The 288358-nt window shown below is 40.4% G+C and overlaps 13 protein-coding genes and 1 long non-coding RNA gene across 20 annotated transcripts in view; 7 read left to right on the top strand and 7 right to left on the bottom strand.

Moving 5' to 3' along the window:
• The window catches only part of kcnc4 (potassium voltage-gated channel, Shaw-related subfamily, member 4), a 29123-nt gene extending 2915 nt beyond the window's left edge, over positions 1-26208 (top strand). The window contains exons 2-4 of the mRNA XM_031286763.2: positions 18550-19486; positions 20331-20507; positions 24208-26208. Of these exons, the coding sequence (XP_031142623.1) occupies positions 18550-19486; positions 20331-20507; positions 24208-24275 (1182 nt within the window). The 3' untranslated portion in view covers positions 24276-26208. The remainder of the gene's footprint in view (positions 1-18549; positions 19487-20330; positions 20508-24207) is intronic.
• Positions 26209-52963: 26755 nt separating this feature from the next.
• LOC116040802 lies at positions 52964-80458 on the top strand. The gene is made up of 5 exons (XR_004899008.1): positions 52964-52973; positions 59032-59050; positions 69941-70013; positions 74280-74283; positions 80449-80458. It is a non-coding gene; the product is annotated as an uncharacterized LOC116040802 (long non-coding RNA).
• Positions 59889-83680, bottom strand: slc6a17 (solute carrier family 6 member 17). The gene is made up of 12 exons (XM_031286451.2): positions 83358-83680; positions 78725-79124; positions 73854-74011; positions 72266-72392; positions 70245-70426; positions 69239-69349; positions 68063-68304; positions 67745-67937; positions 66692-66884; positions 66420-66579; positions 64835-64997; positions 59889-64689 (listed from the first exon to the last, which is right to left on the bottom strand). Exons 2-12 carry the CDS (start codon positions 79023-79025, stop codon positions 64327-64329), a joined length of 2193 nt encoding a protein of 730 aa, XP_031142311.1. The 5' UTR covers positions 79026-79124; positions 83358-83680; the 3' UTR covers positions 59889-64326.
• A 20927-nt stretch (positions 83681-104607) lies between these two features.
• On the top strand, positions 104608-110424 carry alx3 (ALX homeobox 3). The gene is made up of 4 exons (XM_031286604.2): positions 104608-105015; positions 108925-109199; positions 109348-109473; positions 109680-110424. Exons 1-4 carry the CDS (start codon positions 104661-104663, stop codon positions 110025-110027), a joined length of 1104 nt encoding a protein of 367 aa, XP_031142464.1. The 5' UTR covers positions 104608-104660; the 3' UTR covers positions 110028-110424.
• A 3119-nt stretch (positions 110425-113543) lies between these two features.
• rbm15 (RNA binding motif protein 15) lies at positions 113544-118276 on the top strand. Its single transcript, XM_036007995.1, has 2 exons — positions 113544-116444; positions 116475-118276. The coding sequence occupies exon 1, from the start codon at positions 113704-113706 to the stop codon at positions 116248-116250; it is 2547 nt and encodes an 848-aa protein (XP_035863888.1). The 5' UTR covers positions 113544-113703; the 3' UTR covers positions 116251-116444; positions 116475-118276.
• A 7259-nt stretch (positions 118277-125535) lies between these two features.
• slc16a4 (solute carrier family 16 member 4) lies at positions 125536-178344 on the bottom strand. Of its 4 annotated transcripts, none has more exons than XM_031286724.2 (11): positions 177728-178342; positions 177316-177392; positions 175127-175263; positions 156061-156193; positions 155589-155721; positions 155189-155332; positions 154817-154978; positions 154016-154669; positions 149788-149999; positions 140665-140758; positions 125536-126881 (listed from the first exon to the last, which is right to left on the bottom strand). In XM_031286724.2, exons 4-11 carry the CDS (start codon positions 156175-156177, stop codon positions 126673-126675), a joined length of 1725 nt encoding a protein of 574 aa, XP_031142584.1. In that variant the 5' UTR covers positions 156178-156193; positions 175127-175263; positions 177316-177392; positions 177728-178342; the 3' UTR covers positions 125536-126672. The 4 variants fall into 4 exon arrangements, with proteins under 4 accessions (XP_031142584.1, XP_031142585.1, XP_031142586.1 ...); XM_031286725.2 differs by having other exon boundaries at positions 177316-177389; XM_031286726.2 differs by lacking the exon at positions 175127-175263 and having other exon boundaries at positions 177728-178344.
• Positions 178345-179904: 1560 nt separating this feature from the next.
• On the bottom strand, positions 179905-183879 carry lamtor5 (late endosomal/lysosomal adaptor, MAPK and MTOR activator 5). The gene is made up of 4 exons (XM_031286875.2): positions 183699-183879; positions 183543-183604; positions 180972-181089; positions 179905-180143 (listed from the first exon to the last, which is right to left on the bottom strand). The coding sequence occupies exons 1-4, from the start codon at positions 183731-183733 to the stop codon at positions 180083-180085; spliced, it is 276 nt and encodes a 91-aa protein (XP_031142735.1). The 5' UTR covers positions 183734-183879; the 3' UTR covers positions 179905-180082.
• A 2086-nt stretch (positions 183880-185965) lies between these two features.
• On the top strand, positions 185966-189362 carry prok1 (prokineticin 1). Its single transcript, XM_031286601.2, has 3 exons — positions 185966-187153; positions 188282-188407; positions 188790-189362. The coding sequence occupies exons 1-3, from the start codon at positions 187079-187081 to the stop codon at positions 188907-188909; spliced, it is 321 nt and encodes a 106-aa protein (XP_031142461.1). The 5' UTR covers positions 185966-187078; the 3' UTR covers positions 188910-189362.
• Positions 189363-191175: 1813 nt separating this feature from the next.
• Positions 191176-194317, top strand: LOC116041070 (pepsin A-like). The gene is made up of 9 exons (XM_031286913.1): positions 191176-191280; positions 191531-191672; positions 191830-191947; positions 192754-192872; positions 192977-193173; positions 193270-193386; positions 193470-193614; positions 193833-193931; positions 194029-194317. Exons 1-9 carry the CDS (start codon positions 191225-191227, stop codon positions 194164-194166), a joined length of 1131 nt encoding a protein of 376 aa, XP_031142773.1. The 5' UTR covers positions 191176-191224; the 3' UTR covers positions 194167-194317.
• Positions 194318-195008: 691 nt separating this feature from the next.
• LOC116040909 lies at positions 195009-196682 on the bottom strand. 2 transcript variants are annotated; one of them, XM_031286646.2, is made up of 6 exons: positions 196599-196682; positions 196197-196508; positions 195832-195958; positions 195623-195741; positions 195455-195501; positions 195009-195357 (listed from the first exon to the last, which is right to left on the bottom strand). In XM_031286646.2, the coding sequence occupies exons 1-6, from the start codon at positions 196636-196638 to the stop codon at positions 195343-195345; spliced, it is 660 nt and encodes a 219-aa protein (XP_031142506.1). In that variant the 5' UTR covers positions 196639-196682; the 3' UTR covers positions 195009-195342. The 2 variants fall into 2 exon arrangements, with proteins under 2 accessions (XP_031142506.1, XP_031142505.1); XM_031286645.2 differs by having other exon boundaries at positions 195009-195323.
• Positions 196683-199801: 3119 nt separating this feature from the next.
• On the bottom strand, positions 199802-211622 carry znf335 (zinc finger protein 335). 3 transcript variants are annotated; one of them, XM_031286268.2, is made up of 28 exons: positions 211476-211622; positions 209471-209664; positions 209046-209322; positions 208848-208925; positions 207423-208553; positions 207129-207293; positions 206840-207004; positions 206492-206747; positions 206220-206397; positions 206014-206126; positions 205890-205908; positions 205606-205722; positions 205093-205169; positions 204730-204890; positions 204404-204627; positions 204151-204250; positions 203965-204053; positions 203605-203858; positions 203308-203422; positions 203024-203224; positions 202508-202650; positions 202238-202377; positions 201996-202093; positions 201783-201869; positions 201551-201634; positions 201393-201452; positions 201156-201261; positions 199802-200527 (listed from the first exon to the last, which is right to left on the bottom strand). In XM_031286268.2, exons 2-28 carry the CDS (start codon positions 209660-209662, stop codon positions 200406-200408), a joined length of 4752 nt encoding a protein of 1583 aa, XP_031142128.2. In that variant the 5' UTR covers positions 209663-209664; positions 211476-211622; the 3' UTR covers positions 199802-200405. The 3 variants fall into 3 exon arrangements, with proteins under 3 accessions (XP_031142128.2, XP_031142127.2, XP_031142129.2); XM_031286267.2 differs by lacking the exon at positions 211476-211622 and adding an exon at positions 210092-211329; XM_031286269.2 differs by lacking the exon at positions 211476-211622 and adding an exon at positions 210092-211328 and having other exon boundaries at positions 207423-208502.
• Positions 211623-212016: 394 nt separating this feature from the next.
• On the bottom strand, positions 212017-216571 carry mmp9 (matrix metallopeptidase 9). The gene is made up of 13 exons (XM_031286270.2): positions 216237-216571; positions 215690-215928; positions 215366-215514; positions 215129-215257; positions 214839-215012; positions 214538-214711; positions 214271-214444; positions 214015-214170; positions 213703-213910; positions 213462-213601; positions 213219-213369; positions 212859-212962; positions 212017-212735 (listed from the first exon to the last, which is right to left on the bottom strand). Exons 1-13 carry the CDS (start codon positions 216372-216374, stop codon positions 212608-212610), a joined length of 2064 nt encoding a protein of 687 aa, XP_031142130.1. The 5' UTR covers positions 216375-216571; the 3' UTR covers positions 212017-212607.
• An 11652-nt stretch (positions 216572-228223) lies between these two features.
• adora1b (adenosine A1 receptor b) lies at positions 228224-232900 on the bottom strand. Its single transcript, XM_031286771.2, has 2 exons — positions 231686-232900; positions 228224-230101 (listed from the first exon to the last, which is right to left on the bottom strand). The coding sequence occupies exons 1-2, from the start codon at positions 232045-232047 to the stop codon at positions 229303-229305; spliced, it is 1161 nt and encodes a 386-aa protein (XP_031142631.1). The 5' UTR covers positions 232048-232900; the 3' UTR covers positions 228224-229302.
• A 32929-nt stretch (positions 232901-265829) lies between these two features.
• Positions 265830-269621, top strand: dclre1b (DNA cross-link repair 1B). Its single transcript, XM_031286705.1, has 4 exons — positions 265830-266215; positions 266765-266930; positions 267146-267328; positions 267949-269621. The coding sequence occupies exons 1-4, from the start codon at positions 266018-266020 to the stop codon at positions 269235-269237; spliced, it is 1836 nt and encodes a 611-aa protein (XP_031142565.1). The 5' UTR covers positions 265830-266017; the 3' UTR covers positions 269238-269621.
• Positions 269622-288358: the final 18737 nt, after the last annotated feature.

Raw genomic sequence — 288358 nt, 5'->3', positions numbered from 1 at the left:
CAAATACACATATTGGCAAAAATAAAATCCATTGCTAATTTGTGAATAGTATTTTTTTTTTTTAAAGATCGTCATCTCAAAACTTAAATGACATGTATTTATGATTTTAACATATATACAAACGCCACAAAAATCTATCTCAGTTTCTCATTTCATCACGACGAACAAGATACACTTCTGTTTGGTTTATCGATAAAATAAATGTTTCTATGTTGTAAATTAAAACAAATTTGCTCTCATTTCTTCCACAGGGGATATCAGCCATTTGTAAGCATTTCAAAGTATGCTTTGCCTAATGGCTTAGCAACAAAAGCAGCAGAGAGCCTAATGAAGTAAATGTGAAAGCAAGTATCGAGTGTCACTATAGCAGGAGTTGTCAGGCAAAGGGCCAGGAGCTTCCATCGGTCAAAAAGAGAAAGAGTGTGACTGATCCTCACTCTAATTTCTGTTTGTAGAGTTGAATGGTCTATTCAGAGGCTCCCACAGTGTTGCAGAAGTGTAGTGTTCTTATTACATGCCAGTCACAATACAAACAGTGTTTATTTAAGCTTCATGTCCAGGTGGCATTTGCAGGCTGTCACTGTAGAACAGCCGACATCTCTGAGTCACAGCTGTCATCTAAGGATGACCACGCACTGGCTGCCAGTTCATCACGTCTGTCTCTCACCATTTAATATTTGTAAATGAATCAATCAGGATTTGCAAAGTTCTACGGCGAAACAGCAGTGTAGATATGAATTTGGAAGTATGTAATAACGAGTGATGGTGGATCCATATTGACCCGGTCATAATGTTCTTTGTCCATTTCCTCTCCAGCTGATTCATGTACGCATATTTGCTCTCTGTGCATTCTGAGAGGATGCAGAGTGCATTTTGAGGGACTCATGTTACCTTTATGGCCTTTTTATTTCAAAGAGCCTCTGAGCTTCTCTCAGGTAATGTGATTCTTGAAAGCCGGAGGGAGGTTAATCTGTCCATCATTCCAGCCACATCCTCCTCCACTATCAACCAAGATTTGAGGTGCAGCTCTGTAAAAGTCGCCACATGAAGCCTCTATTCTGATGATGGCACCATTTATAAATCGACATGAGAGGATCATATACAGCTGCTTATACAGAAGGTACTAAAACAGTAATGACTGAAGTGCTGACTCTCAGCTGAGGGTGTGTACATTTACATCAGATGAACACTGTATGAATTGTAGTCCTTGTTGGCCTTGCTAGGCGCCCCTGACCTTTCCTCAAACGCCATCCTTAAGGTTGGCATTAGTGGTTTTGAGTGAAATGCTTCAACAACTCTTTGATGAATTTCCATTGCTAGATATTGGGGAAATAACTTTGCTGATCCCTTGACTTTTTTTTCATTTAGCGCCATCAACAAGTCAAACTTTTAATGCTTCCAATCCTTTTTTTATTATCAAATATCTGCAAAACTAGCCTAATGACATTCCCATCAACCCCAACGGTACTTTGTGTTAGCATGCTACCATTAAACTAAGAGGGTGGCAATGACAAGTAAACATTAAACCTGCTAAATATCAGCATGTTAGCATTGTCACTGTGAGCATATTGGCACACTCACGTTAGCATTTAGTGCCACAGAGCCACTAGCATGGCTGTAGACTCAACACTGTCCTTCAATTTTAAGGGGCAGAAAGTTAATATACCCTTAATATCAAGTTATCTTAATTCATATTTGGTTGTGAACCCTTTATAATCAACTACTGGCTGAATATTATGTCTCAGAGACATCAGGAGACTTCCCTGGTGATGCTTAGCCAGGCATTTACTATAGCCAATTTCATATCCTTGCTTGTTTAGGGGCCTTTTGCCTTCAGTCTGGACTTCACAAAGTGAAACTCATGTTCAGATGGATTGAGATCAGGTGACTAGTGACTTTGGTTTGACCTTAAAACCTTCTTGGCTGACCTGTCTGCATATTTAGGATCACTTACCTGCTGCATGGTCCTAAATGTGGGGGTCTACAATGTCTACTAGGGGTGGGAATCACCAGAGGCCTCACAATACGATATCACGATACTTATGTCACGATACAATATTATTGCGATTTTAAACATATTGCAATATTCTGTGATATATTGCAATTTATTACCTTTTTTCCAACTTCAAATTTTTCCCAATTTCAAAGTATGTCCCCAAAAGAAAACTTTGTCAACATCTGTTTTATCTAAAAAGATACATTTCTCTGTTCATCTCACTTCAATTTCATTGCTGCAAAATGGGATTGTCAAGCAGACAAACTGACCAACACATATATAATAAAAGATCGATACTTGGCGTCTGTATATCGATACAGTATTGCCACGGAAAATATTGCGATACTATGCTGTATCGATTTTTTCCCCCCACCCCTAATATCTACCCTGTTCACCAAACATGGACGTGAACACTCTCAAATATCTTTTAAAGCTGAAGGTCAGACCATTAACTTCATAGTGATTGTTTTAAATTTGCTGAAGCACAGAGCCAAAGCAATAAAAACATATCATTGTTCTAATACTATGGAAATAAACACATTTAAACACCTGGAGAGTTCCATGGCACTGAAAGTGTACTAGGCTTTGTAATCTTAGTTTAGTTACATGTGACAATTAGACTTGACATTAACATGCTCAGACGAGATAACTTTGTTCACTCTTCCCATGTGCAATATTTCATTAATTCCACGGCACTGCTGCCTGTAATTAATCACCACTGTGGTAATGGGCTGCAACTTGTTATCAGTGGTGAGCAATTAAAACTCCCTTTCCCACAGAAAAGAGCAATGTATTTTATCCAACATAGAGAAAGAAAGAAAGAAATCCATTTATATTTGTTGGGGGACCAAGGGATTAACTGTTGTGGGATTGTTGAGGTCTGAAGCACATTATGTGGAGTCTACATTTATATCTATTTGGCAATATAAAATGCTGTTTTACTTTTAATCTGTTCAGATTTTACACATTATCATTGATTGACATTTACATTCTGATTCATTAAAGGAGAATTTCGGTCGATTTCAACATGTAGCTCTGTTTGTAAATTTGGAGTGCTGTCAGTAGCGAGAAAAACGAAAACAATTGGTGTTGCCTACACCGTGTTATCCTCCTGCTAGCGTTAGCACCCAGGAGGCTGAAACCGGGCAAGTTTTAAAGGCAAGGCAAGGCAAGGCAGCTTTATTTGTATAGCACATTTCAGCAACAGGGCAATTCAAAGTGCTTTACATGAAAACAGAATAAAACATTTAAAACAGTTAAAATACAAGAATAAAAGTTACAGTGCAGTATAAGAAATGAAACATTAAAGAGCAATTAAAACAGTTAAATATATAAAAGCAGATAAAATAGGAATTTCTCTTTATAAGCTTATATAGAAAGAAAGGCAACATCAAATAGATAAGTCTTCAGCCTTGATTTAAAAGAACTGAGAGTTGCGGCAGACCTGCAGTTTTCTGGGAGTTTGTTCCAGATATGTGGAGCATAGAAACTAAACGCTGCTTCCCCCTGTTTAGTTCTGACTCTAGGGACAACAAGCAGACCTGTCCCAGACGACCTGAGAGGTCTGGGTGGGTCATACTGTACTAGCAGATCAGAAATGTATTTAGGCCCTAAACCGTTTAGTGATTTATAAACCAACAAAAGTATTTTGAAATCAATTCTTTGAGGCACTGGAAGCCAGTGTAGAGACTTCAGTACTGGAGAGATGTGATCCACCTTCTTGGTCTTAGTGAGAACTCGAGCAGCAGCGTTCTGAATCAGCTGCAGCTGTCTGATTGATTTTTTAGGGAGACCTGTAAAGACTCCGTTACAGTAGTCTAGTCTACTGAAGATAAAAGCATGGATAAGTTTTTCCAAGTCCTGCTGAGACATAAGTCCTTTAACCCTTGATATATTTTTAAGGTGGTAATAGGCTGACTTAGTAATTGTCTTAATGTGGCTGTTAAAATTCAGGTCTGAGTCCATGACTACACCAAGATTTCTGGCTTTGTCTGTTGTTTTTAACATTATCGTTTGAAGCTGAGTGCTGACTTTCAATCGTTCCTCTTTTGCTCCAAAAACAACCACCTCAGTTTTTTCTTCATTTAATTTAAGAAAGTTCTGGCACATCCAGTCGTTAATTTTCTCAAGGCACTTAGTCAGTTGTTGTATTGGACTATAGTCCCCTGGCGATAAGGTTATATACAGTTGTGTGTCATCTGCATAACTGTGGTAGCTTATTTTGTTGTTTTCCATAATTTGAGCCAGTGGAAGCATGTAGATGTTAAACAGGAGAGGCCCCAGAACGGAGCCTTGGGGAACTCCGCACGTCATATTTGTATGCTCAGATGTATAATTCCCTATCGACACAAAGTAGTCCCTATTCTTTAAATAAGACTCAAACCACTTTAGTACTGAGCCCGAAAAGCCAACCCAATTTTCCAATCGGTCTAGTAATATGTCATGGTCGACCGTATCAAATGCAGCACTGAGATCAAGTAGTACCAAGACTGAAATTTTGCCACTATCTGTGTTTAAGTGGATGTCATTAAAGACTTTAACAAGAGCTGTCTCAGTGCTGTGGTGTGGTCGAAAACCCGACTGGAAGGTATCAAAACTGTTGTTTAGTGACAAGAAAAGGGTCAATTGTTGAGAAACCGTTTTTTCAATGATTTTACTTAAAAATGGAAGGTTTGATATCGGCCTATAGTTGGTCATTAGTGACGTGTCTAGATTGTTCTTCTTTAAGAGTGGCTTAATGACTGCAGTTTTCAGGGCCTGTGGGAAGATACCTGAGAGAAGAGACGTGTTTACAATCTGTAGAAGATCTGGAGCCAAACAATTTGCAACATTTTTGAAAAGGCCCGTTGGTAGAATATCAAGGCAACATGAGGAGGTTTTCAGATGTTGTATAATGTCCTCCAAGTTTTTATAGTTAATCATACGAAATTGGGTCATGTTGGAATCTGTTTTGCTTGGACACTGTGACAACACATACCCTGTACTCGATATGGAAGCACTGACTGTTTGTCTAATTTTCTGAATTTTGTCATTGAAGAAGGTGGCAAAATCATTGCAGGCCTTTGTGGATAAAAGTTCAGATGCTACTGGTACTGGAGGGTTTGTTAACCTATCGACAGTAGCAAACAAAGCACGTGAATTATTATTGTTTTTGGCAATAATGTCCGAGAAGAAGGACCGCCTTGCATTCCTCAGTTCCAAATTATAAATGCGAAGTCTCTCTTTAAAAGTGTTGTAGTGGACCTGGAGATTAGTTTTTCGCCACCTGCGTTCTGCTTTTCGACACTCTCTTTTTTCTGTTCTTACCAGTATGGCATTTCTCCATGGAGATCTTTTCTTATCAGAGACAGTTTTTATCTTAATTGGAGCAATGGTATCAATAACATTTGTAATTTTACAATTGAAATTGTCTACAAGCTCAGTGACTGAGACCCCTGAGAGGGCGGGTGTGGACGAGAAAAGCTGACTGAATGTTTCACTGGTGTTGTCAGTGATATACCGTTTTCGTATTAACTTTGTTTGGACACTTTTTTGCACAGAGATAGTGCCATTAAAGAAAACACAGGAATGATCAGATAGAGCAGCATCAGTCACCACAACCTTGGAAATGTTCAAACCCTTCGAGATAATCAAGTCCAGAGTGTGCCCCTTGTTGTGTGTGGGCTCCGTCACATGCTGAGTCAGTCCATAGTTCTCAAAAATACAACACAGTTCTTTTGTCCCTCTATCCTGGGGGTTGTCAACATGAATGTTGAAATCACCAGCAATAACTACACAGTCAAAGTTAATACAGATTAAAGACAGCAGTCCACTTAAGTCGTCAAAGAAGGATGCACAGTATTTAGGTGGCTTGTAGATAATTAGAAATAAAGGTCGAGAGGGGGACCTTAACTGAAGAGCCACATATTCAAAAGAAGCAAAGTTTCCATAAGCTATTTGAGTACATTGGAACGAGTCGTTAAACAAAATGGCGACTCCACCTCCTTTCTTATTTGCTCTATTCTCACTCATAAAACTGAAGTTAGGGGGAGTTGACTCAATGAGAACAGCATCACTGTTGTTATGGTCTAACCAGGTGTCAGTTAAAAACATAAAATCAAGATTGTGTTTACTAATAAAATCATTGATTAAAAATGATTTACCCGCCAAAGACCTGACGTTTAGTAAGGCTAGTGTTAGTGTGTTAAAATAGTTATCTGTCTCATTTTTTGGGACAGGCTGTGGCTGACGAGGAATGGATGCTAAATTTGCTAAGTTGGCAGTTAAGTGCTTCTTTTTCTTACTTAGCGGAGTCACCATTCTTTTTCTATTACCTATCACAACATAGATTGACGAAGAATTGAATACACAGGACCCAGGCTTGTCCTGGAAAGAGTCATGAGTGCCACTAGGCATGCAGCCTGGGCCCAGCACATATCAGTTAAAGCTTGTTTCATTCTGTACACAAGCATACTTATCAGTCTGTTGAGAAGGAGTTAGCTGCCGTCCTTGAGGGGGCAGAGGTGCCTGGCGTTTTACTTTCAGTGGTTGATGCTGGGGGCGAGTGATGGGAGAATGTAGTGGGGTAAACTTGGTTCCAGCATCTACCAGCTGCTCCATCCGGTCAGTGAACCCCAACATGTGGCAGGGGGACACAGGGGAAAGGGTGAATGGGGAGAGCGATGGATCCTCAAAGGCGTCGGTGATGGTACGGGGGTTTGAGGAGTGTTGGACGGGTGAAGGGGGTTGAGATTTCTCGTCTCCGCTCTGAGGTCCTCCATGGTCAAATCTTTGCTCAGGTGGGGGCTGTGGTGGATCACTGCCGCTCTTTGTTGTGTCTTCCTCCTGTTTTGTTTGTGTTGATTTATCTTGTCCTGTGTCCTTGGCCGAGGGAGCAGATGTGTGGTGCAGAAAGTAATGTAGGCTAGAGGTGAACAGCTTTACTCCTGGCTTGTTAAGGAAAAGTCCATCTGCTTTAAAAAGATGTCTGCGGTCCCAAAAAATGTTAAAATTGTCACTGAACCGCAGAGAGTGGACGGTACATGCAGTTGAAAGCCATTTGTTCAGTGCCAACAGTCTGCTGAATCTCTCAGCTCCTATTCTGACTGGTGGTAAACATTTTTTTAGCCTCTTAACATGTTCGAAATGTCATTACAAGTGCCTACCCATGTGAAGTGATTCCTTCCGAGTGAACACAGTGAATCTGACTGCAGTAGATGTGAAAGAAATGCATAAAATGTGTGCTAATTCAGCTCTGTTTAGTTCTGGTGTTGAGACGGCAAGACGAGTGCTTCTGGACCGTCTACAAAGTACAACACCGAAAAAAGATACAAAAATATTTATTAATTTAATGATTAAATAAGGTAGTGTCTCCAAACTTATTTCAATTATAACTTGTCTCCTTCTAGTTGTACTACAGCACTTACTTTAAAAAAATAAGCATATGCCTATGCTACATTTGTAAAAATATTGTTGGGTGGAAAGTCCAACCCTAATAAGAACTAAAATATAGACATCTCATCTTTGTCTTAAGGGAACATCAATGTATTAATTTCTGAAATGTCACCACATCTTCATCAGAACCTCATTTCTGCTTTTAGGGCTGACTCAATTTAAAAAAATAAATAAAAATATCAGTCAATATCTTTCAATAAGCCCAGCTGATAAATAATAAAAGAGCATTTTGAGCAGAACCTCTAGTTCCTCTGGGCCCGTCTTTCACTGCGCTGAAACCTTTTCTCTGCTGCTCGGCGAATGGAACACAGGATTTTACTTTTCACACGTCATCAAAGCAGTGCTGCCTTGTTAAGGAGACTCTGAATTGATGTAATCCTGTGTGATTATGTTGGTTGTTTATTCTGCTCGGTTCAAAGCTGTTTGCTGAAAATAGATTGGCTGTGTTGCTGTGAGGTCAGCGAATGCATCACAAAGTACACAGAGTTGCAGACTTTTTTTGCGTAGAAAAAAAATCACTAAATAAACATTACTGAAAATATCATCTTACTTCCACCCAAACCAAAGATACCTACCATGTCATGCTAGCTAGTCAGGATGAGGGCTATATAACGCTCCACAGTTAGGCTACATTTTGGCGAACTAAAAACTGGCATGGCTATTTTCACAGGGGTCCCTTGACCCTTCACCTCAAGATATCTTTAGCTTTATGCTAATCCTATGTATTTTAGGGCAAAAGCATGTTTTTCTCATGCAGTATAAATATTGTTATTTCCGCCTATTGTGAAATGGTGTATTTGAATATTTCTACATACTGGGATCCCTAAACAGACTTGGAGTTGCATAAATTGGGTATGACTGGAAAGCTGAGACTCTTGTGGATTCAATGAGCCCAATTGTATTCATATGTCACTGTATAAAATGACCTGCTGTGACCTCTAGGATAGTCTCGCATTGCCAGCCCTATCTCCACATCTTCAGGTACCCAGCGTTCAGATGATGTATACCACTTCTATGTGGGATATACTGTTGACCTGCTATCTCCACCTAAAGATCCTGTCCCTCCCCAAAAAAAGACATAAATAGGTGTAATGTGGATCTCAGATGGTTAAATCCCTTTTGTTAAAAAAAGTTCATATTTTTGATGATTAAATAATTTGATATAGAGCATTCATAAAATATACAAATAGCAGCTTATTCATCAGCGTAGAAGAGTGGCCAAGCAGATTTAATAGTGTTTTTATCAGATTCAAACCCAAGCAGGATTGTAGAAAGTATATTGGAGAGAAGGAGTATGAATGAAGGAGAGATATGTCATATGAGTGCAGTCAGTACTGTAGTTTAACTGAAAGGCTTTGATTGATAACCAGAGAAGGTTCAATGATTTATTTACTTTCCAGCTTGTACTTTTGTTTTGAGATAGAACGTTCCGCTTGTTGACATTTTAACATACTCTTAAGCCACGATGCACTCAGTGTAACCTATCCAGTAGTCTTTGGATTTTGATAAAATAAAGTTTCAGCACAAGGTTAATTTTCTGACTTTTTTCTACAGAACCTTCAACTGCAGTAAATCTCAGGGTCTTCATCAGGATAGCTTATGCTCAGTTGTCATCTCAAGTATGAAACTTAAGTCACACAATGGTGTATCGAACAGATTGTTTGTATACGGGGGAAGATCATAGCCCCTGTCTCTGTACAAAAATGGTCTCTGCCGTTGGATGTGGTTGGCCTGATCTTTCTCCGGTCGTCCACTGACTCCTGGATGATAACCTTTGATCTCTTTTCAGTCGATGCTGCTACGGTGTGGTGTTTACAGACAGCTGATGTTGCTCTCATCATCAACATCTTATACCTATTGGCCTAGAGTTCCCCCCTCTCTCTATCCTCCTCATTAATGAGATGTTCTGCTCTGTGTAGGAAGGTCTTCAGCACAGATCTTTTATGTTGTAGGTGGTGATTTGGCAGACTCCTATTCCTTCTGATTGATAAGGTTGATAAAGTTGAAAGTTACTTAACTTCACATTCCTACCATTTTCCCCGCTTCTGGTTCCATGAAATATAAACGTGTGAACATGAATTACTCATTTACAGATACCCAGGAGAAGCACAGCTGACAGGCTGAGTAGTGGACATTAGTTCTCCTCCATCCTCAGGTGGACCGACTCTAAATAAGTGTGACATGAATTCCAAGAAATCATCAGAAGTGGCTTTGCAGCTGCTGACTTCTCAGAAGGCTTGTTGTTGTGGTTCTTGCGTATAGCATGTCAGTGTTAGTAACTGAGCACAATGCTAAACAGCTGGAGGTGATGGACGTGATGGGACTCCCCAGCTGCTGCACACTGACGCACAGCCTGCTGCCCGTCCTGTCTCGCTCCCTGCTGCTCTGATTTTCCCAGCTGGGACCGGTCGGCTGTCCCCTCGGGGGAACCTCGGCTCTGTCTACACACTGACACCCGATGACCTTGGATCGATGTCTTTTTGGCACCAGTGTTGGCATTACATATCCTCAGAGGCTTCACTATGCTCTACTCCTGTACGTATAGTGCTCAGAGACTTTTATATTATCTGTATTATCATTCATAGATCATTCATTATTTCAGTGGTGAGATTTATTGGATGTTTTTATTAAAAAAGTGGTGAAAGAAGTATTTAGATGGTTTATTTAAAGCAGCTATAATCAATATGCTATTATTAAGAATGGCTCATGGGTCAATGGATGTTTTTGTGTAATGAAATGTCTCAATCATAATGATGAACTCAGATAATTATCACCAACTCTGCAGTTTCCCTCAGCTCTATGGAGATTTACAGTACAGTATCCACTGGCATGTAGTGGATAGTAGCATAAAATAGAAACTCTCAAAGACACTGTAAAGTGCATTTACCTTAACATTGCAGTAAATGTACTGTGAGAAAATCTAAAATACAACTTTATTGATCCCCGGGAGGGAAGTTTACTGTTACAGCAGCACAAGAAACCGACCATGGAGGAAGTAACTGGATAGAAATTAGTAGAAAAGATATACTGTACACAAATAACAAATACGTTACATAGATAATACTATATACATGTAGTGCTTGTATCAGCTTTAACCCTCAGGAAGATTGCAGAAGCTACATTTACATTCCTAGGAAATCTCAGTGTGAACATTTATCATGACATTAGCAGGCTCAGCTGACTAACATGGGAACACTCTGTGGTGGCAAAGAGACATTATGGCAATCACTCCAACACTGTGACTGTGTTTAAAGTTCCCACCATTCAGCCATAAACATGATATTGTGGTCTCCCTTTGTGTCAGGCCTTAAATAAACCATACAGACACATTTAAATGCTGCAAGATGTATTGAACAAGACAGACTTGCAGACATGGACACACGCAAATAATAAGAATACAAAAAGCCAGAGAGACTAACACTTCACTAAAAAACCCAAAATACTTCCAGCAAGAGAAGAGGCAGACAGTCATGCAGACACCTCCAGATGTATACACACATGTGAGGTCAAGCTTTGTGGTGTTATTGTTAGACCTTGTTGTGCCTTTTATGAGCAGAGCAAATTGTCGTCGTGCCAGGACCTCCAGCACCTTTCCTGCAGAGGTGCCCCTGGCTGCAGATACCCAGCTCTGTTTACTTCTTGAAAAAAACGTTGGGCATTTGAGTAAACTGAATGCTGTCAGGGCCTGTTGGGCTCTTTAGAAGCATCTGAGCAGTAGCAGGACTCCGAGTTTTTCTTTTGGTAGCTGCTGGTTTGTTGTCCTACCGAAGAAGCCCTTTCTGTGTGATGTGTTTTTGTCAAAATCATGAAAGTGTGAAAATATGTTCGGCTGCAAGAAGATGTTTATTTATACTCACCAAAATGATTCATTCCACTTGGAACGAATAGATACATGAGACCAATACAGAGATCTGATCGACGATGAAACAGCTGGACAGTTTTTAGAAACACATTACACGGACACATTCATTGAGGCTTTTGTGTAAACTGCACCTACAACCGTAGGTGCATTCCAACTATAGACTGTATCAAATAATGGATGTAGCTAGAGGTGTTGGAAAGAATAATTTCATGTAAGAATCGCGATTCTTATCTTCTAAGCATTTGAATTGATTCACAACTTTTTTTTAGCTTAATAGCACTATCTGGAATGCTGCTGTCCTAACAGTGTTTCCAATAAAATCATGATGTTGCAGTCCATAACGGTGATGCGCAGCCACAGTCAATCCATTTCGTCCGCCAGATACTGTACATTGGCGAGAAAAAATGCTGCTTAATAAACTGTCTGTACACTTACAAAGTTCTCAATGCTTCGGTTTACATGTAGGGACCCTCATAATGCTACCGTGGAAGTGTGGTGCTATTTTGAGCCTTGTTAGTGGTATAGAAATAGCGATTTCTTTTTACTTTACCCGTGCCCCGATGACTAGCGTTATAAGGTAATTAGCAGTTTGCGATAAAAATGGTCACATTCTTATTCTGATGTTTACACTTGGCTCCACTATTCAGGTTATTCTTCAGGTCAATTGTGCAACAAGTGAAGAATCACCGTGGGACTGAAGAAGTCCAGAGAGGACTGGTGAAAAGCTGGGGCAATTATTTTATTAATTGACTTTGGAAATGGTCTTGCTGAGGTGCTTCAACAGAGGGTGAACCCTCTCGTTTGGTAGAGCCCACCTTAATTATTTAAGCTGACTGTATATCTGGCTCCTTTGTCTGTAAAGCTTTCCAATAGGAAATCATGGATGAAAGGACACAATGAAAACATATTTTGCATCTGTGTGTATGTGTTAGAGAAACTGGGAGTGCATGGTAATGAGTACTTAATTAATTTTTCGGTGAACAATGGCTGTTGAAACAAATTCATTGTCACTGAAACACATAGGATTTTCAGATGAAAGCAAGCAAAAAATCCACAGTCTATTTTACAGATGGAGGATTTAAATATTGAATAAGACTTAATAATAAATAATTAAAAAAATTACGTGAAATATACACAACATGTATATGTTGACCACTGAGCAGTGGTAACAAGTACATCTCCAACAGTATATAAAGTAGTTAAGATAAAGTCTGTTTGATCAGTTACATCATTAAAGGTTAATGAATCCGTAATAAGTATCCATTATAATATATATTAATAAAATACTGAAAGGGACATTCTGCTGTATAATGAGTAGTGTTACTTTTAATACTCTGTAACATGCTGAAATAGTAACTAATCCAGCTGTGTGCTCCTGTTTCTGTTAGTTTCTACTGTATGCTGTTTCTCTGCTGTTTGGTTTGTTGTGATATTCCCCGCGACTTAGCCCTGTAACACACACACACACACACACACACACACACACACACACACTGTGCACAGCCTTAGTGATGTTCAGCAGGGAAACTGTGTGCAACAGGGGAACTCTGAGCTCCTCTTGGGGCAGAGCTGAGGCTTCCCTCTTGTCCTGCAGCTCAGTCCTCATCTTCTCAGGGGATCAGAGCTGTGAGCGCCTCAGAGCTCACTGAAGAAGGTTGTCAGGGTAGAAAGCTGCACATTATCTGGGTGCACAATAGAGCTGATCTCACGATATTCTTGACCAAATACCTCGATGTCGATATATATATTAGGACGATATTGTAGGCTTGACAATTGGTGTTTTAACAAAATATCTTCACAATTAGATTTTAGATAAGTAATGATCAATAATGTGGATATAAAGACTAAGTGGGTAAAGGCAAATAATAGAACAGCTAGAACAGTCTGGTAAATTCAGAAAATGGCATCCCTTTTTTTTTTTTTTTCAACAAGTGTGTTTATTAATTTTTTCAGAAAATAATAACACTACAACAAATAATACAGGTGCAAATCAGAACTGTCACAGTAACTGCTCATCTTCAATAAAATAAACATAAACATGACAGGGCTGTAACATGCGATATTTGGCACAGTAAGTCAACATAAGTCATCCTTGAGAATCACTGGTGGTCCAAATGTTAACTTATCCCGAAGTTATCCCGAAGAGAAAAGCACTTCCGATAAAACTAAGCAAAGACAAACAGGCGTATACTAAATACATAGCAATACTCATTTGTTGATGGGTGACATATACGGAGAGAGCATGCCTCCAATGCTTTCCTCCCCCCTAAGAACACCATAAAAGAACTCCACATATTGTCAAAGACGAGATATTTACCCTTTAACGTAAAAGTGAGTTTTTCCAGTGCAAGACAGTCTGACAGTCCTGCAAGCCAGACATTAACACTTGGTTTGATAGTGGATTTCCAAGATTTGGCTATGGTATATTTAGCTTGTAAGATGCAGAAAGTAATCATAGATTTATCTGTCTTGCTTAGATTATGATTTACGGGAAAAATGCCAAAGATACACAGTTTGGCGTCTAATAATAGCTTTATACCTGTGACGTGTAAAATCATATCCATCACTTCTCTCCAAAAAGCCTGGATTTATGGGCAGTCCCATACGCAGTGATATAATGTGCCCTTTCTACCACATTTGTAGCACGTGTCGGGATTATTGGGGCTGAATTTATTTAGCTGAGTTGGTGTTACATATGTTGTCATTATCCACTTATACTGAAGTAATTTAAAATGGTTATTTATTGTTTGTGTTTGAGATTTTAAGCAAATCTTCTGCCATTCCTCAGTTGAGATTGCAGAGTTTAAATCCTCACACCATGCCAATCTCTTACTCTCTGAGGAAACCTTTGATCCATCCATGATTATTGCATAAAAACTTGACGTCAGTCCCCTCTTAGGGTGTTGATTTGTTGCTATTTCTTCTATACAGCTAAGAGTAGGGAGAGATAAAGATTTCTGTATCTTAAATATATAGCTTCTTATCTGCAGATATATTTAAAAAAATGTTTTGGTTGGATGTCATACTTTTGCCTCAAATCTTCAAACGACATAAGAATAAGAATGTTATTGTTAAATAAATCTGCAATTTTACTTAGGCCTTTGTTTGCCCAAATTTTGAAGCCCATATCTTGTTTGCCAGGTGTAAAAGCGCTGTTACCCCAGATTGGTGTAAATTGAGATAACACAGGTATCTCACCAGTATGTTTATGAACCTCATACCATAATCAAGTTTTTAACAAAGGGATTATGTGTTAATGTCTTTAATCCTTTTAATTTAGCTGAATATAAATATGAATTGAGTGGTAAAGGGGATTTCATGTTTCTTTCCAAACTCATCCAGGAACGTGGCGTTTCTTGTGAGAACCAACAAGAGGCAGTAGTAAGTTGGGCAGCCCAATAATACCATTGGAGGTTTGGGAGTTTCAAGCCTCCTCTATCATAGGGGAGATAAAGCAAAGATAAGCGAAGTCTAGCCCGTCTGTTGTTCCAAATGAAATTACAGAACATGCTTTTCATCTTTGAAAAAAAGTGAATAGGAGGACCAAGAGGAATGGAATGAAAGAGGTAAAGAAATTTCAGAAGAACATTCATTTTAAGTATATTTATACAAGAAGAAGTAATGGTATTAAACAAAGGATGTAGTGACTGTTCTAAATGGGATAAAAAATCACAATATCATCTGCGAATAAGCCTATTTTGTTGTCAATCTCATTTATTTTAATGCCGGTAATATTTAGATTACTCCTAATGGCAATAGCCAAGGGCTCAATTGCCATCACAAACAGAAGAGGTGAAATGGGACAACCTTGGCGTGTGCCTCTCGAAAGCTCGAAAGGTTTGGATATAATATCGTTAGTTAATACTGATGCGACAAAACTTTAATCCAATTAGAAAAATAATTACCTAAGCCAAAACGTGCAAGTACTTTGTGGAGATATCGATGCTCAACTCGATCAAACGCTTTCTCTGCGTCCAACGAGAGCACTGCTGTATCAGGATATTCTGCCTTCGCATAAATAATATTGAGAACTCTGCGGACACAGTGGAAAGCTTGACGTCCCCTAACAAATCCATTTTGGTCTGGATCAGAAAGAGAAGGCAGGTGTCTTTCAAGCCTTCGTACCAATATTTTAGCAATTATTTTAGCATCAGAATTAATCAATGAAATTGGTCAATAGGAATCACATTTTATTGCTGATTTTTGAGGTTTCAGTATCAGAATTATAAGTGCATTACGCAAGGATGGTGGAAGTTTGCCGGAATTAAAGCTTTCTACAAACATATCAAACAGTGATGATAAAAGCTTGTCCTTAAAAATGTTATAGATGTCAATAGGCAGCCCATCCGGGCCAGGGGCCTTTCCCCCTTTCATTTTGTCAATTGCTTCAGAAATTTCTGAGGGAGCGTTAACTGACCAAAAAAATCTTGAAGAGATTCATTAGTAACTAAACACTCCAATGAGTATAGCTGTGTGTAATATGATTTAAAAAGTGTATTAATTATTTGAGGGTCCAATGATTTGTCTCCATTAGCAGTCACAATCTCTGTGATATTTGTTATATACTGTTTTGTTGTGTTTTTAAGAAGTAAAGCATGGTCAGAAATGAGAATACTCTTGTAAATACAACCACTAAGATAGGAGCAAGCGATTTGGACATAAGAAAGTAATCAATGCGACTATAAGTATTATGTGTAGCTGAATGACAGGAGAACTCTTTCTTTGCAGGGTTTTCTACTCTCCAAATATCAATTAGGTTAAGCTCCTGCATAAACTGGTGAATTATTTTCCTGCCCCTTGCATGAGTTAGATCGATGCCTGAAGAGCGGTCAAGTTTTGGGTCAAGGGTGCAGTTAAAATCACCCCCAATTATTATGGCCCCCTGTAGAGAAGATATTAGTAAAAATACATTATTATAAAAGTTTGGGTCGTCATTATTAGGATCACATAAATTCACAAGAATCAAGTCTTGGTCTATTAACGAGGCTTGTATAATAATGAATCTGCTCGCTGGATCCAAAACAGTCTTTTGTATACGAAGAGGAACGGACTTATGAACAAGCACTGCAATTCCCCTGGCATGTGATGAAAAAGAGCATGTGATTACTTGATTACATCTTTTCTTTAAATGGCCTGTTTCATTAGAAAGCAGGTGTGTTTCTTGTAAGAAAACTATTTTTGGATGATATTACTCGAGCCTACACACTCATAACAGCACAAAAAAATGCATCCCTTTACTGTAATGCAGCCTTTTAAACCAGGAAAATGCTAAACTTAAGATATATTATGATATCCCAAATCTAAGATGATATCTAGTCTCATATCACAATATATCGATATACTATCGACATATTGCCCAGCCCTGGTGCTCAATAGAAATCAGATATGTATTATACTGTATATTTACATGTGCAGTATTGCTGTTCTGAATATGGGCTTCCAACTCTCTGAACTCCATAAGCTGTCCTGTTCTTATTTATTTTATTTGATCCACAGTGAATTAGTGTCCCCATTGGCCCTTACATGCTTTATTTGTTTTTTTCTAATCACAGACCCAAACACTATAAAGCCGATTGACATATGAGAGGCACTCGGAGGGAGAAAACAGCTGAGTGCATGCAAAGCACATTTATTCAGCTGAAAGATTAGAAAGGTTTGAGATAAATTACAATTTGCCCAGGCTTTAGTAAACAATAAGACAGGAATGGATATGAGTTAGTACACAATGTTAACACAAACACAGACAGGCATGGCCATTGTGCTGAATTAGGTGGATGCCATGCAGCCACATTGTTCAATATACCTCCCATCAGTTGTAAAAGCGGTTCGACTCACTCACTATTTTGTTTGAATTTGTACTTTTAAGACAAATCATTTGTTTTACATTATATTGTATTTGTTTTAGAGGGAACACAGCAGTGTTTCACTCACTGAAACATGTTGGATAAACCTGACAACAGGGCAGGTAACTGTAAGTCTTTCATGACCCAGCTCATTGTCCAGAGTCTTATAACTTGCTGTTCTGTGTCGTCTCTTCACTTCCCTCTCTACTTGGGGTTGGAGACGACATGTGTTGTCACCAGATTAACCAAAAACCTCCTTTGTCGGAACAAAATCGAACCATGAGACTATTTTATGTGTGATATATATGAAACACAACTCGCACAGTAGCCCCATGGTTGATGTATATATAGCACATTTCAACAAGGTGCAACAAGTGCTTTACATAAAACATTAAAGAGCAGTGAATCAGAATCAGAATCAGCTTTATTGGCCAGGTTTGCGCAAACAAACACGGAATTTGACTCTGGTTAATCTTTGCACTAAGAGTACAACACTCACTTAACATATAAGAATAAAAACAGAAAGGACAGTGAGAATATAAAAAAAAAAGAAAAAAAAGTTAAAATAGCATTAAGTATACAGAATAACAATACAAAAGAATTTAGAACAATAAAAAAAAGAAATAACAATTGAAGAGAGGGAAAAAATAGTGCAATACCTGTATAGTCTGAGATTTAAGATTTAAATATAAATATAGTGCAAGGCAGTTCAGTGCAATGGTGAAATATTAATAACAACATTGTAATAATTAAAAAACAATAATAAATAATTAAAATCAATTAAAAAAAACATTTGTAAAAGAGAATATAATAGGAGGATAGGATGTCATGAGGAGGCACAGTGGAAGTGATGCTGTAAAGTAGATTATGTTTGATGTTTTTTGGGGTTTCCACTTGGGCCACATGGTTGGTATAAAATGACAGTATCAAATAATTGCCATTTTATGAGCTTAATTATCAATGACACTCTTTTTGGAATCATCACAATGAACTTGCATCCTTCCTTACTTAGATGTTGTCAAAGTATGTGTCTTATCATATGTCTTTGTGCCTGACTTAAAGTGTTCTCATATCAGTGTGTTCATTATTTGAGTTACTGCTTACTGTCAATCACCTGACACTCACTGACGCCGCCAGAAAATGAACCATCAACACATATGCTGCTTTACAGACTTGATTGGCACATCCATGTCTTTTTATTGGTGATACGGTACAGTTTGATAAAAAGAAGTCTTGTATAATTACACATGGCATGAATTAAAGAATAGTTTCCCGGAGGCATACGCCATGCAGGCAATGGTTTTAATGGAAGCACAAAACAATACTTGATATAATAAACACAGTATTGATTTCTTATGAATTTGTGGGATGGCATAAAAATTGTGTTGATTAATTGTTTCATCTGTCTCGTCCAGGGAGTGGCGTTTGCTTCTCTATTTTTCATCCTGGTGTCCATCACCACCTTCTGTCTGGAGACCCATGAAGCCTTCAATGAACTGCAGAACCGGACGGAGCAGGTTGTCGTGGGCAACGTCACAAACAATGTGCAGAGGCAGGAGATGGTGACCAGGCCCATCCTCACCGTGGTGGAGGGCGTCTGTGTGGTCTGGTTTACATTTGAATTCTTGGTGCGTATCGTCTGCTGCCCAAACAAGGTGGTCTTCATCAAGAACACGCTCAACATCATTGACTTTGTGGCCATTCTGCCATTCTACCTGGAGATGGGCCTGAAGGGTCTGTCATCCAAAGCTGCCAGCGACGTGCTGGGCTTCCTCCGTGTGGTGCGGTTTGTTCGGATCCTCCGAATCTTCAAGCTGACACGACACTTTGTAGGCCTACGTGTGCTGGGCCACACACTGCGGGCCAGTGTCAATGAATTCCTCCTCCTCATCATCTTCTTGGCACTGGGTGTACTCATCTTTGCCACCATGATATACTACGCTGAGCGCATCGGAGCCAGTCCCAGCGACCCCACAGGCTCCAACCACACACACTTCAAGAACATCCCGATCAGCTTCTGGTGGGCCGTGGTCACCATGACGACACTGGGCTATGGAGACATGTACCCAAAGACTTGGCTGGGCATGATGGTGGGGGCGCTGTGTGCGCTGGCCGGGGTGTTGACCATCGCCATGCCGGTCCCCGTCATCGTCAATAACTTTGGGATGTACTACTCGCTGGCTATGGCCAAACAGAAGCTGCCGAGAAAGAAGAAGAAGCACAACCCTAACCCAGACGCTCCGACTGACTCAGCCTCGTTTGGGAAGTCGGAAACAAACTCACACAGAGACAGCACTCAGAGCGACACGTGTCCGCTGGCTGCTGAGGAGAGCGTCAGCAGGAACCACTCAGGTCAGGTCACAATGCAATGTTAAAGGGTCACTTCACCCAAAGTACAGAAGAAACATTTTCTCACTTACCTATTGGGGGATAGCCATGCAGATAGTTTTGGTTTTATATGCTCAAGTTTTAATTCTCAGCTTTTCTGATGCCAAACCAATACAAAGAATATGATATTTGTGGTGCTCACATTATTGAAAAAATACCTTTTAATTTAAACAATTATGTCTCCATTACCACAGTGTTACTAACAAAAATCTACAGACCTCATTGTGAACAGCTTTCTACCACATAAATATTCTCTTTAAAGTGTTTTCTGTGGATTATCCAGAGTAATGGGGACATTGTTGCTGGTAAGAGATGTTTTCATTTTTAAATAATTATTTAAAAATCCATATTTCAGTGTTGTTAGCAGCACAGATACAATTTCAATCACCAAAACTATCTGCATGACTAAATACCTAGTTACTATTACTTTGTAATTTGGGTGAAGTGACCTAATAAAGCTAATGTTACTGATTATTGCATTTATAAATTAGGTTTTTCTTTTTGTTAATCCTGTTTGTTTAATACATTATACATTTTTTAGCCTAATAGTAACATAGCAGCCACTGTATTTCTAGTCTTATAGTTCCTGAGGCTTTTCAGAGTTAGTCTGACAGATGAGCCACGCTTAGTCATATTTACAGTATTACACTGGGATGAAATTACTCCTTATTAGAACATCTCAGACAAATTGAATTTCATCACAGAAAAATTCAGATTTTATGCAATATACCAAAGGTCTGGGCCCTCGGGGGAGTCTCAGTAAAAGCTTTGGCATTTACGTCGCCATGTGTTTTTGTCTTCCTGTCAGACTCCAAACAGAATGGGGATGCAAATGTGGCCCTTTCAGAGGAGGAAGGCTGCAGCCTGACCCAGCCGCTGTCCCCCAGTGAAAAGTGGTCCCTGCGGTGCTCCAGAGGACGAGACAAGACGAATAAGGAGGCCACCTGCTTCCTCCTAACCTCTGGAGACCCCAACGTCCATACTGGTAAGTTACATACATATCAGTACACACCTGAATATACACATTTACTGTTTGTAGCGTTGCACATTGTACTGCTTGCTTTTTATCTGTACTTTGGTTTTAATTCACTTCTCTGAGAAAATTCAAATTTGGTTCTGTTGGTATGATGTCAGGTGTTTCCTCCGCTGGTGCTCTCTGGGAATTGAACAGTGTATTCAAGAATATTCTGATTTTTTTCAGGTTTAAGCCATATATACAATTAGTTACTGACACTTATTACATGTACTTAAAGGGATAGATTGACTTTTTGGGAAGTCAGCTTTGTTTTTTTTGCAAAGTTGGATGAGAAGCTTGATACCACTCTCAGTGGTCTGTTCTCTAAACATCAAGCTATAGCCAGGGCAAGGTTAGCTTAGCTTAGACTTGAAGCAGGAAGAAACAGCTAGCCTGACTCTTTCCAAAGGTAAAATAAATCTACCTACCTCTAAAGTTAACTAATTAACATGTTATGTCTACAAAAAAAGGAAGTGCTTTTTGGGGGGGTTATTAATGTATGATTTCCTGGCCAGGGGCACATAACTCTCTGTAAAACCACAACGTGTAGTTTTTACACTTTGGTACCAAACAACCTTGTGTAATATGTAAGAAAAGCCCTGTATACTTAAAGCTTTAGTGCGTAACTTTTTTTATATTAATAAACATCCGTTACATTCAAGCCATTGCCAAATGAGTTGAGCTTCAGCTTCACAAAACACTCTCTGTATTTCTCAGCATGGCTGTGTTTAGAAATTGTTGTCGTCCGGCGACTTTTGCGTGCAGAAACTCGAGTGAAGATGATCACCTCTTCTGAAGAGTCCGTCATGTTTTTTTAATCCTCCGTGTTCTCTTTGGCTACTAGCAACTGCGTGGAGGAGGGGTGGGGGTGCGTGCGCGATTACGGAAGGCTTGTGTCATGTGGATGCAACAACACAGAAGGCAACAGAAACTACCCACTATAGCTTTAAGTACATTCTTTCAAGTATAAGTGTTTGTAATGCAAGTTGGATTCAATCAGTCATCTTGCAGACATCCAAGTTGCTTCTCAGATGTGACCTTATACAGTCTATGACGATTACTTAAATTAGACATTGTTCAAATGTACCAATATTCTGTAATTTTGACAATTGAAAGAGCCGTCTGTAATAGGTAACAAGCTCCTTTTAAGTCCCTCAATTGACTTCTGCTGTCAGCCTGCCATCTTTCTCAGCTTGAATGGCCGCTGGATCTCATCAGCTTCCCAAAGTACCCAAAAGCCCCTTCTAAGAAGAAGCTCTATATTTGGCAGTCGTGGTTTCATTCCCGACATCCTGAGTAGACATCACATCCAGTCAACATCCTGACTCTCGTCTGCAAACAGTCCACCGACAGCAAAGGTGTTTTCCTGCAAAACTGCACTTTACAGAGATGCATTTTTCTACCAAAGCTCATTAGCACATCACTGTCAAAGAAAAAACAACACATAAATGTGGCACTTACTGTAGCTTGGCTGCTATGAAATTATATACTCATCCCTTTTCTTGACAGTCCATTACAAGGAAATTGTATTTGAATGTTTGTTGAAGCCTTGTCAATACCTGAATGTGTTGAGTGTTGTAAATTGGTGTCGGTTAATAGCATGTTGTTACACAAAAAACACAGCCTCAGTTAAATCTGTCAGATAAATGAGAAGAAGGGAAGTTTGTGGACATGTTGTGGTGCTCAGTGGAGGAAATCATCTGTCAATATGCCATTTACAGCCTCACATTCACAGTGGAAAGGACATAAACACAGAGAAACACAAATCGCCACCAGCCTGCTTTCACTCTGACTTCTCTAATAATACACTAAATTATCTGGTCAGCTTATGAAATTGCCAAGCGAGCTTCTTCTGATCACAGAGACAAAAACAATGGGAGGCTGAGAAAAGCCAGAACACCTCAAAATTAATCAGAGAGAGAGAGAGAGAGAGAGAAAGAGAGAGAGAAAGAGAGAGAGAGAAAGAGAGAGAGAGAGAGAGAGAGAGAGAGAGAGAGAGAGAGAGAGAGAGAGAGAGAGTAATTCAAGAGTAATTCAATTCTGAGCCCTGTGTCTGGTGAGTATGTGGATAATGACATCCCAGTTACAACAGAGAATTTCACACATACACAACACATCTTAGTACACATTACCTGCAAAAAGGGTTCAAGTGGACTTTCACTGTTTCCTAACAGTGTTGAAAACTGTTGCAGCAGAGTTCAAAATCAAAAACTCAATGTTTCAGAGTTCAAAATCAAAAACTTGTTGTTTGTGTCCAACATGCAAAAGGCTTCTTTTGTGTTTGCAGCCATTTTGAGCTGGTTAGATGGAGATAGATTATGACACAGTGGCTCTGCTCTTCAGAGCTATGCCCATCGGGGATGGTGTTAGGTTAATTCCAGGGTTACAGGATATAAGGTATAGATTATATTTCACCAGAGCAGTATGGCAGGAAGTAGAGAGAAGAACAGATGGATGCAGCAGGTGTGAAGATGCTTAGATGGTTATCAGTGACAGGAAATGGTTGCCCGTCCTGCAGTGGGAACAAAATATTGGTGGATTCGAAGTGATTGCAGTTGTCACAAGGATTTTGATACAGTGTTAGGCCTCAGTGTCAAAATGTATACATGCAAACACTGTCCTGGTGGAAAGCACTTTACCTCAGCAATGTGACAACCGCCAGCTAGTTTCCTTGCGATAAGTGCAGAATGGTGTGGCAAACTGTTCAAGTACTGCTAAAAGGAACAGTAGGTGTTATATACATCCATGGGGTATACAGACAAGCAGAGAAAAGGCTTCTGAGCTCGAATGAGCCTCCATATTCCCAAGTGGCTCCTCTGGATGATTGCTACTAATAGGTTTCCATTAAAAATATGGGTGGTCATAGCAAAAAACCTCCTGCTGGAGCAGCGGTGGTTAGAGAGTGAGGGAGCGCTGTAAGTGAGGACAAAGTTATTTTCTGATTGTTTGATGGCGGTTACGTTCTAAAGCACAAATGAAAACACACACCTCCGCGGTTAGGGACCGCATTGTTGGATTATGAGTGAATGCAGAGCATTTTGTCTGTTCCTCTGTGTGTGTGTGTGTGTGTGTGTGTGTGTGTGTGGGGGGGGGGGGGGGGAAAACAGACACACTGGCAAAAGAACGGGCTGCACACCCTGCACGCTGTTATCAGCTGGGGGTTACACACCCATGGCTCCCAAAGGCTCTTTGCTGACGCCCATAAACGTCCTGCCAGAAAAAATAAGAAAAGAGAACTACAGGCAGAGGGCAGGAACTCTATTGATACAGACACAGTAGATACAGTAGTAAAATCCTGCATATTATACCTGCAAACAGGAAATTATAAACAGTAATTTTCATAATTGATTAATCAAAGTCATTAAGTCATTTATCAAGCAAAAATGTCAGACAGTCTCTGATCCTCAAATGTTAGTATTTTACATAAATTTAATTTCTTTGGGTTTAGAACTGTTGGTCAGACAAAACAAGCATTAATAATGAAAATAGTTATTAGTTTACAGTGACGGGTTCACAGCCTGAACGGGGTCAGCTTTTATACAGCTGAGATATTTCAATACACTATGTCAAAAACTATTATACTCCAGGTGCATTTCCTAGGTCTTTTTTTATGCTCATATCATAAGTCACCGTGTTTCATTGTATTTCTGTCCTTTGTGTTTCCTAACAGAGAGCTGTAAAGACATCCTTGCTGACACTGGAAACTACGCTCAGCCGGAGGTCACCACGCTGACCTGATGCTGATTGGCTACGGAAAGGAGAAAGATCATGAACTCTCGGTGGAGTACATGCTGTGCAGAGCTTCTTTTTCGTCCTGAATAAACTGCAGTGCAAGATTATTTTTTTTTATGTAATACATCCAAAAGCCTGTAGTAGAAAATCAGTTGTGTAGAAGATTTAGCATATGTACACTCATTTACATGTTACAAGCATTTTGCATGTGATGCATGATCATTGTACAATTGTATAATGTATACCATTAGTATGTTTATCATTTAGTGAACATGTCATAGCCTGTCTTAAAGGCCCTGAAAAGGCTTCTTGTTGTGGCCAAAGGGGTCCTACATGAACACAATTTTCTGTGATTATTGGAACAGTTTTGGTTATTTCACATCACAGATTTCTGTTTCTTTTTTTCCTCTGTGCTTTTCTTGCGGGTTTGAAGTGGGCAGGGCTCAGTTGGAAAAAAGTGACGTAATGTACTTCTGTGCACCAAACAGGATTTAGAAACATTTGAATCTGATGAGAGTTGGTGGGTTGTTTGGTCACTGTCAGACACACTGATCAAATCACACCCACACAATTCTGATGTAGCAGATTAGCTGGGTTTTTGGGTCGTAAACCCTTAATAATATTACTATATTGGTTATTGGTCAACTTTGACTGTTACTTACTTAGACATGAATATTTAATGTTATAGAGGAATACTTTTCATTGGTTTTAATCTGAAGTGAGTATGTTGTAACCATATGGCAACATTGTTTGCTAATGAGATGTTGCATTATGTGCAGAAATAATCAGTTTTTGGGACAAAGAAAACAAAACAAAAAAAATCATCGTCAATTGGATTAATGTCTTTAATCCATAAATGTTGTTAACTGTCGAGTAAGAACACCCAAAAACTTGTTAATATGGGTTTGTACAGCAAAACTGTTACTGTGAACTAGGATTAGAAAACATACCCAGAATTCTTTGTTGATCATCCGGTCTTTGCCTTCTGTCGTGCCACTGCTTTTTAACACTGACCACAGGGACAACATGCAGATATTTTGTCGAGACACAACATGGTATGAATGCTGCTCAGGCAACACATTGTTTTTAAATCCTTGTACAATAAGAGAGTTTAACAAAAGAAAAAATCAATGGGGCAGTATTGACTGTCTATTACATTAGCTGTATACAATTGATGCATCACTGCTGGTTGAGTCAGGACCAAATGTTGACTATTAGATTACATAGTAGATTTTTAGTGCCATCATTAGTATAAAAAAATAGATACTGTTTATGCCATCAGTTTCACTTGTGCCTCATGTTGAGTAATGGAGCTTAAGTGTATGCGGTAATGTAATTAGATTTGTTCCTTAACACTTCTGGTTGTGTCGGATTTGTAGAAACCCTGTTACATGTTTCCACGGAGAAGCAGGAGGAGTGTGGTTTCTTTCACTTGTGACTTATATTATATTCCTCATGGTCTACCATAGTGGCCTTATGTTTAATAAACAATGGGAAAGTTCATTTCATCTTCATTACACTCCAGCTCCGTTTCTATGCTGACCCAGAGGTCTGTAATTATGTACAGTTGTATGTAGCACAATAGAATATTCTGGATCATTCCTTTTATCAACTATTTTATCTTCTGTGTATATGACATGCTTATGCACCATGAAATAGCTGTTAACTAATAATGAAAGATTATTATTTTGATCATTCACTTTTTTTAGCCTAATTTCCTGTTTTCCCTGTTGTATATACTTGAATGTGATGAGAAGCACACAGCACATCAGTTTCATATCTAGCCATTATGGATTGTATAGGACTGTGATGGAATTCAGGTGTCAACTGTCAGGTGTGTGTGTGTGTGTGTGTGTGAGTGCGTGAGTGAGAGAGAGTGTGTGAGCGTAGGCATGTGTTTCTATGCAGAAATAGAAATAAAATCCATTTTCCCTCCTGGTGTTGAAAATAAACTCCTATTTATTTATTTTCATTCACAGCTTGCATCATGGAATCTGTTTGCGGCTGTATATCTCTGCTGCTGCTGTGTCACCTACTGTATGGCTATTTATAGTGGTGACAGAAGTGGAGTATGGTGGTTGATCTTGTGCTGGCTCAAAGTGGTGTAACGGCAGTCACAGCCGTGCCTCCTGCTCTCCTGTGCCTCCATGATTATGTACCGAAGATGTAGATGGCATACAGAACACATCACCATGGAGATTTGGGATGACGGGCAACACTTAATACTGCTCTGCTGCCTCCGTCTCCCCTCTTTCACACGCAAAGAAACACCACTCTCTCTCACACACACGCAAACATACTGTACTCACCTCAGCTCAGCGTTATCATTACTGTTGTTGCTCATGAGGAACCTATTGATGTTCAGGGATGTATTGTGCAGTGCACTGTGGCGATGAAGGGAGAGGGGCAATATGTCATAGGTGAGTCTAAGCCATCAAGCATGAATAAATCTGAAAGCAGACACCATGTTACCTGGAAAATAGATATCAATATGTCCAATTAAACAACAAGAAGTCTGATTTATTGAGGGTTACATGTGGGGTCCCACAAGGATCAGTGCTAGGTCCAAAATTGTTTATATTGTACATAAATGACATTTGTAATGTGTCTAAAATATTAAATTTGGTTTTGTTTGCTGATGACACAAACTTGTTTTGTTCTGGCAAAAACATTGAGCAGCTTTTGGATACAGTGGAAACTGAACTAGAAACTCTTTAAAACGATGGTTTAATCTTAACAAGTTGTCACTGAACATAAATAAAACTAAATACTTAATATTTGGATCGGAAATTCAAGAATTTCAGACATATTATGTTAGATAATATTGAAATAGAAAGAGTATATGAGAACAGATTTCTGGGAGTTGTCATAGATCAAAAAATATGCTGGAAACCACATGTTAATCATATTAAAATCAAAATATCAAAGTCCATAGCAATTCTGAACAAAACCAAAGATGTTCTTAACTTTTATTATATCAATCTCTCATATTGCCATATGTAAATGGTGTGGAAGTTTGGGGTAAAACATATAAAACAATCACAAATCCAATTTTCTTACTTCAAAAGAGAATCAGAATCATAAATGGGGCTAATTATCCACAACCGAATTATCGTGAACCGACAAATCAGTTATTTATAAACTTACAGGTACTTAAATTTAGTGAACTTGTAGACCTTACAATAGCATCACTAATGTACAAAGTATATAATAGCATGTTGCCAGGCTGTATCCAGAGGCTGGTTCAAATAAGAGAATGTCAATATGAACTGACTTTGTATTTTCACTAAACCAAAGAGCAGAACAAATGTAAAACAAAGATGTGTTTCGGTGTATGGAGTTAAACTGTGGAATGAATTAGAAATTGACATGAAAATGTGTAACACAACCAACCGATTAAAAAAATTATTTAAACATAAACTGATTAACAAATATAAAACAGAAGTGTGAATACCAGAAGGTACACAAAACGTATGGAATTTTTTTGTGTTGTACTGGGTTATATAGTGTATACTTAGTTTCTGTAATTTTCATCTTCATAGACAGCGTAATGCGTTGTTCTAAACTGGTATTGCTAACAATAGCTAACCTGGCTAGAGCTAATGAAAACAATGAAAATCCGACTTGTAAATGGAACGCATTCAACTCGGGTGTGACGTCATTCCCAGCTTCGGCTTCCAAGTCCCGAGGTAAATGGAATGCACGATAAGGTCCCATGGTGGTCCACCGGAAGGGGAGGGACTTTGCCTCTCTATCAAGTATTCGCTTCTCTCTTTCTTTCTTTTTTAACTGTCAATATCTTACTACATGGCTGGCCTGCCTCACGATTAAATTCGCCACATAACGTTAACTAGAGTATGTTAGCTGTATGGTTAGTCGATTCTTCTTAGCAAGTTAACGTTAACGTTACATTAGGTTACATTACTTGTAGCTATTTATTAGAATTAAATTACATAATGTGAATAAACATGGATAAACCTAACGTGAATAAAACTTTATTTACATTAACTTCATAATATAATAATACATTATTTCTGCCTGAGTCTTGTCAGATAGATTTTAATCTAATACTCATTTTGGACTTTATTCTTTCGTTAGTAGAAAGTATTCGAGTACTCTATAATAATTTATGAGTACGCAAATGTGGAAATTACTTAAAATGCCCATCCCTTCTTTGCATGAAAACAACAACAGAAATTCCCTGCTTACTTTTTCCCCAAGATAGCTCCTATTTCGTCTCTGAACAAATAATAAGGTAGGCTACTATAGAGATCTGGGTGCCCACAGAGAGCTTTAATTTGTTCTTTCATTTCTGATTCAATGTCAGGAAATCAGGAGAATCTAAACACTGATAGGCTTTTGAGACACAACGTCACATGAATTTCTCGCTCGAGTTGAAATATTTGGCCTCATTCGCATCGGGCAATTTTTGTTGGTCTTTGCAATGACTTTGAATTTAATCGTGTCGGCGAATTTGCACGAAACAAGGGTGGTGTCAACGCGCCATTAGACACATCTATGAAAGATGTTGCACTTAGGTATACAGTGGATGTTGGGTGACGATTGATGAATGAATGAAAGTATTTTACAGCTGTTGACAAACTGCCTTTAAATGTTTTAATTTTTGCTTTATTGTTATTTGAATGCCATGGTCATACATCACAGGTATCATTATTACCTGGTTTTAACAACTGTAGATAACGATAGTTACGTTATTGTAACTCCAGATTCTATGAGTATAGGCGTAGCCCTCTAAGCCACGCTATTGGGTTTATCCCTTCGCGCATGCGCAGTCGTGAAGATTTTCTTTCCCGCCCTTGCGTACCGCTCGGGCTTCAACTACGTCCGCAAATACTGTATATAAACAAAGCGGACCCATTGCTCTGCTCCCAACATAAGCTTTTTCTTCAGCTAATGTAACCGGAGCAGGTGGCCCAAATCTTAGAGGGCTACGCCTATACTTATAGAATCTGGAGTTACAATAACGTAACTATCGGTCTATTTCATATAGGCTTCGCCCTCTAAGCCACGCTATTGGGTTAGGGCGAAGCTGATGTAGTCAATGCCACCTGCGACCCAGAGCCCACAAGTGGAACATAGACTAAACTTTTTTTTCCTCTCTGTCTCTCTCTCATGCACTGACAGGGGACTGTATCAGATAAGCCGTTATCTTGATAGCGGAGCCTGCCATGGTAATGACTCGGCCTTGCTGGCTGTAAGCCCAAGCTGTGAGTGCAGTCATGCATGATTGGTGAGGGTAGTACATGATTGATAATTATGGGACGCCCGTGTTCCTCCCAGCCACCCAGAGTGTGTGTGGGGGGAGGCAGTAGCCTACACATGCAGCGGCACATATCATGATTGTAGGCGTGCATGGTAGTGAGAGAGGATGTATCAGGATCGGTAATAACGAGGACACGGCGTTACACCCAGCACTCAATGCAGGCGGGGTGAGGAAGCAGGAAAACACACATGCATGGCGCATAATCCGTGATTGTAGGCGTGCATGATAGTGACAAAATATATATACATGTATATAATATATAGGCTTAGGCATGTATATATATATATATATATATATATATATATATATATATATATATATATACGTGCACATATATGTGGGACACCGCTCTCCTCCCGGCACCCGGCAGCAGACAGAACACACTTGTTCCTGGTGGAACAAGATGGCGCCGCAGAATGGCGACGCGGTGTGTTGGAGCGCTCTGTTTTGTTTTGTGTTTTAACTTTGTTTCTTGGTACGGTACCCGTATCTCATTCACAAGTGAAGAGCTCGTGAACTTCAGGGGAACAACACCATCAGACTTATTTCCCACTTTTCTTCTCCCTTCACTGGAAATTTTGGACATTCTGGTCAAAGGTGCGCTCACCTTTGCTCACGCAGCGAAACGCCGGAGGGGAGGGCCGGTGCGCTGGTGCGTCTCCGCCAGCGAGGATCATGCACACCGTTACCTGGAATATTCCTCTCTAACGTGCGCTCTCTGCCCAACAAAGTGGAGGAATTACAACTGCTGTTGGGGGGAAACAGGGACTTTTCTTCATCTGCTGTTTTGTGCTTCACGGAGACGTGGCTCTGTGGACTAATACCGGACTCTGCGCTGCAGCTGGCAGGCTTCCAGCTTTTCAGAGCGGACAGAGACACGGACCTCTCCGGCAAAACTAAAGGTGGAGGAATCTGTTTCTACATCAACAGCGGTTGGTGCAACGACGTGACAGTGATCCAGCAGCATTGTTCTCCTGACCTGGAGTATTTCATCATAAACTGTAAGCCTTTTTATTCACCCCGTGAGTTCCATTCATTCATTCTGGTCGGTGTTTACATCTCACCGCAGACCAACGTGCAGGACGCGCAGCGCATGCTTGCCGACCAGATACTGTGTGTGGAGCGGACCAACCCGGACTCCCTAGTTATTGTCCTTGGTGACTTTAATAAAGGGAACCTCACTCATGAACTCCCTAAATATAGACAACATATTAAATGCCCGACCAGAGAGGAGAACATTCTGGATCACTGTTACACCACAGTCAGGGATGCTTATCACGCCGTCCCCCGTGCTGCACTGGGACACTCGTCTGCGTCACGTCATGGTCCACCTGATCCCCGCCTACAGGCAGAAACTAAAGCTCTGCAAACCTGTAGCGAGGACATCAAGGAAGTGGACCAGTGAGGCTGTGGAGGATCTCCAGTCGTGTTTGGATTGTACTGACTGGGATGTGTTCAGGACTGCTACCAACAGTCTGGATGAGTACACAGAGGCTGTGACATCATACATCAGCTTCTGTGAGGACTGCTGTGTTCCATCAAGCACCAGGGTGAGTTACAACAATGACAAACCCTGGTTCACAGCCAAACTCAGAAGGTTAAGGCTGGCTAAGGAAGACTCGTTCAGGAGTGGGGACAAAGACAGATTTAAAGAGTCAAAGTACAAATTTAGCAAGGCAGTGAAGGAGGCTAAACATCGGTACTCTGAGAAGCTCCAACGCCAGTTCTCAGCTAATGACTCTGCGACTGTCTGGAAAGGACTTAGGCAGATCACCAACTACAAGCATAAAATCCCCCACTCCTTCAATGACCGACACCTAGCCAACGACCTGAACGAGTTCTACTGTCGATTTGAAAGACAAAAGGACAGTCCTGACACTATCCCCCACGACACCTCCCTACAGCTACAGCCACTGTGCATCACCTCCACCTCGCCCACCTCAGCAGGGTCCTGGGCCCCCCCACCAATGCCCTCCTTAAAGGTCCCCTCCACCTCCACCCCCCCTCCCACCTCAGTGACGACCCTCTCCATTCACGAGAGGGACGTCAACAGACTCTTTAGGAGACAGAATCCCAGGAAAGCTGCTGGACCGGATGCTGTCTCCCCATCCAGCTTGAAGCACTGCGCTGACCAGCTGTCTCCAGTGTTCACAGACATTTTTAACACCTCACTGGAGACATGTCACGTGCCAGCCTGCTTCAAGACCTCAACCATAATCCCTGTCCCCAAGAAGCCAAGGACCACAGGACTTAATGACTTCAGACCCGTCGCCCTGACCTCTGTGGTTATGAAGTCCTTTGAGCGCCTTGTGCTTTCACACCTCAAAGCCATCACCGACCCCCTCCTGGACCCCCTGCAGTTTGCCTACAGAGCCAATAGGTCTGTAGATGATGCAGTCAATTTGGCCCTCCACTACATCCTCCGGCACCTGGACTCCGCAGGAACCTACGCCAGGATCCTGTTTGTGGACTTCAGCTCTGCCTTCAATACCATCATCCCGGCTCTGCTTCAGGAGAAACTCTCCCAGCTTGGTGTGCCTGACTCCACCTGCAGGTGGATCACTGACTTCCTGTCTGACAGGAAGCAGCATGTGAAGCTGGGGAAACACGTCTCCGACTCACAGACCATCAGCACCAGATCCCCCCAGGGCTGCGTTCTTTCTCCTCTGCTCTTCTCCCTGTACACCAACAGCTGCACCTCCGGTCACCAGTCCGTCAAGCTTCTGAAGTTTGCGGACGACACCTCCCTCATCGGACTCATCTCTGATGGAGACGAGTTCGCCTACAGGTGGGAGGCTGACCACCTGGTGACCTGATGCAAGTAAAACAACCTAGAGCTCAATGCTCTAAAGACAGTGGAGATGGTTGTGGACTTCAGAAAGAACCCAGCCCCACCTGCCCCCATCACCCTCTGTGGCTCCACAATCGACACTGTGGAGTCTTTCCGCTTCATGGGAACTACCATCTCCCAGGACCTCAAGTGGGAGCTGAACATCAGCTCCCTAGTCAAGAAAGCACAACAGAGGGTGTACTTCCTGCGGCAGCTGAAGAAATTCAACCTGCCAAAGACAATGATGGTGCACTTCTACACAGCCATCATTGAGTCCATCCTCACATCCTCCATCACCATCTGGTACGCTGCTGCCACTGCCAAGGACAAGGGCAGGCTGCAGCGTGTCATTCGGTCAGCTGAGAAGGTGATTGGCTGCAATCTGCCGCCGCTCCAGGACCTATACGCCACCAGGACTCTGAAGCGTGCTGGAAAGATTGTGGCTGACCCCTCCCACCCCGGACACAAGCTCTTTGAGTCACTCCCCTCTGGCAGGAGGCTGAGGTCCATCAGGACCAAAACCTCACGCCACATAAACAGTTTTTTCCCCTCCGCCACTAGCCTTCTAAACAAGGCCCGGAATCCACCCTGACTCTCTCCACACCCCACCTCTGGCTCCTCATGCCACTGTACCTACTCTGCTGTAGCGTCCCTTTTCACTACTGTTTAACTTATTTTACTATTTATTTAAATTTATTTTATCGTTATTAATACGTACTGTGTGTATATGTTTATACTTATATTGTTTATATCTTTTTATCCTTCTTATATTTGTATGTGTGACATGCTCCAACAACACCATGACAAATTCCTCGTATGTGCAACGTACTTGGCAAGGAGAAGCGCCGTTTTTTGAGACAGAAACCTGAGAGGGGCTTGTGCCAAGGGCTCGAAAGGAGGCTTCCCCAGAGCTCGAAGCACCAGGGCCAGAACCCATTGGGGAGTGAGAGAGCGCACGGCGGGTTTCTGTCGTCTGACCCTTTTCAAAAAACGCTTTACTAGGGGATGCGCAAAAACCGTCCTCTCTCCATAGCCTTTGTGGCAGGATGAAATGGCTGCTGCGTAGGCTTTGACTGTGGACGGAGCCAAGTCGTTATCCACCAATGTTTGGAGATAAGTCAACACGAGAGGCAGGGGACACGATATGGGGTCTGTTTCCCTTTCCGTGCACCAGTGCTGGAAAGCGGACCAACGCGCCGCGTAACATGCTGTGTGGAGGGGGCTCTCGCGCTCTGAATAGTGCGCACCACGGCAGGAGGCAAGCCTAACCTCTGCAAGCGTTCCCGCTCAGCAGCCAGCCCCACAGTCACTGGTTATCACTGGGGGGGTGAGATATCGCGCCATCGTCCATCTCTGACATGGCGTCCTCGCGCCACGGCAATTGCCAGGGGGGACCCGCCAGCAGCTGAACCAGCGTCGGGAACCAGGATGCGCTCGTGCGCTCCGGTGCCACCAAGATGACCGACAGATTCTCCTCCTGGATGCGTTCCAGGAGACGAGGAATCAGAGGGACAGAGGGAAAAGCGTATAGGAGGGTTCTGGGCCAGGGGTGGTGGGAAAAAGCGTCCACGCCGAGGGGTGGATTGTCCCGTGTGCTCAAGGAAAAACCACAGAGCGCACTGTGTGTTTTCTCGTGAGGCGAACAGATCCACCTTCGCTTCCCGAACCTGCGCCACAGCTTCTGAACGATAGTGGGATTCAATTTCCACTCGTTGTGAGAGGGCCCTCCCCTCGACGTTAGGTCTGCCGCCCGGTTTAGCATCCCGGGGATGTAAACAGCCTTGAGGGACAGCAGGTGACTGAGTGCCCACAGCAGAAGGCTCCTGGCTATTTCTAATAGCCGGGCTGAGCGTACACCGCCTTCGCGATTTATGAACGCTGCTGCTGTAACATTGTCTGTCTGTAGCCTACAACAACATGCCTCCCCGCTACCACTGGGGCGAAGTGCTTTAAAACCTTCAGCACCGTGGACAGCTCCAGGCAGTTTATGTGCCAGTAAGAGACGCATCCGTGCACACTGTCACATATGACGTCACCTTGCCCAGGGGAACCCCAGCTGACAAGGTCCGGGGGTTCCCCCAATATGACAGGTCTGACTGCAGAGAAGGAGGGATGGTCAGCATTCGCCCTTTTAGTCGTGGCATATGGGGTCGACGCGCTGGCGGAAGAACCACCTCTGGATTTTTCTCATGTGGAGAAGCCCCAGGGGGACCACCATGTAGCCCACGGGCATCATGCCCAGAAGGCGCATTATGGACAGCGCTGGCACCTTAGCGCGTGGTGGTGCGAGACAGGAGAGAGATCAGCGCGTCTCGCGCTGACAGCCTGGCTCTCATGACAATCGAGTTTATGTCCACGCCCAGATAAACTATCGATTGTGTGGGAACCAGTGAGCTTTTCTGCCAGTTTATGGCGAAGCCCAGCGTCTGCAGGTGCCGCAGAACTGCCACAGTGTGCAGCGCCGACTTATCCCGAGAGGGAGCCAGGATGAGCAAATCGTCCAGATAAAACAGGACTCTTGCAACGGCTGAAGTGCCGTCTCCATGCACTTGGAAAATGTGCGGGGGGCCAGTGAGTAACCGAACGGTAGTCGGTTGTACTGAAAATGGGCCCCTTGGAAAAGAAGCGCAGGAATCTCCTGTGTCTGGGAATGATTTGGATGTGAAAGTATGCGTCTTTCAGATCCACAGATGTAAATCATTCTTGGTGGCGCACACATTCCAACACATGTCTGATGGTCAGCATGTGGAATGGACGCTCTATGACAGTAGCTCCCCTAGCTCTGTCATCATGGCATCTGGCTCTGCCTGGGATGACACAGTTGTCATATAGCCCCGTGTGTATAGCCCCGTGTTATCAGCTTTGACATCCATGAGTCCATGTGTGTCAGCCTGATCCATGCTGCGCTGTGCTCTGAGAGCGGGCGCGCACATGTCTGTGTGTTTGTTTACGGACATGGTCAGCAAGGAGCGCAGAGCCCATTCCGCCGCTGGGCGAGACGTGAGATTGTGACGCTCAGCCCATGGAGGGCTCTGTCGAAAGGGCCGGTTACTGCCGTGAGAGGCGGGAGCGGTCACCGGGTCATTGTCTTCCTCGTCCCGCTGGCATGGCCGGGGGGAGAGGGATGACTGAGACGTTTCCCGTGCCCCAACGCCGCTGTTTGTTGGGTGGCTCGGGGGTGGGTTAGACCAGGTGGGGGCCGCCTTCATGGTCCTCCGGCTCCGAGAGGCCTGCCGGTCATGTGGAGCCGGCAGTCGCTGCGGAGGGGGGGCCAGGCGGAGGAGCGAAGCTCGAAGCCTGGGAAAACGCAGCCGCAGCAGAGGCTGTGGCGCGCTTCCTTTCATGGCGGTTGTCATGGCGACGGCGCTGCTGTGGAGGAGCCGCCTTCCAAGAGCCGAGCATTCGAAATCGTTCCGCTTGGTGCAAATGGGACGTGGCTGTCTGTAGGCGGGGCCCAAATCGTCCATCAGGAGCTATGGGGCCTTACAGAAGCTTGCGTCTGATGTCAGTGGGTAGCTGTGTCATGTGGAGCCAGATGTTTCGCTGGCTCCACAGTCTGCCACGCCATGACTCTGGACAACGCCACCGTGGACGCCGTGGTCAGGGTGAGGATCGCGGTCATAGCTTTGCCAATCTCCGTGGCTAGCTCCGGAGGAAGAGCTCCCGGAGTAGGCTAATGGCCATGGCGGAGACGGTGGAGGCTAGCAAAGCTATATTGTTCTGTGCTGCGAGACCCTGGGCCACACACTGGTGTGACCGGTCAGTGACCTGAGCACATACCTGATCCATGGGGCGAAGGAGGCGTAGGCTTCCGGTGGCCGAAAAATGTGGCCTTCGGAAGCAGGATGGACGCCAGGCTCTGCTCCAGAGGGGGGACCGAAGGAAGCCCGCTTCTGTGTCGCCTTGAACCCGGGTAAACGGAGCGTAGTGAAAGACGGGAGCCTTCAGTTTCCCGGGCTGGGAGAGCGCCTCTTCCACAAACGGCCGAAGCTCCGTGAAGCGCGGCCAGAGTGGGGCCCGTGAGGAGGGCGGCTCCTGAGCGTAAACATCCCCGCTCAAGAGGCCGCGAGCGGGGGCTGGAAGCTCAGCCGGGAGCGCTATGCCTCTCTGGTCTGCCGCCTTTTGATGATCTCCAGCATATCCAAAAAAAGAGGGTGGAGCCGCCTGAGGCAGAGGGGAAGACCGCCGGAGCGGTGCACTTGGCCATTTCGGAGATGGGGAGAGCCGCAATGGGAGGGCATCGAACCCCGTTTCGAGGTCCAGTTCTCCCAGGGGGGAGGAGGGACAGCCGGCGACGGAGGCGTTATCCAAGAGAATCGAGCCATCGGACTCATGCTCGTCGATAAAGCCTTCCTCCGGCAGATCCAGGGTGTTGACGGATTGCCGTCTGTCTGCCCAGCTGCCATCCCCTTCCCCGCTAGCCTGACACTCCAGAAAAGCTTCCGCCCGCCGATAAGCTCTTTAGATGGCAGGCGGATGCAGAACTGGCAAGAGGCATAAGCGGCGCCAAGGCAGGTCTCACAGCGGGGATGGAGGTCCGGCGGCAGGATGCAGCCAGTCCGGCAGGTGGGGCAGAAGTGAACACCGCTGGAAGTCGAGCTTGTCTTCATACTGCTAGCTTGAAGAAAAAGTGGGAGCAGAGAAACGGGTCCGCTCTGTTTATATACAGTATTTGCGGACGTAGTTGAAGCCCGAGCGGTACGCAAGGGCGGGAAAGAAAATCTTCACGACTGCGCATGCGCGAAGGGATAAACCCAATAGCGTAGCTTAGAGGGCGAAGCCTATACGAAATAGAACATACAATACAAATGATCTGGGGGAAATACCACCGTAACAGTCCTCTTTAAACTTGTGTACGTCTCTGTGCCCAGAGGGGATAATTGCCCAGCTGGTTCTTTTGATTTGGTTGAATGCTGTATTTTGATGACTCAATCAACACAAAGCAGCCATCATGCTAGTAGCTGATAGTTTTCCACACCTTGATAACTCCATTAGTGAAGCAGCACCTCCCGCTCAGGATTCCTGGAGGAGAGATGATTGACAGATGTGCGAGGCTGTGATTCATGAAACTAGATGAGCTCAGGCAGAAGAGGAAGAGTCGGAGCTGGAAGTCGAGAGAGAGAGAGAGAGAGAAGCTGTCGGCTTGTCCTCTCATCAGTGATTACCCCCTTTCATTGTTTCCCCTCATTCCTTTTTTTCCTCCTCTGTTGAAGGTTGTCATGACAATATTGAACACAGTTTCCATGGAGAAAGGCTGAGCCCGAGCCATTTCACCATTTCATTCATTGATGCGACACTGTGGAAAAGGGACCATCCTGACATCTTATCTTGTCTGGTGGAATAACAAACTTTCACTTATTTATGGCTTTATGAGGATGTAATTTAGACGATGGCCAATAATAGGCAATGTGGACTTTCCACTATATATAAGAGATAAATAGCTTCCATGTAATGTATAAAATATGTATCATTATTGGATTGTTGGGGCCTGAAAATGCCAGATATGTGCAAAGTAAGGTTTGAATCAATGTATTGAACTCACTTTGTGGACTTATAATTGAAAAAAAGACTGATTTTGGCTTTTACTTCTCTCTTCAACAACAGGTACAAAATCATCTTTTGAGGCAGAATTCAGCTACTTTAAAAATAAAGCCAAAGTTAAGCTACAATGATGCCACGTCAAAGCAATTTTGACCCTGTTTTAAAGTATTGACAGGCACATTTTGTAAGTCCAGCTCCACTAGCCTCTTAGAGATAGATGACACAATGTTGTTACTATGCAGATAGGGGTTTCGGGCTCTGTTTTATTTTTCCCTTTCTTCTGTCTAATTTCCGACTTAGAGCGTCATCCCCATTTGGAAAGCTAACCTCTATTACTCTTCAGAACATGAGTGGATGTGCAGCCACAGGAGCTCTTCACTGCCATCATTATGAGGAGCAGAAGAGTCTGTCATGTTGTTTCTGGTCTGAGCTCTCAACTCTTTATTAGGGATGTTTTATTCACACGTTTTTTACAGATTGGGTAGTCGAGTTCCAAAGTAATCGCACGGACAATAAATCTTTGTATGATGACTCAGATTATAAGTAAAACGGGAAATACTTCTATTACAGTAAAGCATAATTTAAACCCCACGTTTGTGTAGCTTGTCTATCAGTCACACACTCTTACACTCTGTCAGGCTCCAGACGCCAGGAGCCGACAGGGTGAGAAATGTAAGCAGTCATATACAGTGCCTGACAAAAGTCTTGTCGCTTATCTAAGTTGTAGGAACAACAAATAATAACTTGACTTGTAGTTGATCAATTGGAATCAGAAATGGTTTATATGAAAGGCAAAGGCTTCTGGATTATGCTTATTATACCAAAATAAAGTTTTGTATCATTCATTGAGTTTTATCATTGAATTAGGACAGAAAGGTCAGATTTGGCTTGGACAAAAGTCTTGTCGTGTCTTTATATGATTCAACCAATCACAGATTAGAGTTTCACCTGTGACAAATACTGTAATTAACACTTTCCTTGGTGTGTATAAAAAGAACTCCAGCACACGAGACCTTCATGTGAAGTGCAACCTGACCTCTCACAACATGCCAAAGATTCAACCACAGACCAAAGTGCTGATCATCAAGAGCCTGAAGACCAAGTCTGCTGCTGAGGTGGCAGACATCTTCAATGTATCCAAACGTCAAGTGGAAAGGATAAGAAAAAGATTTGAAGAAACTGGTGAAGTTCATGACAAGTCCAGGTCAGGCAGACCCCATAAGACAACTGTTCGAGAGGACCGTTTGTTGCTTCGACAGTCCAGGGCCAGCCCTTTTTCTGGGCTGGCCACCAGAAACCCCTGTATCTATAACAACAGTTTGTCGAATTCTCTCACGCAGTGGCCTCCATGGCCGAATTAGTGCTCACAAACCAGCATTAAACAGAAGACAACTAAAAAAGTGTGTTGCATTTGCAAAGGCCCACAGCTTGGTGAAAGGATGGACAGTGGAAAGTGGCAGAAGGTTGATTTTTCTGATGAATCATCCATTGAACTGCATTCCAATTGCTGCAAATACTGCAGAAGACCTGTTGGAACCCGCATGGACCCAAGATTCACCCAGAAAACAGTCAAGTTTGGTGGAGGAAAAATCATGGTTTGGGGTTACATGCAGTATGGGGGTGTGCGAGAGATCTGCAGAGTGGATGGCAACATCAACAGCCTGAAGTATCAACAAATTCTTGCTGCCCATTACATTCCAAACCACAAGAGAGGGCAAATTCTTCAGCAGGATGGCGCTCCTTGTCATACTTCAGCCTCCACATCAAAGTTCCTGAAAGCGAAGAAGGTCAAGGTGCTCCAGGATTGGCCAGCCCAGTCACCAGACATGAACATTATTGAGCATGTCTGGGGTAAGATAAAGGAGGAGGCTTGGAAGATGAAACCAACGAATCTTGATGAACTCTGGGAGTCCTGCAAGACTGCTTTCTTTGCTATTCCAGATGACTTCATCAATACGTTATTTGAGTCATTGCCGAGACGTATGGATGTAGTCCTCCAAGCTCATTTTCTTTTTTCCAAGGCACCATGACTTTACGTATGCTCTGATGTTATTGTAGCATGTTTGTGTATTCACAATAAAGTATAATTTCTACCGTACATTACTGTATTTTTGTATGCGACAAGACTTTTGTCCAAGCCAAATCTGACCTTTCTGTCCTAATTCAATGATAAAACTCAATGAATGATACAAACCTTTATTTTGGTATAATAAGCATTATCCAGAAGCCTTTGCCTTTCATATAAACCATTTCTGATTCCAATTGATCAACTACAAGTCAAGTTATTATTTGTTGTTCCTACAACTTAGATAAGCGACAAGACTTTTGTCAGGCACTGTATATATACAGAGAAAACAAAGTCAAACAGTAAAATTATCATTCAAATCATACATAATTTACAGGTCGACTTCCAGGTTTACCTTTGACCTACTGTGCACACAACAACAGTTTTCCTGTGCAATGAAAGATTGTTAATGATATTCACTTTCAGTGTATATATTATCTGGGTAACTTGTTGATTTGTTTACAACCTGTCTGACTGTCTGGTTGCTTGTGTTTCTTAATCTGTTTTTCATCTTCCTGAATCTGCAATGAACTTGGTGAGTTCACAAAAAATGTTATCGTAACCATTTGAAATTATGGTAAAAACTATGAAAATAAGAGCCAAGCTGTAATAAACCAGTATTATAATTTACGTAAACTAGAACTAAAATGTCCATTTGCAACTATAATGTAATCATGGCACCAAGTTTCAACATTTTCACAGCTGCTCACAGCTGTTTGGGCCAGAGTGCTTTCTGATCATGACTGTCTTAAAGTGAAAACACTGACTATAACAACAAAACCACAAATAATATGTGAAAACAATTCAACCCTGTGAGCGTGGATGGAGACTTAATGATCTGTGAAGAGCAGAATCATTATTTCTCAGTCAACTGTCCTAAAGGGACTTTCCCCTTGCCACAGAAGCATTATGTGTTCAGCACAAGGCCAGTCTCTTGTGGGCCACTAATGGACAGTACTCCCTGCTCTCCTGTGCCCCAGTGTGTGTGTGTGTGTGTGTGTGTTTGTGTGTGTGTGTGTGTGTGTGTGTGAGAGAGGAAGAGACAAAAAGAGAGAGAGGGGTAAAAAGTGGGAGCTCCATCAGCAAGGACCCTGGTGATATATGACACCAGTTCCCCCACTCCTGCCACAGCCACTGCTCTCTTCCTTAACCACATTCACATAATGATCACAGCAGCAACATGACACAGAAACACTGTAATCACAAACCATCTTTAATCTGGTAGATTTTCTAGTCTTGTTAACACTAATGTGTGATGACGGCCCATTACTAACACTGAAAAGTACTGATGAAGTTTATTGTAAGTAGCGCCAAGAGAAGAAGAAGACATACTTTATTGAAAGTAGGCCAAGAACAGTCTTCAGGGCATATAGCAAACAGCTGAGTCACTCACAAACAGCTTGTGACTAAAATAAGACAGGAAATGTTTGATCAGTGCCGTTTTATCACTGCTGAATGCTTCCACATAGACATGGAAATAATAAAATTGTTTTAAGACTGAATATAAATGCCTGGCTGTTTTCTGTTTACTGTCCAGAAGACTCAGATGGTGCATCTTAATGAGTGATCGAGGTACAGCTTGCAAGCCAATGGAAAGGCCAGGCAGCAGAGCCGCTTCATTATAAGCTCATTTGGCTTCCACTGAGGGAGAAAAATATGAGAAAGTGTGTCTGGATTTGTGATGAGGAATCTGGTTCATACAGCTGTGTTTCCAAAGCACTTTTGTACGGGTCTTTTCCTCATGATGCTAAACCTCATTCAAGAAAATATCCATATTTAATTGATAGTCAACATTTTGGGAGAGTTAGATGAGAAGATTGACACCACTCTCATGTCTGTCAACAGACAGTTGGCCAGGCTGGAGTAGTCTTGTCATCACCATGAGGTTGCCAGGCAACCAGAGGAGATACCAGGAAGTGACTGCGCCCAGTTAAGAAAAAAAATACAATGTTTTGTAGAGATTAAATAAATTATAAATAATGTGTTAATAAGTGAGCGTTAGAGTTGCTGGTAGGCGGACTGTGTTACCTTTGGACAGAGCCAGGCTAACTGTTTCTCTCTGTTTCCAGTCTTTGTGCCAAGCTAAGCTAAGTTATTTAGTTTATTGAGCCTTTATATTTTGTATTTTCTAAAAGAAATATCTGTAAATGCTTTAAAATCAATTCAGAATTATGACAATTCTTTGTATATTTTAAAATAATGAAAAATAACCTAAAATGTATAATAATATAAAATAAATGGAAACAACTGAACATTTCTTGCTGATATCTTATGCAAGAATATACTGTAGATTTTCGCATCCAATTTCAGATGGACTATGTGTTTTACACATTTTGTTTTGCGTACTTGTGAAATGATGATCTACATATAAAATAAGAAAAACATACATTGGTATTTCCCAAAATATAATAGTATGAGCTATATATAATCTGAACCATGTGTACGCAACCTTTTACCTCTCAAGTTTCCTGATTGTCGAACATGTTGGTCGTGATACTGCTCTGGAAGTCTCAACAATCAACCTTCACCAAGTGACCCGGCTGATTGGATTTGTGCCAGCTGGTGAAAGCCAGCTTCTGAGAAGCCAACTCCTTGTACACAGATATCTCCCAGGTGGATTGCGTATGTAAACAGTCATGTGGAGTTTCTCTAAGAAACATGCATGTATCTTGAACAAACTTACAAACAATATCATCAATCAGAGTGACAAGTAACTAATTGACTGATGATGTTTGGGTGACATTTCAACTGTGGCTGCTTATCTTTGTTTTGAATCTGGAGTCAGCAAAACAGCAGCAGGAAAGTTTAGAAAAAAAACTTTGAGTGTTTTCTGGACATCCTCTCTTAAAGCTCTTTACTACCATTTAGTAAAAAGTATGCTACTGATGGATGAGAAGGGAAGTCTAGTGTAAGAGCTTGGCCATTAGGTTTAAAGACGGGGGAAATAACACAGCCATTAGTATGTGCATTTGCCCCTTTACTATGCTCACTCAAGTCAAAAAAATGAATAGTAGAGGTGAAAAGTAGGAGCTGTGAATATTAATCGCTCCTATGGCTTTGTGAAATGCTGTAAAAGCCTCTGTTAAAACATAACAGACTCTTCTCTTTACGGTAACACATTGCAAACCTTCAACCTTACAGGATGTCATTACTTATGCATAATGAGGTCTTTAAACATTCAGAAATCAATGAGGAGTTAGAGAATAAGAACATGCGTTCCTTCTCAGCAGCGGCCTAATCAGTGCCCACTGCTCCTTAGCTGTCATTTCAGAGCTGCACTCCAACAGAATGGATGAATGGGTGCAATCATCCCTTTTGACTCAGCCAGTGCACACTAAATGGCTAATGCATTAGTGATGAGGCCTCCCCCAGGTAGCTGTGGAATCACAAGGCACCATCATGAATTATTGTGCTACCTTCCACTCCTCTGAACAATCTAAAGTTGTTCAATATTTGTTATCGCTGTCTATTTACTAATTGTAGCCTTTGATTGCATGTGGGTGGATTATCTTACTTTAAGCTGGGTTTCACTGCTCTAGGAGCTGTACGCTGGAGACTTGGACTTCAGTGAAAGTTATTTAAAAAGAGTATATTCTTGCAAATTACAAACAAGAGTCTACAGCCATGCTAGGGGCTCGAGTGAGGCTGTAGCCTACTCAGGCACAGCAGTGCTTAGAGCTAAATGCTAACATCAGCATGCTAATGTTCACAATAACTGCGCTAATGACAATGCTAACATGCTGATGCTTAGCTGGTATATATGAGAAGCCTCATAGGTATAATGTTTACTGGGTTCACCATAGTTTAGCATGTTGGCATGCTAAGAAAAGCTAATTAGGACTAAACATAAAGTACAGCTGAAGCTGATGGGAACAACATTTGTTTTCTAATGATGTTACTAATAGATGAAATCTAGTCACCAAAGTTATTACAAGTTATATTCTGGAGATGACCAATATTTGTTACAAATCTAGTAGTTCTTTGTTTACATTTCACTCAAAGCCACAACCTCATGGTGGCACTAGAGGAAAAGTTAATCGATTTCCAAAATCATTAGTAGACATTGTTTGGAAACATAAATGTAGTTGAACAGGCACTTACAGGAAAACGGCACATTGAATTTCCCTTCATATCCAAAACTTTCTTGAGGCACCTCCTTTAAACATTGTTAGGAAATCTGACTGAGAGCGGAGAGCGAGTGCAACGGGACCACAAGCAGACCACAACAAACTTGTCTTCTGGGAAGGTACAATATGTTTTTTGCTTGTTTTTTTTGTTATTAGCCATTTAAATATTTATGTAGTGTAACAGTAGCAGGGAGGAGGAATCATAAAGTCAGCTTGACTGATCCAGTACTGTCAGTTACACAGCAATATCTATGTGTATACAACAGGTAAGCCTTGCATTTCCACACAGCTTGAATATACTGCATAACTATTAGCTCTGTAAAAAAAAAAAAACATGATCACTTCTCTATGTATTGCTGCTAGTTTCATCTTAAAACCAAGAACGTTTAACTGCAACATCATGTTTGTACATTAGTCATCTCCATCTGGGTTATTTATTCATTGGTGGTGATTTCCCTTCCTTCATTCACACCAACCTGCCTGGTGTGACCTGAAACCATAGCAACCAATGAGGATTTATATAGGAGCAGCAGTGATCAATGCAACAAATCAGCCTCCTCAATCATCTGAAGACTCACAAAAGGTAAACGACAATACCCGATTACCCCTCCCACTGTGGGACAATAGTCTTTCAGCTCTGGTAATCTAGCTGTCACAGAAATGGAAAAAACAAAAATTCTGTATGAATGGTTCATGTTTAACACACCTGAAGTCATCATTCAGCTGCAGTTCTTATCTGTTTGTATATCAGTGTTTTACAGCACAACCATAAACCCATCTCTTGGAGTAAAATACAATTTCTGACATTTTTGAAGAGGTAGGAAATCAGAGATAAAAATCACTCAAGTGGTAAATACAGTATGTCTGCCTTCGAAATTGGCGAGCCATCACTGTCACACCATGATAGTATGTTGTATTTTCAGTTAGGTGAGATCAATATGAAGCATATGAAATAATGCACAAGACATCTAGAATATTTCCATTTGATGGAAGGAGGCAACATTAGGAAACATGGAGTCTTGGATTTGAATATTTCAGTGTAAACATTATAGCTTCAATGAAATGATGTCAAGCACACTCACAAAGATTCAATGAGGAACCCCAGGGCTCTGTACCACAACTCAAGCAATCCTTTGCCACAAAAAAAGGTTCAGTATTCAATTTCTACAGCAATTAGAGGTGGTTTTGCGTTCTCTCGCAATATATTGCGTTACCTCGCAATGTGTTTTGCGATACCTCGCAATACTTTTCTTCTTCCATTCCCCATACATGGGTCTATTTCCACTCAGCTGCCCAGTGCAACACCACGAAATGGATCAGCTCGTTAAATTTTACTTTGAGCTGGGAATGCTGATATACTGCTCAATGGGCACATTCATATCTGTTCTATAATCAATTCCTAAATGAATGAAAAGATAAAGTGCGTGTGTCGCATGTGACGATGAACCAACTCTGATCAAATTATCAGAGCATCTGCAGCTCCCCTCTGAGCTTTATAGAGGCTCCGCTCATGTTTTGCTAAGTCCATTTTATTTCTATGGTTGTATCAAATTAGACAACTAATAGCCTATGTTCTTTATCAGACAGTAAACAAACACGTACAGATAACCTATTTAGACACCACCTAAATTAGAAACCGCATAATATGCTGCAATAGACCCAAATGTAGGCTATTAGGCACTATAAATTTAAAACCAAATATCCTAATAGGCCTATTTGTAAATTATTATAAGACACCATTTTATCTAATTTGTAATTAAATACTATGCTATTAGATCCCAAATGTGTTACAGTAGATGCCATGCTACCAAATTGTAGACACCACTTATACCAACCATAGCTTAATTAGACAGCAGGCTGTTATTAAAAGAATGTAATGCCATATCGGGCATAGCCTTTAGTCAGAACCCTCAGAGCTCAGAAGACAATACATTTATTTGGCCTTTATTTAAGTTTCACTTTCTTATGAGTCATTTGTGGCTCTTTAGAAGAAAACTGCCATAAACTAAGTCAAATCACATCAATGTGACAAAATGTGTTCTTGTCCAACTGCCACTTTGCTAGTTTGAAAGCCATGATGTCTCTCTCTCATGGGTGGGGCAAATCTGGGCGGACAAAGCAGAGAAAGGGGAGGTAACCTTGCTCCTTATGACCTCATAAGGAGCAAGATTCCAGATCAGCCCATCTGAGCTTTCATTTTCTCAAAGGCAGAGCAGGATACCCAGGGCTCGGTTTACACCTATCGCCATTTCTAGTAGGGATGGGCGATACCACACTTTTAGGATTCAATACCGATACTTTTTCTTGCATTTTCATCGATATCGATACCGATACCGATACCGTTAATTTCTTATTGTCAATATTTGTCAGTAAAAATATTATTACATTTAAGACAAATCACAAGACAAATACAGACCATTTATACAAAATGTATTATGGTCAATACATAATAAAATTAAAATTAAAATAAATAACATAAATATGAATGAAATAAATTAAATATGAACAAAAACATACACATTTTCAGGCCCTTGGCTGTGTCGCTGCCGGCTGTGTCGCATGTCATTCGCTCGTCTCCTGTCACGTGACATGGGCCAACTCAATACACCGCCAGGTACAGGGGTGTCCCGGCACATAGTAATTTAAGTAAGTAATCTAAAACAGCTGAAAGTGATGTATACACCTCCAATTATTATTTTTTAGTTTATATCGATATTTTTTTAAGAAAATCAATGCCAAATGAGTAGCGTGAGTATATCGATCTATCGATACCACAGAATCGATACGCCCATCCCTAATTTCTAGCCACTGGGGGACCATAGGCAGGCTGGGGGAACGCATATTAATGTTAAAAAACCTCATAAAGGGAAATGTTCATGCCATGGGACCTTTAAGGCAGGGGTATTCAACGTTTTTTAGGCCAGGGACCCCTTAGCTCAAAGAGAGACAGAGTAGGGACCCCTACAGCATATATTGTAAACAATTGAGTTGCATATTAAACTGGGCCGAATGGATGAAACAAAATGGATAGTATTTAACGTTAAACATACATGTGGAAGGCACAGTGAATCTTTAAGCCTAACTGTATGGCTACCATAGTGGCTACCTTTTTTTGCACAAATAGGCCAATTTATCTTTGCTATTAGGTAATATGTTAGATTCACATCGATGCATATTTTCAGACATGTTTCATTTTTGAAAAAAGAAACTTTCAAAAAACATATTTTTTAAAGAATTTGGCGGCCCCCATGCAGTAACTCTGAGGACCCCCTAGGGGTCACGGACCCCCTGTTGAAGATCTCTGCTTTAAGGGATTAAAACATAATAAACACAGTAGCTTGAAGAACATTCACGGGCAGATCCATATACTTTTGTCTGATTAGTCTACTCTCAGGACAACTTCTATTTATCATCGTTGAAAATGACATCTTTGTCTAAAAAAGGTTTGCTTTAGTTTTCTTTTTTTCATTAAGCACAGTTAAAGGGTAATTTCGATTTTTCAACCTGGACCCCATTTCCCCATGCATTTGAGTCTAATAGACTGATGTGACCAAAATAAATCTTGCTCAATACTGGACCAATTTCAAAGATTTTTGGTCACATCAGTCTATTAGACACAAATGCATTGGGAAATGGGGTCCAGGTTGAAAAAAAACGAAATTACCTTTTAAACATATTGCCTCAGCTTACAACAAGAGTTTTCCGGATAGATTTCCATAATACTAAGAAATGACTGATGAGGTCAGATGGCAGTGTTTGTCTATGGGCTTGTTTGACTATTCCCATGACCTCAGCCCTGCGTTATTATGGATCCCACGTAACTTCTAGGCAAGTCCCGCCCTACGAAGCAGCTCGATTGGTTGGGGTTAGACATTGACCTTGAGTGGTTAAGGTTAGGATAGTCGATTGGTCATGGGATAGGACCTGAACAAATTGGGTTACGTTATCTTGCGTTAGCATGGACGTCTAGCCAACAGTAATGTGTGAATGCTATTGATTGACGGGTCTTGTCTAGAAGTTGCGTGGGTTCCATAATAACGCCTCAGCCCTCCCCCTCTCTCTTCCTGGTGCATCAAACGTCTTCCTGTTTACCTATGACTCTTCAACTTCACAGATACAGAACGTTTATGTGAAGATGAATGGAATGTGTATTTGAACAATATTGTAAAGAAAGGAAACCAGCTGAGCATTTTCCCTGTAATGAAGTGCTGTTTTCTTTTAACTTCCTATGTTCACATACTTTATATCCATCAACAGCTGCTTTTACACGCCAATCTGCCGTGCTTGGTCTTGTTGAAAAGATTCAAGATTCAAGATTCAATACTTTATTGCCATACAACTCGGTGCAAGTTGCTAGGAATTTGCTTCAGTGTGCTCATGACAGGACATCAACACAATACAACAACAAAAACATATAGCTAATATATACACATATGGGATCCCACATGGGATCACACTTAACACAGGCAGATAAAAAAATCTGATTGCTACATGCCTGGATGACAGTCCAGGAGGCTAAAATAACCAATATCAAATTAAAGTGACACGTTGCATAGGAATGCATAGCGCAAGTCCACAACTTCCCAATAAATAGATAAAATACCACTGATATGGGTGGCATAAAAAGTAATATTAGAAACCAGTGTGAGGAGATGGACAGTTTATACAGGCACCATAGGGGAACATTTTTTCCATAAGGTGCTGGTACAAAGATGGAGAGCTGTTTAGAGATTTAATGGCTCTGCAGTATGTGCTGTTGAGAAAGGGGGAGGTTCTTGTCTTAATAGCTCTCAACCTTCTCCCTGATGGGAGAATGGTGAAAAGGGAGTTTACAGGGTGAGTGTCATCTTGTAGGATCTTTAGGCCTTTGCGATGGATACGGGCCTCGTAGATCTCACAAATGGGAGAGAGTTTGCAGCCAATGATTTTTGAGGCTGTATTGACTATCCTATCCAGCTGCAACCTTTGCTGGACAGTAGAGTTGCCATACCAGACAGTAACAGAAAAAGTAAGGACACTCTCGATGGCAGCTCGGTAGAACTATAACATCCCCTCACAGGCTACCCCAAACTTTCTCAATTGGCGAAAAAAAAAAAAGCCTCTGATGGGCTTTTTTGCCAATGTTGATAATGTTATCATCCCATTTTAAAGATGATGATATCGTTGTGCCTAGAAACCTAAAACTGTCCACCCACTCCACCACTTCTCCATTGATGTGCAAGGGCTGGGACGGCTTCCCACTTCTGCGGAAGTCAACCACTATCTCCTTAGTTTTGGAGACATTTAACTCTAAGTTGTGGTTAGAACACCATTCAATCAGTGAGAGGACCTCATTTCTATAGGCAACATCATCATCCCCAGAAATCAACCCCACCACCATCTGCAAATTTGAACATTTTAACAGAATCAGTATGTGATGTACAGTCGGTAGTATACAACGAATATAGAAGAGGTGATAAAACACACCCCTGGGGGGCACCAGTATTAATGTACTTGACATTAGAGATATTATTACTGATTTTGACCACTTGTGTTCTCTGCGATAGGAAATCCAAGATTGAGTGACATAAGGAGATATGGACCCCCATTTGTTGAAGTTTCTGAAAAAGTTTACTGGGTAAAATTGTATTAAAAGCAGAGCTATAATCTATAAAGAGGACCTTTGCATAGTTGCCTGCGGCCTCCAGGTGCTGAAGAATGGAGTGGAGACATAGGGATACAGCATCCTCAACGGACCTGTTTGCCCTGTATGCAAACTGAAAGGGGTCTAACCTGACCACATTGGACAGATGTTTACATACTATTTTCTCAAAGATTTTCATTATAACAGATGTTAGTGCTACAGGTCTGTAATCATTCAGGCAACTAATGCTGGGTTTTTTGGGCACAATCATCTATCCTTATTGTCCGTCCAGAGATATTTCTGGCTATTCTTTAATGCAGCACAAGCTCCAGTGCAAGTGAAACATGAAAGGTTCACCTTTTCACAGTTCGTGGAAATGCTGCCGTTATTAAGTGGGTGGCTGGGGCCACAGTCGCCTGCCCTAAACCATCTAATTGGGATTCAGGAAAACAAGGTGCATTGTGGTCTAGTCAAGCTTGGGTGTGGCGATAATTGCTGTCCATATGCTCTTAAGTTTTTCTGTGAGATGGTCTGTGCAGCTACATCTTTGCATCTAACATTACTATTCTAATGTAAAGATCACTGTTTTTTAAATAACTATATCATATATAGACATACTGTATGTCTGATATTTCTGAAAAAAACAAATGCAAGATTAATTTCTCAAAATCTTCAGGTCATTGCTTCCTGCTTCCCTTTACTCTGCGTCAGATAATTGACCTCTCCAGCTCTCGCAGCAGTACATGTAGCTCTGCACAAATCTTGTTGTTCATCCAACAGGAAAAAACAAATGGAGCGGAAACAACCTTCTCTCGTGACTTACTCTACCTGTTTCTCTGTGTCCGAATAGTCTTCCAGCTGATTATGACTGCTATCTACAGTATATGCCTCACCACTTAACCTGCTCACTCTTCTACATGAAAGTATTTTAAATAGCTTGCCAGGTTTAACAAGTCTCTAACTACTGAAATTAATTTTCTGACATTGCAAAAGTACACTCAGGAACCACTTCTCCATCTGAGTCTCATAGTAGGCTAATGGTTTAAATAAACTGTGTCTGTCTGGTGGTAGAAATTACCGAACGTGCTGTGTTTCCTTGGCCCAAAACATGCTGTACCTTTCAACTCAATGTGATGGAATTGCATTTACAAGTTTAAAGATATCCTGCTGATAGACAAATGTAGATACAGCGTGAAAGAATCATGTTCCAGGTGGAAGAATTAAACAATAGCAGCTCAAACAATAAAAAAATATGAGTTACAAACAGGGTGGCAAAACATTAGAGCTGCTAAAATGTGTTTTTTATGTGTTTAGCATTTGTCAGTAACTTTGCAGTGGAGTTCTGTTGACTGAAACATGAAAGATAAATGCTAAATGCTAACATCAGCATGCTAACATGCTCTGAATGACAATGCTACATGTTGATGCTAAGTGTGTATAAGGTAACCGTGTTTACAATGTTAGTTTAGCATGTTAGCATGCTAACGTCAGTGAAAATTCATGGTATACCCAGAAGTAATAAGAATTGTTGTGTGGCAGGGAATAATAGGACCCAAACGCAGAGAGCAGGCAGGCAGGCAGGCAGGCAGGCAGAAGGCTTGAACTTGAGGATTTATTGAAACAAAAACACAAAAATAAACCAAGGGAGTCCTGAGGCTTCAGCAGGCAAACCACACTTCCAGAAAGGAGTAAAAGGGAATCCAAAAAACAGAGAAGTACAAAAAATACAGGAACTACAGAACTGACACAGGGAAAGCACACAAACACACACAAACTAACCGGGAAAGGACACAAAACAATCTGACACAAGACACAGGGAACACAGGGGCTAAATACAAGAGGTAATGAGCAAATAAGGGACAGGTGATACAACAGGTGAAACACATTAGGAGAGGCAGAGTAATCAAAAAAGGCGGGAAAACACAGGAAGTAAAACTAGACAAGACAAGACAGAAAACTAGACTATAATAATAATAATAATATATATACATATATATATATAATATATAATAATACAAAACAAGACCATAAAGGTCCGTGTACTTGGTGGCCAACGGATTTTCGTTTTGAAAGGAAAAAAACAAAAACGAAAAACGGCCAGTTTTCCAATTACCATTAGTAAATAGGAAAACAAAAAACGGAAAACAACCCATTATTCGTTTTTTGTTTTGATATTAAAAAACGGAAAACGAAAAACAATCTCGTTATCCGATTGTCTTTGATGTATTTGTAGATGGAACTTGGAAATTAAAATACGTGTGTATAAGTTGTATTCCTTAATTTTGCATTGGTATTTTTTTCGTGACCCGGAAGTTACTCCCGCCACGCCAAGACCCGCCCTTCAATAGCATTTATTGGCCAGTACCACCTGTAAGATCCGTTCTGTGCATGCGCATAATTACATAGTAGAAAACTAACAATGTCCCTGTGCGATTTGTAACCATAGACTGTATATAAGTAACATGTGTCAACACTTTACGACCAAACATTACAACTTTTTTATTAAATCTTTTTTTATCAAATCTTTATTATACAATAGTTATAGCTACAAACATTTGAAACTTGTCACTGATCCAAAACCGTGTAGCGACGTCGTTGTTGTGTTGTTTACGTTAATGTTTTTACCTTTAATACTTCGTCTTGACTAATAACCATAGACTGTCTATTATTAATGCGATGAAGTGTAAACGTACATAAGTGTCCTTTTGAAGATGGGATGACAGCTCTCCCAGCCATCACTGCTGTATACCACTATAGTAGCTACATGCTAACGGCAGTAAACACTATAGTAGCTACATGCTAACGGTCATCTTAGCTGGCAATGTTGTTAAATTCTCCCCAATTCCGGGTCACATTCCTGCTGAAACATGTCCGATTGTGTAGTGTTTGGTCTGCGATTTTTGACGTTAGAAAGTGCTGCTTCGTTCCACTACAATCTAACGTTAGCATACTCATAGCTAACTATTGTAGCTGCATGCTAACGCGACATAGCGGAGCATATATAGCTAGCTATGTACGTATGTAGCAGGACTTTGTACCGTAAAAAATCACCAATAAAGGCTTCTAAACCAAATACTAAACAAATACAAATACAGTAAAGTGACCGGAATTAGGGGTGAAATGTCCAGCATTGAGCTACATAATAGTTTGCTAGGAGTTAGCTGGTCTCTCACAGAGATCTCATTTGTAGCCTTGTTTTTACCTGATACTTTCATAAAAGTACAAACACATGAAGTGAGAGGTATACACATGCTTAAACTTTATTTAAAACATGGTTAACCTGAAGCAGGACGGAGTCATGACTTATAACACCAAAGCAAGGCTTCTAGCTCAGGCTAGCTAGCGTTAGCAAATTACCTTCAAAGTTGCAAAGAAATGACGAAACGTAAAATTTGAAGCCTTTATTTAATTTGCTACATGGTGTTGTACTGGATGGCAGGACGACCCTCCGTATATCATTAACAGATACTTTAGGAAACTCCAGCAAACACCTTGTAAACTTCATCTTTGCCATCATAACGGTCTACTGTGACTGTCTAATGTTTTCTTCCGGTAACCGGGAATGTCCAAACATCCTTACGCCAATGCGTGCATAGAGCTGTGAAGTTTGCCGGTGTTCGCGCAAGCGTAGAACTGATCAGGCAGTGCACAGAACGGATTTTACAGGCGGTACGGATCGGGTACTGACAAAGGAATAAGATTTATACACACATTTTAATTTCCGAGTTCCATCTACAAATACATCAAAGAAAATCGGATAACGAGATTGTTTTTCGTTTTCCGTTTTTTAATATCAAAACAAAAAACGAATAATGGGTTGTTTTCCGTTTTTTGTTTTCCTATTTACTAATGGTAATTGGGAAACTGGCCGTTTTTCGTTTTTGTTTTTTTCCTTTCAAAACGAAAATCCGTTGGCCACCAAGTACACGGACCTTTATGGTCTTGTTTTGTATTATTATATATATATATATATATATATATATATATATATATATATATATATTATTATTATTATTATAGTCTAGTTTTCTGTCTTGTCTTGTCTAGTTTTACTTCCTGTGTTTTCCCGCCTTTTTTGATTACTCTGCCTCTCCTAATGTGTTTCACCTGTTGTATCACCTGTCCCTTATTTGCTCATTACCTCTTGTATTTAGCCCCTGTGTTCCCTGTGTCTTGTGTCAGATTGTTTTGTGTCCTTTCCCGGTTAGTTTGTGTGTGTTTGTGTGCTTTCCCTGTGTCAATTCTGTAGTTCCTGTATTTTTTGTACTTCTCTGTTTTTTGGATTCCCTTTTACTCCTTTCTGGAAGTGTGGTTTGCCTACTGAAGCCTCAGGACTCCCTTGGTTTATTTTTGTGTTTTTGTTTCAATAAATCCTCAAGTTCAAGCCTTCTGCCTGCCTGCCTGCCTGCCTGCCTGCCTGCCTGCTCTCTGCGTTTGGGTCCTATTATTCCCTGCCACACAACAATTCTTATTACTTCTGGGTATACCATGAATTTTCACTGACGTTAGCATACTAACATGCTAAACTAACATTGTAAACACGGTTACCTTATACACACTTAGCATCAACATGTAGCATTGTCATTCAGAGCATGTTAGCATGCTGATGTTAGCATTTAGCATTTATCTTTCATGTTTACCAAGTACACGGACCCATAAATTACACAATCACAGGGAGACAAGACATAAAACCAAAATACAAGATACAAATTAGAACAGAAAACAAAGCAATAAACCAAAACCATAACAAACTGACTGGTTCTTGAAGATGTTTCACCTCCAATCAAAAAGGCTTCATGCAATGTTTGATTTTTACTTTCGCTATTTTTTTCATTATCAATGAATTTGAATAATCAGTTCATTGCTTGATCTATAAAATGTAAAAAAAATAGTTAAAAAATGCACAAGTGACATTTTCAAATGATTTGTTTTGTCCAACTAACTATCTATATAATCTAAAATACATTCACTTTAAAATTATATAAAACCAACAAAACCAGCAAAACCAACAAAACCAGAAAACATTTGCTACTTTTCTGGATTAAAGAAACTTTTTTTAAATGGTGCCAATTGATTTTTGACATTGGCATCTCTAGAGCCTATCCTACTAGCATTGCTAAAACAGCTCTACTTTATTCATATAGGGAGCTTTTGTTAAGTGGGATGCTTTACATGCACATGGTTACACATTCCCATTTTGGAGCTTTGCAGTTTTTATCCACTGAGCAGACAGTCCAAGGATTCAAAGTAACAATCTATTTTGTGCACATCTCTCCAACCTGCTGCGTTGTCGACTTGTGATGTTACAAACTAACATGTTTAGCTGAGATCTGTATTAAGGTTGGTCTTTTGAATGGATCAGATTAAAAGTAAGTGAGAAAGAAAAAGTCCATCTCGAAAGCATGAAACCACTGTTGGTCTTTCTACAGAGCAACATGTGGCCTCCTTCTCTGGGAATGTTGTGAAAGCTCAGCGTTGTTTGCAACGAGACTAACTGGTCAAACAGTAATGAGCTGCCGTAGATGTCAGGGCAGTCCTCTGAGCAGGCCTCACAGAGGACCATCTGGCCTCTGCTGTAGAGGCTGACAGCAGCTCCAAGAGCCATCTGAGAATATGACTGTTTCTGCCCACACAATCTCAATTTGCCAGGAAAATGCCGCTCAAAGTGTGAAAAATGTCCACCGACACAGTTTCCTTTCCTGGATCAGGTGGCGGGGCAGTGGGAAAATGGGAAGCGGCCTCTTGGCTGCGTGTGCTGTTTTTAGATAAACATCTGTAAGGGATCCTGCAGGTGGGATTCCCATTAATGTGTCTGCGTATACAGTACACTCTGTGTGTGTATTATCAAGTCACCTCAGGCTTTTTGTGTACTTCATGTGTTACACTGTGTTGGGAAATGATTTGTTTACAGGATACAGCATAGTGATATGTTCTTCGAAATGAACCGGACAGCCGAGTCAAGAAAGGAAATGTGACGCAGCCTGTGAGACAAATAGCTTGACATTTATACACAACAATCTGTGAGGCCCAAACCAACACAGCAGCATCAGCTTCTGCTTTATTGTAACTCTGAGTGCATGCTGTCCAATACCAATAATTAACTAGAACTGCAAGCAGTTATGACGGGGTCCAAGCCTCCCCGGCGCCAGTCCCCCCTGGCGCAAGTCACCCCTGACGACGCTAAGAGCCCAAGAAAGCGGAGCCCACAAAAGGAGAACCCAAAGCACGACGGCAGTGAGGCAAAAGTCAGGAAATTTCACTAAGTGCAAGCTCCAAAGTCTGTAGTGAAATGCAATAGCAAATTTCCCATTCATTGAGTAAAAGGCCGCTTAAAACGCTTCTACCTAAATTATAGCGCCTCCTAAAGGCAGATCATCACCAAATCTGGTATAGAGCCGCAGAGTGGCATGTAGAACAATAATCTCAAGTTTTGTGATGATAGCATTTACTGCGGCAGAGATATTGCTATTGCAAATTTCCCATTTAAATGCATTGACATATTTGCCAAAACGCATTATAGCGCCCCCTAATGGCCGATCTTCACAAAATTGGAGTGGGATGTCGAACAATAATACCAAGTTTTGATCTGATACCTATTCATTTGGCCAAGATATGCTAAAGTTTGTGTTTTGTGGCTAGCTACGAAAATTTGTTTGGTTGTAAATTGCACATACTTTAATGTAGCAAAATACTTTTCAATAAATAACTTTTCATCAGGTCCATCTGGAGATGTTACGTACCAGGTTTCGTGGAGATTGGTCGCATGGCCTAGGAGGAGTTCGAAAAAGTTGGTTTTGCACATGGCACGAAATTGCGAAATAACTTCTTAGCAGAAATGGGCGTGGCCTATATCCTGTGATTCAGCTTAATTCAAGGAACACGTGGATGTAAGGTTTTCTAATGTGCGATGTGTAATGTGGGAGTTATAGGCAAAAATACGTTTTACATCATTATAGCGCCACCTAGTGGTCTATGTGTGTAATATTTGGTATGTGAGGTCCATGAACCATTCTACATCTACACTGTAAATTTGAAGTTGCTCACATTAGTGTAAGTGGTGAATCCAAACCTGGGTCCCATAGGCCATGCCCAATTTGATGAATCAGTACCCCACTGTAGGCGTTGCCTCAGGAGTGGCCATAGATGGTACCCTCAAAATTTCGTAAAAATTGGATGAGCCTTTAATGATATATAAACTTGTGGGACTAATGGCCAATTTTCGTAAAAAATGGTGGGGAGCCCCAGAGGGTCATGGCAAACAGGAATCTAAGGTTTCAGGTTGATAGCATTACTTTTGGCCGAGATATGGCAAAGTTTGTGTTTTTGTAGCTAGCTACACAAATTTGGTCATGCGTAATTTGCGCAATTTTTATCCAATAAAAATACTTTTGATAACTTTTTCTCAGGTCGGTCTGGAGATGCTATGTACCAAGTTTTGTGCAGATCAGTCGCAGGTCTAGGAGGAGTTAGAAAAAGTAGGTTTACGATAAATCATGATTTTCGCGCATAAAAGTCGAGGCGTGGCCTATATCAGGAGATTCAGCCGAATTTAGGGAACGCGTGGATATGTGTATTTTTTATGTGTGATGTACGGTTTGGGAGTTATAAGGCCAAATGCGGATCTCTGCTATAGCGCCACCTAGTGGTGCACATTTTTTTTGTCCAAGGTCCTTGCAGGGATCTGGACCAGTCCTGAAAACGGCACCCCCCACCATGTACGGTTTAGACTGTAGCATCAGTTTTATCAATGGAAAAATAATAATAATCCTAGGAAAGCAATAGGGTTCCACAGCCCTGCTGTGCGAACGGCATAGCTTTGCTACTGCCGGTTGTTCCAGACTCGGGCTTGGACCCCTAAAAATAAAATCAGTCTGTAGACTTCAAAATGGCCTGTGGGAGTGGAGCAACATTTTATTAAATCCACTACTCTGCTGAAGTGAAGCTACAATTAGACTGAAATACTGATCTTGGTCATTATTCAATTTGAAGTACATGACGACAACAAGAGCCACAGGATATTTTCACATCATTGTGACCACTGATGTTCAGCAAATGTGTGTCTTGCATGACCCTGATGTAAATCTGTACCACCTGACTGCACATACACTATGAGCCACTGTGAACAGCTGTAAAGAGCCAGCAGGTGATGGACCTCGCAGCTCAAAAGGATGATGATGTGTCCCTGTCGACAGTCCATAATAAGGCTGTATGAGCGTCTGCAGGCTTTACTCTGGCAGAAGGCCCAATATTTATCAATGCTATTAACGCCTGGATCTGTGCTGCACAGGTCTGCACATGTGGCAGTTTGGTAGGCTGAACTGGACATGGTGCAAACCACTGTGGGCTACCAAACCAAATTGCTGCGTCCATTTCCGACCAACTGTGACAAGCAATTTAGGCAATTTAGTTGTGGGAAGATGTTCAAAAATAGCTGCATGAGTAAAGTACTCCAGAGGTGGGGGCTGAAAGTGCAAATTAACAAAAAAAACAGCAATTAATTATCACTTTATCATTACAAGAGGGCAAATAAACAGATAAAACTAACATTCAGACAGAAACCTTTCTTCAAAATGAGAAATTGTAAATTTCATATAAGTAAAAAACTTCTTCCTTCACTGTTTATAGCAAGAACCAACACTATTGTACAAACAAATGCTTTTAAAATGTGTTACAGGGATAATTTCTTATGTCTTTTTGTCTCTTTCACACACAATCATGTTGTCACATACAGTAGTTTAGAGTTACTGTTACTGCATGAAACACATTCAGTCAGTAATTGTAATGACTATAGTGGATTAAGGAATTTTGTGATTATACCAAATAACATTTGTTATATTCCCAATTAAGCCACATGGAGATTTGGATCAGTTAAAAATCAATATCCTATCTATAGATCTTATAGATTTTCAGAATTCTTTTCCTAATGGTCAGATATTAAATATTACTACCTTCTGTCTTTTTTGTTTTTTGGTCAGACTACATAATGCAACAATGCAGTGTAAGAGATGAGGCAGAATTTCTTGTGACTGAATTCTATAGATCACAATCTATATGTTCAAGCTGTGGTATTCAGTTTAATTTTGGCGTTGTTGGGCAAAAATTCAATAATAATATTTCAACATAATGTAATTCAAGTGGTCTGAGAGAAGACTAGACTTCTGTGCCTCCTGTTGGCTCTGTTTTCAGGCTCTAGAAAATCTAGCCCGTGACGGGAGACTTTGGCCAATCTCAGGTAATTTCATAGAGAGAGAGAGAGAGAGAGAGAGAGAGAGAGAGAGAGAGAGAGAGAGAGAGAGAGAGAGAGAGAGAGAGTGTTCCTATTGGCTGTTCTACAAATGCAGATTTGCGTGCACATCCCTTCAGGGAAAGTTCTGTTTACCGTAGCCAAAGGCTCAGGACTGCAACTAATTCAAGGCTAAACTTTTAGTTAAGAGAATGTATTGTCATCTATCTATATCAGTACATATAGGAATTAAATTGTGTAAAAAAGAAGAAGTTCAGTTTATTATACGCTCATCTCCTTGTTCGGGTGGCAGCATTAGCCTGCTACGAGGACCAGAGGCCGAAGTCGTGGCTGGGCAGACGAGCCCGTAGATTAGCCTTCTGCTAACCCTAGCTCACGGCTGCAGCTAATTCAAGTTCATGTTTTTGTAGCTGACTAGAGCCTTGATTCACAGTGTGTCATCTCAAAGGGCTTTACAAAGAAAATAGGCTGGCAATTCTCATAGAATTGCCGCTATATAACACCATTGGGATGAAATGAATGCCTACTCTTAAAGGTTACTGTCTCTGAAGCCGGTGCATGCCTGTGCTCGCCTGATGGGAGGGTCTGGACAGAGAGGGGAGAAGGAGAGCTGCAGGAGGAGCTCTCACTCTATTTTTTTTTTTGCCTTCTGCCCTCCCCAGCTTTAAGTATTTCAGTTTAAATAAACTAAACTTTTGTCCTGAAAAACACATCTTTGGGCTCCTGGGTAGAGCGGGCGCCCATATGCAGAGGCTCGGTCCTCGATGCAGCGGCTCAGGGTTTGATTCCCCCTCTCTCCCCCCTTTCCTGTCTAACAGCTGTCCTGTCTATTAAAGGCTAAAATGCCCCTAAAAAGAAAAACACATCTTGAACTTTCATCAGAATAAATGAGACAAACAACATAGTCTATTTAATAAAAGTGTTTATTTTAATTTCCTGTGTACTTCATCATTTTTGTACAGTTCATCACTCTCTTCAACCAAAGAACTTCAGTTTCTGTCTCAATATTATAACAACGTGAATCTTCACACACAGATTCCGACTGAACAATCAGAAGGAAATGTTTGACTGTATATACTCAAACATTTCCTTCTGATTGTATTGTCAGTTTTGTGCTGGAAGCTGCAGTTCCAGTGAGAAACAGAGCAGAGATTGCTTACATTAGAGGTCCCAGTTCACTGTAACGACAGGATTTTATCTACTGGATTAGATCAGCAGCACATAACACCGAGAGAGGAGAAAAAACACACACATTTAAACACCAAAAACCTACATATACTCTTACTTTACACACACACACACACACACACACACACACACACACACACACACACACACACACACACACACAGTCGCTCAGCTGATTGAGAACAACCACAACCACACACACAGAAACCAACAGACAGTAAAGTAACATTACCTACAGTACAAAAATCAAAAAATATATCAAAATATACAATTATTATTTACAGCTCAAGTATACACCCGGGCACTCTTACTATATGCTATACTATACTCAGTGTGGATTTATCAGAATGTACATCAATATGTACAGATTAAATACATCTCATGTCTTAAATACTATAAATATAACTATGGATTTGGTCACATAAAGACTATTTGCACAGTTAAATAAAAACACTATTACTCTATTTTTGTTGCGTTATTCACAGTAATTCAACTGAGTTACAGTAAAAAGAAGTTGCTTTGTAGTACATAATGCAACACAGCCGACACATGGACAAGACAAAGAGACCCTGGAGTTTTCAACAATAAATATCCAATATCAATAGTCTACTAAATGCCAATATCTTTTTACTAAGCAAATTTGAACCAATATGATAAGACATTTTTCCACTGGGCAGAGTATTTCAACAGTGTCTTTAATGTTAAAGGCAAGACCTGTTGTGCCTGGTGTGGAGAAGTGGGAACTCCTTGGCGAAATGTGGCAAACTGTGCATCATGTATTGAAATAAGCCAGGGGTTTAAAATAAGATTGCTGTTTTCAAAAGACTCTGTGAACTCATGTGTTTTGATTGTGCTCTTTACTCCACACCAGTATAAGCTCAGGTTTGTCAGCTCATGTATTTATTGTGCAGATCAATCTATAGTTAGAACAAACTATAATGGTGCAGTTTAGCTTCTTATGTAGATGGCAGTGCATTTCAGTGTGCAGACTTATCCTCCAGTGACCCCTTGGAGGATGCAGGAATTAGACCATAACTAACATAATCTATAGGTTTCATCATCCAGATCACCCACACTGACTCTATTTTTAACTCATTGACTGGAGCTTGCTCACCAAGGCATGCAACTCCTTTGTGCTCACTTTCCTGTGCTTCCATAAATGTGCTTTAATGTGCTTTAATGTGCCCTGGTGTGTCAGAGCTTTTAAGCTGCAGGGGAATTCAGGAGAGTGCCTTCACCTGAGGTTATGTGTCATTTGTGTCGTAAGCCAATTGACCAAAAACATCTGGTTTCTTGTACATCACAGTAGTTCTGCATGTTTCTGCTCATTTTTAGCAACTGAGCAGGGTATACTCTGGCTAATGTGTGTTTACATGTTCATTTGTAAGATCCTAATGCATTCAGGATGGAGAGCAACCACCTTTCCTGTGATTTAGGGGGAGACTAGTGTGGAAAGATCCCTTTGTTTTTTTATTGTTTTGTTTTCACAGTGGTTCACCTACTGCCCTTTACTCCCTGTAATGTAGGCTTTCACTACTTAAACCCTCACATTATTATTACAAAAAAGAACATAGATCTTTGGGCGACAGGAGGGAAAATAAAGGATGTAAAGGTGTTTCATGGTAGATCAGTAGGGAATTATATTATTCATCACTTCAGTATATACCAAGCAATATATCACAGCTACTGTAGGCACTACTAAGTACTAGGTACTGTAGCCTGAAACCTAAGCAGATAGTAAGAGCCATGTAACAGTGTAGGTATTGGTCAAGACTTTACGTATTTAGGAGGACCTAGGAGCTAGCCAATGGCATCAATCAACACTAGTGTCATAACAGGGCAAAATTCAATGCATCAACACACTCTTAACATTATAAGATGCAACATTATTGTTAAAATGCTCAAATTTTACAGAAAACAATCTGCTTAACTAACACACAAAAAACAGATGTTTGACAAAGTTGTGTATTGTGCATTTCGTAGACATTCTGCCCTCAATCTGTCACTATATATAAATATTGCTAACCAATACATATTCTGTGACAGCATTCTTGTGATTAATGACAAAGCTTTTGTCCAACCTGCACTTGACAAACAACTCCAGGGTCTCTACCTAATTAAAGTGCTCAAGTGAATGAGATGAACCAAAGCATAAGGCAAACAGACAACAGAGATGCTGTTCAGGCACCAAACAATGTGACTGACTGACTGTGCTTCACACTACATCTGTTCAGTCTCAAGTATTGGTGTTGTCTCAGGGAGGGGCCACGAGAGACAGAGAGTCATTGGCTCCTCTGCTGGCCAACAGAGACATCCAGTGATGAAATCCGTGTATTACCACTTAGTCCAAATATTTATATCACTGCACAATTTCCATATTATACCCCTAAACATACATTGTCATACAAGATTATAGACATTTTTTATACAAAAAAGGATTAAACTTTTCACACCTCAGTTCACAAAAATACATCAAAGTGTACATTTTAGTGCTTATGAAATCCATAGTGGTTACAATTTGAGGAATGTACAACAATTAAACCCAAACATCTTCCTCTTAGGGGTGACGCATAATAAATCCACAACGCGGCACGGCAGTGAACCTCTTACTCAATGCACTGTAAAACATTAGAGATATATTCTTGTAGGACCTCAACAGTAAAATATCTTGTGTGTATTGCTGAGTACACAGTTGTGCAGGTGGAACAGACAAAGCAAGATGTCCACTCTTCTCTTCCTCCTTCACATCAGAAGAGGATCTGTATCTATGGTGCGTTGCCACGGCTTACCTTGGGTAACGCTGCTCTATTTTTAAAGAGGCAGGGTCACCGGGAGCTCTCATTCAGCAGCAGATGACACACTGACGCACGCACACTTGCACAGGCACGTACACAAACTCACATTTTCCAATTCCTTCTAGGTCTGCCTCATTAACACACAGACAGACGACGAGCGTGATGCTGCTCTGCTTATCTCTACTTGTGCACTGCCAACTCTGCCCTTCTAGGGCATTGATTAAAATAGAATCGCTTGATTAAATTGATTGATTCAAATGGAAAAGCTTTGTCTAGACCAGCTGCGACTGGAACAGCAGCGAGACAACGTGTGCAGTGCTGTTGGCAACAGCTCCAGAGCCTTATTTGTCAAGAAGAAAGGTTGTTTAAAAGAAAAGTGCTGCTCTGTGTTAAGGCTCAGAGATGCTCTAAAACGATAGTGGGTGTCTGTGCTTCGGTATTCATGGAGAAGAAATGAAGAAGCGAATACTTTTGCACTTCTGTGATGTATATACACGATTTACGGTGATGTCTCAGACTATTGCACAACACATATGTACAGTATTCTACATCAGTGGGGAAAGTAGGGATAGAAGGAGATCCACAGTTTTATGAGGACCCTACTTTGACTGGTTATTATTGCTGATGCATGATAGGCACAATAAAGATGTAATGTGCTTGTAACACTGTTTACACTATAAGACTTACTTATTACCTACTGATATGAATGCATTTGTAATAAGTTTGCTTTCTAGATGAGAAATGTTCTCATACGGTGATACTGATCATGAAAATAAGTTTTCTTTCTGAGTCTCCTTCCATCCATCCTAACCCCACAAATCATTTTCTACAACTGAACCAGAATAATAAGATGTTAGGAACATCTAACTGTCTCAAAAAGAACCTTCTCCAAACTGGTAAAGCATTTTAGCGCTGCACATACCTTAACCTCGGCCAGAGCTTATTACAAAACAAAGCTTGTAGTATCTAAGCCCTCAGTGGACCTTTCTAAGCTTCACTCCCTCTGTTCCTGTCTCTGTCCCTCTCTCTCTGCCCCTGTTTTACTTTGACAAATGGAAAATGTCGTTATATCTGGTGGGACTCGCATTCCCATAATCCCTTCATTACAGCTAGGATTGACAGGCAACTGGCAGCACGGATCCTATGGCGGGGAAGAACCAAAGGCGAGGAACGTAGGGACAGAAAAGGGGGGATAGAGAGACTCAGCTCTGGGGGGTTAAAGTGTGATGAACGCTGCAACAATCAACAGTGGATTTTCATTGCCTCTTGACTTCCTCTGTTCCTCCCTTTCTTCCTCTGTCTCCCTCTCTCTAAGCAAGGCTGGGGTTTAATGGATGGGAGGATCTATGAGCTCAGTGGATCATAGCTCAGACTCGGGCGAGCCGATGTTCTGGTAGCCCGTCTTGGTGCTGGTGCCGTAGTTGGTGTTGGTCATCTCTTGGGTGCCGCCGGGGCCCAGGTAAGCACGGTGGGCAGGCATTGGGGAAGGAGCCTCGCTGAGCTTCTTGCTGAGGATGAAGCGCTGCTCGTCCTGCTCTTCGAGGTTGGAGATGTCCTTCATCATGCCTTTACGGTAGGAGACGGACAGCTTGTTGGAGCCGTCTGAGATCAGGTTGAAGTGGCGAACAATAAAGACAAGGGGTAAAGGCAGCATGGCCACCACGATGAGGGAGTAGGCCATGGCTAAAGCCCAGGGAGGGTAGCTGTGGAAACGCTCTGCGCCCTAGCAAACAAAGAGTGCAGAGGGAAGAGGATGAAGAAAATGACATAGAGGTTTAAAAACAGGGGAAGGAGGAGGACATTCATGGAATAATCAAGTCTGGTCGTGCTTTCATTCTTTGTTTATCCAAGAGCCACTGAACACAGACCTCAGCCTCCACCCAGGCGTTGTATCCTGCAGGACTGACGGCCATCTCGATGACAGTGGAGATGATGAGCACCACCAGGACAGCTGGCGACACAAATCTCCACATGTAGTAATAGAAGGCGTACGGCCTGAAACCAAGCATGTCCTCCAGGTCCTGCATGAACCTGCGAGGAAGTGAGAAAAATAAATAGTGGGAAGGAGTTCCATCTAAGGATCCCAGTTGGCCCTGCCAATGAGCAAACATGCACAATAGCAGAGTCTAAATGGACTACTGCACCCATCATCAAAATTATTAATTACATCTTTGCTTTTTATTGATGACAAGTCAAAATGTCTGCTGTGAAAAAGCTCTATTGTTTGTTGTTATCTGCCCTGGCTGTGTCCTTTATATAATGGACACTCAGTAGTGAGCAGCAAATTCAGATTTTGGACACTTGTGAATCGTCATTTTGTATTTATTATCATCACTCACAGGTGAGTGTCACAATGTGAAGCATTGCATTGTGGGATTGATAGTAGAAATTATGTGCACTACTTATTTGTGTACTTTATAGTGCATACATTTGCATATTAATAATAATAATAATTTGATATGATAACAATAATACATTTTTAATTAAACGTCATTTACAAAGACATCGTAAAACACTGAAGCTAATATTTTGCCACTAGTAACCTACATCTGTCCTCTGTCAAATACAGTTGCATTTTCAGCTCTGAACGAATTATTATGTTATTTCAGATAGATTGCTGCAGGGCTATACGTATTGGTGAATGTCTGTTAACAACTCATTATGGAAATACCATGCACTATGCCATTTATATAGCTAGAATAATACATGTTTCCAATTATATAATGTTTCTATAGTACAAAATGGCATTTCACTCTGTTCTTATGTGGGTAAGGACACCGCACATCCAAATAAGTGCCATGGTAACCTATGTCTCCATAGGTTAACATGGCAAAACTCGACCCCCTACCTGATAGCCCCAAATATATTTACATCTTTCTATATTTACAATGTGAAAGTCCGGGATTGGAGAGAGCACTAAATGGTCTACTGAATAAGCATGACGTCGAACCTTTAGATGGAAAACATAATCAAAAAAAATAAACCACTAATGAAGTTTACTTTTGACTATCATAAATCATTTATCGCCTGTAACTCCGTGATAAAAGGACATAACAGGAATGTATTTGGCAGAGCAACGGAGGTTAATATGTTCTATGTTTTGTCCAAATGATGTCTGTCTGGTTGTTGCACTCTGAGAAAACTGTGTTGTTTTTTTGTTTGAATGTTTCATTCGTCCTCCGTTTCAATCGTCCCGGTTGTACCCTAATTGTTACGAGTTACATTAGCATTTAGTGTCTGTTTCTTTGTTCTACGAGCTCAGGTTAGCTTAGCCATGTAACAGTGTTAGCATGCTAACATTTGCTAATAGCACTAAACACAAAGCATGGCTAGTTTGGAAACAGATAACGGCGCTCTTTTTACAAATTGACCAGACACTGCAAATGTCTACAAACTGGCTTAAAAATAATTCTATCCAAATATGGCTTCAATCTACATATCCAGTTGAGTAACCTCTTAGTGCCGTAGATCCAGGCTACAGAGATGTTTTCCAGGATCACCACCACAGTGAGAGGCAAACCAGCTGAGTAGTCATCAAACATTGTGACAAAGTAGTTCCCTGAGCGCTGCACAAACAGCAGGCCTAACAGAAAGGCTATGATACAGCAAGCCACTGAGAAAGAGAAGAAGAATGAGAATCACAAACACTTCAATTTCATTAAGCACAATAGATATGAGTTACAGAGTTTCATAACCAGAATTAAGAAGAATAGAAGTCAGCTCACCACATAGGATCTCTTTGCGGATCTTAAAAGCATCCAGTATGGGTGTGGTGATGCCAGTCATGGTGCCGATCATGCTTCCCAGACCCAAGTTGATCAGCATGAAGAAGAACATGACAGACCAGAAGGGACTGCCAGGGAAATGTGTCATGGCCTCTGTGAAGGCGATGAATGCCAGACCAGTGCCCTGAACCGCCTGGAGGATAGAGAGAAGGAGCTGGAGGTCAAAAATGGCCAACGATGGCTAATGATGATGTGCTGAATTAAACTGAGTGATTCTTTGTGAAAAATCACTCACTTCAGTTCATAGTGCAGCTATTCAAGGTGATGTGCTCATCCCAGAGACACTTAAAATGAATGGATTAGTACTGTAGATTATGCTTAAAATAAAAAATCCTTACATCACAGGCCACAAACAAGTAAAAAATGGTGCCCTGACAATATTCCCATGACCTCTTAATGATCTTTGCAGTAAAAGGTTCTCTGGAAATATTGTGCATTTTGCCTGTGGTAAGTGGTCATTGTACAGGGGCAATAACACTCAAAGAATTGTCCTGCTATGAAAAATAACAGACTCTGTAGAGGGAACTGGGGCTGCAACTAACGATTATTTTCATTATCGATTTGTCTGACAATTATTTTCTTATATTACATAAATTATTAATCATATAAAATAAAAACAAAACAATGAAACATGGTCATTATAATTTCTCAGAGTCCAAAGTGATTGTTGCTTGTTTTATCTGACCAAAGACATATAATTTACTATCGCATCTGAAAAAAAGAAAAGCATCTGACTGAAGCAATTAACTGATTGTCAAATTGATGGATTGATTAAACGGCTAATCGTTGCCACTCTAGAGGAAACACTACTTTGTTTAGCATCATGGTATTTTTAACCTCCCCTGTCTCTGTTATTTTTTATATATAAGAACAACTTGACGTGCATCATCACTTAAACACAAACTACGTCTTGATAGCGTAACACACTTCTGATTATTTAGAAATACTTAACAATCACATTGTCATTTCAGCTTGTCCCCCTCCCCCTCTGACCTTGTTGAGTTCATCCTCCAGCACACAGGCGTCCAGGCCCAGCTGGTCGAAGCTGTCCTCCTTAACCGTCTTAATGACACCGTACATCTCTGTGTAGTCCTGGGCGGACAGGTGGGAGAAGTTGATGTGAGGAGGGATGAGCTCTTTGCTCAGCACACCTGTGTTTAGGAAGCCCAAAATCTTCTCTGCATTACTGCACATGGACAATAGGAGATGTGGAGAAGATGGATGTGTTAGGGAGTAAGTAAAGGTCACAGTAAAAACGGCTGCCAACGAGAGATTGGTCAGGTAGCATTTGTTAAAGTATGACACACTCACTCAACAACACACTTCTCGTTCATGATGTTCGCCTTGAACCCCAGGACCGCAAACACAACTAAAGTGGCCAGGATGGAGGTAACAAAGTTAATGATGGAGACTAGCGTTGCATCAAAGTGGCAGTTGTTGTCTCGCTTGTTGTAGCTGGAGAAAGCGATGACGCCTCCGAAACCAAGGCCAAGAGCGAAAAAGACCTGCGTGGCTGCTTCTCTCCACACCTGCGGCTCCAACATCTTTTCCAGCTAGAGAAAAGGAAGAGGAAAATGTGAAAGTTTAGGTCACATGTATTGTCATCATTTTATCCTTAAAAACCCTTTGAACATTAATGTTTTGCCCTCAAGTAGCTTCATGACAACATTTTGTATATTCTATGTATTCTTCCCCGTCTTGATTGAAGATACTGAGAGAAATACTCAAACTGATGACTGATCACAGTTGGCCTGATATAACAAACTGAAAAACATGTTTTGTACATTATTTTACATGTCAGTCCCCTATTTGGAATTGGGAACAGGATTAAAAATATAGTTATGTGGTTTTTGAGCAATTGCTGGTCATGCAACAAGACACACATGCGCGTCTGTGGCAACTGAAAGTGCAACTTCTACAAACAATATCTTATCTGGTCTTATCTTTAATTTAGGATATCTTTGAAGTTTTAATAATTCATAGTGTAATAGTAACAGATATATCCAGGTGTTCACCCCTGTTGTAATATACTGCACTGACATTTGATGTCAGCCCAACTACACAACCATTTACATTGCATGATCATATGATTTTTCTATCTTTTTCTATGTAATTATACATATTCACCACTAGAGGGGAACATCAACCCAACAAAAAAACAACGTGGATATTAATGACATATATGCATGAGTGGATCTGAATGGCCTTGGTGGTAGAGCAGCTAAAACCATCAACCACAGCTGAGCAGCTTGCATAGAAAAAGTGTCACTTATGTTACATATCTGTTTGGCTAACTGACAGTGTATAAATGATTAGGACCAAGACAGCAGCGAACTTTTCCCCTCCAGCATACCAGAATTACACTGTGGACAACCAAAGAAAAATATGACATATTGTGTTAATTTTATTTTGAAAGTTTTCCCTATTTCTGCTGAGGCAACCCTCAGCAGAGGCAAACATTTTAGAATTGCCACTTTTTTCTCTCACCTTAGGGGTGAACATGTGAGCGATGCCATCCACTGCTCCCTTCAGCATCAAACCTCGCACCAGGAAACAGAAAAGCACCACATATGGGAAGAGAGAGCTGAAGTACATCACCTAAGAAAAAGAGAGAGAAAGTCAAGTTCATTGTTGCCATGGATACGCATTTCTAGGCCTCACACATTGAACGAGGACCAAAATGCAACCATACCCGCATGCACGCACGCACACACACACACACACACACACACACACACACACACACACGCGCACGACAACAAGCACACACACAATGAATCAATTCCAAAACTGCTTTGTGTTTGCTTGGCACTGAGTCTGATAAATCTGACCAAATGTGGAGAGGACTCCTTGAGGTTTGTAGAGATGAGTCAAAAATCCTTCCTACAGTATTTCGGGGAATCATTGAAGTACTCACGATGATAATTGGATTACTATGTTTAGTGTTTAAAAAACCGTGTCCGACCTTGGCGATCCGTGTATTTTCCTATTGAAATATGGGCTGGATGTTGCGCTGTGATGTATGACTCACTCTCTGGACCGAGATTACAGGATGTTGTTGCAGTTGTTGCCAAACGAAGCATTTTTCCATCTGCATCCTTTGCTTGGTACAGATTAAGCTTATTAATGATGCATGTGTCTCTCTTCCATAATCTAGATGAGATCTGAAAATAGACTAGTGCCGATGAGAGGGAATGACGCGCAGCAAAGGGCCGCAGGTCGGAGTCAAACCCGGGCCAGCTGCGTCAAGGACTGAGCCACCGTATATGGACGTGCGCCCTACCAGGTGAGCAACACAGGAGCCCAGAAAACCTACCTTTGACTGAAAAGCATTAGCAAAGTGAATAAAACATGGCGGAATCATCGATTAAAAATAGATTTTTTTAAGCTTTTGTTAAAATGATTTATTGTGTACATACAGTATTCATATGGTGTGGTAATCTCTCTAGTTTGCAGGCTCTGCCCCTGCTGTGAAGCCATGGAGACCCCGTACCTTCCCAGAGGACTGGATGCCCTTGATGACAGCCAGGCAGACCAAGATCCAAGCTACCAGAAGGGACAGGGTCATCTTCCAGTTCAGGCCGCCGGTGTCATCGATCGAGCTGGTGATGTTGAGAGTCTGGCGGTACCAGAAGTAAGTGGTGGCCGAGCTCTTCTCACACTCCGGCTCCACGACTACAGCAGCAATGAGGAAAGGGAGGGAAATGGCATAAACAGTGCTGCAACAGTGGAGATATACAACATAAATTATGGACATTCAATTTGGTTGTAAGTTTTGTTGGAGATTTTTCTTTATTTATCTGTCAGATAAATGTATTTGTAAATAGCCAATGGTGGAACAAGTATTTGCTTAAGTAAAAGTAGCAAAACCACAATGTCTTGCTTTTACAATATGACTAAAAATTAGGGTTGGGTATAATTTGGGTTTTTTCCGATACCGGTGCTATAGCGATACTTTTAAAACGGTGCCTGAACCGATACTTTTTAAGAAAGTAATTTCACTAGTAAATTGCTGTTGAACGACAAAAACAACCACCAGATGGGAAAAGGGTATTTTACAATAACTTTGAATGCACCACAAGGCTACCAATTTCAGTGAACGCACCGTCTGTGAGGCATCTCACTTCTGTACCATCTTTGTTGGGAGTCGCACATGCGCACTAAGTACTGCTAGCTTGTCAGTTGCAGAGCATGAGAGAGTGCCATGCTAGCAGCTAGGCGAGCATTATAACGGGTGTTACAAAGTGACGCACGTTCGTCACAGAACTAAAGGCTAGTCTACAATAGAGCTGTTTGGAGCAGTTTGTGAACAGTGTTTTCTCTGGAAGATGGTAAGTCCCTTTGGGGTGGACTTTGGGCTTTTTCACTTTGTAAACCTATAACGTGCACAAAAAGATATATAACACAATAAAGGAAAGGGAAAAAGCCAAAAAGAATAATATGAGCACTTTAATGTTGACTGACAAGGTTTAGCTAAATAAACTATACTGCTATGTGCTTGAAATAAATTAATGACTCACATTTTTAAACCTTAAACTGCAAACATCTCTATTCTCACAAGTCTTTTTTTAATCTATTATTCGAGTCGAAAAGCCTTATTTTTACAAAACAAACTTATAAAACCAAGTGTCATTTTTCTTGATTCAATGCTGCAAAATCGCGACCCACTTATTAAAACATTGCTCTATAGCACTACTAGTGCTACACAAACTCTACAGGGTACCTTTAATCTGCAAAGTACAAAGTAGAAAAAATAAAGATAAAGTACAAGTACTTTGTAATTTGAGTAAATGTACCTAGTTACTGTACATTCCACCTCTGCACATATTTCAACAGAATCCTGTTGGAGGCTCCACAGCATCCCCGCTGCATCCATAATCATAAGCATAGTCGACATCCTGCCCTCTAATGTTAATGTAAGCTGATGCCCTTTACTCTGCCAGAACCTGCATGTGCCTCCACCACAGGCTACCTGCTGCCAGCCATTCGAGGTACTGACACTGTTGGCCGGGTCATACTATCTGACAGGCCTCGCCAACAGAGCTGCTCTGTAGAATGACTTGCAGGGCCATCCCGGGTAGAGAGACAGCACAAACACTTTTCTGTTAGCCTGCAGAGGCACTGCTGCTTGACTGCAGAGCCACAGCGAGGCAAGCTGTTTCAATGCAAAGACACGTTCTGCAGTTTTATGCACCGCTCTGCGTAGCACTAGGCAGTCTGTGTGCATCTGCTGAGATACTTTGCTGAATATGGAATTGTCTCGCAGGACTCTGCAGCATTTTCCTCTATTTGTTGAATGTATAGAGAGTTAACACCTACCAAAGTCAAATTCCTTGTGTATGTAAGGCCAATCAAACTGATTCTGATTCTGATTCTAATTCTAATACATGGTGCCGAGGGCTTTACAAAAAAAAGCTCTTTTGTATGGGCATTTGTCTTTTGCCGCACATCTCTGTATAGTTGAAGCTGTGTGCGGTGCATTGTGTTTTGCGGTGCATTGTGTTTTGCACTTACTGGCTTGGGATCCATTTCTCTGGATGGGGCATTCAGCCCAAGGCAGTGGATACTGGAAAGACTGGAAGAAATAGAAGATGCTCCAGCCGATAATCACATTATAGTAGAGGCCCACAAAACCGCAAACCTGAGGGGAAATGAGAGAAAACAGCAATATTTATCACTCCTAAAAACAATCACTATCTTACAACACACATACACAAACAGCACAAGGGACAAACAGCCTGCAGTTTGTTGAGATGAACGCCTCTTCTTGAGAGGGGGCACGGATGCTGAGCACACAGCTTAAGTCGGAGTGTGGATAAATTATTGAGCTGTTTGCTCTCAGCAGCAGCCAAGGCTGGGGTCCTCTATAATAAGGTATTTATAGCTGCTGAATCTCCCTCTGCCACATCCGGGCTGCCACACGCCTTACTGCCCCAGGCCAGGCCTCTCCCTCCCCTCTTTTGCACTAGATTGATGAAATCACTATCGAAGGACTGACAAACAGAAACACTGATGCAGTAGATCACTGACTGACTGACTGTTTTAGGCTGATGACGCTGATTGCATGGGTGTATGATGGTTCACTACTCCTGCAGATGATGGGGACAGATTATGATAGCTGATCTTTGCATGCCGCTTGCTGTAAAACAAGAGGAAGTAACACGAGCAGGCAGAGACCAGTAGACTGAGTTCTACAGCACGTTTGTTGTCCCAATGGCTGACTGAAAAACAGATGTCATGGTTTTTTCACTAATAAGAAGACTTTGGATATTAGTAGGTCATTAATAAATTCCTCAATCTACTTCACCAATGGATATGTTCCCTTGTGAAAACCAATGGATTAAATTGTAATTGACATGATTTCATGCTGACCTTGTGAATGAACGTACAAACCATTTTAAGCCTTCATTTAAGCCTACATAGTGTTAGTTTTAGTGTTTGATATTTCAACGGTTTGGGTGTCTGGGCAGTATCACTTTACATGTGGGGTCACAATATATACAGTCATGTGAAAAAATTAGGACACCCATGCTAAAGTTGACTAAAAAGAGGAATAAAAAAATCATCTTTTGGAAATTGATCTTAATGCCTTAATTAAAAAAATGAGGAAAAATCCAACCTTTAAGGACACCAATTTTGTTTGTAAATAAATAATGTATCGTGAATAAATAAATTTTCTTCCTTAAAATACAGGGGGCATAAGTAAGTACACCCCTATGTTAAATTCCCATAGAGGCAGGCAGATTTTTATTTTTAAAGGCCAGTTATTTCATGGATCCAGGATACTATGCATCCTGATAAAGTTCCCTTGGCCTTTGGAATTAAAATAGCCCCACATCATCACATACCCTTCACCATACCTAGAGAATGGCATGGTTTTATTTCAGTTAGCCTAATAGCTGGTTTGATTTGCATTGAGAGATGATTTTATGGAAAGTACCCCATGCCATTCTCTAGGTATGGTGAACAGTATGTGATGATGTGTATATATATACAATATATATATAAATAAAATATAAAACATCTTGAATCATAAATGCATGTTGTAATGTGCGACCAGTATGATGAGTTAATTGATTAACGGTCTCATGTTGGTGCTTACCATCAGACTGGAAACCCCGATGCCTCCCAGCTGTGGGCAGACGTAGTTCCACACCCCGATGCTGCCACGCCTGATCCTCTGTCCCACTGCCAGCTCCAGGAAGAACAGGGGGATGCCGATGAGGAGGAGGAGAATAAAGTAGGGCACCAGGTATGCACCTGAGACAGAGGAGGCAAAGAGAGAAGAGGCATTACTGCAGAGAGTGCAGCAACTTTGGTTGTCTGAATGTTTGAAATTCATGTATAGTGAAGGTAAAAAGCTCATTGTAAAACAGCAGGAGGGACATTGCTAAATTCTATTCTCTTTATTATCCTCCACCCCTCTAATTCCACTCCCTTCTCTTCCTCTTTTCCCTCTCATACTTCATCGGCAGAAGGGACAATGGAGAGAGAGAGAGAGAGAGAGCAGCTGGCACTCAAAGACAAGTCTGGTCCAGTCTGTCCTGCTTACGTCAGGACATGAAGGGGCACCATGGTGACAAACCCATCCACAGCCAGAGCGCACAGGCTCATACTGACGGGCAGCTGGGAGGAGCAGCCTGCTTCCAGACTAAAAACAGATGACGTTTAACTTGATCCAAAACATTGATCAAGTCGTGAGTGGCTATTAGAGCTAGCAGCAGACAGAGGAAACAAAGACAGGCACACAGTGTCGTGTTACACAGTGGTATTATTATCTGGACCGTTAGAAGTGACTTCTGTGTTGCTGCCTACTTTCACTGATCTTTGATGTCTATTTTGAGCAGCAGACACACATAACAGAGGAAATCAAAACATGTTGGTGAGGGGATCAGGACTAGTTCAGTACGTGGTCACATAGAGGATGATTCCTGTTCATTTTAACTACACATTGAAAACATTGAACTTGATTAAAGTATTCATGGCACAATCATAGAGATATCAATCCAGAATACATACAATTTCAGGTTAACCTCTAGGATATAGATCTTCATGATTGGCACAATGAGGTCTATAGTGTAGCAGCCGGAGACTATTTAAGACTGATTGATTGTCTGACTTGTTTTTTTGTTTGCTGTTTGTACACAGCAAATCTGTGTAAATTTAGGTGTATTAGTCATAATCTGTCAATTTCTTAGAAGAGATATTTACGTGACTACATCGTAAAAATGTGTACTTGTGTGTATGTTTATTTTATGTGTATAATTAAGAATATCAAAGAGTTAACTAATCTAACTAAATTGGTTAAATAATACTGGAAGTAATTATTGAATATTTACCAGTGTGATTTATTTATTCTTTTCTTTATAGTAGCCTATCATATTTACCTGTTACTGACCAATCCATGTCGCTTCGCTGTCCCCTTACTTTATTTGTGTGTTTTTTGTTTTTTTAAGTGCAACTATGTCCACATACCTCCTTGAGAGTGTCATCGTGGAATAAAAAAAAAAAACGTCAAAAAAGTCTCTGGCACCACCATCTGGTCAATAAATACTAATGGTCAGACTCCTGAATGAAATTACTAGCAGGTATTCATGCTCCTCAGAGGCTAAATGGTCATCAAAAAGGTTTACTTGGTACTTTTGTCTTGTCTGGACTACTGTGCTCTACAGTGAAGACAAATGTTAACATACATTATGCAAGTTCCACCAGGAGACACAAGCAAGATAGTTCAAATTAATGACTTAAATTATTTATTTGTAGGGCAGGATAAATTCGTTATTTTAATGCTCCACTGAGGCAGACTCTGTTCTTTTGTGTTTCCATGTGTGTGATGAAAGACAACAATGTAAACCTTCACTTGACTAGAAACGATGAAAAAGCCCAGACAAGACAATGCAGCACCTCCCACTGAGTCAAAATCCAGCGGAGGATACACACTCATTATTGCACACACTCAGATTAAAGTGCCTTGTTATATCATGCCTTTCAAATGCCGGAATAGTTTGACATTTTGGGATCTTATCTTTTTTCTTTCTTGCCAAGAGTTAGATGAGAAGATTGATACCATTCTCATGTGGGAGAAAGGTATCAAGCTTCTCATCTAACTCTCTATATACATAACATGGTAATTTGAACAAACATAAAAGCAAACTTTATCACGTCCTGGATTATTTTAGAAACGTTTTTTTGCAGTGTGTAAACATTTTCTTTTCACTATCCTAACGCTTTTGAGCAAATCGTCAATGGCTCAGAATAATGCAGAAATCTGTCTGTACCGTGCCAAAATGTTGTGGCAGTTTGGACAAGTGCAACACTTTAGGTGGTTGAAACTGTCACTACAGTGGTCTGTCCTTGGATGAAATGTTAACTGGTAAGACTACCTGGGTTAGTTCTCTGTGTGTCAGATACAACAGGTAACAGAAAATACACAGTACTTATTGACTAAGGGACTGTTCGTTATTTATTTAAGGGGCTACCGGAGGAGTTTTGGGATCTTTAGTCAAAATAGACTTGACCCTCCCTTCGCCAGCAGTACATTTTTCTATGACCCTCCAAAATGATTGGGAAAAGAGGTATGACCCTCCCCAATAATGTATTGATGCCTTCTGTACTGGTTTGTGCTTGGCAAAAATGCACAGATAACCACTTTTACAGTCATGACATACATGACTTAACCTCTGCTTTCTCATCTTACACATCACACTTCACTGTTATGGTGGCCATTTGAGTAGACTTACTCACTAACATTGTTGTGGAAACACAATAAGCATGGAAACTAAATGCACACTTCCTGCATTACTGCATTACTTCAAATAAGTTACTTAGTTACTCCTCTAGTAAACTAGTATTCACATGAAATAAAACAATAAAACATTGAGTCCACAAAGCACACTGGATAATAATAAATTCAACACATGAACTTGTTGCTATGGACTCATCACTAGGCTTCCTCAGTCACTGTATATTTTAGCATATAGGTAAAGCTGCCGAAGCTGAACATTATCCAAAACTCCATTTCTCAGACGAGCGTCAATTTGGGAGCTTGCATGCCACCACTCCTTCCTTCTCAAATGCCTTGAAAAGGCTGTCGTTTGCACAATTTCAAATCACCGGGACCGAAAGGATATTTGAAGAGTACGTATTGGCACCAGAAATTACATTCGCTCTAGAATCTTTGCTAGTGCCCTCTAGAGGACCCTCAGGGCGTTTTCACACATGAAAGTCCGAACCAAGATTCATGTTTTTGTTACATTGTATACATTTGATCCGGTAAGTTTTGGTTTCACACTGCAGTTATGCAAGCGCACTAAAGATCTATACGTGACAAAACTACGTCCTGCCGTCATCACATACGTGAGCTGCGTCTCCAGATACTTATAATTGATTGGTTTGTAGACAGGCTTCCCCGTCCTCTCGTCTCCTCTCTCTGTGTCGGAGTTTTTTCAGCTGACTGCTGCTCTCCCCTACTGCCGCGGCTCTTTTTGTTTTGTTGTGATCTTGAGAAGCAAGACACTGGAACTTTCTGGAGAATTTATTCAGAGACAAACGGAAACCTACACTGTACATTTACTACCACTTAACAAATAAAATGCTGATGCATTCTCTGCTCTGATAGCCGACAGCTGTCTGCTCTGAGCGCATTCACCGTCACTCTCACTCTCTCATGTAGCCTACACACTAAGCACCGAGCTATTCCTTAAAGGAGCTATTCCCCGGTCTTGTAACACAAGGAGAACCTTCCAGAGCTTCTTCTATTTGGTCCGAAAGTCCGAACCATCCAAAAAAATGCTTTCACACTGTAAACGAACCGGACCATGGTTCAGTTTGGTCCGGACCGAGACCACCTCTTTTGGTCGGACCAAAATTTGGTCTTTTGATCCGGACCGTGGTCCGGGGGAGGTTTCACACCTGTAATTTTGGTTCGGATCAAACTGAAAAGTCCGAAAGTCCGGACCAAATGAGGTATGTGTGAAAACGCCCTCAGTCTCTCCACTTGAAAGCCACAGCGCGAGGCCTTTATTTAACTCCCCCTACCCTGCAAGAAAGAAGGAAATTAAGGATAAACGTGGTGTGCAGAGGGGTAGGTGCCTCAAGTGTGAAGAATGTGAGGATTACGACCTGCCAGCACAGGGCAATGCCTGCAGCTACTGTGGATGCACACCAGTACACCACCTGCAAGTCCCAGAGACCGAGTTGGGTCAGACATTTGAAAGTTGCCAAAAATTCGACCAGGTATTAATGTTCTCTGCTGTAGGTTTGAAGCTTTCAACGAATATTTAGTTGCTAGGCAACGTGAAACCTTTGAGCTAGTCAGCTTCATTATATTCCAGCTTCATGTCAGTGACGATACTTTGGCAACAGGTGGCGCAGTTAGCTATAGGGTTTTTTGTTGGGTCAGACCCATCTGCTAGCGATGGGGGGCCGAGACTGAGAGCTACATGGAAAAATATGCACCAAACAAGCCACTTTGCAATGTTGCTGTTTTCATGAATACAAAAGTTGAAATCGCAGAGGTATTTCTTTCTGTAATGCAATACAAATTAAGCTTTTATGAGATATGAGCAATTCAGCATTACATTTCACGCCAATGACAGAGGCCAGTGGGCATTCTCAATCACATCAGAACAGTATCCTGGACAAGACTGTGGACGGAAACATGCAAATTTCATGCTCAAACAAAAGGATACAATCAAAATTGTTACATGCTATTGAGTTAACTACTACCACCTGGCCACTTATTAAATTGAGGATTTTACACTCATAAAAAAAAATCACATCATTAACAGCATTGACTCAGCACAACGTTTCTTTGTTAACAATCACTCAGCACCCTGAAGGGGACACATGTACACTATGGGTGTCCCAATTAGGAATCAACTTTAAAACCCAGGAAGTGTCTCTACACTTTTCACATACACAAAACATTTGAGAAGTGTTAAAATGCACCAAAACAGCCATCCATCCACCTACCTCCACCGTTCTTCTGGCACAGGTAGGGGAACCTCCAGACATTACCCAGGCCAACAGAAAAGCCCACCTGGGCCAGGATGTACTCCAGCTTGTTGTTCCAGGCCGGTCTGCCGTCCTCGGCGTCGGGGTCAGGGGAGGGTATCAGGGCCTTCACTGGAGCGGTAGAGCCAGGACTCAAACCCATACTCATCTGACTGCTCTTATAGTCCATGGGATGCTCCAGGGACAGCAGGTCAGCCACTGACTCAGTGACTGGCTCATTGCTGTGCTCCCGCTGGGTCACCTTGGTGTTCTTTGGCATAGCTGCAACACCGGAGCTCCTTCAGGGTGAAGGTGGTATAGGTGACTGACTGGAGATCAGGAGGAAGCAGGTAAAGAAAGTTGTGTTTTTTTCTTCAATCTGCGAAGAGAAATAGTTGGAGACAAACACAAAATGTAAAGTATTTTTTTCTTCCTAAACCATCAAATGTAACATTTAAAAATGAGGCATACAGTTTTTAATTGATTTTAAAGCGACTTTGAGTCCATGAAAAGCGCTATACAAATTCAATTTATTATTATTATTATTATTGAGTGTATGGGATACAAAATTTCTGTGGTTTCAGCTACTCAAATTTGAATATGTTCTGATTTTCTTGCTTGATCTTAAACAAAAACATTTGCTGGTTGGACAAAAAGCGAGTGATGTGCATTATTTCCCCACTAATTTCTAATTTTTTATAGACCAAGCGATTATTAGAGAAAATAATCACATTAATGAAAATAATCACATTAATAAAAATAATCACTAACTGAAGCCATCTACAATAACATAACCAGTGACTTTTACCATTTCGGTTCAGAATCATGTGCTCTGCTTTTTCAGTTTGCTAATTGGCAGCCTACATAACTTTCTTAAAATGGCAGTAAAACTTCAGCACTTTAGAGCCATAAGTCAAGTATTTCAGTAATCCACTTCATTATGGTGAATACGACACAAAGATTGAATTACAATCCATTTCACAGCAGAGCCCTTTATACTAAAGTTGAGTCATGTGAATAGCATTAAAAGCAGTGTCCGCAACAGTCTGTCTATGGGACTGCTGCTCTCAGGAGAACACAGTGCAATAAAACTAAAGCCTAAAATTATTAATGTAACGTATTTTTTTCTCATCAGCTTCAATGTCTTGTCTGCAGGTTTTTTTTAAGATTTCAGAAGCTGTGATGAAAGAGTCCAGGAGTCCAGTGCTCCTGAAAAGAAAAACCTGTCTGGAAAGTTAGTCTCTCCAAGTTCTCCGGTATGCGTCCCCTTTTTAGAGGCCCTTTTTCAAATCCAATCCACTAATAATCCAACAATCCTGTGTGCAGTGCCTCCCCAGAGGGAAACTGGTGTAGATAACAACATAAGAGCTTGTGTGGTCTGAAGGTCATTATCTCTTACATAAATGAGTTTTACAGTTATTGTTTTAGCAGAGGCGATAAGCCACCCAGACTCTGACACATCTCGTCTTGTGATCACTTTAGTTAGTAGATAATAGGCTAAACAAATTGAGACACTGATTTATTTTTTTGAAAAGTGTCAAAATCGATGCAGCAAAACAAGAGATATTGCATTTTTTATTACATCCTTTCTTCTTCTTTGTCAAAAGATGGCATCAACATTACCCACAATGCAACTCGACCACTGACAGTTCGGACGGAGATTCAGGTCTTATGCTAGTGGTGGCTAATGTAGCCTCAAGCAGCGCTCACTTCTTCCTAACTCCCCTCTCCCACATTTTTTCATTTTTAAACTTGTAGTCTTCAGCCCCAACCGACACTGACTCAAGTGACATCATCTGAGGCGACCTGGGATTTGAGAAGACTTTATAAAACTGTTTTCACATAAACAGTAGTACTCCCTAAGACATGTTAACAGACTTTGATGTGTAAAATTGGTGAAGTTCCCATTCAAATAGTATCTCCTAAGTAAAATAGCATGTGTGCTCTTTTATGATGTTGGAGGAGGTGGTCTTCATTTCAGGCGATGTGGCCCACCTTCACTATAAAACACTGTGGGGAACCCTGTAAACACTAATCCCTTTAAATTAAAAAGGAAATTTGTAGCTGCAAGCATTAAACACTCAAAATGCCGAGACCATTGACCCTCAAAGACATTGTGAGACAGTTAGCATTTATTGCACATTACCTAATTAACTAAAGGTCATCTTAACAGTGAATGATGCAGGCGATCTTGGTTAAATACCCAAAAAGCAGCTACTGTACAGGAGCAGAAAATGACAGAAACCAGACTTTGAAGAGAGATTTCAGGTTTGGGACGAACCAGATCTGACTTTCCACTCTGACAGCTCAAGAGCAGAGAATAGAGACCAGAGGTGTTTGATCTGGAGACGAGACCTCCAATTTGAAAACAAATGCAGCCCACTGAATTCACAGTCAGCAGCATGCACATTCCTCAACAGTGGCACTGAGCCCCCTACAGTCACGACACGCAGCAGCTCCGAGGCTGAGAGCTTGACGCAGATCCCAGAACAATAGTGACCATAGCAGTCTACTGGCTATAATACTGAGTCACCATCAAACACTTTCCAAATGAGGTGTGAAGCAATGATATGCATGTTTGCAAACAACATTTTTCGACCACACTCTAGAGTTTTGAGGTTTTTATGGTGTGTTGAGTTGTTTTGCCCTACTTTTCTTATGAATGGAAATGTTGCTTAGTAACAAACGGTCCTACTTACTACCTATTGGGTCAGGATGATTGTAGCGGATCACACACACACGTATGGTTGATAGGATTCTCAGTCTGACTGTCTTATCATGTGCAGTGAAAGTTTTCGATGTTGATGCAGAAATCACCAGTCAGTGCTGACTAGGAGTGTGAGAAAAAATCGATACACTTGAGTATTTAACGATATTTTATTTTGCAATACTGTATAAATTTTCAAAAACACAATATTGATTTCATGTAAGACACTGGTTCACGTTTATGTTGTGTTTAAACCCACTACCGCTAGATGGCTATGCTGAGACGCACCACTAGTGTCCTCGCCTAGCAGTGCCTAGCAGTGCCTAGCAGTTAGAGTGCGGATCGGGACGCATTTTTCTGTCTGAGCCCGGCCCATGTCCGACAGACATTAAGATATTTATGTCCGAGCCCGACCTGAGCCCGACACAGTTAAAATCTAATTTTTTTCTCATAGGCTACTAATGACACATGTAGGCCTACGTTTGTGTGGAAAGCCCACTTTTATTAAGCAACTGTAGGAAGGCATTCGGAAATATCAACAGATGAGCGCATCAGCGCACACGGGGCAACAAGCGCACGTTAATAATAAGCTGTTTAATTTAAAATGTTCAATGCCTTATCACGCTGATGTGACCGAGCCCGACCCAAACCCGAACATCATTTCTAAATATCTGTCCGAACCCGGCCCGACCCGTCGGGTCCCGTTCGGACCCGGCGGGACCCGACGGGCTCGGTTTGGGTATCCATCCTCTACTAGCAGTGCCTGACTTTTTGCTAGAAGCTAACAATGTAGATATGGCTGAACTTTGGCCTACTTTAGCATACAAAAATTGCTGCTCACTAAGAACCTGTGAATCACAATCCCAAACTGGCAGTCTGATTTTCTGTGTACTGAATTGTCTGAAAAGAGGGCTCTATTCTTTACTCCATTGCTGGCTTAGCCTACTTTATATTGTTTGTGCCCCTCAGAAATTTAATAAAGATATGTCTAAAAAAAAAAAGACCAAGAGAACATCAGTGCAAAGGGAAAGGTGCTGCAGAGTATGATGTAGGCTATGTATTTACTTTTCAAAGAAATGGGAGTGGTGGTCCCAGACCCCAGGGAGGCAGATGTGTGATTCTGCTGCGTGTTCCTGTATTTATATGCTTCCTTATTCCCTGCTGACAGTTTGGTGTTGATGATGTAACAGCACAGGTTCTCTGTTTCTCCTACAAAGATCCGTTCCACTTTCATCTCGTCTGGTTGCTAAGCAATGGCCCTTTCCTGCAAAACTGAAATCCCATCCCTGCAGCATCAGTGGTCGCCTATCTCTCCTCTTACCATCTCTAACGGACAAACGTGATATCCTGAGGGTCGGCTGCAAATAACATGGAGCTGCTGTGACAGGACTGATGAGGGGGGTGATAGATTGTGGCAAGGCTGGAGGTGATGGTCTGTTGTGAGATATATTGCAGTGTCAATCAGGCAGCCATCATAGACAGAAAATTGTGTCATTATACAACACAATGAATCTGACAGGTACAAAACAGCATCTGCATGGCCATGTTCAGGCATCCTTCAGACACGTTACACACAGGCCCATATAGCTTCATGACTGACTCTGATATAACCTCTGATGCCTTGTCAAGGTCAAATGAATCACATCATTCTAGCAATGCGAAGATGCAAACAACCCCAATACAAAGTCAGCAGATGATCAGCAGCCCCGCAGAATTTGTCATATTCGGGGAAGATTTGAACACACATTGAGCGGCGTTGTCAAACACGGAGGATTACATGAGCGACGTTCACCGTCAATGTTGCGGTGAAATCCCCATCCCCAATCCTATTTATTTATCAGAGAAACGAACACATTATCGAAATTGAGCAAATTGTGAAAATGGTTAAAATAACGTTATTCTTACCTGGTTGTAGCGTTCGTGTCAGCGTGACACTATGAATCCAAAGTGGGTGCACGGTCTCTTCATTCAGGCACTGTCTCCGGTATACAACATCTCTGCGCGCAAAGATGCGAAATCAGCTTCCAGTCACACAGGGCGCATGGTGCGTAAAGTCTGACGCAGGAGCTCGACGCCTGCCACAAGTTTGTTTACTAATTACATTAACGTGTGCAGGTAATGGCTTATTGCAACTGTTTATCACTTTAACGATGTTCTGCAGCTCTGCAAAAATACCAGTGCACACACCTCTGGTTTCCACGTGCTTATGGCTGTGTGTTGTGGGATAAATGAGCCCCCCATAGTATGGAGAAATTACTATGGCAAGTCACGACGAAGTCTGACGCAGGTTTGACTCATCAGCTCGTGCGCACGTCAGAAGTTGATAAAAAAAAACATCTGCAGTGTTCCCAGGACGATAAGAGCATCACACATGTACACTGCAATCAGGTATCAAACAAAAAGATTGAATATGCTTTTGCAAATGGTATTTGGATTGGTCAAGATGCTCAGCAGCCCGTATAATTGAATGACAATTCTTATTATTATTTTTCATAAATATTATTTATTATTATTAATATTATTATAATTCATAGTATTATTACTGATTAGTATTCATATCATTATAAATACATGTTATTTAATATTTTTATTATTGATATTATACTTCTTATCTGCAGAAGTAGTATAAGACATATGCAGACAGTTCATATTTAATACCCTGACACAGTTTACCTTCATTAGGCAGTGCTTGATGGTAATACCTAATAGAAATGTCATAATTTGCAGTTTGGCCAAAATTATGTAGACTAAAATAGGTGTGAAAAGACAGTGCTTTCTAATGGACGTTTCTCAAGTGTAGATAATTTGTGGCACAGCCAGCAACCACAACTGCTCCACATTGCATATTTCTTCTCTGGCTCACTGGGTGGCTTTTTATTTTCACTAACAGAAGTTTGCATGACCTTTTATTGTTTTGTTTTGTTTTGTTGCTATTTTGGATGTAATTGTTCATTATTCAGACAACTAAATGGGTTTGTCAACTCTGGGTACCTTTTAATTTAAAGTGTCAGGAAGTCTAATCCTATTTATTTTTTTTGGACACTGTGGATGAATAGTGCAGGTGCAGTCTGAACAAAGGTGTTTCATCTCATAGCAACAACATCCTCCCTCTGTCACCAGAACAAGCTTAGAGTGTGAAAATGAGGCTGTCAGAAGGTGTGTCAAACAAGGACACATGGATACTGGTTGAGGGATTAGAGTATTTAGAGAAGCAATGTGCTACTAGTGTGTGAGACCCTGAAGGATATCCTGCTGGAGTAACAGTTTGTTTTTCCACTGATAACTTCTTGACTATCACCGTAGCGTAAGAAAATTATGTGTCAGATTGTCACAGTGAAGGTGTTCAGTGATTGCTAGAAACTGCTCCTGTGATCATGTTCCACTCCCTGACATAAAAGAATAAACATTAAGGGCATCCTAACAATGCTGTATGTGCTAACCCGGGGAAATTATCTGCTTCCATCACAATATCCCAAAACACACACACACACACACACACACACACACACACACACACACACACACACACACACACACACACACACACACACACACACACACACACTGCATCAACTGACAACAGTATGCTTCCTGTCTCCTTCATTTCACTCATGTGGCTCACTTTCCAAGGGCTGACTGCTGAGATCGGTTGCCATGGCAACCACCGATCACATGAGGGTTACTCACCCTGTGAGCATTTAACTATTTTTTTCCCTTATCCTCTCTAGCACCTACTGGTGTTCTGCAGTACGGCTGTGAATGAGCCACTGAAGTAAAGTACCGTAAAACATCCCTCCCCCCTTACAAAACACATCTTATCACGAGGTCAGTTTTCCTGCTTGTGGTTTATTGCTTTTGATGTGTGACTCGACTCACTTAAACACCTATTTTATCACATCTTTAAATTATGCAACAGGAGACATAATGTGCCTTGCCGCCTGTCATAGCCAGAATTCTGCTGCAGTTTTACTCACCTTAAAGCTCCATGAATGACCACAGGTTATAACTCTCAGAGAGTGTTGGTATTAAATCACTGAAGCAGACATGTGGATGGGGAAAAGAAAATCATATCTGATAAATGGTGCCACAGGAGAAATTTCACTCCGAGTGCAACATCAACACAGCTCTCCATCAATACAGCTCTGACCTGAAACATCTTGACCTTGGTGCTTTTATTTATTTTCATCTCACACAGCAGAGAGGGAGAAGACGCAGTGAGGCCTTTGGATCAAGCTTTAATATTTCACATGTTGTTAAATTGGAGTACAGAATGGAGGGGTAATGAGCCAGCAGACTGGGCTGTGATATACTGAGCCTTTCATCTATACTAGTTCTGTAGAGTCTAACTACTAAAGACCCAGGAGAGACAGACAGAACCGGAAGTGTGAACCATAAAATATTGATTTTACTCTGGATGTGAAATCTGGCTTTGGAACAGGTGGGAGATAACATGTTTCCCCACCACATATCTGATAATATTGTGAGGATCTCATTTACCATTAGTGGAGCACCAGCCCTTATCTCAACCTCAGGAGAGCCAGGTTGCCAGGTTGAAAATAAAACATGCTGACTAACACCGGCGGATCTGTGTATTGGGGGTTGTCTCTGTGCAGCTGCGCCGCATCGGCACTCACGATTCAACTTCTTCTCTCTGCTCCCCCCCTTTGGCTTGGTATTAATGGTGCAGTCCCAACTCCGTCAATGTACTGACACCTTTGCCTACTCCCCTCTGGGTGTGAGAGTGCTGCCATTGGAAAGAGATGGACAAATGAGGAAGGAGGGACACATCAGCTTGTCCAACTGTCTGGCCTCAGAAAGAGAAGGCAACTGTAACCACGCTGGCTGGTGCAACACCAATGAAGCACATAGACCTAACACTTTACCTGTCATCTTTACAGTAATGCTGCTGATGCAACAGCACTGAAAAGGTGGTGTTTTCCACATTTGTTACCTGTTCACTGGTGGAAGCATACTATATATGTTTCAGGACAGATATCTCATTATGCACTCCTCACCTGCCCTTTGCCTGTTTCCCTTTAATCACCCATCAAGTGACAAGAGGCTCATTAGCACTCAGGTAAAGCTTCACTCCTCTTCCCTAGATAAAGAAACATACACGAAAGTCATGACCGCAAGAGGACAAGCAGGAGTATTGACACCCAGCAGTAAATTCGATGGCAGAGATTTGGCCCTGAGACCGTGGAAAAAACACAAAATTAGGCTGATGGCGCATGACACCATCATGTAGACAACAATAGCATCTGAATTTGAGGCTTTGACTCTGTTGGATGAGTAGTAACAAGTCTGGCTTTCTCTCTGAAGAATAGATAATAAAACTGTTAGATGAAAAACATTTCCGCAGGGAGAGTGAATTTACTACCGAGGTAGCTTTTATGAGCTCATAGAAGTGTCAGTTGCCCTGTTAAGAAAAAACACAACTATAAAATTTTGCCACTGGTAATACATCATTCAAACATCTCAAAAGTCAGCAGAAACTTCAGCTCTACAGAGAAATCTCTCATTTGTCCATCACATCGCTAACGTGTTCAGCCCATCTTTATATTGACCTCCATCCTTATCAATCCAAAATGTAGAGATGGTTTCATATTGGTTGAGTTCTTTAATTATGAGGGTTTCTTAACACTGCACTGCAAACTACTAATGCCAAATTCCTCCATTAGCGCCTCGTGCCCTGTGCCTGCCTTTAGCATGTGTGTGTGGGTGTGTGAGCAGGGGGGGCTGCTGGAAATATATCAGACAATTTATCATGTCAGCAGGATTGGAGCAATTATAATACAACGGCTTGATTGTGAAATTACTTTGCAAAAGGCAGGAACTAATCTGAAAGTTCATTTCGAAAATCAATGAATTGTGAAATTAAACAAATGTCACTTGTTTTTAGTTTGCAGTGCTTCCACCGGCTGCTTTAACATGAGTTTTAAAGCATTTAAAGCTCAGTGCGTCAAGTAAGGCTCACAGAGGGTTAAAGTCATCATTGTAGATTTTGGTGATATAATGTGAAAACTGGTCCTCCTGGTCCTGCCCTCCAGTATAGCAGATGGCTGTTCTGACCCTGCTGTTTGAGGCTGTACAGTAAAAGAAATATGCAAGCAGTAAAGACTCCCCAGTCCATAGATCAATGTGCATTCATCCTTATCATGCATAATGAAAAGTCATTGGGCCTTGTTGATATTAATAGGCATGAGCCAGTTTGCCCTGATAGAAACAACAAAACAATTAACTAGGAGCTGTTCCTCAGGTTTATGCAAATCCTGTAAACTAAACAGTATGAGTAACTCACATTAGTTATACAGTAGTTATGAGTGTTTGCTTTATTATGCAATGTTGCTATAAAGCCTTTCAAATACTCAGTAGTGCAGTAATATATACTATTATGACCAGAGGAGCATTTCTAAACACAGTGACATGACATACCAAACCTTACAGACCCAGTCAGTGACCTATGAAAAGTCCACCTTAGACTGTAGACACTTCTCTGCCACCTCTCGATGACAAATGCGCAGCGACTGGTGCCAGGAGGGCACGACAGTGTTTAAAGAAGCAGAGCATACAACGTGTTTTATGTAACAACATAAAAGACTGTGAACAAAATGTTTGCACACTGGCTGTTATGACCCTGTCAGCTGCGTTCTTGTCAAAAATCTGCACTCCCTGGGGATGATCAGGATTTGTGCATTGTGCATTGTGTGTCTGTGCTTGGTTAATTGTTATACTTTGTACAGCTGTATTACGCCCTGTGATTCTACTGTAATGTCTCTATCTCTTGGTTAACCAGCCTGGACCACCACAGCAGATGCTGCAGTGCAATTAAGAACAGAGGATGTAATGATGTCTTTCTTTTTCATGTTTCTCTAAAATCCACGTTACAACCAAAGCAGTTCCCCTCATGTTAATCCAATGTCTATAATCACCCCCGCTGTGCTGACACTACAATAGCTGTTGACTGAAATTATATAACACAAAATGCCATATATATAGCCTATTAGGAGTGCAGCCTTGGAAACAACAGCTCCTATGCCCATAGAAAACGTATGCAGTGAGGCTTTTTTATTCATGGACCAACATCTAATGGACATATGAGATTTAAAGGCCACTGCTCACAGCATGACTCATGTGCTCCTGCCTCTTATACATCAGCCAACCAGGGACTTCGGTGCTTAAGCTGCCCTGAAAAAGGAAAAGCCAGGAAGTCAAACTCTGCATAAAAAGTAGATTTTGTCTTTTTTTATCCAGCATTTGGAAGAGGAGGAAAAAACAATTGTCTTGTAATTCAGCCAGCATTACTTCTTCTTCACAAGTCTTCTTTACAAGACAACATTTTTTCACACTCCCAGCTTTAAGTATGTTTGAGTGGTCTTTGCATAAGTCCACTTGTCACACTGCAAGCTAATTCAAAAGAGATGCAGTTTTAATGTTACAGTAACAGAATTGTAAATAACTGATTATCTCCAAATTGTCGCTTACAGTGTTTACACTGTTCATCAAGTATATGCACTCCTCCTTTATGAGAGGTGTACATTCAAATATATGTTTATTACTAAGGCCGTAGTTAGTGGTGGTGTTGAACCACACTGCATTATATTGAGAAGTGTTTCTTATATCCCCCCCCACCCCCACTGCATGTTAAAGTTGAAGTTGTATTGGATTGCAATCGATTTTAAGGTTATACCTAATAATGTGGCCCCTGAGTGTAATTCTATGATGAAAGTTCTGATTCTGAACGAGCCACTGTGATGTTGTTGCGCCCTCTACTGGTTAGAATTCTAGCAGCACCAAAGAGATCATTTCAACACAGTTGGCATATGTCTGCAGTGTAAAATAAGAAAGGGGGTAGTGGTTAGAGAAAACCTGCACACATTGATGTTATATAATAGAAAGGTGTTTACTTTACTTAATATATGGTTGTTTTGTTTGCAGTAGTTTGTTTAGTCGGTTATTCTACAAGATCAGCAAATAACAAATAGTTATTGATTTTCCACAGGTTTGCGCAATCAGTCTCATGTCTCAGAACGATTAGCATGGTAATCTATTCTCCTTCCTCCATCTCCTCTCCTGCTGTCGAGGCAGGCTGCTGAGACCTCTGCTGCGGAGGGAGGGCTTCGTTGCCATCTGGGCTGCAGCAGGGAGTGGCAACCAAGACACACATTCAACCTTTATGTACTATCAGCAAGACACATGGAGGAATAAGAGGATAACAAAAGACAACAGAGAAAAACTAAATAAATCCATCAAATTAATAAAGATGTATATGTGGTCTTAATATAAATCAAAGGTGCCGTCACTAAAGACATTCGCACTAAATAGATGCTTAAAACATTATTCGAAACTGCCCAGCTTTGCAGAGTACCTAGCTTCAGGGTCTGTTGTGAATTATTCTGGGATGACAGCACACTGCAGCCTTATGTTTACTTTAGGAACCTCCAGAGAAAAAGCTATTCTTCAGAGGGAGTCTGAAAAGTAAAAAAGTAGTGAGGAGGCAGTGTATAAAAAAAACCCTCAATAAACAAAAGTCAGTTACGCTCTTCTCAAATAGAAGAGAATATAGTGGATTGTGTGAAATAACACATGCACCACACAAATAAATAAAGTATACATAGAGTACAGTGAGACTCAATAAATGTGGATTTTTAAATGTGGTTGGTCACTGAATGCCAGGTCTGGGGTTTTCAGCTGAGAGCATGGCTGATATTCCTGCCCTGCTCTTCATCCTGATTCCCTTTCCATGTTCAGATTCATGTCTTCATCAGTAACAAGGCCAGCAGTCACTGTGATAAATTCTGCTGTTGTTCAGACGCTCATACAGAGTCTGGCCAGCTGCCAGCTCCATCAGCAGACAGCTCTGTCTGTAGAACTCCTCTTCTGTCTCTCTCTCCGTCTCCTGGAGACAAACGACCTCATCCCTGCCATCGCTCTGTGGCCGCCATCAATTATCACTGCTCGCTGTCTCATTCTCTCCTTGCTTCACTCTCCCCTTCTACCTCACTCTCATTTTATTTCTTGTTTTCTTCACACCCCATTTCATTATCGATTCGAATACAGGGTGACAAGAGCTTGATGTCTCTTTTGCAATGTGCGATGCTCTTTTTCATTTTATACAGCAATAGTGAAACCTGCAGGCTAAAAGCAAAGATAATAACTGCAGGAGCCATATATTTACATGCTTTTCACAAGCTGTTGGTTTGACAGGATGGTTCAAATGATTAAGCAAGAGTGTCATTCTGGCTGTACAGATGCTTAACTTTGGGGTCAGCAGCATGTTGCCTGAGTTAAAATCAGCACCGCAGCCATGAAAGCTGGCAACAGTCTGCCATTAAAACCATAAACAACAGAGTAAAGGGTGAAATGACCTGGTCATAAAATCTGGCTAGTCACTGGGTTTGATGTACAGTTCTGGGTTCTATAAAAACTGCCTTTGCTCTGAGCTCCACAGCCATTAGTGGGAATGATTATCGCCATATATTTCATCCTGTAGTCGCCTACTGAAGTTTTAGGTAATAGCAACTCCAAGGTCTTGCTCGTGACAGTAGGGAAAACAAATGATTATTATAAGAGGGTAAAGGTAATTGGTCATAATTCACAAGGCCCACAAAAGAGTCTCTAGCTGTAATCAAAGCTGGTTTCCATACACTGAAGGTGCCTGTTTGACAGGCCGTTTGTCTGGCTACATGATGTTGTTACACTCCCGGCTCTCCATACTGTATATGTGCCAACTTATGAAAATGATTTTGAGTTGCACGATTTTAATTATATCATTTCACCAGTCACCACAATATCTAAAAGCATTTTCAGGCTTTAGAACAATTTACAATTAAAGAGACCTTGCTTTACACCAGGGGTCAGCAACCTTAGGCACACGTGCCACCATTGGCACAGGATAACCAATGGCACACTACCAACAAGTGTGCAAGAGGGTTATTTGGAAATGTTGAAGTGTCCTCTAATCCTCATGCCAAATGACCGCTTTCACAGCCATTGGCAAGAGCACAGCCTGTTATTTACGATAGTTTGATTGACTTTTCCCCCATCCACATTCCGCAAAGACCCGCCCTACACCTAGACCTGCTTTTGACTGGTTAGTACTTGTTGCCTTCTTCACAGAATGGAGGCGCAAAGGAAAGAAAATCTGCCTGAGCAGGCTCAATGCTGGCTGGCTTAATGCTGATATGCCAGACTGATTAACAAGAACATTTTAAAATGGCACTTCATATTAAAAATGTTGCAGACCCCTGCTTTATACATTTACAGGATATACTGTAGAGGTGAAATGCAGGAGGAAGCATTCTGATCCTTTACTGAAGTGTAACTACCTCAAATTTGCACTTAAGTACAGCAGGTGATTAAATGTAGGCTACTTATATTCCACTACTGGGGAAATGTTCAAAGCTGAATACCTGCTGCATTGTAATAGTACACCTACTAATAATAAGCTGAACTTGATTTTCACCCGTCATATAAACATATAAAGACATAGACGAATGGCAAACATATTCACTGTATTCACTGTTCATGAATCACAAACAGTGGAAATTAAATTATAGTTGATATAACCATTAATCACCACTAGATGGTATCATTAATGTCACTGTGCTTCAGGAAGTGACATAATGATGATGACTTGCCGGCTGGAGGCTTGAAAGTCCATCCCAATGTCAGTCTGTTGCTGCTCGCTCAGGACAAACACAAGCTGCATGTTGCACTGTCTTGATCCAAGGATGTCATCATCTCCATACACATAATATGTAAGTCAAGTTCCTCTGGAGTTCATTGTGAATCTTACATCAATGCTCTGTCTGACTGTGTTTCATTCCACAGAAAGAAGACTGAAATACATATGCAGTTCTGAATGGCCATGCACGCTGATATCTGATATCAGCTGGTATTCCTGCACTGAAGTTGGCGGGCCAGACAAAACAAACACTGGTTTCTGGCTGTAACTATAGATAGCATGAAATTAATTTAAGCAATCAAAGTCATACTACTTGTGTGTGCAGGAAATATATTCTAACTTCCTAATAAAACAGCGAGGAACTGCAGAAAGCAAACACAAGGTTGCTGCAAGTCTTAAAAGTAAGGCAATAAAAATGTTTAGTGGCTTTAAAAAAAAATCACACTGGCTTTGTCAAAACACGTGGACACACACAGACTTCAATAAGCACAGTTGCCTGTTTGATACTCAAAGGCCGCTGCTCTCTTGTCTTTTTCCTTGGGGTCAAAGGTAAAGCCCTGACCTGATGAGGCCAACATGCTCTTGTTAATAAAACAATAAACAGCAGTCTTCTCTCAATAACCCCCCAGTCAGCACCCTCTGACTTTTCTGAAACCCAAACTTTCATCCCCTTACTCTTAACTCAAACTACAACTTGCATGCAGGCATGCAATGTGTATGTGTGTTTGTGCCCATACAAATGCATCATTTTGAACATCATTCCAACCACAGGGATATAGAGTCATAATAATGATGTATGCTAAATCATGTTTACACATGAGTGCTAAAAGGGAGTTTAATAAGACTTTATTTACTCTTTCTCCACCATATGTGATGTTCCCGAGTGTTTGAAATCTAAGATCAGTCACAGAGGGGGGCCCTGTGGCTCCCAGGACACCTAATACTCTGCGTGCTCCAGGGCTGGTGAGAAGAAAAAGAGCACAATTGGATTAGATACCAAAATAGGGTCAGTGTTTGTTTTAATCAATGTGGTGACACAGGGAGCTCTTGAAAGCACCGGGTAAAGAGAGCCTGGAGAGAGAGAAAGCAAAAGAAAGAGGAAGGGAGAGAGAGTAAAGGAGACAGATAGTGAAAGAGAAGGAGAAAGGGGGAAAAGAGAGACAGAGAGGGCAGCCGGGGTGATTGGTCCCCAGGCTATGGCTGGATAATGGAGACTAGAGGCTGGAGGGGAAGCTGTCTGGGGGGTGGCTGGCCTTTCAGAGTTCACTGTCAGGTCTCCAAACCAAGGGGACAGTGGTCACTTCCACTATCCCAGCATTCGTCCAAATGAGCTTTTATAAACATGTGGTGCAGCTGGTTTGTTTTCCACACAACACCAACATATCCTCTGACAAAGAGTGCTTCTGAAGAAATGAGCATCCAAATTGATGACTTATCTCAACAACAACTGTTTGCTTTGTTGGTTTGGTGTTGACGGGGATTCAAATAAAGTTGTTGCAAAAACATTTGAAATCTGAGGCTGGGAATGTCAACTGCCTTGTCTTCGCCTGGGCTATCTGATTACCAAATATTTTTGTAATCCTAGGCACACTGGATAAGAAGAAAGTGAGAGTGCTGAAGCTTATGATTGAGGAAGATAGTGTGCACTATCAGGCAGAGAAAAATCTAGTGTGAGTGCAAGGCTTTGGCTTTTTTTTCCCATTAAGGTTGTTGCAAGATTACTCTCCTGAGCCAAGTCAATGAATTGTGGCTCTTGGGGAGCGAATCGTGGTCGCAGCTGACTAGACTTTCCATGGCAGGGCTTAAGATCCATACTGGGATACACCACTGAAGTTCAGATGTCAAAAATGATTTTCCTCCATCCTGAGGACAAATTTACTTTTTATCGGGGGGAACATTTACTATCGTTCCCATGGACAGTAACAAAAAGAGCAGTATTCTTCTTGCCCATAATCTGTGATGTCACATTTTAGCTCCCTGAAGAATGAACAGAAAAAGATGGAAAGGTCGGTGGACTGGTGATCAAATAGATGTATTTTCTGGTTCATTACCAACCTCAAAGTCAGTCTCCAATTTATGGTCAGTAGAGTAGCTCCAGACTGTGGATCTAAGTGGTATTACAGATTAATGTTTTAGCTGTCTGGCCTTGCGAGTAACTTGGTTATTTAGTTCCAAAATACCAATTTAGCTCATGACATATATAAATACTTAAAATGAGTGCTATTTCCCTTTCAGTGCCACCCATATACAGTCCACTGACCTCAGAGTTTTGTTGCACATTACACATACATACTATCAAAATAGTGAAGAAATACAAATCTTCATCACATTATTTCTGTGTAAAGTTGCACAAAATGAGGTTTAGTGTGATATATATTTAGTCTTGTATGCAGTTTTTCTGCTGTGTAAGTATGTGCATGTTTGTGTGCATGTCTCTATAAATATACAGTATATTTGTGTGTCGGAAAGAGGCAAGAGAGCAAGAGTGAGAGTGTCCCAACTCCTGCATATCCATCAGCCCTCTCCGTGGTGTTTGGTAATGGTATCTCCTGGTCGGAAGTGCAAATCCAGCTGCTGCAAAGTGGCCATAAATTAGATTTTCTGAAACTTGGTGCAGACGTAGTCTCCAGTGTGTCGTTTAGTAGAGCGCTCACACCCCACTTGCCAACTGGAGCTTTCATTATCATTACCTAAATCCTTTAAACTTCACTGATTGATTGTCACATAGGCTACCTCAAATTATCTCAGTTGTGCATCAGCTCTTTATCCTGCTGCAGGGCTTCTTCCCTTCAAGTTGCTAAAAGTTAGTTTCAGTTTAACTTGAACCTCCAGCAGTGCAATTTATCGCTTCTAAAAAGCAGAGACATGTTGAAAACATTACAACTCATGCTTTTGCTCTCTGAGCCTAGAGGTTAGTGTGATGTGCCTGCTGAAAGCTTTTCCAAATCACACAAAAATCAACTGAGTAAGTTCAGATTTTTGCAGCTGCTTTCTATTCCTCAATGTGCAGAGTAATTCCCAATAGTTTATTTTCTATCCAGCCACTTCAGCCCCCAAGGTCATTTGCTTTTTCTCTTTCTAAACACGCAGAATTTTCACAAGTCCTTTCTTGGTGGAACTCTACTCAGTCTGATTCGCTATGCTGGTCTGTTCTTCCCCAGCAGACTTGTTGCAGCCTCATTCAGATGTGTCAGAGTTCCTTTAATTTACAGACCTCATCTTTTGCCTGAGATCTACTGATAACAACACAGCAGGGCCAGTTTCAGCTGCATGTGGCCTTTTACACAGATTACAGCTTAACATTCATTGTATTGATTCAAAAAGATGTTCTCTGTGCCTTTTATAACCTAGAGTTTAGAGACAGCACAAATAGTAAGGTAAAGTAATACCAGTTGTATGCAGTGGTGTAGTCTAATGTATTGTAGTGGGTATACTCTACTGTATATGTATGGGCCTATATATATGGGGGGGGGCATATCATAGTGGGGGGTCTGGGTGTCCTCCCCCAGGAAAACTTTCAGCGTCAAAGACTTCATTTCCTGCATTATGACACACTTTTATGCACCAATTTACAGAGGAAATATCACTATTTAGCCTATGCGATGAAAAAAAACTCAGATGACAATTCAAAATATATGAAAATTATAATGGAAAGTATGTTGTTACATGTCAATGCACATTTTTAAGTGGGTATATGGAAATCCTGGAGCTTTCTTAGTTGGTATACTGCGTTTACCTGCTTATCATGTAGACTACACCACTGGTTGTATGGGCTCAAATATCTGTGTATATAAATAGGCCTACTGTCATTGTAGCTATGTCCTGCACAATAAAAAGACATTTGAAAATGAAGGATGAGTCACAGCAGAGACAAAACATAGCCACCATGCTAGCTTCAGTGAGCTGTGGGTGAAGTGGTGCATTATGGCCAGTGTCTGGGTGGCTGTTTGGGGGGTCGTGCTCTGTGCCCAGGCCCTCGGGGCACCAGTAGCAGGATGGGCCCGAGCATCCGCTGAGAGGATGACCCCAGCTATCCCTGTGGAGTTAGGCTTGTACAGCTGTATCTGATTGGACAGGAACAAAGAGCTGCGCTGCACCAGGGGGTTTGGCATTCAGCAGATATAAGAACTGATCCTCTTAGACAAGAATCATATTCTCACTCACAGTTCATTATAGAGTAATCTCTATTTCTGAGAATGATGGGAAACATGGTTTAAGGAACATGCATTTAAATATGCAAAACATTTTATTTAGTTTCGGCAAACATGATGGCTGTTAAAAGTATAGGCTAACTAATCTTGACCTTTTAGCAGCAGTAGGCCTACTAATGTTAATGCACATTTTCCAACTTTTTTTTTTTAATCTATCTATCTATCTATCTATCTATCTATCTATCTATCTATCTATCTATCGATAGAGCCTGTGTGTTATTTTTGGGTTATTACAGTTACAGTTTTATTGGGCTTGTAGTCCAGGAATATGCTACATCTTTCACACCTTGACTCATTTGTAAAACCTATTAAATAGCATAGCAACAAATCCTTCTGACACCACTGATAGCAAAAGAAAAATATGAACACGGTAAATTGGTTATCATTTTGCAACTGTCATCCCTTCACTCAGCTGAACTCGCAAAAACAGACAGATTTATTGTGAGGCGCTCCGAAGAAAATCGTGTTGTTCTTCCGCGGAGTTTCATAAGTAATTTTCCAGAATATTATAGCTGACAGGTTTGTTCCAAAAAAATGTGAGAAATCTGGTAAGCTACCGGTGACCTCCTGTGCGTCAGGAGTTTTCTCATTTGATGCGCTAGAAACGGAGGCCGCTGCCAAAGCCACAGGTCCTGTCTGGAGCCTCAGGATTACAAGTCTGTGTGTGTGTGTGTGTGTGTGTGTGTGTGTGTGTGTGTGTGTGTGTGTGTGTGTGTGTGTGTGTGTGTGTGTGTGTGTGTGTGTGTGTGTGTGTGTGACAATTCCAGAGCTATCATACACACTGTCCCAAACATTAATGTAAAGGCTGCGATCTTTATAAGACAATTGATCATCAAGATCCCAGCAAAAGTCAATTTGAAAAAGGCTGATTTCCCCATCGAATATCATGATTGAGGTTTTAAACGGTCCACTGTAAATGTATATTTAGGTTAACAGTTGTTAGCCTACTATAATAAAATGTCTATGCCTAGTCTATAATAGTCCGTAAAATATAAAAAGTAATGTAAAAATAGATTAGCTAGGCCACTCCCTACATTTTGAAACAGGTTATTATATTTTTGCGTTGTGTAACGGCTTCAAGCTTTTTGTGAACACGGAGCATAAGAAAAAAATCACTTTATTTTTACTCACTGCAGACAACAACTGAAGATTTCAAAGTGAATATTTTCTCTCAATTATTCGTCCTAAAATAATAAGCCAACAATAGTCTTTTTGAAAACCATACCTCTGTGAAAATCAGAGTTTAGATAATGAATTTCTAAAGATTAGTCTAGATACAACATTTTAGCAATAATTATCCTTCGTGCGTCTTCTTGCTCTAATTCATTATTTCACAATAGAAAAATAGAAAACTGTGAGAAACTCGTTTCTTTCAATCAGTGAAAAACGATCTTAACTTATGGAGATGCATGTTATAATTATAATGCTACTGTCATATATATATATATATATATATATATATATATATATATATATATATATATATATATATATATATATATATATATATACATATATGTTAAAATATATGAACTCAATATTCTGCTTTTGTTCCCTATGATAGAGAGGATGAAAAAAGGTAAATAATGTTTGTTAATTAGTGGCCAAATTGATAACAAAGACAACGTTTCTGCTGAGTTTCTGCTAGCCTAGCCTACAGTTTAAACATCCGTTGATTAGTGTATTCCAGTTTAATATACCAAATCTACACTCTCTATATTCGCTATTTAACCAGCATTTCCAATGTTATATCACATGGAACAGCAGGATTTTAGGTTATAACTTGAATGAATGAAACCAATTTACTATGGCTTAATCTTAAAGCTAGTTAAATTCTATTTAGATAGCCTACTTAGGCCTCTCATAAATATATCTTAATAAATGTTACAACTAATTTGATTAATTAATTAGCCTATTTTTCCTGTGCTATTTATAATAGATTGTTATTTAAATGTAGGTCTATTTTTCAGTAGCCCACGTGTCCACTCTTTTTGACTGACAGCTGGACATCAGATTTTCTTCCAGCATGAGCACAGGTGCTTCATGTCTTCCCATGGACACTTTACTGACAGGAGGACCTGAGAAGGTTCCTGTCCTCTGGCTCTGGATAATTCAAATCCCATGATCTCCATGTCGCCGTCGGTGCTGTTTATCGCTGCTCGACCATCTCTAATTCAATCCGAGACGCCGGGTCACGCGCAGTCTTGGAGGGTGTAATAAAAACAACAAAAACAGCATCAATACGATTAGCTATTAGGCCTAACGTTAGGCCACTTACCGCTAAGGTAATACAACAATTCACCCTGCGTTTAACTCGGCCTGGTTGCATTTTAAAGCAAATAAAACCAGTCACAAGTACTATGGTTACCTCAATTGGCCAATAATGGTCAAGGCAAAGTAATATAGCCGAGGCTAAAAAGAAATAGGCTGTGCTTCCACCTCAAAGAAATAGTCTTTATTGACCATTTCTAATCTATTTATCTTATTTGAACCTGCGTCAATAACGACGTTGATTCGCTGTTTTATAGGCTATTTAACCTGAATATAAACAGACCAGATGAGATAAAGTGGATTTTGATAGGTCTATAGCTATTCATTTGAGAAATAAAAAATTAGCCTACATTACATATTAGACACATAATACGTACATGCCACATATGCTGACAGTTAGCAAAAGCAACGACCTTACTAGGCTATAGCCTATAAATCAGTTTTAAATAACGGAAATATTCTTTAGTCTATTCCGTTACGCATGCGTCACCGCCCAACAGGTTCTCGGTCCGCTATAAAACACATTTAGGCCTAGGGATTAGCCTATTTATTTTTAGCTCTGGCGTGTGTCTGCTGTATCGGGGCTTTAGCTGATACTTCCAGAAGGTTTTGCTAAGGTGCATGTTTACGGATTCCTGGAGATTGTGAGTAAGGAGCGAGGCTGTAGCCTACCGGTCTGTCCTTCATTAAGAGCCAGTCCTAGCAGAGCGGCATTTATCACGACATCCTGAGCTTTCATAACCCGGTGATCCTGCACACACACACACACACACACACACACACACACACACACACACACACACACACACACACACACACACACACACACGCAGCATTTCTCTCTCTTAGCTACTGTGCCGAGCAAGCCTCCTTATTAAACTCACTAACCCATATAAAAGAGGTTAAGTGCTGATATTACTACTAATAGTACTACTAAAATGTCAGAGCGTAAAATAGCACATGTAGGCTACATGGATGGATTATAGGAAGGTAGGGCAGATGTTCTCAATCTTTTTTATAGACAAGGACCACAAGATAACATTAGAGAATATACCGGGGACCTCCTCATGTCCTGGGAATAATTTGACGAAGCTTATTTTACTTTTTTTTCTTAGTTAGGCTATGTGAAAGAACAACACAAGACAATTAGAAATATATTATGCATTAAACACATTTGCAGATTTAAGTTTAAGAGATTTGTGAGATTAGAACGTTAGCCTATCTATAAACTATCATGATTTAAAAAAAAAAAAAAAAAAAAATATATATATATATATATATATATATATATTCATTGAACTATGAAGCAACAAAAATGCCATGATGATTTAAATATATGAATCTGAAAACCTTTCATGGACCCCCTGGCAGAGTGCCACAGGACCCACTGAGAATCACTAGGCTATGGGGCCTTCAGCATGTTGCTATGACAACCCTACTCAAAGCAATGTTGTGGAGCAGTTGCTATATACATTATTTCTTCTTCTTTTTTGCATTAAGCTGCTTCTATACTTATGATGGAAACAGTACATGTGCAACGTAAAATATCTGAGTGAACTGGCACTGCAGTCATCTGTTGTGAGCCATTATGGTAGTTCTGTCTTGGATTTGAACTAAGTGCTCCCAATTTCCAAAACTACAGTAAGAAAACAACACAGCATGTATTCCAGCAGAACAAAGACTGCAGCACTTGTCAATTTTAGTCTGTCTGCACTGTCAGACATCAAGGTCCTTTGGTTTGAAGATCACCACCAGTTGAGTTGTTTAATATGTCACAATCTTTCTAGTAGTGAAATTAATATAAACAGTTATCCTTTTCAATGTTTAATGCCCTGTCATAGCATTGTGGGAAAATATTTTCATACAGTAAAATTCTAAGCAAAGCAATACCACCTATTGTGTGAAACGTTGGTCTTTCTTTCTAACAGATACGTACCTGGCTCATCTCGTGTGTGTTGTGGCTGTGGATCCCGACTTGCTGCTAACACTCGCTGGGCTCCAGTGTGCTCCATGACGCCTCATACGAGGTCAGACAGAGGACAGCAACCCCACTTCCCATTTCCCTTTCGAAACCTCAACCCCCATCGCGACAGCAGACCAGCTTAAGCTTCCCAGAATGCACCTCTCCAGCCGGCCGACCCCGGGGTCGGCAGCTGTCAATCACATCCTCAGCTGGCCCAGCAGCTTCTGGACATAGACTGGAGGATGTGAGGGAGGCCTCTGAGAGGAGCCCTGCTGCATATGGGATCATCTCTGTGCATTCATGGCGGCTAATTAAATTAGCTATCCTTCTCCTATTCTAATGCAAACCTCAGGTTGAATCGCCACCCTGTACGTGAGAGGAAAGGCCCCAGGCAGTGATAGCCAGACAAAGACAGCCAGCTTATATGAAGTACAGAGTTTTACTTCATTCTCGCTGGCTGTCTATGTTGGTGTTCCTCTGGCAGGTCGATCTTAATAACTTCTCCATCTACATGCTGTTGGTGGATCGCACAGATTGTCACTGGAAAAGGTCAGATCTTTGTTTACTTTCTACACACATGACAGACATTATTCACAATTATAACATCACCAAATTATTATATAAATGTGGATTTTATGTAAAAAGAGAAGTGCCCGATCACTTACTTTGATCAAAGTTGTGTCTGCAAGTATGTGCTATAAGTTGTGTGTGTACGAGAGAGGATGTAAGGTGTAACAGGGCGTGACAAAGCCCTGCAGACTGACAGCCAGGTCGAGAGGATGTAGTGGAGAGAGGGATGGAAGTGGCTGTCTAGCCTCAGGGTAGCAGGGTGCTCAGTGAGAGTGCAGGGTCACCTTTATCCACGCTGTCTGTGCCCAGAGCCGGGAGGCAGCTGGGGGAGACCTGGGACTCCCAACAGGCTGAACTGATTTCCTGTGCAGGGTCATGCCCAGGACAGGCTTGGAGGACAAGGGTTTAGAACCATGGGGAGCAGTGAATGGAGCTGGTCATGGTATGGACAGCGAGTTGATTCTATTTTCTGCCATTTCCCTTCTAACCATCGCTTTGCCTGTGAGTGGCCAAAGTTAAAATGCACCGATCTCTGACTATGGTCACATAATGTGCTTATTTAATAAAGGACAATACTCTGTGAAAGTTGGACTTTTCAGTGCATGAATGAATGGACCCCCCCCCCCCCCAAGTATATTAAACAAACCACAGCACACAGACATCCACACAGACTCATAGTAGGCTTTGATTCCTCAGCAAATAACATACCCATAATCCTCTACATCTTATGCTCTCTTGATGCAGTATTCATATAAACACTGTTACCTGCGGCGGCTCTGAGATCATAGCGCAGACGTTATTCCTCTTGCCCACATTTCTGGAATGCATTTACTCAGCTGGGTTCGTGTTCTGCTGCCTCGGGCTACAGAGGACATGCTTGTCACGAGATTTGAGAAACATATCCGTGTCCCCCGTGTGTACATCTTAAAAACGTATATTTCCCCTCTCACAGAATTATGAGGTTTTTAATGGTGATGAGCCAGACAGTTTGACAAATGCTGGCAACTACACGTATGCAGACGTTAACGGGGATGAATACACTCAGAGTGTGGGAGGGTAAAAGGTGGCATTGTGGTTGTAATTAACATGACAGCGCTGCTTGTTTTAGCCTCTACGCTCTACTGACTTAAACATGTTAATCTAAGTCATGTTACACATAAATGTCATTAGGCCTTATATCTAAGGTCACTAATAATTTTAAACTTGAAGGAGCTCTTCCTTTCCAGGGAAGCAGCCATGTCTTTGCAATTTGTGTCCAGATAAAGACTGGAATTTTCATTTTGTTGACTATTATGAGTCTCTTAGTAAAGAGAAGAATGTAGTTTGAGAGTATTATCTGCACATTGGATTATGAATAAGTCATTAGAATTAAAACATGTTTTCCTGTTGGTTTATTAATGTATTTTTTTTTTTTAAATCAGCTTTTCTATTTGTCATTGAACTTCTGAAGTTAGACTTTGTACAATAGTGATTGAAGCAAGAATTTGAGCTCACTTGGAGCCATCATTCACATGTCATCTTAACTCCATATTTCTTGTTGCACAGCCTTTTTTTTCCTACACTTGGATCTGTAACGTGTACTGTGGACACTTTGATATTTCAGAGCTCAAAATGGATTCAAATGGGGTTTATGAGGCCTCTCGGCCCAAATGGACTTCATGTTTACACACTTGTCCATCAGCTGAGCAGCGTGCGGCCTCAGGTATTCAGAGAGATGGTGAGATGTCCCCAAAACCAACAATACCGTGTCTGAACCTGGTAAGTGCACCGTGTTTAGACGAGGTTTGTCTAGATCGGAGATAACATGTTAGAATCAAAAACCTTTTTATCTTACTGCTGAGTTCAACTCTTTCTGAGGATATTCAGGCAATTTTGAGCTGCGTGGTTAAAATGAATACCACATTGTGTGCTCTGTTGGACAAAGCATTTTTTTTCTGATTTTACTTAAGATGTTATTATTTTATATTGACTCTTATCAAAACAGTTGTCAAGTGAGCTCAAGTAAAAATCCCACAAACATTTAAAAATTGGATTGCATAATTAAAAATGTATTTCACTGCAAGCAGGGGAATGTTATGACCTTCATTATGGTTTTGCTGTTTCCATGGTTTTTGAAAGACAGTATATATCTATATATACTTTAAAGTTAAATGACAAGGAAACAGCGAAGTGAACTACTGTAAATATCAGCAGACACATGAGTATTTTGTGTTTCATCACTGTAATAATGATAACCTTTATTTCGGCCTACCATTGTTTTTTTGGGATGTTGCATTATCAAGATAATATTAATTTTTGCTTAAATTAATAATTGTTAGAGTTCTAGTTTTAAATTAATATAATTTAGATAACGGCCTCTAAAATGTCTCTATAGCTCTATATCTATATAAGGATAAATACGGTTAAAGCCTATCGTTACTTCGTTTGATCAGTGCCGACGCATTTTGACGGTCTTTATCTGTTCAAAAACAAAGAGAGCGAAAATAATAGGCCAATATTAGTGAGTGGACAGTTAAATGAATGATCAATATATTTCCATATTTTGTTTATAATAATACGTAGGCCTACCATATTTAGGCTAATGATGATTTTTACATATGGATTTGTGTAATTTATTATCCAAATTAGTTTGATCTTGCAGTCTTTGGAACTGATTTCCACATAATGCATTAGTCTTTTTCTTTTCATTATTTACATGATTTTTTTTAATGGTCAGAAATTTGTGTCACAACAGTGAATTTGGTAATTTGGTAACAGGTAGGCTATCGGTGTCTTCCCTTTTCTGGTTTAGCAGAAATAAACATGCTTATTGGCAGTAGAATAATGCATCGAAATCTTATGGAAAATAAAGATATGACCGATAGTAAATTGAATAGGCTACTTAATTGTGCGTGCAGAATTATTTAGAAAACGAAAAGGAAGAGAGTAGGCCTATAAATGACAGGAAAACATTTAGGCCCACTCGTTACGCCCGACTGTGAAAAGTAAAAAAAGAAAGGACATAAAATAAAGTCAAAATGTAATGAAGTATCTAGCATACATAAAATGTATAAATAAACAAATTAACAGACGTAATGGCCTTCAGTTTTTATTTGGTCTATTTGTTCGTTCATAAACTGTTGTGTGTGTCTGCCGTCTGCTTCTCCTGTCCTGCTTGATTTGGTGATTAGGCCCATAACAATATATGAAATAGGAATTAAATGGTTAATTGGAGGGACAGAAACCACACGTGATTGAATTTTTGGCGGATTATATCAGACTGCTGGATGCTGTAATAGACACACACGCACACGCACACACACACACACACACACACACACACACACACACACACACACACACACATACTCCAATCCGGGTTTCACGGGTCTTTGTTTCTGATCTGTTAAATCCCACCCACTTGACATGAACACAGAAGAGGAAAAAAAAACTGTCTCACTCCGGCGTCCACACTATCAGCGCCCAGTCGCTGTTGTCTATAGCCTACTACCTGCTGGACCAGTAAGATGGAGACGGAGAGTTGTTTGCCTTTCTCTTCGCAGACCAGCAGGAGGACGCCAGAAAACTCACCGAGACTGGAGCACAACGGCTCCGGCTCCTTTCTCTCCTGCGATGAACTACAGAAACCCTCGCATCTTCCTCCTCTTCCTCCTCCGCACCGCCTCAGCCTGCGCGGTGATCTGTACGCCGCCGCCATGGGGAGGTTTGGTGATGCTGCGGTGGACTTTACGCACGGCCCTGCCTCGGCGAACCCGTCCGGGTCCCCGTCCAAACACAGCAAGTTCTTGGAGAGTATAAACCAGGATCAAAAGGGGACAGCGATAAGCGGCAAGCCGGCGTTTTATGAGAACAACTCGGAAGGTGAGTTAAAGAGAATGTATGTGTTAGAAAAAGAAAATACTTTTTTAAAAAAAGAGCAACTAACTGGCCGACAAGTAAAAGTAGAAGCAACAGCAATATCTTTACAACTAGCCTACTAATAATAACGATCATCTTCGCTTGTTTGTCTGAACTATCTTTGTATGAAAAAAGCACAATTGCTTGACAATTGGCCTACACTGGATTTTGGTACGTGATATACTTCAGAGCCATAACGTTATTTTGAGTATTTCTTGCATATATATTAGCATTTTAAAAAATATATAATGTACAAGGTATGCGGGTGTAAAAAATAAATGGTTGAGTGGACTAATAAAATATAAGAATAATCTTTATTCTTTGCAATGCTTTGTTAAATTTAGTAAGACATTAAATGACAGTGGATCAGTTTTTTTGCAGCTTGCAGGCTTTGCACATGTGTCATTTCAACTGAAAATTATACAAAAGTGTTGATTGATTTTTACTGACTATGCAAATGAAGGCATGGTTGTGATAAAAATGTCAGCACGATTTCTTTCTCTTGACAGTCCTTGATGTAAAGTGAGAGAGGTTAAAGGTCAGCCTGGCTGGCAGCAAATTGGGTGTGTCAAGCTACTAGTCAGCCATCAGCTTTTTCAGGCCAACATTCATTTTAATATTTCTGTATTTTAGTCCTTGCATTCTCTTTTCAAACTGCTTCTTATTCTATTCATGTGCACATTTTTGTAATGTAAAACATCAGAATTGACTTAGAATTTTGCACGCAGGCATGTGCTCAAAGGCTGTCAGACTTATTAGCCTGTAAATGTCCATCTTGGGAAGAAAAGTAACAACTGTTGAACCGGAGCCTGAAGAAACGAAGTGGTCTTTCACTTATTTATTGGTGTTGATGATTCTGCAAAGCAACAGAGGATATGAGCGCAGATAAGGTCTTTGTGATATCTGTGTCCAGAATAATATACAACTGCTTGATTTATGTTACAGCCAAAGACAGCCAAAAGGCTTTTTTCACAATTAGTTATGATAACGATATCAGCTGTCCTGTTTGAAAGTGGACTTTTATTACTTTTCTTATAAATTGGGTTTAAATAAGAAAAGGCATGTATAGTTTCCCCATTCTTCTGTCACACACACGGACACATGCACACACACGCACGTGCATGCATGTGCACACACACACACACACACACACACACACACACACACACACACACACACACATACGCATGCTTGTGCACTGACAATTGATGATCAGTGTTAGTTTAATTTATTTTATAAAATGCTGGGTATTTAACTGTAAGTGCAGGGCTTTGCATGTATGCATGTAGAATAAATACAGTGTGTGTGTGTGTGTGTGTGTGTGTGTGTGTGTGTGTGTGTGTGTGTGTGTGTGTGTGTGTGTGTGTGTGTGTTTACCCATACTACTCTTCATTTGTGTGTTTTTGAGTTTGGGTCTGTTCACCTCAAAGGCAGAGATGGCTTCCTGTTTTGTCAGTGGGAGGAAAGTTTATTGATGGTGGGACAGGCCAACACATTCAAAACCCTTCAACCATCTTCACACTTTGAAGTTTTAATTTAGTTATATTATATTATTGTCTTGCAATTGTAATACAGAATCAGCAAAACTATATTAATGGGTAAGTTTATTTTTTCCTAAATTGTTTCACAATAAATTAATTGATTTTTATAATAAAAACTTACATTTTTCCAACAAAAGGGCTGAAAGGTTTCTCACTATTGAGTTTTTAGCTTGAATATCTTTTATTAAGATGTTTCATATGCTATATTGGTAAATTCTGGTTTACATGTACAAAGTTTTTCCAGTCAGAAATCTGTTTTCTCTCTCCATCTGAATGGCATATCTGCGTATCCACAGGCACAATACATTTCTTACCTTATTCATACCTTCTGATATAAAAAATATCATACACACACAAATACACCTAAAATACTCACACACTATTTAAATCCTTTTTTTAACTCAGCAGCATCAATGCAAGTTCAAACCTTAATCCTTTGTTAGAGGCTGAGATTGCTTCATTTTTAATTTTCATAATTTTGATTATCTACTATAATAACTATAGCAGCATAATTTAAAACCAGTGAATATTATATAGTGAATATATCCATTAAAGAAACAGAATGAAACATGTTTTAAAGACTGAAGTACCATTTTGCACAAATTGAAAAGCTGAATGTTTAGAGCAAGATGCCTGGAAAAGAAGCTGTTTAAATTTCTATCTCGACTATTTCAGTGTATTAGAATTGATCCCAATACTCACAGCATGATATTCCTACCTATACATTTTGAATGTATCCTCTATTTGCCTTTTCTGGAGGCAGAGCGGATGTGGGTGTTTGACATGCTAAAAGCTATACAATGTCCTGCGGCCCCAGTTTGAAATCTTAACGGGGAACATTTTCAGCATGAACTGCGGTGTGAGGTGGGATCTAATGGACATGGGGAAATTAATGTTGCATTGAAAAGTGCTCTCTGTCGGGCTGCATATTGAATTGGAAAATTGCAAAGTAATGTCTCCGCTGCCCCCAGTAAGTGAGTGCCTGCAGATAGACGGAGAGGGATTTTGTTTTGGAGCTCAGGGTTAAACATAATGAACATGGACAACAAAATCCAAACACTGCAGGAGGGAACAGCCCTTTCCATGGCCTGTTAACAGGAAGGGAAATAATGCTTTCAGATTTCCCCTCACTGCTGAATGTAATGGGTAGAATGTATTCACACAATCATGTGCTTTATCAGATATACATTTGTCAGATAATCCAGTGCTGTATCCTAAATGTCTTATCCTAATGTAAATATTTTGACATGGACATTGCAATAAGTTTCCTATAAAATAAAATAAAATAAAATAAATGTCCGTTCGGAATGTGAACCTAAACATTCATTTTCTATACTTCCAAATGTGACAAATCAAATCTTGTTTTTTGCTTATTGCCTTGTGGGTTTGATTCAAACCAACTTAAAGAGTTCACTATGGGTTGTCTGAGCTAATCAAATTAAATCACTGTTTGACTGAATTAGTGTTGTGTGTTTTTCTCTGCGTCACAGTTCGGCCTCTTATGGTGGATTGAGTTTGGAATTAAAATTGAGAAGCATAAAAAACAAGAACGAGATTAATGGATTTTCAGACAAAATTATTGATGTTTGACCCTGTTTTAATTTGATTTTGTAACATAATGTAGAATTATACAGTGTTGGTCTTAAACTAAAACTTTTTCTCTGGCAGTGGAAATGGTTGTGGTTGATCATTCAGTTGTTTGCACTGGTGCCTCACATGCAAAGAGATTTGATTGATTTGATCCCAGCACTGGCCTTTTCTGTAGAAAAGATTTGCGTGTCTCATTCTCATATTAGTAGGGGTAAGTTAGCTATAGATATCAATGGTTATCTGTGTTACCCTGTAAATGGCTGCTGGTTTGTTGGTGATTTTTCTCGGGGTACTACCCAATTTTTCTGCAAACCTACAAAACCGTAATTTAAAAAACAAATAGTATTTAACCTTTATTTAACCACGACAGCTTCATTGACATAGAAATACATTTTTCATTCAAATATAATTTTTTAAGTGTCCTGGCCAAGATGGGCAGCAGCAACAACTGGGTTCCAGTCGATGTAAAACAGAATACCTGTATAAGTATTTGACAGACTTAAACAATGCTAAAATCTTAATCAGAACTTGATGATGGCAAAATCATAATAAAAAATCAACCCCCTAAAAATCACACCCTAACAATAACCAAAAATGGTACCTTAAAAACAACCTAACAGCAGTATAAATACATCAAATAGAATATTTATTCTGATGAATTGACAATATAAGAATTTGCATATTCATTTATATTTATTTTGAAATGTATAAAACAGTCTACCTTTTTCTTTTTGCCCTCCAGTCAGAGAGAAAGGAGCTCCAAAGACCATGGGCTATCCTGGCATCGTCACAGACTGTTGTGGCAAGATGAAAGAGCCAGGCGGTGGTTTACAAGGGGATTCTATCGCCGACTCCATTGACTTATCGGGCAAGAACAAGAAGCGGCGCAATCGCACCACTTTCAGCACTTTTCAGCTGGAGGAGCTGGAGAAAGTGTTTCAGAAGACACACTACCCTGACGTGTATGCCCGGGAGCAGCTGGCCCTGAGGACCGAGCTCACCGAGGCTCGGGTTCAGGTGTGTGTTAGGGCAAACAGGGCAACCACCTTATATATTTTTACACCTTTTTGTTTTATAGCTATAAACAGAAGAGAGTGTATGAACAGAACGAGACCTGTTGTCTTCTGAAATGTTCCTGTTGTATTATTATTTTTGTATTATAAAGGTTTGGTTCCAGAATCGTAGAGCCAAGTGGAGGAAACGGGAACGCTATGGGAAGATCCAGGAAGTCCGCAACCACTTTGCTGCTACATATGATATCTCTCTTCTCCCTCGCCATGATACATACCAGGTACCACCGCAGTTTTCACATGACATACATGCTCTAGTGGAAGCAATACAAATAATTGATCCTGCTGTGAGAATTTGCTTTCTTTTTGAAGCTCAATCTGACCTACATTGTATCTTGATTTGGTGTTCATAACAAAGTATTAAGTGTTTCCATGTTTATTCCATCAACTTCTAAATGTGTCCTATTCTAAATCTCTCTCCGTCCAGATGCAGGGCAACCTGTGGCCCGGGGCGGCTTCAGCAGGAGGCGGTGGTTCAGGAGCTGGCTGTGTCCTAGGAGCGGACTCCATTCCCTCGTCCTGCATGAGTCCATACCCTCACCCCCACAGCAATCTACAGGGCTTCATGGGCATGCCCGCATCCCCCAGCCATCCCCATCACCACCACCCGCCTCATCATCCGGGCATCAACGGCCTCTATTCACTCCACAGCTTCCCAGGAGGCCTCGGGCCCCCTTCTATTGAGGGGCCCGAGACCGACTACAAGCCGACGGGCCTTGTGGCGCTGCGGATGAAAGCCAAAGAGCCAGGCAGCATCCTCTCCTGGCCTACATGACCACAACGGTGCCAGCTCCCCATTATGCACTGACTGAGCCAAAGCATATTACATTCCTGACTCATAGACAGTCCCTGATGTACACACCCACCTCAGCATATGACTAAAAAAAATCCTCTTAACATTTATATAAGCCAACTTGGAGACTTTTCACAATTCAGAAGATCTTGGAATATGAATTTCATGAATGTTGAGGGCAACTTGAGCCTCTAGCACGAAAACCCAGTGTATTCATAGGAACTTTATTGTTTCAAGTTTTAGTCTGATATCACAATGCTGAGACGAAAGAGGAAAAATTATTTAAGCATGTAAAAATTGTAATTATCATATTAATCATTGTTTTTTTTTTGTCTGTTGTGCTTTATAGTGTGACCAGTAATAAAGGCCTCCATCTAAATCATCTGTCTTATTCAGCAGGGAACTATTTTTTGGGAAAACGGGGAAAGAAACAATCTCAGACGGAATTATTTTAGGCTTGACATTACTCTTTTAAAAAAACAATAGCCAAGAGAGCTAACCAGTATGTGTCACATATTTAACTGGGAATGTGGTTGTGAAGCAAAAATGCTTCACAGGCTTTGGTTTCCATAAACACAAAAATGTCTGCTGTGCGGGAAGTGAGCTTCTTTGTATTCAGGAAGTGCACTGGGAGACCGTATGTGTGCAGCATATTTGGCCTCACTTCAAGACGCCTTCAGGTGGCACCTCATGTATCAGGAGCGAGTGGCAGGTTCATTAATGAAAAGCTAACTGAGCGACCACACTCTGATGATAAAGTAGAGCCTCCCACAGAAGGATGGCTTCACATTGAGGCATTTTTCATTCACATCTGGCATCAGTGGTAAAGCCGACCAACTGAGTAATGACTTACAGTTTAATAGAAGAAATTGGGGTTACCATGGCCCAGATCGTGTTTTGTTTGGTAATATTAATCTGCTTTTATTTATAATTACTTATGTATTCATGTGTTGTCTTTTTAAAGAAGATTACATGCATATCTTTCTGTGTCATACTTGGTTTCACATGTATTCTGAATGCATTCCCAGTAAGTTTTCCTTGTTGTACTTTACCCCAAACAATGTACTTTATTGTCAAGGAAACACTGACTTGCATGGTGCCATCTCATCTGGTGTAAATTACTAAACACATACATACACATTCATATCAGATGTTCCAACATTTCAATCTGTGAAAGATTGAGAATGCAACTTCAATTGTGAAAAAAGAAAGTTCCACTGGTGGACAAAGCCATTCCAAGCTCATCTTACTCCCCAGAAATGTATATGCCTTAACGGGTGAATATACTGGCTCTCCTTTTCCCTGTGCTTGCTTCACCATGACAGCCATGGAGGCAGATCAGCTGCCATTCCTACAGTCTGTGCCGGGGTTTTGTGTGAGCCACTAACATGTGGTTCCAATAGAAGAATGCACAAACCCATCAGAAACACTTTCCACACCCACAGCTTCAAATTCCAGCCAGGCCCTGGGAGATGGCAGCCCTTACTGCAGTTACATAGTCCCCCTGATTAAATCCCAGATTAAGTGGAGAAGATAAGGAGACCTGTCAGTTGGGATAAGGGATTGAGGAGATGGCCATCTTTAGAAAAGCTGAAGAAATAGCAGATGGTGGATCAGTGCTCAATTTTGATATTATATTTAGATACGGAGCAGTCAAATCTATCTGTCCATAAACAAAAGAGGAACTCAGTGTCTTAGTGAATCTTATGTTAACTCTTGAACAGGACAGTTGTAATAGAATAGCCAAAAATAATATAAATGCAGTGTGGTTTATTCAACTTAAAAAAACAGGACCACATCTAATTGCCTCATCTTACAACAGGCGGTCACAAGTTTTGATTCAGTTGTCAATAAAGTCACAGTGGTGTGGCAAAAGCTTTGATCTGTATCGCTCAATATATCAGGCTGCCTTATCTGTCAGAAATGAAATGAAAAATGTTGAGTTAAGAGTGCACAATGCTGGGGGCAGTTATTAACTAAGCATCACTCTGTGTGTAAGGGTCATTGGGTGAAAACTGTCACTGAGTCTGGAAATTACTATACCCTTGGCCTCATTAATGGACAAAAAAATATGATTTAATGCTCATTAAAATCCCTTCAGCTGCCTACTGGCCACTGAGCTTTGATCTCAACAAGATTTATTTTGGCCTTGAAGTGCAGCTATTGTGACACAACAGATCCTTGTATTTGAAGTATAAACAGCATTAACATGTCCCACTTAAGCTAAACAATGTGGTAGCACAGCCAACCACTCAGTGACACAGTCAAACAATGGAGTGAGGCAAGTTTAACACAGTCTGTCATAAAGTATTTGGCTGCTTCCAGACATTAATCATAACAACTTCATCTAGCAGTTCATCAGGACAAAAACTGAGTTTCCACACTGAGTTGACTATTTGCATTTAATTGTAGTTAGTGTGCACAAAAATATTTTTACACAAATCCAGAAGTGCAAAAAGCGGTTGATAGAAATAGTGAACTCAGCTAAGTGTTATTTTGTATTAGAATGATTCAAACAAATGCCGGACTCGAAAATGGGAGGTACATAACTCCAAGGACAAGGAAAAGCCAAATAACAGTTGTGTTTTAATTTTGCTTTCAATTTATGCCTCCAAAAAGGAAACTCTATCTTGTATCTAAAAGTATCCAAAGTGGTCAGAAGTAACCTGATAAAAGGCCTTAAATATATCCAATTAACCGACAATACTGGGCTAATTAATTACTTATTAACTTAAAACTTAAAAGTTTATTACATTTGTCATCTTTACAAAAGTTCTACAATTATGACTGGAGCTTGGCAACATTATACTTATGGGAATATGCAATACAACTTGTTGATCAGCAGCTTGCTTTGTCCACATACCCACAGAGAAGGGCCATGAGCCTATCCAAGGTCATGTTTCAGGATTAGTCAAGGGTTTATGTGCTACTGTACCTTTCGAGTCTCCGTTCAAATACTGCCACCTTGTGGTAGGCCCATTAGGTCTATTAGGATGTTCCATACTCGTTTTATCTCCCCTCCTGTGAAATTATTGATTCAATTTTATTGTCACAAAACTTGAACATTTCATTATGCTATGTGGTGGGTGTACTGTGAGCTGTCCATATGTAATTTGACTGGGGGTGGACGTGAAAGGGTGGGCCACATCTACGGGGTGGACAAAGAGACAAGAGGGCACATTCACATAGTCCTGCATTAAATTGTGAATCTCTAAATAGGGTAAATACTACATTTTGTGCTTATAATGTAGCCTATTGTGAGACTAGAGTCATATGGTTTTGACTGATAAAAGGCCACAGAATGTGTGGGTGTTTAGTGTTGAATCACACTAGGCCTAGGCCTACTGCTCCAGTTTTTATGTCCACCACTTTCATTTCGTTACAAAACGTGAAAAGCGCATACATAATAAAAATGTACATTTAAATGTCTTAGTGGATGATTGACATGTACTTTAAAGTTTTACATCCACTTTTTCAACCAATCAGGTCGAAGAGGCGGGTCTTCACAGTAATCTTAACAAAATGGCGACTGTTGTTGTTTTGCCGCAGGGTCAGTGAATAAATCCGCTTTTCAGTTCAATAATTTCCTGCACTAATTTGCAGAAACAACAATAAAAAAAGCCCAGGCGTCCCGAGGGTCGGCTCCGTGTGGACTGAGATGAAAGGTAAAGAGCGGTCGCCGATTAAAAAACGCTCTCGGGCCTTGGACGATATACGAGACAGGGGAGGATGCCATCCGACTAGCAAGAAAATGGGGGCTCTCTCTGTTTCCAGTGGGAGTAATAATGGAAATAGCTCGACCAAAGGCGACGGCGGCTCGACGAGAAGGAGTCTGCTCGGTGAAAAAAGAGATTTCGACGGTCATAGTCGGACTGGAAATAATCACAGTTGTCAGTCTGCTGCCGCTAGCTCACTCGGTAAAAACCACAACCTGAGCTTGACGCTTGATTTAGCCTCACCGAGGACCACTTCACGGGGGGAGCAGCGGGTGCAGCCGCCCAGCACCGAGAGTGAGTACAAAACCCTCAAAATAAGCGACCTCGGCACCCAGCTGAGCGACGAAGACATAGAGGATGGACTCTTTCATGAATTTAAAAAATTCGGGGATGTGAGCGTTAAGATAAGCCGTAGCAACGACGAGCGGATAGCGTTTGTGAATTTCAGGAAGCCGGAGGACGCCAGAGCTGCTAAGCACGCCAGGGGGCGGTTAGTGCTGTACGACCGCCCGCTGAAAATTGAGGCAGTGTACATTAACAGGAGGAGAAGCCGCTCCCCTGTGGAGAGAGACTTGTATGGTGCAGCTCAAAGCCATAGGCATTTGCAGAGACCCCTCTCGCCCACTGGGCTTGGATACAGAGACTACCGACTGCAGCAGCTGGCCTTAGGTCGGCTCCCCCCTCCCCCGCCGCCCCCTTTGCCCAGAGAACTGGAGCGGGACAGGGAGTTTGCCCTGTTTGAAGCCAGGGCACGCCCAGCTTTCATTGCTGAGCGAGCAGCTTTTCGTGAGGAGGATTTTATATCTCCAGAAGATGACCAAAGAGCCAATAGGACGTTGTTTTTAGGCAATCTAGACATAACTGTGACAGAAGCAGACCTGAGGAGAGCTTTTGACAGGTTTGGGGTCATAACAGAAGTGGACATTAAAAGACCCACACGGGGACAGACCAGCACATATGGATTTCTGAAATTCGAGAATCTTGACATGGCTCACCGTGCAAAGCTTAGTATGTCTGGCAAAATAGTAGGCCACAATGCCATAAAGATAGGCTATGGTAAAGCAACTCCCAGCACACGCCTGTGGGTGGGTGGACTTGGACCCTGGGTTCCTGTGGCTGCCCTGGCAAGAGAGTTTGATCGCTTTGGCACTATAAGAAGCATTGACTACAGAAAAGGGGATACTTGGGCCTACATTCAGTATGAAAGTTTGGACGCTGCACAAGCAGCATGCACACACATGAGGGGCTTCCCACTGGGAGGACCAGAGAGAAGACTTAGAGTGGACTTTGCTGACAATGAGCATCGTTACCAGCAGCAGTTCCTGCAGCCTCTCCCAATACCACCGTTTGACATGGTGGCTGAGTCATTTGTCCACCGTGCCACACCTGAACCCCTGAGGGTCAGGGAACGGACTCCACCGTCGCTTCACTTCAGGGAGAGAGAGCTGTTTCCTGGAACTGAGTGGCCCAACCCAGCTATTCGTGATCGGGTACGTGCCTCACCCTTTGAGCCTCTGGAGCACTTGGAACGTGAGCGGCGGGCACAAGAGCCCTGGTCTCTGGAACGAGAGCTGCAGGGACGAGAACCTGCACGCAAGCGGCGTGTAATGGAGGACGGACGACATATAGACCACTCCCCTGACAGCACTGAGAGGACAGTAAGGCGTAGACGTGCTTCTCCAGATGGCAGTCCTGGAGGTAGCAGCAGAGATGGAGGGCGCTTCAGTGACTCAGAGCGCCCTCTGCGAGGCGAGAGGCCCTCCCCTGCACAAGAACGTCACAGCAGCCTGGAAAAAGGTGGGGCTGAACGAAGACTCAAAAGCCAGAGTCTCTCTGACAAGGGACCTTCAAGCTGCGGCGTTTCAGCAGTTGGAGAGCGTAAGCGCAAAGCAGGCGATGGTGGGAAGGGGCCAGCCAAGAGAGAACGTTCTGAGAGCAGTTTCAAGGGAGGCCAGCCGTCCAAACCAGATGGCACCAAACTCAGTTTGGCCTGGCATGGTATGCTGCTGCTTAAGAACAGCAACTTCCCAGCCAACATGCACCTGCTGGAGGGCGATCACAGCGTAGCCAGCGACCTGCTTGTTGAGGGCACAACAGGGAGGCAGGTGAGCGAGCTAAAGATCACCCAGCGTCTCCGTCTGGACCAGCCCAAGCTTGACGAGGTATCCCGGCGCATCAAGGTGGCGGGTCCCGGTGGCTACGCCATCCTGCTGGCAGTTCCTGGGACCACAGAGGATTCATCTTCATCTGACCCTGCAGCCTCAACTCAGCGGCCGCTTCGCAACCTGGTGTCCTACCTCAACCAAAAACAAGCAGCTGGAGTCATCAGCCTGCCTGTGGGAGGGAGCAGAGATAAAGACAACACAGGAGTTCTTCATGCTTTCCCTCCCTGTGATTTCTCCCAGCAGTTCCTGGATTCCTCTGCCAAAGCTCTGGCTAAAAGTGAAGAGGACTATCTGGTCATGATTGTGGTTCGTGGAGCATCTTAAAAAAAATCAGAACACTAAGTTCAAATGGTGTAAAAAAAAAAAAAAGAGAGAAAATCTGCTGTATGTCACTAACTATTGCATGCTGTGTGTTCTGCATCATGGGGTACACTAGTATGGTTCTTGAGTGTTTGTATGTTGCCATGTAATCCACTAAAAGGACAGACCCTCCTACATAACTAAAAGGATGTGTGTTTTTGAAACTATTTTTTTAAAGCGTGTATGAATTGCTCACAACCATAAACCTGCAGTAATTCAGTCAGAATACAGTAAAACAGTAAAATATGAGGAACATTCGGTGAATACATTTTAAGTTTTATTTAAGAAGAGATAAGTCAAAGAAAAATGTCATGTTTAAAATGTTAGCTCTCAAACAGTACTACAAGAAAAGCACTAGAGTATTTAGAAATGCATTGAGTAGATACAATAACACCTCTTTTACAATTAAACCACAAACAATGGCCTCACAAGCCACACCTCCCTGACAGTGTTAACAAAAGCTAACAAATTACAAGCTTAACAAAGGTCATGTTTGTGTCCTGGCTATTATACTGTATTGCCTTAGATTGTATAGGTGTTATTGTGTCTACCACCTATGCTGGCATTGACATGAGAATCTGAAACTATAATCTACTATAAACAGTTTTTGATGGATGGAGACAAAGATGAGCCTGACATTTTTGAATTGAAGGTTTTCAGTAAGGGTGTAGTGAATGATTTGGTACTGCAGTTACAAAGCTAATTAGGAGTAGGAACATTTGAAAGGTCAATGCACGTCACACAACTCTTCTCCAGTACACCACACTTTATTCACCAGATGTTTTCGGTTATCTGGCCTTCATCCTGATGACAACATGAAAGCTTATTCAGTTTGGTGAACGAGTGTGGTGTACTGAAGAAAAGATACGCAATGTGTTTTAGTTTTGATGGACTGGACTCACACTGGCCTGGCTGTGTGTGCTCTTAAAGTTGGAAAACATTTTAAAGATCATTAGTTAAAGCGTCTCTAGATAAAGCTTGTTTATGTTGTGAATTCTGTTTGAAAATGATGTTCAGGTTCATGGTTTGGATTTGAGAGTATCTTTTGTTAATGTGTTCCGCAATATTAGAACACCAAATTACAAGATAGACAACGATAGACAGTGCATGTCCACTGGTAAAACTAAACTGTAATGTCAACTCTATGTGGAATGCTAAATACTAACAGATGTGAGATTTTTTTGCCCAAGGAGCAGCCCATAACACAATGCGCATAGTAAAGTAAATGCTAACATGTTTTTCATATTTTTACTTTTTATTTTATGCATCCCTACCTTAGAAATGGTTGTGTAATGTGATCTATGAAAAACTACAGTAGTAATGGATAAAAAAAAAGCTTAGAGAGTTTTGTGTTGTTTCATTTATTGCTCTGAAACCAGTAGGACCTCCAAGAATAATAATAATCAGTATCAGTGAAATGTTGGTACAAAATAACAAAAACCTGCTATTTGTTCAGTAAGGTCTGTGTAAGTTTAAAGTTTTAGAAATACTTTTAACAGTTCATGTTTGAATTTAAAGTTTAGAGGTATACATTTGACAATATTTTACTCATGCCTGCCAACATGTTCCCAAGGCCTACTTACCGTATTTTGTTTTGCCATTGTATGTTTGTCATGCAATAGTAATCCACCCTGAATTATTATTTGCTGAGTTTGGTTTAAAATGTATTGAAAAAAATGAATACGTCAGAAAAATGTAATGTGTGAACGTCGAACCCACTTCAGCGTTGGACTCATGAGGAGACGAGTGCAGAGCTGAAAGCCTCTGCAGAGATGTTTGTGAGTCCTCAATAATGAGGCAACTTTTAAGTTGTGTATCCCATCTGCACCTGTGATGACTTCTGTTTAAAATGGAAAATTGAGCAATGTACACTTTGATGTCATGGGAAAGGAAAATCCATAGAGCCCATGCGAAGCTGTTCACATACCTGCAAGTGCGTTTGGGCACTTAATGTGACCGATTATCAATAAATTGTTCATTTTAAGGGAAACATGTTTCTTCGATGGAAGTGAATTGAAGAAACACGCTGCCATACCTTATTGTGTTTCGAAGGAGTTGTCACTTGAAATTTTGTTTCTGCACACGAAAAGGGAGACAATTTGCAGTTTGTTTAGCAGCAGTGAAGAGAGACCCCCGTATCGTGTGAGGATCGCTGTTTGCTTACAGGCCTGTTCTGAGCTCCTAAGTTGGCCATCATAATTTACTCCCCCATGATCCCCCGTTATACCCTCAACGTTTCCTGTTGGCATGTGAACACCTGATCAGGATCAAGGAGCCTCCGCTGCCTCTTCTTTACAGCCAGTTGCAGTGTGAAACTGCAACTGGCAGATGCAGCGGTGCAGTTCGGGAGTCGAGGGCGGGAGCAAACAGCAGCACGTGCCAGTATCCTGTTGTCTTCCCTGCTCATTACTCTAAAGGTTTTCATGTGCATTGTTCCTGGTTCTGAGTAGGAGCTGAGGAAATCCCATCACCGGCCGTCACACACTCCACTCGGGAGATTGTGGGTGACACCGCTCTGAAATTTCCATAGCATCTACAGTTCAAGCTGTCTCACTGCAGAGGCCAAGCTGAACCACTGGGCTGATTTGTCTTTATTATACTTGCCCAGTTATGATTTGATTTGACTTAATGTTTGGCTCAGGGAAGAGGATTGGCCCTAACCTCAGCTAGGAATATTGTTTGCCCCCGTCTTTGTGTTCTCCTCTGATTGAACTCTCTCCGAGGAGAAGAGTGAAGACTTGTGTTTGCTGTGCTGAAGCTGTATTCCATCGTCATCCGAGTTCTGCTGCAGCATGGAAATGAAACACGAACAGGCTAAATTGTTTACCCTTTTTTTGACACCGCTGGAAGGAATCCACACTGCGGACCCCACATCCTCCCCCAAATTCTTCTAGGAGACCTGTTTATTTTGCCAATGCCCTTTTTATGAGTTTAAGGCCACTTTACACAGGAAAGAAAGTTTTCCATTTCCTCCTACCATCCAGTTTAGTCATAGTTGTGAGAAAACAAATGCTGTGTTCTGTGCTGAGAAGGAACCCTTACTTCACTAGAGAAACATTGCCATCTTGAGGACCAAGGAGCTCCTGCTCTCCTCTCAGAGTCTACCTGACAAATCGCACTCATGCACACCAGACACCCAGGACAGAGCTGGTATCACTGTACAACCGCTGTACAAAAACGACATGAGGGTGAGTAAGGAGAAAAGGTGCTGCCTGCCAGGTCTGTATCGGTGGCTTAGGCAGCAGTGGTAAGTATAAAGTATCAACACCACATTTTGCAATATCAAATGCAAACTGGCACACTAGTTTTCAGCCAAAGTCATTACTGAGGTTATTTACACAGATGGCAATTGGCATAAATCCAATTGTGTAAGATAACAGGACCATTTACTGCCCACAGTAACCCATTGCGCATAATACTGCTCCCATCAGCACCTTGGGAATCGGCAAAACAAAATGATAATTGTCTCAAATAGAGAACATTTTAAAACCCAAATGTATACTCATGGTAATATACTCATGCAGAGGTGTGTGTTTACGTTCATTGAATTTTACAGTTAGGTTACTGCATAAATGCTGCACATTCAGTTGTTTTTACAGCCTTATTAGAGATGTAAAACCAAATTGGGATTACTATAATTCACTTGAAGATTCATCATGTCAGTCAATATTAATATGATCTAATATGGTCTGTGAGAAAACTGAACCGTAGGCTCGGTTATAAAAAAACAAACACTTTAAGCCACTGTATTTCCTTTTCAAGACTTACATTCATTCATGTTGAACATTGTCAGTAAGCCATTTCTGATCATAGATAATGTTATTGATATTATAAAAGAAACCTCAATTTGATTCTTTCTTGCTCAAGCATAAAGTATTAATATCAGTTAGGCAAATGTAATTTAAAGGAATTATGACATAAGGAAATGGCTGCTGGCACAAAATTGTCTTTGCATTAGGACATGTTAATGACTTCAGGCCACAAATGATAACCTTCAGTTAATGAAATGGAGAACATTAATGTGAGATATAAAGAAGGCCCAGTCCTGGACTGTGTAAATCTATCGCATGCCACCAGTTAGCAATCAAAATGTAGCTTGTGAAAAGAAAATCAATCTGTGGCCAATACTTGACTGTTTAATCTGGCAGCCGGCACTTTACTAATACCAGTATGCTTTTTTACTCTGCTCCCAGTATATTGAGGCTGTATGAGCAGCTACATGTGACATTGTAATACTGCCCCAGTTTTGAATAATGCAAAACCTGAGAGATATTCACTCACCAATATATTGAGCAGCAATACGATGCTTAGGAAGGTGTTCTGGAGTGTTTTGAGATATTAGCTTTTGTCTTGATACACACTGTTAAGAAAATAGGCCCATTGGGGGGACCTAAATCTGGAGAAATTAAGTTTTATAGTCTGGTCAAAGTGTCACCTATAATCCTTTGTAAAGGTACCAAATTATAATTTTGTGCCACTGTTGGTAGGACATCTCAACATTTTGTAATTGTAAACTGGTGTACAATATGGCATTGTACAATCACCACAGTTCCGCAAATCTAATGTCATAATATTTGCTCATGTATTACTGTTAGAAAGTGATTTACTTCTAGAACAGTAATCTGCAAAAGCCACAAATGTGTCAACTTCAATTGCACACATGATTCCGTCCATGCTGACTGCAGTGCAGTTCATTGCCGTATGAAGCACTCACTTGAAATATTTGTTGATCAGCCATTAAATGTTTAGTTAACTTGCAACATGTATTTCCAAATAATTTACACTGTAAGCTTCTGACAAGATTACAACATGTTTTTATGTTTTCAATACAGAGTTCCACTGGACAAAAACAGCAGTTGTTGCATCCACTTGTTTCCAGGCCGCCAGTAAACACCATCAGGTGTCATCTACTGTGAGTTAACCTGTTTGCTTTGATTGACAGTACTTTAACAATCTGAAATTACTTAAAATGCGGACCCCTTTTTTTTACAAAGTGAAATAATTACAAGAATTAGTTGTGTCTACTTTTTAAACCCAAGATGAAAATGAATGTAATGATTTTAGATGAATCAATGTTTATTCACGCCAGTGTGTCTAAATAATGTGTCAATAAAACATGTAAAAGATGTTGCAACTTGTGAGTGTTTTCCTTACAGAGAGATAGAAGTTGGCGTGGTATCAGTGCAATTATTGCTCTGAACAGAATCACAGAAGAATAGACTTCAGTCACATGTCAGTTTATTACAGCTGGCTACGCACTGTTACACAGCTTAAAAATAAACTCTAAGGACTTGGAACAGGATATCTACGATTGGTTAGCATGTTTTTTTTAACTATCATTTCACAAATCCAGGAGCCAGAGTAGTGACAAAACAGTGCTTTACCCATAAATGCATTTACTGCAACAAAAACATAAGATCAAACACCATTACACAGAACTCAGTTCATTATCAGTGGTGTTTAAGACATTACCAAAGGGACATCATTATTTCAAGATATTGCTCAAACATACAGGTTCTTAAAATATCCATATAACTAACAAGTAACCCAAACCAAAATCTACTTTTAAAGCATCAAATACATGTCATAAAAGATTTATTATGGTACAAAATATTCAGTGGCCCTTAATCACAAAAGGATATGGGTGGTGAATGCAACTCGTGAGCCAAAAGAGCTTTTGTGCATGACTGTCGTTATTGAAACAATACAAAGAGCCTTGCTCAGTATTGTGAAAGTGAGATGAGGGGGAATAATTTGGTACTAATTGAGACAGCATTCTTTGAGTAGAGACTTTTCTCCGCCACAAGAGGGCAACGTAACAAAACATATCCATCACTGGATTGTGGGCCCTCAGTTAGGACTTGGTAATGACAGAATAATGGGTGGTCATCGTAGTTGAAATTATATAAACTAATTTTTAATAAGCTTCAAGTTGTAGGTAGGTTTCTAATGTGTCTTTGGCGGACATCACAGGAAAGTTAGTAAAGATACAATACAGTACCTTGTAAGGCAAACGGTGAAAAACAAGGAATTCACTGAAAACACAGAAACTTCCATTACATAAAAAAAAGATTCAACAACCAACAGACTTCCATACATAAACAGTAAATGGACTGCATTTATAAAGCGCCTTTCTACATTACAGGACAATGGGCTTTACAATTTGCCTCTCATTCACCCATTCGCACACATTCATACACCGATGGTTGAGAAGCCGCCATGGCTGGCCTGTCCATCGTGAGCAACTTGGGGTTCAGTGTCTTGCTCAAGGACACTTTGTAGCACAGTTGGTCAGAGATTTACAGACATACAAGGTTGACAAAGTGACACTTAATCACACACATTGACACTGAAAACCAAAAAATCAGCAGTCTAACTGGGATCAATATATTTAGGATACTTAAATCACGACCAAACAGGCTTCTTCCTTCAGGAGTTGGTATACTTTGCTACAGTTAAAATGATGTGCAAGTGAGCTGTCAATGAAAGAAATATCTCCCTTTGTGTACTTGCATAGAACAGCTCATAAACGCTGAGCTAGGCGTGACAGTTTTGTTGTCTGCAGGTATAACGTAAAAATGAAGTTATTAAAATGAATCATTACTGACCCACAAAAGGAGAGAGACAGTTTCTGGTTTGTTCTATTTCTAGTTTTTAAAAAAGTCCCTATTGAGGTATTGATTAAAAAAACTGAAATTTTCGGAAGAAAATGAAGTGTGCTAACTTGCCAAAACTGCAGGTGTAAACACTGTAAACAAATTAAAATGTGATTAAAAGAGTTAAAGTTGCAGGAACCGAAATAGTTTAAATTTGAAGTGTAAGCACTGAAAGGAACTGAGTTGTTAGTTAAGTGTTGAGAGGCAGCTGAAATAACTTAAAGTGTTGTGGGTGAAAGCATTTAAAATGGCTGAAGCAACTGAAATGTCAGTTGACTTGCAAGCGCTGAAAACAGTTGAATCGTCAATTAAAGGGGCAATATGCAACATTCAGAACATTGATATAGCTGCAGAACAACTATTTGCTATGTAAAGATATAGTGGAGTAATGGCATCCTGAGCAGAGAATGAAGTCACACTCTGTGTGTGTGTGTGTGTGTGTGTGTGTGTGTGTGTGTGTGTGTGTGTGTGTGTATTGTAATCTGAGCTTCTCTGTTCTTTGTTTTAGTAGCCAGGCCGGCCGTGCAGGCATGTTAAGTCCCTCCCTTTAATACTGTTGGCCCTCCCGGTTAAGTTTTAGTCAAAGAGTAAGAGATAAAAGCAATGGAATGTCAAAAGATTTGTTTACTGCTTAAAGTAGAAAATTCAGTTGAAGTGGAAAAGCTGGAGACAGTTGAAATGTTCAATTTTATGTAAGCGCTCACACTCAAAGCAATTGAACTCTCAGTTCAAGGGTAAGAGATGAAAGCAGTTTAAGGGTCAGTTCATGTGCAAGTACTGAAAACATCTTAGATTTTAGTTCAACACCCCACTTCCCTTAACTTGATTGCCAGAAGTCAGTGTCACCAGCACAATACATACCAATTATAATGAATGGTAAAAAAAAAAAAAAAAAAAACTGCAATTCCAGAAAAACTGAGAGGTATGAAAAATGGAACTACTGTCGTAAGTAATAATAGTAGATGAAAAAATGAAAGAGTATCAAGGGGTTAAAGAGGAAAAGAAAATGTTCAAACATTGAACTTTCTATGAGAGAAAGTTGAAAGATACAAAAAAAATCTGAACAGAAGCAGCATTTAGTGTCCTAAATTAGCCGAATATTTTGAAGTGTGAATGGTGTGTCTTAGTGTAATGCTGTGTCTCAAATTGTGTTCTTCTGTACTTACACTTGCTATTTTGAGTAAATAGTGTGTTCACACAGACTGAAGTATGGCCAAATGCAGTGCACTACGAGTAACCGGATGCTGCACTCAAAATGGTCAAAATGTTGAGTGTGGAATACAGGACACTACTCGCTCTCAACGGACGCCATCTTCTCCTGTTCTCGCACACATCACTCCTGTTCTCTACACCCTTCATTGGCTCCCTGTGCGTTTTAGAATCGATTTTAAGATTTTATTGTTTGTTTTCAAGGCCTTAAACGGCCTGGCCCCGGAGTATTTGTCCGAGATCTTAACCCTGCGTGAGCACAACCGGTCCTTGCGGTCCTCAAATCAGCTGGTTTTAGAAGTCCCAAGGTCAAAGTACAAACATTGGGGTGATCAGGCTTTTGCAGTTGTTGCCCCGAGACTCTGGAACAAATTACCCCCTGAAATTCGGACGACTACAGATGTTTTAGGTCTAAACTCAAAACTTATCTGTTTAGAAAGGCTTTTAATACATAGTAGTGGTGTGACAATTTCCTTCTCCTATTTATATGCAACCTCTTCTGACTTTATTGTTTCTATGTGTCATTCTTTTTATTGTATGATATGTTACATGATGTGTGTTTTAGTCTTGAGTCTGATGTTAAGCACTTTGGATACCTGTTGGTTACTGTAAAGTGCTATATAAATAAATGTTGATTGATTGATTGATTGATTGATCTTTGCTACTGATTCTTTTCGACCACTAACGTATTTTCAAACTTGTGAAAATGGTGGGTGAGGACGATGTAGCAGTTGCGATTGAAATGGAATTTATACATGTGTTTTTTTCGATAAGTACCACTATACCAGGGGTGGCGAACCTGTGGCTCTTGAGCCGTATGCGGCTCTTTGCCTGCTCCTTTGAGGCTCTTACTGTGTGGCTGGGGGCTGTGTTATTGGTGGATTATTATTTTATTTTTTTTAACTTTTTGAAACATTTCAGATAAGTGCAAAAAAAAATGGAATGCACTTGCCAATACATTTGCCAATTATTTTAAAATAAAAAATAATGCAGCAGACTTTTGAGGACAAATTCTGCAACCCGAGGAAAAAAAATCTACCACAGATCACCTTCCTCATTAACCGTTTCACTGCTGAATCAGATTGTTTGAAAGCCCCTTTAGTGACAAACGAGTGAAAGAGTCGCTTCGAGTGGCACAACCGAGTTCTAGCAAGACCTGAAAAGGATTGTGGATAACAAAGACTGTCAGATTTTCCACTGAGTCAGTCTAAGTAAGAAAAAAAAACTATGAAAACTGCTATGTATTATGACTGTCATCAGACCTGGAAGTCACTGTTGCTGTTGTAGTGTGGACATGCATGTGTTGTGTGGCTTTTTGCTATGCTGCAGGGTTTTTTGTGGCTCTTTATGCTGAACTGGTTGGCCACCCATGCACTATACTGTAGTCAGATGGTGAAAAAACAAGCCGATATATATATTTTTGCGGGCGACAATAGGTTGCGGTAATGCTCTGCCCGGATGCAATTTACCATTAAAAAGAAGACGAATAGTCATTTCCGGTTCCAGACAACACTATCCTGTCGAAATGTACGCACTACACAAGTGAGTACATAGTGTACACAGTGCACTACATGTAAGTGTACTCACAAAAGTATCTGAATTGAGACACAGCATAAGTCTAAGTATGCTAAAGTAGTTGACAGACAAAAAAAGCATCCAGATTATTAATAACAAAGATATAAATACGAGAATATGATTATACCTCTAACTGGTAAAACATGCCATTCAAGCTACCCCTGTGCCTACAATAATAGTTTTGGGGCAAGAGATTAAACTACTGAAGCAGTTGCTGCTTTTTGGCTTTTAAGAGCAGGTTACACATTTGTGTCATACAAGCAGGCTGCAATTAAGTGGTTGCTCACTTTCTTAATTACCTGGCAGTTAAAAGGTCAGATGTCATTCAGCTTAATTACAATTTGGCCCAAAGTGCATACCAGTGAGTACAGGTTTACAGATACAGGTAAATGCTTCCAAAGAAATCGAGTGAGATTTCTTCATGGATATGTTCTTCCATGAATACCATCACAGAAACAACAGGAGGAGGACTTCAGATAACAGGATATCAAGCTAACTACATAGCTTCATTTCCAATTAAAAGTCACTGCAAAGTTAATGCAGTTTTGTTGTTGCATTGAAAAACAGATTTAGACTGTGTTTTAATAAGTTATGGTTACAAAGCAGCTACTATTAAAATGTGCTGGATAATGTATGTAGAGGATTACTTCAGTTTGGTTGCATGTACCTCTGATAAGACAAGAATAGGGAGTAAAATATTTTGCAGAACACCCAAATTTTGGCTTTTTAAAAGTTCATCATAATCAGCTATTCACCAACGTCCCGACTATGGCATGTTCCTAGACATGTTACTGTGGTCTCCTCGGCACCGTGTTACGCTCCTGCTGAAATTAAGGGTCACTTGGGTCCCGACTTTAAAACAGAGTCCAAGGTCCAAGGTATGCGGGCCCATGGCACTTTATGAGCATGCTGGTTCAAGATCGAAGGCCTTCCCTGGGTTTCATTCCTACACAGCGCCGTTCTGCAGGCGGTCGGGGGCGAAGCAGCCGTTGGTCTTACAGCTGCTTTCCGCTCTCTTGGTGCGGGTCAGTTTGTTCCTGGCCTTCCAGCGCTGAGCCAGCGGCTCCATGAACAGGGAGAGAGATGAGAGCAGATAGCAGAGGCCAGCCAGGTAGAAAGAACAGTCGTAAGTCTGAGTGTAGTCGTACAGGAAGCCTACAAAATGCAAACAACACAGGAACACTTGAAGAGTCTGTCTATTCATTGGTTAATACACAACACGTTTCATTTATAGAGAGAGGTGGGAGAAAGATTTTAAAGATCTTTTCTCTTGTGAGACGTTTGATTTTGATGGAGGGTACTACGAGGATTTATGTCAGAGGAAAAATGTAATAGAGGGCCACATTTTAAAAGGGGAATATTGGATAAATAAGGATCTAAATAATAGTCTTACAAAAGAAGAAGTTCAAATGGCTATTAATAAAGCTAAATTGGGAAAAGCGACAGGGGTTGAAAATATCCCAAATCACCCAAACTATTTTATAGTTTGTGTGATTTATTTAAAGGATGTTTTGAATCCGGCAAAATACCATCTATGTGGCTTAAATCAATTATTAATCCGATACCAAAATCCCAAAATGAAAATCCAAGGGTGCCTTTAAATTATAGAGGGATTAGTCTAATGAGCACAGTTTATAAGATGTATTCTACAATACTTAATGATAGGCTCATGTTGTATTTAGAGAAAGAAGAGCTCCTTGTAGAAGAACAAAATGTGTTCTGTAAATCAAGATCATGCCTAGATCACATTTTTGTATTGTCTACAATTATAACTAAAAGAATAAGTGAAAATAAGCCAACATATTCGTGCTTTATCGATTTTCACAAAGCTTTTGATATGATCAATAGGGATCTGTTAGCATATAAGCTTATACTTATACTTACCTATGAGTTTAAAATTGGGTCACACAAGCTGAACTTTGTAGACTCATAAAAATATCTAGGTTTCTATATTGATGAACATATGAATTTCAGAAATGGTGTTAAGGTTCTTGCTGATTCAGCACATATAGCTTTGGGAGGAATCATTGGTAAAAGCAAGAATCTGAAAGACATAAGTTTTCAAACTTATTCTAAATTGTTTCAAGCTTGTATGTGCCCTATACTTGATTATATTGTGGGTGTTAGAGGACTTAGGAATATATCTAATTGTGAATTAGTGCAAAATAGTGCCATAAGATTTTTTCTGGGTGTGCATAAATATACCCCAACATTGGCGATAGTGGGAGACATGGGATAGGAATCATGTGAGGCTCGCTAGAAGATATGTATGGCCCAGTTATGGAATTGTCTATTAGATATGGATGCAAATAGGTTGACAAGGAAAATATTTCTCTGGGATAAACACATTCTTGGTCCTTGGTCTAACGACATATGCAAATTGTTTTGTAATTATGGTTTTGGTGAGTTGTTTCTTAATAATGTAAAGCTGAATATTGGTTTGTTTAAAGAATCTGTGTTTGCTAAAGACAAAAAGCAGTGGGCCGATGATATATGGGCTAAGCCAAAATTGCGTATTTTTGTAATGATAAAACCAGAATATGGCACTGAGAATTATGTTGTATACAATTTGTCAAAAAGGCAAAGATCTTTATGTGCTCAAGTGAGATCTGGTGTTTTGCCTTTGACTGTTGAAACAGGACGATGTGTTAATGTAGAAGAGGAAAAACGGATCTGTCCCATGTGTTGTTTGAATGATATAGAAAATGAGTTCCATTTTGTTTTCTATTGTCCGTTTTATTGTGAACAGCGTGATTTTTTGTTTTGTAGGATAAAAGCAGAGATTGACTTGGTAAATATGGATGATGTTCAAAGACTGAGATGGCTGTTCACATATGAAACATAAATTAGCCAATTATCTAGATAAAGCTTGGGAGAAGAGGAAAAAAGCTCTTTATCGAGATGAATTGTAGATGAGAATTTGTTGTTTGTGTGTGGTGTGTGTGTATGTGTATGTGTGTACGTGTATATACATATATGTATGTGTATATGTGTATATATGTATATATTTGTATTCATGTATTTCTCCGAATGATTTGTATATGCGACAGGAAGATGTTTGTTAAATAAGGAAATTTGTGGTGTCTTGTAATCCCATGTGGGATGGGCCAAAATGTTTGGCATGACAGAAATAAAACATAACTAACTAACTAACTATAGTTTATATTTCATGTAGCGACCAGCTAAGGAAGCCTATTGTAAGTGGTGATGTGGGGCTTTCACACGTGAAAAAAAGAAAGAAGAAAACTGGGAATTAATATTGTTAGTGACTTACATGGACTTTCAATAGAAATAAAAGCACAAAAACGAGTTGGGATAAGTTCGCTTAACATAAAAATTGACTATTATAGTTTTATTTCTTACATTTTTGTGCTGTATGAATAATGAAACTATATATGTTTTTATATAATAATAATATTTTGAGCAATTATCATTATGTAAGTGTCATTAGGGGCCGAGCAGCAAAGCTATTAGTCCTGATGGTGCTCTTATGTGTCTTATGTGCTTTAGTAAGTTTTGAGGTCCAATATACTATGTGAAAGAGACAAATATGCCAAATATGTTAAAAACATCAAAAACGTCAATTTCTCCTTTCAGGTCAGATATCTTAGGGTGATAAAAGAATGACTCGAAGACAGAAGGTTCAGTGTTGAAATCTTACATGTGTTCAGATGGCCCAATGAGGCCCAATATACTACGTGAAAGAGACAAATATGCCAAACATAACTTTTTTTGTCAGCTCAGATAGCTTAGAGTGATAAGGGAATGATTCGAAGACAGAAGATTGAGTGTTTGAATGTTATATGTTTCATTACGTTTTGAGGTCCAATATACGAATGTGAGTGAATGAAGTGAATGAGACTAATATGACAAACTTAAACTTTTGCGTCAGGTCCGATGGCTTATGGTGTTAAGAGTATGATTGGAAGACAGATTGTTGAGTGTTCAAATCTTATTGGGTGCAATTAGTCTCAACACCTACTTTACGGGAATGAAGAATTCAAATAGATGAAGAGAAAAAGAGACTGGTAGTCTAAAGGTTGTGTTCCAGCAGTCTATTTCCCTACCAGTTCTTTTGGAGATTGTTAGGGAAATTTTGATTTACATACTTTCCCTCTTGCTATTTATTAAACTGTTTGCATAGACTAATATTATATTCTCTCTCTCTGTTAAATTAAACTGCTGTGGATATTTTTAAGAAACCATAACACTACTTGAACTCACAAGATAACATGGGAACCATTGCGTGTCCTTGTCTGGAGCACAGTGTGATGCTGAGAAAAGAACAGGCGCTCCCTGACTCCCTGCTATCTGACTTGACACAAAGTTGTTGCTGTAGAAAAGTCATAGTACACCATGTCGAAAAAAGTGAAAAAAGTCATAGGCATGTCGAAAAAAGTCATAGTATAGTATATTAAAAAAGGTCATAATATAGTTTGTCGAAAAAAGTGGTAAAAAAGTCATAGTATAGCATGTCGAAAAAAGTGATAAAATCATAGTATAGCATGTCAAAGAAAGTCATAGTTTAGTATATTGTAAAAAGTGATAAAAAGTCATAGTATAGCATGTAGAAAAAAGTGATAAAAAAGTCATAGTATAGTATGTCGAAGAAAGTCATAGTATAGCTTGTCAAAAAGAAGTGAGCTAGCTAGATAGACAACTGACGACACCAACACTTGCATCATGATTATCACATTCTACGTTGTATTACAAAAGCTGCTGTAGAGAGCTTTTCGTTAGGTCATTGTCTGTACTATTCCTCGTTGGGTTCTCGAGTAAAATGAACTTTAATATCTCTTCAGTGGTCTCTGTCTATCATTTGATAATGTAATTAACCTAACAGAGAGATAAATGCACTTTTCAATATACTTTTTTTCGACTTTTTTTATACAATTACTTTTTTATCACTTCTTTTTGACAAACTATACTATGACTTTCTTCGACATACTATACTATGACTTTTTTATCACTTTTTTCTACATGCTATACTATGACTTTATCACTTTTTTCGACATGCTATACTATGACTTTTTTACCACTTTTTTCGACAAACTATATTATGACCTTTTTTAATATACTATACTATGACTTTTTTCGACATGCCTATGACTTTTTTCACTTTTTTCGACATGGTGTACTATGACTTTTCTACAGCAACAACTTTGTGTCAAGTCAGATAGCTAGAGTGATAAGAGTATGATTGGAAGACAGAAGGTTGAGTGTTCAAATCTTATGTTTCAGTAAGTTTTGAGGTCCAATATACTATGTACGAAGAGACAAATGTGCCAAAAACATAAACTTTTCTGTCAGGTTGAGTGTTATACTATACATACTATACTATGACTTTTTTATCACTTTTTTCAACATACTCTACTATGACTTTTTTATTACTTTTTTCGACACAGTCTACTATGACTTTTTTTGTCACTTTTTTTCGACAAACTATACTACGACTTTTTTCGATATACTATGACTTTTTTATCACTTTTTTCGATGAACTATACTACGACTTTTTTCAACCTACTATACTATGACTTTTTTCGACATACTATACTATGACTTTTTATCACTTTTTTGTGACATACTATACTATGACTTTTTTATCACTTTTTTCGACATACTATACTATGACTTTTTTCAACATACTATACTATGACTTTTAGCCACTTAAGAAACTGTTTTGCTTGTTTCTGAATTCATCCTTAATTCCGAAAAACAGAGCTCTCTATTTTCGGAAACTAAAAAGCCAATGACTCATTAATTCAGAAAGACTGTTTAGATACATAAATTGCAAGATCACTTGCAACCTACAAAATTTGAATTGCTCAATGGGTAATACTACTGACGTTCATGTGGGAGACCCAGGTTCAAGTCCTGGGGCCTCATTTATAAAACCTGTTACACAAGAAAAAGTTGCGTGAAGTAGGGTGAAATTTGCTGTCGCAACATTCCTCGCAAAAGTTGGGATTTATAAAGAATTTCCATGCGTAAAAATGTGCCCAGTTTTCCGCAACATTTTGACCATGTGTGTGATCGTGCGTAATGCTCCCAAGGTTTTGTAGACTGCGTTTTACTCCGTTGAACTCCGATGGTAACACAAAATATCACATGGATAAAGTACTCTGGATGCATAGTGCACAGCCTGCATGTGAGCACACTCTAAATTTTAATAATAAAGAAATATTATGCTATTTATTATTTCTTCTAACTCAAACTCATTGGCCTTGGCTCATTTTCTGTGAAGAACATAACAAATAACTTATTTCCAATGACTCCACAGGGTACAACCCCCTACACATACTGTAACTATTACATATAAGGTGTTCGGGTCTACTGGACCAGAGTGTAATAATTGTAGGTGCTATGAAACTTAACTGTGTCCTCCTCCTAACTGGGCCTGCTGTGTGTGTGTGTGTGTGTGTGTGTGTGTGTGTGTGTGTGTGTGTGTGTGTGTGTGTGTGTGTGTGTGTGTGTGTGTGTGTGTTTCTGATTGTAGGTGTCTGTGTGTGGGAATGTCTTTCTGCACCTGCTATTCCCACACAAAGTTACAAAATTGTTACATTTCAAGCACTTTTACCTGTTCTGATTAAGTTCTAAGAAATGCACCAATAATGATCAAAAATCTTGTTTCTATTTTTTACCTTTTTTATAATTGAATTTCCTTGTTTTCTCACAAAAAACGAAAATGATCATATGATCATAAATGTGATCTCACATGCATAAATGGCAAATATGAACCGTAAATTATGTAAATATCATTTTTAATTGAGCTAAATATGTTAAGTATTAAGGCTGTGTAACAAAAATATGAACACCACACAAGGGTTAAGGCCTCCAAACAGGATTTTGTTTCGATGTTCTACCTCTGTTAGGAGCACATCGATCTCACAATCACTGAATCGTGTTTTTTCCCCATTTTTCCGTTTCATGATTGGTCATCAAGGGCTTCTTACAAGGCTGCTATATTCCTTGATTGATTAACATGGACCTTATTAGGACAAATATGGGACAACCTTGGGAGGAGCGTATTTATAACGAGAAGAGTGCGTACCAATGTGCACCGCAAGGTTTTATAAATCAGAATTTAGTTTTTGCGTATGGAAATTCTGACTTTTTGGCGCACTAAATCTTTTAGAATAGAATCTATGCACAGTTTTGTAAATGAGGCCCCTGGACAGGGATTTTTTCCCTAGCCACGTTACTGTTTCACCGAATTTCCTTCCTGTTCAACTGAAATCCTCTCACACGCAATACTGAAACGGGCTTATAAACACAACTGAAATGCTCTCATAAACACCACTGAAACGCTTTCATAAACACTACTGAAACACACTCACGTGCTTTACTGAAACTCATATATATATTTCAATAGCCTTTATGGGAGCGTTTCAGGGTTGTGCACAGGGGCGCCGTATAGGGGGGAAAAGTTAGGACAATTCCAAAGGCCCATGACTGACAGGGGCCCCAACAAATAGGTAAAAACTAATATAAAATTATTAAACCATCATCATTCAGTAAATATATATATATATATATTTCAAATATAATAATAAAATTAATGATCTCGTTTTTACTTGTTTTTGGCAGTAAAAGTTAAATATCCCCATTGACCAAAAAGTAAACATCCATATTCACCGACCACCCCCCTGCATGAAATGGTTTGGTCCTGCCGTAGCGCACTCAGTGACGGACGGTGTTTAGTTGCAGCAAAGCCGGTCTACCTCTAAGGGCCCTGACACACCAACCAGACGGGCCGACCGTCGGCAGAAAAGCCAGTCGGACTGATCAGTCGGGTCCCGAGGTCCAAAAAATGCCTCAGAACACACTGAGGCGACGCCGACTTGAGCGTACGCTCTGCGCGTGCGCGAAACGTAATACGTCTCCATACCAGCAGCCGGCGCTGCTCTGTATTGTTTCCATTAACAGTCTGATTATTTCCCAGAAAATGAGAACCGGCAGCTGATTGGACAAACGCGTCACGTGGTTCTTTTTTCTCCGGAAATTCACAGCCAGACTGTCATGGCGGCTTGTTCAGAATACGATCTCATATTGTACTAAAATAGTTCACCGAAACGTGTTTCTGAAAACATTTTAAGCGAGAAATAGGCCATGCAGTTGCTGAATCTGTCTTCATTTCAGATTGACAAAGGTCAGTTTAAAAGATTTTCGTCAGATTTTGAGAGACTCATCCGCTCCCCATTTCCGGGTGAGTCCCGACTGCCCTGTCCCCGACTGAACATGTTGGGTCGGCCAAAATGAATGCCGACGGCTCCTTGGATGGCCGACGGCACGGGACACACGGAACAGACTCGAGTCATGGACCTCGCCAGACGGCCCGACGCCCGATTATCGGGCTGGTGTAGCCTTTCCACTCCCTATTCAGCCCCATTGTACCTACTTTGGTTGCAGTTCCACCAGAGTTCCACTGGGGGTGATCACGGTCCAGTGCAAAATGAATGGGACTCTATGGAGCTAGACGGCTAAATTTGTCTCTTTCGCCTGATTGTCGTTGAGAAATCTCAGATTTGATTGTAGTTTTTGCAAGTTCAACATGGATTATAGGTTGAAAGTTGAATGAACGAGTACTTATGTCCTTTCGATTTCTTACAGATTGAGTCGTTGTTGCCCATAACACGCTAGCATTCTGCTAATGAATGCTGATTGGTCAGTGAAGGACTGATTGCGATCGGAGATCCCGCTTGACGGCATCAGAAGCAGAACCAGAATGTCAGAGTGAATATTTCGGCGTGGTCTTTAAAACATTAGCAAACCTCTTTCTAGCACGTGTATTGACAGGGAGAGCCTTACCTGTTAGCTGTGTTGTCGATGCCTCGAGAGAAAAAAGGAAGCGACTCAGAGCTTGCCGTAAAGCAGTATCTCTGGCCGTATATGTGTATGACGTCATTGACATTTTAAAAGGCTTTTTAGAACAAAAAAGCCACTTTAAAAAAATCTAACACCCAGCGGTGTGTATTTTCTTAGCCTCCCCTTTCAAATGCAACATTCAAATTACTAGACAAAAAATGATATCCTGAGAAAAGTGGATTTTGAGGGGTATAGCTCCATAGAGTCCCATTCATTCTGCACTGGCCTGTGAGCCTATATGGAACTCTGGTGGAACTGCAACCAGTTCAGCAGCCGGAAGTAACGAAAGAGTGCAACTTCTTCCCTTATTAGAAATTCTTTGGTTGGTTCTTTGGTTGGTTTAATATAGAGTCTATGGTTGCAGTGAGTAGATGCGCCAGAACTAGCTACAGTGACCATGATGTTACCAAGTAACGTTAAATCAAAATCTGGTTTTCAAAAAAAGAAAGAGAGAAAAGAGAGCGAGGAAAGACAAAGGAAAGGGTGTCAAACTGTAACCCAGTTTTTCACCAAGAAAGGTGGGTAGCCTATAGTCTGTGAGTGGTATTAACCTGTTGGCTTAATGTCCATAGTGAAATAAGCTAGCTAGCTAGCTACAGACTAGTGTTAGCCTACATTTAATCACCATTTAATCAGTGCAGGGAAACGTTTAGCAAGATATTCATATTAAATCATTATCCCTGCCCCTTTTAGCAGACTTAACATGATGAACTATGAGTCAGCAGCACCCCAGTCTCCCCCTAAAGCCTGGTTCACACGGCAGGATAAATAGGCCGATTTTAGCCCCGATTCACCCCTTCCGACAATCTTAAGGATGCTCCGATTATTGTAAAATAATCTGATCAGATATTCCTGCCATGTGTGGTGTGTTAAGACTGCTCTCGTCTGCTCGGAAGGACGTCGGGACCGCTCCGATCTCAAATCGGGGATATCCAACATGTTGGATTTTTTTGGCCCGATTTCTCCTCGTGTGTGGTGTCCCCCGGGGACAAACGAGCACGCAGCCTGTGGACTGTGGCGTGTAGCCAATCAGAAAGCGAGGTGACGAGGCGGCGAGGAAAGCACCGGGAAACAAAATCAAAACAGCCGGCGGCATGGCGCACCAGAAAGTCCGGTGGACGTCGGAGATAAGTATAGCAAGTATAGTCCATGCTCGCGTTGTCTCCACTTCTTTGACCATCGCCTTTTCTTTTGATAACGTTTTTTTTCGGTTAAAAACAAACTACAAACTATCGCCACTGCATCCTCTTCGTCCGCCATGATTGTTTACTCTGAAGTCACGTTTGATCTCGAGGGATTTTACAAGATTTCCCGTCTGACCTGGGAATGCTCGGGAGTCAAATCGGTTCGTGTGTGATGTGTTGATTTTGCCGTGTGCTGCGCACCACACACTGTACGACCAAAACTGTTAGACCCGTGATTTTCTATTGCCGTGTGTGGGGTCTCTCAGGATTGGAAAATCGGCCGACAATTTTAAAATCGTCCCGTGTGAACCAGGCTGTGCCCCTCCCTGTCCCAGTGAAGAAGGTGAGCAACATTGTGTTCAATGACATGCCAGTTAGCATCATTGCAGGGAGTCTGTGGGGATTTCTCTGTCTTTCATTAATAATTATAATAATAATTAATAATAATAATAATTTTGTTAAGAGAATTTTCCATTTTGTCAAATTTTACAATAAAAATACATTGAGACTATAAAAGATGGCCTTCAGCACATTTTTTATGGTTGCTTTTAATCTTGCATCAAATAGTGAACTGCATACTAGACTTGCATGCATGTACAAATCACCAGCAGTAAATATTGTGCTAGTACTAGTATTGAACTACAAGAAGCAAGACAGTTGCAAGCCTTTAATTATAGTTATGTAAAGCTTTTGATGGGACAGTTAGGTCCTAGAGCTGTGGTGACAACAGCTGCGTAGAGGGGGCCCAATTAGATTTTTTGTCATGGGGCCCAAAGTTCTTGGTGGCGCCCCTGGTTGTGCATGGGAGCGTTTCTGTGTTGCGCGTAGAGCGTTTCAGTAGCGTTTTTAAGAGCGTTTCAGTATTGCACGTGAGAGGGTTTCAGTAGCGTTTATGAGAGCTTTTCAGTGTTGTGCGTAAGAGCATTTCAGATGGCCCCTCATATTTGGCCCCCCCCCCCACACACACACACACACACACAGCAGGCAGAGGCGGGGGGGAGAGAGATACCCGTTTCTCTTCAGGAGACTTGTTTAAATTATGACATAGGCTATATACATTAGATTTAGTATTTAGTTCATACTCACACCAACCTTTATAATTTGAATTGCTAATTTCCATTGGTTGTCCCTGGGCATATACCGTGAACTACAATAATATAGAAATGATAATTCGACATAACACTAATAGGGACACCTAGGACACGCCAGTGCATAGGCCTACTTCTTTATTTAATTTAAATTTACTTAAACTAATACACTAATAATAGTAGGGATCGCGTCCCACTCTTTTGAATAAGTAAGGGGTGTTTGAGCTAAACTCTAAACAATAAAATTAAAGCTCAATAGGTTTTATTTTTCAATATTATTGCAATAGTTGTAACATTGTGAGGTTTTCTTGTCCGGAGATTGTGGTTATATTGTTGTGGTTTTTATCTAGCTGTTATTTTGGAGCACTGCAGGTAGCCTCTGTGCTGGGGGTGTTGCGCAAAACCAGCAAGAACACATCGTCTCAAACTGTTAACAGAGTTTTCTGTGCTTGTGAAATTGCGAGTTCATTCTTCCACGAACAACCAGCAAGAACGTCCTCCCCAAGAACACAAGTCCGTTCTTTGCATTCTTGAGATTGAGAAACAGCCAATGACTTTTTTATCACTTTTTTTGTCATACTATACTATGAATTTTTATTACTTTATTCGACATACTACACTATGACTTTTATCAACATACTATACTATGACTTTTTTCACTTTTTTCAATATACTATACTATGACTTTTTTGGACATACTATACTATGACTTTTTTGGACATACTATACTATGACTTTTTAATAACTTCTTTAGACATACTACACTATAACTTTTTTTTTTTCAACCCAGGCTGAAAATATAGCCCCAATAGCTAGAAGCATCATCAACCGGACAATAGCTCACTGAGATCAGCACTTGCTTTCAGACACTGAAGACTCTAAGTTCAAGCCCCAATAGTTACAAGATGACCATGTTATACGGAATTGGCCGTTGTGCTTCGGATAACTTCCCTGTTTGTTTTTTTAGATGTTTCTGAGCAGCAATACACTGGTCTGAAATGATCAGCTCATTAGTTTGTGTCCTAGTCCATGATAGCCACACCACCGCCGCTCTGTGGATTGTTATTGGAATGATTATCCCAGAAGCCTGGCTGAATACATTCACCGGAGGGCAGCTAGCAGCTACTACCGCATTACTGTTTTTTTTAAGGGGGGAATACACTTCAAGACGTGACATGACCTGTCCTCTGGAGGACATAGCCACACCACCGCCGCTCCATGGATTGTTATTGGGATGATTATCACAGAACACTCGCGTAGCTATAGCGAATAAGATTAACGTAAAAATTGGCCGGAATTCTCCTTTAAAATGCTCGGCCCCGACCATTGCTAAGGAGCAGCTATAATTTTCCTTGTATTTTGTGTTTCTGGCAGCTTCTTTGTCAGAATTTCAAAATGATAAGTCAGATTTGTAGCTTGAGTGTGTGCTGGAAAAGGAGTACCATGCCATGCATGCATGCTAAGGTAAGTACAGTTTAGAAGACGCTAAACAAAGACAAAAATGAATGCATAGAAAGTCAGCAACAATGAACCAAAGTGAACCTGCAGTCCAGAGGATCCATTTAAAACCATTCAAGAAAAAATAGGTACCACTTTCTAATGAGGCACTCTTTATAAAGCATTTATAGTTGTTGCTTATTGTTTTTGTTGCATACTCAATTCTGATTGGTCAATTATGGCATTCTACGGTCTGTTATTTCTGAATAGCAGGCTGCTGCTTTGGACACAGTTCTGATTATAGACTGTGGAGGACCATTTTTAATTCAAAAAGATCATTTTTAAAGTAATATTTTGTGTCAAATTATTGATTTCTAAGTAGCAGTGCAATAAGCCGCAATAATGATCCCATCACTGCATTATCCCTAACCTAATGATCAAAAATAGATCATTATTAAGCCATTAATAAGAACAATTTTTGGGTTGCAACGTTGTGAAAAATACCAAGGGTTGTATTGTCTTCTAGCAAAACATTTGCTTTATCTTTTTAACTCTAATTGGAAAAAGGACAGTTTGACAATTTATGGAAAAGAGCTGCTGAACATCTGAACCAATTAATTAGTTTTTATAAAATCCATGGACATTTATAACTGCAGATTTGATGGCTTCTTAGAAGTATTAGAATATTTATGCACTACAAACATAACTGCAATATTGCCAAATAATAGAGGATAAACACCATCAAGAGAGATTTACAACCTAGCAACCCTAATGTTCTTGTTAATAACTTATATATAAACATGATGTAACCATAAATTAACCATTTAAAAAGCCATTTCTTACAACAAAACCTTTTATGAAGGTTGCATTTTTAGAAGGTGGTACAAAGAAATTACATAGCCGTCGGTTCATAAAATAATTTTTGAGGATACTTATGTTTGTCAAATATTACAAAATGTTCACATATTCTTTTTTTTTTCCAGATAATGGACATTTAACATTTTTTAAAAGTAAAATCTTTATGTTTCCTATTTTACATACACTTTTACATTCTTCATATGTCTACATTACAGAGAAGAGCTCACATTTTTAGCATGCGGGACTTCAGTGTAAACTATACTGCAGGTGACTCAGTCCTCTGTGTTCCTATTTTGTTTTCTTTACAAGAGCCACATTGACATTTACCTTCTGAAAAGTAAAGTGGCCCCATAAAGCAGAGAAGACCATATTGAAGCTGCTGCTGCAACATTAAACAGACAGTTGGCCATCCAGAAGAGCTGGTAAACAGAGCCACATGCTATTTCCGTACCACCCTAAAGGGGGCCATTAGTCACATTTCAACCCCGAAATCCATAAGCTCCCCTGAAGGGATTGCCCAATACAGTGGGCAGGTACCATTTCAATAGGTTCAAGGAAACCCCCTCAGTTTAAATGGGGCCAAATAGGGGCACAAAGAGTTATTTTTCCTAGAAACATATTCACAGAAGAAATCACGATGAGACTTCTTGCAAGTTTCACTGTTCTATATATCGAAGATGAAAACAGGTTTGATTCACACTCCAGTTCATGTATTTTGCAGATGACTAATGTTTTTGGTTTTTCTTTTTGGCTTGGTTATTAGAAGGGATCTGCCACAACCTGAGTAACAGAAACACTGTAACAAAACAACTGATTCCAGATTACAAACAGCTCTCTACTAAACTAACAAAGGCAATCTGCCATCACTTAAACAAAGTGACCCAAACCCAGCCAAGGACACAGCACTGTTATTCTACTTGACTTGCTTCAAGGCAAGATGAAATTGACCCAGTCACCCCTGTACGCATTTTTGTCAAAGCAACCCCAAAGTCCCAGTCTGCATTGAGGGCTGCCCTATCTATAGGCTGTTTTTTTCCTGTGTTTCAGTTTTCACACTCCATAGTGACTGACTGCACACACACACACACACACACACACACACACACACACACACACACACACACACACATACACACACACACACACACACACACACACACACACACACACACACACACACACACACACACACACACACACACTTGGAGGCACTGCAAGGAATTCAGGGCCCCATGAAAATATGTGCCACACACACACACACACACACACACACACACACACACACACACACACACACACACACACAGGGACAGGGACACACATGTACATACCTCACCTTGCCTTCTGTGCTGTGTTACAAATCACTTTAGAACAGTAACGTAATGGCTAAAATCCCATAATGTATGCATATGCAGTGCATATGTATGTGATTGTTATTGTGTGCATGTGGAAAAGTGGGTTAGCACATGTCTGACTAAAAGGTTTTCCATGACATGATCCACTCACCAGCCAAAGGAGGTCCTGTGAGGCAACCCAGGCCAACAAAGAACATGGAGAAGCCCATGGAGTTGTTAAGTTTCTCCGACCCCACAAGATCTACCTGCAGAGCAGAACATCACATTAAACCTTAAGATCCTCACACACTGGGTAATCTTCCTTATTTGCATTTTAAAATTGAAAGATAAGTGTTTTGTATGCATTTCAGTACTGTGCAAATCACATATACTTCACATTACTACCATATTATAAGAAACATTTTCCAAAGCGTACAACAATCTTAAATGGCTGAATGAAGCTTTCTGGTGGCTATTGGTATGGTGCAATAGCAAGTTCAACATGATGGATTACCTGTCAAAAAAGTTAAAAATATCTGCAAGTTGATGGTGCATGAAATAGGAAGAAAACAAATACCTGCCTACAGAGTCGGACAAACAGCTTAAAAACCTAAAAATTATTGTAAGCTTTGGGAAATGGTAGGCATGTACACTTGACTTGTAATGAATTGTCAAACATGCACAAAGCCACAGCATTTAGTAGCTTCTCGTTCTGGCACCTGACATGGCAGCAGCTTGACGGTGAAGTAACGACCTACCCAATTCCCCTACTCTTCAAAGTTAGTGATTAGTGTGTAGTGTAACTTTGATTTTTAACATTAAAATGAGTCGCCACAAAAGAAACTCAGACAGATGAAACAATGACCTCTGAAAAACAAAGACACAAAATCAAACAGTATAAAATTGGAGAAGCTAACGCTAACCCTGATTCATAAGCAGCAGTGTGTATTAACTGCAACTACAGGTACATTTAATTGCTTTTCTAACATTACTGATGTCAGAAACCTTTTGCTGCTCAGATTTAGTTGTTGTCTAGTGTTGGGAGTAACGCGTTACAAAAGTAACGCAATTACAGTAATGTATTCCTTTTTGCTGTAACGCAGTAATATAACGCATTACTAATTAAATTTCGGTAATATTATACTCGTTACAATCTCAGTAACGCGAGTTACAACGCATTTTAACGCAACATTTAGTGGTGCATTGTTTTTTTTAAGAATTCACCAACACCGCGACACATTTCTTCACAGGAAAAAAAAAAGCCGTATTATTTTCCTGTCGCTGTATTCGATGGTTGAGATGACTGCAGAGACAGATACATTTGCGAGATGGATATTATTTTCAGGAGTTATTACACTGCGTTGAAGTGAGCTGTCCTGTTTCTGTTCCCGTGGTCAGAACCAGAACCAGAGACGGTACGGACAGCATGTATGTCCCAACAGGTGACGGTACGTCAGCGGCTGACAGATATAAACATGTCGGGAATTAATGTTGAGGCTTGCTACACGTAAATATCATTGCATTTTTATCAGCCGTGGAGAGTAACTATGCCTGTAGTGGAATGGCTTCGAATGACGACCAAAAGCGCTTGTCTTTTACTGTGACCATTTACTGTTCAATATGTTGCAGTTTTACAAACAAGAAAGTGAACAACTTGAGCCTGACGGACATGTTGCATCTCAGTAAGCTAGCAAGAGTAGGCTACACAACAGACAACTTCCGTGTAGCCTACTTCAAAATAAAAGCATTTCCTGTGACGGTGCGCAGTAAAACTAAATTACTGTTAGGTAATAAGGTTGTGTAGGCAACCTTTTCACAAATCAGCTGTAAATCAAGTACTGTAAATAATGTTAATAGTGAGTTTTAATCACACTATAATTGAACATTTTCTTTAGAGTGTTTTAACCTAAACAACATGAATTTCTTATTGAATTGCTATAAACAAACATTTTACAACAATGCCGTACTTTTAATTGAGTATTTTCATTTTCTCCTACTTGCCTATTATACGTTTTACTTATCTATTTTGTATAGCTTTAGTTACTTTGCATATTTATATTAATTATACAAAATATGAATAATCTATGATGTATTAAAGTGGATAAAGAGGAGACTTTATTGATCCGGTGGTGAAATTCACAAGCTAGCTGCCAAATCAAACTTCCCCTGTTATTTTGGTGAAAGTAACTCAAAAGTAATGCAAAAGTAGTGTAACGCATTACAATTCAGAGACAGTAATATTGTAATATAACTAATTACTCTCAAATGACAGTAACTAGTAATCTATAATGTATTACATTTTGGAAGTAACTTGCCCAACACTGTTGTCTACCAGCCCCAGTGCTCAAAGACCCGTCAATCAGTTTAGGAGTGGCAGCAGGTTCCAGGCCTGTGTTTCGAATGTTGGAGGTGGGGTGTTACTTTTGTTTACATTTGAATTACAGATTGTACTTTTAATGGACATGCCTGTCATCACAAACGTCCTTAAGTCAAACTAGGTGAGTTACCAGCATGTTAAAGGAGATGTAAACACTTGACCTACTTTTCAAAACCTTTTGAGGAAATTCAGTGATTTACATCAGCAGGCAGAGACAAGCTTTAATCTGATTGAAAAAGATAACTGCTTTGACTGGTTCTTCTACTCAACTTCAGAAAAGAATAACTGATCACACTTTAGGCCCGAAGCATGTCTTGCCCTTTTAGACCCAGTGGTGTAGTCCAGGGTATATGCTGGTATACGGCGTATACCTACTTATTTTTCAGTCAGCATTGCGTATACCCACTTCTAAATCCCCCCTGATGCGCACCATTCAGTAATATCTGTGAGCCAGATTGCCCATTTTTTCCTCAAGGATAGTGAAGCCATGACCCACCCTCCTCTGCCTCTAATTGGCTGGTACTCGCTGCTTTCACTGATTAGATTGGTTAACTTTAGGCATGAGGACTGATGAGCCAATCAGAGGCAGAGTAGGGCGGGTCATGCCGATGAAAATATCGCTAATACCTCAGGTGCCAGTGAAAACCTCAGGTGCCGGTGCCACTTGACTACGATAACGGCAGCAGACCAAACAACAGATGAAGAAATAACACAAGCGGCGGTGTGCCACCCCAGTTGATGGAAGACATAATTCTGAGGTAAGTTTTAAGGTGGTTTCCAAATGAATCATTATTTTAAAGTGCCCATATTATGAAAAAATCACTTTTTCTGGGATTTGGGGTGTTATGTTGTGTCTCTGGTGCTTCCACACACATACAAACTTTGAAAAAAATCCACCCATGCTGTTTAGAGTGAGATACAGTTTCTGAATGTGTCCTGCCTTCAGTCTCTGGGTGAGCTGTTCAAAATTGGCAAAAACGAGCAGGCTAACCGCAACCATTAGCTCGTAGCGTTAGCATGCTAACGCTATGGCTAACGCTAGCATGCTAACGCTAGCATGCTACCTCGTTCTCAATAGCAAAGCACTGCTACAACACACACAAGTTCACCATAATCTACAAAAGAACTACTTCCATGTGCGCCCTCATTTAGAAGTCTCCCAGCTAATCCTGCCTTGTAACTGACCAAAGTTGTAGAAACAGCCTTTCTTTTACTGTCTATGGAGCTAGCTAGCTGACATGATCTACATCTGAGCTACTGGGCATGTGCAGTGCAATCAAAGATAGTACAGAAGAAGAAGAAGAAAAGAGGTCTCACTCTGTAGCTAAAACAGAGACCAGGTGAAAAGAGGATCTGCAGCAGTGAGATAGAGCACTGCAGTACAACACAAATATGGTGTTTTTTGAAAATTAAACCATGTAAACCTATTCTGGTACAACCTTAAAATACAATTATGAACCTGAAAATGAGCATAATATGGCTGCTTTAAACTACTGGCAAATTGCCAGTGGCAATATGACTGCACATTTAGAGGAGAAGAGATAACACTATGTTTGCCTCATGATAAATACATTTTACATTCATCCAGGCTGCTTGTGTGACCAGTAGTAACTACAAACTGCTCCTAATCAAGTCATGATCATTTTATAATAGTGAGCAAGTAGAAATGACAGATTTTTGGGTAAACTAAATCATAGTCTTACATGCCTCAGGTATTTGTTCTGAGGTGTGGCATGACATGACGATACTGGATACTTAATATGTTGTTCCACCCATAAAGGCAGTTAGGAAACATCTCCAATGGTCTGCTAAAAGGATAGTTTTCCCCTTTCAGTGCGTGACACAATGATGTAATGAAGTAACGTTCTCATGGTACAAAGGTCCCCACACACAAATACACTTATTGTGAACTCAACAGATTGGAGAGTCTGATTACTGGAGGGGTCTTGCTTGGTAAATGGACTACAAACTGATAGTATAGTGACACTGATGCTGGTGTAAAAAAGTCAAACGATATTGGAAGCACACCTTGGCACTCTACTATACAGGTACCCTGGATTCTGCTACATTTATCTGCCTTCACTAATCATTGAAATTTCAATGCCCAGTAATATGATAAAGATGCCATGATTGTATTTCTTTCTGGAAAACAATTTTATACCAAGTGCCTATTTGAGACATTTCTTAGACCTTTGAATTTGAATGAAAGTTAGGTAAGTTAGTTATTTTATGTGTCTGCAATTTCCTAATAATTACTGTACTGTACTACGGTACTAATTATTGGGAAAATAGATAGTTCTGAGCTATTTGAGTTTAGTTGTGTTGAGTTTATAAGCTGTGGTTGATTGTTAGTGGGATTTCCTTTAAAAAACTGCTCCATTTATCATTTATGCTATAAAGTATATATAAGGTATATATATATATATATATAAGGGCTGTCAAAATAACGCGTTAATTTCGATTAATTAATCTGAGAAGAAATAACGCAGATTAACGCAGATTAATCCATTCCATATTGACGTTTGACCCGGAGCCGTTCTAGCCACCATTGGACTGTAAAATGAAGGAGGGACACGAGAATGTGCTGCCTGGATCATTAACTGGAACATTTACTTGTAAAAATCTTCTTCCTGCCAACCCTGGCTACCGAAATCTGGTGCCACTGATATGTCTGCTCATATGTCTGCTATATATATATATATATATATATATATATATATATATATATATATATATATATATATATATATATATATAAGGTGTTGTGTCTGTCGACCCCTTTGGTCCAAACTCAAATATCTCAAACAAATATTATTATGTAATGTAATGTAATTTTGTACATACTGTGCAATTCATCCTCTTGGGACCATATACAGTGTCCAAACTACTGTACAGTATATGGTCCCAAAAGGATGAATTGCACTGACTTTGGCAATCCCCTGATATTTTCTCTAGTGCCAACAGCAGGTTAAAGTTTTCACTTATTCAATAGTCTTTTATTTATTTTATTTTATTGATATATTTTTTATTTGCAGGATAATCGCCAGAACATGTGTGTTGCCGTTGTCTAACTCCGTTCTCTTTGGGAAACAACAACAAACTTCGAGCTAGCAAGCTACAGGTTGAAAATAAGAAGTTTTTAAGAAAATGTGGATTGTGCAACAAGGCAGGCCTACTTGGTTCTTTCAAAGAATGATTGTAGATTTAAGATTTAATGTACAAAGAATATGTTTATGGGATTTACTATCTAACTGAGACGTTGTGGGACCGATTGCCGGGAATTTGCTGTGGACAAAGTACACACAGGGCGATACATTGGTAAGAGCAAATTACGTTTAACCATGTATCCAGCTAATTTATATAGCTCACTGTAGTGGCAACTTGTTAAAAACCTTCCTTGCCACTGATTGCAGGTAGTAAAGGGTTCTGACTCATGTAGATCATCATGTCCAACTTCAACATGCAAGGCTATCCAAAGAACGAGGCTCATAGAAAGTAAAAAATGGTTTATTCCACGGATGTGATCAAAAAAGAAGATAAACAACAAGGGTATCGATATACAGTGCTGGAATATCCAAAAACTGTCTTTGTGCTGAAATCCGTGATCTACAATCAGCAGTCAGAAAAATTGTTGCTCCACATCCTGCTCTATTGAAGCCTAAACTACACTAACTTCACTTAGAGAAACCAACTCAAAACTGTCCAATAGCAGGACAGACTAGTGGAACATGAGTTTTAATAGGGCAAAACACACATCAAAGCACCTTCTATAAAATGATCTGGATTCTAATGTATATTGGACTACATATTTTAAATGTCATAAAACGATTTACTATTGCAATGAAAATAAAATACCAAAAACTATAAACAATAAAATATGGCTCTTACACTCACGTTACTGTATAGCAGGGACGTCGTTAGGCCTATTTTAGGGGGGCTGAAGCTACCCCAAAATGTCCCTAAGCCCCCCTAAATAATAATAAGAACAACAATAACAATTCGATTTGTCCTCATTCATATTTAGATGCAACAAATGATATATATATTAGGGATGTCCAGATCCGATCACATGATCGGAAATCGGGCCCGATCACGTGGTTTCAGACTCAATCGGAATCGGACGTTACCTCCCGATCAGGACTCGGATATATATGTATATGTATTCTCATTATTTTTTAACACATCTATAGTTATGCGGTGGCACAGAGTTAGACCCTTTTGACTCCACACAGAAACAGCAACGCGTGCGGCATGACATCACTTTGTTGCAGAGACGCTATTGGTTAAATGCCGGCAGCTTGAAGCGGAAAGCGTGAGTATGTCTGCGGTCTGGAGGTATTATAAAGTTGAATTATTATAGAAGTATCGGATCGGGACTCGGTATCGGTAGATACTCAAAATCAAATGACTCGGACTCGAGGGCAAAAAAACCTGAAATCCCTAATATATATATATATATATATATATATATATATATATATATATATATATATATATACACACCGATACACGTTAATGATGAAAGGAAGATTGATTACACGTAGTGATACAGAGTGAAATTGTAAGTTGTTTTTAATTACCTGCTTACCTTTAGCTACGTTTTCTTGAGGTAAAGGAAAGGGTGTTATGGTTTGGACATTTCTGTTGCCTGGTTTTGTATGTTTCGGTTGCCTGTATTATCAGTTCTGTATGTTTCCTGTGTTTGTATATTTATTCTGTATACTTCTGTTTAGATATCTCCTTGTTTATTGTGTTTACCCTGTCCTGACTGTGTTCTGTGTATTGTGTATTTTTTTGGTTAATTCCTGTGTTCTCTGTTCTCTGTGTTGTGTCAAGTTTCTGTGTTTAGTTGATTTCATGTTTTTGTCGGTTGTTCCTGTTTCCTGTTTTATTTTGGTAGTCTGGTTTTCTGTCTTGTCTCGTCCAATTTACTTCCCTTGTTTTCCCGCCTGTGTGATTGTCTGATGTGCTCCACCTGTTCCCCAGCCCTGGTGTCACCTGTCTTGCGTCTTCTCATTACCTAGTTTATTTAGCCCCTGTGTTTCCTTTGTCTGGTGTCAGATTGTTTTGTGTCCTCGTGCCGTCAGCTTGTACCCGTTTGTGTCTTTATTTTGTGAGTTTGTGTTCCTCATTTTGCTAGTTTTTTCTCTGCCAGTTGTTTCAGCCTTGTGCTTCTTTTTGTATTTTTTTCCTGTGGTTTTTCCAGCCTCCGTGCTGCCGTTTTTTGTTCCGTCAATAAATCCTCGAGCTTAACCCTTTCTCCTGCCTGCCTCCCTCTCACTCTGCGTTTGGGTCCGCTATTCTTCGCTCCCCGCAACAAAGGGGATATTTTGGTTTGCTATGGAAAACTATAGTGTAGCTAGAGTGAATGAGCGAAATACAAGAAATGGTTAACTTAGCAAGCTAATCACAACTCTTTATTCATTGCCAATAATATAACCTATTGCTATAGTAGGCATATTCTAAAACAATATCAATCCCCATACAATGTCACTGAAAACTAAATGTCATAGGGTCCCTGTTAATGCTATTACCAGATGGATATTGGAAGATATTTCAGCAGAGAGAAAGAGAAGCAGGAGATTGGCAGGGCAGTTGATTCTGAGGGAGCCGGCGTGATTGAGGTCAGTAATGGTCTATAGGTCTAAGGACTGTTTTGTTTTCTTCTAACAAGAATTTGTTGACAGGTCTAGGTACTATGCATAGCCTAAACTAAATTATTGCATTATATTTATTATATATGCTAGCTATATTCTAACCAATTTAACTTTCTGCATTCATTGGCTGTGATAAATTAAATAAATATGTAGATGTTGCCTAAATGTAGGCTAGGCTAAAGATGAGCACATTCCCACAGATATGTGAAAATAAAATGAAAGCAATCCTACATACAGTACATACAGTATATACAGTAATCATTACTCCAAATCTTTTATTCCTTCCGCGATCAGGTTATTGTATTTAGACAGTAGCCACTTTTAATAGGATCCCTATTATGATAAAGTATGCAGTGATGCCTATTTTTTTCTTTTTCTTGTACTGCTATTTGTCATATTTGTTTAACTTACCAACTTATTAGCTGTCTGGCCTCTGTCTGTTTTTGGACATTTTGGATGTTGTTTAATGTGACTAATTTCCATTTCGAAGTCATGAAATTAGCATCAGGGTTTTGTTTTATCTTAAAGGATAAGACAGAAGAAACAGATTAGAAATGGAAGAAGAGGATATGTCTGTCACTGTTAACTGGTACTTGTTAACATATTGGTTTCTTGACTGGTTGTTGACATAAGTGTAGCTCTAATACAGTAACGAAAGATGTGAGTGCAAAGATTTTGCAAATGCAAGTTACAAATACCCTGGGGGCTAAGCCCCCCCTGCCCTTCAATCCTAGTGACGTCCTAGTGATGTATTGTGTGAACAGTTAACCTAATGTGGCGTTTTCTTTTGCCGGTGCAAATGTTCCACCGAAACATGTTCCTTCCCGAGAACATTTTGCAGAGACACTGTCTCTGCGACCAGAGCTTAGCGCCGCCCAAGACGATTGTGAATGGTTCAAAGAAATGCAAACAACCCTGAGCATTTTTTTTCCCTAACCTCGAATGTATGTGCGGAGGAGCCAGACCTTACTCCACAGCGTTGTGGAGATAGGTCTGGCAATACAAGACTACTCATTTAATAAAATATCTCAACAACCACTTGGTAGATAAACATTTCCATTCATCCAATTACTTTGGTTTATGACCAAATACCTCCAAAACTATTCCCATCAGCCTCATTTATAATTTGTGTTTAATGCTAAACAGCAAATGTTATCATGCTAACATGCTAAACTAAGATGGTGAACATGGTAACATATTACATTGCCTAGTAATAGTAATATGTTTTTATGCATATGTTCAGATAGGCTGGTCTTCTTACTAGAACGGGCAGCAGCAGAGCCATGTATCCACCACAGAAGATGGCAAAGAAGACAGCGTAAACCATCAGCAGGATGTAGGAGGTTGCCATCGGGGAGAGCAGGTTGACCAGACCACAGAGTATCAGGTAGGCCTTGTGGTAGTGGTATTTATGGAACAGGTTCCTGTCTGTTACCCAGCCCGAGGCCAGCTGGGCGATGGTCTCTGTGATACCTGCAACGGAGAAGAATAGGCAAGGCTTATGAATGTCAAAGTGAAACTGTAAGATGAAGGAGAGTCTTGAAAGTGAGACCAAAGAGTGAAAAATAAGGTGTGAAAAGGAGATTTCATTTAAAAAAAAAAAACTTTCAGTTTTTTTTTCTTAGGCTTTAATTGTCTTTATTTTAAAATAATGTATGTACCCAGAACTCCTTAAATAAAATACAGTAAGATGTTCCTTACTGTTTCTTTAAGGAAGGAGTAACAGAAAAGTGGCCGACTGGGGAATGCATTCAATAAAATATTAAGGTAACAGGAAGCTGCTCTTTGGTAATGGAGTTTTTGATGGAATCCAAAAAACATGAGCATCGCTGCTATCTTCACCTTCAGATAAAAATGTCTTCAATAATCAAGAAGCTTCACATTTAACATTTAGAAAACAGATCCAGCCCAGCCACAGATGTCCTAATAACTTTGGTGACACCCTAGCTTTTCCTCTCGGACCACCATGAGGTCTGTTTTTTAGTGAAATATCTTGACAGCTATTGAATGGACCATGATATCTGGTACACACATTCATGTCTCCCTCAGGATGAATTATAACATTGTCATTTTGGGTATGTTAGCATTTAGCTCAAAGCACCTTTGTGCCTAAGAACAGCCTCACAGAGCCACTACTGTGGCTATAGACCCTGAGTCTTGATGTCATAAAACAGTAAATACATTTGTCTTTTGGTGTTGAGATAATCCTGGTGGGACTTTAGTACAAACGCTGCCACAGCAGACCACAGTGGTCAGAGGCTGACAGCATTTTGAACTGATGCTTACGCAGAAAGAGTTAAATGTCAAAGTCAGCCACACCAAGGCAAATTGTAGTTTTAGGGCAGCTATAGTAAACTATGAAGGCATCTTGTGAGTGTTACGTAAAATCGTATGCAGTAGTTATATGCTTAATGAAAACAAAGCGTGGAAGGGGCGCAAGTGTGCATCTATACGTGCGTGCATGCATGGGTGTGTGCATGAATGCGTGTGTGAGGCAAATACAGAATGTGAGGGAAGAATGCTGCTCTGCAGCAAAACTACACAGGTCTGCATTAATAACAAGCATGTCTAGACAAGTCTATTTTAAGTCCTATTTGTTCCTGTCCTTGTGAATATTTCCACAAACAGTGGGTGGTAACATATCCTATCTGTTAACATCTGTATTATACTGACAACACCCAGGCAAACTATTCATTTTGCACTCCATCCCATGTGATTGATTGTTTGCTCCAGTTGGATGTGATGACTGGGCAGATATGTGCTGTTCTCTGCTGAGGTCAACTGGAATGCGATAGGCGGTGTAGAAACTGCAGTGGTGTATTGACCGCTGCAGGAATAGCTACAAGCAGGTAGAGCTGAGCCATTGATCAATGAAACAAACTGGTTCTATGCAGATCAGAGTTACCCATCCTTTGCTCAGCCTCTGCACCACAACTGCACAGGCTACAGCCACTGAGTTCAACTCAGTTTGAACTCAAAACAGATGAAAGTTCTACTTAATATGGACGAGATTGTGTTACCAAGCACAGTATGCAGATTTATCATTATTGTGAACAAGGTTACATTAATCTACACAAATCAACATGTGGATAATTAAGGGTGATCATCTACATCTTTACTTTAAGGTTTTTAATGGATTTCACATGAATAAACAATGAAATGCCTCGTCAGTGAAGACCTCTGCGTTCCTTACATAACCAGACTAGAGTGTTTCTGTCCTGCGAGCTTAGAAAGATGACATGGGGCAGCTGTGCTGTGTTTATGTGTCCTCCTCTAGCAACCCAAGACAGTGTCCTGGGGTGTCGCCTGCTTGAATGCAGATGAGTTGTGAGTTTGTTTGTGTGTTTTAGCCTCAGCAGGTTGGTTCAGGCCTGCAGCTGTTCCTGTTCAAACTCAGTACACTGCAGTTTAAATTTGGCCTCTCCAAGTAGCACCTTAAGCCAACATTGGGACATTATTAGTTCTATCCGTAGTGCTGACTGGTATAGAAGGTGTACAGTATGCGCATGCCTTTGGGCATTAACAGACCATTGGGAGGTTGCAAGGCATGGAGAGTTGCCATTCCCTCTGCTTCAAAGAGGGACATTTTGTCACTAGATTAAAGCAAAGGTTTATAAAAAGCATGTTGGTTTTCCCAGCTTCTCTGACGTGGCAGTTGGCTTGTCTTGCCTACTCCTTTGTATGTATTGCTGCCTCAGTGCAACTCTGCAAAGTATCAGCCACTTTAGAACTGGACTTGAACACAATTTGGAGCCCCTCTTGTCACCCCGCCAACAACTTTACTCAGTTAGCTGTTGCTTAGCGACTCCAGTTAGCTCCAGTGTTGGTGGCTGAGGGTTGCCGAACAGACTGACCCAGACGATAGTGGCCTCCCTCCCTCAGCCAAGTCAATAGGCCTCTATGACAAGCGCTGGGTCGGGGAAAGCGGGACAGCGGGACACTCGGATAGTGGCTTTGTTGTGTGGGTGCACAGTGCACATGACCAGAGAATGTGACAGGACAAACGTGTCCGAGTCAAAAGAATCTGTCAGTCTTGCTGCTCCCTGGCACTGATCACTGGCGTGAAGCTTAAAAGTAACCCCACAGACATACAGAGAAAATTCAGACATCTATGTCCTTGGCTTTTGTTACACCTCCATAGAAACAATGTAGAGATTTGGTTAAAGAGCCAAAAAAGAATAGTCATCAGTTAATTTAACTGTATCCTGTGTAATTTTATATTGCTGTGTTATTTAACCTCAATCTTAGTTTGGGCTCAATCCATAAATGTTTTTTTGTCCCAGATGTGTTTCTTGTGCAGGCCATAGTGTTTTCTTGAGACCGCTTTAATTTTTTTCCCATTTTCTTCAGCAGTGGTGGTTTCCAGCTGCTGTTGCACACCAATGCTGACAAAGGAAAGACTATATATTTACAGGCCGTCTACTTACCGTACATTAAAATTATAATTTTTTTCTTCCAGGACACTGAAACAGTCCTTTAGGCAATCGAGAAGCATTCCCTCAAAAGCCAAGGCATTGATGCATAATTCAAGATTTCATTTCACACTGAAGAGATGTGATAAAAATGTCACTCCCATGATCACATCCTAAAGTAAGTGATAATAATATAATAATCTGTCTACTGATTTTACAAAGGGATAGATTACAAAACAGAAGCATGTGATTCATAAATGCAGCGCCCGATCTGGTGCATTTCAATTATTCACAAAAACCTGACCAAGGACTCTTATAGAATTACATGCACATGTGGTCGGTGGCCAAAATGTTAATGCTGTTTTCTGTTCATATAGAGTGGCCTCCATTTGAGAGGAGTGGGTGGGTGGGTGGGTGGGTTCTGCTGAACCCACCCACCCTTGCCAGTGGGCCAAAGTTCAGCTTTTATGTAAGCACATTCATTACATAAGACTGCAGAGTCTGAGCAGCTCACAAATAATTAATGCCTAGAAGTTGACTGAGGACTTTTTTTGCATTGCTTCTTAAACCCATTCTTAAAGAAACCTGGACCTCCCTCTCTACAGTCACTGAGAAATCCCTGTCAAAGACAAACAGCAGCAATCCACTGTCTATTCAATCAGGCGTCTGTCAGATTTAGTTAAAAAAAATGACATTATGCTTCATCCACATTTCAGACAGTCAAATGTAGACTGGTGTCTCATCTAGAAGATGGAAATTTGTGCGACAACTTTTGTAATGAGAACAGTTTCACTGATTAAATCCACCAGTTTCTACTTTCAAGCAATTTTTTCAGTTAACCTTTATTTATACAGGTAATCTCATTGAGACACAGGGTCTCATTCTCAAGAGACATGTGTTTTTTCCAAAATGTATATGTAGAATTACAGTATACCTTGTAATTCCTGCTATATACCTACACATTTTGGGAAACGCTTGTTTCCACAAGCTGAAATTATATTTCCAAAAATGTCAAACTATTCCTTAATGGTGTATCACAAAAACACAGGAAAAAATGTTGACCAATGTGTGCCTCACCTGCCACAGAGATGATGAAGGAAGCATCCATGGCATTGATGCCCAGGGTTCTGGCTCGAGCAGACAGATGGAAATAGGGAATGAAGTAGGCCAACTGGCTGAAGACTAAGGACCAAGTATAGATACAAAAGAACGGGTCCTTTAGCAGAGAGAAATCCAGTACTTTGGTTTTTATGACGGTCACCTCACTCGATGTGTTGGCATGTGATGGAAATCCAACAATGGTGGACCGATTCATGCTGCCATTGAGCTCTGCTGAGCTATCTGGAGTTGTGGGTTTACACTGACCCAAGTCATGGTGGGGCTCATGGCCATTTACACCATTAAGGACCAGTCTGGTCAATTCAGGGTTCACTGACTGGTCCTGGAGTCCCTGAGTACATTGGCCCCCCAGGTTCTCAGTATCCCCGTGAGGGGCAGGAGGAGGGGATGGAAATGAGTCTGCTTTGGAGATGCCATTGGATAAGTGAGAGGAGCCATTCAAGCAGCTCTTAGTGCATTCCTTCTCTGAGGAGCTCTTGATGGAAACAGCAGGGCTCTTTTGAATGGGAGGAGAGGTAGGGTTTGACACAGGAGGCTTCACGTTGATGGGTCGCAGAAGCATCCCAGTGGCCACCAGATTCAGCATTAGACCGCCAAGAATTAGCATTGCTCCTGTGGGGGACAAAGACAGCTCAGGATCCAATATGTCACATTGTATGTGTTGTATTTCTTCTTACCCAAAAAAGGAAATACACCTGAAAACATACTTACATACATTATAGAGTGTGCACCAATTATTAACAAATTTGTGCTGCATACCTTGCCAAGCATACTTGTCCAGGAGCAGCTGAGTAAACGGAGCAAGGGCAAAGGTCAAACCCATGCCAGAACGCCCAATTGCATACGCTGTCGCTAACCTCCTTCGGAAGTACAGCGCTGTGACCACTGAGAAGGCTTGGTAAAGTAGTGCAAAACCAATTCCTAAAAGGAGTAAAGATGTTATCAATATCAGACACAGTGTCTTTCACAGAAATGTGGGCAGACGTGAAAAAAATGTATGTAGATAGATAGATAGGAAGAGATGTCATGCAGAGGGTGACCTTGGTTTAGCTTGCGGTTTCATAGTCATTAGGGAAACAGCAGTTTTTGATCTCATTGAGGCATTTTGGCGCACCACAAAATTCTACTCACCAACTATCACTCCCATGCTGATGTAGAGGAACACCACGCTGTTGGCGAAAATACTAATGAGGAATCCTCCACTAACCAGCACTGCCCCGGCGATGGAGGTCACTCTGGTTCCAAGCTTGGCACAGGCCACAGAGGCAAGGGGCGCTACAGAGGATACAGTATGGGAATACATTGAATCTTTTTTTCATTTTCAGCTGTTCAAGATCTAAGTGTAAACATGAAGTGGAAAAGCGGCTTCAAATGGTAAAAGCTTTGCTCTCTTCTTTTAAATGAATTGGTGACATGGAGAGAGAGAGGACACAATTGTATAAAACAACTAAGCGATATTATCTTTATCTCAATGGCAAGTTGTTGAGTGTGTAAGGGTATGCATAAAGAGTTGCCTTTTTTTGATGCTAACCTCCAGACAGACGCAGACTCGACATGATGGAACCGATCCAGCTGATGCTCTCTGATGAGCCTCCAAACTCATCTTGGAATGCCACAAAGAAGATCCCAAAACTCTTCAGTGTTCCCATCACTAGGACGTTTACCTGCGGGCACGCACACACACAAATATTATTTTTTTTACGCTTAATACGTGTTAAGCACTTGTTACAGGCTGTGCTCTGTGAAACACACATATGGCCACTTAGAAAAAGAAAACAATTATGCAGTGAGAAGTATTTTTAAATAGCTGGTTAAAATGTAGTCTTTTCGCTGCCACCATCCTATTGGAACTTGTTAAAAAGGACCAGAAAACTACATCATTGCCACACATTACACCTGGAATTGATCACAGTTTAGGAAAACTAGTAGTTGAAGAACCATTGTGGGATAAATATTTCCATGTTTGAGAGACGAGGGATCGTAAACAACTGAAGTGGACATACCAGAAAGCAATGCAGCACCACCATCCAGCCCCAACCTCCATCTGGAGGGTCCTCATACTGGATCTCTTTTTCCTTCTCCTTCTTAGTGGTCATGGCATCCTTCCTGAACAGGTTCATGGCGGACTTGGTTTCACTAGGAAAAGAAAAAAAAAGCATCAATAACTTCAATATATCATAGGCTGCCTAATCAGAAGCATTCAACACATCACAGGCCATATTCTAGCATAACAGTATGTAGCATATCAAGCAGGGTCTTTCTCAAAAAAAGAAAAGCTTGATTATTTTCTATATAAAACCCTAGGTCGTATCAGACACTATGCATCAATGGTATAAAAGGGTGATTTGCTGTTATTTAACGTTCCTATGCGTATTCATATCATTTGCTCTTAGGAAATGTTGTAAAAACAAATGTTGTTTTTTTTATTAGCATGATTTTTCTCTTGTTTAATAGTAAAAACAAACTTAAAACATTTTACTTTGTGATTTATCAATTCATGCATGAAAGGGTTAAATGTATTCAGTGTATTTATTGTACTTGGCTCAGCGGTAATTTGTTTATGGGTCATCTTTGTTTTTTGTTATTCCATTTACAGAGTACAAGTGGTCTGAGTGCAGGTTGTTAGTGAGCTGGCTCACCTGGGCTGATGAGCTCGCAAGCCTACAAAGCTGGCCAGTTCAGCCTGCCTCACTCTCTCGCAGCCCTCTCAGCTCCCACATGGTCTCCTGGTTTGGTTTCTTTGTGTTATCTTCTCTTTTAGCATACACTGTTTTCAACTTACCATGGCACTCGCATGAACCACAGATTTTACCAATTGTTCACATCACATTAATTTGGTTTGCAAACAACATTTAATAAATAGTTTTGACCTCCAGTCTTTTGTGTATTCTCCCTCTTTTTGTCTGAATTGTGAGCCAGTTCATGACACAGTCCAAACATCAAACTGCATTTTCTGCATCATCAGTGTGTTTACTTGCTCTTATATAACCTAGTTATTCTCCACTATTACCTGACTTTATAAAAGACAGGGAAAGTGCTGCTGTGACAGCATAGGATGAAAGGATGTCATTGTATCCAAATAATTAAATCCTAAATCTGAATAAAATGGCAACTGTGTGGTTTCAAGTTGTTTCAAAGTCAATTCCTAGAAGCAGGTGAAAGGGTTTCTAGGTTTTACTCTGCAAAGTTATCCAGATAACTTGGTATAACTGCTCCAGGAACAGGCTTCATGTTTTTTTGGTTCACAAAATATTACAAAGTTGAAAACAATATCATCGAAGCAAACTTTAGCCCATCGTGCCGAGGACATGCTGCTATACGTGCTGACAGGAATCTTCAATATTCAATATATATTTACACTTAATGTAAACACTGCTCAGATAATAAGAGCAAAAGAGGTGGAAAAAGTAACCATGTTTAGCTGTACTGACTTAACACGTTTATACAGCATTACTGTCTACTGTCCGTTACCCTTACAGGATCATTCTGTACCATGAAATGATAACAAATTATTGTCAAACATCACTTATCTTTTTAAATGATTTAAAATGATTTGATTGACTTTTTGGTGCACCATCTTTTTTCTATTTTAAAGACTTACATTTACAGAGCTAAGCCCCCTGCATCCAACACAAATTGTAAGCATTGACTACTTTTGCCCTGTACTTTGGAATCCTCCACAATCCAACCTGTCACCCAGTCTCACCTATAGACTGTATATGGTCTTACCTCAGCAACCTCGGTACCTTAGGAGCAAATTAAGAGGGAGATTGAAACAGGAAAAGCATATGTAACAGAAGGAGAAGTAAAAACAAACAAGGTAAGGTAAAAAAACACACATCTTACATCTGCAGGTAACCTGGGAACAGTGAGATGTTTTGGTAAGCATGCACCCTAACCGCTCACTCCTGTGACCCCGAACACACTTTAAATGTTAGACAATTAGTACCTGTGTTCAACTATCCCAACTAAGTGGACTGCAGCTAGACAAAACATCCATTCAAAATACCTTGCCTTTACAAAATTACAGCTATCAAAAGTCTAACAAAACTGAAATTGAAGATACTTTACCAAAGTAGCAAAACACGGTTCCTCTCCCCAAAAGCACCAAGGCTTACTATCCACCAAAATCAGGACACAAGCACTAAAACTACCCATCTAAACCCAACCCTATGGGTTCAGCAGATACCAGTTAGAGGTATTTAATTTAAAAACAGTGAAACTTGAAAGCACCTGGTATGCAGCCACTCCCAAATCCCATAGACATGAACCTGAGCATATAGCTTTAGCCACTTTCAAAGCCACAGTTGACACCACAGTCCCCAAATAGAACCCCTGGGTAAACCTACCAGGGAGACTCCAAACAAGGCTAAACTAGGTCAAGTTATTTTGAACCCACCAAATTGGACTACCACTGAGAACAAAACTGACAAAAGATCTCTCAACTCCCAAATTAATTAACAAATACTGACACAACCAACCAATGTATAATTCTCCCAAAACAATGATCACAAAAACCTACTAAATTTGGCACCCAAATTCAGTTTACGCGTTCCCCCAGCCTGCCTATGGTCCCCCAGTGGCTAGAAATGTCGATAGGTGTAAACCAAGCCCTGGGTATCCTGCTCTGCCTTTGAGAAAATGAAAGCTCAGATGGGCCGATCTGGAATCTTGCTCCTTATGAGGTCATAAGGAGCAAGGTTACCTCCCCTTTCTCTGCTTTGCCCACCCAGAGAATTTGGCCCACCCATGACAGAGAGACATCATGACTTTCAAATGAGCAAAGTGGCAGTTGGTCAAGGCCACACCCCCATCCTCCACCTTGCCGCCCCCTCTCTCCTCCTCAATAGCTACAGACACAGAAATGACACATATGGCGCTTTTCCATTACATGGTACCTGCTCGACTCGCCGCGACTCTACTCGCCTTTTTTGGATTTCCATTACGAAAAAAAGTACCTGGTACCTGCTAACAGGTACTTTTTTTAGTACCTCCTCAGTCGAGGTTCCAAGCGAGCTGAGGCAACAGACGGGGGTGTCCTGAACAAACCCGCTATTTTTAAACAGTTTAGCCAGCTGTTTGTTTTTTTGCTGCCTCCAGCTTCTTCTGAAATAAAATGTGTCTTCTGGCAACAACACACACCTTCGACGTTCTGTGTGTGTGTCGCGTTAGGTCACGGCAGTTTACTACGGCGGCGCTTGTTTACAGTTCTGCGGAGGCTCCAGGCAGAGCTTTCGCCGCATCCTACGTACACACACACATGCTGGCTCGACGCACACACTAGCTGACAAATGTATACATCAGGCCACATATTACAGAGGCTACGGCGAAAGCTCTGCGTGGAGCCTCCACAGAACTATAAAACAAGCTCAAGTGGTCTGATGTTTGTGCGCTGGTGTGTGCGTCGAGCCGGCAAGACGACCAGCCACGCTGAGGCGGTACTAAAATATGCAATGTGTCGAGTCGAGTCGAGGCGAGTAGAGTTGAGGTGAGTCGAGCAGGTACCATGTAATGGAAAAACGCCAATAGTAATGAAAGCTCATTGTGGGACTGGCTCTAGTGGCTGTAATTCTGCACCAAGGCTGAATTTCGGGAAAGAGACTTCAGATACAGTATTAGGGGACCACCAAGGTCATACAAAAACTATGAATAAGATGTGAACAATCAGTAACATCAGTAGTGTATGCGAGAGCCAGGCTGAGTGGACAACAGTAAATGCATGCTAAAATAAAAAATAAGGACCAAAGGAGTCCATGTGGGAGCTGAGAGGGCTGCGAGAGAGTGAGGCAGGCTGAACTGGCCAGCTTTGTAGGCTTGCAAGCTCATCAGCCCAGGTGAGCCATCTCACTAACAACTTGCACTCAGACCACTACCTGCAAGGGCAGGAGAACACACAAGCAGGCCAAGCAGAGCAGACACAAGAGGGGTGATCAAAACTGGCTCATGGCAGTTTTGGGGTATGACAGAGTGATACTGGATTACTGAGTGAAATGATTATTAAATGTTTCTTTAACAAAATGTCTTGTAGCGTATGAGTAACTTATGGAGTTAAGATTTAAGCTGTAAGACGGCAGCTTTGTGAAATAAACCATGCTGTTGTGAAGTGATTGAGGAGTGACCATGCCTGTGTTGAGAGCCAGCTATACTGCAGTTTGACTTGGCAACGTGTCACCTTGCATTACTTTGAGCTTTTCTTGGAACATGTTTACAAAGGATCCTCCTCCCAAGACTTTGACCCATACCTGCATATTTTGAATGAGCCTTGTTAACGCATGAGCTACAATGGCGTCAAACATGGACAAACAGAACAAATTCTTAAGAATAATTTCTCTACGTGGAACACAGCTGGATGCAAGAGCGATGTTGGGGTAATAAGCAAACTCAGCTATATACTGTATGAACATTGTGTTTTCCAGTAAAGCACCTACACTGAATCACAAGGTCACAGAGGGATGTACATTGCAAGTGAGTAGTGATGCACCATGGCTGATTTCATAGTATACACACTGCTGTGCAGATGCTTGGTGAGAATACAAAGACGTGTCCAGTCTGTTTGCTTTAGGTCGAAACAGAGAAAGTTACAAATTTTGCTCGGATGCCAGGCCACTAGACCCCTGTTACAGACTGTCTGGTGTCACCAGTTGTCTGGAGCTGAAGATACACATGCAGTCCAGAAGGGCCAAGTAAAGTGAACAGGCATTGTTGTTTCCATACAAAGAAAGAATAACCATTCTTATTATTATTCTGCTGTACCTGTGGGATAAAACAATGTGATTGAAGTACACCAGATCCAGTATTGACCATTGACCAGGCAACGTAGTCATAATAAAACCTGAAGAAATCAAGGTGGGACATTTCTTGCCACCTTAGATGCTGGAAAGCAAAGAGACCTTGAACAAAGTGAAAGGATAGGGTGTAGTAAACCTGTGTTTATCACCAGTCTTTTGTAGCCTGCATCACTAACTCAGTCCGACTAAGACATGTATAAGAAGCAGAGACCACATTAGGCAGAGCGCACAGAGCAGATTAAAAGAAGAATGAATTGGGCCAGTGTACTGCAAGGAAAGTATTCCCCCCGCCCCATATCTGTACACAGTAGTCCTCAGAGTGTGCTTGAGAACATGTTTGTGAATGTGCCGGGGGTCTGAGGGTTTGAGCGATGGGGGATTGGAGACCAGAGCTTTGTAATGGAGTGTAGAGTTTGTTACTACACACTTCCACCACGAGATTCTCTCTCCAACTTTCACATTGAGCTTTTAGTCTAATATTAGATTTTAGCAGGATTACTTGGTGAATAGTGTTCTCCAAAATCTGTCCCCGTGTGACCTATACACCATTTATAGAGCTATAAATCTGAATAGTATTTCCTGAGGGAACAACCAATGAGACACTAACAGATCTTTTCATCTCCACCTTCTGAAGCCTGATTTACGAGTCCCAGTATGTGCATAAAGGCAGGACTGAGCAAACTGAAAACAGAAGTCTTAAAGTGGCTGTGTGGAGTTTCTTTTAAACAAGAGTAATGTTTACATTAAGTGTTAATTACCAAAACATATCCTTGAGCTCTAGGTGTTTCCTTCCTCGTAAAACTTTTGCAATTTCTTTTTTTTTTTTTTTTTAAATACTGCATTGTTTACATCTACACTGTAAAAAAAAAAAAAGTTATTTCACTGGAATTCACTGTATAATTTTACGGATTTTTTCCGTTTTTTCTACATTAAGTGTTAATGCCAGAAAAATACAGGAAAATACTTTTATTTAAAAAAAACCCCATTAAATTAAGGTTTTAGTCTGTAAATTGATATAATGAGATAATATAGTTGTTTAACAGGATAATTCCATTGCTTAACAGTCTTGAAAGTTAAATTACATTGAATTTTATGTAAAAAGACAAAAAAAATTGAGTTGATTTGAATTAATTGAGGCCTCTTTCTGGTTTTTTACTGTTAAACCTTAAATTTAATGTAAAGAAACGTTAAAAAACAATCGTGAAAAAACGGTAAAAAGTCTGGCAGCAAAAGTTGCCAAACACTTACCGTGAAATGACAGTAAAAAACCTTATGTTATTCTACAAAGAATTTATTTTTAAAATACAGATATCTACTGTACATTTTCTGTATTTTCACAGTCCAACTACTGTAGATTTAAAAAGAATTGTAATCAAAAAACATATTTAGAATGTTAAACAAATGTATAAATCTGTACAAACACTGAAAAATATTGCAAAATACCTTAAAATTACATAATTTAAATGAAAACTGCTGTTTTCATACGGTTTTCTTTGGTAAATTCACAAGATTATTCAATCCATCCACAAGAACTCCCTGTTAAAGTACAGATTCCTGGAAGTAAAACACATAAAAATTATGTAAAATGACTTTCAAATACCCTCCTTTAGGCGTTTATTTTATGATTATCCAATCTATTTACGGTAAATTCCTGTTTAATACTGTGTTTTTACTGTACAAAAAAGAGAAGATAATGGGATAATACCTTCCAGAAACATTGTAATAATAGTCATTACTTTATATAAACAATATTTGAGAGTATTTACAAGCAACTCTCCAATATATCTACATACTTTTACCATTAATGTATGTTGTTTACTTTAAATAAACATTCATTTATAGTTATTTACATGTCAAATTAATGTAAAATTACCCTATTTGACAGCCCATTAATAGTATCTTAAAAGCTTTAGGCATTTATTTTACATGATTATCCAATCAATTTACAGTAAATTCCTGTTTAATACTGGTTTTCTACTGTACAAAAAACAATATGTGATAATAACTTTTATTTTTATTAGCAGAACCATTATTTTATAGTCATTACTTTATATAAACGTTACAATCAACTCTTCATTATGTCTACAGGCTTTTCCCCATAAATGTATAAGGGTTTACTTTATATAAACAATATTGTATGGTGTTAAAAAGAAACTAATATACTGTACTTTAATCATTAATATATCAGGTTTACTTCATACAAACAATACTTTATAGTGATTAAAAGCAACTATTCAATATATCTACAGACTTATCCCATTAATGTACTGTGTGTTTACTTTGTAAAAATATTTGACAATATTTACAATTAACTATCCAATATATGCATCAGAGACTCTTCAGAGGGTAAATATTGGTATAATGTATAGGGGTCCATTTTAGCTTATTCAATGTGGTCTCATACTGTGTGTTAGTGTTTTAATCGCTGTCAAACTTCATCCTGGCCAGTGTCTCTTAATGCAAGTCTACTAAATTCTAGCAATAGAGTAGGACTTGTATTTAGCTTTGCAGTTATTTGAAGAGGGGTTAACAGAGGTACTGAGACAGGTAGGACCAGCCATACCCGTTTAATGCATTGAATGAGGCTGACATGAACCCTCACTGCATGGCCTCAACAACTCCACAGCAAACCCACAAGCAATTGTTCTCAATTATAGTTGGATCAATGTAATTATATTAGAAACTACACTACTGTAATATTTTGCAAGCATATTTATGGTAATACAAACTTGGCAGCACACAAGCTTAAAAAGCTATAGGACTACTGCACCAAATCACCACTGGTGACAAAGATGCTGTATTTAGATCTGTCTTTGTAAAAATAAACATTCTTTCACCTAAATATTTGTGGAAACAAAGCCATAGCTTCAGTTATGGGAATGCATAAGAGACAAGAGTCAACCTAAACTACAGGCCTTGGATGTACATGATGTCTATTTTAGTCCAAGTCTGTGATATGCTCATCACTATATAATCATGTTTTGGTCTGGCAAATTAGTTGACAAAAGAATCGTGCAGCCACAGTTCACATCACATAGGCCCACAACCCTATAGGCCTACAGGATGACGATACAGTACACAGAGAGCCAGGCAGCCTACAGCCTGGGTAAGCCTACATCTTTACCATCCTAATATTTTAGGGGGCATCTGATGTTCTTGCCTCATTTCACTTCCGTGGAGGCCATGGGCCTATTTCAGATTCATGGCCCAACATCTTTTTCCATTGACTGCTTACTTTGCTGATGTCTGCGGCGATGTCTCATACTGTGTCCACTCTGGCTTTTGATGTTTGTTCCTGTCTATGTCATGCAAACAGCTCAGAGCATGAGCTTCCCTCTTATGTGGGGTAGAATGAATATTCATGCATGTCCGGTACCTTAAATGCCTCACCAAGACCTCGGTGATCTGACCACCCCTGCCTCTGAAATTACACTACAATTTCCACTGACTTGCAATGGTTACACAGGCATTGATGCACATATTGGGCAATGTGTGTTTCATTAAGGTGTAACATTAATAAGTTAAATGGATTGCCTGTGCCACAGCTATGCTACACTTTTATAAGGGGTGGAAAATCAATATTAATGCACACCAGTACCTCAAATACAGTATGTACCTGCTTGCCTAACTTGCACACCACCTAACCTAACTTGTTCCGCTAGTTCCAACCCTCATACAGTTTAATTCAACCCTGCGTTGATAGGAAAGTGTGTCCCCTCCTATGAAAGTCATGCCTACCGACACAGTATGGACATCTGCAACATTATGCTTATTTGAGAAATTATCTGTGATTTCATTTCAAAACTGAAGGAGTAGGCTTTTCATAAAAGGCTGTTAATCCACTTTAAAAACGTTGGAGTCTTCCAATACAAACTCCAAACTGTTTTAGGCAAGGCTCAGTGAATGTTATGAAAATAAGCAATTCAGAAATTTGGGGACGTTTTTACTGTTTTTCCCAATTCCCCACAGTCAGAAACTAATATGCATGCGGGACAGACCTCTTTTTAATGTATTTGGTGTACTTCAAATAGAATATGTAGCATACATGTTCTTTTCCTTATGAAGTTAAAATTGTTGTTAAAACAATTTTTCTTAATATTAAGACCCAAAGTGAGTCACAGTGTTCAACAAAATGCAAGGTCATTGTGCAGTCTACTGCTCCTTCAAATCATTTTGCCTCTCCCCACTTTCTACAGGTCAAAGGGAACAAAGAGTTTTTCATAGGCTGAGGTAATATACGGTGAATAAAGACAGGGAGGACACAGTATGAATAAAGCTTTACATTGGTGTGCAATATATTTTTTTTCAATTTAGCAATACATGCAATGTGTGAAAGACTGGGAAGAGATGCTAGGGCTCAACAGTTCAACCAAGGCTTCTAGCATCAACGTGAACATTGATAATCAGGGCGTGAAGCGATGTAAGACCTTAAAATGGTTGAAAAAACAGAAATGTAAACAGAAATGGTCTCTTTAGTCTAGGCTATGTGCTTCAGGAAAGTGCGCGCAGATTCAAATAATTGAATGTTGCACAATCATTGGATGAATCATGCCGGGCAGAGACGATCTTGACCAATGATATTGTTTGACTTCATGGGGGGCTGTGCTAACGTCAAACTCATCTCGACGCAGAGACAGTGTGGATAATAATGTAACGCAGGAGTCAGGACTTCTCCACGATGATTCACATTCAGCTTTCACTTAAGGTAAAGTAATACTTTTCTTTTTATGTACATGCAGTTTCCTCACGAGATATCAACTGGACACGAGTTAAGATAACACTTGCATACGTTTCACAATTTTAAAATGTCAGCAGGGATAACGTTAGCATTTGCCGTTTATGTGCCTTATCAAAGTGTGTCTGGCGTTAGCTAACGTTACATTAAGACTGTCCTTATGTAATGTTAGCCTTGAATGTGAACCATGCACCAATCGTAATTTTAGTTAGCTAGCTAAATATATAACAGTTAACTAGACAGTTAGACAGTTTAGCAGGTCAGCTTGATTTGCTGGGTACTAGCTAATACTAGTAATTAAAGAAACGTTATAACGCTCCGTTGCTCCTAACGCTAGTAGTTAACATTACTGTTAACTAACCGGTAACCCGCCGTTTAACGTTACCACCTAGCTAGGTTATGCCTCAAGTTTACATAAGCTATCTCAGCTGACTAACTTTACGTTGGTTCTACTTTATGAACAGTGAACCACACGTTGTAACAACAACAAGTTACAACTTGACATTAAACGGAGCGTCTGCTTTGTGGACCACAACATCTTAATTTGAACGTGATCGTTATTTTCACTCATGATTCAGTGTGTCCAACTTAACATTACCATTCTGTCTTTCCAGAGAGAATATTTCCATTCCCGCTTTCCACATAAAAATAAATGGACAGGGAATTGAACAAACTCAGAAATAAGATATAGGCTACCTGCTCTATTTATAAGTGTTTCTTCCTCCAGACAATTGCACTCAGTCTGTAATTAAATATGTATTTTAAGTTTAATTTTTGCTGTAAATCAAAATAAATAAATACCTGGTGGTCAATGCTGGCAAGCCTCCACAAATAAATCTATGTATACTACTGTTACAGTAATGTTCAAATCTCACCCTAATTCTTTAATCCTTGTTTAGGCAAGATGGAAGAAAGAATACCAAGATAGAAGATCAGAGATAAAGAAAGCTAAAGTAAATAGATGTTCACCCTACAGTATCACACGTTATCATCTGTACCTTACCACATCTTTCTCACCCATGTTATGGCTCTCATTCTGTGTTCAGTTTGACAAGGATCAACAGACCAGACAGCTCTCCCACAGCCAGCCTGAGAACCTGCTTTACGGTCTGAATAGCCTGGGTGAAGTTGAAGACTCGTGCATCAGATGGCTGAGAAAAGGATAGCCCAGAGCAAGAGGGAGCCCAGCAGAGGCTAAGAAGGAGGCAGCAAAGGAGTTCACAAACCCACATACAGCTAATGGAGGTACCGAATGACAGGTCCATTTCAGAAAGCAGGTTTAGTGAAAACTCTGAGTTTGTTAACCCTGAGATGAGGGTAATTCTGGGTTTTCCGTTTCAGAAAGAGAGGTAACCTAACCTCGGACTCTGTGAACCTAACCTAGTCGGGAACAGGTTTTCTTCTTTCAGTCTCCTCCCTCTGACACAGCTCTCTTTCATTTCATCATTCATAATTGCAGTCTGTATCAGGCGCATTTTAGCGCAGTTTGTTATCGGCATGAATAAAAAAACAGGGTTGGTTTATTAACCATGTTAGGCAGATTATAAAATGTTTTTTTTTCTCAAAACATGCAATGTCCTTTTGTCGACGATCCCGGTGATGTAGAAGCTGTATTACTTTGCAGGGAGTTAAACATACGTCAGGAGATGATATTGAGGCCCCGACGCATTTTAATTTCCAGATAAATACCTATTTGAGTGGTACCGTTTTTTTCTTCCCAGTCTATCAGTTATGTAGCCTACATAACCTTATCATCCTCATATCACTAACGTCACCCATCGTGGACATGCTCTACATCCCAGCACATTATTTGTGTCACATTACATTTTTTTGCAAACAACAGTTTTCTTTACAACATTGGTGATGCGGAGCATATTAGTAAAGCTACTGTAGCAAAGCGCCGTCAGAAGAGTGTGACTCACTCTGAAACATTTTTTAAACGTTTGTGTAGTGTTCCCTGGACACAAACCAGTGAGAGCCATTAAAAAGGAGTTCCCCAGTACTGCAGGTGAATGATGTAAACCCTTTGAAATATAAGATTATGAATTATAATTCTGTTAATGATGGTGCTGCAGCCTCAGAATGGGATTAGTAGGCCTAGGACTTTTATAGATTATAGGTTCAATACCATTTCACCAGTAATATTATACTTATGATTAAATATGATATACACTATATTGGAACTAACGCATTTACTCTAGCAGCAATTTTCTCCCACGCAAATTCTCTCTTTTAAAGCAGCCGCTGTGTTGCTTTTTTAACTAAATACATGTTCAAACTCGCTGTATGTGCAGTATTTCTGCCCACCAGTTTGTTTGTGGTTGTTACCATGGTGAATCGTAGTATCATGGCTCCATTCATGCTGCCTGAAACTGAAAACTCAGAGTTTCCCATCTCAGGGTAAATCAACTCAGATATGGGGTGTCGCAAGGCACAGGTCGGGGGTATTGGTAAACATACTCTGACTCATGTCTTCATATCACTCCGCAAGTGGTCCATTAATTTGTCACGATGTAACTTCATTCAAAGCAGAGCTTCACCAAAGAGCCTGCAATCGTTGCGGAAGGTTATTTGAATAAGAATTTTGGACGTGTGGGGGCGAACTATCTTCTTAGCTGAAGCCGACAACGGGACAATATTGTTGCATGTTGGCAATGCAAGCTGAAGCAATGTAGCAGATGACGTTGAGAAGTTGCAGTGAGGAATATTTTAGGAGCACCATTTTCGGCAGTGCAGAAAGGTAGTGGCCCACACTAACTTAGTGTTGAGCCGGGAAACATTGCTAAAAGAGCTCTACAGCGAAAAGATGTGCTGGGCGAGCCCTCAGTCGGTCGAAGCGAACAGAAGCTAGCTGGCGTAAGCTGACAGCTGACCAACGCTACCAAGTGATCGGCGGAGACAGGGAGTACATGTATTTGAAAGAGTCCGGCAGTTGTGGTAGACGAAGTCGGGATATTGGATGGAGAGTCCACTGAAGTCCATTGCGGTCTGAAGGGCTAATCCTCGCTAGATCACTAGCTAGTCGGGAGGTTGACAGCTAACGTTAGCCAGCTGAAGCTAACAGTCGATCGATGGTGAGTAACGTACGTTACACAGGCTGGCAGCAGCACAGAGTCCAGAGTTGATAAGTGTGTGTGTGTGTGTGTGGGGGTAGAAAGGTGTTGAGAATGACCAACACCTAATCTTAAACTTAGTGTAGCTACTTAATTTGCTACGACCCGATCAGAGGTTACTTAAATTGAGACGTTCAGTCAAAATCAATCATGTCACCTTCAAACGGGATCTCTGTTTGCAGGGTTCAGGCTGGACCCTCCCGGTGATCATGCTGCTCTGGGGGACCGGCTGTACAGTGAGAAGCCGCTGCTGACCGGCGCAGAGCTCTACCGGAACTCCGACTGCTGTCTGTCCGCGTGGCCGTCTGACGGCATCAGTATTAAATTGAGACAGTTTCATTAGCGGTTAAAAACGTGTTAACTTACGTTAAATAGTAGTCTAATTCGGTACAGTTGGTTTTAACGCCTGATGCAAAGTGTAGGCCTATAGGAGTACACATGAAAACCCTGAACAAGCAGCGTCGCTCTGCTCTGTCTTTCTGCTGTGCCCCATTCACGTAGTAGTTTTACACTATGTAGATTAAACTCTGCAATTAATCCACGGTTCACATGTATGTATGAACTGTGGTGGTCCGTTACACTCAAGGCTATATTCAACATCACTGATTAAGTAGCCTAAGTCAATCCAACAAACAACTGGACTTTAGGGTCAAGTGTTGTTGTATCCGGCCCATGTCCCGGATGTGAAAGCCTCCTTACTGGACTACTGAATATAATAATATTCCATTATATTTTGTATTTTGAATTGTTACCTGCCACCAGAATTTTGTGATTTCCTTGCAATAAATATTGACATTTTTACCATAAATTGGTGCCTAAAAATGTATCAGAATGCAGGAATTGAAGTCATTTACCCTCAGAATTTCCTGGGGGAGGACTAACACAGACTAACACAGTCTAAACACAGTGACTTGGGACTTGTTCAAAACGGTGAAGGTTAAGATTTGTGACTTGCACATGTGTGACTTAAGACCATTACACACTGGGGGCGTGACGAATAAGCGACGCCAATATGCAAAATAATCGCCTGTGAATATTTCACATCAAAACTATTCACACCGGCAGCGATGCAAATTTGTGACAGTTTTCAATAAAAGGTTTGGATATACACGCCAGCTCATCTACAATGTCAGTAGGACAGATGCTGAAGAGAGCGAGAAAGTGACGGAAGATGTGGTGTGAGCGGACGAGAAAGAGAGAGCAGTCGGAGCAGAGGAGAGTTAACGTTTAGTGGTGAAGATATGAAGTGATTGTACAGCAGCTAGATTCTGCAGTTTGACAACAAATAAATGCAGCAGCTCCTCAAAAGCACCAAAAGGTGTCCTGTCTGGTTTCCAGGCTGCTGAGTGGAGGGACGGGGGTTAACTTCAGATACGTCCCAGGAAAAGCTGTAACACTAAGCTACTGTAAGCTATTTATTGAGTTTCCTCTAACTCTAATTGAGTATACAGTTAATACTCAATTGAATTCCCTCTGCAAAACAGTGTAGCATATGTCTCAGGCTTATTGTGAAAGGTAAAAACGGAAAGAATGTTTCTGGCATACGCAGCCATTGTAAAGGTTGAAAGGAGTAATAACGTTTGCTGACGTACAGTCTGTAGTTGGGACAGCAGCCTCCGTGTTGTTGTTTGGTGATCCTCATAAGTAAACACTACTTGTGACAAAAACAACAGTTCGAAAAAATATATTGACATGCGAAATAATCGTCCCTGGTGTGCAATGGTCTTTAATCTCACCTCTGATATTTTTGATTAAGAGCTACTCTCTGGCGAAGCCACAAACCAGAAATGTAAGACTCAAACTATGATGTCATCAGGTTACTAAGCTGCTTCATAGACAATGAATGTGAAACTAATTTTGTAGAATAAAAAAAAAACCAAATGAGGTTTATTCTATGTTAGCATTTTATTTCTGAAACAGAAACTCTACCCGTTACCTCTGAACATCCCCCTGGGTGATCTCAGTGTCATCTTTAAAATATTTCTCAATTCATTGTTTTTGGAAAAGCTCCAGACATTATATCAGATGACATCACAAATTTGAGTTTTTAGATTTTGGAGAGAGTTGTTCATGTTCACTGACATTTTTAACACACATGTATGAATTCCCAAATTGCCCATAGTTCCCCTTTTGCTATAATTCAATGTACCAGACAGTTTTTGCTCCCATAAGTTTATTCATATGTGAACTTTAAGGATAGCACTGTTTAAATAGTGCATTTCTTTGTAAAGCATGCAGTAAATGGTCATTCTATAATACTTTCTGGTTATGATACATCTTAAAATCTCATACATCTCAAATAGGGATCTTCAGTGAATGGATTGGACAATGCTGTAAAATGTCAGCAGAAAAAATTATATATTTATTGCGTGTAAAAGTAGTTGATGCAATTGCACTTTTACATAGCCCTTTTGGTTTTTGTACATTCAAAACCCCATTTACTAATGAGGAAGTTGTGAACATATATTGGTTAGTAATAGTAATTACTGTCAAATAATGTTTATGAAGTAAATCCCATGCACTTATAAGAAAAGTCTGTAGATATATTGGTGTTGCTTGTTATTACTGTCAAATGAAGTTTATATAAAATAAACATGTATGTACATATAATGGAGAGTTGCTTGTTATTACTGTCAAATAATGTTTATATAAAGTAAACCCCCTACTTCAATGAGGAAAAGTCTGTAGATATACCAGATAGTTGCTTTTAAGTTACTATAAAACAATGTTTATATAAAGTAACCTCATATATTAATAGTAAAGGTATGTAGATATATTGGAGAGTTGCTTCTAAATTACTATAAAACTATGTTTATATAAAGTAAACCCCGTAGAATAATGGTAAAAGTATATATATATATATTGGATAGTTGTTTGTAATTACTATAAAGAACAGTTTATATAAAGTAAGCCCCCATACAATAATGAGGTACAGTCTGTAGATATATTGGATAGTTGCTTGTTATTACGGGCAAATAATGTTTATATAAAGTGAACACCCATACAATAATGGTAAAACTATGTGTATATATTGGATATTTGCTTGTATATATAAAGTAAACCTCGTATATTAATGGTAAAGGTATGTAAATATATTGGAGAGTTGCCTTTTATAACTATAAATGAATGTTTATTTAAAGTAAACAACATATATTAATGGTAAAAGTATGTAGATATATTGGAGAGTTGCTTGTAAATACTCTCAAATATTGTTTATATAAAGTAATGACTATTATTACAATGTTTCTGGAAGGTATTATCCCATTATCTTCTCTTTTTTGTACAGTAAAAAAAAACAGTATTAAACAGGAATTTACCGTAAATAGATTGGATAATCATAAAATAAATGCCTAAAGGAGGGTATTTGAAAGTCATTTTACATAATTCTTATGTGTTTTACTTCCAGGAATCTGTACTTTAACAGGGAGTTCTTGTGGATGGATTGAATAATCTTGTGAATTTACCAAAGAAAACCGTATGAAAACAGCAGTTTTCATTTAAATTATTTAATTTTAAGGTATTTCTGCAATATTTCTTAGTTTTGATAAAGATTTATACAGTTGTTTAACATTCTAGAAATGTTTTATAACAAGAATTTGTTTTAATTCTACAATAGTTAGACTGTAAAAATACAGAAAATATTTACAGGAAATTTCTGTATTTAAAAAAAGAATTTTTCTGTAAAATAATGTAAGGTTTTTTACTGTAATTTGACGGTAAGTGTTTGGCAACTTTGCTGCCAGACTTTTTACCGTTTTTTTACGATTTTTTTTTTTTACAGTGTATGTTTACTAGCTTGCTGGCGCATTGCTGCATATCTTGGCATGTTACTGCCAACTGTTGATTAGTGGAATAGTGTAAAAGGATTGGCAGTATGCATCACATCACCTGCATGCATGTGCGTCATGCAGCTTAACAGCTCTCTACTAGAAGTCAAAAACTCCACAGGGAGCCTTTAACAAAAAAAGCCTTGAACGGGAGCCTTAAAAATTGTTTTTGGGAAATACGCTTTATTCACTTTCTCGTAGCGAGTTAAATGAGAAGACCAATCTTATTTCTGTCCGTACTGAAGAATAAAAACTATTTATGGGGTATCCTGATGGATGCGATGTCCTCGCCTTGATTCTGTCCGGGGACCCGTGTTGCATGTTATACAATCTCTCTCTCCCCTTCTTTCCTGTCTGCCTCTAGACCGAATAAATTAATCAATCTAGATTAAATAAATTAATTAAATAAAGGTGAAAATGTTAAAAAAAAAAAAAAAAAACTTTAAAAAACGACAATTTCTTACGGGGGGTATGTGCGAGTTAAGTTTAGACAGATATGGTTGCTGTGGTGATTTTGATTGATTTGAACAAATCAGGGTTAGAAGGTTTGTCCCAGTCTAACACAAAACAATTCCACTTCTATATTGGCAGTGTTGGGGAGTAGTGAACTACATGTTATCGAACTAGTAGTTTTACTACTGGTAGTTTAATTACATTCATATTTGCATAGTAATTCAAATAGTTACATTTTTCTCATTGTTTCTCCACTGTAATTGAACCTCCTTTGACCAGCCCTGCACCCTTTTTTTCCATCCCGACCACTGTGAAAGCATGTCCAGGCAATGCTTTAATAAGGCAGACACTTTGGTTTTGGACAGGTTGCTTATCCAGGAAGCTGGAATTTCAGCTCACCTGTAAAAGAGATTTGGCTATAGTTACCTCCTAAACTTGGTGGAAGGGTTTAGCATAGGTGAAGGAGGAACCCATTAGGTTTTGGAGCAGATCTGAATCACGTGGCAGATACACAAATTATTTTTTACCTTGCAAGATGTTGGACAAAAATGTACAAACCTTTCTGCTAATAATCCCACAATACAATGTGTTGCATTTTATACATAGATGCAAAAGTTACAGTTGTGTGACCCCAAACCTGTCAGTCATGAATAATGATCATTCATAACTATCTGAAATCTCAATTTACTGCTCACTATAGAGAAAACCACTGGCTGTTATATCGGGAGAACTGGATGATCCCACCCCCTCCCTGCCTCGACCTCCAGCAGGAGTTACCAGTGCAAAGACAAGGACATGATCCTTCACAGGCTTCTCACCTGCAAAAACTGCCAGTTATGTTTGATGGAACGCACGATCACTGCTTGAAACTGCAGCGGGGGGAGTGTTTTGCCCCTGCACACCCAATCAATAGTTTTGTGGACCATAATTATCTCACAAAAATCATCTCAGAAAATCATTAACAGGAGAAACCTGGACACAACAGATCTCTTGCTGCTGGTTATGATTTACAGTCCCCATAAACAGAACTTAAACATTGACCAAAGAAACGTCCTGATCCTCCTGAAGTTCTAATATGCCTATATTTTCACATTTGGAGCTTATTTTTTATTGGAAAGTTGTCCATACATTTTGTTAAACTGTGGCATTGAAATGTCTTAAAGTCTTAAATTTAACTTACTACCTGTAGACACCCTGATCCATGGAGCCGTTTAACATCATGTGTAAATAGTTATGTATGTAGTTAGGCTTTTATATAGTTGTTATTATTATTACTACTGTATTTGTGTTCTAAAAAAAAGCTATAAAAACCAACTCTTTTGGTGTAATAGCAACACAGCCATCCATTGGGTGGAAGATTCCAGGTGCAAGTCCTGGCCAGAGTGTGTTGGTTGGTTGCCAGATCACAAATGTAGTGTAATTAGTTAGTGTGATAACAAAAGTAATAGGCCAACTTAGTAACAAAATGTTTGATTTGTCTTCTCCTTTTTTAACTATAGCTAATGGAGTTGTGAACATGCCAGAGGGTCAACTGTGCTTTGGTTTTAAGGACACACCTGTAGAAGACACAGAGTTACGTTGGCATCTCCGGTCTTGGTGATACTCCACATACTCTAAATGTAGTGTGCCTGCCTGCTCTGGGTAACAACATATGATCAAGTCACACTATTGTGGTGTGTAAAATCTGGGGCTTTTCCATACACATTGCATGGGGCTTTGACTCTATTTAGGCCGTACAATTTTAGTGTGAGTTTTTGCACCCAAATAACTCTTTGACTCTAAAATTGCTAAGGGACGCAACTACGTCATGGCAGGTGTATTGCTCAGGACTAAAGGACAAGCAGTGTCGAGAGGAAAGTTGTTGCTCGGTTCTCGAGAACGCGGTAAGCAGCAACACCACAAGCCAAGCAATTCACCCATTCCGAACAGGCATCTTTTTTTGAACAGCATTGCACTAGTCTATCTAAAAAAAGGTCTGTCGGGCACCGGTCAGTCAGTTCATCTGTCAACAGCAAAACCATAACACAACATTAATTAAAAAAACCTCTTCTAACAACTTATGCAGCATAGTTCAGTTCCTATGGTTAGTTGTTAACCCGAGCAGCAACAGCCTCAGCAGCATACGATAAAAGCTTTTCTGTGTGTTGTGTTACCTGTTTATGCTGATTTGGTAGAATGCCTGATGGCTCTGGAGGTGAAGAATAAACTCAGGATTCCTATTGTCCGAGTGTCATCCTCAGGTGGTCGAAAGACACTTGTAACTATGGCTGCATCCAGATTAGCTTTACGCCTGCAACAAGAAGTGGACAATGATAAGTGAAGTGAAATGACCCAAGAACATGAGAAAAAAAGATGAAATTTGATGCAGGTGCACGCTCACATCTCTAAAACCTCAAAGCAGAGATATAACTAGCCCTATTTAAACAACAATGTGGCTATAACTGGGTGACAAGCCATCTTGTAGATGTTTAACTATTTAATCGGATTACTCAAAACTCACCACAAATTTCTGTACAAAATTGAATGGCAATCAATCGAGCCGTTGTTGATATATTTTAGACCAAAATGGTGGACCAACCAACTGGCACAGCAATACTGCCATTCCTAGAGCGTTGCTGCTACCTTGTCTAAAAACGTATCCAAGTTTGTCACAGGAAATTAACCACAAATCACCAAAATGGTGCTTAACTTCCATTCATCTGTAACGTGTAATTATCAACAAGAATGTTACGTAACTTCCATTTTTTCCCAATGCTTTTTTCCTATTATGAGACATATTTACAAGTAACTGATTGAACAAGCTGTTAACATATTTGGTCAAGAAATGCAGAATGCAGCCCATGAACTGGGATGCAACAAAATAGTGCTTCAGTCGGTAGTCTGAGTTAACAGATGTTAATTGCTATTAAGATGTATGGTAATGAAGAAAATAAATATAGTGTGCATTATATCATCACAAAAGGTGGTAAAAGTACTTTTTGTGGGGGAAAGATTAGCTATCACAGTAATCAGGCTCTTTTGCCTCTGTGCTTTGTTTTAATCTGGATCATTGCAGGAAACAAGGTTTATACACAAATAAGTGGATCCAAGCCCTCGCTGAAGAGGCAAGCGACCACTCCTGCAAAAATAGGAGGAACCACACCTTTTCCACAGCTGTGCTTTAAGAATCCTTCCCAACTGCTTTTACAGGTTTAGAGGGCCAACAGCATTTTTCTGTTAGGGCACATAGTTTTAATCTATTAACAGAACTGTTTTGCAGACAAACATGTTATCACTGCACGAGTACAGACCCTGAAGGACAGCTCAATAAATCGTCCTTCTTTTTCACGGTTAACAATCTCTTCATCAGTTTTAAGAAAAGAGCTGATACTTTAAATATCTACACTTACATGTCTTCAGATGAATTACCACAGCCGAAACAGCAGATAATTCTATGGTTGACACAGTTTCAAATGGGACGTTCATGGGGGGTTAGAGGTCAAACAAGAAAATGAGATATATGGTAGTGCAGGCACATTGTACAAAAAGTGGGTCAAACAAAGATCCTCCAACACTGCAAAGAAACATTGTGTAAAAGTGAAAAAAAGGTGTAGTTTGAGAGTACAGCAAACCTGCTGACGTACTGTAACAGATCCATTTCAATATACAGTGCACACCAAGATCGCAGAGCAATACTTGGTAAAATGATACATCTACCTCTGCAGCATTACTGTCCTCATGCCTTTGAAAGTTTTTTAAATACCGTGTTTTAAAAAAAACGTGTTTGCAGAAAGTAAACGTTTGTCGGACAGTGGTGACTGGATATCAAAGGTCCTGTTCAGACTCTCAGCAGAGGTGTACAAGTGTATATTTTTTTATCCTAACAGGACAGTTTTGTAAAGATAAAAACATACCAAAAACACACTCATTTACTTACAAAGTACAACTATAAGGATTTGGGGCTTGTTCCAACCCTGCTAACCCTGTTCCAAATTGTAGAGCCATGAAGTTATGCAAATTGCAAATTTGCATTACTTCATGGCTTTACAATACAGATAAAGTGAACTGTTACATTAAATAAATTTAGTAACTTCAATTACTGAAACATTATTGCCTCATAACTTTCTCTTTTATGTCATTTAATTTATTTATTTTGTGTTTGCTTGACTATTTCATCCATCAAGGTAAACCCAAATTCACAACCTGGAGCCTCAAACTATAACCACAGCCTCGCTTCAGCCCTGAGGAATTGTGAGATTATGTAGTAAATGCAGCAGAGTGTTTAGCTGAAAGCTTTTGTTTTATAGTCCGCGGAGGCATACACAAAACCGTATTATTGTGGGGAGAAACAGTGTGGTCTTACCGTGTGTAGCTGTGAGCTAGTTGTTATCTTCACTTCACAGGCCTGTTGCATTGTGGCCGTCACTCAACTCCACACTGCTGGGGAGGCAAAAAGGATCGTTCAAGCAGATGTAGGAATTCAGGCACACTGACACTTTAGTGAATGTCAAGAATACGTCATCTGTGCCCTCTGTCATCTGATAAAGGGAGGCACAAACCTGCACTGACGTAATGTGGATCAAAAGCTTTAAAAAGAAAAATAACTCTAGAGTAACAGTTTGGAGGGTAACTTCGGAAAAGTTTGATGTAATAACAATATTTCCCCAATTAAAAAGAAACTAATTACAATTTAATTTGAATTGTAATGAATTTGCTCGATCAACTTATATTTAAAACGATTAATATGTTGACTTAAATAGCAAAGAAGTCCATACCTGAAATGTCATTCACTCCTTGACGCGCTTCAGCCCCAATTTTCAATTAGTTTATTTGGACGCGTAATTTGGGGTTTTCTCGCTCCGGCGTCGCAGGAAGACGTGCGTGTTACCGGTGAGGGACTTTTTAGCGAAGAGAAATTGCTGCGGGACCTTGTTCTCCGGGGATGACCGTGCCATAACTTTGCCTCTATGAGCCAGTCCCTCTAAGATGCATCTCGCATCCAAGCCTCAACATCGCTGCTCTGCTGAGGAGCCGCAGAAAGCAAAGCCTTCACTGAGGAGAGCCACGTGACGCAGACGTAGCGTTGAACCTCATCTGAGAAAAAAAAAAGCATTGCGGTCAAAACATCAGAGCCACCGCACCGCAGACTTTACTCAGGTCCTGGTCAAAGGAGCACTGCACTATACCCCGCAGATAGGCAACCATGTGCACAGGACAGCAGTTTTTTGGACCAAACAGTCCTGCAAGGAATTTCTCCGATTGGCATACCTTTACCCGGAGTGAAATCTCCCCGGTGCATAAAAACCAGCATACACCTGGCACGGTTAGCCTACCTGGTCCCACTCACTCATCCCCATCCCAGGGAAGCAACAACGTCCCTTAATTTCCTTCTGTCTTTGGCCAATGATGAGGGTCTCCACATCCAGATGTTAGCTAGGCCCATGTTTGTTTTTTTTTGGGGGGGGGTAGTTTTTAGTTGATTGGTTAGCCCTCTCTCTTAATAATAATAATACATTTTATTTATAGAGCGCGTTACATGGTAGTCAAAGACACTTTACAGTAAAACCAGCACATAAAACAAGCATATTAAAAGCAATTAAAAACAATAAAACCATAAACTATCAGGTGAAAATTGTAAGACTATTGTATGTGGAAAGCTAATCTGAAGAGGTGAGTTTTGATTAGTGTTTTGAATGTGTCCAGGTCAGTACATTCACGTATGTGTATGGGTAGGGAGTTCCAGAGGGAGGGGGCTGCAATGGTGAAAGCTCTGTCGACCCAGGTACGGTGCTTATTGCACCCATTTTCTTCCAGGAATCGGATTACAGACTCATATGAGATCAGATATGTTTATGGTACATTAAGCAATTCAACTCATAACTTAACATGTAGGTGACCCTTCCCTTCAATATATTGTTCAGCCAAATATGACTTCAGTGGCTGCACAGCTGTTTTAATTAATGATTGCAAACTCTTAACCTTTTGTTCATTTCTGGGATAAATGTCATGCAGCTGCTAAAGACAAAACCACAAAACACTGAGAAAAGGAGAAAATAATGAATAGCTTAACACAGAAAAGGGGAACACAAAGTCAAGTTAATGTTTATTGAGGGTTGTTTTTCTGTGCATGACTGCCTTGAACTGAAGGATATGGGTGTTAACAAAAAGACACACACAAAGCATTACCTTGGCTAGAAATAACATGATACAGAGCCTAATTTGTACAGGACATCAATAAAAAAACATTATCTGACAGATTGGTGTATATGTATATATATATATATATATATATATATATATATATACACACAGTCATGTGAACAAATTAGGACACCCATGCTAAAGTTGACTAAAAAGAGGAATAAAAAAAATCATCTTTAGGAAATTGATCTTAATGCCTTAATTAAAAAAAATGAGGAAAAATCCAATCTTTAAGGACACCAATTTTCTTTGTGAATGAATAATGTATCGTAAATAAACAAATGTTCTTCCTTAAAATACAGGGGGCATAAGTAAGTACACCCCTATGTTACATTTCCATAGAGGCAGGCAGATTTTTATTTATTTCATGGATCCAGGATACTATGCATCCTGATAAAGTTCCCTTGGCCTTTGGAATTAAAATAGCCCCACATCATCACATACCCTTCACCATACCTAGAGATTGGCATGGTTTTATTTCAGTTAGCCTAATAGCTGGTTTGATTTGCATTGAGAGGTGATCTTATGGAACGTACCCCATGCCAATGGGGTACTTTCAAACACTTTATCAGGATGCATAGTATCCTGGATGAAATAACTGTCTTTTAAAAATAAAAATCTGCCTGCCTCTATGGGAATTTAACATAGGGGTGTACTTATTTATGCCCCCTGTATTTTATGCAAAAACATTTATTTATTTACGATACGATACATTATATATATATAAATAAATAAAAGAAAGGAATCTCACTTCATGTATTAGAAAAGGACCATGTATGTTTAATTATGGGATAATATAGAAAGGACAACAGACATGTGGAAAGTCCAGATCTTTCTCAAAGTTAATTCAGATTGTGTGATTATACTAATGTTCTTGTTGACATGTACATTTCTTTACAATAAAAATTCCTCAGTGAGTCGTGTTGTCTTCAAGATGCTATCTTGTGAACTGCTACTGTGATGGTGCCATGACTCCTCACCAGAATGTTTCTACAAAACAAACAGAGAAAAACAATTTACTGAGACAAACATTCGCCTGATGAACAATCATAATTGTTTAGTAATGACCTTTGACTAATAAATCAAATCAACCTGTCTGTCATTCACCTCTAATATTATGTTTATGATGCAGTTTACCTAGTTATTGTATGACTGATCAATACTACACTGATGTTATGACTATATACTACAATTATAGTCAGTACCATCACATGGGAATCAATAGTCCCAACTTGCCATGAATAGGGGTTTTTTTGTATAAATGTACGATTTAAAAATAATAAATACCTACAATGTAAACTATACTTTAAACCCCCAATAACATAACATGAGGATTAACGGCCTGTCATATTTTGTTTTGACATTTGATATCTGTCCCAGACATCATCATTGATGTTGACAAATAGTGTAATCTTACCATACTTAGAGAGCAACCTACAAGTCACAACAAAGCAGTGGGCTCATCTACAGTTATTATAACGTCTAATGTTTAAAATGGCTTCTTACTAATAATAATCCAATAAGTATTGGTGTTAGTCACGGATACCCATGAATTAGAAGAGGTTTTGTAATGTCCAGAAGGTGGCAGCATAGTCATGCAAATGAAAATAAACTCCTTTGCCAAGACTTGGAACACAGCCTGAGGTACAAATAATAGACCATCAATCTTTCATTTCTGGATCTCTTTTAACAATTTTCCCTAGATTTATTGATCTCCCCAAGTGTTCATCAAGACCACTACAGACAGACTCCTTAAATTCACTGAGAAAAAGGAGGAGATCCAAGTCAGTCAAGCAAAAAAGACAAAAGGTCACTCACCCTGACTCAGACTCCAGACACACAGTCGGACTGTCCGTTGGGTCTTTAGTAAGAGCGCCAGCTTGTTTGGCCAAAACTGACACAACACCGCCATGTTCATCAGACAGGGAGCCACGGCCTGGTGGTTGTGAGATACAAAACAGTGTTACTGTACAGAATCAGAATAAGAAAAGGATTTATTGCCTAGTAAGTAACACTTACAAGGATTTTGCCTTGGTTGTTGGTGCATACATAAACATATTAAACATTACTATGAAATAAAGAATAAATACAGAAACAGAAACAAATATGTACAATGTAACTGTTTAATATTAAGAAAAAAAGAGGCTGTATGGATTAGTGCAGGATATGAAAAATTGTTGAGGGATGTGCAAAATGTATATAGAATATATATAGAATGTGCAGAGGGCAGGTATATAGTCCAGGATGTGATGCCTTGTTAATGAGGCTGACTGCAGAGGGGAACAAGCTGTTTCTGTGGCGTGAGGTTTTGGTCCTGATGGACCGCAGCCTCCTGCCAGAGGGGAAGGGTTCAAAGAGTTTGTGGCAGTTCAGAACTGAAGAAATGTCAAAAGAAGCAATACTTAAACTTTCTCCTGAGGCAACGGAAGAAAGAGAAATCAACACGTGATTACTTCTTTTTGATCAAGGAGACAATTAGATTGCTTTTTCACTACTGTCCACCTAACAGCCCCTTGAAGGAATAGTTTTCTAGAGACTCTGCTGGTTGCATGGCAAGCTCACAGTCAATACAAGACTCTAGGAAGTCACCGCACCCGGCCACAGTCCGGCACATAAATCCTCGTAAAAACCATAATTTGTTGTTTTCACATTTTGTTTTTTGTAAGGATTAAACAAACAATATATAAAGTGTTAATCAGTGAGTTTTTAGAGGCTTCTTGTTATCTTTGGACAGAGCCGGTCTGTCTAATTCTCTCTGTTTCTTTGAGCTAAGCTAAGCTAAACCAGCTGCTGTAGCTTCATATTCCTTGAAGAGCATGCCTGCTGATGTTTTGGATGTGTGACATGTGAAATGTTCAGTTGTATTTCCATGTAAGTAGCTGCTGTGGTTGGACTGGATATGGTCTACAATTAAACTTTGTGGTTTATGTGACCAAATGCATCTCTGACAACAAGAGGTAGTTTTATTGTCTTGTGTGTTTTTCTCCTCTTAAATGTGTTTCATTAGTCAGGTGAGAAAATCACAAATGGAAAAAGTCCTAAAATGATACAGTGTTAGTCAAGTCAATTAATTTGGTGATATTCAGTACTGCACAGAAAAGCTGAGTATCCACATTACAGTTGTCAGTGAGCGTGTCATATGCTATACTGACTTTGTTACTTTAGTTACGTTAGTGATGCTCACAAATAACCTCACTTTGTTATTTTTTTTTAGCAGCGACGTTACTGAGCATATTGCTCGACCATGTTATTTAGCGTGGATTTCTCCACGAGTAATTCCTAGTAACAAGCAATTATTAACTTTGTGAAAAGGATTGGCCTTGGACTAATTAGGACCCAGGTTGCCCGGCAGCAAGTTTTTTGTGTACACATTTAGAAATGTGCATTTTGCATTTGTACCTATGGTGATTTTAATGATCTTTAATGAGGCGTTGGGGATTTACATTTTCTTTTTCTTAACAGCTCCCTTTATTTTTCTATCTTCTGTTTGACATTACTGTTACATAAGGTGCTTAGTGTGGATAGGGGACATACCAGAAAGTTGAACATTGACAATAAGAAACCAGTAAATAGACTGCTGACACTGGTATTTCTATGACACAAGTTAATTTAGTTGGCTGTAGAGAATATTTGACTTTATTATTGGGTTAGGTGTCATTGTCAGATGAGTTTGGTGTCTTCTGTTATAATGACTTATTTAAGCCTTTGCGGTCTTGGCTTACGCAATGATAAAGGGACATAAAGTGTTGTGCTGCCCAAGACAAAATAATGTGGTGATTGAATGTAAAGGAATACTTCACCCCAAATTGTTAATTTGTATATTACGTTCCACGTGTTACCTTGAATTCTTTAAGAAAACTTTGTTTTTGACCCATTCCTCCATGGTGAAAGAAGAATCCAAAAAAAAAATCTTGATAATCTTCTATTACTCCAATGCATCAAAACTACTGCGTTCACCATCGAGGCATACAACAAAAACAAAGTTTTCTTCAGGAATTCAAAGTAACACAGGGTGAGTAATTGAAATACAAATTATAATTTGGGGAGGGGGGGGGGGGGTGAAGTATTCATGTAATGTTTTGAGAATTGTAACAATGTTTCAGAAACTGAGATTAAGCAATTAAGAAAACAAGAAACACTAAGTTATTAAATATTGGACTAATGATGACTCCTAGTTGTTAAAAACACCAATAACATCAGTCGGTTGTATAGGTTGGGGGTGATTTTATGGGAGCTAACAACAGTTTACCTGATGGTCGGCTTGAGTAATTTACTGACTGATGCGTTTACTCTGCCCTCGATAAAAGGCCAGTTTGGTTGGTGTGAATACATTTAAACAACATTTTCCTATACATCTCAGATAGAAAAAGTAACTCAGTGTTTTCTTACAGCCCAGGTTGTGTCCTTGTTGATCCGTGCAAAGCACACCGACAACTGCTGGATTTTTCATGCTGCCAACAACACAGACAAACAAAGAGCCTTCAGTCGTCTTCAACGTCCCAACAGTCAAAATACGAACTCAAACAGAGTCTGGTATTAACTTACGTATCATCGAGATGCTGTTCGAGGGTTGACTCCATTATTAACAATCGTAAATAACTGCAAAAGTAAAATTCTGTATATGAAGACACTTGTTTTGGTTGTCGGCTTCCTCCGTTTCCGGTTAAAGTCAGCTGATCGTCACGTGCACTAAGGGTCCCTGCGAGGACTACACGAAGCGCGTATAATGATAAACAAAGCAAGAAAAGGGACTGCGTAATACTTGTAGGCAAGCACATAAAGTGTATCATTATTATGTGTACGATGTGTAGTTATATGCATGCAATATACGCACACACACACACACATATATATGTATTGTTTTGCAAGTTAGTGTATGGTCTAAGACAGACCAAAATATTAGTGAACACGAACAACTCTCTCCCAAATCTAAAACCAAGAGTGCTAAAACTCAAATTTGTGATGTCATCATAGTCTGGATCTGCTCCAGCCTCCATAGGCAACAAATTGGGAAAGATGTTATATAGATGACACCGAAAGCAGCCAGGGGAAGGTTCTGAGCATATGGGTACATTTTCTGGTTCAGAAGTGAGAACACTACAATAGAAAAAAGCTCATTCGGGTATAAAGAAGAAAAAGAAAATCAACAAAGTCTCCCATTAATTGTCTGCGGAGTAGCTCCAGACTTTAAAATTGATGACATCACAAGTTTGAGACTTAATTCTCAGGGTTCTGGGAAGCATTTGATTGAACTTTTCCTAGGCAATTACAATAACATATTGGAATTCTTAATTTAGGTGGTGTTCTTCTTTAAAGCTATAATAACCAACTGGGTAGTGTTTATATGGCCTCTGGAGATTTCATATTCTACTATCAGCATTTGATATATAAGCTTAATATAGGCTGCTGAATATGATTCCTGGCTTCTTCTATATGGCTATGTCCTCATTCCCTAAAATCATTTTCTAAACTGGATTAGTTATAAAATGAAACCCTGCCTCTCTATATTTCCTCATGTCACTCTCTTCCTCCCAGCCCCAGTGAGAAAAGGATTTGGATATTCAGAGTTGCATAAATATAAAATTAGATTAGGCTACTTGAGTTATTTATTTCCTCCTGATTATATACTAATCTTTATTGATGATCTACTTCCCACTTTGTTCTCAAGCATTTCACAGGCAGTCACAATCAGATGACTCAAAATAAGCTGAGGTTGCCCAAAACAGCTCCAGTGTCACATGTTGCTTAGTCATGAAAAAAAGTTATTTGGAGAAACAATAAGTCCTTGTTCGACACTCAGATTTCATCACTGAGAATTAACATCATCTTCAGCAACAAAATCAACATTAACATCAGATTCATCATAACGGGCTGGTGCAAACATCATTCAGCATGATAAACACTTGAGCAACACGATGTGAACTTTACCAATGCTTGTACTTTATTGAACATAAAATATAGTATTAATATTATGAGTCTAAAGCAGGTACCTTGTTTCTCACAGTCTTTTGTTGATGGATTTTGTGTGTTCTTCTAAAGTTAGCTGGAGGCCACTGCCTGGGCTTACCTCCCTCCATGATTTCTACTGCCTGTCCCAAGACGGCGAGGCATCAGTGCTCCTGCTGACAGAGCAGAAATGGGTGAATGTAATTATTTGGCCGCTGCATTGGAGGAATCCATCACCTGCACAGCAGCAGGGTAATGTGCTGCTGACTAACCCATGGGGTACACTCTCATCCTCTCCTCTCCCTCTCCTCTGCGCTCTCTCATATTTCTCTCCTCACAGCTTAAATCAGAGCCAGGGCGCTTCCACTGACAACCTGCTGCTCATCACTGTCCAAGCATGCACGTAGGCAAATACGTACAAGTTTACACACACACACACACACACACACACACACACACACACACACATACACATGCATGCTTGTGCTTCACACACACACACACACACACACACTCATGCAAGTAATATTAAATTTGTTCGAAGGGAGTTTGGCGTCAACACTAGATCCCATTATTTGCTACATATGGCCACTTTACAACTAAGGTAAATCTCCAAAACCAGAATGGAGATCTGACTCTGAGTCAGTGTATCAACACCCTGTCATATGCCTGTATACTGGCTAATATTCAGGGATGTCACTATTATTTATGTATTTTAGCACACAATAAGAATCATTTATCATATTCTGTTATCCATCAAGTGACACTTTAGACAATAAGCAATGGGAATGAGGTATAATTAAAATAAATTGTATTGTAGCCCAATTTCACAAATCACAATATGTACATCTTAAGACACCCTATGTCCTTTGACCCTCGCATCAGATAAGAAAATCTCCCCCCAAAAAACCCTAACAGGGGAAAATGGTAACTTCAGGAAGAGTAACTGAGGGGGGATCCCTCTCCCAGGACGGACAGACGTGCAAAAGAATTGCGTGTACAGAAAAGACCAGCATAATGAAATTACAGTATAAACAATCCATATGCCAAAATGATACATAGAAAGTGAGAGGAGAAAGCAAGGGAGGGAGAGAGAGCGAGAGAGAGGGTTTAGTAAAGAGTCTGAACCATGTTATTCTTTCTCTCAAAAAAAGACCAAATCTGATCAGAAATATCACGTTAGTGTCAAAATTTAACAAATACTGTTATAACAGTAAGATCATATGTATCACACTGATTGCAGAGTAGCTTGTGTGATAAAGCAGATATGTTATTAACCTTATAGGCCTTATTTTCTCAGTGTGAATGAACTGCAGCTAAAGTTGATAGCAGCTGTCACAATACATGGCATCCTGGCACACATATCCCATAATAAAATAAGGAATATCACTTTCTCTCCTTACATGAAGCCCAGTTCATGAGTCAGCCTGTGGTAATTTCAGTAAACTCGTTAAATGGCTTTGATGTTGATTTGTCTTCACACTGATAAATATCTCTGGATTTCATGGCACCTGTGCCCTTTTTCTCACAAAGAGGTGTCAGATTCATTTTAGTTCATATGAACGTCATCACTTGTTGAGTAGTTTTGCATATTTTTTGTGTTGGCCACAAAACCACTGAGTCATGGAAACTCTGTCAAGCAGCTGTATGGCCAGACACTATATGTAAGTATACAAGTAGAGGGGACTACTGGGAGCCTCCATCATCCGTCATCCAGATGAGTAAGATGACGAAGCTATTGAGGAGACAGGCAGAGAGAGGGCGTGGGGAGATCTCAGAAATGGCGAGGGAGGGAGGGTTGGGTGAGGGTCGGAGGTGGATAAAGAGAGGGAGAGAGTGTGGCCCCCCCCCAAGGAGTTCTGGGAACCTTCAACACTGACTGGAAAGCCGAGGATCCAGTGTGAGGTGCCGGACAGACCGTTAACAGCTGTTGTCCAGTGTTGTGGGTGTTGATAGAGTCCAGTTCTCCTGTTGCTGACATGGGCTTCAGGGCGATGCTGCTGTCCTTCCTCCTGGTGTCTCTCAGTTACTCCAGAGGAGCCATCATCACAGGGGTGAGTGAAAGGCTTCTGGCTCTGCTGCACGCTGTTGAGTCATTTTTATTCTGGTATTATATCAGTTTATTACATTCATGTTTAATCTGTTTTTGCTTTTAATAAATGACTAATCACTCAATTTACTCTTTTGAGATTAAAGTAAACATTACATTGCTATTATCTTCTCTTTCTGTGATTGTCTTATTTCCTTTTGAAAATGAAAATATGTGATTTCACAAATGACTTACTTACTCGGGCTGCAACTTACAATTATTTTTTATTATTACTTAATCTGTCAGTTATTTCTTTTGATTAGTCAATTAATCGTTTAGTCCGTAACATGTAGAATAATGACAGATGCCCATCACAAGTTTCCTAAGCCTAAGGTGATGTCTTCAAGTTGCTTGTTTTTGTCTGATCAAAAATATTGAATTTACAACTACTGTATATAAAACAAAGAATAGCAGCAAATTCTCACATTTGAGAAGCAAGAGCCAGCAAATGTTTGGCATTTTTTTCTTGATAAATGAATTAAATGAAGTTATTATTACAATTGGCAAATTATTTTCTTTTGATGGATTAATCGACAAATCAAATTGTTTCAGCACTAATTCTGTCTATGCATTGGGAAGTGTGCTGTATGTGCAGTCAAACCTATAATAGGTCAATATTGTAAATAGGAATGTAGTATGTTTTTAATACTATCCCTTGCCTTTTGATTTTTGGTGTGCTATTCTCATATTCAAACTATATGCAAAACACCTATTATGCAAACAATACAGTTCACTTTTCTGGATAATTTAAAAAAAAATTGATTATACATGACTGACAGGAGACCACATCCTCCTCCGCTTCAAGGCCAGTGGAAAAATGAGAGGAAATTATCTCAGTCCTCTGATTGCTATTCATTTGTAAATGGATTAGGGAGATGACAGGCAATGGATAAAGTGGCTTTCACCATTCGAACATGAGAGGGCATCTCTATTACGATAAGTAAAAATGAAATAGATTCAAATATAAAAGGGAATCTCTAGTAGCATAAATACAACTGAGTCACTGGTAACAAGAAGAACTCTTCTCGTCTGTCACCTTTATTATCTTCCGTCTGTCCTTTTCCTCCCTCGTCTCTGTCTCTCTGTCCTGCAGGCCTGTGAGAAAGACATGCAGTGTGGTTTTGGTTTATGCTGTGCCGTCAGTCTTTGGCTGAGGGGCCTCAGGATGTGCGTCCCAAGAGGTGTTGAAGGGGACGAATGCCACCCGTTTAGCCACAAGGTGGGGAGAAATGTGATGTCACTAATCTTCCGGCATAACACACACACACACACACACACACACACACACACACACACACACACACACACACACACAGTCATATGTGTTTTCTGCGTTAGTGGAAATTCAGATTATATCAAGCTGCTGTCAGGTTGGCTGAAGCTTTAGAAAAACTGCTGATAACTGCAGAGACTATTGATCTTCTCCAGAGTGAACTGACCAATCAGAGCCATACATCACTTTGATCTGGAGATGGCAACAATTAGTTCTGCTAAGACCACATCCGTATCTTCAGATTTTTAAAGATCTGCAGCTCGACTTGTCAGCTGATGAAGGATTTAAACTGTCAGATTATCCCTCCCCCTTCTTTCCTCACTTGCAGGTGCCCTATCCAGGGAAAAGGCAACATCACACCTGCCCCTGTCTCCCCCACTTGGTGTGCACCAGTTACGGTGAAAGCAAGTATAGATGTACTGACGACTTCAAAAACCTGGACTTTTAACAGATGCCCAACATTCAGATGAAAAAGAGCAGAGCAGAAGCAGCATCCTGAGTGAAGACGTGAACAGGCTGTGGATCAGAAATGCATATATAAACTTCACTGGCTGTATTCTTTGTGTATGTATACACTATAATATATAGTTTGGATTCTATCAATACACACTTCAAGGACAGAAATGGAAATGTCAAGAGAGTGTAACCTATTAACAAGAGCCACAGCAGACATGACACTTTTTACTTAAAAAAACAAAGAAGGTATTTGTGAACAATTGAAGCATTTGCTTTGCATTTGTTTTGTTTTCATGCTCACTTTATGGTAATTTATCAAGAGAAATGTATAAATATTATTGTTGATGAAAGTAGCCTATAATAACAACATTGTTGTTGGATACTTGCTCTGTGGACCTTTTTCGTGTTCAGTTTATGTTACTTGATTAAACATAATGTGTGTTGATGTCACGTGGTTTTAATCACGGTCTGATTATGATGAAGGTCATGTGCATAATACCCTTTACTTCCATGAGCAAACTCATGACCCTGATATATAACTGAACTGATGACCTAATTAACTGACAAAGAGCAATTCCACCAGGACATTTTCAAAAAAGATTTAGCTTGGGTTTTTTTCTACACGTTTTTCAATTACATTAGGAGCTTTACAATCTCTAAAATATAATGTTCTGCCATCTCAGATGATGCAATTTTCTAATGTATGGATGTCTTTTTTATATTAAGTGAAAACAAAGCAGCTGTCATGAGAAACAGACTGCCTTTTGTCCTGCTTACAGCATCTTTGTGTAAGACATTGAATTCTTCGTCCTCTGTCTTATAGAAGCACATAATAAGGGTATATGAATAACATATTATTATTAATAGTAGTAGTAATAGAAGCATTTGTATTTGTATTGATAGTAGAAGTATTATTATTACTAAAGTGTTTTATAAAAGACAACAAAAAGACTCAAATTAATTTAATAGATTTAAATACACAACAATAAATCACCAGAGATATTATGAGCTGTGATGGAATGTAACTGATTTAGTACAATTTTGGGGTGATCATACTTGAGTATTTCCTTAATGCTACTGAACTTTTTACTTCCATACATTAACTGCTATAGTTACTTTACAGATCAAGTTATTATGTAATATACAAAGCCAAATTTCTGCATAAGGAGTACTTTTATATTTTACTGCTGATACTTATCTAGTCAATTAAGTCACATTTTGAATGCAGGAGTTTTACTTGTAATGGAGTATTTCTATATTGTGATATTACTACTTTTACTTACAGTATAAGAATCTTAATAATTTCTCCACCACTGTGCTTAAAGGTTACTTTGGGGTATTTTATAAATTCACTGCAAAAAAACATATTTTGTGAAATCAGATTTAACCCAAGGTTAAGGAAACACTTATGAATGATGAATTTTTAATTTGGATTTAAATTTATTTTAATGTAATATCAACAATGTAAATATGCTATAATTCACTTTCCAATCAAAGTCAAACTACAGTAGGCTATGTGTACTGGGTTAGCTGCTTTTTGTTATCCTTTGTTCATACATCACGCCATTACACTGTGTCTTTGTTTTGCGTATCACTGTTATCAGATAACCCTGTCCAAGTAACCTCAGCTCACACCTTGGGAAACCTGTGGAAAGTTTCCGTATCAATATTAAACAGTAGCTCTGGACATAAAATCTCCTGATCTACATGTCAACACATTAACATCGGTTAAAAACTTATCTTGCACCTAATATATTCAAATAATCTGTTAGATAATAAAAGTCAATCCTCTGACACGTTTCCTTTAAATAACTACTTTTGCTGTTTTCTACGACTTCTTGAGTAAATGGAAATAAATCAACACTGCTGCGATAAACATTAGCACTATTCCATTGCTTTTGCATAACTGATTTCTTTTCAGTACAATAGTAGAAACATTAAAACACAAAGATTTCAATGAGTGGCTGTTGCACATTAAGCATAGTTTTTGCTTGTTTTTAACAAACTGTACAAGCAACATACAAAATATTAGCAGCATTTTAAAAAGGATACTTGATTTTACAGTAAATTGTTGCTACAAAATATGTTTACAATATAATGTAAAAGGTTTTTATTGTTCATAGGTTTAATGGGATATTTGCTCCAAGATAAGAGGCATCATATCGCATGTCTCTTATCTCCAGCTGATAGATGATATCAAGTTATGTGTAAGGGCATTTTCGAGACACAACCTTGATTCATTGTATTTAAGGGCTGATCTCTGCAAATGGAACTTCACTTCTCTTAGTCCAACGGTAAAGTGACACAATGAAGTGGCTTGTGGTCCTGTCAGCCCTCGTGGCTTTCTCCGAATGCCTCCACAGGTAAGTCTGACCTGGCTGGTTGAAAAGCAATCCGTTCCTTCATTTCTTTGACATTTTAAACCAGAATTGGCTGAAAGGCAATCTCTCCATCTAGTATTCCTGAGGGAAAGTCTAAAGGCCATCTTGCTTTGAGCTATTGTACTTTTCAAACTTGCACAAAGCTCAAAGTAACGCCTACTTTCTTATTTCTCCAGCTATAAAATGCTGGACATCTGTGTGTTTTATTCTGATTCTTTATTCACGTGTTTAGGATTCCCCTAATTAAGGGAAAGACTGCCAGGCAAGATCTGCAGGAGAAAGGACTATGGGAGAAGTACAGGGAGCTGTATCCATACAACCCCATGGCCAAGTTCGACCAGAGCGGTACTGAGTCCATGACCAACGATGCTGACGTAAGTCCAGACCAGAGACGACATTTATAGAGTAGTTCTCCTAAAAATTTTTTTACATCCACTACTGTTGCTGAAACACTTAAAAATCAAAACATATTTTACATTTGATTCAAGTTCATGTCTGCATCTGTTAATTTGTCCTCTTGTGTCCCCCTAGATGTCCTACTATGGTGTGATCTCCATCGGCACCCCTCCTCAGTCCTTCAGCGTCATCTTTGACACCGGCTCTTCCAACCTTTGGGTCCCTTCAGTCTACTGCTCCAGCCAGGCCTGCCGTAAGTGCTACTGAGACTACCAAGCTGTTAGAAGTCGGGCTGATGTGCTTCAAACACAGGGGTAGAAAGTAACTAAGTGTATTTACACAAGTACTGTATATGAGTACAATGCTGAGGTGTTTTAATCGCTTAATACTTTAATTGAGTATTTTTATTCCGTGCTACTTTATTCTGCTTTTAACTCTACTAAATTTGTCTGACAGACAAATATTGTTACTTGTTACTTTACAGAATAATATTTTACATACAAAACATGCAATTATTCTATGAACTACAATGCATAGATTGTTATAGATTAAATTACCTAACCGTGTATAAACTTGGTGTGGTGATGGCACAGTGGATATGCCACATGCCTTTGGTGTGGGGGACCCGGGTTTGAGTCCCACTGCAATATATCAACCAATGTGTCCCTGAGCAAGACACTTAACCCCTAGTTGCTCCAGAGGTGTGCAACCACTGACATAGCAATTGTAAGTCGCTTTGGATAAAAGCTTCAGCTAAATGACATGTAATGTAAACTAAAGTAGTAGTACAGTAGCTCCACTTTCACCAGCTGCAACATACATAGCAATGCATCAGTAGTATAATTATATTACAACGACAGGAATTCTGCAACATTAGTAATTCTGTCTTTGACACTAAAGTACATTTTGCTTCTAATATGTATGTGCTTCTAGTTAGGTAAAACGTCAGGAATATAACTTGTAATGCAGTATTTTTTGTTTGTTGTATTTTACTAGTAGAAGATTCAATTACTTGTTTAACAACTAACACTTGGCAAAAAAAATCCCAATCCTCTGCAGAGAACCACAATAAATTCAACCCACAGCAGTCCAGCACCTTCAAATGGGGCAGCGAGTCTCTGTCCATCCAGTACGGCACCGGCAGCATGACTGGACGTCTGGCCATTGACACTGTTGAGGTAACCAAAGCCCCTGGAACAAAATGCATAGTCTATTTAGACTTCAAACAGGCATGTCTCTGTGGTCTGTTGAACTGTGACTGACAGCTGTCTTGTGTGTCCAGGTGGGCGGCATCTCCGTGGCCAACCAGGTGTTTGGAATTAGCCAAACAGAGGCTCCCTTCATGGCTCACATGGTGGCTGATGGCATCCTGGGATTGGCCTTCCAGTCCATTGCCTCTGACAATGTCGTGCCTGTCTTCGACAACATGGTCAGTGAAGGACTGGTGTCTCAGCCCATGTTCTCCGTCTACCTGAGCAGGTACTGAAACAGGATGGAAATCTGTTCGTTGTGAGTCCGTCATTTCCCTTGACATTTAATTTAAGTATGACATTTGTTTCTTTTTTTCTCATTTAGCCAGAGTGAACAGGGCAGTGAGGTGGTCTTCGGTGGTGTTGACAGCAGCCACTACACTGGACAAATCAGCTGGATCCCGCTGTCCTCTGCCACCTACTGGCAGATCGCAATGGACAGGTACAAATAATAAACAAATTAAAATACCAACCACAAACATAAATTGCACAAAGCTTCCTAGCTTGACTCTAATCCACCTTTAGCGTTACCATCAATGGACAGACTGTGGCCTGCTCTGGTGGCTGCCAGGCCATCATTGACACTGGTACCTCCCTGATCGTTGGCCCAACCAGTGACATCAACAACATGAATTCCGGGGTTGGAGCCTCAATCGACCAGTACGGAGATGTGAGTCATACCATCATACCGTACCATTTGAAGGAAATTTTCCCCATTTTCTGAACCCTGAGTAAACAAACATTGACTGACTGACGTCAAAACTCTCAAATAAAAATAATTAAGTAGGACTTGGTTACTTGCTTTAGCTGGAAACATGTAATATACCAATAAATACAACTTCTGCTGCCACACGGTATTCAGCTTTATGTGTGATGTTCTTTTCACAGGCTACAGTGAACTGCCAGAACATCGGGAACATGCCTGAAGTCACCTTCACTCTCAACGGAAACGCCTTCACCATCCCCGCATCTGCCTACGTCTCTCAGGTCAGTCAGAACCCCTGCCACCCACTGCAACAGAAGGTTTTCAACACTATAATGAAGATTTGGGGAAGTAAATGTATTTTCCGTTGTCTCTCCATAGACCTACTACGGTTGCAACACTGGCTTTGGCCAGGGTGGCTCTGACCAGCTCTGGATCCTGGGAGATGTCTTCATCAGGGAGTACTATGCCATCTTTGATTCCCAGAATCAGCAAATTGGTTTGGCCACATCTGTGTAGTCAAATGACACACCCGGTGGATAATCTATAAATGTTTTCACTGCAGGGGCTTGTTTGATTTAAAGCAAAAAAGGGTGCAAATGGAGACTGTGGAAATACATGGGAACATTTTGTATCTGCCTTTGCATTAAATATATTATAGCAACTAAAAGCATTTTGTATGTGTTGTGTTTGTGTCAGTCTGACTGTGGTGACCACAACAAAAATCACACATCAGTGCAGCAAAAAACATCCTTAGTCGCCTTGGTTTAGTGTTACAGAGCTGCACTGAAATGTCACAAGAATAAGAATTTGTTCAGTCTGTTCATTCATTTGCTCTTAAGAGAAACTTGACCTTTTATAGAGGATACAAAAAGGATTGCCACCAGCTTTCAGTGTAAAGGAAGAAGCAAAGAATAGAATATCGAGCGGCTCTAAGAATAGCCAGAGGGCCAGGTTGTCATTGAGAAGAAACTGATAAGGACAAACGTTGATTTGACAAAGGATAACCTGATGACATAATCTGACAACTCTGTTGCTGTTTCAACCTGCGAACAGTGTTGAAAGGACACAGAAAAAAAACACATGGAAGTAAACACAAGTCTTAATTTTACCAGCTATGATCATTTCTTTAATGCATTATCATTTAATTTTTATGTCATTTACCATTTTCACAAACAACACATGCTATATACACTTAAAGCGGTAGTTCAGTATTTCATATTGCAATTCCATAAAGTTGGGGGACTCCCAACAGACAAAAGATTAGTTCAAACCAAATCGGCAGATGATGATGATTTTTAGTCAAGCTCCAAAATGCTGTATCCTACATTTCCCATAATGCAACCAAATGGATGTTTTCATTAGATCATCCCTGCCTGGTGAATGTCTTTCAAACTCTACACAGGCTGAGTGGCACTAAGCATGACTCGCCTGACTGCATGAACTGACATTTATGTGTAAAATAATCAAAGTTCAATCAAAACTAACTAAACTTTCACAGGTATTCACTGGTGGATGGCCAATGTGGAGTACTCCACCATCCCATCATGTTCTGCACTCCAGGTCGAGTCAGGGGCTCCCGCTTGTGTTTTGTGCATCCTCAGGTTTGCGTACACCTCTGTCGGTTTCTGGTGAGCTCTGAAGTCCACCGTTGTGTAGACTATGGCACTCATTTCCTGCGGGAGACTCACTATGTCAAGAGACAGTGGTCTGGAGGAAGTATGTTGAAGCATAAACGTGCAATCTGCTCTTAAAAAACAAGTGACGATGAATCACAGACATTACATGTTCCTTGTTTAGTACTTACTGGGGCGTCTTGTTTCAGTGACTCACACAGAGTTTCTCCATATTTGTCTAAAAAGAAAAAGAAAATCACATTGGTTCTATTTACCCGTTCCACACAAAATGCACAATATTAATATTTTCAGACTACTTTCAGATTCCTTGTGATCATCAATTTAAGAAAACTGCTTACCCGGCAGTTTACGTTTTGTCTGGACTCTGCAGCAAACAACACCAATGACTGAAGTGATCAAAATCATCACCGTAATTGACACAATGACAGCTAGTGGCAGGCCAAAACTCCAGGGAACTCTGGAGAGGAAACAAAATACATATCTTATCCTCAGACAGCACTGTTTGGCCGGCGAGAAACAGAAAATGAGTAATCTGCAGAGTGAATACCTGGGACTGTCACTGTGGTCCTGTGCTAGAGCAGGCCCAGTGGATTCTGGGAGTATTGTGGAGTGGTTGGGGGCTTTGATGGTTGTTGTCAGTGAAGGCTGAGACTGGCTGTGGTGACCTGAAACCTCTGCACAATGCAAGAATATCAAATAAGCTTCCAGCGTTTAATGCAAGAATTAACCATTGCAATTGTTTCCCTACTTTACCAGGGGAAAACTACACTAAAATATTATTTTGCAAGTAAACATTTATCTTATGAAGCTGTAATAATGCAGTTTTGGCCCAATAGTTATTGTACACACTAGAGGCTATTGCATAACTCACATTTATAACATCACATTATTGAAGATTATAAGACTGCTTACCAGACACCTCAACATAGTAATCACTGTAGATGAGGTTTTGAGTTCCTAGCACAATACATCTGTAATAGCCTCCATCCACAAACCGCACATTTGATATTTTAAATTCTATCCAGCCGTCTCTCTCAGTTTTCGTCACTCTTCCTTTCAGTAAATCGCAGGTAAATCCTGCACTGTCCAGCAGCTTGTAGCATCCTCCTGGATAGAGTTTACAGCAAGACTTGTTGTAAGTATTGTAAACTGAAGGGAAGGCGAGTCTCAGCAGGACGTGTTCAAACTCCTCGATCCTCTGCTGCCCTTTTAGATGAGGAATATCTGCAAAACAAACATTTCTTATTAATATGTTATTACAGGCACTGGAGAACAGAAAATTGTCAAATTTGGCTTATTGTTTTCCCACCATACCTAATAAAAGAAACAAGACAAAGGAAAACTTCATCTTCATTGTAATGTTCACTGAGGCTCAGCACTTTTTTCCCACACTTTTCGACTCTATTATAGGAGAGGCCCCGCCTTGCTGAAGAAAGGAGGAAGTTGTCAGCTCATCAGCTGGAGGTCACAGCCAGAGACGTCTCCCTGTCTGTGCTGACTCTTTGAGGATTGATGTGGCACACTTGATAATTTTCATTTCTAACTTTCTATTTTTTTTAAATACATGATAAAGTTAATCAGACATATTCTACTTCACCCCAGAGTTAAGTGAGCTCCCCCCTACTCTTCACACTTTATATAGACAATTGTAAAACTGATATTCCAAATACATTTATTTTGAAGTTTACAGATGATACTACACTGCTAGTGGAGTGGTGTGAAAGGAATTAATTTATTATTAATCCAAAGAAGACACAAGAAATGTGTGGTCTTCCAGTGAATCATCCACCTGTATCCTCCACCTGTTACTGCCTGTAACACACATCCTACATGGACGTGCTTGATCCTGGAGTGCACATATACTGTAGATCAGGGGTTCTCAATTAGTCTCACCCTGTGACCTACATTTTCTCATGGTCATTAAGTCGCGACCCACTTTTGTAGAATTCAAACCAAGCAAATTTATTTTTCAAAAATAGCCTTTGAAAATACACGTACGTCATCTTTTTTTTAAAAACATAAATACACATATTTACATGTGCAACGTGCATTTCAGAGCACATTAATAAGAAACTGAGGACCATAACAACTACATGGACAAAAGTGATTAAAATAAATTAAATATCAAAACTTCAAAAAATAAATAAGGCCACAAATTAGATACTTAACTTATATGCATACCTCTGCATTCAGAGCATATTAGTAAGAAACTGAAGCCCATGACAAATGCATGTATAGGTGAATAAAATAAATATGGAAACTGCACAAAAAAAAAATTAAAAAAGGCATGCAAAACGAGATGTTTTCATCTAACCTGTCATTTGTGGAAGCCAATGAGACAGTTGGGCCTGTGCTTTACTCTTGATCAGTTTCAAAGTCTGGGGTGACAGTAGACAAAGTTACTCTCAGTTCATGCTCAGTGTTCAACCTGTTTCTCTGCTTTGACTGGACCAAAGTAGAGAAGCCACTTTCACACAGATAGATCATGCTGAATGGTAGGATCGTTTTGACTGCAAGAGTGGCGAGAGATAGACACCCAACCATCACCATCTTGCTTCCGAAAATCAACAAAAACTAAAGTGAACGTTAATCAAATGATGGTTACCATGGCTACGGCGCTAGACTGCTGCACGGCTCTGACGCATGTCCGTCCACATTTTTTTTAAAATAAAAGTCAAGTCCAAAATCAGATGGGTATTAAATTGCCCATGACCAGCTGTCTGCGCGCGACCCACCCAGAACGGGTCCTCGACAAACTTTTGGGTCGCAACCCAAAAGTTGAGAATTACTGGTAGGCCTATAGATTATATCTGCAGCAAGGTACAACAAGACATTCCTTTTCTTAAGAGACTGAGGTCCTTTGGAGCAAACAAACAGATCCTATTATTATTTTCCCAATCTATAATACAAAATGCTGTATGGAATCAGTGCATGGTACGGTTGTCTCTCTGTTCAGCTTAAAGCTAGACTGGCTAGACTGCAAAGGATGATTGTGGGTCAAAAGCTTGAGTCAAGTCTACAAACTGCATATACTAATAGAATGTTGTCTCTGGCTGTATCATACCTCTCTCACATTTTATTTGAAGAATATCAGCTTTTTCCATCACACAGATTTAGAGTCACACGGAATTCTTTTGTTCCTCAGTCTGTCAAACTCATATGGTCAAACTACTAAATCAGAGTTTGGGTTCTTAGTAGGCCTCAGTGTACCTGGGTCAAACACTGAATGTAAAACGGAGCCATTAAATTGATTGCACTGCATCCACTTTTTTTTGCATTGTCTTTTTGTAATGTCAGCTTTTTTGGAACGTGTTACAGGCATCAAATTCATAATGAGTGAATATTTTAAAAAAAAAACAATAAAGTTTATCAGTGTGAACATTAAATATCTTGTCTTTGTAGTGTATTCAATTGAATATAGGTTGAAAATGATTTGCAAATCATTGTATTCTGTTCTTGGGCGCCCAGATAGCTCAGTTGGTAGAGCAGGTGTCCATATATGGAGGTTTACTCCTCGACGCAGCGGGTCCGGGTTCGACTCCGACCTGCGGCCCTTTGCTGCATGTCATTCCCCCTCTCTCTCCCCTTTCACGTCTTCATCTGTCCTGTCAAAAATAAATGCCCAAAAAATAATCTTTAAAAAAAAAAAAATCATTGTATTCTGTTCTTTACGTTTCACACAACGTCCCAACTTCATTGGAAGGGCGGTTTGTATATCTGTATTTATTATGTAAAACAAAACGGAAAATATGAATATTTTGAAGTGAAATCAAATCAAAAGTTAACTGTTTATAATGAAGATATGCAGAGGGTGGAAACAGGAACATGATAGTATAGTATGACGCAACCTAATACAATAACCCTGCTGAATCTAATTATGTTCACACAGAGGATGTTGGCTAAACTCTGCTCATTTTTGAGGGTGTAGCTTGTAGTGTGCTTGTATTGGATTACATTACATTGCTCATGTTCCTGTTGTTGCATCCTTCTTTTTTATTGCGGAAATATTGACGTGTTGGAATTTCCATTAGCACATTATAATGCAATATAAAACCACAAATTACAGCCTATAGAGTTGCATCAACTCATTTCTGACTGTGCAACAGAGTGATTATTTTGTAATGGCTTTCTGCTTATTGTGTCCACTGCATCATAATAAAATAATTTAGAGCAGATATAGGTTAACCTGACGAGTCACAAGATTTGTTACACAGAACCATCTGAGAAGCCTTCATTGGAAACAGTTTTAAAAAGGACAGGCATTTTTGGTCGCGCACACCTAAACCATGCCTGTAGCTGCCAGTAACTCCTCAACGGACACTGATTGGTTAGCCAGTAGTTCAGACGCAAACACATAACTTAAAGCCTGACAATTTGGATTTTCGTGTGATATGTGACCCTGTAATTCTCGTGGGATCTTGTGATATCACGAGAATGCAGCTGCTGTGCAAAGTAAGATATAGGTAACTTTAAGAACAAAATCCATCAGAGATAAAATCTGGACATTTACGGACACATTACAGAGTATACACAAAGTGATTTATTTGGTGTCAGCTTTCAGCTTATTAAACACTTCATATTCACCAAATCAAGATGTATCCTCCATCAGGGAACAGAAGACAAATGCAAAAGGTATGTACATATTAATATTAAGTAAACACAATGCTGTGGCATTCTAACAAGCAACATTATTATTACAGATGAAAAAGAAACACTCCCTTTTCATTTCACTCCATTCAAAAACTAAAATTTTCATTTGGATGTTCAGTATATTTTATAAAACATGATATAAGCCATTTACTTGTCTTTGATACCTTGCAAATTGGAAGAAGTTGAGGCATGTAAACACAAATCAATTTTTACAATTACAGAACAGACCAACCTTGCTAAATTAACTCTTAAATGCACAGCCCCTATGATTAAGTTAGAAGCAGTGGGTGCAATAATTTGAATTTACAAAGAGTTGTTGATCCTAGTAAACAGTGCAACCACCCCCGAGTAGATGATAGCGTGGAGGAGATAATATTTTAGTTCACAGCCAGCTGAATGCATAAATAAGTTGAGGTCACTGTACTTGTCAGCTCATAGTGGTTTGTGGTGGGTTGTATCCGGTTTAGCTGTCTATTCATCTGTGAAGGTAATGACATCGTAGTGGATGCCTTGCTGCTGCAGCTGCTCCAGCTGTTCAGGTGTAGCTTCAGTGTAGACTGTCTGGGTCTGCGCCATGGCTGCGTCAGCTACAGCTACAAGAACAAAGATTGTCCGCTTAGTTTGATTTGTTTTCAGGGTGCTGTAGTTCGTTCATCATAATAGTTAATATCAAGCTCAAATTATTCATAATGGATACGATTATAAACTAGTCACTCCATTGTGTGGACCACACAGGTGGTTTGGTATGTTTTAGTACGTTATCTATAGATGATGCATGTTCACATTTTTTAAGCATCTAGACCTTAGTCGTTGTTGCCTCCTTGATGGTGTGTTCAAGAGAGCACGGGCAACAGTGTTTTAAAAAAAAAAAAATTCACATTAAAATAGCAAATGAATGAAATGCGATTTGGCATCTGACTCAAATGTGCATCAAAGACCATGAGTATTTTCAAAACGGTCCCTGCTTCCAACTACATTAGAATGCTATAATGATGTTTGACAAAAAACTAAATTATCAGTTCAGCTGAAATGAAGAATAAAATCTCCACAAGCTTATTTTTATCTGATACATTTTAAAATTAAAGTGAGAGGAAGTGAACAACTGAAAGGTCATGTAAGGTCATTCTTTAATGAATTTCGTAAATATAAACAATCTAACAGTGTAGTGGAGGACTGAATATAAAACAATTAAAGTGCAATGTGTTCCCTAAGAGAACCAACCTGTGACAGCAGAGTGGGCAGCGGCCTCCAGATCTTCAGGATTCACCATCTGCTGCTCTGAGCTCACAGGTAGATACTGAATCTGACCGTCATGACCTACAGCAATCTGAACACGTAAACAACATGGAGCAATGAGCTTTTGTCAAAACAAAAACCTCACTGCAGAGCATTAAAGGTTATCTACCTCACTTTGTCAAGCTCAATCTCAAACTATAGAGTGATCAACATGTGCCTCACCTGTTGCTCCTGCAGAAAAGTCCCGTCATGCTCATACTGGATGATCTGTCCATCTGACATCTGAGGAACAGAAGAGCAGTTAGAACCAGACATTATCTCCTTAAAACACTGTATGAATCCATCAGTTATGGTGAATTCTTATGAGGGTATACACTGACCTGTATGTGGTTGCCATCAGCTACTACTACATACTCCTGAGGGATCAAGTGCTGCACTCCATCCTGCGAGATGATATACTGAACCTGAAATAGGACAAATGAGTTGAGATGAAAGCTATAGAATATCATAAGGGCTGTGTTATTAATCTATATACTGTGTGTATATATATATATATATATAAATAAATATTTCTGATATTCCATTATGGTCATGGTAGATTCTGGTCCTTACCTCAGTCACCTGGTTCTCTCCTGTCATCAGGTGCTGAACTGTCTGTCCATCTATGGTGGTTATCTGCTGGATGTATGTGCCCTCCTCCTGATGTACACGTTAATGCACTTGGTTATAAAACAAAGAGTGGCTATACACTGTATGCAAAAATAATTTATTTAAGAAAATTAGGTTAAGTTACAAGTATGTCCAGTATAGTGAGAACGCTGGTACCTGGTCTGATAGAGCCTGTTCTTGAGCTACAATGATGTGCTCCTGTCCCAAGGCCTGCAACCGCTCTGGAGTAATCACTGTCTGATGTGCCTGCAGGGCTGTTAGAGACACAGACACACACAGACACACAAAGTTTGATTGATTTTTGTGATTTTGTTTTGCATCCGTTTATAACCTATAAACCAGTTTGAACCCTAATACCTGGTATAATATATTCATTTTCATTTGTTTCTGTTTCTTACACTGTAGTGTGGCCAGGGCCTCCTCATCACTGTTCACTATGATGGTTTGCTGAGATGTGGCGGTACGGCTCTTGCGAGCGGAATGATCCTGATTGTGGAGACGCTCCATATGAAACTTCAGATGGCCATTACGGTTAAACCTGAGATATTGGGCAAAGACACATCAACATTGGTAGCTGGTCAAATGCATACAGATATGTTGCATACGAGTTTCTAATATTATAATACAAATACAACTTTTGTGACAATTTAAGTTAGTTCCGCTCCCACCTTTGTCCACAAAGTTTGCAAGAGAACGGTTTCTCATTGGTGTGTGTCATCATGTGTCGGCGCAGGTCTTTTTTGTTCTTGGAGGCAAAGCTACAGTTTGGACACTTGTGAGGGCGTAGGTAGGAATGCTGCTCCATGTGAGTCTAAAATAAATAGGAGATCAATAAGATACACTTAACTTATTACTTATTACTTTCTGATCTTACACTTAAGATCAGAAAGAGGTCAGAAGAGGTGTTCAAGGCATAAATGCTTTTAGAATTACAGAAATGCCTTAAGATACATAAACAGGTATTTAACACATTATATATAAGGGTGGAATGCTGCTATGCTGTCTTTCATCCTGTTAAAACTTTATTGGATGAGCTGTTGAATATTCACGAGTGTCATTACTGACCACTGTGGAAATCTTGGCTCAATTTATGGAAGCCCATGACTTTAGATGGTGATTATTGTCGGTGTCCTTTCAATGAAAACAAAGTTGAGTACAAAGTTGCACAATTTAGAGCGACTCACCTTGACCTCGAGCCAGGAGGTGGATGTGAAATCACAATCAGGACACTTAAAGGTGTTGGGGTCCAGGTGCGCCCTCTTGTGGTTCTCCATGTCAGAGCGTCCATGAAAAGACTCCATGCATATTCGGCAGGAAAACCTCTTGGTGCTCAGACCACCGGGAGAGCTCGCAGCAGAGGGAGAGGCTGGAGCTTCGCTGCTCAGCTGACAGGAAACAAACCACACATTCAGCGAGGAGGGATACGCAGTGTCTTTACATGCCAAAACAACTGATTTCTCGCAGTTACCTCCACCTGTTGCAGAACACCATCAGCCAGTGCTGAAGTAAGGTAGTACTTGTCACTTTTCAGGCTCTCTGACCCAGAGACTTCTACAGCCTGAGAAGGACTGCTCTCATCATTACTGCAAAGACCACATTATGGATTGTTGAGAGATCATAAAGGTGATCAATAAGTCCTACATTCAATCTCATAATAATAATAATAATAATAATAATAATAATAACTCGTCATGTCACTATGTTTTCCAGTCTAACAAGATCTGTTCCACTTAATCAGAGAAAATCAAACTGTGTGTTATGTTACCTGTATCCAGAGCTGTGGATCTCTTCAGTCGCCTGTTCGACCACACTGAAGTCCCCCCCGCCCTCGTAGGCTTCGATGGCGATCTGGGTGAGCTCTCCCGTTTCAGAAGTGGCTGCCTCGAAGGCCTCTTGTAGCACCGTCTCACCGTTCTCAGACACGTGGAAGGTCACAACCTTTTGTGCCTGGCCCGGTGCTGTGGTCACCGTACTCCACGTGCCCTTTTCCAAAGCTTTGCCTTCTGACAGCACCGCCACCTGTGGAACACAATCAGTCCATTTTTACACTATTTTCAAAATGCAAGCATTCCACATACCACCAACTAATGTAAAGTGGCGTTTTTTGATGAGCCGTTGCACCAACCTGTAAGGCGTTTCCAACCAATTCCCGGGCATTGCTCATGTTCAGCAGCAGGTCAAGGGCATTCTGGGCGGATTGATCACTGGATTCAGCTGAGGAGCGCATGGTGAAAAAGTCAGCATTTGTCCTTAGGGTGACACACATCGCCAGAAATACTATAAATGTCTCCTGAATGACAAGAGGACTGACCTTGTTCATAGATGATGGTGGTGTTTCCCAATGCGTCCTGGGACACAGAGGCATTTTCCATTCTCTGCATGGCTTGTAGTGTCGCAGAATCCACTGCAACCTAATGAAGGGGGATGAAATAAAGTTATTATCTCCCAATTATCCCAATTTTAATAAAAGGTATTATCTCACAATACAACAAAATGTAACACATACTAAAATTGAATCCAAATTGGGCCTGAAATAAATAACAGAAAACCTCAAACAGACTTACAACAGTGTTCTGCAAATCCTGTGTGTCGTCATGTTGTTGTTGTTTGAGCTCCTCTATCTGCTGCAGGGTGAAGAAGGGTCTGCGTCGCTTCCTGACAGGCTCCTCAGGGTGAGCCACAGACCACTCGTCAAACGTTTCAGGGTGGCGACACTGCACATGTAGGCGCAAGTTCTTCCTGTGCTTGGTTGTGAAATGACACATTTCACAGGAGAAAGGCTTCTCCCCTGTAGAGAACATTGTTAATTGTGAAGGTGTTGTACAGTATTACATACATTAGACATGCTTTAGTTTAAAATAAATGATAAATGCCTTTCTGCCACACTAACCTGTGTGTTTGATGGCCAGATGGGAGACCAGAAACTCCTCTTTAGAAGTGGAGTATTTACAGTAGTCACACTTGAAGGGCCGATCGTTGGTGTGGGACAACTGATGGTTGAGCAGCAGCTTCTTGTTGTCACAAGTGTAATCGCAAAATTCACACTTGAACCTGGCACATGCATATCCACAAGTTATTCATTGTGATGATATCATCATTACCAACATCAGACAACAAATAACAGATATTGATTCATTAAGGCATATTCTAGTCCACATTGCTGATCAGACAATTCTGTTTCATCCATGTTTTTGAAATACAGACTGATACATGATTAAATAAAAGCGATGGAATGAAAGTTGCCACTACTGACTTGCTGTCTCCAAGACTCTGGATGTGGGTCAGTAGGTGCATTTTGAATGTGTACCGTTTCTTGAAGGATTTTCCACACTGCAAAGACAGAAACGCATCTTCAACGAGAGTTTGAGAACTTTGGAGTAGATAAATAAAAGTCCATAGAATTATGAGTGCACTCACTTTCCTGTAAGGATTGTCACAGTTATGTACAAAATTGTTGCACATCAAAAAAGGTAAATCATGCATTCAAAGAAGGAAGGGAGCTAAAACAAGCATCTTACGGGAGTAAGATGCCCCAAAATCATTATAACTATTGACCTTTTCAAGAATATAGTTACTGGTGTCCAAGCACTCTGTACACTAGAGTTAAGTGTAAAAATCTACAATATACTGTAAGGTTAACAGAGAATGTATGGTGAAAACATCTCCCCTGTAGTTGCAGTGAAATGTCTCTTTTAATTGTTGGTAACCAAATAATATATTATTGTTCTATAAATGTTCTTAAATGGTAAAAGATTTATTATCTGACCTTATCACACATGTGTGGCTTCTCTGAGCTGTGGGTCTTCATGTGCTGGGTCAGTCTCTTTTGCATGGGGTAAACCCTGTGGCACACAGGGCAGAGGAACTCTGACACCTTTGGTACCTGCAAGCCACAAAATTGACATAAGTGGCACAAAAGAAAGCATTAACCAGCCAAAACAGAAGGTAATCTGCTACAACATTAAGACTGCATATTATTAATATTATAGCATGAGCATGCTAATTAGCATTTAACAATCATTCAAATATGGGAGACTTGAAATGTCTTACCAACTCTGTTTTTCTTCTCCTGTAGGGTGGGGAAAAAATAGTAACAATATTTAAAAACCTGCAAAACGTTCTGTAATAGGAATAATTGATTGTGTATGTGCTGCATGTTGTCTGAGTTACTTACTTCTCTTTGTTGTGGACTGCTGAGTGGCGAATGACATCTTTCTTGTAGACACTTGTGTAATCACACTTCTCACACTTGAACGGCTTGGTGCCCTCATGATTGAACATGTGTTCCTGCAAAACAGCCCACAAGACCTTCAGGACACCATGCAAACATGCATGTAAACAGAGGTTAACTTGGATGTTTTGACCTGTGTTTTATCTGACCTTAAGTGAAGACCAGCGCTTACAGCGGTAGTTGCACTGGAGGCACTTGAAGAGCTCTGGGTCATTGCCTTCATGAGAGTCCACGTGGAAGCGCAAATCTTCTTGAGTGAGAAAGCGTGAGCCACAGATCCAGCAGTTGTGAGGTCTCAGGAGCGGTTTGAGGGATTTATAGTACCGACTGGAAGACAATGAAGAGAAAAATGTGATTAGCTTGTTGTAATATTATGAAATACTATGTGTAACACAACTTCATTTCAGAATGTGATACTTACTTTCGATTTATATACTTCCTATACTTCTTCCGAAGAAAACGCTTGGAGGGTCGGCCGCGTTTCCTCTGGAAGAACTCCTCTGGCTGCGTGTTGGATGAAGGGTCTTTGTTCTCAGAATCTGATTGGCTTATTGCTGCCTCAGCTGTATCTCCATCGGTCACCATAGCAGGACCATTGTTTAGCCCAGAAGAGCTGGCCTCTTCAGGTGCACTAGCATCTGCACTAATCCTGGGCTTCTTAGCAATACTCTCTGCTTCTGTAACAAACCAGTGCAATAGAAGAATGTGTAGGCTCCTATTTGCAGTGATAGGCGGTTTTTGCTTTACTCTGTCAAAACTGAAAACCAACCTTTGCTGTTGTAGCCTTCTTCTAAAAGGCTGTACTTTCTCGGTCGACCAACCTTACGTCGAGGACGCCCTTGAGAGGAGGAAGAGATAGGAGGATTGCGCTTCTTCATGATGGCAGGTGGTCTTCCTTTGAGGTCCTCATCTGCAGGGTTGTAGTCACTATCCTCTAAGAATAAACACAGGAGCAGGGAGAGGAATAAATTATTCTTATCTCTTTGACAAATACACAAAATCAGAAAACTATGAATGTTTCGTTGCTTGGGGGTTTAATGAAAATCTTCCTCACTGACCTTCAGCATCATCAATAGCACCAGCATCAACAATATCATCCTCCTCTTCTTCTGCTTGTTGGGGCTGAGCAGCCTTCGCCTTTGCTTTCTCCCTCTCTGCCTGACGACGGGCAAACGTCTCACTTTTAGGAGGCCGTCCACGTTTACGCTTCTTTGACATGTCCCCTGTAAACCGGACATTATACCACAAAAAATGGTATTAAAATTTAAACAAACAATCTGAGAAAAAAAAAATCGAAACTTACAGTGAAATTGATATGTCTTTGTGATACATAATCAACCATACAACCTTACCTGCAGGTTTGAAGTGTTTGTCTCTCATGTGGTTAATGAGTGTGTCTTTGGAGGCACTCTTGTATGGACACATCTTACACTTGAACTGCTGTACAATCACTACTTCCATCATCTCCTCCAACTCCGCCAGGTTTGGTGGTCTGTGTCCGGAGCCTTCTGCCACTGTTGATGTCTCAATCTCCCTGACCAGCCCAGCTTCATCCTGAGGCCCCTGGGAGCCCTGGGGCTCCTCCTGGCTGGGTGAGCACTGTTGGGCCAGCTCAGGCTCTGGATTGGAGGTGTATGTCCCACTGCTGCTGATGTAGGGCCCAGATTGGCTCTCGCTGCACTCCAATGCCTCAGGAAGCCCATCTAAACCCGCCGTGTCTGCCAGAGGGTGGTCTGATGAGGAGCTGTCATCGACATAGAGAGAGGCCTCAGGGCCATTGCTGCTTTCCATGTAACAGGAGTGCTGGGGCTGCTGTTGGGAGTGCTGCGGTTGGTCTGGATCCTGGTTCCGCTCGTCATCTTCATCATTGTCCCTCGCTTGATACTGAGAACAACCTGGTTGCTCAGAGTCTGCAGCTGCAACACACTGCCCCCCATACTCGGCCCCATACTGCCGACTTGTCTGGGTCCGGTGGTCTGCACTACTGTCAATGTAACTGCGGGAATGATGCAGTTGCTCTTCATCGTCCACCACACACTCCAGATACCCAGCGCTGCACTCCACCACATAGTGACTTCGGCTGCGAGGGTTTGAATCAGCCCCACTGCATTCCACATATCCAGGCAGGTCCTGGTCACTATTATCCCCGCTGTAGTCAGGAAAACCTGACTGGGAGCGTGTCTGATCAGGTTCCTCGCCTGAACATTCCACATAGGAAGATGAAGATTCCCCTGTCTGGTCTGGACCATCTGCACTGCAGTCCATATACTGGGAGGGGTGGGAGTGCTGGGGCTGGTCAGGCTGACTGCTGCTGTCCTCTGGGTAACCTGAGTGACCAGGCCGATCGTCGGGCTGGTCAGGATCAAGGTTGCCCTGCAGGTCTCCCTGGTCCAGACAGGTGGACGTGGGGCCTTCTGCAAGAGCTTCTATGGCTATACGATCAGAGAGGGCCGAAGATGACATTTGGGCTACCATAGGAGCTCCTATAGCATACAAAAGGATTCCCATAATGTGTGTCATCAACTAAAGTGGATTTTAAATTACTTAAATAAAAACTAGTAAGAGAACTAGAATAAAGTTGGTTCATTACACGTTGACATGGAAAGGCTAAATCATGTATCTGCTCTATAAATAAATGCTGTCTGAGTAACATCCCACCAGAGTATTCAGTACATTGTTTTCTTATGTAAACATGGTGATCATTTTCTCATAAACTTTAAAAAGGTTTTGAAATGAGCTGATAATTAATGAGTTAACAGTAACAATAGCACACTTACCGTCATCTGGTCCTTGTAATATAAGATACTGGGTTGTTTCTGCACCTCCATCTTCTGCACTGGTCACAGCTATGCAACCTAACAGAAGAACAGTAGACAGATTCAGATATCTGCTACTTTATGGTAAACTAATCCAACTGTCACCTTAAAGCTGCTCAGCCTATGATATAACGTAAAGTGGAGTGTCAGTTAAAATACCATTCATAATGTCAGGGCCGATGGTGGACTCTATGATCTTGTCAATGGCAGACCCGAGGTCTGACGAGGTAGAAGCAGTTGAGTCAGAAACCATCATGGCTCCTTCAGATGCTGCGCTGGAGTGGACCCGCACTTGGGCTGACTCAGACACCAGCACTGACTGAGTCACTGTGGAGACGCTAGACACACTGGTGGACTGGGCCACTGAGGAGGAGTCTGGGAGGTGGACTGATGAAACTCTGACGTCTGTACTGGAGCTGGTTTCTGGGATGAACACCTTGGCAGGGAGGGGAAAAAACATTATTGTGATATCTAGAAACGTTTTTGACACAAGCCTAATTACTATATCTGGTTTTGTTGCATTTAGTATATGGCTGTTTTCTACCACACAAAATAAAAAAAAAAAATGTAATCAAAAAGCTTACCACAAGTCCCTCTGAGCTCTGTCCCACATGGCAGTCAGACTCTGGGGCCTGTGCATGAGAGGCAGCAGTATCAGTGCTGTCTGCAGACATGGCCTCTGATGACTCCATACCCATGCCGCTTTCAGACGGTTCCTCCATCCCTGAGGGACCTGCATCACTGCTGCTTTCCACCTCATTTTCCTCCGAATCCATGACTAGCCACAAGAAATAAACAAGCTCAATATCCTCAATATATAGTTATTGGTTCCTTGACATAGAAAAGCTCTTTGTCATTAGTTTTTGCAGTAGTTTGCACAACTTAAGATATTTTATACTCCCAGCTACTTTGTCACTAGATAAACAGTAATTATTATTATCTTTATTGTTACTATAATTGCCACTGTTCATCGTACCCCCAACCAGCACCGTCAGACACCCGCCCACCAAGAGCCTGCGTCTGTCCCGAGGTTTCTCCCTAAAAGGAAGTTTTTCCTTGCTACTGCTGCACTAAATGCTTGCTCTTGGGGGAATTATTGGGTCTTCATAAATTATAGAGTGTGGTCTAGACCTACTCTATCTGTAAAGTGTCTTGATATAACTCTTGTTATGATTTGATACTATAAATAAAATTGAAATAATTACTTTTAAAACAACTACTCAGAGCTTCGAGACCTGCAGACATCCTGGACCAAAAGACTGAAACTTTGCCATCTTTTTAAACTGTGAGGAACTAAGGATGTATAATGTTGGAAAAGGCAACTCAAGTAATCAATTATTAATCAAAAATAATATTCTCTTTCTTAAGTTATTGTATGTTGCCTAGCTGTCATTAACCATTAGATGGGCAGCCAACTGGAAATGAACTGCAGTTTTTTGTGATGTTTTTTTTTCACTTTGAATTTTGTACACAGTTTACACTTAGTGTGTCCTTATGAAGCCTTTTATATGGATTGTGATACCAATGATGTATTTGTAGGAATATAAATTCATTGATACCAAATAGAGTGCACATGGTTAAAGTAGCTGAGCAATATTTCTACCCAGGGGTGGAAAATAACGAAAGTGCATAACACAGATACACTTGAACAAAGTTTAGAGGTTACTAACACTTCTCCTTTTCTGAAACTTTATACTTTAACTCCACCAAATGGTTATTTTGTGATACTATTATGTACAGTATTTCTGGACTTAATGCATGCGTTTTGCTCCTGAATATTTTTAAAATGGCCATTTCCTACATTAATTTCATTAAAGGATATTAAGTTCGTTATTCATCACGCTGTGATAAGTGTAACGTTACAGAACAGTGTTTATTTTTCGGAAAACTAAAGACCGACTCCTCCAGCAGTAACGTTAGCATTTACCTAAGCTAACGTTCATGCCTTTAATGACATGTCTGTCTACATTAGTTAGCTACTAGCTATATGAAGTTTGTTTTCACTCAAGGACGTCAAGGTTGGTGTGAAAAAGGTCTATTCTGGGGGTGAACAGTTCACATTTTGACTGGTCGAGTGTGACTATACTTGTAAAATGACATCAGCCCTGAACAGCAGTAAAGTTATTTAGAAACTTGATGTCAACGGGAGCCAACGTTAGCTAACGACGAACCAGAACAGCTAGCGCTAGCTTTTAGCTGGCTAACAAGCATTGTTGTCAGCTTCGTATTTTGTTCGATGGATCTGCAAAACATATAGAACTGTTTCCCAATTATAGTTTGAGTGGTTGAATACGGTAACGCTATTTAATGAACATGTCAGTCACGGATCTAACCAAGTCGTCATATCGGGTGAAACAACGTTCAACACAGAGTGTGTTAGCTGTTTTAAACGGGCCCAGCTGCCCTTCGTCCTGCCTGCTCGGCGTCGCCATTTCACACCAGACAACCCCGTTTTACACTCAGGCATTCTGAGCGCTCTACTGGGGACCTCGAGGGCCTCAGCTGCGGCAGACCGCCCAAATGCTCTCCCTGAAGGAAATTAAAACATTTTCCTTCTCCGGCACTAGAATCTCCACGCTTTTTTCTTACCGTGTATTTTCGAGTAGAAAGGTGTCCTCAGTGTAGATGCGCTAAATAGAACAGAGATTAGTAACCGATAATTGTTGCTTCATTCTAGTCGGGCGCCATGAGACTCTCCTTGTTTCCTGTCCGTGCAACCGGATCTTATTTATTATTTTTGTTGAAAACTATATTGTTGTTTAAGCAAACATTGACGTATTTACCAATTATACCAATTTGTGTTTACTGATAGATTGGTCGTTATATGTTTCCGATATTTGGTAAATGTGATGTTTATAATCGCTTGGTGGACTATTGTTTTTAGAGGAAGGCATATTACGGATGCGGAGTAATATGCATTCACATAGGGCCGTTGTTTCAGGAGACAGCAGAAAGTAATACAATTACATTTCTATAGTCGTGGTTTATACATGTTTTTGCTGTTGTGGGAACGTGGATTCAAATGTCGAATAATATAGCGTGTGAGCATAGTGTTGTCAGATAATCCATATGTAGCCTATGTCAGTTAATCAAGTGTTTTGGTGAACGATTGAGACAGCTGACAGTGGGATGTAGTTCTCACAGAATGTTTATTGCATTAACGTTAAAAGTACAAACTTTAATACAAAACATATCAGTCTTCCAGTGCAAGTAATTGGCTTTGAAGCCACTTTCAGAAATACACACATATAATTATACAAAACAAACAAGCTTAAGGACGCAAAAATAATATTAGATATTGCTATAAATACCAAAATAATCTAATACTGTAAAGTGTCTGAACCTGTCAGACCTTAAGAAGTTATGTAGCAAATCTGAAATCCAGATAGCTTTTGATAATATTTTAGTCGTGGTTATGGGTCTCAAATGTTAGACCATAACCAAGCAGTTCACAGACTGAGAGCAAGGCAGTGCCCAAGATCACAACTTGGTTTGCTTTCCTTTGTTCCTTTGAGTTATTTTTAGGCCAATGCTGTATGTTATAGAATTAGCCAAGGTCAATGATGGCAAGTTATTCACATCCCAGAAAGCAAACACATCATACAACAGACACTATACATAAATACTGCTTCACATTCTCCCTGACACCTGCACAGGAGTGAGAAGTAGGTTCTACCACATTAAAGACAATTTTCCAGCTCATCCCAGTTTGTTCATCTCCTCAGTAGTAGTTAGGGCCTGTAGCATCTGTGCACTTGAGGAGGTCATATTTCACATAGCCAACACGATCCACCTGCCTGCGGGAGTTCATACGCCAGTAGAAGCGGTCCCGGCAGAAGTACATGTGACCTAAAGCAGAAATATTTCAATTTGAATCACTAGAATGCAAAATGAGGATTCTTATATGCCACAATCTACTGTAACATGCTACTTATGTTTTATTGAGCTCAGTAGATACATATTTGAAATTACCTTTGTACTGGAACACATCATGAGCATCACTGGGGACACCACCAAAGACCACATCGGTGTATTTGGGGTACCCTTTGTCGATTTTCTGGGCCTTCACGTCAAGCCTGTGTTGATCATAGCAGGGAATGTCGTTAAAATGGCAAAAACAATCTGTTATCTTAAATCACAAACTTTGGTTATGTTGTAAAAAATAAAAATAATAATAAACTTATTTCAACAGTTGACTGGAAAACCGAAGGGGAGGTGGGGTTTAACTGGCTTGGTCAAAACTAATAATTCTCAAAGAAGAGCAGATGGGGTTGAATTTGAGCTGAAAATCTTCCAGTGACAAACATGCTTCCCCATCCAATTTTAACTGACCTCCAGTAGTTCTCCCCACTGAAGAGCAGCACTTTGTCATTCCCCCTCTGCAGTGCTCCCTCCACTTTCTGAATGCTGTCGGGGAGACCGAGCTTCTCAATGCTTCGGGGTCCCAGAACACTCTGCCCTGTGTACACCCAGAATCGGGTCCCTATAGAAAGAAAATGATCATTAGAAAAAAATGTTATGTACTTTTGGCTTAAGTGTTAGAGGTCCCTTATACACAGTATAAAGTTTTATTACCTGAGAAGAAGTACAATTTCTTGGTCAGAATGTTCTCGAAGGCAGAGTCAATGACTGCTGGCAGAGCGGGCCACCTCTCAGAAATAGAAAACGGTCCCTTGACCTGTTCATCGCTTCCGCTAGACATCTTCCAGAAATGTCTGTCGATCAACACATGCAATTACCACATCACTACTGCCGTTTTCTGTTTATGTTGCTGTTTTTAGTTATTTTACAAAGAAGAAGAGACTGATTGGCTTACCCATCCTTGAAGAAATGTAGTTCTCCCTCAATCACAGTGATGGTGTCGAATTTGGTCAACTTGCAGGCATCTTTGGTCGGATCCACAGGTCGTGTGGTGGTAGTGGTGGTGGTGGGTTCTGTAGCGTCAGTCTCATCAGTGTCTGGATAAGGGGTAGTGGTTGGGGTGTAGGGCTGAGGGGGGGTGGGATCAGGGCCTGTTTTGCGTCCTAAAAAAAGACAATTGTGTTGGTTGAGAGAAAGTTTTGAGGAGTTGGAAATAGTAACATTTTGATGTGATTTTGCATGATAACACAGTTTGTCATGACCTTACCATAGAGATATTGAATGCCTTCAATGTCGTCTTCATGCAGGGAGAAGTCTTTCACATAGCTGTACATGGGGTACATGAGAGCGTCTCTTATGTTGGAGTGATCCAGGCCAAGGGCATGTCCAAACTCATGGGCTGCCACCAGGAAGAGACTGTAACCTGGAGCACATACAGTAAATGATATTAATGAATGGCACGGGCAAATACATATAGCATTTTATCTATTCTACTTTCTCTTTCTTATATTCATGTAACTCACCCTGGTCGGGACAGAAGCCCCATTTCTTGTCGTCATCATAGCTGTCAGTGGTACTGCACCACAACTTGCCATCTCCTCGTCCCTCACTTGTGCAGGAGTCATACTCTTTACCCAGGAACACAAAGGGGAAGTGGCAGGGCTCTCCCTCAGAATTTCCACCAATTACAGCGGTGTCTGGCCAAACAAAGACATATCAACAACAGTAAGAAAACAAGCCATTGTGGCAGTACTTCACAGCCCTTATGCATTGCGGTTCCTGTCACTCACCACGACTGGGACAGAATCCATATTTCTTGTCAGTATCAAAGTTGCTTGTGGTGGCACACCAGCGGTAGCCGTCACTGCGACCCTCTGTGGTACAGCTGTCATATTCCTCCCCCAGAAAGACGAAGGGGAAGACACACTCCGCTCCGTCTGCGTTTCCTCCAAATGTGTACAGAACTGTCAGGATAAAAAATAGGGGGAAGGATGAGCGGGTGAAGCGAGTCAGCATGCCTTAAAGCAAATGCCCTCATGTGGCTGATCTCTGACCTATTATTTCCCTTGCAGAATAAATTGTCAATCTTACGTTCGCTTGGGCAAAAGCCAAATTTCTTGTCTCTGTTGTAGTCAGCTGTGGTGGCACACCATGGCAGGTTGTCCGAACGCCCCTCAGTGGTACAGCTGCTGTAGGATTTGCCCTCGAAAGTGAAGGGGAAGTGGCACATGGCACCATCAGCATTCCCATAGCGAGTCTTCACAGCTTAGGTGACAGAAACAAATCATACATTTAATGCAATGTATAAAGTGAACACCGGGGGGAGACAACCTCATAAAATTGTTGGTGGTGGAGTAATATCTTTTGGTATGTCTGATTACCTGGTCCTGTTCCCAGGGTCCAGTACTCATCCTCGTCAAAGTGTGCGTCACCCTGCACACCCTCACCAGGGGGATAAGCATGGGCCAGAAGACCATCCTTACCATCAAATGGGTATGGGTCTCCGTGATCTGAATAAAAGAATAGCACGTTAATCTTTGATTTTAGACTTGTGTTTAGTACAAAATTATAATACAACTATGTGACATCAAGATGAAATGACCACACATATCACATACTGGCTCTTCCAAATGAAATCATGATGTCAGCCGTCCCATCAAAGAGGCGGGTAAAAGTCAGAGGGGCCACATCACTCCACACCTTGAAGGCTCTGGCAAAGGCGTCATCAATCAGAGAGATCTCCATATCTGGAGTATAGCTAAGGATCCTGTGGAGGAAAGCAGAATGAAACTCTAGTTTCAGACTTATAATTGACAATGTCAGTGAAGATATTTGGTGATGTACCTCCATCAGAGATATTCTTCTCTGTGGTGCCTTGTATTACAAAGCACAATCATTATAATGTCTTCAAGTCTATGAACACATTTATTCTCTCCACTTACCTGTAAGTAACATCACGATGGTCCCATTTGAGGTCTCCGTCAAATGTTTGGTAGTTGGCCACATCAGGAACCCCGCAGCGAGGCCGCTTCATGGCATCCAGGGTGGACTCATCCAGCTCTCCAGTCTCCTCCAGCCCCATCTGCCTCTGCATCCTCTTCAAAGCCTTGGAGGTTGACACCATAGACTGGAAGCCACTGCGGTGCAGCGTTTCAATATAGCCAAACTTCTTCAGATAACCCTGACAGGAGAATATGAGAAATCACATGATCTAATGAGTCCAGATGGATGATTATATCATATATTACCTTATGAAGTAAACTTTAGTTTGGAAAACAAATTAAATTCTATTCTAGTGTTTTTGTGACACCTGTTCTCAATGTTACACTGCTACTCGTGTAGCTTAAATTCAGCAGAAACACTTTTTTTTTTTCATTAACATTATGATAGAGATCTGTGTTCAGATAATTACTTCCCTGCACAGCTTGATTGCACACTGTTTTGGGAATTTCAATCCATTAAAGACGAAATGAACCATCTGCTACTTACTTCTGCCAGCTCCATATCAGTCATGTTTTTGATGATGTCTCCTGGGAAGGTGACAAAGACAGACTTGAGGGGAAGGCTCCATCCATCCTGTATGCTTACACTCAAAAATAAACACACAGCTAAAGCACAGCACCTCATGATGAGATATGCTGTAGGTTGCTTTAAAATGTAACAAAAAAAATATATACTAAGAGCCTTGCAGCGAACAAGTGCTCCGTTAGACAAAAAGGATTAAAAAGCTTCTCCGCTGACGATCAGCAGTGTTTCTACTTCAGTGTTGGCTTTCCTCTTTGTTTTGGCTGGTGGCTCTGCTTGTCTCTGCTTTGAGCCCTTGGTTGTGGACCTTGTTTTTATGCAACGTAAAGTCTTAGTCACTTCACCTCATCCCCGCCTACTACTAACCTCAACCCTCCCACTTACATCTTGACAGACAGCATGTTGAATGGACATGGGGAATTTCCAAAATATCCATATTTAGCTTTACCTAACAGCTGGTGAGTGGTTAGCTAATTGTTTTTTTTTTTTGTAGATATTTCAAGCTGGAGGGGGTGAGCAATAGCAGTGGTGGATAAGACCAATTATGGCAAATTATTGTGGTTGCATTATGTTAATAAAGTAAAGCATGCTGCCTGAAAACACACACAAATTATCAACCAAATAACAAATTACTTTGAAAGCTCTTAAAGTTGCTATTATCTTAACCCTTGTGTTGTCTTCCCATCGACCACGCAACTTTTAGTTTTTCTGGGTCCAAATTTAAAATTAAAACTTTTTTTTAACGTTTTGGTTGTCTTTTTTGTTTTAGTCACTTTTTCCCATGTTATTGTTGTTTTTTTTCGACGTTTTTGTCACTTTTCCCAATGTTTTTGTTGGGTTTTTTCTGCACTTTTTCTTTAACGTTTTTGTTGTTTTTTTCCGACGTTTATGAAGTTTTTTCCGATGTCTTTATCACTTTTTTTCCAAGTTTTTTGTCACATTTTCCGATGTTTTTGAAGCTTTTTCAAGTTTTTTCAATGTTCTTTCATAATTTTTTTTCAAATGCTATAAAATAAAGCCAAATGAAAGTAGTGAACTGATCATTTTTTTGCTTATGAAGAGCGTTGTTTGGAACCATCAACATTATTTTTTTTGACAATTTGATTGAAAGAAACCCAAATTTCTGATATAGAAACTTTTTGAAAATGGGTCAAATTTGACCCGAGGACAACATGAGGGTTACGAATTTATATCATCAAAAACCTTCAGGAAATAACCTAAAGAGAGCATAAAGACGATGTTTAGATGCTCAGTATACATTGTCGTTGTCATCCTTTTCATTCATGCAAAAAGCTCTTCTGGACATGTTGATGTATTTTTACCTGAGTACAACACACTCATCATGGGACCAAGCCAGACACTTCTGTTATTTAGATGCTCAAAGTAATGATATAAAAAAGAGTTTGTTCCACCTTTGTACATAAATAGAGATTTGTTTCCTCTTTATCTATAGCTGGATACTGAATAAAATGTCAATCTAGGTCAAGCCAAAATTAGATTCTTACAGAAAAATTGTCTGTTGTTTTATTTTCTAAGATGGCAAACTTTTAATTAAATGTTTTAGTTGTCTGCACTATGACAAATTATTAAGGTGATTAAGAAATCCCTGTGTTGTTAAATATGACTCTTTGCAGTATTATAGTATTGTTGTTGGCCAGAGTTTGGGGAACTACTTGCTTCATCATCACTGCACACTGTTGCTGATGCAACATCTTCAGTGGCTTCATCCCCAAGATGACTCAATTCATTAGCAATGACTCTTCTTTGGCAATTTGGCAATGAGTAGTTGGACCTAATGTTTATGTATTTTCCCGACAAAGCGGATCTTTCTTCTCTATTTCTCATGCACATCTCTATTACAAAACAGTTTAAGCCATGCGTCCAAAACAACAACACAGAAACAACTTTTTATTCTATTTTATTCTAGTACAACTTTTGCTTTGGCTAATCTGTAATCTTGAGAGTACCTACTATGTGCAGTAGTGTGTGTATGCTGGGTATATGTTGATATTTTGAGGTGTGTGAGTATCAAGGTGTCGTGGGCAAGGATGTGTCTCAGCCAGCATATCGTGACTCACTTGCAATCTCACATGAATGGCCAGAACTGCAGATGAGGGTCTTTTTTTAGTGAGCACACTGCTGACCTCCTTTCTACCTGTGCAATCATGTTTACTCAGTTGCTCCGCTGAGTTTTCAGATGCAGAAAAATAAACAACTCTTTTAAACTGATGAGCCAAGTCAAAAAACTCCATTTAAAATAGAGAGGGAAGTACCTGTAAAAGCCCATGTTGAATATTAGTTATACTGTATGTGGCTACAAAAATTTTAGCTGCAATTGAGACTTTATGTATTTGGAGAGCTGAAATCCAGATTCTCTAATGACTTGCCTTTTATGGTCAGAAAATTATGTACCTATCAATATCCTAATGAAGAGGAGGTGTGAAATTTTGGACCTACGGTTTGATGAAGTAGGTGTCCTTCCTCATATTTGAACTATGGTTTCCTGATGAGGTTGATGCTTCATACATTTTGACACATGCATCATTCATCCCACATTTTCTAACTAAGTTGTGACATGTCTAAAAAATGTTGTCATATTCTCTTTTCATTAAGTACTTCCTCTTTGTTCCAACTGTTATTTCTGTTGTTTGTTGTGATTTCCCCACAGAGAGCACCAGCCATGATAATACTTTTTATAGTTAGATCAGTATGTCTACACGGGTGCTATAAAGTTGAACTCTATCGTGTATGCTACCAGTCTTGATAACACACATTCCTCTCCAGATTTTAAAAATGATACTGGCGGGTCAAAACACATTTGTTTGTATGGGGGATTCAACATTTGTAATTTCCTTTATTTTATTATGCTTGTTGCCCGTTTGCTGACTCTCACTTAATTTGCACATTATTCACAAACCCAACACATTGTTGCTGGAAAACAGTGATTCCACTTGAACGTCCTTTGTTTTCCGATATAGACATTTATAACAGACATTTGGTTAACACACAAAGTGCAGAATACCAGCTACAGTGTAATTACATTACACACATTCATATTGTAGGCTAGCTACATGTATTTTTGACCACATGGATTATATTTCTATCTATATATATTTTCTATCCAGCTTCAAGTGCACAAGTCCTCTTTCATTTGATGCAGTTTTTATGGTCATTCAGACACAATCATAAGGTTATTTCTGTTTATATGTGGCTCCTCAGTTGATCCCCAGGCCTCCTTTGAAAACATCTGCCACTGATTTTACGTGGCGTCAAAGGCTTAATGAAAACGGCTCCATGCTTTTTAACAAATGCCACATTTAATTTGATTTGGCACTTTGCATCCAAAAAGACGTCTGGCACAGAACTTACAAACTTACGACAGAAAAATAAAAAAAAATTGTGTGACATACTTCCCAAAATTGCCCTCAATCACAGCACAGCCTGTTGGCACACACCACCACAACCGTATGAGGTGTCCTGCGTCATCAGAGAGCTGGATAATATCATAGTAGAGCAGCAAGACCCTCACAGCTCACATGGGCGGGAGCTTTATGATTAGGTTAGCCATACAACAACAGAGCCATGTACTATCAAAAAGTCATAATTTGTGACCTCTCTATCTTTTTTTCTGGAGCTGCTGAAACACAGTGAGGCAGAACAAGACATTTTAAAGGCATTTTAAAGGGACAGTTCACCTCGAAATATTTATCAATCTAGATTGTTTTGGTGTGAGTTCCCCAGTGTTGGAGATATCGGCCATAGAGATGTCTGCCTTCTTCAACAATGTCTCTATCCAGAAATCATGAACTGGTTACTCAAGATAATCCACAGGTTGTGAGCAGTTTCATGTAGGAACTACTTTCTTTATACCGAACTACACATCACATATCACTGTGCAGAAACTGCTTACAACCTGTGGATTATCTTATTAACCAAGTCATGATTTTGGATAGAGACCTTGCTGTTGAGTATATTTTTTTGGCGCTTTGAGCACCACAAGCCAAGTCTTGTTCCCTTATATTTGAGAGAAGGCAGACATCTCTATGGCTGATGGCTCTAACACAGGGCAACTCACACCAAAATAATCTAGATTGATAAATTGCACTACAGGTAAGAGGAAAAATATGTGTTTTTGATTTTGGAGTGAACTTTCTCTTTAAGGTCAATAATAGCTCAGGGTGAAAACTCTGAAAGCTCAGCATCTTTATGCCCTGATTCTTCAGCTGGGGTAGATTCTTAAGGGTTTCAGTGTTGTACAGCAAGTTTTGCAACTTTGTCCTTAATTGTGCCCTGTTTAGTTTCTACCCTGCCTCGTTAAAGCAAACTGTTTATGTCTTATGGTATGTTTCTAGCAGGCAGTTATAAATGCAAAATTCATTCCTGTCTGCCACAGTTGATGTGGTTTCTTGGCCAACTTCCTCGTTCAGCTGTGTTGTGTTTTATGACGACTGGTTTGTTGACTTTGCGGTGGGACACAGAGACTGTGCAACACACGGAGGTTTTGATGTGGAGGGATTGTTACCCCTTCACCACGTCCAGGTACTTTACCCAGCCCTGCGGAGTCTGCTGTGCCTTGCAGTTATTCTGGGAATAGTTTTGTTTTTATACCCCACTAAACTCCTACAACAGTTTATTTTGGCTTTCCAAGAAGTTTATCTCTGTGTTTCCTTTGTTTTATTTTCGGTCATTCTACGTTGTTCACTTCATTATTACAATAACAATGAACTAAAACAGCAATGAACAGCATGTCTAATGTATTACCTCAGAATATTTGCAACCCTTTTTAATTTGCCAAGATACTATGCATGCTTGTGGGTGAAATTGGCACACAAAGATCCTCAGAGCGCAACAAACTAAAGTTATGACCCAGCTAAAACAAAAACTGATCAAAACAAGCAATCGCCAGGGCGGAAACCATTTTGTGCCCTCCAAGCCCTCAAGTATCACTCATAAAATAGCTTGTCTGTAATGAGTCATAATAAGTCAGCATGATAATATAGACAGAAATAATTGCATATACAAACTTTAAACAGTTGCCATAAAGTTGTGTGCAGCCATATAAATGTAGACGCACAAGAGGCCACAGCTTTGACTCATGTCTCCCTGGAGGGTTACTTCTGCTTCTCCAACATCTAGACTATTAGTCACCTTTGGGAATATTTCTTGCTTACTGTGCCAACACTAGTTCATACAATATTTTAGTGTACAATCTAATAATCTTCTGTAAAGATTAAGAGATAGAAACAATGGATTCCTATTCAGAGTCATACAAATATTACATACATACATAAATATTTACAAGATGTTTAGATGTATTATAGTACTTTCAGATGCTGATAATAATGATCCTCAAAGTGATGTGTCATCCTTGTCACATCCAGCCCAGGATAAACATTGCAAAATACTTTAGGCTAGGTTAAATTAGGTCAGCCAAAGATTACTTGAAGATACTGTGACAAAACTAAATGTAAATAATGGTTGTGTTGATCTTATTCTCTTGACACCTTGTATCAGTCTTAAAACGTCATCTGGCTTACATTAGCAGAAAACAACTTTTCTTAATCTTAATGTGAGGAAATGAAGTTCCACCTCGCTGCCAGGGATCAAAGCAAAGTGCCATGTCAAGTTGACCAAAGCTGGTAAAAATGCATGTCATATAAACCATTACTGCTTATCACTGTTTTCTTTCCCATTGCTCTGGCACCAAGCCTTTGGTGGCAACCGCAGACCAACAATGCACATTTCCTCTGTATCCACTCAGGTACTCTACAGGATTGGGACACTTTGGTACTGATGAGTGAAACAGGATATGACAGAAAGTCCTGGAAGCATTTGTACTGATGTTTTGCAATGACTTTTTATGGATACATACATGATTGTCACATTCTTGCTGCTTTGTTGAGTAACTTGTGGCTTTATGAGAACCAAACATATCGTCTTAGTTGTGTGCACATGGTTCACCTGTGTGAGAAATTATACCATGACAGAAGTTATTGAGGGATATATATACACACACATATATTTGGCATTCTCTACCTCTATGGGATAGCGACAGTAGATAGATGACAGGAAATAAGAAGAGTGTGAGATGGGGAATGACATGCAACAGAGATCTGGGGACGTTGTGGTTCATGTTTGGCGCCTTAACCCCTTTTAGGCCACCCCAGGGAGGTATAAGTTAAAGTGATACTGTAGACAATTTGTAATTATATAATATCACTAAAAAAACAGCAGGCGGGTTTGGCCAAGAGCCATGCATGAGGGTAGACTGCGTCTGCTGAGGCGTGGGCTGCCACTGCAGAGCAAGTCCAGGCAGGCGGAGTTGTGTTGAAATTATGGACAGCCATCTTTCACCACCACCGTTAAAAGCTAATTACTGCCAGTCATAAGCAGTGGCCTTTATAGGCGTTCCATCCTCTGCCATCCAAAGCACAGCCACAGGGAGTGACAGCATGGACCACGATGGGAGCTCTGATTGCACCAAATATTATTATGGCTTGTTTAACTGCATATGGAGCAACGCCTCCACAATGTTTTAAAGAGTTGTTTTCAAAATCTGCCACGACCGACAGATGGCCTGTAAACCAAACCAAAAAAGTGCTTTGTTACAGATAGGCATTTTGTGTTATGGTAAAGAGTCATGTATGTTGAAGTCCATTCAACAGGGTTTTAAAACCACCAGCTCAGAAAACAGTAAAAAGGGATGGGAATTTCCCCTTCCTGATAAAGGACAAGCAGCTGATAGCAGGCGGGAAGTGAGTCAGGCTCTGCACTTCAGCTGCCTCTGCACACTTTGGTTCAGACTTGTTGAGGCAGGCAATTATCCCTCCTTTTGATGTGTGTTTGCTGGGGTTTGAGCTTTCTGTTACCATGCGGGGTTGCCGGAGTTTGAACTCGCATGGCCTAAGTTAAATGCAACATTTCCCTCTAGGACAAAAACCCAGATCATTGCGCACACACTGTGTCATTTTCCCGTAATGCAGCAAAACAACTTTAACCCTGACATTACTGTTAGTGGTTATACATTTGCTGATGACTGCCTGTGTCACAAAAGTGGACAGCAATAGATCTAGCATTATATTATCTCAAGCATAGCATTTTAACCATAAGTAGCCTCTTTAAAATGTCTGAGGAACACAGTAAAAAACTAAAAACTGATTTCACAGTATGTTTATATAAAGTAGTATATTATATAAAGTAGGCTAATTAAAATGAGCTCCGGGTGATGAACACATTAATGCATCAATAATTATTATCCAGTAATATTATATACATTATTCTAAAATGGATCATTCTGCAAAATGAGTACTTTGAGTTTGGTACTTTAAATATATTTTGATGTTAATACTTTTATTTACTTAAGCTTTTGAATGCATGACTTTTACTTGTAACAGATTCTTTTTACACTGTAGTATGTACTTACTATACTGTAGTAGTACTTTTACTTCAGTACCATATCGGAATACTTCTTCCGCAGGTACATTATATTGAAGTTCATAAGAGAAACATTATTTTGGCACAATGACAGCTTGTGTGTGAGGGGTGGTGATGGCGCAGTGGATATGACACATGCCTGGGAGACCTGGGTTCGAATTGCACTGCGATACATCAACCAATGTGTCCCTGAGCAAGACACTTTACCCCTAGTTGCTCCAGAGGTGTGCAACCTCTGACTTATACAGCAATTGTAAGTCGCTTTGGATAAAAGTGTCAGCTAAATGAAATGGAATGTAATCTGTTGATGTGGGAACTACATACCTTTAGGATCTCTGTGAGATAATCAACAACTTCAAACAAATGTTTCATGCTCACGAATCTAGAATTATTAAAAGAAATGTTGCTTATGATAGAAATAGTTGATAAATTATCTTGCCAATTCTACTGTGCATTCTTTAAACTGCAAGTTTTTACTATACATAATTGTATAAAACAGATGATTATAATGGGGTGCACTTAATTCTATTATTGAGGAAAATTATTGAAATTTATAATCTTGTGGATTCATGTTGTTTCTGAGCAACATGTGGCTGAATTATGTATTGAATCTAATGTGCAAATGCATGCAGTGGAGTTTTTGTTTTGGCTCTTTCATCCCTGCTTCATGAGCTAATTCTAGTGTCTTGAGGATATTAATCTGCCAAGCAGGTCTTTGGAGCTGCCATCAGAAGATTTTAAATGCAAGTCTATGGACACTGAAAGGCCCATCAGGACCTGGGGGAGAAGCTTAATGAAGGAACCAGATGTGACCTTAGTACCCTCCACCACAGACTGCCACCAAAGTGAGTACTCCTCCTGCACACTTTTAATCAAACATACCAAAATATTCTTTACCAGCAGGTGGCAGTCTGTCATAAGAACTGTCAATGACGCCAAAAGAGGGTTAGGAAAAACGTTCTGGTGAAATGCAGCATCAATCTTTAACAGCCAGTATAAGGAAAACCTCTCTTTTACAAGGGAAGTTGATTATGCTACTTAACAAAGCATAACATAACTGCTCGATATCTGCTCGATCTGCTCCATAAAACTTATTTTTTAAATGAAATCCTGGGACCATTATTTGCATCTTCTCTAAAGTCTGGGTTCACACAGCAGCCAATCTCCCCCAACGTTTTACAACCTTAGCTTCTGTTTTTTTCAAAATACCTCCTGAGGCAGAGATTTGATAAAAAATTAGCTAAAATATTGATGTTGTTCTAATAAGCCTGAATCATCGATTGTTGGGGAAAATTAGTGTTATTTGTAGAACCTTAATGCTGTTTTATTGAAGGGTTGTCACACATGCTGTGAGCCCTTATTGCTGTTTTCAGTGAGTGGGAGGAAACCGTTTCTGAAGCATTGTAAAAGATTATTGATTGCAGCACCTTTAGGTTAAATTCACAGCTGAAGAAGATCAGGCAGTTCATCTGCTCTGTGTAATTGCTTTGCTATATTGTAACTGTTGATCTAAAATCTGTTCCATATCATTATATCTTAATAGGCCGTGTTCAGTTGTTACTGCATGCAAATTTTCCATCTGCTGCAAATTTGCACCCACTCTTTTTTTGTGTGCATCTTCGCATTTTTATGCACATCAGTTTGGATGCAGCCTTTCATTAGCTGCTATGCCAACTAGGAATTGATGTTCCCACATTGCTGTATCATAACACAGATTGGTATGACCCAGATGCTCTTTCAGCAAAGGCAGAATTGGTGGCCTTGTTTTATGACTGATTGCTTTCCTGTAAAATCACATATGCAGAAGAATGCCTACAATCAGCCGTATGTGATGTGATGGTGGACATTGTTCTGTGCTTTACTATATAACACCATCATACTGTAGTGCTTCTTTTACGTGTGTGTTATCCTTCCTTTGTCCCTTAAAGCTCTGCATTGCAGCTGTGTTACAGCTGTTCCCTAAGACAGATGTTGTGGTATATAAAGTGTTCTGACAAGGAGGCTTGTTTTTCCTGTTGTGCAGCAGCACCAGGGGCACAACACCCTTGCTTATTCATGACGCCAGATCAGAGCCCAGGTAGATCAAACTGCTCCTCCATTTTTAATGAAAAAAGCCCTTTACTGGGACATAAATATCGTGCAATGCATTTCCCCATCAGCCTGCCCTATAGTGGAAGTACAGGGAGTCTTTCCCAGATTGGAAGGTTGTTGTCGGTTAGATCTTCAGCTAATGTACAGAACTAAATATTGACCTGAAACATGGTTGAAACAAACCATTCTGAAGTAATATTATTAATATTATTATCCAAATAGGTGCACTTCACCAGAAGGGACCATGGCAGGCACACTGGAGGACACTTACTCTCTTTATTTATTACAATATTTTGATATTAGTTTGTATTTATTACCAAACACATCACTACCACATTCACATTTTCCAGAGAATTTCCCTCGCAAATGTTTACCAAGCCATGTACCTCATCTAATGCAAATATAACAGATATAGATGTGTCACAACATAAAACACAAAGTTGCTCCACCCTGAACCTGGTTACACCGCAGAACAGGATTATGAAGCGGTAGAAAGAGAAGCCCCTCTCCTTCCCTCGGGATATGCGGTTAGCACCCACATTAGCCCCAAGGACAGTAGGTCGCTGCAGGGAAAGGTCACCCATGCTGTTCTGTTGGAAATACAAAGCTGAAGCCTCTTTCGACTTGATATTCAATCCTTCCTTGAAACTCAGCATCTTTGCCCAGGAAACCAAGCCAACATGATAAGAATAGCCTCCAAGACTGAATAAGTGTTAAACTGTATGTAAAACATTCCTAATATCGAACCAGACTATTGATTTATAAAAGCTTTCTGCTCAGCACTATATCATATGAACGTGCACATATAATGTATTTTCTGCTGCAAGTTGTATCTGAAAGAGGAGACTGAAGTGAATCTGTTGGCAACTTGAGAGATGGAGACCTCACACAGCGAAAGCGAGCAGCAGTACTCACTAGAATAACATGGTCATTCCAGGAACTTTATACATCGCCAAATATCAAAGGAACTTATACACTGAGGGAAGAAATGGGTTGTCAGAGCTGCGACAACTCTCAAATGTTATCTAAGAGCCACTCGCTGCATTATTGCAGCGGTAATGAGAATTTTGTCAGCGCTGCCAAGCTGCAGCAAGGTACCAATAGAAAGTTGAGATATCCGGGGCTTGCTGTGGAATAATTACAGCTGAGCAAGTGATGACTTGTCAAGAGGGCTTTATAGGTAGAAAATAACTGAATAGGTACACTTGAGTATATCCTCAGTTAACATACAGGAAGTGCTGACCATGTGAGGAAAGTAGGGATTGATAACGGCTGTTAGCGCCTACCTGTAAACCTGCAATATCTGTTTTTTTGTCCACTTAGGGGAAGCAGGAACAAGATGTAAAGGCAACATTAACATATTGTCACCGTTTAAGTCGATATGGGAAAATTGTTAGCAAACAGCTGTTTATTACAACCAGCAGATACAGAGCAAAATAAAGCATTCATTTGGAGTCATGTTTATGGCCAGGTTATGAATGCAAGTCCAATATTCACTCTTGAGAAAAATGCTCAAATTTCATCACCAGCTAGGTGCTGAGGTTGTCTGAAATAGCAGCCTGCTTCAGCTGGAAAGATGAGATGAGAGCGCTGAGACTAAACCAAATCAGTTTGCTGGCCCCAAAACCAAAACAATGAGCTGAAAGACGCTATAAACCTTTATAGAGCTAAGGGGACCTGTAGATTAAGGAGGATACAAAGGTCAGGATTTTGACACCAACATCTGGGCTTTGCATCCAGACTCCCTGTCTGTGGTTACGTTCAGAGAAGATCGTTGTTTTGGCAGATATTGTATTGCCGTATTGGATATTTTGGTGGAAAACAAATTAAATATATTGTCAGTGAACATTTTCTTATACGTTTAGTATCAACATTTCTGTGACTTGACATTTCCACATTAATGTTAATAGAAAACATAATCCAGGTGCCATTATGGTTGCTGTTAATGTTGCAAATTAGTAGTATATAAACGTAATCTCTTGGAGACACGGTTGGACAGTATGCACAGTAGTCACATTTGCACCAGAAGTCATTCTAACTATGAAATAATATAATAATATCACAAATATGTATAATTCTCTATTCTATTAGAATAAAAACTGTAAACATAGGTTTTAAATATCATTACCTAAAGGAACATTATGTTATACATTTATTTATCCTCTTTATCCTTAAGTATGTGTTATGTATGAGGCAAATCAAGGTATTGCTACTGCAGATTGCATTAAGGATTCTGCCTTCTCGGCGGCAATGTGATCATCAAAATGTTCATTGCCAAATGTTCGTTTCCGAGAGATGCTCGTCAAGACTGCAATGGAAAATGTCGTAATCTTATATAAGAGATTGTCACCCACTTAAGAGAACATCAGTGAACTAACTTGGCCAGAGCTCTGAGTCTTTACAAGAGACAAAACAGAATTACTTTACATTCTCAAACAGTGTTTTTATGTCAGTGGCATTGAACATTGTTTAATTACGACAGTTTGGCATTATGCAAAATGTTGAGCTTACAGTGTAGTTAAGATACTCACAATCTTTTGGTTGTCTTTTCCAGTCTAGTCCATACTACAAACTAATTAAAATACTGAGTAAGGCCATGAAAGCCACTGTTCCTAGTGGTAAATTGTGTTATGGTTATCATATGTCCATTTAGTGAAAAAAGAAGAAGGAAAACCCAGCTCCCAGCACCAGCTGGCATGGAGGCTGGATAAACATGAGCTTTAAGTGCATCTCGTCTTTCTTCCACATGAGTAGCTGTGGTTCTGCAGACGCGAGTCTCCTGCACGCAGCTTCTAAAAGGTTAAAACCTCCCATTCCCTCCAGCCGCTTGCTTCTTATCCCTGTCCATCTCCTCAGTAATGGATCAGTGCTGCTGGGTCCACTGAGGGACTCGGCTCTAGTGGAGAATAGTTAAGAGATTACGAAACCCTTCTATTAGCACACACGCACACAGCGTTGCTGCAAAAATCTCTCCCATAGTTCTGCTTGCGCTACTGTTGTGCGATTAAGACCCTGAAGAAGAGCTCAGCGTTCAAAGCTGTGCTGCTGTAGTCTCTTATTTACATTACCATTACATTCATATTCTTCAACCACTGTCAGTATAAACAAGTTATAACATTTGATAATCTGACACTGACCAACCACAATAACTTATAATAACATAACATATAATAACATTTTGTGTCGTTCACACCAACTGTTCGATCATAATGAACAGTTAAAAGCTTGTCTTCAGTCTGTTACTTAGACAGTCACTTTCAAAAAGACTTCCATTATTGCAAGTTAATAGATAACCTTTTGTTCAGATAACGTTTTTTGCTCACTAAATCCACTCCTCCTGAGTAAAGATAAATGATCTTCCAGTATTTGAATAAATGATCGTCTCAGTCACTAGAGCATCGTAGGACATGATGCTCCTCATTAGACTACATTCAACTAAGGAGAGAACCAATGCTCGTGCACTGTTCATTACTTTCCCAGCCAGCGATCAGCTCTGTTCCTTGGCTTAGACTGCATTGTGCTTCAGTAAGGGTGGATGTTCTTTAGATTGTTGGGGTGTTTCGGTCCTATGGTCCTGCTGCTGCTGCTCAGGTGGTGTTGGCTGTTGTGAATTAGATTTTTGGATTTCCTTCTGAGGGGGCTGTGGTGGTGTAGCCTGCTGTGGCTCTGGATTGGGCATCTCTTTCCTGTCGCTGGGCTGAATCTCCAGAGCTGGTGTGTCCTTGCAGCAAAAGTATTGCTGCCAGATTTTCCTGAAGGCCGTGCGGAACTTTTTAATACGGAAAGCGTAGATAATTGGGTTGACAGCAGAGTTGCCATGGGTGAGCAGGATGGCGATATAGAGGAGGACTATGGGTTTCTCACTATCAGGGCAGAAAAGCGTGATGCAGTTGATGATGTGGAGGGGGAGCCAGCTGATGGCAAAGAGAAAAAGAACCAGAGCCAGAGATTTAGCCAGATTCAGCTCCTTGTCATAGTACTTGTTGGGGTCTGTGTGACTGGTGGTGAACTTCTTATTGTTAAGCTGCTTGTGGATCACATAGAAGATCTCTGCGTAGATGACCAGCATGAACAGCAGCGGCGGCAGCACCCAGCCAAAAAAGTTGAAATAGACCATGTAGTCCATGCTGATGACGGTCTCGAACTGGCAGGTGATAATGAGATCAGAGCTGATGGAGCCGTTCTGCTGGAGGCGCTTCAGGTTGTTCCAGCCTAACATGGGGGTGAGCCCCACGATGAAGGCCACCGTCCAGCATATCACCACTGCCAGCCCCGCTCGCCGAGGGGTCACCACTCGCTTGTACCTGCAGACAACACAGTATAATGTCAGCACTTTCTCTCACAGCGCTGTCAGGACATGCAGGCTTTATTTACTTTATTTTTCATTTTGTCAGTGTCCTTGGGCTGACAAAAGGTGTGATTCAGAAAAAAGAGTTACCATTCAAACCAAAAGCCCCTGGACATGTTACACACATTTCCTTGCAGCACATATTTCCACTCGAACAGCACAGTGTCGGCAAACCCTTATCAGTTAACCTTGCCCCTTGCAGCACTGCTGCTTTTGATGCTTCTTTTGTTCAAGGAAAACTGAAATATAGTTCTTACAATTGGCTCAATATTATCTACTAATTTATTACAGCGGTACAGTGGACACAAGCTGCAGGACTTGACACACTACAACAGGCTTTACAGGTTTGGCTTTTTCATTGTTTATAGTGTCTTATGGATAAGAAGACAGAGGTAGAAGAAGGTAAAAGGTGCAGAGGCTGTAAAATCGTATCACTACTGTCCATATCACCAATAAATGTACAGAGAGACTCAGCCTGAGGCAGGGAAACAGCTACCTAATCCAGCTCATGTTGCTCCCTTTCGGATAACTAATAATTTATAGTGACAACGTCTGTTGTAGTAATTGTATTAGCATTACAATAACATGACCTTTGATGTAGTGGAGTCTGAAGCAAAACACAACCCTGCAATTTAGCCCGGTGCCATGTCTTGGATTGGTATCAATCAGGGATGTATGCATAAGTTAGGTCTGTGTCTGAAGCATGGCAAGCAGATCATTATTCACACACTGAGCTTGGGAACTGGTCTGCTTAGAAGAGATCAGATAATAATCTAACAGCATGGAGTGTGGGAGGGGGGAGAAAATCCTCCCTCTTGTGGGAAAGGAGTGGCAGTAGCAACTGCTTAGTGAGAGAATTTCTGATTTAAACAACACAAGGACTCACCGTAAAAGTTGTTGTAGCAAACACCATTAAGCTTGGGTGGTTTTATAAGTAATAAAAAGCTTAGGAAGGAAGATTTAGTTGAGTCTTAGACAGGAGATTACAGTTCAAGGCTATCAGACAATATAAATTCCCCTCTTCTACTAAGCCTATCTTTTCAGCCTTTATAGCACCGCTGCTTAGTCTTTTGTTTCAGCCTGGACTCATAAACCACTGGTGGCATCAAATACAAAGAGAGATTTGGAATCATTGACAGCAAACCTGACCTTTGTTGTGCCCTAGAGGAACACAGAAACACATTTTTCCTACAGCCATCATACTAATTCTGTCCCTGTGCTACTCTTCCACACATATTAGCATCTCTCAGGACAGAGAGATTAATAAAAAGCTGTTGGTTGATCAACTGTGACCTGGTTAGCTGTCATGTCAGTACTGGTGAGACAAATCTGCTATATGCATATAAAAGGGAATGGCAGTATGGAGGCATCATGTGAAGTGAAACAAGACCCATGAGGAAAGCAATGCCCATGAGCACAGCACTGGAGCTGTAGTGACTTCTGCTAAAACACTGTCATCATCAGCACCATTCTTATCAACCTCACTGTCACGTTTCCACGTGGCCTCTCTTCATTTTCATGTTGCGAAAAACCTCATTACCTGGTCGGGATCTTGACCCTGAGATAGCGGTCAATTGCAATAGCCAGTAGGGCCAGGATTGAACTTTGCGTCAACACCAGCACCGTGCAAGCTACGAGCAGGCAGCTGTAAAAGTGAGTTTGGAGTCCGATGCTGATAGTAATGGCCAAAGGGATGACGAGGGCTCCCACTGCAATATCCGCCAGAGCCAGGGAGACGATGAAACAAAACGTGTTATCTCGTAACGACTTATTAATTTTCACCGCCCAAACCACCATCACGTTACCGATTACAGACGCGACTGCAATCAGCACCTCCATTCCTATGTAGAGCGACTGCGCTGATAAAAGTGTTACGGGCATCCTTGCAGATGATTCTGTCATTGATAAGAACAGGATTTCAGTGAAGCAGTCTTAAGAGAAGCCAACAGAACAGTCCTTTGTTATTATTTGTTTTTCTCACTACAGTATTTTCCAAATGAGATGTGCGTCCATCAGTTTCACGGTGCCCACATTCTCCTGGTACCAGATAAGTTGCAAGAAAAAAATCGAGTTATTTTGAGGGGAAGAAGCACGTTAAACAGCAGCGTATAGGCTATCTAAGCACGATGTTTTTTCCTTTGGAGCAGGTGTTGTGGTCCGGTGGCTGTTGTGCATTGCTCCTGCTTTGTGCCCTGCGCCTCCACTTGGCTGAATACACCTGCTCCTAAGGAGAGACGCATCCTTCCCACACTCTCCTATTTATCCAAGCGGGCGCTTCATCTTCATCAGTCTACGTTTTCATTTAACAAAGCGGGTTTTAACAAAAAAAAGCTATCTTTTGGATGAACGCGCGCAGTTGCAGCTCCTGCGCAGGCGGCTGCTCCCTCTTTCTCTCCCCCTCACTGTGCTTCCAGTAAGAGCAATAATGCTGTTGACGAATAGCTGAGTGATTTTCTCGCCTTTCTTTTGTTCCATTCAGATGCGTTGTCTTTGTTTCGGTAAAATATATAATCTTGGTTTCATTTGGAGTCCATCTATTTCCTATGGGTGCGACTGCTTTATTTTCAATGCAGAAATTATTAAATGCCGCTGTAGCTTAAAGCGGGACCGTCCCAAGGAAGGCAGGTGCAGAGGTGATTTGAACTCACGATCATTTTCTATCTTATGCCAGGCACGCCTTTCTCCCACGTCCTTACAAATGCTAATGGACCTTGCTCGGTTGCCTATTGTTCTGATAAGAGGTAAGGCAGTGTACTGCCACAGCTGACAGGCAAATAACACAGATAAAGCTATGAAAATGGCAATCCCTAGTGATAAGGGACTAGGAAAACAGTGGCACAATTATGGAAGTGCACAATACAAATCCCACCGTTTGTCAACATACACTTCATTTGATTAAAAACACCTCTAAGAAGCATATCTACAAATAGATATTCAGGTCATTCTAAATATACTCATGTGCCTCAGACTTCAAAGACTTCAGCTCTGAGCCTGAGCCCATGCTGTATCCTCCAAACTAATAAGAAACATATTACAACATAACTGGAAACCTTATTGACTGATTTTGATCTATTGATCAGCCTCAAAATGATATTTCCTGCCACCTGACTTTGAGCATTCAAAAGCAGGATCCCAGTGACACAACAACTTGTCCTGACGCTTTCTGAGAACCACACAATGACCCTTGAGCAGCCAAGCATACAGGAGTGACAGGCAGCTGCGTGAGCTCTCTGACCATTGCAGGATCTCTATTTTCACATTCGAGCAGGAATGCCTGTGTAGACTGAATGTGAAGGCCAGATGGTGCACTGCGCTCACTCACTGTAACTTATGTAATATGGAAGAAGGCAGGTGGAAGTCCTGGATTTCAGCTGTAATTCAGGGTAGAACAAAAACAAAAAGGTAATACTGTTCAACGTTCACACCCGGAGACTGTGTGTGATGGCAGGATGGCCAACAGTCAGCAAGAGCTCTGCTGAAGACAGTTTCCATCTGTGACCAGTGTATTAGCCAGAGACATCAGCGTGGGGCATAGAGGTCAGCCAGCATACACTGAGGAAGGAAGCAGCCATATGGGCCGCTTGCGGTGATTGGCATCAGACACAGTGGTGACATTTTAATGAGCATAAGCATGGTGGAAATGCATGAGAAGTCTTTATAGAGCAAATGGTGTGAGCTAACACACTTAGGCCGATATGGCTGACAAATTTGAAAGCTTGTTTTAAAATAAGCCTCACCGTCCAGATTGAATTTCCTTCCACTTTTTCAATCCGGTGTCAATCAGTATACAAATCCCACTGTTACAGTATGTCAAACCTTGGTTGAGAGTAGCAAAGGGATCTGGCATACATCATTTTCGGCTGTTTTCTTATGTGTTTATCGTTTTAGAGACTCAGAGCAGGGAACACAGTCATGCTCAACATCGCCAACACAGACCTCATAATGCTTATATGTTTGTGCTTGTTCACAGTCAGTGTTTTCACTCAGGACATGACTGCAACCTGATGATGTGTGAACTATAAACCTTCCCTTTATCTCCTTAAGACTTGCTAAAATATCTTGACTTTTCTTACTATCAAGGTCTTTCGGGATGAATTTGAATGAACAAACCTGAAGTGCTTCTATGACAAACTGTTCTGCTGTATCCACAGAGTCAGGAAATGAGGAAATGCTTCAATAAACTATTTTGCCATTTGGGGGATGTGTGACCAGTGAAGTGCTTCAGTTTTATGAGATTCTACAGCTTGGTGCTCTTTTCCTGTCCAGAATCAAAGATATCTCAGCAGTTACAAATGTCTACAGTTCTACTTGGCCTTCACCCAGCTCAGAGGTTTTTGATTGGTGAAAAGAAAGCTGCTCAGTTGTGAGGTCGACTGCTTTTAACAAAAACCTCTTCATTAAACGTGGATCATTCCGATAGATGACAGAAAGACCCACTAATGGGCACAGTCACAGTGCAACGCCCTCGCAAAGTCCTGTAAAGCACACATCAACCTTTTTGTTCTGAGCATAATTTATGTGAAGGCTTCAACTGCATGGAGGAAGAACCAAGCACTGAGCCATGTCCATATTCAAATGAGAAAAGATAACATAGCATCTTCCTCCCCAGTGTCTTTTCTGCTGAATTGGGTTCAAAAACAATATTGCTCAGTCATTAACAAAAAGGCCCGGCGATGATCTGCAGTGGTATTCTCAACTGGGACCTCAGCCTATTAGCCAGGACTCCTTCCAGGAAAACAGTTTAGTCATTGCAAACAAGACTGGGGCCATCAAGCAATACAACTGCAGTGTTATTACAAGGGACACTCCAGGAAAAACAATACAAGATGGATAGCCTTGGCTCTGTCGTTCAGAAGACCTTCAATGAAAATCTCAGATAGGATGCAATTTGAGAACACATCAGCACTATCATGTATCCCCTGGACAACAACAAGCACACAAACTAACTCTAAAGTATAGCTGCTGGGAATGGATGTGGCCCTATGTAATTTACATGTAAATTCTGTAGAAAGTGGTGCATCACAGAGGGAAAAAAAACCAGATGTACGTACTAAGATTTTCCATGAAAGCTATTTGTTACCACAGCAATTAACTCAGCTCGTTTCCTCTACACGATTAATATAAATATCATAAAATTAAAGTTGATGTTGTTGTTGTTGTTGATGAGGTAAACAGCTGTGAACAACAGAGAGTGAGGACATCTACACAAGGCATAATGTATTGCCTCAGGAAAAATAGATTTCATCACATTAAACAGGTGACTTTATGGATAGAAATATAACTGCACATTTGCAGGACAAAAGCATTTGTCATTATTACATTTTGCATTATGCATGTGACCCAGATTTTGGGTTGCATTTCAAAAACACAGTTAAGCTAGTTGGAGTCCTAACCATTGAGTCTCATCTGGAGGATATAATCATATACTGTACATGAAAAACTTCGGTATACTTGGATTTTCTTCCATAATAAAAACAAAACTAAGAGCTCCTCTCAGGGCTGCCAGCTGGCTGACCCACATCATTTCGCCTGCTCGTCGTCACTCACAGCGTGTCCGTGAAATTAACCACCACACACACTTGAAGCTTGAGCCGACAGGGTGAAAATGAAAAATGTCAACAGCTAGTCCGGCAGCTTGCTGTCTGGTATCATACAAAAAGCCCTCCTTGATCAAAACTGGGATATTTTGATGCGTGAGTCCGTTAGTTTGGCCTGCTGATGAGGTTTTGTCAAATACTATATTTTACTAGCAGTGTCGGAGGAGCCAGGATTTTAGAACAAAGTTTGGACTGCCCATCTGTGCATCAAATACAAAGACATGATTGTCAAAATTATTTCAAATTCATTAAACCATTCAATTATACTTTTTGCATATGTTATCTCCCTACATGATGGTCTAAATGCTGTTTCAAAGCCTTCTTCAACCTGCCAGGAAATAGAAATTCTGGTGAAAAAATACTAATTATCTTTATTTTATTTAAATGTAGCTTTATTTTTATTTTTTAAATACCAATAAGCTGTAAACAATTTTTTGGATATTGCAGGCAGCTGTAAAGTTCACCTCAGATCGTTAAACCCCCTACAGTAAATCCTAAATGAGGGGTTCAGCAAGGAAATGTACTTATTTGCTAACTTGCTCATAATGTCTGTATGGTGGAAAACTACAGCTTGTCGTTTTTACACTTCGGTTTTGTACTGATTAAACAAACAAGATATAACATGTGATTTAGTGAGCTTTTTAGAAGTGCTGGTTGGCAGATTTAGTTACCTTTGGACAGACCTGGGCTAGCTTTTCCCCGTTTCCGTTCTTCATGCTAAGCTAAGCTTACGAGTCACTGGCTGTAGCTTCTATTTATCGTACAAACATAGGAGTGGTATCGATCTTCTCATCTCTCTGCACATCTCTCTGCAAAAAATACAAATAAGCATATTTCCTCAAACATATTCCTTTAAAGGTCCCATGGCATAAAAATGTCACTTTTTTTAAACATTAATGTGAGTTCCCCTAGCCTGCTATGGTCCCCCAGTGGCTAGAAATGGCGATAGGTGTAAACCGAGCCCTGGGTATCCGGCTCTGCCTTTGAGAAAATGAAAGCTCAGATGGGCCGATCTGGAATCTTGCTCCTTATGAGGTCATAGGAGCAAGGTTACCTCCCCTTTCTCTGCTTTGCCCGCCCAGAGAATTTGGCCCGCCCATGAGAGAGAGACATCATGGCTTGAAAACAAGTGAAGCATGGCAGTTGGTCAAGGCCACACCCCCACCCTCCACCTCGCCCCCCCCCCCCCTCCTCAATAGCATTTAAAGCTACAGACACAGAAATGGCACATACTAAGTAAAGCTCATTGTGGGACTGGCTCTAGTAGGCTGAATTTTGGGAAAGAGACTTCAGATACAGTATTAGGGGACCACTAAGGCCTATATAAAAGCATCCAAAAAGCAGCATGTCATAGGACCTTTAACAATATATCCCTCCTTAGATATCTGTATGGAAAAGTAAGTAAAGGCGTTTTCACACCGACAGCCTTTAGTTCGGTTGAATCGAACTAGAGTTTGTTTGCCCCACTGGTGCAGTTCGTTTGGGCAGGTGAGAACGCGGCAATCGAACTCTGGTGCGCACTAAAAGCGGACCTAACAAGGGTACCGAGACCTGCTTGAAGAGGTGGTCTCGGTACGCTTTCAATCGAACTCTGGAGCGGTTTGTTTGTGGTGAGAACGTGATCCCTACTCAAACCGCACCAACTATATGTACTCCATAAGTCTGAGCTAATGTCTCCTGTAGTCAGGTGTGTTTAGCAATCTGCGATGCAGCAGAGCAGAAAACTGTAGCAGCTTGCAGTGTTTCTATCACAGAAATAGACTGCAGTCAAGCTTGCCGTCCGTCACTCGTATCTCCGTGGTCAAACCAGCTGCCGCTAAAATTGGAGACAGACGCCGGCAGAGCAGAGCGAAGTCTCGGTGACCAGAACAGATGTAGTAACGTCTCTTGCGAAACAATGTCTGATCATTTTAATGAAATGAGCTGGTTTGACCACTAGACCAGAACACAGGACCTTCTTCCTGTATTTACTTTCTTGCTCCCGCACCCAGACATATCCGACCAATAAGAGGGCTGGACGTTCTTGCATGATTTGTAACGATGCATTTTGGTACGCTTGGATTTTTCCAGGTGTGAAACCAAACCAAACCAAACCAAACCAAACCGACCGAGGGCAAATCGCTCCAAGTTTACTAACTCACCAACTGATTCGGACCAAAGCAAATGAACTACAGGTGTGAAAACGCCCAAGTATCCTTTCGGTGGAGAAAGTTGGAGCATAACAGTGGATTCCCAGGTGTGTTTTTGACTTTTCATGTGTACGAGTGTGTGTTTGTATGTGTGCTAAAACCTGAAGAGGAGGACCACTCCAACAGAAAAAATAAACCCAACCCCACGGTCTCTATTATACTGTAAGGGACCGTTCGGTATTTATGGAATGGACCACCAGAGGAAAATAGGGGAGGGTCATGTCTTTTTATTCTTTGTTGAGGGTAGGGTCACCCAACATTTTTTTGTCTAGGAGGGGGGGTCACCCAACTTTTCATGAAAAAAGCAACATTTCAAAGTGGCTTGTTTGGTGCATATTTTTTGTAGCTCTTAGTCTCTGCCCTCCTTCGCTACCAGATGGGTCTGACCCATGAGTTTGCTGGGGGGCAGAGGGAGCACTGCACCCCTGGTAATTGCATTGTTTAAAAAATGAGTGGAATAATTAATTATATCTGGCATGACCAGATATTTTATAAATATCTTAAATAATACAAAACAACTAAATGGTGGTAGGGAATACATCAGATTTCATATACTGCTTTAGTAAAAAAAAATATTACCTGGCTGACGATGGGAGCAGCAGCACGCAAAAAACGAAAGTTACTTATTGCACTATGTCTGGACATCTTGCCGTGCCAACCTTGCAATAAAGGTTTCCTAAATGCCATGTATATACATGTGATGTCAGCTTACTAATTGATTGCGGGTTTTGTGTAGATTTGGACTTTTATACGTTTATTCCACTTTGTTTAAACGGCGAAGTGGAGAGGCCTCGTTCACCTGTTTGGAGCTGGCTGGTGAATGTGACGCCTTGCTGTATACACCGTGACTCTGTTTGTGGATCTACTGATCGCTGTGGATTACTTTTTTTTCGTGTCATTGGATTACGGCAAAATACGGATCTTTTTTCTCAACGTGTTTTAACGTTTTATGGTGAGTTTGGAGAGGCATCTCAACAGACTGGGTCCAACACTGATTGTCCGCTGTTACATTCTGGTTGAATTTAAGTGTCGGGGCATTCCGCCACCGTCTGTCTATTGCGTTCCAAGACAGCCGTGCCGCGATTGGATTTCATAAGGGCGAATTGTTAAATTGTTACAATGTAATTTAAAATCTGCTTTAAAAATAAACATATATGTTTTGGAATATAATGTTCAGCTTCGGCAGCTTTACCTATGTGCTAAATATACGACTGAGGAAGCCTAGTGACGAGTCCATAGCAACCAGTGTTGAATTGGTTATTTCCCAGTGTTCTTTGCTGCATGGTCTTAATGTTTTATTGTTTTATTTCATATGAATACTAGTTTACTAGAGGAGTAACTTAGTATTTGAAGTAATGCAGTAATGCAGGAAGTGTGCATTTAGTTTCCATGCTTATTGTGTTTTCACAACAATGTTAGTGAGTAAATCTACTGAAATGGCCACCACACCATAACAGAGGAGTGTGATGTGTAAGAATGCAGAGGTTAACTCGTCTATGTCACGGCTGTAAAAAATCAAATGGCATCTGTATGTCTTTGTTGAGCGCAAGCTAGTGTGGTATCTGACTATTTACCATTGTGATCAAAGTTTTTGGTATAAGGAGGATGCCTGAACTTTACTCTACATTTACTAAGAACATCTGGAAATTGTCAACATGAGTAGAGGTCCCCCAAGACAGAAGATACCTTTTTTGGAGTTGTGCCAGATAACAGGCATTGATTGGCTAGTTACCTGATCCAATCATATACTTACAAAATTACGTCCTATGTTGATACAATGCATTGAGATATAAGTTTTGTCCACACAAAGAAAAGGCAGAGCGACAAATTTTGAAGATTGGGTCGGTCGTCTCTCCAGATATCCATGGGTCTGTAAATTGATGCTGAAAACTCTGATGTAATAAATCTTTTTATACCAAGAGCAGTGTCTACGAAGTTCCTTCTCCATACAACGGCAACACAGTGCTGCAACTACAATATACCACACTAGCACATAAGGGGAGGGTCATGCTTCTTTTTCAAATAATTTTGGAGGGTCATAGAAAAATTATTACTGGCGATGGGAGGGTCAAGTCTTTTTAGCATAAAAGTCCCAAAACTCCTCCGGTGGCCCCTTAAATAAATAACGAACAGTCACTAAGTTCTGTGGGGAAAGCACCTCCACGTCATCCAACACCAGCCCCAAACACGATTACTGTGGTGGAAATACTGAGCCTCTGCATCTCCCACAGCTCTTCACTCATCCGTCTACACACGGAAAAACAGACAGCAGCGAGTGCCACTCTCTGCCTCTCACAAAATATCAAGGTTAAATATATAATTCACACCTTGCATGTTGACATTTTTAATATTCAGTCTGCACACAGTTAAAAGCTCTTCAGCAGCCTACTCACCAATCATAGAATTAAATACAGAGCTATTTGTAGGGAAATGTGTGAACGGAAGTGAGTAACCCACATCTTGTTTTCAGTGGGTGAGTTGACTTTACTTTGTGTTGTGCTTCTCAGTTCTATGACATCACGTAAAATTGCCCCCGTGAGCCCAGTAGCCGATGCTAACAATGTAGAAAAGATTCTCACTTTCTCCTCATGGTTGCACACATATCAAAAGGCCTCTGGATAATGAGAGGGAATATTCAATGTCTTTATCCAACATGTGCTCCTATTAATGCTACACACTAATTGGAAGCACTTTGATTGCAGCATGTACAATAACATGCCTTCCATGATCACAGCTTGCACATGAAATATTGATGCTCTATATTATATCAGCCGGTGATTGCAAATTCCTAATTTGTAAACAAAGGTGATAACTAGGGGAGTACAATGTGTAATGTCATATTCTGCATATGTGCTTATTACTGCAAAAACAAGTCTCACACTATTAATTAGATCAGGAAGTGAGAAGCCATCCCTGAATAATTATGTTTTTCAAAAACACAAGTCAGCACTTCCCCCATTGAAATCAGCTTCTTGTTCTTGTTCGCCTCAACAGTAGTGAAGGCTTTCTCGCATATAAAGGCAACACAGAGGAAACTGGTGGAGAATCCGTGAAAGGGAGAGATAATATAATTAGATAGGAGTAGGAGAGAGGCATTGGTTTGGGCTCTGAACTAGCACTTAGATAGATGAGAGGAGATCAAAGGAAATGGAGGGTAAGGTGGAAAAATGTGTGGGATAATGACAAAACTCTGAATCTAATCTATTTAAGAGGGATGGTCAATCCCAAATCAAAGGACTTGATGTGGCCTATTGTGCATTTATCACTTCAGAATGTGTCTTTTAAAGGCACTGCAGTTGTCAGCCCACTTTGCTGTGACGTTCCTTTAAAAAGAAGCTTCGGAAAAGCGCGTCCTGATGAGTGAAAGAAAACTGGGTCAAACGTGTAGTTTTGGCTCGCTCTCTGTGGAAGAGGACGTTGTGCACAGCTTGTTTGATGTTGGCTCTGTGATTTTGGAGGCTGTCAGGATCCAGTGTTGTAAAAGAAATAATTCATAATCAAGCCTAATTCTATATAGCAGGGTACATCAAGAGGCTCCAGTAGTCAGTGTGCAGAGTCTGCATGCTAAAGATAGGGTGTTTGAATTCTGGATTCCCATCACTCTACCGCACAATGAAATTGGGCTGGGACTGTGCACTGGTCTATCATGCACTGGCATCAACAGTTTGGATGCCAATAAACAGACTCTGCCGTACTTTGAGGAACGATGCATCATGCACAAACATATTCTGGATGCTGCTGATTAGATGGGTATAGGAGGCATTTCATCTTCTAATTTATTCTGATTACTCTAAAGTGTGAGTCTCAGTGTTTTTATAATTGTCTATAGCCTGTGTCATCCATAATATATTGAATGTTGCTCTCTCGACAAGTTATGCCCCTCATTGCTGTGTTCTAATAACTCTGTATTGATTGGCGGAACGCAGGCATCGCAGCGTTTGTTAAATGAGCTCTGGCGAGTAGATCATGTGGTTGCTTAAGCACATCCATTTGTGTTTCTGTGCAGAAAACTACTGTACATCCAAAATAACTACTGTCTGTACATGGCATTTGATGTGCAGATTCACACTATCAAAAGGAAAAACACTTATTGACCCTGTGACCTTTTGTTTAGCATTCAGGTAGACCTGTATTTTAATGACTATATTTCCTGACCAGTTTGCCATCAATATTTGTGTACATTCACTCTGCCAGAAAGACACCTACTGATTGTGGTGACATTATAGAACTAAATCCTCAGGGTTACTATTCTATCCTGTGCATCTTGTATTGATTCCTCCTCCTTCCCCTCTTGTCATACCATGTAAAATTCCAGAAACATGTTCTTCTGTGTGTGTGTGTGTGTGTGTGTGTGTGTGTGTGTGTGTGTGTGTTAATTCATATTTACTGTATTTGACACATAGTTGTAAAGAAAAATATGTAGCCTACTCTCAATAAAAAAAAGCCCACCAACAACATTTGTGGATTTGTTAGTGTATAGAAGATCTTGAGGCCAACATCTGCACCTCCCACAGAATAAATGAGGCAGGGTACTTCTGCTTAAATGGACGTGTGCTACATTCACACTGCTGCAGCATTTTTCCTGTTCAACATCTCTCAGTCGTAAGCATCCCCCGACTAAAATTTGGAGCGGTACATACTGTATGTAAAAGGGAGTTATGTCGTTACTCTGAAGCTTTTGAAATATCCAACACGTAGTGTAAAAACTGTGGGCAAGAAAATCGTCTTACCTTTACCTTTATGACAAATCTTTACGAATAAGATGCTGTGTAACTGTTGGGGAAAATATAAACAGCTGCATGGTCATATTATTGACAGTATCTTACCTCGGCTTGGGAGTCACAGTTGACATGTAGGCAATTCAAAAACCAATACTCTCTTGGTCTCTGTATTAAAATTGGATAGCCTCTGGGGGGAAATGTATTACTTCTGTAATACTTGAAAACAAACAGCCACTTGAGTCAGAAAGGAGGGAGAAGAGGTTTGTTCAAATTGTTTCACCCTTTTCTAGGCTTTCACCAAAATGGTCCTCTGCCTCTTCAAACCCTGAGTTCCTTGCTAACCATCTAAGGCCTGAGAGGAGGCGTGATAGTTTATTAATGAGATAAATCCCTGCACTCTATGGCCACTTGCCATTTCAATTTAAGAGCAAATGAAGCACACTGGTGGCAGATCTGGGATTATTAGGCACCATTTGGAGAGTGGTGTGTGTGTGTGTGTGTGTGTGTGTGTGTGTGTGTGTGTGTGTGTGTGTATTTACACAAATGGGACGTCTAAATATTGGAGCTAAGAGGAAATAATTACAGAAATGTGAAATGCATTATTCTTGCTTGTGTGTGGGTGCTGGACAGCGTCAGGCAATAAAAAGAGTTCTGCAACGTAAGGGGGCGGGGATAAAATCCCTGTGAAATATGTTGATGCATTATTAACATTCAGAAGAGAATGAGTATAGGCACCATTTTAGTCTGTCATTTGAATCGTCATGATTAAATTATCAAGGCAATCATGAGTTTAGTGCACTGTGCCCCGCATCTTCAAACTGAAATAGACTTCCCTGGGTTTAGCTTTGATTGATTTAATGGAAGCAGGTTTTCATGAGCTTTTAAATCACAGGACAGTTTAATTGGGGAGATTGGAAATGAATGAGTTTTAATGTAAGAGACAAGAGTGCAATTGGGAGATTAGGATGTAAAAAATCATATTGTTGATCAACTTATCTTGACTGTCATTTTACTGATGGTGTACTTTAGTTTTGACTTACTTTCCTTCCATCCATCCATCATCAAGTGTTTCAGATTGACTCTTAATTGACTGGCTGATTTGTTCACAAATTGGACATTCTTAGTGGCAGTCCTGTTACATATGACCTCCCTCTGAAATCTCTTACCAATTATGAATATTTACTAACACGTTTGACACCAGGATAGATTGATGTGACTGTGCTCAGAGGTTACAGTTTACATACAGTATGTGTTGTCCTTTTCTATGCGCTATTTCCATACGCAGATTGCTTCATGGCTTTGCATTTTCATAAGAAATTCTCGGTGATTACTTTTTGACCCTGTGACCCTCAACGTGCATGTGGCAGCCATGCAATTGATTTTTAAGCTTTGTTCTGCACTGATGTATGCGCCCATCCACCAGCCTATGGGAATTCATGTTTGTTTTATGCCAACAGATACCAATGCAGGAATTAATGCATTCTACATTTTACAGTGGAGAAAATTTTCGGTGTTCAGTGATATCATCACACATACTGACTGAAACTTACACCAACATACACACTGAGCCCTTATTAATTGTGGTGAAGTCAAGCTGCATGTTTTAGGGGCCATCCACACGGAGACGCTTTTTGATGCAAACGCACCTTTTGCATCGTTTGGGCCTATCGTCCAAACGAATCCTGAAAACGCACTTTTTTGATGAAAAAATTTTAAAACAGCTCCCTTTTGGCTACGTTTACGGCACGGCGAAGCCGCATACGTGTGTATCGATGATGTCATCGCCACACCCCTCGACCGCTAACGTTATGTAGCTAACGTTAAACATCACTAGAGTAACTGACGCTCCAGTCGGGACGTAACGTTAACGTTGGCTGCTATGGTTAGCTGTTTATAAAGTGGAGGTAGACATTTTATCAACTAGCTAGCTAATATGTCTGCTTATCAACTTGTTTGACTGTTGTTCTTCTCCGTTTTTGGTGAATTTCTGTAGCAGAAACAGCGCCACCTATAGGCCTGGAATATGAAGTAGCATGTTGAGTCTTTTACAAATGGATCCGTTTACACGCACACGGGGAAAAAAAAGATTGTTTTGGTACGTGTGGACGTGGCCTAAGTTTTCTGTGGGAAGGGGCGGGGGAGGTAAACACCTAGAAAAACAGATGAGACTGCTTTTGCAAAACCACCCAGTGAGCATTTTCCCCTCATTTGCCCAAAATCCTTTTAACCCAGGCATCTGGACCATGGCTGCAAACAACTTAAATGTTTTACGCGTGGCCAATCCAAGTTGACACACAGCCGTAGAAAGACTGAATAATGCCTGTGAAAATAAATGAAGTGAAAAGGAGAGGCAGTCCTTTGGGGATCAAGACCTTGCAGGTGTAAATGGGACCATAAAGGACCAGATGGTCTGTATGTGTATATAACAATAAGATGCAAGGCTAATGGGGTAATGTGAAGACAGTTTTTTTTAGGATAGTTGTTATTAATAGAAAGAGAAGTGATTACCAGGAAGTAAAATTGATACATTTAAATTTTCGTACTAGGCACGTGAGTAGGTCTATGTGTGTGGGAGTAGGCAATGTTGTAATGTAACAAAGTACAAATACTTTGCTACTGTACTTAAGTAGAATTTTCACGTATCTGTACTTTACTACATTATTTATATTTCCGGAAACTTTTACTTTTACTCCACTACATTTCCTAAATACTCGTTACTACAAAATAAAATCTGAAGAAATTTGTTACACTGGGAAAAAAAGCAGGTTTGGCTTAGGTTTGAATCATTGCTCCTAAATTGCCAAGATAATGCACCCTCCATTCCAGTTGGTGACCTAATGCCTGTTTGTTGCCAAGTGGCAAAAAAACACATAGGCCAAAACTAAAGAAGAAGAGCATAATATAATAATTTATTTGATATAGCACCTTTTACAGACATAGTCACAAAGTGCTTCACACAAAAGACATTTGTTAAAATACAGTAGGATCCAAAACAGAAAATAAACAAGCAAAAACAAATACAATACCAATGAAGATTAAAAGACAAAAAACCCCAAATTACAAACATGAGACAAAAGTGAGTTGAAACAAGTGTGTCTTCAGCTGCTTTCTAAAAGCGTCAACCAAGACTGCAGAACGTAAGGTAATAGGAAGGGCGTTCCACAGAGTCGGTGCTACCACTTCAAAGGAACGGTCACCAAACTCATATGAGGACTCTTCGCTTTGGGGGGGAAAAAATGCAGAATCAATGTGGAAAGAAAAGGAAGTGCTTAACATCTCAGGATTTAGCCAAAATGACATGAGAGTATACCATCTGCATTTCCTTCAATCAACAGTTGTTTTTCCGGTGGCTATTGAAGCGCTCAAGCTTCCTTACACAGAGACGTAGGAAGAGAGTTTATCTGTTACCACAAAGATCTGCTGGAATACGTTAAAGACACCGCTCGACTCAAAACCAATCATTGTCAAAGCTGGCAGCCTACAGACTGCTGACTGACTCAGTGTTCCTAAAGCTGAGGTGTTACAGGACTGTGAAACAGCCAGTGGCATCCTCTTCCTCTATTAGCATATTCATGTGCAAGAATTGATTCTTTCTGACACAGCTGGACACACACAAGCTGCAGCTGCAACACGAGGCTTTGTGCTACCTTATATGAAACTTTAAATTACTAAACAGAAAAAAATGTTGTATTCACTTGCCACAGAAATACGTCTTTAGAAAACACTGTCTATGACAACAGCTTGTCTCACTATATTGAGACCTGTGAATAAAACGACATGTATTAGCCTGGCTAGCTTGTTTCCTGGGTGCCAGTGTAAAATACCTTCTATACATTAGTTAACCTCTGCCAACTGCCTGAGTATTTTAATCAAGATAAAGACTCCCGTGGCTTAAATCAGCCCCCTAAATCACAGATTAGCTAGGTCACCACACATTAATTATAGCTCAGGTCAAAGTGATGGACTGCCTTAGAAGGATCTTGTTTTATTAGAAACACTCACGTGTAATAATAAGCTGCATTTCAAGCATCTTACAAAACAAGGTAACACAAGTCTGTCCACAAAAGCAAACAAAACCTTGTTAAAATTTATTTTATTTTTTTTTAGCCTCAAAGTCTCTCAAACTGTAAATCTTTTAGTACATTTTGGCTTCAGTCTACAACTGGGAACAGTCAGAGCTTTGTCTGTGGATCCGAAATTTTGTCTTTGCTCATGGTGACATACATACAAGTTAAGCAGTACAAGCTTTTTTTCTTTGCTAAAATTAGTTGGAAACCAGTGTAACGTTGTACGTCAGTCTGAACTAGTCTCACTTTTCCAGACCCTCCTCCAAAGCACGCTGAAGGAGAGTCTGGCTACTTAGCACAGCATTCGGGGAAGGGAGGAAAACGTGCTCTGGTTTATGGCATTTCTTGAAACTAGTCAGAATCGTCATGGGCGGTGCTAAACTCCGCACAGAGCCCCTGCAAAATAGTCGTGCGAGAGAAAACTTATATTGGACAGATAGTCTAGCTAGCTGTCTCAATTTACCATGCAGAGATCTGAGGAGCAGTTAACAATAGTCCTCATAAATCCACCGAATTTAAAATTCCAACACAAAGAAAGCGGAAGGAAACGGAAAATACATGCATCTGGCGGAATTTCCTGCAGCACTGGAGCAATCCCGGAAGTGGAATGCAAAGGATATAGACTAGTCTGAACTAACTGCAGATACTAAAGAGTTTTTTCTCTAAGATCCCAATGGGAAAAAAAAACTGTCATAGTAACTTCCAGAGTTTTATAGCTGCTTTCATAGTGAGAAGGTCACTGCTGTCCTTCTGGACCCAGCAGCATACAGAGTGCAGTTTGCAGATACAGAGGTTGTATTACAATGGTTGATACAGTGGCTGAAAGATCACTAACAAAGTCCAGATAATGAATGTGGATTTGAGATGTGGACTAATGATCACTTGCTAAAGTTACATTATGACACCAACCTGTCATCCCTCCAGGCGTCATATTTACTGTAATGTTTCATTTACAATACACTGTCAGTATGGGTGATAATATATCATACATACATTTCCATTAACATACTGTATGGTAGTTAACAGTCAGGATGTAAAGTACCTACAATGTACATGCATCGCGGGTGCAGTAAAATAAATATTCATGGCACAAGCTGTTATTCAGTTATCTCATTTCTTTACTTTCCCTTGATTCTGTCCTGCTGGAATGACTTGTATTATGGCATCAGAAATGACTTCCGGGGGATTGGGGGAACATTGACGCAGATTAATTTGCATTTTTAAAACTTTAATTTTCTCTATAGGACTGGGGCTAGAACATGTCTGTGTACAAGACGGTGAAGAGTAAATCTTAATTCTGCAAGAGGAGCGGACTGAAGTGTTAAGATATGACCATAATAATTGCATCATGTCCAATCATTAGGGGTGTAAATCACAAGTTTTATCATGACACGATATTATATCGATTCTTTGGGAAACGATGCAATATTTACTGATATCTTAAGTCTGTCACAATGCGATTTCGATACGATTCAATTCAGGGGCCTGTGATCGATATGAGACGATATATGCCCATTTAAAACAGATACATTTATAGCAACTCAAAAAAACTACTAAAATATGATTTGACAATTTTATTACTGCACTCGTTCAGACATTTACATTAAAAACAAACTATTCTTTATATAATCTAAATAAAAATAAAAATCTAAAATAAAGGGGAATCTTACAGACGATTTGTATCGATATTTTCACTTTGCATCGATAATATTGGACCGCAGATCATTCAATCCATATACCTACACCTATCCAGATCGATGTATCACTACACCCCTACCAATTATGTACTTAAACAAATTACTTTATGGCCAGCCATACTCTACAATAATACAAAATATTACAGTAAATAGCTCTGTGGAAAATGTTGATGTACATTTTTCTGTTGACAGTGTGTCAGAGAGGTGGTGAATAAATTCTTATGCATATTTACTGTCTCCTGAGGATGAATCCTAATGGTTTTGCTGACCCCCCCCTAGAGGAGGACTCTAACACCACTTTCAAGGCAAAACAAACATCTGCTTGTACACAAAATGTATTAAAATCATAAGACTGACGTTGATGGAAGAGATTCACGCTCCACAGAGGAAACACCACTCTCCATTGGTGAATGATGAGCTTTTTTATGCGGTAGAAACACATTCATTCTCTTGTGAGGGTTTTGATTTTAATGCTAACATCAATTTTCCTCTGGCAGCTGCAACTTTACAATGAAAGGGGACCAAGCAACCCCTCAGCCTGATGATATGGCTGAATTAATCTTTTAAACCACTTTTCAAAACCTAAAAAGCCTTTTATTACATTAGTCCAAAGTTTTACTTCTCCAATTCCACTATGTTTTTATTATTATATTTGTTTATTTCCCAGTTTTTTATCTTATTTTATTGTATTTTGTGTATTAAATTGTATTCCATCATCTGGACTTTTATTTGCTTGGTTTTATTAATTGTGGTGCTGAATTGTTTTTGTTCATGTAAAGCACTTTGTAACATTGTTTTAAAAAGGTGCTATAAATAAAGTGTATTACTGTCATTATATAATCATTATATTACATATTATATACACTTGATGCCCCCACTTCAATTAATTTATTCAACATGTTCAAAACTTTTTTAATAATGATGTATAATAAATATTGCAGCCTCTAGGAGCCACCGGTGGGGCTTTACATGTCTTGTTCACTTGCATTAGTTGAGGTAAATGTACTTTCCACTTCAACTCATGATGCAGATGTCATCCCTTAAGATTTTTTTGTTGCTTTTTTTTTCTATATAAGTATTCAGGAATTTTTTATCCATATTTCTGCTAGGGAAAAATAAAGATGATCTCAGTTTTATAGATCCTCATTCATCTCATGGGAAGCATGTGAAGAAGCATACACTGTGTTATATATTGCTGTAATCAATCATAAATTCTCTGGGACATGGAACAGCGAGCAGTGGCCTGTAAGGAGGAATGAGATCGTCTCAGCTGAATTAATGTTGTATGATTAACTGACAAATCAGGGCACAGATTTAAACAAACAAACAGATGGCATGATGCTGAGATACAGATAATCCCAGTGTTGTTAAGAAATCTGTGATTCTTCAATGTAGTCAAGTCTACACAGACTGTCTCTGTCTTCACATCCTCCACTGTATTTCTTAACAAAATGGTAATAGAAGAATGCGTCAGAATCTCTGTTAACATTGTTTAAATTAAACTGAATTGAAGTTAAAGAAATGACCAAATACTTCAATTTCTAGTTCTCTCAAGCCACATTAACATGTGTTTTCCGACCATATGCTATTACTACATGCTATATTCATATCTGTCAATCAAAAAGTTGTGCTTGTATTTAGTCTTTTCATTACCTCGTAAATATACACATGAATAATACTGTACATGCCAAGGCCAAGGTCTTCTTTGAATAGTCTTTAAAGGATCTACTGACGTGTCTTTACCCAAGGGCAGGACATCAGGATCATGCTTCCGGGCATACTGATCAGTAAATACTCTTTCATAACAAACTCAGTGACATAAAAAAGTTAACACAGGTGTGACCCCATATTTGGCCATTCATACCAGGCTATTTCTGATGGGTAAATACTGGGTTGTTGCCAAAATGTCACTGCTAAACGGTGTCGCATATTTCAGCATCGACATGTTTGTAAAGTATGAGTAGACGAGCCCACCGGCTTGTACGATTTACTCCTTCTGTGTGTTTAACTGTATAATTCTGTAAGGGTTGACTCTCCCAAATTACAAGAAAGAACGCATGCTAAGCCTCTATCATGATCGACAGGTCGGCGTGTAGCCACACCCCTAAAGCATTCTTTATCATCAATTTTAAAATTTATGGGACCATAATTTACTAAATGAACATCATGCTGTATTGAAGAAGACTTGAAACCATCAATTCAGGCCATAAACTTGTTAGGGAAATGTTTATTAAGGTAATAAATCAAGGACTTCTTTTGGAGTCAGTGGAGTCGCCCCCTGCTGGAAATTAGATAGAATGCAGGTTTGAGGCACTTCTGCATCGGCTTCACTTTTCAGGCCCGGTTGCCGCTTGGGAGCAATAAATGGTATTGTCCTACCGATAGGGACATCAGATCAGAAAACGCTTTTATGCGTCATCATCCTGGAGGGAAATTAACAATGTGTTTTGTCATTTCATTTGGAGACTTGCTGGAAACATGACAGCAGCCAGGACAGAGCAGAATTAATTGCTTATGGGCCAGATGTCAAGTCTCTCTGCATAAAATAAGCTGTGTTCAGCCTTCTACACTAAACACAAGCAGTATTTAACATTCTCCCCTGTTAAACCGTGGTTGTGAGCCCAGATGCAAATCCAGGTCTGTTAACTTGCATTGACCCATTCACATCAAGGGTAAAAATAGATTTTTATTAGGTTGCTTCAATATTATTGAATTATTATTGACCTCCACCAAGGAGGTTATGTTTTTCGGTTTGTTTGTTTGTTTGTCAGCAGGATCAGAGAAAAACTACACGCCCAATTTCCATAAAACTTGGTGGGTGGAAGGGTGTAGCATGGGCCAAGGAGGAAGCCATTACATGTTGGAGCGGATCCTAATCACAGGGCGGATACACAAATTATTTTTCACTTTCGTTAACATTGCGAGATAGGGCATGGGCTTGGCAGAGGACTGCGCTCTCTGAGTGCCCTTGTAGTTTTACAGATGCATTTCTAATGAAGCACAGTAGTGATTTTGGTCACTCAGAAATGTTTGTTTACCATTTCCACTCCATAGCTTTCCAGGAAACATCTCATCTATCTAGAATGATCTAATGCTCTTCTGTCTAACACAGAAGTTTGACTTTGATACCCATTGGTCAAATTCAGTTAATTAGACATCGCACCACAGAACACTTGAGGGAACACCTGATCTAAAATCAAATCAACAGCACTTGACAGAACCAATTGTGGTTGTACCACAGACAAAGAGACTGGAGAGAGCACACAAACGCTCTAATGTAAGCAACTCCATGTGACAAAGCTGCTAAATTATAGATGACAACTGAAAGTTCTCTTAATGGAACACTTTTTAAGCAACACGGGGGGAGAGAGAGAGAGAGCGGTGGGTTTGGAATGAATATTTTATCCTTCTCTCCCTCGGTCTCCACTCACTTTTTGTTTCTGACAAGTTCTGCTCCAACAGTATCTGCCTTTTGCTGAGGCGTTTCGTGGCCTTGGCCACAGCCTGAATCTCAGTGCCTCATTCCCACCGAGACCAATCACAGGTCACGCCTGCCTTCAAGTCATGGCAGCCCTGTGCTGACAGTCAGTTGAATTTAAGATGTAGCACAGTGGGGATTTCTCGTGCCATCCAGTCATATAGTCTCTTTTTATCACACTATTGCATTCCCCATCCCTCTTTATTTATTTTTTTAAACCTTGGTTCTTCTTTTTCTCTCTGCTGTTTCTTACATGCACCGTATAACTTTATTTCTAGCTTCACCTCTACCGCTGTGGTCTGCTCCCTTCTTTTAGTTTGCTCTCTATCTTTTCATTTCTGCATTAATACTACATACAGTTCTTCACCTCCCACACCAGCCACCCACAGACACATTTTCGCACTCTTGTAATCCTGTGTTTTATATTTCACCAGCTGCTACCACGCAGTGTAAGCATTATGCTCACGCTAGCTCGAAGGCGTTGTCAATTAGAAGAGGGCTGTAATGATAAAATCTGGGGTGCTCACAACAGGAGGCTAAGCGACATCTCAATCAAAATACTGTAGTATCAGAGATGACACTTAGCTGAACCACAAATCTGACTGCTAATCCCTGACATGCCATCATAGAAATGCCAATTTAATGGTGATGGTGGAATTTATTCCCCACATCTTTGGAGGTTTTCCATTTCAAATTGCCATATTATTTTGTGTGCTATAAGGCTGTGTGTGAATATGTGTGTGTTTTAGTTCCTCCTTGCCAATATTTGCTCACAATGTCATGCCACTTGCTAATAGCTGTTAGAGAGCACACTCTGACATGGTAGCAGGGGTGAAACAAGCAGCAGTATTCCTCAGAGAGCACTTCCTGTCTCAGGCTCCATCACTAACAGCTCTGAGAGTCACTTGGCTTGTCTCACTAACCGGGAGAAACCTTGTGCTACAAAGCCATCGCTCTCTCTCTAGAGGGAGGGAGACATGTCATCACCTCATTCTGCAGCTCTTTTCCCCTGCACAGGGTATCCGCCGGTGGATGAGGTGACCAGCAGTTGCAGAGGTTTAATAAGTTTCTGTACTTAAAAGTAAGTGAAGTGAATTAAGAATGTGCTGCAGGAGGAGTGTGAGGAGAATGTCAGAAAAGAAAGAAGTAGTTTAAGTGTGAAGTCAAATACTTTTATTTTCTTGTACAATTACAGTTGTAGTTACAAAATCCAAAATATGCTGCACAGCTACAAACATGAAACATCTGTACACATAAAATGCATACGTGCTCTCCATCATATTAATAATTAATGCCCACTTATGCTGCTCTCGAAATAGTCCGTCATCATGGCAGCCTGGCATGACAGTAGGAGGATACTGAATATTAGATTGCATCCCATGTTGCTGCAATCAATAGCTAGCTGGCAGGTCAACATCTCTTCAATAAGAACCTGACGCACCAAAATCAAAAGGATATTCAAGGTTAGAGAAAGACTGGAGTGCACCTTTGGACTCTGGGCCACCTCTGAGTGAAACCGTCAACTGCAGAGATAAAAAAAAAAAAAAAAAGTTTCATAATGTTGATAAAAGACGACAAAGTTTTTGTGAGGAAAGGAAAACAAAGAAAGAAATATAAAAAAAAAAAAAACAGCAGTCCTTTTTTTTTGCAGACCTAAGTGCTTCTGCTATCTCACTGCTCTGCTTCCCCTCTAGCTCTTACTCACAATGAGATAATCTGGCTTTAAGGAAAACATTAAAGCAATGCAGATTTTTGATTAAGTGCGACTGCAGTCCCCCCTTGTGGGCTCCCCTTTCTGTGACATTAATTGTGAAAGCGCTCCTTAATGAGTCAAATGGTGTGAGGGTAGATATGAGAATGTGGGGAGTTTTGTACAGTATCCTCTTCCAGATTCAATTCAATGACTTCAGAGGACATGCGAGGAATAATTTGTCCGAAAGAGATTACATTGGTGAAGATCTGCTCCACACTCATTATCAGGTCATATTTTAAAATGTTGCCTCTGCAGGACATACCCAAACACAAACAACCCCTTCCCAAACACTTATTTTTTTATTAGTCATGTTTGCACACAACTCTCTCAACCCGTGTCTGTCTGCATATTAACTGGCTCAGTGAATGTCAAACAAGCCAGAGACATTCTTGAGCACAGAGATAAGGTTAAAAGCCCTTTAAAAGTGCTGAGGTGACAAGTTTTCCAGCAATAATTTCCACCCTCCTTCTTTCCCTCTCTGTTCAGTGGGCTTATCTTTTCCTGCAAGATGAACAAGCGCGTCAACCAGTATATGATACACTGAAAGCTTCTGATGATTTGCAAAGAATATCACCAGCATGAGTTGTCTCTTTTGAGTGAGTAATTCGCTCATGTAAGCAACATGATGATAACACCTATCAGCTACAACCCGATACTGAACAAGATCATAATGGGCTCCAGGATTGCAACACGCCATGGCATGTTAGCTGTCTTATTAAAATATATTGTTCCTTCGAGTAATTTAGTTTTAACAAGGAACAAACACTGAGCTGCTGCATTTAAAATGGGCTTTAGTTTCACTCTTGTATTGATTTTTCTGGCTGCAATCAATAGAAACTTTCGAGGTTATTTTTGCAATGATGATATCCTGATAGGGAAACAGATGTTCTGAATGTAAAATTGGAAGGTTTGGCTCGCCAAAAATTAGGCAGTGGGGTAGGCAAAATAAGCTCAGGCTTCAGCCTACACCTTTTTTTCAGACAGAATATCACGTTTGATTTTGTTTTATTTTTAATATAATTATTTAGTATTATTTTTTATTACTGTATGGTCAATTTGTTGAATTTTGCATAAATGGAGTGGAAAAAAAGAAACTGATGTACCTGAGTCAAGTCAAATAATATACAGACTCCAACTTCTTGATCCAGGCGCCGTTAACGGCTACAGGAAAGCTTGCAGCACAGATTTTTTCTAAGCTCTGGACATTCAGTCCCTGCAGTCGCAGCCTGAGAAGGTACTAAAAATATCTAGGGCAAATGTCTGAATCCTGTTTTAAGTGAATTCACTCCAACAGAGTTTGAGGCGTACAGCACTCAGCCAAACACTCTGCCAACTGGGCCTCATAAAATGATAATGAGAACGCTGCTGTCTGCTGACAATGAGATAGATGCAGCTAACGCAAATGCACTTGCAGCAGATCGAGATTTGCTGCTTATTTGAACAGTTTTAGAAATTCTGCATACTGGAAAATGTATTTATGATAGTTTGTCTCTTTGCCTCTATGTCTACAATAGAAAAAAATACATTCACTCAGAACTGAGCGGTTTCTTCTGCTGACATTGAGCACCACAGTCTAGTGACTGATGTGCACCCAACCCCTTCTATCATACTTGACAGGAGCAAAAATCAAAGTATCAAATACATTTATCATAACCTGTCTATTTGGGGATAGCGCTTTAAAAACTCAAGAGCAAGTGCTCCGTTAGCTCCAATGAAGTGAGTTCCAAAGCACGCCAGCTGCTATTTCTGTAATCTAGCTGCTCTTTGCTGCAGTCCCCAGCGAATAGCAAACATCCTTTGTTAACACTTTGAGCCCTGTGTAATACCTCAACTCTCTGGGGGCTTCTGAATGTATTTACATTCCACTCCCTGTATATAAGATTAATCTAAAGAGACTATCAAATTAAAGTGTTTATCTAAAGGGAGAGAGATGAATGTGGAGCCAAATGTTTCTATCGCGCCTTCCTTGTGTAGCAAGATGCAAATAATTAAATGCCTAATAAAAATCACCTGTGTAGTTCCCCCAGAAACGGTTTAGAACCGAGACGCCCCAACTCGAGCTAGTTTCCTGTATCTGTGTCACATGGGCTCTGCCACTACCACGCCTCTTTAGGAGACTAGTGGCAGGTCCGAGTGTATTGATTCCAATTGGAGAAGTGAAAGTGAACACAGATTATGAGCGATCCTTTCGCCCCATAGTCACCAAAGTAGATATGGGACCCATTTCTCACAAGCCACATATCTCCAGAACATACTGACACTAAAATGGCATTTTTCAGACTGACACATCAGGAGAAAATTAACTTAGTTTGAGACCTGTTTCCTAGGGCTGGTCCGAATACCATTTTTTGAGCTTCGAAGCTTCGGTAGTAATGAGCATCGAATATTCGAAGCTTCGGAGAGAGGACATATTATTATCTCTCTATAAATTGCAGGAACGTCTTTCTGTCTGTCTGGGTTTTATGCGAATATCTCTCGAACCATTGGTCCGATGGATTTCAAACTTGACATGTGTCTTGCTACGGGCACGAGTAGTAGAGCGTGATGCCACTTATAGGCAGGCTATTTATCTTATAAAGCGAGACGTATCTGTATACAGTATGTGTGTCCGTGTTTGATCGATCCGACACAAGACATCTCTCTCTCTCTCTCTCTGCCATGAGTCCATGACGCTAACGTCTGATTACTGTCTGATATTTTGTGATTACATTTTTAAAAAATGTAAAAGAGAGTATTATATTTTGAACATATTCAGGCGCAAATGAGAACCGTTTGGAGGGGGATGCCAGGTTGTGCAAAAAAAAAAAACGAATATTCAAATGTCAAATTTTGAAATCGAATACCAACCCACCGAACGAATATTCGAATATTGAATAGGGTTCAGCCCTACTGTTTCCGTCTCAGGACCAAACTCTCGCGAGATCTGGGAACACAGAAAAGCTAACGTCAGCTAACGTTCGTGAACGCCCTAACAAAACTAATCTCCGTGATGCTAAATATGTCTTCTAGCTGTGTAAATATCTAACGTTAGCAAAAGAACATAATAAATTATTCAAATATAACTTTTCATTCATCCACATGACGTTCACTGCACGTTCAAACAAGGCCACGCCTTTTTAGGAGACAGGAAGTGTGTACCGTTCCATTGGCAATCCTTGAAAGGATAAAGGATCTTTGGTTCCCCTCAGCAGCTAGCAAGACAGCTATTTCTCTCAGGAGTTGGTGGAGACTAAAATCAGAGCTAAAGGGAAAGTAAATACTGGATTTATGTTCATAAGGTGGACACAAACATGAAATGAATGATAATGTTGCTGTGTGTTTGTTGGATGTGTAAACTAGCAACTGGTTGCTAAAATGTTTGCCATATCAACTTAAAAGGTAGTCTGGTAGACTTTTACCAGTGTATTGTCCTGTGTACTTTGTCCGTAGCAATCCCGCCAATCAGTCCCGAAACGTCCATGTTAGAGAGTAAATGCCGTAATATTCTTTGTAAATCTTAATCATTCACTGAAAGAACAAAGAAGGCCTGCCTTATTGCAAGATTCAAATTTTCGTCAAAACTTTTTCAGCGTGTAACGCTAGCTTACTAGCTTCTTAGGTTGTTCTTGTTGTTTCCCATAGAGAAGGGACTTTGACACACACATATAGTAGCAGAAAAGGGGCAAAGTTGAACATCCAGCGCTACGCCAAATATCCGGCTTGTCAGGCTTATCCTGGCAATGTACTTCCGTTGATTCAGACTACTTAATTAAAAAGGTGACAACCCCTGAATGCTAGTGTTTTCGCTGCCACAAACAGGCAGGAGAAAAAAAATCAATTAGTTCAGGTTAAGTAGCTAACTTGATGACTGGTTCATTAATGGTTATACTGATTAATGGTTGACTTCATAACTTTATGGTTCCTCCCTCACCATTTTTTCCATGAAATTGTGAATTGTTTTCTTATTTTCTAATGGTGTATAGAATAAGAGTATTTTTCTTGTCTGTGAGTATTTACTGTGTCTAAATCACCCTGTTTCTTACCCTAGGTACAATATTCTACTTTTAACTTAAATAACTTGAGTAGTTAATTGCAACCCCTACATAATGTATATGACCTTTGATTTGCCATTTTTAAATCCCGACAAAGAAAGCCTTTTCAAAACGGGTTCTTATCCTAACAAATAAATGTACTAGGGCTACTGGCTGCACAAGTCTGTGAGGCTTCACCTTTTGTTTAACTTGTGTGATCTGCTGTTTACCATCATGCAGCTAAATGCTGCACTGCCTCAATGGATTTTTAACTTTAGTTCAGTCTTTGAAGTCGGTTAAGGCAGACAAGAGCTAAAGGAGACAAATGACAGGCTTGCTGTTTAGCCTCATTATTGGAAATCACTCTTCTGAATAAATGTGCAGCTCTGTGCATTCAGACTTCACCGGGAATGTCTGCTATTCATCCAAGGTACAGCAATTTGGTTCTTGGTTGAGTCATATTGGTAATTTCAGTTCATCTGAATGACAGACTCATTTCCCAGCTTATTAGATATGTAGTCTAATGCAATAAAAAGCAATACAATGCAATACAAAACCTTGTGAAGTTTATAATATTTAGTTTTTGTTGACAACACGTGGTGTTGTATTGAACTGCATTATATTTGAAGACATTTGTAATGTTTTGTGTAGACGAGGGTCACAGAGCAGTAGACAGGCGTTGCAAACTAGCTTACCCTATAAATGCTGTGGTATGTGGCATTGGTCAATGTCAATAAACATAACATTGGAAACAGCTTTCAATACAGTGTAGTCCAGCATAACACAACCATTAACTAGAGCTTTAAAAATGACCATAGAGTTGGATCATCACGTCTCTGCACACAGTGTGAACAAAAACTGAACATTAGAACCTCCACAATGTTTAGAACATATTGCAGTGCAATTGTGTTGGATTGCATTTATTATACAGATATACCCAATAAACTAGTCACTCAATATATTTCTGATTCTCTATGTTTAAGGCTAAAAGGACTGCTTCAGTCAGTAAGTGTTCAGTACTTTTACATTGGAGCTACAGTCCACTCTAATTTACCTTCCCAGTCTGTGTCAGATAAAGACATCCCTAAATGACCTTGTATCAGCTGTCTCAGTCTGCCATGAAGCTCTAACATGGGCACTGATTCACCTCAGTTTACACTGGCTGTAATTGATGGGGAGCAGGCCATCCATAAGCATTACATATTAGGAGCTGGCTGGGGCAAAGGAATAGGGAAAGAGATGAGATAAAAGAGCATATTTCATTCTCTCCCCTCTCTGTGGTGGAAGCACTCTCAGATGTTTACCTGAGCATTTTTTATTTTATTTTTTTAATCCTGTGCGCACATCTGGCTCTTTCAAAATCTATGTAACTATGGGGACATCACTTGTTTACCTGCAACATTTTACACAGATTTAAAAGGGAATAAACCAAACAAACACAATGCAACAGATAATCAAATATGAAGGTGCATGCTAAAATGTAATACCAAAGAAAATTATATATCCTTGCAGTTCTTCAGTTACTAATCAAAGAACTGTAAATATACAAACAATAATATTTCTATTAAATATAATCCACTATGTCATTTTGTGTTGTATCATATTATCAATTAGTGCTACTATCATGATAAGAAGATACAAATGTATTGTATATATCAGGATGTGGGAATATTAAAAAGAAATTTGTGGTCAAAGAACTAAGAAAATTGTGACGCCAGATGAAAGAGGTTACAGTTGGAGAGGACAACACAGGCATCCGAAAAAAAGAGCAAAAACAGAGGCATCTTGGGAAAAAAGACAGGGAGCGATGCCATAAAAGTGTCTTTTATATCAGCCCAACTAGAGCTGCATGAATAATTTCGACCATTTTCTTTTGCGCTGTGTGAATCCAAAGTTTTGTAAATAACTAAACTACATAACAAAAAGTGGGTTAGCCAGAAAGCCAACTAAGAGGAAATCCAGAGGTATCATCCTATTATTTTTGTGCTGAAAAGCTTGCCATCACTCATTTTACTTCGCCCTCAACCATCTCATATCACCCAAAAAAATATATCCGCTGAAAAGCCAAAAGAGCTGCAGCACTTATGTGGTGACAATTGCCAACATTCATACTTTGACTTAACACACTATTCTTCTATTTCCAAATCTATTGTCCACCAGTGACGGAGTACATGAAACCATACTCTCACTAAAACCATAACTGGCTTGTTCTCTTTCTCTCTCTTTCTGTGCAAACATACTCAGCAGCCTAATCCTCCCGGGTTGAGAGGAGGTAACTGCTATCAAAGGGAATGGTACAGAGCCCATATTTGATATGACTTAACTTTAAAGTGATTGCAAACTCCACAGACAAAGGTCATGCTGATTGCTGTGGCAGGACATTTGGAATAAAAGACTCTGATTCTCCGGAGCCTAAAAGGCCCAGTGACAAATTAAACAACTGTGCCTTCAATGCTCGTTGTTGCCGTAAACTGTTCTTTCATTGATTATGTATTGATGAGTTATATAGTTTTTATGCAATCAATTAATACTAGAGAGACAGTGTATTGATTGTCTTGCAGTCCCACGTGAATACATCTCCCGTTTAATTTAATGGAAATCAATCTGTAGTTGCAGGTACATGGGAGCATCAGCTAGAATGGCTGTATTTGCCACATAGTGTTTATTATGAGCCAGCCAATGAGGAGTTGTTACCCACAGCCTTGTACAGATTGACCTGCTTTTACCTGGATTTTCAGGGGGATACTCACATGAACCTAATACACTCAGACTGGGCTCCAGGAACACAACACCTGCACATTCACCCACAATAACAACAGAACATTTCTCATAACTATTCCCAACATGCTATAAAGCGAGTACGCGTCTTGATAACACGCCAATAATGGCATACGAATTGGCGTGTCATACATACGCCACTTCATGAGATCAGTCTGCCCATCGAGCAATTTTTTTGTGGAACGAGAAGGGAAGCAGCCACAGTTGAGATTTCTTGCAGCCTCATGAGTGCTGTAACAGTGTTTGGAAACGATTGAACAGTTCTTCTGCAGTAAATGCCGATCTTGTTCCATACGTGCATTATGCACATGGGAAGCACTTTGCCAAATCATGAGCAAACGCATAATTTGTCATGCACACTGATACACAAAAGCATATTGCAGCCAGAGAAAAGAGAGTTTTTAAAAATCCTCTTAGTGCTAAATTCCTTTTTTTCTTTGCATCTTTAAGACAATTAAAGGTTACACTTTACATGAAGGTATCTACATAAGAGTGACATGACACTGTCATGAACGTGTCATAAACATTATAAACAAGTCAAACGTTTATGACATAACGCTAATAAGTGTCATTCGGTTTTTGTCATGACAAGTTATAGTTAGGCTTAGGGTTCATGTCACTCTTATGTAGATACCTTCAAGTAAAGTGTTACCCAATTAAATTCAAATGCCAAACCACTTCTGTGAAAATCCTGTCCTGATCTACACAAGAAGAGTAATGGAAGAGAGTCAATAGAACATGACAGCAATTGAAAATCTTTCATCACAGCAGCAAACCAGTCGTGCAAAACATGTTACATGCACAGACCAAAGCAATGTATATACATCTGATCACTGGATGATCACGTTCCTCCTCGCTCAAGTGGAAAAACAAATAATACACAGCTGGATGCCCTTGCTGCCGTTGACAGTACATTTGTGAGGAGTTCTCAGCTTGTTGTCAGCCATGTGTGGGACAACAAAAGAGCTGTCTTTAACAAACAGATCTGTGTGCTTCAGCAAAACTGAAAAAAATCTTCGGACTCCAAATCCAAAATCAGCTTTTTGCATGAAAGCTTTTACCAATTGCTCAGGGCAGAAATATTATTCCTGTGCCAGAGAGAAATGGAGTATTACACACAACATTACACAAATTAAATACAGCACAATAAACATGTGTCAGTGTAGTAAACCTTGAATCACCCTAACCCTTAAACCACTCTTGTGTTTTTAGTCCAGTGCACAACAACATTCTTGTAAGGCTGAGGCTCATTATCAATATGTTTACTTCCCCCTTTAGGAGAACAGGTTACATCTGTTTTGCTCAAAGACTGATATGGTTAATAAATTGACCAGGGCTTCCGCTCATAGGTAGAGATAATTAATGACTCCAGGACCACTCAGCTCTTATGATGCTTATTAGGACGGCAGCTTTCAGCATTCGTCGACTATGGTTTTTACCACACCTGCGTTCTACCAAGACAAATTCAGAAAGACTTCAAACCCTCCAGGAAGACAATTAGAGCCATCATCCTCTCAGTATGCAGCGTTGTCGTGACAGCAAGCTATGAGCACATTCCAAATGCAGCCCAAAAAACTGCACCCTTTGATTGTTCGTGGGGGATCTTCAGCAGGCTGACTATGTGCCACACCACCCAGCCCACTGAAAGCCCTTCTGAAAGTCTAATAAACTGAGCTAATCAAATCAGTTAAGTGGGGGAATTCCAGTGGCTCTCATAACCTACAGTATATTGTGATGCACCATGGCTTGAAGCCTGGCCAAAAATAGCAGCTCCTCCACCTCTGACACTATAGGTGTTACAGAGGTGAGGAAAAGAAGGCGGTTATAGAGACTGGCTATAAAGAGGTTTAGACAGCAGTCATGCTTTAAGTGTGTGTGCCGGCGTGTCAAAATGAAAAATAGCAAGAGCACAAAAAGAGACCATGAAAACCCCATTGGGGATGACAGTGTGGAAGGGGATAAAAGCAAGAAAACAAAACTAACACATATCCAGAAAGAGAGAGAGAGAGACAGAGAAAGACTCACTCATGCCCATAAATATCTCTGCAGGAGTGTGTGTGTATATACACCACTGTTTCATCATCGTATGTAGAAATAAAGCTGCCACTGCATCTGACTGTACAAATGTGTTGACTCAGATAAATGGAGACAATGGAGATAGCCCATGTTGCTCATTATTCATGTGGGATCGATAAATAGTGATGCAAGCTAAGGGAATTCATAGAAAGTCTTGCATGGGACATTTTTGGGGATTTACGGGACAATTTGGGAGCAAAATTAATTATCAATGCAACTGCTGAGAACATCATTGTATACCCAAAGTACTTGAGTACTAGAGTTTAAAGAAGTTTTAGTAACATAGAAGGAAGAATGGAAATGGTCACATTGACTTACTGAGGTCAGTAAAACTGTATAGACCAATTTGGAGTGGACGTCACAGTTACGTCACTGCAATTCCGCACGCATTGTGGTGGCAGAAAAACAGCCAAAACAATGGTGAATATACTGTTTATCACAATACATCCATGGTTTTTCATGAACGACTGTATAATACATCCATGGGGATAGCTGGCTAGTTTCTTAGCTAGCTTGATTATTCCACCACCACTTAATTGGATACAGAAAATGAGCCAAATAGCTGACTGGTGAACAGCAGCAAATGCTGGCTCCAGAGACAGATAAGCTAGCTAGCTAACTAGCCAGCCCTAACGTTAGCTTATCCGTCTTCAGAGTAGCTACCTCTGCTCTCCTAACAGCGAAGTAGTGTGCCAGCAGCGGGGAGACCGCGGGGTTAGCTAGGTAGGGACCAGGTTGTTCCAATTTTTTCAACAGGCCACCGTCAGCACAGCAACCGGCAGTGGCTGTGATCGTTAACGTTAACTTGTTTTCATCTAAAGTGGGTTGGGAAATCGATAGATCCCACCACAACTGTCACTTTTCTGCCACCACTTAAGCCCCGCCCACAGAAACATCATCATTGTTTACAAACACCAAAATGGTCTATATGGAAGATTTAAAGCATTGCTGTTAATAACAGCAGTGGCAGATCACAGACTGTGCAGCCATCTGCCTCCGTAGCATCACTGCTGCTGTCTGACAGCACTTTTGTTTTTCTCTGCATAACAACATGACAGGGAAGACAACTCATCCTCCTGACCTCAGCAACCTTTGCCTTGGCAAGTGTAAACAGTGCTGCTGTGGTTATATTCATTTCATTATGGAGTATAAAGTACTGCGCCTTGGTTTTGTGTATATAATGTACTGGTAAACAGAAAAGCATGAGCTGGGAGATTTTAAGTGGTAATGGGGATGCTCAATCATTTGTGTAAGTGTTGCTGACTGATAATGGATACAGTATGTGGTATATTGTTTTCCTGGGTTTATTACTATTTATCTTCAAACCTTTCACATAGTGGACACTGGGCTCATGAATATATATTAGGAATATTTTCCATATGATAAGAATTTTACTCTGCAGCACTGCTACTGTACTGTAGCTGTTTTTTACTGCATGTGCCAGGTAGGTAGGTAAGGTAAAAGTAGGATCCAAAAACTAAAAATGAAGAAATAATTCAGAAATACTGCAGGGGTTATATGTCCTTACTCTAAAAGTTGACTTACACTTGGGAGTAAAAATGTACTCAATTACCTGCTGACTTGTCTCTTGACTGTAAAGTTGCCTCACACAGTGTGGAATAATCTAAAGGGCACCCAGCTGTGTAACTTATCACAATAAGATGTGAATAGTAACAAGGGCTCCTCTGACTGAGCTCGACCCACTCCTGTTCAGTTAATCACTACTTCATCTCCAGCGTGAGGTTTCCACAGGGGTGTGTGTGTGTGTGTGTGTGTGTGTGTGTGAGAGAGTGTGAGTGTGAGTGCGTGCGTGTGTTGGGAAGACAGATAATTAACTGTAAGGTAGAGCATGATTAATGTGCCTCTGAATACGAGGAGAGGACACACGCTGTGCAATAACAGAGGAATGTGCAGCAATTCCAGGTAATAATCCTGAATAGTGAGTACTGCAAACGTAGGGGGTGGGGGGCTATAATGGGTCGCTGTCACCATAGCAATGCCCCCATTTAGTAGTAACCCCCCTTAGTATATTGTAAAAAAAAATTACAAATATTATAGATAGTTGGAAGTGATGATGTTCAGTACAATTACATACAAGATTATATGTGTTTATGAAAGCATCATGCCAGATGAGCCAGCCAAGGTTTTTAGAGAGAGAGCAATCCATCATCCAATATCACAATCAGATAAACACTATTTTGTACATTGTAGTGCTTTTTTGTTTATTTTCTGTAATAGAAGAAAAATAAGCTTACATATAAGTGTGAGAAAAATTAAGACATGTTTTTATGTCATCCTGTGGATGAAAAGAAAAATCATAGTGTAATGTAGAGCTTTACCATGTATTAAAATGATTTGTTTGTTTTTTAATTAATGAAAGTATAAATTAAAATTAACATAAAATACACTGTTTATTGGATAAATACTCTTCTCAATTCTTTCAGAATCTCTCAAATTGTTGCCAGTTTACAAATAATGCCCTATGGAGTAATTGTCTAGGCTATTTCACAAAAAATCAACTAAAAACTGTTTCCTCTCTCCTGGCGCCATCTTTTGGAGAGTTAACCACAATTCAAACAACTTCAGGGAGATGCTTCAAACTTTACTGTAGCCTACATTATTAAACGACCTTTTTGTAGATCAATAAAGCAATCTTAAAAAAGTGCCTCAAGAAAGTATGTTGGTGGCATCATGGATTCTTGGTTCTGATGTCCATCTCTCTTGTGTTTTATTTTGTTTCCATTCATGCAGCATTTTGTATATTCTTTGTTCCTTGCCAAGGTATTGGGTTTACTGTCTAAAAGCCCCTTGGACATTCACCAACTAAACTAAGCAGGATTTTAAATATATGGAAGCCCATTTCCACCAGAAAAAAAGGGTGACGAATGATAAAAACAAAAATAAGATAGGCCTAAGTCAAATGGTCTGGGCGCTATGGTCCGGCAGGTGGCAGTATGATACAACAGCTAAAGTACAACCCCACAGAAGAAGAAACCAGGAAGAGACAAAACAACAAAAAAAGAGGCGTTGAGCGTTAAAAAAACAGAAATGGCGGGGTCCATATAAACAACCGTTCTCTTATACATCCATGATATAAACTGCTGTTAGAATCTGTGAACATGTAACAACAGCTGATTGTGATGTCGAAGGTTGGACAAGATGTTATAATCGCAAAATAATGATGTAGCTAACAACGAGCAAGTATTTGGCCGATTATGCTAACTACAGGTGGCCACATTGTGTTTAGCAAAGTCGGGAGTTCCCTCTAACGTTAGCTGCCAGTAGAGTCACCGGGATTAAGGCAATAGTTTGCATGTGCCATGTACACTGAAACAACCTTAACTTTACAACTAATTTCCACAGCCGTTAACTTACTTTGTGACTCGCCAAATAGCAGTTTATTAGACAACGGTTATCTTCCATCTTGTGACAGTTACCGTTATTAGTTTACCCGTTAACGTAACGTTAAACCGCTGGTTGCAGGATATACAGTGAAACCTCCGACAATGTCAGTCAACGGGAAAGTCATCCCGAACACTCCGCTGGCTGTGGACTTCTGGCATGTGCGGAAGTGTCCAAGCACACGGCTGTTTTTCCTGTCCCACATGCACAGCGACCATACGGCGGGTTTGACCTCCACCTGGAGTAACTGGCCCATCTACTGCTCACCAACCACTGCCGCTCTGCTCAGACTCAAACTGCAGGTGAGGGGAGTCACATGAAACACATACAGGTGTACTATGACGAATACAAATTGCCACCCAGTTAAGATTTGAAATGTTATTTCTCTGCCTGTGTACTGTATTGGAGAGGGACTGTTGGTCACTGTGTCTTGTTCTTTTTAGTAGCTAGACAATGGGGCGCCAGCTGACTTTGTTAAACAACGACTTTTTACTGTGTTTTTGCATCCAGATTTTGTTTAAATTGTGTTCTTATCTGTTTTGCAGTGTTTGTGACAAGTTGACAACCCAGTCTCTTATGGCTCTACAAAGTCACTCTTCTTTTTACACGGTTTATAACGTTAAATACCGACTGAACTGACCTTGGGCCCAAAAATAATTTCCAGTACTAAAAGTGGGTGGCAGTCCTATTTTACTTTGTCAACATATTTGTCATGACAAACCTTTTTACATACCCATGTTGCGTGTTGAATGTATTTAAGAGGAAACTTTGGATCATTAGGGAAGTGGTTAAGAACAACAGTAGACATATTGCTGCATTAAGTTCTGCTGATCATTTTTATTTCTGAGCAGGTGAAAGAACAGTGGATCCATCCATTAGAGCTCGATGAGCCATACCTGTTGCCACTAGATGACATTGGCAAGGAGAAGCTGACAGTCACACTGATAGACGCCAACCACTGTCCCGGGGCTGTCATGTTTCTCTTCGAAGGCTACTTTGGCTCTATACTGTACACTGGTCAGTGTCTGAATGCATGGGCAAAACACTATCTGATGCTTCTAGAATGTAGGAAATATTCATTCAGCATGTTTTGTCTTTCCTCTTCTCATTTTTTTGCTTTTGCTTTTCAACATTATAATTGGTATCATATGATGCAAAGATATGTGCAGGTACTTTTTTGATTACAGAATCATGGTAAGTAACAGTCAGCATTGACACATTTTTAATTTAAGGTGACTTCAGATATACTCCCTCCATGTTGCGTGAGCCGTGCTTGAGGACCAACACCAATATAGATGTCCTGTACCTGGACAACACCAACTGTGACCCCAACCGCACCCTCCCCTCCAGACAGCGAGCCACTCAACAAATCAAAGAGATCATCCGCAGCCACCCAAACCACAATGTAGTCATAGGTAATTTTATTTAGCATGCCTTAGCTACTTTCTTTTCATCTCTGCAGAATGAGCATACAGTATAGGTTCTCACAACTGTCGGAAATGATGAACGGTCAGTTCTCTTTACGCTGCAACTCTGTGACCTCTTTCACACACCTGCACAAGTTAGCAAAAGTGATTTGATCAAGGGTCAGCCCAGAAATGATCTTGCTTTGACAGTTTGTATTTTGTGATCATCAGTCAATAAACAGTTTTATATTCTGTGCAGTCATCAGACAATGAACAAGAAACAAACAATATTGTCCAAATCTTGTTTGTATTGTTGTTTTATGTGTTTGCATCTGTCTAGCCCATGCTAATGTCCTGTACAAATGTTTTTGTCCTCATGTGCTGTAACTATGTTCAATGTTTCATGTTTCTGCAGAACAGGAACCTGCTGCAAACCAGTTTTTAAACAGAGTCAGGCCCGTTTTATATTGTAACTTATTGTTACTTTAAAATTTTTCCTGTATAATAAACGGAAAATGAAAATGAAAAGCATCTAGCCCACATAGGGAATGTGTTTTTAAAAATGTCCCTCACTAATTGTAGCTTCTCTTCAGTTATGTAATTTATCACTCTCTTGCACTGCCTTGTAGGTCTGTATGCACTGGGTAAGGAGTCCTTGCTGTTGGAGCTGGCGATGGAGTTTAAAACCTGGATCGAGGTGAGCTTTGAGAGGATGGAGACCCTCAAAGTCCTGGAGCTGCCTGACGTCTTCACCACTGACCCAGGAGCCGGTCGTATCCGAGCCGTGGACCAGTCGGAGATCTGCTCAGCCACTTTACAGCAGTGGAACAAAGAACAACCCACTTTGGCCATCTTGCCCACCAGCAGGCCCCTGGTCTCCTATCACCCCAACATCCACGTGGTGCCCTACTCTGACCACTCCTCTTACCAAGAGTTGGAGGATTTTGTTTCTGCAATTAAACCTACCACCCTTGTACCCATTGTAGGAAACCATGTACCTGGAAGCTTCTTTGCCTTACTGCCCAGCAAAAAGCGACATGAAATCCTGGTACCTGAGTCAGTCAGACACTACATGATGAGACAGCCTGAGAGGCAACTCGGCTCGTCATCGTACACCAGCCTTCGCCACAGACATTTCCGACTTCTTGCTCCCAAAGGGGTGGTATTTGAGTCTCCTGTACATGGATCCAGGAAGTCATGTGAAGAAGCCTTGGAGGCGGAGTGCCTGCAGCAGGATGCTTCTGAGGAAGAGATGGACGCAGAAAGTAGTGAAAATGACCCTGACTGCATCCTTGTTGACCTGAGCAAGGATCACTCCCCTAACAAAAACCGAAGAGGGACTGGAGACATGTGGAGCCTCAACATCGTCCGGACATTGTCTGAAGATATGGTGATGGCAGAGTCGGTGCCTTTCAGTCAATTCAGCCAAAGCAACTTTGCTCCAGTGGAGATTCTGACAAACACCAAGGCCTGCTTAAAGCCTGTCTGGAGCACAAGAAGGCCTTTAGAAACGAATGCCAAAATAATCAACAAGGCGACTTCAAATGAAAATGACCGCATCCAGCATAGCAGACATGGAAATGTTCAGAACAACCACACATTGTCAGGCGGTGATAGCATGACTCAGCACAGTGGACATGGAATTGATCAGGACGGTGACGTAATGTCAAATGACCAAATGAACAGCGTCGTGACAACATTGCAGGGAAGCCTCGACAACGATTCCTGCTCTTCATCTATCTTCCAGACTGAGCTGAAGCAGGAGTATATAGAGGAGCTTGAAAACAGAATTTTAAAGGTTCTCCCCTTCGTAAAGGAGGACTTTAGGACGTCGGGCCTCCTGCAGAAGGGCTTTGTGCAACAGTTTTGCCTCTCTCCTTTATGTGATGCAAGAGAGGATGACCTCTCAGACAGATAATGTGACCTGACATTCAAGTTTTTGCCTTGCTATTAAGGCCTTTTTGTTTTGTGTAAATATGAGCACTTTAAATGTACTATTTTCTCATTGGTAACTTCCTTATTTATAACATGTTTCCTTCTGGTGTCTCCATGTTGTGTGGGTGGCCTGGAGTTTAGAAAAGCAGGCTGACCAGTACTGTATATGGGGAGTAGTCTGTAATTGTTATTTGTAAAGTCACATTTTCATAGACAAGGAAGGTTTGCCAGAACCAACCATCTTGAAAGACTGGTAGCTTTTCATTCTTCATCCTTGAGCAGTTGAAAATGTGTCATACGTTAGATCTGCCTTTTTCACTTTCATTTTTATACCTTTAAAATTAAAGGCTAAATTTGAAATTCTCAAGACTGCTGTCAGTTGTTTCCCTTTTGTACTATGAATAACGGTATTAAAGATTATTGGTGATTTTGGTATAATCTGTATTTTGGACTGATGGACTTTACAATGGATAGTCTTTGTTTATTACTGTATGCCTATCTGAGGTTTGAGAAGATATTGTTCAAAAGTATTTTTTTTTCTATGTATCCTTAAGCAGCTGCGCCAGGGTTTTTTTTTTGTTAGTCCACTACTGCAGATAAATTAGTGTGAAAACATCTTTAGTAAATGGTCATACTGATTAACAATAAGTACAGTATAATTGTGGGGGGGAATGACTTCCCTTAATTTACATGCATGTGTATTGAAAAGCACAATATCTTCTGATTGTATAACAGCTTAATGTGTGTTTCATAGTTGTTTTACTGCTATTATTCTTTTTATATGTTTCCAATCCTAAACTTTACCTGTTGGACTATAGTGCTCTATTACTCTTATAGACCTGTGAACATTGTGAAGCAACACGTTGCCTTTTTACTTTTTGCTGTATTTAATTTAAAATATAATGTAAATATTGCCTTTTCTGTACACTTGTTTTGTGTAGTAATAGGAAACCTATGCTTATTGTGATGATTTACTGCACACTGTATTTACATTGTCTCATATTTATGAGCAAAGCAGCATTGTTTTTGAAAAAGGAAAATGTGCCTCTTCAGAAATATCCATTTCTTGTCAAGTAAAAGTATAGTAAAACTAATATTTAATCAGGCTCCTGCTGGGCTGTATGGTCATTTATCTCTGATAACAATATATATCACGGTTTAGCATGTATTCTGGATAATTAAATAAATAAATAGTCTATATGAAATAATGGTAAAGCCTATTTTTGTATACTGTGTACATTGAATACTTCAGACAAATGAAAATACTGGGTATTTCACATTTTAAAAACTTTAGTGCAAAACGCAGTTCGGACGCTGGTTTTTGAGTCGACATTCGACAAATCGACATTTGATAGGAACGATATAGAAAAATATATATGATAGACATTTTTATATCATTTTGGCCTTATGTATCGCCCAGCCCTACAGGTACAGGCTCCTTATGTGTGGATTGTTTCCTCAGTAAAATACCCTTTTATTGCAAATGAATGTGCTGTGGTGTCCATTTAAAAAAAAAAAATCTTAAGCCTGATAACTGAAGAACTCCACATAGCACAGAGATTTTTGTTAGCATCTACTGTATAATGTAGGCTTAGGATTCACAGCTGCTTCCTGTTGCAATGCTGTCATTTCTCCCTAAGATGGCAGAAGTTTGTTAAAAATGTCAGCAGATGCTTTTACTTTATCTTGCTTCTCATTTAATTAGGGTTTTAGGTTTCATAGCATCTCTGATTCTTGCAACAACAATAAAAAAAATCACAGATAGCATGCAGAGCAGTAATGACTCAGCTCTCAACTAAATCTCATCGTCCCTCCATGGTTTTTATATTACCAATATATTGGAAATTAAGATAATAAAAATGTTAAGCCAGCAATTGGCACACACAGATTGTGAAAGTCTTACATTTGTACAAAAAGCTGTGTATTTATATGATTACAAGCACGCTGCACTACTTGACTACAGAGCAAGACTGGCTGTCACTCATTTTAGCCCCCACAGAAAGGTAGTTTGGAGGTCTGCATGCTTTCTGCTGCCCTAAGTTACTACCAAAGACAACTTCATCCTCCATCCAATAATGAAACATGTCTATTACCTCAGAGACCAAAGTCCACACTCCAATACTGAAGACAGAAAGCAACACAAGTTCATGGGAACACAATATGTTCTTAAAGGGGTGATAGAATGATTATATAGGGTATTTTACACTATTCCTTAAGGTCTCCTAATAGGGTATGCAACATTGGTTGGGCTGAAAATTGCCCAAATGCTATTTTATTAGGCCTTTAACTACCCTGTGAATATGGCTCTATTTGGAACAAGAGCTTTTCTTCCAAATATGGTATGCTCATGAATATTTAGATGAGCTGCGCGCTGATTGGTTTGAGCGAACCACATAGAAACACATTGGAGACGAGACAGCAGGTCTCATATTTCAGACACTGCAAAGTTACACATTGTTTGTCAGGCTATTTCGTTATTAAATTCACTTCTGAGACTTTTTTAAGCGAGAAATCAACTATATAAAGCTCAAATATGGGCCGTTTTACGAAAATTGATGGCTAATTGCAAATTTGGTAAGACGTGTCGGACTTTAGCTAGGAGCTCCACACAGTCTGACGAGAAAGCAGCAACCTCCATACCCAGGGAAACGGTGACTTTCACTGGGCTACTGGAATACTCGGGGCTAGCCATAACTAGAGTAGCTATATTTACAGTTTGAATTTCGTCACGCTACTTATATAACATCTACCCCAAGGTCTTATAAAGCTAACAATGGTGTCCAATTTCAATTTAATGAATTTTTGTGAAAAGAGGAGGCTAGCTAGCTCTCATTGATAGAGCTCCATCCAGCCGCAGGCTCTATCAATGAGACTCGCGGACAAGAGGCGTTTATTTCCCCGATCGTTTGTTTAAATAACTCAACACATTATAATTACACACATTATAAGATTAATTGGAACCTGTGGTAAGAGATTGCTGGCGTAACAAGCTCGCTGACCGCGCTCTCACTCACACACACCGGCCATTTAGCAGGAAGAGGGGAGCTGCAGGCCCTGGAGCTCCGTCAGGGCAGCGGCGTTTGGTAGTCCATTAATCCAAAAAACGGTGACTTTGCGCGGGTATGGAGTGCCGTGGGCTGCCAGCCGTGATGGAGCTCCATCTACCTCACAGCAGGCCGGGGTCTGTGAAGGAAGGCAGGCCGGGCGGTGAGGCAGCAACACAGGCAGCACTGGCCGCTGAACTCCGACACACAGTCGGACAAAATTTGCAATTAGACATAAATTTTCGTAAAACGGCCCATATTTGACCTCTACATAGTTGATTTCTCACTTAAAAAAGTCTCAGAAGTGAATTTAGTGGTAAAATAGCAGATGAACAATGTATACAATTTCTGAGATCTGCGCGACCTATTCAGAAGACTACCTGACCTCAGATCAGTGGTGTAGCCTGTGTAAATGTTTGGGCATGACAAAGATAGAGACTAGAGCCAAATGAGGAGGAGCCGCCGAGCTGACGTCAACTAGGCGGCTCATTGAGATTTGCCCGTTTTCAGAGGCAGTTTCACATTGTGAGATTTGCAGAGGAAAGAGGTGTCAATGGGATTTTGAGGTTCTATGTATGTCTTAGTTACCCACTAAACTGTCATTATTCAACTATGACAAGGTAAAATCGGTTTTGCATTCTATCACCCCTTTAAAGCTCTAATAGCCTTGCCAAGGACTCACTCATTGGCTGTTATACATCTCATCCTCATCACCTCCCTACAACAACAGCTCTAACCAAACAGTATACTAGATCCAACTGTGTAAACATTTTTTAGTTGGCCCTGATCCTGTCACATCCCATTAGGCTACGTTTCGAGAAAGTGCCTTATAACAAGTTGTCTCTGTGTGAAGTTCAGAAACCTCAGAGGTATCATGCTGAGACATCATAAAGTCACCATCAGTGGGTCATCAGATCGACATGAGCTACCAACAGGAGTCTCCTCTTGTGCTCATAAAGGATGAATGAGCGTCTCCTGCATGAGGTTTCCCAGCATGTTGGAGGGACATCTGAGATTAAAAATCAGTCACAGACGAGTCAGAATACTGATGATGGCTAGTGGTGGAGGAAGTATTCAGATCCTTTACTGGAGTAAAAGTACTAATACCACACTGTAAAAATGCTCCATTACAAGTCATATGCATTGAAAATGTGACATAAGTAACAGTATAATCAGAGAAATGTACTTAAAGTATTAAAAGTAAAAATATTACACTAAATACAGAAACATTACCATTTTGACTGTTATACTATTATATATCATTAGATTATTATTACTGATGTATTAATGTATTTTACTGTTGCAGCTGCTCAGGGTGATGCTAGTTTTAAGTAATTTATATAGAAATGCCAAATAATTATCATTTATTTTAACAGATTAATCTCCAGATTGTTTCACGAAAAATCGACTGATTCAAAACCAAGCAGGGAGAGATGCCATCACAATTACCAAGAACCCAACGTGACACTTTCACTTTGTTCAATCAATAGTACAAACCTCAAAATAATAAGAATAAAAAAATAAGAATAACAATAACAAATGAATATAACAAATACAACTAAAATTACTTTTAAGCAGCAAATCCTCACATTTGAGGAGCCGGAGCCATGAAATGCATTTCTGTATGAAAAAAGATTTCAACAAATGATCAAAATAGTTGCAAATTAATTTTCTGTCAATCTGTAATCAGTTATTGACTAATAGTTTCAGCTCTACCTGCTGTTGGATAGTATTGTTATGGTTTTGGTGTTTTATCTTATTTTGGTTGTCTGTTTCTGTTCTATATTTTGCTTAGTTTCTTGTTTTATTTTGATAGTCTGGTTTTCTGTCTTGTTTTGTCTGGTTTTACCATTCTCTTAATACATCCATGGGTTTTACTCATAGACTGTGTATAAGAATGGACCAACAGATCCCGTTGCTCTGGACGGAGACCAGTGAAGGCCGTTAGAAGCACTTTTCCGGTGAGCGCTGAGCGTTACTGCGCAGCCTCGACGTAAATGTGCCGTGAGCAACGTGTCTGAAAGTCTTCTGGTAGCTGTGCCAAGAGAAATCTCAATCATTCCCAATCTTGCAGAGACGGAGAGCGTAGGTATATGTAAGGAGAAACATAGGCACAGGCTAATTATTGATCACTAAAATGATAGTTAACATTAGTAATTACACTTAAACAGCTAATGTGAGCCAAAACTGCCTGCGCACTTCTCCTGTACTATACGGTAATTCGTCTACTATGCGACAGTAAGTCGCGTGGTTATGACACAATCGTTAGCCTATTTTTACAAAAACGTCTGCTACGGAGCCATAACGTGAGGTACAAGGTAATGGAGCCTTTTATACATTGTCGTGTTTCTTTAGAAATAAACAATGGACAAATAGAGTCTTTAAACTCTTCAGATGTAAAGTTATTCTCTGTCAAAGTGACGTCAAAATGAATGGCAGTCAATGGGATGCTAACGGGGGGTGATCGCTTTGTAGCATTAAAATGGCGCCATAGGAGGTTCGCGGTCCGAGGAGAAGCTTACCCCCTTGGTTTTACTCAAGCCCCCAGGAAGAGCGCCATGTCTAAAAGCCACCATGGGCTTAGCGGATAGGGGTGGTACTGCACCCCATGGCCCAGAAAGACTTTTCACATAGACTTTGCATGGCGAAAGAAACGTCTATATTTCAGCGGATCATTTGTTTCGGGGTATATCAACTTACCAGCCCGAACAATTAAAGGGTCCTTGTTTAAAACGTCACGTTTTTAACATTTTTAACATTCACTAGTAGCGAATCCAGAATTATTAAATTAGGCATGATGAACGCGCATAGTGGACGCGAGCAGAGCCGCGGGACTGCGCCCGCCCGCTCACATGACTGTTCTCCCGAGGTCATGTAGCTAGCTGTAATAATGGATATAGCTAATGGTTGTATTTCACCATGTGTTCTATTAATACATCCATGGTATTATCTTATGAAGTTATGATACATCCGAGGGATGTATGTATGCTGTAAAGCCAGTTAGCTACGTGGATGTAACGTCATTAGCATTTCCCAAACTGGCGGGCTATCGGCTAGCTAGCTAGTTGCTAACATCAGGGGTAGCTAGCATGGCTGTATTAAGATCTATAGCTACATAGCTAGCTATATGCCTACATAACGTTACTACAGACATAGTGATTACATCGCCTTGGTTCTCTCTTATGATACATCCGAGGGCCGTATGCTGTAAAGCTTGTAACGTGGATGAGAGCTGAAGCCATGGATGAGCTTTGTTCACGAAACTGCAGGCTAACTGCTAGCGCTAGTTAGTAGCTAGCTAGCTAGCTAGCTAGTAGCACGACATAATTATTAAATCTCCTTGGTTGTCTAGCTAAATACATCTATCATTTATTTAACTAAGCATGTAAACGATTGGGAACAACGAAAACACAATGTTTAACGTTGAATTAAAGTGAATATTTTAGACAATGAAAACTGCGAGTTCATGAGTTCGCCACTTGTGAGAGGCACGAGAGATAAGCTCATGAACGAGCATGTTGCTACCGGTTGCTAAGACAACACAAACAAATTGTTGCTAGTGCGCGTGTCCATCGTGACGTCATGGGCCAACAATGCAGAAGATCCGAGCTCCATGTTTGCTTGATGCACTTTTGAGCACTCTCATTGGAATGTATCCAGATCTCTTAATACATCCATGGTTTTACTTCATATCTTGTGTTTTCCCGCCTTTTTTGATTGTTCTGCCCAGCCCTAATGTGTTTCACCTGTTTCCCAGCCCTTGTGTCACCTGTCTTGTGTTACCTCGTTACCCTGTGTATTTAGTCTTTGTGTTTTCCCTTGTCCTTTGTCAGATCATTGTTTGTAGCATGTCCCTACGTCAGTGTGCTGTGTGTTTCCCTGCCTGTTCTCTGTGCATTTTCTCGGTTCCTGTTCATCTTGTTTTCTGGCTTACTTTTTCCCGGTGGGTTCCCAGTTTTTTGGGGGGGGTTTTTCTACTGTTTGCTGCTCCAAGCTACCTGGAATATGGATCCTGCATCCTCCATGACTGATGAACTTTACGAGGTAATTTGTGACCTAATTGAGCTTAAAACCATGTGGAAGGAAGCTGACAGTGATTACCAGAAGGAGGCTATTTTGTCATTTGCCCGTGTTAGGGTGTCAGAAAAGCCCTGGCTTAGTGACTCAATTCCTGACTGGGTTAAAAGATTCATTTCCACTCCAGCTCATCCACCTGCTAGCAGTTTGACTTCGGAGTTTTTGTCACCCAGCCTTCCCCTTTGCCTGCTTCGCCCAGTACAGCAACTAGCAGCTCCCTTGACCTCCTGTCTGTCAGCTCAGCAGCTGCCGGTTCTGCAGATACCCCCGACTGCAAGCAATCCTTTGAGGGAACTCGCCTAGCCATATTCCCTGGGAACCATGGAGGCCGGAGACGGGGAACAAGACAACATGGCTCCCGACGCCATGCCCTGCTTCACCCTCTCTTCAGTCCAGAGTCCTTGCTGTCCAGCGGCCTCGAGTCCGTGCTGTCCAGCGAGCCAGAGCCTGAGCTGACCAGTGTTCCAGAGCTGACCGGTGTTACCAGTGTTCCAGAGCTGACCAGACGCCCAGTCCCTCCGCTGACGTGCAGCCGCCCAGAACCTCCGCTGACGTGCAGCCGCCCAGAATCTCCGCTGACGTGCACCCGCCTTCTGCGTCGACCGACCTCCCAGAGTCTGCGTCGACCGACCCCCCCCCCCCCCCCCAGAGTCTGTGTCGACCGACCTCCCAGAGTCTGCGTCGACCGACCCCCCCCCAGAGTCTGCGTCGACCTACCCCCCCCCCAAGAGTCTGCGTCGACCACTCGCGTGTTCGCTGACAGGCAAACCAGTGACTATGCCAGTCTCCAGCGCCCCAGAGACTGCCCCTGAGGCTTTTCCGGTCTCCGGCGCCCCAGAGACTGCCCCTGAGGCCGCAGCACCTTGGTGCCCAGGTCCCTCTGTCCCCAGCCCCCTAGGCCCCACTGTCCTCAGTTCCCTTGCCCCGTTGACTCTTGTTCCTCCATTCACCCTCCGGGGTTGCTTTTCTTTTTGTTGTTAACCCTCTGGTCCCCTACCACCCTCCCTGGATTGACTCTTTCGCCTTGGTTGCTTTTGGACATCTGGGATCTGTCCCTTGGGGGGGGGGTACTGTTATGGTTTTGGTGTTTTATCTTATTTTGGTAGTCTGTTTCTGTTCTGTATTTTGCTTAGTTTCCTGTTTTAGTTTCCTGGCTTTCTGTCTTGTCTTGTTTTACTTCATGCCTTGTGTTTTCCCGCCTTTTTTGATTGTTCTGCCCAGCCCTTGTGTCACCTGTCTCGTGTTACCTCGTTACCCTTAGTATTTAGTCTTTGTGTTTTCCCTTGTCCTTTGTCAGATCATTGTTTGTAGCATGTCCCTGCGTCAGTGTGCTGTGTGTTTCCCTGCCTGTTCTCTGTGTATTTTCTTGGTTCCTGTTCATCTTGTTTCCTCGTTTTTTTGACCTGCCGTTTTTGTGGACACCTTCTGTTTTTTCATGGATTTTTGTTAAAATAAAGACTCAAGCTCAGTACTTCGCCTGTCATCTCTGCAATTGGGTTCAACCTTCTCCACCACCCTTAACAAGTAGCCTAGAAATCTAGACGCACCCTAGTGGCCGCAAATTTATTTTGCAGCCAGGGGGGGTCTAGGCACTCTCCGTTGGCTTGCGAGCTGGAAAAACCAAACAACTGTTTATCCCGCCCCTCGGATTGAGCAATGGTGAGTTCCCAGACCCAACATCTTGATGTGGGTCTGGCTTGTCAGACTAGCTGGATAGGTTAGTCTATAACAAAGCATCCTATTTTATAAACTGTAGAGTAACTAAAGCTGTCAAATAAATGTAATTGAGTTTTAAAAAAAAAAGTATAATTCTCTCTAAATTGTAGTGGAGTAGAAGTATAAAGTGGCATGGAAAGAAAACTTGGGAAGGTAAAGCCAGTGAGATGCCCCAGCTTCCTACACATGACCTCACCTGCTCTACGGGGACTCCAGGACTAAAGGAGCACAAGAATGGATTGTTTTAGTTCAGTGATGTCTTAGATTATAGTCAGTTGTAATGTTTCTTGAAAGCAGAGGGGGGCGGACTCCATCCATCTTCGTCCGCTTATCCGGTCTCGGGTTGCGGGGGTAGCAGCTCCAGCAGGGGACCGCAAACTTCCCTTTCCCGAGCCACATTAACCAGCTCCGACTGGGGGATCCCGAGGCGTTCCCAGGCCAGGTTGGAGATATAATCCCTCCACCTAGTCCTGGGTCTTCCCCGAGGCCTCCTCCCAGCTGGACGTGCCTGGAACACCTCCCTAGGGAGGCGCCCAGGGGGCATCCTTACCAGAACCCGAACCACCTCAACTGGCTCCTTTCGACGCGAAGGAGCAGCGGTTCTACTCCGAGCTCCTCACGGATGATTGAGCTTCTCACTCTATCTCTAAGGGAGACACCAGCCACCCTCCTGAGGAAACCCATTTTGGCCGCTTGTACCCTGGATCTCGTTCTTTCGGTCATGACCCAGCCTTCATGACCATAGGTGAGGGTAGGAACGAAAACTGACCGGTAGATCGAGAGCTTTGCCTTCTGGCTCAGCTCTCTTTTCGTCACAACGGTGTGATAAATTGAATGTAATACCGCACCCGCTGCGCCGATTCTCCGACCAATCTCACGCTCCATTGTCCCCTCACTCGCGAACAAGACTCCAAGGTACTTGAACTCCTTCACTTGGGGTAAGGACTCATTCCCTACCTGGAGTAGGCACTCCATCGGTTTCCTGCTGAGAACCATGGCCTCCAATTTAGAGGTGCTGATCCTCATCCCAGCCGCTTCACACTCGGCTGCGAACCAATCCAGTGAGTGCTGAAGGTCACAGGCCGATGATGCCATCAGGACCACATCATCTGCAAAAAGCAGCGATGAGATCCCCAGCCCACCGAACTGCAACCCCTCTTCACCCCGACTACACCTCGATATCCTGTCCATAAATACTACAAACAGGATTGGTGACAAAGCGCAGCCCTGGCGGAGGCCAACTCTCACCTGATACGAGTCCGACTTACTGCCGAGAACCCGGACACAGCTCTCGCTTTGGTCGTACAGAGATTGGATGGCCCTGAGAAGGGACCCCCTCACCCCATACTCCCGCAGTACCTCCCACAGTATCTCCCAGGGGACCCGGTCATACGCCTTCTCCAGATCCACAAAGCACATGTAGACCGGTTGGGCATACTCCCAGGCTCCCTCCAGGATCCTTGCTAGAGTAAAGATCTGGTCCGTTGTTCCACGACCAGGACGGAATCCGCATTGTTCCTCTTCAACCTGAGGTTCGACTATCGACCGAACCCTCCTTTCCAGCACCTTGGAGTAGACTTTACCAGGGAGGCTGAGAAGTGTGATACCCCTATAATTGGCACATACCCTCTGGTCCCCCTTTTTGAAAAGGGGAACCACCACCCCGGTCTGCCACTCCTTAGGCACCGTCCCAGACTTCCACGCAATGTTGAAGAGGCGTGTCAACCAAGACAACCCCTCCACACCCAGAGCTTTAAGCATTTCTGGACGGATCTCATCAATCCCTGGGGCTTTGCCACTGTGGAGTTGTTTAACTACCTCAGCAACTTCCACCAGGGAAATTGACGACAATCCCCCATCATCCTCCAGCTCTGCCTCTACCATAGAGGGCATATTAGTCGGATTTAGGAGTTCCTCAAAGTGCTCCTTCCACCGCCCTATTACCTCCTCAGTTGAGGTCAACAGCGTCCCATCCTTACTATACACAGCTTGGATGGTTCCCCGCTTCCCCCTCCTGAGGTGGCGAACGGTTTTCCAGAAGCACCTTGATGCCGACCCAAAGTCCTTCTCCATGTCTTCTCTGAACGTCTCCCACACCCGCTGCTTTGCCTCTTTCACGGCAGAGGCTGCAGCCCTTCGGTACCTTGCAACTGCCTCCGGAGTCCTCTGGGATAACATATCCCGGAAAGACTCCTTCTTCAGTCGGACGGCTTCCCTGACCACCGGTGTCCACCGCGGTGTTCGTGGGTTACCGCCCCTTGAGGCACCTAAGACCACAGTTCCTCGCCGCAGCTTCAGCAATGGAAACTTTGAACATTGTCCACTCGGGTTCAATGCCCCCAGCCTCCACAGGGATGCACGAAAAGTTCCGCCGGAGGTGTGAGTTGAAAGTCTGTCGGACAGGGGCTTCCTCCAGACGTTCCCAATTTACCCGCACTACCCGTTTGGGCTTACCAGGTCTGTCCAGAGTGCTCTTAAAAATGTGGTTGAATTGTAATCAGGAGAAGACAACATCCCAGATTGAATTTGCATTAAGATTCCTGCATATTTTACACAAGCCTGCTTTTTTCCCTTAAGCCCCAAATTCTATTTTAAGGCAGTGTACTTGTACTGCAAAAAACTGAAAACATGTTTATGACAAAATAAGAAGAAGAATTTGAGAGGAAAAATGCACTTACTTTTACACCATGAGATAATATGAAGCCCTGGCAGTGAGGCCAGGAAATGAGAGGAAATGGTGTGTCGCATAGCCCCATAGCATCACAGCAGGATATTTCGGGTAAAGTATGGGATTCCTCACACACGCCATTACTTCAAAGTGGAAATCATGCTGCTACGTGCAAGGCCAAGCCCTTTTACCAGGAGTAAAACTGAATGAGGGGACTATTGCAATTCACTTAACTCTCCCTTCAAGTTACTGTTTCCATTAAGGGTGATGATCTGATTAACACCGACTCTGCTTACCTTACATGGGTCTGATAGATTACAATTTTACCTGCAGAAAGAATTGCTGCTGGGCAAGGTATATAGCATCTTGCCAACAAAATCCACCCAGGATCACAGTGTGTGTTGGATGTTTTTTTCTTTTCTCCTAGTGTTGTAAGGAATATGAGGAGGATCCTGCTGTGTAATGTATTGCTCTTTTCCAGCAAGAGTTCTCAATACATTATTCAGCTGTTACTGGGGACTAGAATTTGGTTTCCCTCAAGACCCACATATAAAAACGTTAATGCACATGACAGGCTAGCACACCAAGCTTTTGTTCTAGGTGTTGAAGCACTTAATCACTAATTGTCTCCAGATTCACTGGTAGTAAGAAAGGAAACTCCCTTACTCTTTGAATAGGACAGCAACAGGATCTGTTCATAATTTCTTTGTGATCTGAGTCTGGATGTTACAACAAATGTATTGTTAAAGTTTTGACTTTCGACCCTAATGTGAGTGTGATGACAGTCATACACTAATGGATGAATGGTTTAAGAAATACAGCATATTCTGTCCACCCCCATTTGGTCATTTAAACCCTTAAAGTAATAACTATCTATGAGGTAGCACAATAGTGATTGGTCTGCCAAATAGGGAAGCTAACGCAACAGACTTGCTCTTCATTCTAGTCACTGCTTGCATGTATTTATGTCAAATTAGCTCTTCCACAGTAATTGTGCTACTTTATATAAATTATTTTGCAGATTAAGTTATAACCTTATGAAATATTGTGCAAAACTACCAACAACAGATAACATTGTTCAAATTAGCTTTACCTAAACCAATTGCAACATTAAAATGCTGCTTTCATATTAATTCATCAGTGATAATTATGGGGTCATTCTGCTGCCTGATGAGTACTTTTAAAACCTTAAAGGAATAGGATTTTCTCTGATGCCTGAGTTGAAAGGCTGCTCTGTTGCTCATTGGTTTTGCCTCCAGGAAAGTCTTCGTTTTCAGCTGTGTCAAGTTGATACATTTGGTTTAACTTTGTCGTCCTCTTCTTTAGACCGGTGCACTCAAGATTTGATGCTTCACTGGGGTGAGGACTCCTGCATCATGGATGAATGTTTCTCTAAACCTCAAAAACCCAACCTTGTGGAAAATGCATTAGCAATATTTTCTAACCCACCTTACCCTGCTAAAAGCAAGATGAGAAAAATCGCCCCCAAAGAATTTAAAAACTGAGAAAATACTGTGTTCTTCGTTCACCGTGGAGACATGCGAGAAAAACTGAATTTTCTTCAAGATTTCAGGTAACACAGGGTTAGTAATTGACAAATCAAATCAACCTTTAAATGGATTCTGCTGCTGGTACTTGTGTCCTTCTACCTAAGTTATGACATGCAGGACATTTGCTTGTATGAAATATTTTAATGTAAAGTATTGCTACTTTCAATTAAGAAAATGATCTCCACACTTCTTCAACAACTGCAAGTACTTGGTTGTTGGTATCTGTGCAGTCATAGGCAACCTTAACATGTATGTGGCTTTTCAGCACCCAGTGAACCCAATCACCACCAATCTTTACTGAATAGAAAATCAACCTAAAATGATTGTAACATGGGGCATTTTTTCTCATCTTGCTTTGGGTAAGGTGGGTTAGAAAATATTGCTTACATGCAAATGCATTTTCCACAAGGTTGGGTTTTGGAGGTTTAGAGAAACATTTATCCATGATGCAAAAGGAGTCCTCACCCCAGTGAAGCATCACAGAAGCATCACATCTTGTCTTGACTGTACTGGTCTGACGAAGAGAGCGACAAAGTTAAACCAAATGTATCAACTTGACAACAAAGACTTTCCTGGAGGCAAAACCAATGAGCGCACTTTCAACTCAGAGATAACCTCATTTAATTTCCACTTTAACGTGTCAAAATGCTGAATCAGTTGTTAGCTTCTGTGTGGGAGACGCTCCAGCTCAGAGCTCAGTATAGGTGATGTCAGAAGACCAGCGCTGGGATTAAAAATAAGAAAACCACTGTTTTTTTGCACTTTGGAGCAGTTTCTCTCAGTCCCTCTTTCCCACACTGTCGCAGAGAGTTGGAACGATGAAGCTGAGCTGTGTCACACCCACACAGTAGCACAGGCTGTTATCTTTTCGCTCACAGTCTACTGCTATTTCTGTTGCCTCTGCCAGCGTTTTTTGTGAGGGGTTATACACACAGATATGGCAAAGTATGTGTTGGTGTGTCTTCTGAGGGGGTAAATACACAAGGATGAGCAGGAGTAAGAGGGATGGGACTGAGCACAGCAGTCACAAAACATCTCTGTTGACTGGAGAGAAGGACAGAAAAGAAGGATTTGGGCAGCAGAGGTAAAAGCTCCCAAACTCCAGCACAAAAAAATATTTTGAGGAATGGTGTTATTGTTTTGTGACTCTCATGATAGAACTCTAGACTTATTTTAGTCTTTCCCACAAACCATCATTAAAGTTTTCCACAATGTTCAGCCTCATACTGGAAACATCAAATTTCTGCATGTATCAAGATTTTGAGCACCACAAGGAACGACAGCAGCGTAGTGTACGGTCTAACACATTCATCACGTTCTTCACAAATCAAAATAGCTTCAATCAGGCAGCCTTGATTTCACCAGGAGAAATCAAGGCTATGTTTTTCTCTTCATAAAATTCAGCACTCTCTCTTTCTTTGTTACTATCTCATAATACCATAGGAGGGAGTCTCTGGTTTACACAGGCCCAGATCCAGCTGCTTGTGGATGACTCACAGGACAGTGCTTCCCTATGGGGGCTCCTACTGCTCTCCCTCGTTCTCCTTGTCCCCCTCACTGTCTTTCCTCGCTACACTCTGTCTCCCTCCTCTGTGCTCTCTCTAAGCTCCTTTACTCCTCGTTCTAGCCTCCCACCCTCTGTGTCTTCTCTCCACCTGCCAGCTTTTCTTCTCCTCCGATGCCCCTTTTGCTTATTTTTTAAGTCACCAATCGCCTTCCTCCCCTTCATCATCCCTTCTCTCTTATATATTCTCTTTTACTCGCTTCATCTTCTCCTTCTCCTCTAGCCACAGAGATTACAGCCCTGGAGTCACTGAAGAGGTAATCTAAGGTGTATAGTAAATACATGCAGAGGGCGCAGCAGAGAGAGTAGCTGTCAGTGTAGGAAGTATTATCTGAGCACTATGTGAAACTACCACCTACTTTCACTTATTTGAAATCTCCAAAGCCTTTTTACTGTTTGCCAGGGCTGGTTAAGCCGGGCATTGTGTGCACTTTTCAGCTTGTTGCTAAATGGCACGTATCAACCAGGGAATGGTTCTCACCGCTGAAATGGTTTATGTCAGGACTCAGAGATGTAACAGCCATTTAGGGGGGAGGATATTATAATTTTTATTTTTGCTGAAGGGAGGGTATTCTGTTTTTCTTTCCTCACAGTTATACCTCAATTCAACCTTCCCTTGTTAGATTTATTATATAAAAAAGAGATAAAAATAGTGACACCAAAAAGATGTTTGCCATGATATGACTGTTTACAGTTAATAGTTATGTCGATAATATCATATTATCAGTTCATCTGACAACAAGTCCTCCAGCTCAATTATTTTTAATTAAGAGGGTTAATAAGGGGGGGAGAGGGACCCTGATTTTTTAAATGTGAACCATTAGCTTTAGTTCCTCTCTCCATCCCAGTAATTTTCATGCAGTCCCTACATTTTTTAAATGTTTTTAAATTTTTTAAAAAACTTTTTAGAATACTTTATTTTGTGATTCTCCCCCCTTTTCCCCCAACAGAATTTTTAGCAATTCATAAATATTAAATAACTCATAGAGTGGAGACTTTGTAGTCTGAACAGTAACTAATACATCAGCCAAGAAAGGAAAATCATATCTTTATCCTATAAAAGCACGCAGTATCATATATTTTAATTTACTATTATAAGTATTACACTGACCTTCGCTCTTTCTCCCTCTATATGCATAAATAATGTATCATAAACAAGTTTATTTAAGGCAGCAATTAACAATTATTTTCATTATCAAGAGATAAATAGAGATAGAAAGAGATAGAGACGTTATTGTCATTGTAAAAAAAAACAACTAAAAAACATTCTGGTGCACTCAAGTACTGGGCTCAAATATATATAAATAAATAAATAATGTTCCCATTCATCATCCATCCATACTCACTCATAGTCACATTCATGCCAGCATATTTACCATACACTCATTGCCAATGTATGCAATTAAAATTCTATAAAAGTCCATTGCTGACAGTAAAGTGCATTGCATATAAATAAATAATTAAATTAATGCACATTAATGCTGACATGTATATGGGGGAGTGGGGGGGTATCTTAAGGGGTGAGGCTGAACAAAAGGTAGCACTGTACCCAGATGATCTGCTCCTTTCTCTCCCCAACCTCAGTTTATCACTTTCACAAGCCTTTGGGGTAATTTCAGGCTACAAAGTCAACTATGACAAAAGCGAGCTATTCCCTTTGAATGCAGCTGGGCACAACTTCCCATCACAAAAAGTGTCATTTAAAGTTGTTTCTAATAAATTCACATACCTAGGTATTCAAATTACAGATACCTTTGAAAACCTCTTTAGAGCAAACTTTGAACCTTTGCTTACTAGAACCAAACAAGTTCTAAAGCACTGGTCCCTACTTCCCCTATCTGTAGCTGAACGTGTTAACTCTATTAAAATGAATATTTTACCCACATTTTCTTATCTCTTTCAATGTCTACCAGTCTACTTAACAAAATTATTCTTCCGTAAACTAGATAGTTTGATATCAGAGTTCCTATGGCAGGGACGGTGTCGAAGACTTCGCAAAGCTTACTTAGAAAGACCAAAGTGTTATGGTGGTCTTGCTCTACCCAACTTCCAATACTACTATTGAGCTACTAATCTGCATGTGATGCACTACTGGCTGCAAGCCACCGATCCAGAACACACTGCTGCCTGGCTTAGTATTGAAGTGGCTTCCTGTAAACTGTCCTTTCTTCCGGCACTCTTATACTCTCCAGGAAACTCTCCTACTGTATGATACACAAAGAACATAGTGGTTGGGACTACTCTCAAAATCTGGAGGCAATTCAAACTTAATTTTCCCATTCTTCCTTCCTTGCTTCATGCCCCTATTAAACAAAACCATTCATTCCCCCCATCGTTGATGGGCAAGGCCTTCTCTGCATGGGCGCAAGCAGGTATCACTTCTTTCAGTGATTTGTACATAGAAGGAACCTTTGCTTCGTTTCAGCAGCTGACAGCAAAATGTTCCTTGAAAAAAAGCAATTTTTTCCAATATTTACAGATCCGTAGCTTTGTTCAATCTGAAATTCCTAATTTCCCCTCAAAACCACAAGATACACAACAAGACATATTTCTAAAGCCAGTTTTTAGAGAGAAGGGTTTCATTTCGTACATGTATGGTAGAATCTTTTCTGAATACAATCATTCCTTGTCTTCCATTAAGACACTCTGGGAACAGGATCTTGGAGTGTCTGATGAGGATATTTGGGAGAGAATCTTGTATCGTGTCCATTCCTCCTCTTTTTGTGCCAAACATGGACTAATACAATTTAAAATTCTCCATCACACTCACTGGAGCAAAGAGAAGCTCTCTAGGATTTACCCTCACATAAACCCCCTATGTGATCGATGCCAGCAGGCTCCAGCCTCCTTAATTCATATGTTTTTAACTTGTCCAACTCGCCATAATTTTTGGACTGAATATATATTCAATACCCTATCTACTATATTAAATGTGCCCTCTGACCATATCCCAGTAACTATCCTGTTTGGAGTGCTGCCCTCTACCCTAGTGGTGCCTAAATTCAAGGCTGACTTTAAAGCATTTGCCACCCTATTGGCTAGGAGATTGATCTTACTCAGATGGAAATCCTCCACTTCTCCCACAGTTTATCACTGGCTGAGAGATCTTTTGTCCTACTCCAAGCTAGAGAAGATGAGGGCTACATTACAAGGTTCCACCACTAAATTCTACAAAATATGGAATCCTTTTCTTGAACATCTGAAATCAATCCAGTTCCGCTCTGCCAATCTGTAATCTGTATTGTACACTTCTAGATGTGTGTAGTTTATGTGTGCTATAAGTAAGTGGAAATAACATTTAAAGTAATTCACAAAGGCCTCTTTTTGTTTGTTTTTGCTTTGTTTTGTTTCGTATTTTGTGTTTTTCTTTTCCATATGTGAGTCTTTAATTGTAATCTGTACTGTGTCTATAAGTGTGTGTGTGTGTGTGTGTGTGTGTGTGTGTGTGTGTGTGTGTGTGTGTGTGTGTGTGTGTGTGTGTGTGTATTCAAGTCCGAAAATATGACCCAGAATTTAAACAATGAGTTCCAATGAGTTATGCTTTTTGGGTCTTATGATTCTAATGTCATTTGTAAGACATTCTGTGCGTTGATATCGTCATTGTACACTATCAGCTTGAAAAGAAAACCAATAAAAATGATTTACAAAAAAAACAAACTGTTACATCCGCTTTTGTGCCTTCTTGACTGAGGCTGTGGTGTTTGTTGTCCATGAGAGGTCCTCTATAATGTGTGTGCCCAGGAATTTGAATTTAATTCAACTGATGATTATTTTCTTGATTAATTGGTCTACGAAAATGTCAGATCACAATGTAAAGTAGACATTTTGTCCAAACAGTCAGCACCCAAAGATATTCAGTTTACTATAAGAGAAGATTTTTTTTAAACAGCAAATATTCATATTTGAGAAGCTGGAGCCTAAAACTTTGTTGTCATTTTTGCTTAAATTTGACAATGAATCAATAATCACAATGATTGTGGACTAATATTGTTGATCGCCTAATTCATTAACCGACGACTGACAGATTCACCTAAATACTTTCTAGCATACTGTAGTTGAGGACTGGATTATTTACCTCTTCAGTTTTCTCCTGTTTTGTGCTGGCATGTAGAATCACATACAATACCCTAAATATCCCTGACATTTTCAAATTAATTGTTGTTTTTTTATCTGTAATGGGAAGGCATTTTTATGAAGAACAGGCTGTTCTAGCCTTTTTATATGATTCCAGCATCTAACAGTAAATAAGACTCAGTCTGCCAGGATGTAATGATATTCAAAATGTCGGACTCCCCTCTGAGAAGTCTCAGTTCTTCTCTATTTTGTATTTGTTCATGATGTCATTATTGTATGTGGTTAATGTGTTAATGTCACATTTCATCCCTTCAAGGCAGAAGACGTGATATTCATTGATGTGATGTAGGCAGCATCTCCACGTTGTCCTTAGTTTAAATGTAAAATGAAAAGGGTTAAAGAAATATCGCA

Source organism: Sander lucioperca, chromosome 12 (assembly GCF_008315115.2).
Source record: "Sander lucioperca isolate FBNREF2018 chromosome 12, SLUC_FBN_1.2, whole genome shotgun sequence".
Taxonomy (NCBI): Eukaryota; Metazoa; Chordata; class Actinopteri; order Perciformes; family Percidae; genus Sander; species Sander lucioperca.
The sequence above is the reverse complement of the archived record's forward strand: the minus strand, read 5'-3'. Positions and strand labels throughout refer to the sequence as shown.

Bases quoted from the DNA above. Each gene is read 5' to 3' on its own strand.
- slc6a17 (XM_031286451.2), bottom strand. From the start codon at position 79,025: ATGCCAAAGAACACCAAGGTGACCCAGCGGGAGCACAGCAATGAGCCA. The intron at 74,012-78,724 runs GTAGGTGGATGG...CCTCTGTCTCAG, and splicing joins GTGCCAGAAGAACGGTGGAG to GTGCATACCTGGTGCCCTAC. The intron at 64,998-66,419 runs GTTACTCAACTG...ACTTCCTCGCAG, and splicing joins TGGATCTACGGCACTAAGAG to GTTCATGCAGGACCTGGAGG.
- alx3 (XM_031286604.2), top strand. From the start codon at position 104,661: ATGGAGACGGAGAGTTGTTTGCCTTTCTCTTCGCAGACCAGCAGGAGG. The intron at 109,200-109,347 runs GTGTGTGTTAGG...TGTATTATAAAG, and splicing joins TCACCGAGGCTCGGGTTCAG to GTTTGGTTCCAGAATCGTAG. The intron at 109,474-109,679 runs GTACCACCGCAG...CTCTCCGTCCAG, and splicing joins CTCGCCATGATACATACCAG to ATGCAGGGCAACCTGTGGCC.
- rbm15 (XM_036007995.1), top strand. From the start codon at position 113,704: ATGAAAGGTAAAGAGCGGTCGCCGATTAAAAAACGCTCTCGGGCCTTG.
- slc16a4 (XM_031286726.2), bottom strand. From the start codon at position 156,177: ATGAACCTGTTCAGGAAGGATGCCATGACCACTAAGAAGGAGAAGGAA. The intron at 155,722-156,060 runs GTATGTCCACTT...GCGTGCCCGCAG, and splicing joins TGGTGCTGCATTGCTTTCTG to GTAAACGTCCTAGTGATGGG. The intron at 155,333-155,588 runs GTTAGCATCAAA...TATCCTCTGTAG, and splicing joins GAGTCTGCGTCTGTCTGGAG to CGCCCCTTGCCTCTGTGGCC.
- lamtor5 (XM_031286875.2), bottom strand. From the start codon at position 183,733: ATGGAGTCAACCCTCGAACAGCATCTCGATGATAC. The intron at 181,090-183,542 runs GTAAGAAAACAC...CACAACCACCAG, and splicing joins ACAAGGACACAACCTGGGCT to GCCGTGGCTCCCTGTCTGAT. The intron at 180,144-180,971 runs GTGAGTGACCTT...TTTGTTTTGTAG, and splicing joins TGTCTGGAGTCTGAGTCAGG to AAACATTCTGGTGAGGAGTC.
- prok1 (XM_031286601.2), top strand. From the start codon at position 187,079: ATGGGCTTCAGGGCGATGCTGCTGTCCTTCCTCCTGGTGTCTCTCAGT. The intron at 187,154-188,281 runs GTGAGTGAAAGG...TCTGTCCTGCAG, and splicing joins GAGGAGCCATCATCACAGGG to GCCTGTGAGAAAGACATGCA. The intron at 188,408-188,789 runs GTGGGGAGAAAT...CCTCACTTGCAG, and splicing joins GCCACCCGTTTAGCCACAAG to GTGCCCTATCCAGGGAAAAG.
- LOC116041070 (XM_031286913.1), top strand. From the start codon at position 191,225: ATGAAGTGGCTTGTGGTCCTGTCAGCCCTCGTGGCTTTCTCCGAATGC. The intron at 191,281-191,530 runs GTAAGTCTGACC...TCACGTGTTTAG, and splicing joins TTCTCCGAATGCCTCCACAG to GATTCCCCTAATTAAGGGAA. The intron at 193,174-193,269 runs GTACTGAAACAG...TTTCTCATTTAG, and splicing joins TTCTCCGTCTACCTGAGCAG to CCAGAGTGAACAGGGCAGTG.
- LOC116040909 (XM_031286645.2), bottom strand. From the start codon at position 196,638: ATGAAGATGAAGTTTTCCTTTGTCTTGTTTCTTTTATTAG. The intron at 195,959-196,196 runs GTAAGCAGTCTT...TGCATTGTGCAG, and splicing joins TTACTATGTTGAGGTGTCTG to AGGTTTCAGGTCACCACAGC. The intron at 195,502-195,622 runs GTAAGCAGTTTT...TTTTCTTTTTAG, and splicing joins GACAAAACGTAAACTGCCGG to ACAAATATGGAGAAACTCTG.
- znf335 (XM_031286267.2), bottom strand. From the start codon at position 210,131: ATGTCTGCAGGTCTCGAAGCTCTGAGTAGTTGTTTTAAAA. The intron at 206,127-206,219 runs GTCAGATAAAAC...GCTGTTTTGCAG, and splicing joins AGCGCTGGTCTTCACTTAAG to GAACACATGTTCAATCATGA. The intron at 204,054-204,150 runs GTCAGTCCTCTT...TGCGCTCCTCAG, and splicing joins CACCATCATCTATGAACAAG to CTGAATCCAGTGATCAATCC.
- mmp9 (XM_031286270.2), bottom strand. From the start codon at position 216,374: ATGAGGTGCTGTGCTTTAGCTGTGTGTTTATTTTTGAGTGTAAGCATA. The intron at 214,445-214,537 runs GTGAGTGACAGG...TTGTTTGGCCAG, and splicing joins TGGATTCTGTCCCAGTCGTG to ACACCGCTGTAATTGGTGGA. The intron at 213,911-214,014 runs GTAAGGTCATGA...GTCTTTTTTTAG, and splicing joins AGGCATTCAATATCTCTATG to GACGCAAAACAGGCCCTGAT.
- adora1b (XM_031286771.2), bottom strand. From the start codon at position 232,047: ATGACAGAATCATCTGCAAGGATGCCCGTAACACTTTTATCAGCGCAG. The intron at 230,102-231,685 runs GTAATGAGGTTT...TGTTGTCTGCAG, and splicing joins AGGGTCAAGATCCCGACCAG to GTACAAGCGAGTGGTGACCC.
- dclre1b (XM_031286705.1), top strand. From the start codon at position 266,018: ATGTCAGTCAACGGGAAAGTCATCCCGAACACTCCGCTGGCTGTGGAC. The intron at 266,216-266,764 runs GTGAGGGGAGTC...ATTTCTGAGCAG, and splicing joins TGCTCAGACTCAAACTGCAG to GTGAAAGAACAGTGGATCCA. The intron at 266,931-267,145 runs GTCAGTGTCTGA...TTTTAATTTAAG, and splicing joins TGGCTCTATACTGTACACTG to GTGACTTCAGATATACTCCC.